Here is a 257,869-nt window from a genome sequence, read left to right as displayed (position 1 = left end):
TCCAAAATGCTGGTGAATGGCAAAATCATCCCCCTAAGGAAGTTAATGGACATGGCTGGGCCCACATTAACGGACGGAGGACGGGTGTTTGAACATTTGGGGGTGAGGTCAGAAAGGATTGTCGGACAACTGCTGGAAAGTTGCAGGAAGGCTCTGTCAGCAGAAGTGGGAATTATCATCAAGAGTTCCTACAAAAAGGCACAAGATGAAGACGACCCATTTCCAAGACTAAGGATTACACCAAATACCCCAGAGTCAGACAAAAAGGCTTTAGTACTGGATTTGAGTGGGTTGGAAGAGGTGGGTTTGGATGAGGTGAATGGGAAGGAGTAATATAGGGGGTGTGTCAAGGTTTTAAATAAAGAAAAATAGAAAAGACACTCATTGGAGGGTAAAACAGGGCCTTGATGACAAGGTAAAGCCAGCACGGAGAGCACTGTACAAGCCACCGTTACAAAAGGGTACTGGTGATATGCAATGGAGGGTGTTACATGACACCATTCGAAAGCCAAGATAATAAACAGATCACCGACCATTTCGAATCCCACCGTACCTTCTCCGCTGTGCAATCTGTTTCCGAGCTGGTCACAGGTGCACCTCAGCCACGCTCAAGGTACTAAACGATATCATAACCGCCATCGATAAAAGACAGGTACTGTGCAGCTGTCTTCATCAACCTGGCCAAGGCTTTGGAGGTTATTGGATAAAAAATCATGCCTGTGAGTATAACAGAACTGATTTGGCAGGCGAAAACCTGAGGAAAAGCCATCCGGGAAGTGGTATTCTTTTGAATTTAGTGTTTTTTTTTCCATTGTAAGCCTATCCACCATATAGATGGATGGGACCTAGATTGCAGTTCCTATGGCTTCCACTAGATGTCAACAGTCTTTAGACATTGTTTCAGGCTTTTATTCTGAAAAATTAGTAAGAATGACAACATTTTCTGAGTGGTCGGTCGAATGAACCAGAGCTTTTTGCGCACACGACTGGGAGCTCCTCCGTTCTTTTTCCTTTGTATTGAATACGCTATTGTCTGGTTGAAATATTATCGATTATAAAGACAATAGACAACCTGACGATTAATAAAGAACATTGTTTGACATGTTTTGACGAACTTTACTGGTACTATTTGGATATATTCATCTGCCTGTTGTGACCGCCTTTGAGCCAGTAGATTACTGAACAAAACACGCCAACAAAATAGAGTTTTTTGTATATAAAGAGGGACTTTATCGAACAAAACAAACATTTATTGTGTAACATGGAGTCTTGTAAGTGCAACCATATGAAGATCATCAAAGGTAAATGATTAATTTTATCGCTATTTCTGACTTTCCTGACTAATCTACTTGGCTGGAAAATGTTTGTATGCTTATGTAAGCGGGGCGCTGCCATAAAGTATTTTTTAAATCTGACACAGCGGCTGGATTAACAAGAAGTTAATCTTTAAACTGATGTATAACACTTGTATGTTTTATGAATGTTTATTATGAGTTTTTCTGTATTTTGAATTTGCGGTCTGCAATTTCACCGGATGTTGTCGAGGGGGGTCGCTATGTCCCACCTGCCCATAAGAAGTTTTAACTAACCTCCAAACGAGCTTCAATGCCATACAACACTCCTTCTGTGGCCTCCAACTGCTCGTAAACGCTAGTAAAACCAAATGCATGTTTTTTTCAACCGTTCGCTGTCCGCAACCAGCCCACCCAACTAGCATCACTACTCTGGACAGTTCTGACTTAGAATATGTGGACAACTACAAATACCCAGGTGTCTGGCTAGACTGTAAACTCTCCTTCCAGACTCATATTAAACATCTCCAATCCAAAATTAAATCTAGAATTGGCTTCCTATTTTGCAACAAAGCCTCCTTCACTCACGCCGCCAAACATACCCTCGTAAAACTGAGTATCCTACTGATCTTCAACTTTGGCGATATCATTAACTTCTTCGATATAGGGGGCGCTCTTTTAATTTTGGGATAAAAAAACGTTCCCGTTTTAAACAAGATATTTTGTCACGAAAAGATGCTCGACTATGCATATAATTCAAATCAAATCAAATCAAATCAAATCAAATCAAATGTTATTTGTCACATACACATGGTTAAGATGTTAATGCGAGTGTAGCGAAATGCTTGTGCTTCTAGTTCCGACAATGCAGTAATAACCAACAAGTAATCTAACTAACAATTCCAAAACTACTGTCTTGTACACAGTGTAAGGGGATAAAGAATATGTACATAAGGATATATGAATGAGTGATGGTACAGAGCAGCATAGGCAAGATACAGTAGATGGTATCGAGTACAGTATATACATATGAGATGAGTATGTAAACAAAGTGGCATAGTTAAAGTGGCTAGTGATACATGTATTACATAAGGATACAGTCGATGATATAGAGTACAGTATATACGTATGCATATGAGATGAATAATGTAGGGTAAGTAACATTATATAAGGTAGCATTGTTTAAAGTGGCTAGTGATATATTTACATCATTTCCCATCAATTCCCATTATTAAAGTGGCTGGAGTTGAGTCAGTGTCAGTGTGTTGGCAGCAGCCACTCAATGTTAGTGGTGGCTGTTTAACAGTCTGATGGCCTTGAGATAGAAGCTGTTTTTCAGTCTCTCGGTCCCAGCTTTGATGCACCTGTACTGACCTCGCCTTCTGGATGATAGCGGGGTGAACAGGCAGTGGCTCGGGTGGTTGATGTCCTTGATGATCTTTATGGCCTTCCTGTGACATCGGGTGGTGTAGGTGTCCTGGAGGGCAGGTAGTTTGCCCCCGGTGATGCGTTGTGCAGACCTCACTACCCTCTGGAGAGCCTTACGGTTGAGGGCGGAGCAGTTGCCGTACCAGGCTGTGATACAGCCCGCCAGGATGCTCTCGATTGTGCATCTGTAGAAGTTTGTGAGTGCTTTTGGTGACAAGCCAAATTTCTTCAGCCTCCTGAGGTTGAAGAGGCGCTGCTGCGCCTTCTTCACAATGCTGTCTGTGTGAGTGGACCAATTCAGTTTGTCTGTGATGTGTATGCCGAGGAACTTAAAACTTGCTACCCTCTCCACTACTGTTCCATCGATGTGGATAAGGGGGTGTTCCCTCTGCTGTTTCCTGAAGTCCACAATCATCTCCTTAGTTTTGTTGACGTTGAGTGTGAGGTTATTTTCCTGACACCACACTCCGAGGGCCCTCACCTCCTCCCTGTAGGCCGTCTCGTCGTTGTTGGTAATCAAGCCTACCACTGTTGTGTCGTCCGCAAACTTGATGATTGACAGCTTTGGAAAGAAAACACTCTGACGTTTCCAAATCTGCAAAGATATTATCTGTGAGTGCCACAGAACTGATGCTACAGGCGAAACCAAGATGAAATTTCAAACAGGAAATGCCCCAGATTTTGAAGGCGCTGTGTTCCAATGTCTCCTTATATGGCTGTGAATGCGCAAGGAATGAGCTTACACTTTCTGTCATTTCCCCAAGGTGTCTGCAGCATTGTGACGTTTTTGTAGGCATATCATTGGAAGATTGACCATAAGAGACTACATTTACCAGGTGCTCGCTTGGTGTCCTCCGTTGCAATTATTGCGTAATCTCCACCTGCGTGTATTTTTCTGTTTGCTTCAGAGGAGAAACCCAACTGCCACGAATGACTTATCATCGAATAGATATGTGAAAAACACCTTGAGGATTGATTCTAAACAACGTTTGCCATGTTTCTGTCGATATTATGGAGTTAATTTGGAAAAAAGTTCGGCGTTGTAATGACTGAATTTTCGGGGTTTTTATCTTAGCCAAACGTGATGAACAAAACGGAGCGATTTCTCCTACACAAATAATATTTTTGGAAAAACTGAACATTTGCTATCTAACTGAGAGTCTCCTCATTGAAAACATCCGAAGTTCTTCAAAGGTAAATTATTTTATTTGAATGCTTTTCTTGTTTTTGTGAAAATGTTGCCTGCTGAATGCTAGGCTTAATGCTATGCTAGCTATCAATACTCTTACACAAATGCTTGTGTAGCTAAAAGCATATTTTGAAAATCTGAGATAACAGTGTTGTTAACAAAAGGCTAAGCTTGTGAGCCAATATATTTATTTCATTTCATTTGCAATTTTCATGAATAGTTAACGTTGCGTTATGGTAATGAGCTTGAGGCTATGATTACGCTCCCGGATACGGGATTGCTCGTCGCTAGAGGTTAACAAAATAGCTTCAAGCACTCTACTCAGCAAACTGGATGCAGTCTATCACAGTGCCATTCGTTTTGTCACCAAAGCCCCTTACACCACCCACCACTGCGACCTGTATGCTCTAGTCGGCTGGCCCTCGCTACATATTTGTCACCAGACCCACTGGTTCCAGGTCATCTATAAGTCTATGCTAGGTAATGCTCCGCCTTATCTCAACTCACTGGTAACGATAACAACACCCACCCGTAGCACGCACTCCAGCAGGTACAGTGCCTTGCGAAAGTATTCGGCCCCCTTGAACTTTGCGACCTTTTGCCACATTTCAGGCTTCAAACATAAAGATATAAAACTGTATTTTTTGGTGAAGAATCAACAACAAGTGGGACACAATCATGAAGTGGAACGACATTTATTGGATATTTCAAACTTTTTTAACAAATCAAAAACTGAAAAATTGGGCGTGCAAAATTATTCAGCCCCTTTACTTTCAGTGCAGCAAACTCTCTCCAGACGTTCAGTGAGGATCGCTGAATGATCCAATGTTGACCTAAATGACTAATGATGATAAATACAATCCACCTGTGTGTAATCAAGTCTCCGTATAAATGCACCTGCACTGTGATAGTCTCAGAGGTCCGTTAAAAGCGCAGAGAGCATCATGAAGAACAAGGAACACACCAGGCAGGTCCGAGATACTGTTGTGAAGAAGTTTAAAGCCGGATTTGGATACAAAAAGATTTCCCAAGTTTTATACATCCCAAGGAGCACTGTGCAAGTGATAATATTGAAATGGAAGGAGTATCAGACCACTGCAAATCTACCAAGACCTGGCCGTCCCTCTAAACTTTCAGCTTATACAAGGAGAAGACTGATCAGAGATGCAGCCAAGAGGCCCATGATCACTCTGGATGAACTGCAGAGATCTACAGCTGAGGTGGGAGACTCTGTCCATAGGACAACAATCAGTCGTATATTGCACAAATCTGGCCTTTATGGAAGAGTGGCAAGAAGAAAGCCATTTCTTAAAGATATCCATAAAAAGTGTTGTTTAAAGTTTGCCACAAGCCACCTGGGAGACACACCAAACATGTGGAAGAAGGTGCTCTGGTCAGATGAAACCAAAATTGAACTTTTTGGCAACAATGCAAAACGTTATGTTTGGCGTAAAAGCAACACAGCTCATCACCCTGAACACACCATCCCCACTGTCAAACATGGTGGTGGCAGCGTCATGGTTTGGGCCTGCTTTTCTTCAGCAGGGACAGGGAAGATGGTTAAAATTGATGGGAAGATGGATGGAGCCAAATACAGGACCATTCTGGAAGAAAACCTGATGGAGTCTGCAAAAGACCTGAGACTGGGACGGAGATTTGTCTTCCAACAAGACAATGATCCAAAACATAAAGCAAAATCTACAATGGAATGGTTCAAGAATAAACATATCCAGGTGTTAGAATGGCCAAGTCAAAGTCCAGACCTGAATCCAATCGAGAATCTGTGGAAAGAACTGAAAACTGCTGTTCACAAATGCTCTCCATCCAACCTCACTGAGCTCGAGCTGTTTTGCAAGGAGGAATGGGAAAAAATTTCAGTCTCTTGATGTGCAAAACTGATAGAGACATACCCCAAGCGACTTACAGCTGTAATCGCAGCAAAAGGTGGCGCTACAAAGTATTAACTTAAGGGGGCTGAATCATTTTGCACGCCCAATTTTTCAGTTTTTGATTTGTTAAAAAAGTTTGAAATATCAAATACATGTCGTTTCACTTCATGATTGTGTCCCACTTGTTGTTGATTCTTCACAAAAAATACAGTTTTATATCTTTATGTTTGAAGCCTGAAATGTGGCAAAAGGTCGCAAAGTTCAAGGGGGCCGAATACTTTCGCAAGGCACTGTATATTTCACTGGTCATCCTCAAAGCCAACACCACCTTTGGCCGCCTTTCCTTCCAGTTCTTTGCTGCCAATGACTGGAACGAATTACAAATATCGCTGAATCTGGAGACTTATATTTCCCTCACTAACTTTAAACTATCTTAGCAGCTAACCGATCGCTGCAGCTGTACCTCATCCCCATATTGCTTTTATTTACTTTTCTGCTCTTTTGCACACCAGTATTTCTACTTGCACATCATCATCTTCTCATCTATCACTCCAGTGTTAATTTGCTAAATTGTAATTACTTCGCTACTATGGCCTATTTATTGCCTTACCTCCTCACGCCATTTGCACACACTGTATATAGACTTTCTTTTTTTCCTATTGTGTTATTGACTCCACGCTTGTTAATTCCATGTGTAACTCTGTGTTGTTGTTTGTGTCGCACTGCTTTGCTTTATCTTGGCCAGGTCGCAGTTGTAAATGAGAACTTGTTCTCAACTAGCTTACCTGATTAAATAAAGGTGAAAAAAATAAAATAATAATAATGCTTTTGTATCTGTCATTAATTCAGATGTTGGAGATGGATGTCTTTTTTGTAATATAAGATGAACAATTTTGCACTGTTTTATGGAGTGTGAGAGGATAAAGCCTCTCTTTGAAATACTAGAGTCTTTGTTTACAGCTGTAGGGGAGATTTTCAATAACACTGAAAATAACACCGAAAAGAAAATGTCAACTGTTACATTTTATTTTTGGTCAAGCTAAAATGTACATTTTTCAGAGTAGGAAAAATAAGATAGATAAGGGAAATAGTAAGGATGTAAGATATGTTTTTAAAGGATTAGTAAAAGCGAGAATAAAAGTGGATTTTGAGTTCTTCTCGGCTGTAAAAGACCTCCCATTATTTGAGGAGGAGTGGACTTATGATGGAGAGGTATGTTTTGTGGAGGAGGGGAAATAATGTTTTGTTGATTTAATAAGTTGAATGTAAATGAATTTTTATTTAATGTATTCGTTTTTTATATGTTTATATAAGGACACATTTGTTGTGTAATTTCTGAAAAGGCAGTGTGCCAATATTTGTGTTAATACTTTAGTTTAAAATAAAGATTTGTAAAAATTCAACTCTCTCTCTCTCTGTCAATTCAATTCAATTCAAGGGGCTTTATTGGCATGGGAAACATATATTAACATTGCCAAACAAGTCTCTCTCTATCTCTCTCCCTACTGTGTCACAGATTCTCCTGCTGTTAGGTCCCCTATCCCTTAGGCCAGATGGAATCTCCAGTTCATTTAGGGACTAAGAAGGGTCTCCCTGCGTATTGATGTGGCTCTGTGGGACTTGTGCAGTGAGCAGGAGGTTATTCTTTCTGGTCTGTGGATGGCTTTGCACTTGACTGTTGTTGCGTGTGTTTGTTGATGCTTGTCAGTGGCTACCTACAACCACTGCCCACCCACCTTTTCCCTGTGGGCTAAACACACACACCTTGTAGCCCCAACCACAGGTGGTGTATGGAGATTAGAGGGGCCCTCAAGGCTTTTATCTTCGGGAGTTTGAGCGCAGCACTAGGGGCTGAGGGTATAGTCCCATGAAATGACGCATGCTTGTGCGAGTCTGAATGCGTGTGTATGTGTGTTTGTGTGCATGTATGGCACTTGGAGCTGAGGGCACTAGTCTCATGCCAAAGCTACTTCACTTCATCAGTCAATGGACCCTCTTCACCCCTCATCTGCTGTTTTTCTGTCTGGTGTCCTCCCAGTTTAGGTTATGCTCTCTCCCATGGCCCAGCTTGTTGCAGACTCACAGAAACACCTTTACCCTATAATGTTGAACCAAAGACCCTCAACAATCCATTTTACGCATTTGTGTTGAGTACAGAGTGGATACACGCAGCATAGCATGACCAAAGTCTTGATTTCCGGCCACAGCCAGTTCTCCTGACCATCCAATCACAGCTCAGCCCAGCAGGAAGTGTTGCCAAGAGTAATGCATGCTAACTTGGAGAGAAAGAGAGAGTGAGACTAATTGAAACCACCTAGCATCAGAATATATGACCAACTGACGGACAGATGGACAGACTGGAAGACGGAGACATTGACAGACTAAAACGTAGACATTTTATGAGCATCAGACTGTTGCGTTGATGATAAAGAGGGTAGTAATGATGGAGATCACTGACTGGTTAGCTAGAGTTCACTTAGTGGAAACAATGTAACACCACGTTTACTGTATGTATAATGTTTATAATGTCTTTTCCATCCTCCATCTACCTTTCTGCTATCAGAAAGAAGCTGCTTGGTTTTACTGACAGGCAGAACTCTGTAACAGGAGATGAGTGTGTGTCTGAGTACAGGTGTGTGTGTGTCCGTGTGTTTGAGTGTGCATGTATGTGTGTGTGTGAGGGGTTTTGATAAGGTGGATCACCTTCTGAAGGGGCTGCTCTTCTGTAACTGGAGTCTCTTGGTGACCCAAGACAGATGCTCTCGCTCCGGGGAGAGATCTTCCAGAACCTGTCATGCTCCCAGCAAACTCCTCTGGCATAATCACTGAGGAAAACAGCTGAAAGAGTCAAATCAAGCAATTACTTACAGTGCCCGCATTGAACGCAGCTCAGAGAGCAAAACGGCCTTAATCAGATCTGCAACACCTGCAGCACTTGCCTGTTTAACACCACTGACACTCAGCACCACTGACACTGTTTAATGCCACTGACAATCAGCGTCACGCTCACACACACACACACACACACACACACACACACACACAGACACACACACACACACACACACACACACACAGACAGACAAACTAGGGTTGAATATTTTCCCGGGAATTTAACAAATGTTCCATCCCGAGAATAAATCACGTTTCTCCCAGGTAACTCTGTATTTACTGCCAAAACCGGAAGTGTCATTCAAGAGCATTATAAATCATATATGTCTGGATTTGATTAGAGCTTTGATCAGCATGAAAATTCAAACCTGATGCGCTGATGAGCCATATATGACATACATTTAATGGGCCCTACGTTAACGACATTTAATGAGCCTTGAGTTAATGACATTTAATGAGCCCTACGTTAATGACCCCTACATTAACGACATTTAATGAGCCCTACGTTAACAACATTTAATGAGCCCTACGTTAACCTTTAATGAGCCCTATGTTAACGACATTTAATGAGCCTTGAGTTAACAACATTTAATGAGCCTTGAGTTAACAACATTTAATGAGCCCTACGTTAACATTTAATGAGCCCTACAGTAATAACATTTAATGAGCCCTACGTTAACAACATTTAATGAGCCTTACATTAATGACATTTAATGAGCCCTACATTAATGACATTTAATGAGCCCTACATTAATGACATTTAATGAGCCCTACATTAATGACATTTAATGAGCCCTACATTAATGACATTTAATGTGCCCTACGTTAACGGCATTTAATGAGCCCTACGTTAATGATATTTAATGAGCCCTACGTTAATGACATTTAATGAGCCCTACGTTAACGGCATTTAATGAGCCCTACGTTAATTACATTTAATGAGCCCTATATTAATAACATTTAATGAGCCCTACATTAATGACATTTAATGAGCCCTACATTAATGACATTTAATGAGCCCTACATTAACGGCATTTAATGAGCCCTACGTTAACGACATTTAATGAGCCCTACGTTAATGATATTTAATGAGCCCTACGTTAACGGCATTTAATGAGCCCTACGTTAACGGCATTTAATGAGCCCTACGTTAACGACATTTAATGAGCCCTACGTTAACGGCATTTAATGAGCCCTACGTTAACGACATTTAATGAGCCCTACATTAACGGCATTTAATGAGCCCTACGTTAATGACATTTAATGAGCCCTACGTTAATGACATTTACGTTAATGACAATTAATGTGCCCTTACGTTAACGACATTTAATGAGCCCTATGTTAACGACATTTAATGAGCCCTACATTAATGACATTTAATGAGCCCTACGTTAATTACATTTAATACGTTAATGACATTTAATGAGCCTTATGTTAACAACATTTAATGAGCCCTACATGAATGACATTTAATGAGCCCTACGTTAATTACATTTAATACGTTAATGACATTTAATGAGCCCTATGTTAATGACATTTAATACGTTAATGACATTTAATGAGTCCTATGTTAATGACATTTAATGAGCCCAAGCCCAAAAAAGCCCAAATGATTGTGTCATTATCCAATACATAGGATATATGATATAGGCTAAAGCATATTAAGCACGACAGAAAAACATAAAAGCCCAAAGATGTAGTTAGCTATTTGCTCTCTTGAGTAAATAAGTGAAACTAGCTTCAGTAGGCTAATATTTTTGAGTGTGAACTGTAATGCTGTATTGTATTATACTGTATTATTTGGACTGGAATTACGCACCAAATCAAACCATGATGAAGCAGAAGAGAACATGCGATTCTGGGGCAGCACATGCAGCCTACAAATGTAGGCTATAGGCTAGCAAATTTGATTTTGAAATATAATAGGGCCTATTTGTATAATTAGTAGGCTGATGCATATATACATTTCATAATATTTCCCCTGATGTTATTAGCCTACCTCCCTTTTATCTCTCTATTGTTGCTTTATTCCTTCCTCGCTTTCAACAGTTAAATTAAATACGTTTCATTCTCTTTATCTTCATCATTCAAATCACATCCTTGAATAATATAGGACTAGAATTAAATGCAAAAGGTTTTCACTTCCCTTCACGAAGATTGAATAGTTATGGGTCTGAATAAACAACTGCTATAGGTCACCGCCATCACGCGTCAGCGCTTCTTTCAAACTACCTTTGAGTTCTATTGGCTGCTGTATTTAACATTCAGCAAAAAAGAGCTTGCGTCCCTCTTCGAATAGTCTATGTTGACCCCCGAAAGCCAGATGGGAGATGGGTAAATAAGGTGCGCATTCAGTCTTTATATTTCTGCAGCATAGACTATGCTGCAGAAAATGTAGGCCTACCTGTCACAAGAAAAAAGTTACCATGATGAGATGATAGGTCATTGTGCATTCATCATGCAGAGGCCGTAGAGAAGCCAAATTTAGACATTGCATTTAATTTAAGTTCCATGTCATGCCATGCTGTTCATATAAATAATTTACTATAATTTACCGGTTTCTCGCAGTTATTTATCCCTGGAAGGGGAGTCGTTTTGGGCCGTAAATCCTGGTAAGTCTCGGTAACCGCCATTCAACCCTAGCACAGACATATGCACACATCAATGTCAGATTGGGACACATAGTTGGCTGCAGCGTCAAAGCAAGTAAAATAATCCACCCCAGAAACTGGGCTGCTACCAACCCAACTGCATTCAGGTTCGAGAGATTCAGAGACTGTTGCACAGTAGGTAGCAAAATGAGCAGACCCTTTTCAAATGGATAACGAAATTGAATGTTGTTATTTCATTAGCTCAGGTAAATTTTTGTTTAGACCCTATAGAGGTGCTGCCCCAACGGGACCCTGCCTGACTGTCTACCAGGGCTTGCACTGTTAAAATGCACACACACACACACACACACACACACACACACACACACACACACACACACACACACACACACACACACACACACACACACACACACACACACACACACACACACACACACACACACACACACACACACACACACACACACACACACACACACACACACACACACACACACAGAGGAAGGCCTGTAAGAATCTTCTTCAATTAGGAGTGTTTGGTCTTAACAGCGCTCCGACGTTGACTAACCCACTGCTTCCTCAAGAGCCAGCCAGCATGACAGTTGAGGCTAATTGGCTGAGTGGCTGAGCAGCTTTACTGTGGGTGCTGTATGAGGTGATGGACAGGTGTGTGTGTGCGTGTGCGTGCGTGTGTAGGTAGGACACACTGAGGTTATTCATGCAGAGACACCTGGCTCCCCTGTGAGTGTATGTGCATGTGTTTTCACAGCTGGGTCTGACTGGAGAATGCTGGGTAAAACAGGGTCCTCAGTCGTCCCTTCGAACACTGACCCTCTGACCTCACACCTCGTTTTGACAAACTCATACACAAGGCTAATACACACGTATCTGCTAATGAACCACATCCAAATCACCATAATGCCCCCGAGGCCATGGTTTATGGGGAATACTATTGTGGATAGGATTTAGACACGTGCCAGCAACATCCTACCATGACAGTTTTCACAATCTACCCTTAATGGCACTTTTAGTTATTAAGCTTCTTTGCATCCATGTGACTAAAGCTGGTTCTCAAACTTTTAATACTGTGTCAGCCGTTAAAAGCATTTTACAGTGACCCATCGATAAACAAAACCAATGTTTCTGCCCACAATCCAAAAACCATCGGTGGGTCCTGACCCTCTATTTGGGAAACTGGAGAATTCCACATGTAAAACTGAGTGTGTATTCATTTGGCCAGAGTCAGACAAATGTGTGTGTGTGTGTGTGTGTGTGTGTGTGTGTGTGTGTGTGTGTGCCAGCTCCCAAGAATGTGTGTATTGTTTATCACATTCCTGGTGTGTGTAGAGAAACAGCCAGAGAAACCGAATCCCTAACACCAACCTTAACACAAGCTGCTGTCCACAGGCTGTCCCAGACATAAAATTGGGAGGGTTAGTGTCCAAATAACACTCTGGGAGAGGAGAGAACAATGAGTTTGTTTCCTACACTGTGTGTTTCGTATGTGTGTGTGTGTGTGTGTGTGTGTGTGTGTGTGTGTGTGTGTGTGTGTGTGTGTGTGTGTGTGTGTGTGTGTGTGTGAAGTGTAGTGTGTTTTTCTCCTGGCATGAGACACAGTAGGCAGGACTGACAGGCTCTTTTTAGTGTATTATCAATTCTATCTAAACCAAACGGGTGTCAGTGTTCAGCAAGCATAAAAACACAGTGGGGCATGCTGGCCTGTGTGTGTGGGTGAGTGTGTGTCTGTGCGTGTGTATGCGTGTGCATGTGTGTGTGTGAGTAGAGTTTGGAGAGAGCTAAGGGAGATAGAGAAAAAAGTGTGTGTTTTGTCCGGGCTCTGCAAACATAAACATGGTGGTGTGTTAGCCTGATTGCTAATGTGGCGCAGCTCCGCTAAGTGCCACCTGGCCACTGCCAAAATAAATAGTGTGCACGCGTGTACGTCACGTGTGTGTTTGTGTGTGTGCTTGAGTATGGGCATGCATATGTGTGCATGCATGTGTGTGCGTGGAGCTGCTAAGTGCCACCAGGCCGCTGCCAAAACAAACAGCTCTAATGAGAAGCAGCTCCTGGGGAAGAGAGGAGGCCAGGGCTGAAGCCTGGGGCTCGCCAGCCCAAACACACTGGCCCTGCTGTCTCCCACACAGGCTTAAAGAGAGGCCTGTTCACCCCCCACCTCCGCCTCTCCACCCCTCCAACCTATTCCACCCCACACCAGACAGCGCAGGAGTTAAAGTGTGAGAGGAATAGATGAGTGGGTGTAAGGAGCAAGGTTGATAAGGTTAGGGGTTGATATGGTATGGGTTAGGGGCATCACAATTTACAAACAGGTCTTGTATCGGGAAACCAGTGGAGTGTGTCCTATCCACAGGGACTGTGTGTGTGCCTGTGTGTGTGTGTGTGTGTGTGTGTGTGTGTGTGTGTGTGTGTGTGTGTGTGTGTGTGTGTGTGTGTGTGTGTGTGTGTGTGTGTGTGTGTGTGTGTGTGTGTGTGTGTGTGTGTGTGTGTGTGTGAAAGTGTGAAAGTGTGAAAGAGAGAGAACTGTAGCTAATTCTGAAAAACACAAGTTAATTTTTGTACTTGATTGTGAACCAACAATGGAGATAAAACATTATAAAAGCCTGCTGTGTGCTCTGTGATCACCAGATGTTTGTGGGTGTCTTTGTCTGTGAGTAACATACATTATCATAAATATACAGGCAGTATAGCATACACAAGATGCATTAACCAAACACCAGAGGGGAGACCATGTAACATACAATATCATTTAAAAAAAACCACACACAGCCTTGGTTGGGGGTGGGTGAGTGTGTGTTTGTGTGTGTACAGGGGAAGAGGAGACAGGAGATTAGGGTCTAAAGTCTCTCAGTCTCCAAGACAATCCAGCCTGCCTGCCTGGCTACCACTCCTATTTTAACAGAGACAGACAGAGAGAGAGGAAGAGAAAGAGAAAGAGAGAGAGAGAGAATAGGGGCAGAAGGAGGAGGAGAGATAGAAGAAAAAGAAACAGACAGACAGACACAGGGAATGAACAAAGGGGAGAGGTGTGAGAGATGGAGAAAGAGACAGAAAACAGAAGAACCTCCTCCTTAAGTCAGTCCAGATAAGAGTGACCCTTTAACTGAATGAGCCTCATACTGGCTGTGCTGAAAAGCTGCTCATGTAAATAGCTTCGACATCATGTGCCTGCTAAATATCCGGTCAGACATTGCCCTCCATTGCTCCCCACACAAACAGACTGACTGTTTGGTACAAGCATTGCCTGCTAAATGAACTACGCTTTCGCTAGTCCCATCAAACATTGTGCTTTATACAGTATATTGCGTGAACTCAAACACCTTAGTCTGGTTATCATATTATTAAAATTATTTTGAAATGTTAAAGAGTGACTGCCCCTAAAAACCAACTAATCCATTTGAAAATGGCATATGTGGTATCGATGTAAGTTCTGACATTTATTCTAGTTTAATAATTGTCAACAAAGTGTAAATAGGATAATTTTGGTCATAAAGTCAGTCTCCTCTAAAACAGAGCATGGAACTGCTGTCCATCACAAGGAGTAAATGAAGGTTGGGTTTGGATAACAATTATATCAACAAATCATGCCCCCTTTTGCCAAGCTCCACGTGCAAATCGCCCCTCTGCTCACGTTGCTTCCCTTCATTGAATGGGGCTTTCGCAGTCCCCAACCACCGGCGTTCAAAGGATCCCAGCCGTTTGAGACTGAAAAGCCCTACACAATGCATGCTTCCAGCAGGATGTACAGCCAGCAACTATGGTTTGTTTGCATGCGGAACAGGTGGTTTGAGATCGTTGGTCCAGTGGTGCTGAGTATACCGGTAGCTAGACCATAGACCACTGGATGTGTGTCTGGTTATGTAAGAGATAATCAACGAGGGTCTATGTGTTCTCTGGAAAAAAAATGAATGGCTTGTAAGGTGTGTTCCACAACTCTCAAGCGGAGTGGAATTAACCTTCCACGGAGTTGCATTATTTTCCAGAGAACACATAGAGCCCCGAGTTGATTATCCCTTTTATACATGGCTATAATTTCACACATTTACCACTAGAAATGTATTCAACATCTACTGAAGGAGCTAGCAAGTTTACAAGATAGTGACTGTAGTTGCCTTGGTAACTGAACAAACAGACTAGCTAGATTAGCTAACCAAACCAACAGTCCTGGCTTGCTATTATGAAAATTGATTTCAACAATGACAATAATGTTTTCAATTTGACTTTTGCTTTCAAAGCAGATCAAACATAGAACATGTAAGAATTAACTATAGCCATTGAATTCTACCATGCAAATATACAGATATATAAGGAAATAATGCACACTTTAGAATGCCCTTCAAGCCAATCAGAAACAAGTATTCAACAATGCAATGGTATAAATATATTTTGGTAATCATTATCACTATCATCACTAGTATAGCTGACGTTAACTAGCTATCTATCTACCTAACTAGCTAGCTAGCTAGCTGGCTAACATTAGCCTACCTCAATACAACTTGAATTTGGCTTGGAAAAACAATAACATTTCAAAAGAATGGCATGATGATGTCACCTTATTGACTTTAGATGCAGTTTAACTTTAGCAAGCTAACTAAGATTGAGGGGACCACCGTAGTTTAGCTTTTTATGAAGTTTGTTAGTAACAGTAATGGCAACATTGCCATAACCTTAGAGTAAATTTGACGACATCATAATATGGCAAAAAAAATCCTTCTAATTATTTGTCTACTTTAGCAATGTCATCATATTTCCATGCCACTCTAAGTTAGTGTAATTTAGACGAAACAGTCACATTAGCCTACGAGGTGCAACCCATGTCTAGGGCACAAATAAATATTGGATTCAGCTAAGGTGGTACTAAATAACTCATGTCTGACTAGCAGCAACAAACTCAAACCAACCTGAATCTAATCCAATCTGGAGCCAGTCAGTCTACATCTCTAAAGCATAGAATTAGCTTCCAAACGAGATTACGTTATTTCTCGAGCTATGTTTATAATTGAGGCATGATGACAATCATTGACCCTGTTTTTCTGTTAGACAAAGTGCACAGTTGGGTGCCAGACTGATCCCCTGGTCATGAACGGATGTCGGAACCTACCAGAATGAGCAAAGGTGGTTATCATAACATGTCCAGCAATGTGATTGCAATGGTTTAACAACCCCCCCCCCCCAAAAAAAATGTTTAAAAAATAATAATAATAATTGAATTCACTGTTCACTATTTTCACAGCTTGTCAGGCAAGACCTCAGAATAAAAGTGTGTCATGTGACACAAGTAGCCTTGTGACACTTCTTCCGTTGTTGCCAGTCTCCCTCGACTCACCATAATGAGGCCTCTGATAGTGACTTGAGTTACTGCCCTGAGAACACAGACGGCTTCATCAACAACGACAGGTAATGTGTGTTATGTGAAATGTGAAAAGTTGTATTAAAAAATACCAGACTTCCCAGCCAAGCAGATACAACTAGTAGAGTCATTTTGGATGTGAAGTGCATTAGCAAAAAGCTTTGTCCTTTCTTCAGAGAAAAATGCAATTTACCATTTGGCTGTCTATTATATCACCCGGTCACAGCCCCCTCCCGGTCCACACCACCTCATACGATTGCCTGCTGAAGAGATATTCTGTTTGCAGCCGAACATACAGCATAGAGAAGTCCAGCAAGGGGGCCCTCATTAGCATCATGCAGACATGCCCTGGCTGTGAGCATTCATATGAATGGAAGAGTCAAATCAAATTGTATTCGTCACATGCTTCGTTAACAACAGGTGTGGACTAACAGTGAAATGTTTACTTACTGGCCCTTCCCAACAATATAGAGAGAAAGCAAATAGAGAAATAATAGAAAAGAATAACACTTAATAATAAAAGTAATAATTTTACATTTTTGTCATTTAGCAGACTGTCTTATCCAGAGCAACTTAAAGGAGCAATTAGGGTTAAGTGCCTTGCTCAAGGGCACAGACCGATTTTTTTCACGTAGTCAGCTTGGGGGATTCTAACCAGCAACCTTTCGGTTACTGGCCCAGTGCTCTTAACCGCTAAGCTACCTGTAATAAAACACAATGACAAACGATACCTTGGCTATATACACGGGGTACCAGTACCAAGTTGATGTGCAGGGATACGGTGTAATTGAGGAAGATATGTACATATAACTAGGAATAAAGTGAAAGATAATAAACAGCAGCAGCTTATGTAATGACTCAAAAACGTTAGTGCAAAAAGGGCAAATGCAGATAGTTATATAGTTAACCAAATAGCTATCTGGACTAACTATTTAGCAGTCTTATGGCTTGGGGGTTGTTCAGGGTCCTGTTGGTTCCAGACTTGGTGCATTGGTACTGCTTACTGTGCGGTAGATTAGGGTGGCTGGTGTCTTTTACAATTTTAGGAGCTTTCTCTGACACCGCCTGGTATAGAGTTCCTGGATGGCAGGAAGCTCAGCCCCACTGTGGTACTGAGCCTCACACACTACCCTCCGTAGCGCCTTGCAGTCGGATGCCAAGCAGTTGCCATACTAAGTTGTGATGCAGCCAGTCAAGATGCTCTCAATGGTGCACTTTTTGAGGAATCTTTTCAGCGTCCTGAGGGGGAAGAGCAATTGTCGTGCCCTCTTCACGACTGTGTTGGTGTGTGTGGACCGTGATAGATACTTAGTGATGTGGACACCGAGGAACTTGAAGCTGTTGACCCACTCCATTACATTACTGTCAATGTGAATGGGGCCGTACTCGGTCCTCCGTTTCCTGTAGTCCACAATCTGCTCCTTTGCCTTGCTGACATTGGGGGGGAGATTATTGCCCTGGCACCCCACTGCCAGGTCTCTGACCTCCCCCTATAGGCTGTCTCGTCGTTGGTGATCAGACTTAACACGTCATGTCGTCTGCATTCGGATGTGCTGTAGCCTATCGTCACTACCTGAGGGCGGCCCGTCAGGAAGTCCAGGATTCAGTTGTAGAGGGAGGTGTTCAGTCCCAAGGTCTTTAGCTTAGTAATGAGCTTAGAGGGCACTATGGTGTTGAATGCTGAGCTGTATTCAATGAACAGCATTCTCACATAGGTGTTCCTCTTTTTAGGAAAGGGCAGTGTGGAGTTCAATAGAGATGGCATCATCTGTGGATCTGTTGGGGCGATATGCGAACTGGAGTGGGTCCAGGGTGTCTAGGATGATGGTGTTGATGTGAGCCATGACCAGCCTTTCAAAGCATTTCATGGCGATAGGTGTGAGTGTTACGGGGCGAAAGTCATTTATACAGGTTACCCTTGTATTCTTGGGTACAGGGACTATGGTGGTCTGCTTGAAACATGTAGGTATTACAGACTGGATCAGGGAAAGGTTGAACATGTCAGTGAAGACACTTGCCAGTTGGTCAGTGCATGCGCTGAGTATGCATCCTGGTAATCCATCTGGCCCCAGGGCCTTTTGAATGTTAACCTGTTTAAAGGTCCTTACTCACATCGGCTACGGAGAGCGTGATCACACACTCGTCCGGAACAGCTGGTGAGCTCATGCATTGTTCAGTGCTGTTTTCCTCGAAGCGAGCATAGAAGGCATTTAGCTCTTCTGGTAGGCTCACGTCACTGGGCAGCTCACACCCGGCGAGTGTCAGAGCCGGTTTATTAGTATTCGGTCTTAGGCCTGTACTGATGCTTTGCCTGTTTGATGGTACATCGGAGTGCATAGCAGGATTTCTTATAAGTGTTCGGATTAGTGTCCCTCTCCTTGAAAGCAGCCGCTCTAGCATTTAGCTTAGTGCAGATGTTGGCTGTAATCTATGGTTTCTGGTTGAGATATGTATGCATGGTCACTGTGGGGACAACACCATCGATGCCCTTATTAATGAAGCCGGTGACTGCTGTGGTAAACTCCTCAATGCCATTGGATGAATCCCGGAACATATCCCATTCTGTGCTATTGAAACAGTCCTGTAGCTTAGCATCCGCTTCATCTGATCACTTCCGTATTGAGCGTGTCACTGGTACTTCCTGTTTGAGTTTTTGCTTGAAAGTAGGAATCAGGGGGATAGAGTTATGTTCAGATTTGCCAAATGGAGGGCGAGGGAGAGCTTTGTATGTGTTTCTGTGTGTGGAGTAAAGGTGATTTAGAGTTTTATAGTTACACAGGTGACATGCTGGTAGAAATGATGTAAAACGGATTTCGGTTTCCCTGCGTTAATTAACCCCTAGAGTTGATGTCCGTGCCCCCACGGAAATCAAATTAGCATAATAAAGAAAGTCCTCGTCAAAATCCATCTGTTAAAGCCAGAGATTTCTGTTATTTTGAATGAGTTGCTTCTCCACATCTGCCAACTGCGACCTTCCCCATCTGTGATGGAAGGTGGCCGAGATACAGCAGATAACGTCTGTAGTGTCCAAACGGTTTGGCTTACGAACTAACCCCTCTGTGTCAAAAATAGTTTTAGACTAATTTGTAATAATATTTCAATATGAAGGAAGTATGGCTTAAAATGCATCAGAAAGGTATTGGGAAGTTCAGGAAAACATTAGGCAATGAATGAATGATCTTCTGTGTAGAAAAGATCATCATTGATAATGTTCTTCTTAAACCAGTCTGATTTACTGCCTGGTCCTGTCCACTCTGTTCTAAGGGGTTCTGAGGGAAACAGAAGACACATATGGGGTCAAAATATTTTGTAGCTTAAACCATTAAAAAGTTAGTCACAATTCTAGGAAGAAAACAGAAACCGCTCTGTTTATTACTCAGCTCCATTGAATGCAAGGCCAGATCCGCTGTGGTGGTGACATCTCTGAAGCCTTTCCATCTCCAACAGTATCAAGCAAGGATGTATCTTGGGCCCGGTGCTCTTGAACATGTTTTTCACTGCCGTCCTCATCCACGCTTCTAAGGACCTCAAAAAAGGAATCTACATCAGATACAGGGTTGATGGTTCAATCTACAACCTGTGCAGGCTTTGAGCAAAAACCAAAATACAAGAACATCTTTAACGTGAGAACCTCTTCACCAAATACTGTGCCCTCCCCATGCACACAGGGGTAGACCTCCAGTCTTCGGCAGACTGCTTTGATAAAGCTTGCAAGAGTTTTGGTTTTACCATCAGGTTGGAAAAAACTGTAGTCCTCAGTCAACTATCACCCCTGTCCAACCCAGTGGCCCCAGCATCCACCTCAGTAGATCTGAGCTCCAGAATGTAGACCACTTCACATACAGTATCTGGGGAGCACCATCTCCAAGGACGGCGCACTCAAACAATAAATAATAAGCAGAATCCAGAAAGCAAGCCAGTCATTGGGAAGGCTGAGGAACAGGATACTTAACCATACACCCTCACTCTTTCCACAGAGATGAAAATCTATCATACTGTAGTGATCACAACCCTGCTGTATGGCTGTGAAACTTAAAGCCAACTTCATGTCAAGCAGCTGAAGATATTCCACACACAATCTCTAAGATCTATTATGGGTATCTGGTGGCAAGACAAGGTATCCAACCTGGGAGGTACTGCAGATAGCTAACAACACCAGCATTGAGGCTTAGATCATTAAGGCACAGCTCCGATAGACCATCCACACCATCATGATGCCCCAACACCGTCTCCCAAGAAGGATCTTCTTTGGCGAGCTACAGCATGGGCACCGGAAGCCAACCCAAAAAGCGCTTCAAAGACAACCTTAAACACAATCTTAAGTCCTGCAATATCCAGCCCAACCAACTCACAGCCATCACCTCCTCCCGATCGACCTGGCACTCCAAAACCATTACAGCAGTAGACAACTGCCAGAACAGAAACAACTGTCTAGCTGCAGCCAGAGCAAAGCACCATTCCCACACGATCGGACCAACAACACTGCTGTCCTGGCTAAATTCTCAACCTTGCCCCATTTCCATCATTGCCACCTAATCATCCCCATCATTCCTAATTGTCTTATATCACTCCTCACCTGATAGCTGATGTGTGGTGAGTGTTCTGGTGCATCTGGAAAGGCGCAATATCAATGTGATCAATTATCGATTTTATTTCCATCAGGTGTATATTTTTGTAAATACAACCTCTCGATCCAGAATCATCTCTTGCATTGTAAATAAATATCATTCACCCACCAAATATCGAACCTGGCTCATCTGCAACATGACTGTGCTAGCATACCTTACTGAGCTTAAGCCTAGGCATTAGCTAGGGGAGCACACACAAGTTTTCAGACAACACGAGAGGTTGTTATCGCGCAAGCATCTCTGAACCACCTGTGGTAAGTTACATTAACATTAGTGTCTTTGAATGCTTGTACGTATGTTCACACTCCACCCTGGGTTTCCCATGAGCTGTATGTCCCTCTGTGGGCTTTAGCCAGGTGTTTACTGTCCTGGCTAGTGTTTATCAAATCTGATCATTACCCCTCATATCCACACTGACAGGGGTGTGTGTGTGTGTGTGTGTGTGTGTGTGTGTGTGTGTGTGTGTGTGTGTGTGTGTGTGTGAGAGAGAGAGAGAGAGAGAGAGAGAGAGAGAGAGAGAGAGAGAGAGAGAGAGAGAGAGAGAGAGAGAGAGAGAGAGAGTAAGAGAAAGAGAGTGAGAGAGTAATATACTGACAGTATATGGGAGAATGTGTGTGTGTGTGTGGGTGTGTGGCAATGCAGTCTAATATCCACCCTGACAGAGCTGGCAGAAGCGAGCTGACCCCGGCTCGTGAGGTCGTTCCTAACCCATTTCCTGCCGGCTGGTGCTGGACTGTTTGTGATGGCGACACATCTCGCTCTGTTCGCGGGGCAGGTGTGGAGAGGGAGCAACTCCGTGTCTCTGTGCATGCATGAGAGAGAGAGAGGCTCAGTTAGAAAGTTATTTTAGGCACAGTCAACCCTGTAAGTTATTTTTAGGATTGATGGACTGAGTGTGTGTTGTGCTGAATGACAGTGTGTGTATGTATACCTACAGATTGCAAAGCAGGAAATGCAAACTTGTAGTGTATTTGAAGTTTAAAAATGTATAAACAAAAATCTCCATGATATATAATCCACATAATAATTCACATTTCCTGTTACTGCAGGATTATTTTCATGCTATAGTAAACTCACTCAAATTAAGATCCTACATCTGTATGTGCTTGCTTGTGTATGTGTGTGTTGGCATCAGAGCAGACTGGCAGGCTTGGGAGGCTGTGGTAAGGCAGTTTATGTGGATGGTGGAAGGTGGCTGTGTAGGTTGTGTGAAAGAGCCGTCAGAGTGACGCTTACCCTGAATTTGATATAGATCAACAAAGCTCCTAACAGAGTCACACCCCTATATCCTACTCCTCCATACGTTTAATGTATCTACCCCTCCTCTGCTCCTCACCCCATAATACCCCTTCTCTACCTCGCCTCTCCACCTCCGTCCTCTATACATCTCTCCTCTTTCCACCTCATCTCACACTACCTCTTCTGTTTACCTTCTCTCTTTACCTCTCCTCTTTACCCTTCCTCCCTCTTCCTCTCTACCCCTCCTCTCTTTTCCTCTTTACTTACTCACTCCTCCACATTTCTACCAAAAGAATCCCACTGCGTGTGTGCGCTTGTGTATGTGTTTGGGATCAGTTGTTCCTTTCAGGATATTGTATTATTCCAGGGTGAGCACTCTCTTGAGTTTGGGGATCCAGGTAAACCATCGGAATGCCATCAGAATTCCATTGGACTTCCATGGGAATGCGGCGTGATAAATCTCACGACACAGCCTTGCAAGAGGACACACATACCAACTTCTATAGGTTCGCTACAAAACACACATTTATGAAGAGACATGTGTTCTCAGAATATTCTCCCACAAGACTCAGTGTCTTGGTGTTATTCTGTTCTATACAGTAATGGATGTTCGTGTTGCCATGGTGACGAACATATACTGGGCCACCCCCGTGTGTGTGTGTGTAAGACAGGTGGGTCTGGGTGGTCTGTGGGGGTTTATATGTGAGTATGCCCTTCTCCGTGGTGACAGTAGACTCATGAACACATTGAATCTCCAGGGATAACAAAGGCTCCCAGCCTGAGACATACTCTCAGTCAAGCCACTCTCCGATTAAACACATATTTACGTGTACACACACATACACACACTCATCTCCTCCTCCTTCACAAAGATAAACACCTACAAAACAGCCCCCAAATTAAGTTATTGAATGATGCCACCTAGGTAAAGCTAAGTTCAGTAAGGCATTAAACAGCATTAAACAGCTTCAGGAAGAAGCTACAGTATCTGCTTGTTCACAGAATCTCTCCTATCCACATTCCTCACTTCACTGATCACACACTCATAAAAAATGTATAGTTGATGCTTAACTTTCACATGCATTTGGAAAGAAGAATATAATCGAATAGAGAAAACAAATATCCACATAGAGGCCTGCAGCTTTCTCCTCCTAATACTCACAGGCATCCACACCACAGATGTACAGAGCTGTGGATGAGGTGATCTGTGAACTGAGTTTTGTGAGTATACAAAACATTAGGAACATATGCTCTTTCCATGACATAGACCAGGGCTGCCCAACCCTCTTCCTGGAGATCTACCCTCTTTTTGGTTTTCAGTTCAACCCTCTTCCTGGAGATCTACAGTCCTGTTGGTTTTCAGTCCAACCCTAATTTAACACACCTGATTCTACTAAATTAGCTGCTCAACAAGACCTGAACTAGCTGAATCAGATATGATAAATTAGGGTTGGACCGAAAACCAACAGGACAGTAGATCTCCAGGAAGAGGGTTGGGCAGCCCTGACATAGACTGACCAGGATAATCCAGGTAAAAGCTATGATCTCTTATTGATGTCACCTGTTAAATCCACTTCAATCAGTGTAGATGAAGGGGAGGAGACAGGTTAAATAATTATTTTTAAGCCTTGAAACAATTGAAACTGCAATGCTGCTGGGTTTACCACCACTCAAAAGTTTCACTTGTGTATCAAGAATGGTCTACCACCCAAAGGACATCCAGCCAACTTGACACAACTGTGGAAAGCATTGGCCAGCATCCCTGTGGAACGCTTTTGACACCTTGTAGTCCATGCCCTGATGAATTGAGGCTATTCTGAGTGCAAAAATTGGAAGGTGTTCCTAATGTTCTGTACACTCAGTGTGTGTATGTATGTATATATATATATATATATATATATATATATATATATATATATATATATATATATATATATATATTGAAACTGCCAAAATAGAGGAAAACATCAAGTGTCTTAATAGGGTGTTGAGCCACCACAAGCCAGTGTCTGGAACTCTATTGGAGAGCTACAACAACATTCTTCCACCAGAAATTCCATCATTTGGTGTTTGGTTGATAGTGGTGGAAAATGACGTCTCAGTATTGGGTTGGGTTGAGATACGGGGATTGATACAGCCATGGTATATGCCTTACATTGTTTTCATGCTCGTCAAACCATTCAGTGACCACTTGTGCCCTGTGGCTGGGGGCATTCTCATCCTATAGGTGCGTAGCCAAAATGTTGGCCTGCCCAGCATTTTTATACATGATCCTAAGCATAATGGGACGTTAACTGCTTAATTAACTTGGGAACCACACGTGTGGAAGCACCTGCTTTCAATATATTTTGTATCTCTCATTTACTCAAGTCTTGCCATTATTTTGGCAGCTACTGTATGTATGTATGTACATCATGTGACATCCACTTTCACCCAAATAAACTAAAGTAACCTATACAATTTGATATGTTCAATACTGTAAATTACTGTTTTATCAGTGGGGCAAGAGCGACATCTTTTGGTCGATTATTAGTCATCTGTATAGACTTTTGTTCTCTGGTATAAACTGCAACAGCAAATTAGATTTATGTGATTAAAAACTGGATACGTTAAGTTTATTCTAATGTGAATAAATAAAACTAAATACCGACGTTATTTTGCCGTTAGCTGTTATTTCCATTCAAGTTATCTCAGGTAGGAACCAACGTTGGTACGTGTTATGACTGAACCATTCCGGGGTTATTTTCTGGTTACACACAGTTTCCTTCCAAACAGCTGTTTTACACCTCAGTGTTTGAACAGGCGACTGTTGTTGTCTGCACTTTCTGTGTTGACAATCTGAGCTCTTATTGAACGTGAGTGTTTTTAATATCAGATACCTTTCAAATAAACGTAATTTGATTGTCTGTGTTTATGTTTTTGTGCTAAAGCTGTGGCTAGCTAGCTGGCGAGTTTAAGTGCTCTCTGACTAACGTTAGTTGCTAACGTTAGAAGTGGAATGCTAGCTACAGTAGCAAATTTAGCTAGGTTAGGTAGCAAATATGGCAGCTTACCGTGTTTGTTTGTGGACACAGTAGTATGAATTGTTGATCGCACTCTCCATTAGTTATTTGTGCAAATGTTCACGTGATTACTTTGATTATGCTTTCAATCTTACTTCAGGTCGAGTCGTTGTGCTGTGGTGGCTGTCAGTCAGTAACCATGGAGCCCACCTGTCGCAAAGACAAAGTGAAGTTGAACTCCACTCCTACTCGCGGCGACAGGGCCAAGCAGAAATCCGCCCAGCAGGAACTGAAACAACGTCAACGGGCAGAGGTAAAGTCACAACAATGGCTTGCTTGGGTGGCAGTTTCTTTCAAACTAGCTAACTGACAAAAGTTGGTTAAATGGTCAGTCTTTTCCCACGTATGTCAAACATGTCATTCGACAGTACACAGGCTATAACTGGCTGCAATTCCATGGATGGTTGCATTAGTTCAAACTGCTCAAGATTTTGCAGAGAGGTCAAATGACATGTTTCAGTGATAAGGATAACCTACAATAGTTACCCTACATTCAACTTTTGACCCTGCTTCATGATGCCACTGCTAGTTGGCTGATCTTCATTGTTGTGTGTATTTTAGATCTACGCCCTGAATAAGGTGATGACAGAGCTGGAGCAGCAGCAGTTTGAGGCCTTCTGTAAGCAGATGCAGTCCCAGGGAGAGTGACTGACAACCTCCCAATGGCAGCCCAGGACCATAAACCCTAACCTTCAGCAGCCCTGACCCACAGTTCAACTACAGTCTCAACCAGTAAAACAAGAGTATTTCTTACATATCGTACAGACGCGTTGAACTGTGAAGATTGCTGAGCGATTAACTGAGGGGTAATTTATTTTACGTTTTTTAAACAACAAATTGACCTACTTGGGTTCAATTATTTGAATTCCATTATTTTGTTTTATGTGCACATTGCACAGTTTCTCTAGAGATAAATCAGATCCTGTTTGAACTGTGCAATGTAGTAGGGAGTTGTAGTTTCCAACAGACCAATATTCTACTTAGTTTTGCGCTTAAAATATAATTAACTACAATGACCATAATCCATTGCGCATTTACTTGTACGGTCTTTATTTTACGCCTGCTACAAAAGCGGCAGAAGAATGCACAATCATGAGGGGGATATAGAGAGCAGTTGTTACTTTGAGGTATCTCTACCTGAAAATAAATGATCTATTCTAAGTGATTGATAGTTGGTATTCAGCAGTCATAAAAGTCTGCCTTATTTACTTTGAAGAACGACAAAATATAGATTTTGTCAAAGCATATGCAGCAGCTCTATAGAGATGAGCTGTTGACTTGGAATTAAATAAGTCATAAAACAAATGTAATATACACAACTGAAATGTGAATAAATGGTTAATAAGTGATAAGCAGCAATGAGCAGTTACTACCATCATGGGACTTTGATTCATTGTTTTATTCTGTATTACAGCATTCAACCCAAATAATCAAAACCAAAATCCAAAACCTTTAATTTTTTAAATAATCAAACCGAACCCGAAACAACCTCAAAGCACTAATCGTTTAGCACTAACTGTGAATCATTTGCTGAGGGATATTTCCATCCTGGTCCTGTTATGCAGTGGTCGCCATAGACATGATGATAATCATGTGGATCACTGGTGGTGTGCTCTCTTATTGCCTCTCCTGTCCTCACACGCTGAAACGGTTGTGTTTTCTGGTATGTGCAATGTTGTCACGGCGCCAGTCAAAACAGTTTTAGTGCATGGAGTGTAAGGACAATAACACGCAGACAGACTCAAACACTCTGGGGATACAGCCATTGGTTATCAACATGCTCCATAAGTTGTCATAAGTGGACATGCGTTGCATTGTGAATGTAACAAGACAAGATTATTGGCATATTCTAAACTCAGCAAAAAAAAAAAAATGTCCTCTCTGTCAACTGCGCTTATTTTCAGCAAACTTAACATGTTTAAATATTTGTATGAACATAACAAGATTCAACAACTGAGACACAAACTGAACAAGTTCCACAGACATGTGACTAACAGAAATGGAAAAATGTGTTCCTGAACAAAGGAGGATCAAGGATCAAAATAATTTAAAAAAAGTAACAGTCAGTATCTGGTGTGGCCACCAGCTGCATTAAGTACTGCAGTGCATCTCATCCTCATGGACTGCACCAGATTTGCCAGTTCTTGCTGTGAGATGTTACCCCACGCTTCCACCAAGGCACGGACATTTCTGGGTGGAATGGACCTAGCCGTCACCCTCTGATCCAACAGGTCCCAGGCATGCTCAATGGGATTGAGATCCGGGCTCTTTGCTGGCCATGGCAGAACACTGACATTCCTGGTTTGCAGGAAATCATGCACAGAACGAGCAGTATGGCTGGTGGCATTGCCATGCTGGAGGGTCATGTCAGGATGAGCCTGCAGGAAGGGTACCACATAAGGGAGGAGGATGTCTTCCCTGAAACGCACAGCGTTGCGATTGCCTGTAATGACAACAAACTCAGTCCCATGATGCTGTGACACACCACCCCAGACCACGACGGACCCTCCACCTCCAAATCGATCCCGCTCCAGAGTACAGGCCTCGGTGTAACGCTCATTCCTTCGACGATAAACGCGAACCCGACCACCACCCCTGGTGAGACAAAACCACAACTCGTCAGTGAAGAGCACTTTTTTCCAGTCCTGTCTGGTCCAGCGACGGTGGGTTTGTGCCCATAGGTGACGTTGTTGCCGGTGATGTCTGGTGAGGACCTGCCTTACAACAGGCCTACAAGCCCTCAATCAAGACTCTCAGCCTATTGCAGACAGTCTGAGCACTGATGGCGGGATTGTGCATTCCTGGTGTAACTCAGGCAGTTGTTGCCATCCTGTACCTGTCCCACAGGTGTGATGTTTGGATGTACCGATCCTGTGCAGGTGATGTTACACGTGGTCTGAAACTGCGAGAACGATCAGCTGTCCGTACTGTCTTGGGTGTCTCACAGTACGGACATTGCAATTTATTGCCCTGGCCACATCTGCAGTCCTCATGCCTCCTTGCAGCATGCCTGGGCATCTTTCTTTTGGTGTTTGTCAGAGTCCGTAGAAAGGCCTCTTTAGTGTCCTAAGTTTTCATAACTGTGACCTTAATTGTCTACCGTTTGTAAGCTGTTAGTGTCTTCACGACTGTTCCACAGGTGTATGTTCATTAATTGTTTATGGTTCATTGAACAAGCATGGGAAACAGTGTTTAAACCTTTTACAATGAAGATCTGTGAAGTTATTTGGATATTTCCGAATTATCTTTGAAGACAGGGTCCTGAAAAAGGGACGTTTCTTTTTTTTGCTGAGTTTATATACAGAGAAGGACTGTGTAATGAAGAGGTGTTCAGTCCCAGAGGGTCACATGGGATGGCCAGGCTTATTTGCGCCCCTACAGGACTAGATATGCCCACCCGTTGGTGTAATCTATTCATAAATATGGATGTTATGGATCTGAGGTGCTACCACTTTTCCACTCCAAGCCAAAGCTTAACATCACCCTTCTCCCCATATTGCCTAAAAGACAAATCATGACCAAGATTCAAAGATTTAATGTTCATCTTTTGTGGAGTCCTAAAGTGAATGTCCACAGTGCAAATTATAATATTCTTCCATCTAACTCTCATAATCTACAGTATGTCAATATTAATGGTGCTTATGGTTACTGCTTGGTTTTAAACACATTTTTAGACTAGCCTATTGTTTGTGTACTAGGGCTGTACAGCAATCTGTATAAAACAGGCTAATGTCACTGATACAGTTCTGTCAATTACTGTATTCTAGTTTAAGCTGTCCACTTCCACACTGTTATAGTGACAATCTTAACTGTAGGCCTACCACCTTTTATTGTTCTGTTGGTTCATGTTTGATACACTCGTTCTGTTTTTAAAGCATGGTTTTAATAAATCTTATGGTGATTTGAAAATGTGCTACGGGTGTTTTGATTCCAACCAATTTAGATATATCTACACAACTAACACTTGACTCCTTAATGTGTTTAATAAGACTTAGACTTGTCTGAGACTGAAACGATACCTGCCCCAAGAAGTGAGCATAACAGAACTGCTATTGACAGCCAGCAATGTGCATGATCATATCAAAAACACCCATCCCCTGTCTTTCCTACAGTTGAAGTTTTCATAGGTTAGAGTCAAACTCATTTTCCAACAACTCCACAAATTTCTTGTTAATAAACTATAGTTTTGGCAAGTCGGTTAGGACATCTACTTTGCATGACACAAGTCATTTTTACAACAATTGTTTACAGACAGTGCATTAAGTGAAATAATCTGCATCACAATTCCAGTTGGTCAGAAATGTACATACACTGACTGTGCCTTTAAACAGTTTGGAAAATTCCAGAAAATGCCAGGGTTTAGAAGCTTCCGATAGGCTAATTGACGTTTGAGTCAATTAGAGGTGTACCTGTGGATGTTGTTCAAGGCTCACCTTCAAACTCAGTTCCTCTTTGCTTGACATCATGGGAAAATCAAAAGAAATAAGCCAAAACCTCAAATTGTAGACCTCCACAAGTCTGGTTCATCCTTGGGAGCAATTTCCAAATGCCTGAAGGTACCACATTCATCTGTAAAAACAATAGTATGCAAATATACACACCGTGGGACCACGCAGCCGTCATACTGCTCAGGAAGGAGAAGCGTTCTGTCTCCTAGAGATGAACATACTTTGGTGTGAAAAGTGCAAATCAATCCCATAACAGAAAAGGACCTTGTGAAGATGCTGGGGCGAACAGGTAGAAGTATCTATATCCACAGCAGAACAAGTCCTATAAATCGACAACCTGAAAGGCCGCTCAGCAAGGAAGAAGCCACTGCTCCAAAACCGCCATTAAAAAAGCCAGAATACAGTTTGCAACTGCACATGGGGACAAAGATTGTACTTTTTGGAGAAATGTCCTCTGGTCTGATGAAACAAAAATAGAACTGGCCATAATGACCATTTATGTTTGTAGGAAAAAGGGGGAGGCTTGCAAGCCGAAGAACATCATCCCAACCTTGAAGCACGGGAGTGGTAGCATCATGTTGTGGGGATGCTTTGCTGCAGGAGAGACTGCACTTGACAAAATAGATGGCATCAAGGAAGGAAAATTATTTGGATATATTGATGCAACATCTCAAGACATCAGTCAGGAAGTTAAAGCTTGGTCGCAAATAGGTCTTCCAAATGGACAATGACCCCAAGCAAACTTCCAAAGTTGTGGCAAAATGGCTTAAGGACAACAAAGTTGTCAGAACTGAAAAAGCGTGTGCGAGCAATGAGGCCTACAAACCTGACTCAGTTACACCAGCTCTGTCAGGAGGAATGGGCCAGAATTCAACCAACTTATTGTGGGAAACTTGTGGAAGGCTACCTGAAACATTTGACCCAAGTTAAAGAATTTAAAGGCGATGCTACCAAATACTAATTGAGTGTATGTAAACTTCTGACCCACTGGGAATGTGATGAAAGAAATAAAAGCTGAAATAAAACAACTATTATTCTGACATTTCACATTCTTAATATAAAGTGTTGATCCTAACCAACCTAAAACAGGGAATTTGTACTAGGATTAATGTCAGGAATTGTGAAACTGAGTTTAGATGTATCTCTCCTCTCTCCTGCTATAGATGCGCATGATCTCACTCCATACAGACAGCGGTCTCTGGGGTGGGTCAGACCTGGGTGTTATGAGAATAAGCTTTCTTTCTCTGTAGTGTCTGCCAGTGGCATCAGTTATCACCCCTTTCTCTATAACCCCTCATCACTCCTATGCCCCTTCATGATGACAGCTTTACATTGCTCTAGAAATGCATCTTCTCCCATAATGACTCCATCATGTCATGCAAACACATACATGTAGAGACAGAGATGCACGCTTACACACCAATGTGTTCCACAGACAGATTCTGTGCGAGCGTGTTGATCCCGAAAGGAGAGATCAGATTGCAAAACTCCTCTTACAATGGAAGTACATCTTATGGCAAATTAAGACATGCTATGACGGCTTTATGATTTACTTACATGGATATTAAGTTGAAAATGTAATACAGGAACAGACTAGGCAAATCCTTGATTGATTGACTTTATTTGACTCATTTGCATTGTGAATAACCTGAAAAGTGAACCTGGTTAGTGTGATTTTGATACAGTTCGGATCAAAAATAATGCATATGTTACAATTCTAATCTGAGGTGTTACAGCCATTCTAATCATTGGTTACAACCTCTGTATGTATGATCAGTGATCACTCTGCAATGAGCCCTTACACACCACTTAACCTAGAAAAGAAACCACCAGAACAAACCATCTGTCTATAGGTAGCAGTTAGTAGACCCTCACTCAATCTCATTTAGTGTTAGTCATTTATAACTCATTCATAACTGTTTATAAAGCTACACTGGGAGAATATTTCATCTGTATACTATAATGGTTTCCACAGTGTTATTGAGCACTAAGGGTCCAAGCTTGCAGGTCTTGCTCATGCCATACGTTTCTGAAGCAGCTATTGAGCGGATACTACTGTATTTACTGCTATGTAAGGATGGTGCACAGGGCATTGCTGGTCCTCTAAAATCCTCCTTTTTGTCCTCAATTTCCCTCTCTCTTCCTTTCCATACCTGCCACCCTCTGCCCCTCTCAGGTCTCTACAATAACAGAGCTCCCAGTGACTCGAACGCCAAACCAGCCGTCCCAGTACTTGGTGTCCTGTCCTCCATGTTCAAACGAGATGAAGCGCAGGCCAGGACCGTAATCATTGAAAGTGTGGTTCACCTGGAAATAAGACAAAAATGTGAAATGGATGTGACAAGAAGTGATCATATTATGCTATTTTGAGCTTTCCCACGATACCTGTTTCCAGGAGCAGTCATCACAATCTGGGTCCAGGGTGACTGATTCTGGTTTAAATTCCTGAAGAATTTCCTCATTCTCATCCAACAGACACACTGTCAACTGGTAGGTGCACCCACAGTCTGTCCTCCCACTGTACCTACATATACACACACACATTTCTTGCTGGTGTTAGCTGAACTGAAACGGCTGTCCTAAACGATATGTGGATGTCTGTTTGCATAATGTCTCACCAGTCTGCCACACTCACAGCTGGCTGGGCAGCGAGGTCATCAGGAGCGTAGCCCTCTGCCACTAGGTCAACCACCTGCCTCTTCAGACACAGCCTAACACACAGAGAGACACACCCCACAATGGTTTTAAAAGCGCTGATTGGTGTAAGGGAGTTTCCACCATATTTCCTGCACTACTCCAATCCTTTTTTATCCATGAACGATTGCACACATCAGAGAGGAGGATATTGAATTGGACAGCAGTCTATACACAGGCCCCATTTTGTGACCATGTTCAGTTACTCACTCAAAGGAGGTGCTGAAGTATTTGGTCACTCCATCATCACCGAAGTTGTAGCCACAGTCTCCCGGCATCTCTTCCACCTGCCATTGGCTTCCGCCATTCTCTGTCAGCTCCCAGAATTCCATCTGCTCTGGGAGGAAAGTGTTGAGTCACTCTCTGCCGACACCATCTCAACAGTCAAATGAGAGTCACTCCTCTGAAAGCACTATGGAGAATGCCTATTGGAAATGTGCTTTCATCTATCCCTACAGACAGGCAGATGTGTTCTTATACCTTCCCCAGCTGGGTTCTTCAGTAGATTCCTGGCCATGACTGGAGTTGGTGGGGTGGCTGTGGAGGCAGTGTCTGCATGACAGGGAAATACACACACACACACACACACTTATTTGTTATTCTTATACATATATTTTTTAACTGCATTGGTTAGGGGCTCGTAAGTAAGCATTTCACTGTAAGGTCTACACCTGTTGTATTCGGCGCATGTGACTAATAAAATGTAATATGATACAGTTTTTTTGTGTTCTGTTCACCCCTAATGTCCATTTTGTTTTGTGGATTGGGCAAGGGGTTTGATGTAGAGGGAAATGAGGAGTGGGGATAGTAGGCAACCTTGTCTTGCTCTCCTTTCTATGTTTATTTGATAGTTGTCCATTTACTTCCACTTTAGCATGAGATTTGCAGTATAGAGTTAGGATGATTCTACTTGATTCGTTAAAGCCACATTTTTGTGGCATAAAGAAGTCCCAGTTTAGAGTCATGCTTTTTCCACATTGAGGCTTACTAGAGATATCTTGTCTATGTCTATAGTAATTATGATATGGAAGGTTCTTATTATATTGAGTTTGTCTATTTTGTATGAAGCCAGTTTGATTTAGGTTGACAGGTAAAAGGTACTAGGTCTCAGCCGTATCATTTAGGGTCAATATTGAAGACAAAGGTTGGTCTAGACCAGGGATGTGAACCTGGCAGCCCCCCTTTTGTAGACTTAAGGACCAATTGTTTTGGAACTCAGTTTGGTTCTCAACTTACTGTTGAGAGTTAGAATAATAGAATATACAAGGTGCAATTTTGAAATGTGGTTGTACATCAGCAGTCACTCAATTAGCCCAGGTCAGCAGAACATTTTTAGATACTCTAGCGGCCAGCTAACCTATCAATCTAAACTTGATGTAAGCATGGTCGAATTACTGCAGTGGGTTGGGCCCATTGATCATCAGTTATCATATTAAAAACGGCAAACATTTGCCTCCAGCCTATGGGAAAATGTGTGGAATTGCAGCAAATATTTTGATACTATTCCTGGGGTCCACAAAAAAATAAAACAAACATGACAAGTAACAAAACACTGATAGTCACATTTAAAATACAAACAATACAAAATAATACAATCAACACAACTAAAACAATGTGTATGTGTGTGTTTGTCTCCTCACAGTCTCCGCCGTTCCATGAGATGTTGTTTAATCCGTTTTTTAAAGGTAATTTTACTGTGCGTTGCCGTGACTTAGTTTTGGACTTGGGGACGGTGATGAGACCCTGATGGCATGTCTTGTGGGAAATGTATGTGTGTTTGAGCTGAATGTTATTTGATTATGCAGACAACAGTAATATTTCTCATAAAACTAGAAGAGATGCAGTTAATCTCATCAGCCCTCAACTTAGAAAGACTGGCATGCATGTTTTTGATGTTCGTTCTGTAGGGCTCCTTAAGTGGTGCAGCGGTCTAAGGCACTGCATCTCAGTGCAAGAGGCGTCATTAAAGCCCCTGGTTTGATTCCTGGCTGAATCACATCTGGCCTTGATTGGGTGTCCCATAGGGCGGCGCACAATTGGCCCAGCGTCGTCCAGGTCCACCGTCATTGTTAATAAGAATTTACAATGCTGCTCTGGTTTCTAGATCTCGCTTTGCTGCACTTGAACATATTACCGGACATAAATCAAGACGGGACAAGACCAGGACAACTAGTAGAGTTGATTTGTGTCAAAAACTCAGAACATCTTTTTATAAAGAGGGGTGAATTTTATGTGGATATATTGAAGCAACATCTCAAGACATAAGTCAGGAAGTTAAAGTTTGGTGACAAATGGGTCTTCCAAATGGACAATGACCCCAAGCATACTTGCTAGCAGGGTTGTGGCAAAATGGCTTAAGGACAACAACGTCAAGGTATTGGTGTGGCCATCAGAAAGCCATGACCTCAATTCTATAGAACATTTTTGGGCAGAACTGAAAAAGCGTGTGCGAGCAAGGAGGCCTACAAACCTGACTCAGTTACATCAGCTCTGTCAGGAGGAATGGGCCAAAATTCACCCAACTTATTGTGGGAAGCTTGTGGAAGGCTACCTGAAACGTTTGACCCAAGTTAAACAATTCAAAGGCAATGCAACCAAATACTAATTGAGTGTATGTGAACTTCTGACCCACTGGGAATGTGATGAAAGAAATAAAAGCTGAAATAAATAATTATCTTTACTATTATTCTGACAATTCACATTCTTAAAATAAAGTGGTGATACTAACTGACCTAAGACAGGGAATTTTTACGAGGATTAAATGTCAGGAATTGTGAAAAACTGAGTTTAAATGTATTTGGCTATGGTGTACTGTATCTCTCCATATCTTCACAACAATTTTGTCATGCGAGTCGTCCAGCTATGTTGTTATCGCTCATGAGTGTGCAGATCAGCATTAGGGGTAAGGTAATAGTACTGTTTCCTCTCTCTCACATACAAACCTCTACAGTGAATGTATGCCACTTCTTTGCGGATGCCCCTGGCACAGAGCACAGAGCGAGCGGTTGCCTGGGTACCCAGCACTGGGCAACTTTTATGTTGGGATCAGTTTGTGCATAGTCCTTTGAATAGATGGCTTTGAGTTAGGCCCTGGGAGATCTCACTGGATAGAGATTCTCACAGGAAAACACTGTGCAGCCATTCTTCTACAAGTATGGTACACTGCACATTCTATGTAGTGAATAGATTGTGGGTGTATGGGGAAGGGAATGGGATGTAGGAGTTGGACATATGGTTGAGGAGTAAAGTGGGGACAGTAATGTATAATACCATGGCTTTACACAACTAGAGTGCATCTCAAAGTGGTGTCCTTTCCTCATGTTCCATTGCAGATGAGATGAAACCACTTTAGACTACTGAGGCGCACCCTGAGTACCAGTGACACTGTACTGTATGTAAAGACTCAGATGCCCATTGAGATGCAGAGCAAAAGACATAGTACCACGCCCCAAACTCATCCACCCTACCCACCTACTGAAAATGCCTATGCAGCACCCCTTCCCCTCTCCCAGAGAAAGAATAATTATACTGTACACTGGCCTCCTATACTATCTTACATCCTTTGTTTTATCTCCCTGTCTAGATCATGAAAAATGTGGAGTATCTCAATGCGATGTGCAAGTGATGTCATCCTACTTTCAGGTCCTGTCCCCTAATCTTTAGAATGGGCTTGACAATTATATCATCAAATTCATGAACAGTCATTTAAAATATAGGAATGTTTGTGAATTAATTTACTTCTCAGATGCCTTTTATTACGTGTTTGTGCTGAAGACCACTGTGATATGTTTTTGCCCATTGAATACCACTCAAAAAGCCTACAAAGGATACTTCCAAGAAAACGACATGTCACTTTCATATCGTATAGTCTAAAGTGGCTTCCTCTCCTCATTTTGTTTGCACTGACTACCTGCACTGGTCTGAAAACACAGGAGAGCAGCACACCACAGACCAGGGATCATCATTTTTTCTTGAGCAGATGGTCGGGGGGCCGGGAACATAATTACAAATAATTTGTAGACTGCTAAAAGCCCAAATGGATATAATGTTTTACTGAAACATAATCATTTCAAACCTTGCATACGATAAAGTGTCTCTATTATGCATGGGAATACTTGGGAACAGATTTCTTAAAATCACTTGGAGCTGATTTCCTGGTGTTTTTACAGTCTTTTATGCCCAACAGTGAAAATTCCACAAGTAAATTGATGCTGTGTGACACCCTCAGCACTGCTTTGAGTGCTTAGAAAAAGTTATTTATAAATCCCAATCCAGCATTATCAGTGCTCCATTCCGGTTTATCAAAATGTACCGGTCCATTGCATCCAGTCAGCCCCAGAAATGCTCACTTAATACCCTGTCTGCTGACAGGGTATTAAGCACTGTAACAGTAATCCAAATGCAATCTATACGTACAGTATATACACAGGATGAATTTACACAGGATATATCTACTGCTGTACATATCATTCTTAGTATATTCGAGTGAGCCATGTCAAGAATCTAGTATATAAATTAATATGCGGATTGTATACACAGTGTAATTAAAATGCAGTCAATGTACATTAGCAGAAATATTAGAATGAGCTATGTTGAGAATACAGTAATAACGTGATAGCATAACCGTGATAAACACGGGACCTGCGTTGAAATGGAGGGTAATGGAGATGGGCACTGCATAGATTTTCAATTGGTCAGAATGACAACCAACCATGATACAGTACGTCAGGGCAGATCCGCAGCCAAAGATCACCTCAGGCCAAAAGAAAAAAAGAGTAATTTACCCAAACTGGAAAAAAAAACAAAAACAGTCTATGAGCAAACTCAAATGGTCTTTTCGATAAATAAGAATAACAGTCTGCAGGAATCTGATCTCTACGTAATGATGTCTTGCTTTTACTTCGTCACAGCTACAAGCAGAAACTACTGACTCATCTACTGTACTGAGAATGGACATCCAGTCTCAGATACAAACAGACAGCAATTATCAACATTCGCTATGATAGCACACTCTGCCTCGTTGAAAAACACAACCGAAGAGACTGTACCTTTTAATCACAGGCAGAAAACGAAAGATCAGTCTTCCACCACTCTCTCTCCCTCTTTTTTCTCTCTCTTTGTTTAGCTGCTGCTTCTAGATCTCTCGGACACTCGAGCTCCACTGCAGGGTAGCACCGCCCTGCCTGTGTGGGTTATATAGTGAACACACACACTGCTCCTAGTGACTGTTATTCAGAATACACACACAAACTGTGCGAGAGAGAGGTTCAAACCTGGGCCCCGTGTCAGAAAGCAGGTTTAACAAACTCTGAGTTTAAACCTGAACTATGGGTTGACGAACTCTGAGCTGTCAAACTCTTGAGATTTCGGTTTCAGGACAGGTGACAACAGTTAGTTAAATCAACTCTGGGTAAAGTTAACCCTGAGTAAAGCACTTGCATGAGGAGATAAAACGCCCTCATCAATGGAACGCAGATAACATGATTCATCATGGCAACAGGAGAAAAAAAGGCTTCAACCTGTGAATGCGTTTGCAGAATGTGAGTATATATTTAAGAAAAAAAAAACAATACAGTAGCAGCAGCAAAAGAACGTGAGCTGTTGTGGCAGAAAATTGCTGACCGAGTCAATGCGTGAGTATTAATTGAAAAAAAGGAAAAGTTTTATCTCGAGTGTGTGTGTGTGTAAAACGTACATGGCAGCAACTGAAGATGAAATATAAAAATATACTTCAAACAAGTAAGGTATAATTTCATTACAAGAAATTGTGATGTTGTTTAGCCTACCCTACCTAATTAAACAGCATTCAGTGGCTACATTCAACATGTGATATATTTAAGTAGTTTGGAATTTTCTAAGCAAAAACAAAATACAGCCATCCCAACACTGCCAGTATTTAATATTGTAGAGCAATGCTGGAAATTACAATGAGGAAGAGGGTCCATTCACCTCCACAGCACAATTTACGTCAGTAAGATTGTAAGAACTGTTCAGCATTGGCCCATGACCTACAATGAAACTACGTAGACCTGGTACTATGAAATTTATTTTTTTTGTGTTCCTATAGCTCCCTGTGAAACAGCTGTACAATGTGTACTTAGAGAAACAAATTGACAAATGTAATTTCGAAGCAAAATATAACTGCTGGAACATCAGTCAAAAGGTGGTGAGGTGCCCACAGGTGGATGATTTTACTTGTTTGAACAACATAAAAATAAAAAAACTACTGTACTGCATTTGTACTTGCAGGACATAAACAAGACTTCGTAAAAAGAAAGGCATATTGTCTTTATTTGACACTGGGGAGGTGATGGGTCAATCAGAAATGATGGAAGCATATTGTGTCTTTGACTGGTCTCCCATCTCGTGGGTCAGCGGGGTGGTCAGGATTGGTTGAGTAGGATATTGTTCTCCTCTAATTGTGGCAATGTTGTGGAGAATCACACATGCCACAATAATGTCACATGCCCTTTCTGGGGTGACCCTGACCCTATGAAGGCACTGGAACCGGGCCTTGAGTATCCCAATGGTCATCTCTACCCTGGCTCGTATCTTGCAGTGAGCCAAGTTATAACGTTGCTGCTGGCAGGGCTCAGAATCAGGGTAAGGGGTCAGCAAATAGGGCTGGCAGGGGTAACTAACCGAGCAGGACGCTCCTATGATAATATGAGGATACAGTTTACATTTTCAGTTGCAATAGGAGGAAACAAAATATTGTTTATAATAGGATATAGCTATAAATATATATAAACTTACCACGGGCAAAGCTAGCGCTCAGTGTACACACACGAAAAATTCACGAGTCATGCACAGACCCAGGCCACTTTGCTTCCACGTTGCTGATGATGTGGGCTGCATCATATATGATCTTCCCCATGCAGATATAACCGATGTGAAATGGTTAGAGGTGGTGCGCGCTAATAGCGTTTCAATAGGTGACGTCACTCGCGCTGAGACCTTGAAGTAGGTGTTCCCCTTGCTTTTGTGGAGCGATGGGTAACGATGCTTCGTGGGAGGCAGTTGTTGATGTGTGCATAAGGTCTCAGGTTCGAGCCCGCTTTGGGGCTTATACAGAACAGTAATGACTTCACATCACATCTAGTGCAGTTCTTTCATTTGGAATGCTACTGTTTAGGCCTACCTGCACATTAATGCTGTAGGAATATGAGTGCCATCTATGCAGCCAATCACACCTGGAAACTCAAAAATATATAAAATTCCACATAATTGCAGGTCTAAGCAATCTCATGCTTCATACTAAATAAATAAATTATTGCTTAGACCTGCAATTATGTGGAATTCTTCTTTGCTGGGTCTGTGACTAGGAGACACCACAAAAGTAGTAAACGTTTCAGTGTAAGAGTCACATTTCTGACAGCCCGACAGACAGTTGGAAATATGCCCAGCGTCAATGATGTTATATAGAAAACTCATTTTGGCAAAAAAACGAAGTGCAACACAAAGAATTTGTTCCGAACTGAGAGCATGTCCACGATGTGTCATATGAACGATATTAAGAGAACATTGTTCAGATGAATGATCGATTGTGCAGAAAAACAGAAACGCTCAAACATCATCAGGGAATTATAAAACATCCAAGCCGGGTCTGATCACCTCCCGACGGAGATTTTTGCTGAGTTTTTGTGCAATATCAACTGGCTCTTCAAGAAAAGGACACGCCATGTCTGACATCTCCTGCAGTCTGCTGGCTTCAGCTAAAGAGGAGGAGAAACTCAGCCAGGGTTAGTTGAAGAAAAACCTGCCAGCGAGCAGGTTTTCTTCACGGAGTATGTTGTCATGGTTACTGAACTGGCTTTGTGAAACCGAAAACTCAGTTTCCTTCAACTCTGAGTTAACTAACTCTGAGTTTTCACTAAACCTGCTTTCTGAAACGGCCCTGTTGATGTGCCCTTGATCTAGGCGCTTAACCTTTAGTGCTCCTCTATGTCGCTCTCGATAAAATAATCTGCTAAATGACAAAAATGTAAATGATGATGATAATATGTTGTTGGTGATGATGATGAAGGCGATGTTTTTTAAATATTTTTTTCAGCACATTGTTGATATGTTGTTGACGAGATGATCTAAGAATGCACAGAGCATTTAACTTATTAGGCAAATTGTCTTGCTATACTTTTGTGCTGCTGCTAATGTTGATAACTAGTAGACCTACCGTACATATTTGTATTGATGGTTCCCTGTACCATCTCTCTCCAATCCAAACTACATTTTGCGGACCATATCAACAGTGGATTTATTAACAAATTAGAATAGCTATTCAAATGTGTTTTTTGAGTAAAATATCCCTTTAAACCTCACTTCAGCGCTCTCTTTTTTTCGAGGTGGTTCTCTCGACCAGTCCTTTCCTGTTTGATAAGTCTGAGTCTGAGTGAGAGGCAAGCAGTTAATGGCAACGGGGACACTGACAGTGTAGCTGGCGAACCCGTTTTGTTCAAGAGATACGGCAACATTTGACTTATAACTATAATGCATTACTAAGTATCTCCCGGGGTATAGGCGAAACATTATATGCAGACAGTGTTTGTTGCTAGAATATTGTTAATATAAGCTAACAGTTAGCTAGCTAACAACAGTGCAATGTTTTGAACGTCGATGACACCAGAATTAGTTGTGCACTTCGTTTATTGCTAGCTAATTATATTATTAGGTAACTTAGCTACATTATACCAAAATTATCACTTTTTAGAGATGGACAACGTTACTTCATCGTCACACCATCATGCATATGAATCAGAGGTAACCTAGCTAACGTTAAGTATTTTATTAGCTAGCCAGTTATCACAAATATTAGCTCGCTAGGTAACCATAGTTAACTAGCTAGTTAACTAACTGTTTATAGCTAACTAACTAATGGTATATACAACTGACTGCTGAAAACAGGTAGTGTTTATGATCATACCGTTAGGCAGTCAGCTAGCTACCTTTCCTTGGCTTGATTAAACAACCACTAACGATTTCAGTATAACGTTAACTAGCTAGCTATTGTTTTACGGTTCATCTTGTTTTTATGTTTGAATATAATCACATTCGCAACCTGTTAACGTTAGTAATATAACTTGACATGTGCATGCATTTTTCACTCGTCTTTAACGTAATGACAGATCTGTTGTTATGCTGAAAACACGAGGTTGCATATCTAGCTAACGTTACTTAAAAGCAGTGTTAGTTAGCTAGGCAAGGTTTGCCAATGTTAGCAGGCTAGCTACTCTGTCCACGCCAACGCTTAGTTAACTAGCTCTGCAACAATCGCCATCTTGGCACCGCAGTTATAAGGTATTTTACTAGGTAGGTAACAAATGAGATAATTAGTAACTGTCCTTCTCGTGTTTTCAACTAAATCAAAACTTCAACGCTAACGTTAGCGCCCAAACGTAGTCCTCCGTGTTGGCGTTGTCGATTAATTAACTTATTTAGCGAGCTACGTTAGCAATAACGTTACTGTTAGTTAGCTTCACGTTAGCAAAATTCCTATCAAGCTTCTGTCAAATGGCACTGGTTTAAACCGAGTCTCGTGTGTCATTTCAGTCGTCAGCGTGCTAGCAATGTAATTGTAAATGTAATTTTTATATTCCCTTTTTAGTACGTTCATATGTAACATTTTATCAATGTATTTTACAAGTGAACCCCTGCTAAGAGGGCAATCATCACAACATGTTTCTTTAATTCAGAATGTCTTAGCTAGCTTTGACCTCATGCTGATGTTATTCATGTGTTACAGGGCCAGGGTCACAGTCCACCATACAGGAGGCGGACGGTGGAGGACTTCAACAAGTTCTGCACATTTGTGTTGGCATATGCAGGCTATATCCCATATCCCCAGGAGGTGAGTAAAGGAAACCCAATCATAGTTGGTGTATGCCTTTTTTATCAACAGTCCCTTGTAGTTGACAGTCTAGGTTCTTTGCTCTGAATAGTTAGGCAGAACTGTGACTGGTTATATTTCGAGGTGTGTGTGTAACGCATTGTGTTGAGGTTAATGGCCAGACACCAGGGGTAGGACTTGGATGTGTGTGTAGTTTGTGGATCATGGAGTGGCCACTGCGAGCTTTTGCTTTTTTCTCCACAACTGTTGTGCGTGTGTGTGTTGGTGTTCCACTGCCCTCCATTCCCCCTGTGTGTATTAACCCGCCGCCCCTAACTAGTGTTGTGAATATAGATACAGTCAACATCACATTCACTTAGTCACAATGAAAGTGCCATTTTGTTTTCCTTCAGTAAGCTACAACGTTGTGGAACTCTCAAATAGAAATAGGTTATGCTGTGTCTGTCATGTAGGAGTTATGGCAGCTCTATAAAGCATTACATTTCTATCTGAAACGTTCAGAGCGTTGCATCCTCCTGAATGCAACCCTGGACATGTTGACTGTATCGAAGTTATCCCCTCCCTCCCCGGTGTGGTGTGTTGACCCTCTATTTGATCCACAGAACTGGAGGAGGCGTGGCTTCTGGCAGCTTCCTTGCTGGGCCCCGCCCCTTGTCCCTCGCTAGCCAATCTGCTGCTGTGTCTCCTGAAGGGACACGCACCTAACACAGCCCTGCCCCCTCTCCCAGGGTAAGAGGGCCAACAAGTCTCTCCATACTCATCCCTGGCCCTGTGCTTCTTTGGCCCCTAGACCATTTACCCTTGCCCCTGTAGTGTTCATAGTTTTGGAAGGACTGGATAGAATTAACAAATCTAGTGATGGCACCACCTAGTTTTCCAACAAGCTGAATTGAGCTTCTATTGCTGTCTAGCTAGCCCTGAGATTAGGATCCCTGATGGGGAAGGGGCTGGAATGGAACCAGGGCCCCCTGACCCCCTCAGCTCAGGCAAGAGGAGCAGCTTGACCCAACGCCAGCACCCTAAAGAAGTTCAACCAGGACCGTACTGTACCTCATCCATAGACCTGTGCTAATACTCTGTGCTTTGTCTGTCTGACCGAGCCCCTCAGAGTAAGACAGGGTGATTTTTCATCCTTATGACCATATGCCGTGGTGTCACTGAGGCCATGTATAAAATATGCAGTTCCATATTATTGTGGAAGTGTTGTGAAGTTACTGTTGATGCCTGTTTTGGTTCAAAATGGCCTCAGATTTGTATTGGATCAGTGTGTGAGTGTGGTTTGTGGCCAATGTCAATGGATTGTATCAACAGCTTCACACCCACCTCCATTCTCCTCTCTAAGAGTTGACTTTTGTGTAAACACATACAGGCTTTTATCACCATGTCTCTTTTTCCCTCTCCAGGACTCTCCTCTGCGTAGTAGCTCCAGCCCCCCCAACAGTACAGGCAGTACAGCAGACAGTGATGGCTGGACCCCTGTCCCTCAACCCCCCTCTTGCCCCCCACGGCCCCCCATACCCCTGCAGGACAAGAACAGGAAACGACCCCATCCCACGGGAATCCACCCTGGGGCCTCATTATCAAGCCATGTTATGAAAAATGTAAATGGAGTGCTTTTGATCCACTCACACAATTTCAACCACTAATTCTAAACTTAACCCTTTCTCATACTCCCTAACCCTAAATTAATTCCTGTTTTCCAGCATGGCCATTTAGCGTCCTCACTGCACCCAGATGACCAGAGGAAAGCCAACAAACTGAAGAAGAGGAGGAAGGACCGGGAGAGCCAGGCCGGCGAGCCGAGCTCTGCACATCAGGCCGACGCAATGAGCCCAGAGCCACAGTTCTCCCTGCCCCTGGGAGGACGACCAATCAAAGACGAGCCTGAGGATGACTTCTTCATCCCCCTCCACCCTTCGTCCCCTCACCCCCTGCCCAGCCCCTCTCACTTCAATAACTCCTCCCCCTGTAAGCAGGAGCACAATGAGGAGTGGGAGTGCTGGGCGGGACAGGGGCTGGTGGAGGGCATGGTGAAGGTGGAGAGTGTGGAGAGTTTTACTGGGAACAGGACGGTGATCCGACAGGGGAAACAGGTGGTGTTCCGAGACGAGGATGGCTCCGGAGAGGATGAGGACATCATGGTGGACTCCGGTGAGAGAACGTTATGTAAATGCTGCAAAAAAGTTACGGAACTTATTGTTGTGATGACATTGCCTATTTAAAGTAGCAGTCTGACAGTTAATCCCATGTAAATGTTTTAGTGATGGAACTCTGTTTCTTCCCCCCTCTCTTTCTCTCAGATGATGACTCGTGGGACCTGGTGACGTGTTTCTGTATGAAGCCGTTTGCAGGCCGGGCCATGATTGAGTGTAACCAGTGTAACACGTGGATCCACCTGTCCTGTGCTAAGATCAGGAAGTCCCACGTTCCTGAGACTTATATGTGTCAGAGCTGCAGAGGCACACTGGGCCTGGCAGACACCCGCCGCTCATACCGCTCACGCATTGGCCCCCGCAGACACCTTCTTGACTGACCCCATTGCAAACCCCTTCACCCCTCTCACCTGCATTTAGACCATGCCCCATACGGTTCTAACCCCAACCCGGTCCTGTAACGCATGTCCCAGGCCAGCCCTTTCCTTTTGTCCCTGACCCCAGTCCTACCCCATACCCCAGGCCTTTTTCCTCACCCCTATTGTGTCGACTAAGCCTACTAGCCATCCCTCGGGGTCTTCAACACCCCCAAACTAAACCGATCCGAGTGCTATTTAAGATTTATTATACATTTGACGGTTTCTCTCTGCTTCCTTCCGGACTCTGTGTGCGTAAGTCAATCACTGAATGTCTGTCTGTAGTAGTACAATAGTTGACCAGTAGGGTTGGACTCCGTAGTCTAGTCTGGCTGACCGGTTAGCTCCGACTGGATAGAGACTAGCGACGCATCTCGCATGAACAGTGGAAAGCTGACTTCACTCTTAAACTGTCAGAGAGAATGGCCTATAGAGCTGCCACCCAACAGTGTGCATTTTGGGACGTTGGCTTTTTGCACTTATTTCATGCGTTAAAGGGGTGTGTTGACTTGCCAACCCCTTCTCCCCCAACCACCCTCTCAACTAGGTGGTTGGTACGTTTGTCTGTCTGAGGGAAGCCTTTGTCTAAAGCCTCAAGCAGAGGGTCTGTAGATAATGATGTCCAGTTCTATACTGAACAAAAATATAAATGCAACATACTGAGTTAGTTCATATAAGGAAATTTGTCAATTGAAATAAATAAATTAAATCTATGGATTTCACATGACTGGGAATATAGATAGGAATCTGTTGGTCACAGATACAAAAAAAAAGGTAGGGTCGTGGATCAGAAAACCAGTTAGTATTTGGTGTGACCACCATTTGCCTCACATCTCCTTTGCATATAGTTGATCAGGCTGTGGAATGTTCTCCCACTCCTATTCAATGGCTGTTCGAAGTTGCTGGATATTGGCGGGAACTGGAACGCTCTGTCGATCCAGAGCATCCCAAATGGGTGACATGTCTGGTGAGTTTTATTTTTTTAACCTTTATTTAAATAGGCAAGTCAGTTAAGAACAAATTCTTATTTTCAATGACGGCCTAGGAACTGTGGGTTAACTGCCTGTTCAGATCTGCACCTTGTCAGCTCAGGGATTTGAACTTGCAACCTTACGGTTACTAGTCCAACGCTCAAACCACTAGGCTACCCTGTCGCCCCATTCTTCCATGTGCAGGCCATGGAAGAAGTGGGACATTTTCAGCTTCCAGGAATTGTGTACAGATCATGGGGCCGTGCATTATCATGCTGAAACAGGAAGTGATGAATGGCACGACAATGGGCCTTGTCACAGTATCTCTGTGCATTCAAATTACCATCGATAAAATGCAATTGTTTGTTGTCCGTATCTTGTGCCTGCCCATATCATAACCCCACCGCCACCATGGGGCACTCTTTACAACCTTGACATCAGCAAACCGCTCGCCCACACGACACCATACATGTGGTCTCCATTTGTAAGGCCTGTTGGCTGTACTGCTAAATTCTCTGAAATTACGTTGGAGGCGGCTTATGGCAGAGAAATTAACATTCAAATATCTGGAAACTGCTCTGGTGGACATTCCTGCAGTCAGCTTGCACGCTCCCTCAAAACTGTGTTGTGACAAAACGGCACATTTTAGTGGCCTTTTCTTGTCCCTAGCACAAGGTTCACCTGTGTAATGATTATACTGTTTAATCAGCTTCTTGATATGCCACATCTGTCAGGTAGATGTATTATCTTGGAAAAGGAGAAATGCTCACTAACTGGGATGTAAATACATTTGTGGACCAAATTTGAGAGAAACACGCATTTTTGGGATCTTTTATTTCAGCTCATGAAACATAGGACCACCACTTCACATGTTGCATTTATATTTTTCTTCAGTACAGATAAATGGAACGCGTTCAACTCTTTCTTTCAATAGACAGAGCTTGAAATGGTGCTCTAGACAACCAAGGAATTATCCCATATGACAAACATGTAAAACAGGCATCACTTGATGCGTTTCATATCAACACTTCTCCATCAAGTGAGTGCTGGCCATAGACAGCGAAAATTAATATTTGGCCACGGCTGTACAAACACACATACACTGAGTGTACAAAACCACTCTTTCCATGACAGACTGAAGAGGGAAAATCCAGTTGAAAGCTATGATCCCTTATAGACGTCGCCTGTTAAAACCACTTCAAACTGTTGATGAAGAGGAGACAGGTTAAAGATGAATCTTAAGCCTTGAGACCTGGATTGTGTGCTGTTCAGAGGGTGAATGGGCAAGACAAAATATTTAAGTGCCTTTGAACTGGGTATGGTAGTAAGTGCCTGTTGCACCAGTTTGAGTGTGTCAAGAACTGCAACTTGACACAACTGTGGGAACCATTGGCATCAACATGGGCCAGCATCCCTGTGGAACGCTTTCGACACCTTGAGTCCATGGCCCGGACAATTTTTATTTTCTTTGTATGTATTTTATTTAACTAGGCAAGTCGGTTAAGAACACATTCTTATTTACAATTACTGCCTACCCCAGCCAAACCCTAACGACACTAGTCCAATTGTGGGCCGACCTTTGGGACTCCCAATCATGGCCAGTTGTGATACAGCCTGGAATTGAACCAGGGTCTGTAGTGACACCTCTAGCACTGAAATGCAGTGCCTTAGACCGCTGCGCCACTCGGGAGCCGCAGAATTGAGGCTGTTCATAGGGCAAAAGGGGGGAGGGTGCAACTCAATATTAGGAATATGTGCCTAATGTTTTGTACACCATGTATGTGTATATATGATGCAGTTTCTGGTCCCTTTTTCTGTTCATAGGTTGCACCTCAGTCACTCGGTTGTCATGCCATTGTTATGAACGTTCTAAAGCCGCCCTCTGCTGGCGGCGCCATAGTGGTGATAAACCCAATCATTCTGCAATAGGCAAACTATTTTGCCTAAATTACTCTATCGCCTGGGGAAAAAAGTTTATTTCTAAAGTAGTCAGATATTTAGTAGGAAATATTGTCATGTCATTAGCTAGCAAAGTTAGTCAAAAATAGCTAGCAATTCTAACGTTAGCTCGGTGGCCTCCCCTCAATTTTAGCCTGCTAGCTAACGTTGTACTGCAAGTCAATCTGGCGACATCCGACTGGTGGCAAGGGGGGTTTCTACTAATTATTTGCCTCCATTTGAATGTAATTGTATTTCCAAGCCACTGTATTGCACTTTTAATGAAATCATCAGCACTCATTGACGATGCGTCTAGTAGTATGTGCTCAGTCGGGCATCAGTCTGAAACGAATGTTCAAAACAACATTGTGACGAAACATCGAATAGATTATTAGATCAGTTAGTTCTTTCTCCTAGACCAGGGTTCTGTACCTGCCGCCGTCCTCCTCAATCAAAGCTTTTATCTCTTCAGTTAGAACATTGAAGAACAACTATTTGTGGAAATTATTTCCCTGTTAACCTTCCTGGCTGTGTTTCCAGAAGCCATTTCAGTTTTACATTTTATGAAGAGTTCAGATTATTTTTCCACAATAGAGCCAGGTAACTGTTGGAAACAATCACTCATTGAATTAAGCTCCACTCACAAACACCACCATGTCGGGAACAGTTTAATGGTCCTGAACAGACCCCAGTCAGTTAATGGGTACACATTGATGTAGCTTTGAAGAGAGCCCTGGGTGGAGACTGGTTTTGGTGGGTGAAGAAAATGCATTAACATGTGTGGTGAGTGAAAGCGCACACGTAGCCATGTAAAGTGATGTCATTGGTCCGGTCCAGAAACAAGCCCCTATCCCCAGGCATTTCATGTAAAGTGATGTCATTGGTCCGGTCCAGAAACAAGCCCCTATCCCCAGGCATTTCATGTAAAGTGATGTCATTGGTCCGGTCCAGAAACAAGCCCCTATCCCCAGGCATTTCATGTAAATCAAGCCCCTATCCCCAGGCATTTCATGTAAAGTGATGTCATTGGTCCGGTCCAGAAACAAGCCCCTATCCCCAGGCATTTCATGTAAAGTGATGTCATTGGTCCGGTCCAGAAACAAGCCCCTATCCCCAGGCATTTCATGTAAAGTGCCCTTGGGAGCAGGGGTCAGAGGTTGTTTCTGGACAGCCATTGTCTCTGCCCCTTGGTTCTCAGCCCCCTCAGGTTAGTCCTATAGGTTAGAGAGCAATGGGGCCAATGTAGGATTTATTCAGCCATCAATCAATGCATTATCAAAACCATTGCGCAAGTGTTTTGGGCTCTATATATGGGGTGTTTTGGCTTTCTGAGCTTTTCCTGACCATGTGACCCGACCACAAAACAAGTTTTATAGGCTATAACGAGGACCCAGAATTGTTCATGGTCAGGACAACTCCTGACCCTACACGTCTCCTTCTGGTGTACTCATTTGCACAAATCAGTATTTAATCTCTCACCTGATCCCTACCAGGCTCGCTGGGGTTTGATAATGATCCCTACCAGGCTCGCTGGGGTTTGATAATGATCCCTACCAGGCTCGCTGGGGTTTGATAATGATCCCTACCAGGCTCGCCGGGGTTTGATAATGATCACTACCAGGCTCGCCGGGGTTTGATAATGATCACTACCAGGCTCGCTGGGGTTTGATAATGATCACTACCAAGCTCGCTGGGGTTTGATAATGATCACTACCAGGCTCGCTGGGGTTTGATAATGATCACTACCAGGCTCGCTGGGGTTTGATAATGATCACTACCAGGCTCGCTGGGGTTTGATAATGATCACTACCAGGCTCGCTGGGGTTTGATAATGATCACTACCAAGCTCGCTGGGGTTTGATAATGATCACTACCAGGCTCGCTGGGGTTTGATAATGATCACTACCAAGCTCGCTGGGGTTTGATAATGATCACTACCAGGCTCGCTGGGGTTTGATAATGATCACTACCAGGCTCGCTGGGGTTTGATAATGATCACTACCAGGCTCGCTGGGGTTTGATAATGATCACTACCAGGCTCGCTGGGGTTTGATAATGATCACTACCAGGCTCGCTGGGGTTTGATAATGATCACTACCAGGCTCGCTTGGGTTTGATAATGTATTTTGGAGTTTCTGGAGAAGTGTCCTTCTTCAAGCTGTTTGCATTTTGACTGTGTTTGGAATTTAAGCTTTTTCAAATATTCATGTTTTCACCAGTTGTCAAGTCTAAGCTTGCTGATGTGTACATATTGTTGTTTCTTGTCGACCTCATATAAAGTACCTTCAGAATGTTTTCATACCCCTTGACGTATTCCACGTTTTTGTTGTTACAGCCTGAATTGAAAATCTATTTTTTTTTCTTACCCTTCTCCAACAATACCCCATAATGACAAAGTGAAAACATGTTTTTAGACATCTTTGCTAAGTTACTGAAAATGAAATATTTCATTTACATAAGTATTCATACTCCTGAGTCAATACTTTGTAGAAGCTTATTTGGCAGTGATTCCAGCTGAGAGTATTTCTGGGTAAGTCTCTAAGAGCTTTCTCCACCTGGATTGTGCAACATTTGCCCATATTATTTTCAAAATTCTTCAAGATCTGTCAAATTGGTAGTTGAGCACTGCTAGACAACGATGTTCAGGTCTTGCCATAGGTGTTCAAGTAGATTTAAGTTCAAATTGTATCTCGGCCACTCAACATTCACTATTGGTAAAGGAACTTTAGTGTAGCTTGGGCCTTGTGTTTTTAGGCTATTGTCCTGCTGAAAGGTGAATTAATTTACCAGTGTCTGGTGGAAAGCAGACAACCAGGTTTTCCTCTAGGAGTTTGCCTATGCTTTTCTCTATTTTGTTTTAATTTTCTATGCTGAAAAACTTCCCAGTCCTTAATGATTACAAGCATACCCATTACATGATGCAGCCACCACTATGCTTTAACATATGCAGAGTGATACTCTGTAATGTTTTGGATTTGCCCCAAACATAACACTTTGTATTCAGGACAAAAATGTAAATGTAATTGCTTTGCCACATTTTCATTTTCTTTTCACTATGTCAATTAGGTTAGTATTGTGGAGTAACGATCAACAATGTTGTTGATCCATCCTCAGTTTTCTCTTATCACAGCTATTCAATTTCGTAACTGTTTTAGAGTTACCATTGGACTCACGGTCAAATTCCTGAGCGGTTTCCTTCCTCAACTAAGTTCAGAAGGACACCTCTGTTTCTCGTGACTGGGTGTATTGATATGCCATCCAAAGTGTATTTAGTAACTTCCCCATGATCAAAGGGATATTCAATGTCTGTCTTTTCTTTTTTTGCCATCTACCGATAGGTGCCCTTTTGCAAGGCATTTTAAAATATTCCTGGTCTTTTTGGTTAAATGTGTTTTGAAATTCACTCTGAGGGACCTTAGTATATGTATGTGTGGGGCACAGAGATGAGGTTGTCATTCAAAAATTGTTAAACACTATTATTGAGTGAGTCCATGCAACTTATTGTGACTTGTTAAACAAATGTTTACTCTAACTTTTTTAGGCTTGCCATAACAAGGGGTTGACTACTTAATGACTCAAGACATTTCAGCTTTTCATTTTTAATGAATTGGTAACATTTTTTTAACTATTCCACTTTAACATTATGGGGGTGTACCAGTGACAACATATCTAAATGTAATCTATTTTAGATCCAAAGTGTAACACAACAAAATGTGGAAAAGGTCAAGGGGTGTGAATACTTTCTGAAGGCACTGTAAGCCATAGATCGATGTCACTGTCTGACTGACTGTTAGACATACACCTATTGAATGCTTGTCTGGGCTGGGCTTTCTAGCAAGCAAGAGCAATGGGTTGGTTAGTTATTACTAACTACAGTTAATAAGATGAATATGGGTTACTGATAAGTCAGTCATACTAGAACAATTTCTTTCTTTAAAAAAAAAATGTCAATGTTTCAAAATATTTAGGAAAGTTAGCATTCTAACTCATTGATCCCGCTTTGTGAAACCCCCTTACTGAGAATGTGGTGTCTGGTGCAAACTGTTTCTGTGAAACTCTGTATTGTAAATAAAGATTTAATGAAGATTTTAACCCCACCTTTCTAGGTCTCCTCATTGTTCCTGTACTTGACCACTATCCTGGGTGCGAGTCAGTTTCTGCTGTGTTTGGCTTGACAATAATGGAGTAGACAAAGGCATGAACAGTTCTGGGACCAAGCTCTGACATCACTAATGTAGTTTTTGTCTTTAAACAAATACGCGAGTCAGTGGCTCATCTTTTTCTTTATTGTAATATCTTTACATTACTACATAGTCCATTAGCTCCACACACACACATTTTAGACAGTTTGGGTCATGGCCAGGGCAGGAATGTAACAGTGGTGAGTAGTCTCTCTGTTGACCTCAGGGTGGAGCCAGAGTGGCTGAAAGAACAGTGATGAGTGGGTGACTAGTGGTAGGGCCGACTAATATGGAGGCTAACGGCACGAGACGGGGACATGATGAGCAAACATCCTTAATGGAGGCAGCAGTGTTTAGCGTCTCAAATGGGGTGAATGTTTGCTTGTTCTTGCCTCATTCTGTAAAGGGTGTTTGAGTCAGTCAACCTCATTCACAAAATCTTAACTGGTAAGAAGAGACATGAGTACAGTTACTAACAATCCGATAACCTGACTCCGCTCTAGGGCAAAACACCTGAGAGGGTAGGTCACTTTCTCCTCGAATAGATCCCGTGTGCTGACTACACAGACCTGTACATGGGGTTTCAACACTGTAGGATTGGGGACAGCATACAGTGGAAATGGAACAGAACTGTGTTGACAGAACTCCAGTTTCTACCACTGAAAAAAAACTTTTTTAACCTTTGCCTATACATTGACAAAAATGCATACAGTACATTTACTGATTTGAGTTCAACTATGTCACTCATCAATAGCCTACAGTATATTGCCTTCACAGAAAGGACCAACACTGTCAGTCAATAATTAGTCAATGTTAAGTAGAACAGTGTCTGTTTGGTCTATCTATAGTATTAAAAACAACATATAAACAAGACAACAGGGACAAACAATATTACCATGGGAACTAAAGGTATGGCACATAACAAAGGACTGACAAATAATTACAATACTCTTCATCGCCATAATTTTGATGATATATGACCAGGTCTTAACAAATAAATGTATACATAAAAGTACAATAGTCCCACTGCATCCCACTTGCATGTTTCCATTGACAACGACAGATGTACATACAGATGCTTTAGTAGCAAACTAACTCTCACAGAGGCTTTCTCATAAATGTTATATAAATCATGTATATACACCATAATGTATACAGTGCATTCGGAAAGTATTCAGGCCGCTTGACTTTTTCCACATTTTGTTAGGTTACAGCCTTATTCTAAAACGGACGAAATAATGTTTTCCCCCATCAATCTACACACAATAACCCATAATGACAAAGCAAAAACAGGTTTTTAGAAATTTTAGCACATTTCTAAGAATTTACATAAGTATTTAGACCCTTTACTAAGCTTTGGTAGCGATTACAGTCTAGAGTCTTCTTGGGTATGACGGTACAAGCTTGGCACACCTGTATTTGGAGAGTTTCTCCCATTCTTCTCTGCAGATCACAAGAGCTGTCAGGTTGGATGGGGAGCGTTGCTGCACAGCTATTTTCAGGTCTCTCCAGAGATGTTCGATCGGAGCCACTCCTCCGAAGCCATTCCTGCGTTGTCTTGGCTGTATGCTTAGGGTCGTTGTCCTGTTGGAAGGTGAACCTTCGCCCCAGTCTGAGGTCCTGAACGATCTGGAGCAGGTTTTCATCAGATATCTCTGTACTTTGCTCCGTTTGTCTTTGCCTCAATCCTTACTAGTCTCCCAGTCCCTGCCACTGAAAAACATCCCCATGCTGTCACCACCAAGCTTCACTGTAGGGATGGTGCCAGGTTTCCTCAAAACGTGATGCTTGGCATTCAGGCCAAATAGTTCAATCTTGGTTTCATCAGGCCAGACAATCTTGTTTCTTATGATCTGAGAGTCTTTAAGTGCCTTTTAGCAAACTCCAAGTGGGCTGTCATGTGCCTTTTACTGAGGAGTGGCTTCCGTCTGGCCACTCTACCATTAAGGCCTGATTGTTGGTCACCTCCCTGACCTAGGCTCTTCACCCCCGATTGTTCAGTTTGGCCGGGCGGCCAGCTCCAGGAAGAGTTTTGGTGGTTCCAAACTTCTTACATTTAAGAATGATGAAGGCCACTGTGTTCTTGGGGACCTTCATTGCTGCAGAAATGTTTTGGTACCCTTCCCCAGATCTGTGCCTCAACACAATCCTGTTGTGAGCTCTACGGACAATTCCTTCAACCTCATGGCTTGATTTTTGCTCTGACATGCACTGTCAACTGTGGGACCTTATATAGACAGGTGTGTGCCTTTCAAAATCATGTCCAATCAATTTAATTTACCACAGGTGGACTCCAATCAAGTTGTAGAAACATCTCAAGGATGATCAATGGAAACAGGATTCACCTGAGCTCAGTTGAGTCTCATAGACAAGGGTCTGAATACTTATGTAAATAAGGTATTTCTATTTTTTTTATTATTAATACATTTGCAAACATTTCTAAAAACCTGTTTTTACTTAGTCATTATGGGGTATTGTGTGTAGATTGCTGAGGATCTTTATTTATTTAATACATTTTAGAATAAGGCTGTAAAGTAACAACATTTGGAAAATACCGAATACTTTCCGAATGAATGACATCATTGGACGTTCTCTCTACTCTTCACTGTTGCTCAGGCAGTGCTTCCCCAGCATCCATCTCAGTCATATCAACTCAACCCAGCCTACCAGGGCTCCAATCACACATTGGCTACTGGGGGTGCCTTAAAAATAGACCAGTGTTAATATTATCAGAATTCTTTTCAACCCTTATGGGTGTGCCCTTATGTGTTATTAGAATGACTGTCACCCAGATAATTAGACCCTGCCCCACACAACAACAGCAGCAGACACATCGCTTCCAAGGAATAATAATAATAATACGTCAATTATTAACAAAACAATATTTTTTTTGCCTTCAAGTGTAGTGCTGGGTGTCAGTATAGTGGTACTGATGAACACTTTTTCATGCATAGTTCTGTTCTAACCGTAACGCATGAGTTCGTAGTGTAAAACATGAGTACAACTAGTATAGTACAGTGGTATATTAGTTATACAATATTAATTGTAGCAGACTTCACTGATATGTACACCGTGAGTCATATTGCACCTTTCTGGGGAGATGAGGAGAGAGGGAGATTTCAGTACATTTTACACGCACACATACAGACACACACACACATACAGACACACACACACACACACACACACACACACACACACACACACACACACACACACACACACACACACACACACACACACACACACACACACACACACACACACACACACACACACACACACACACACACACACACACACACACACACACACACACACACACACACACACACACACAGTGGAAACTACAATGGCTAAAAGAGAGGAATCTAGTGGGTTTTGAGAGCGGAGAGAGAAGAGGAACTCATGTCTGAATTCATAAATGTGATGGGGAAAGAGAGAGAATTCATATCCCCTTTGTTTGACTCTCGACCTCTGCTTGTCAGTCCTTCTGTCAATGTCTGTCTGTCTGTCTGTCTGTCTGTCTCTGTATCTGTCTGTCTGTATCTGTCTGTCTCCACTTGCCCCTTGTTGCTCCCATAACAGAGGGTTCCTACGCCTCAGCATCGATTCTGTGAGCTGAGAAATACAGGGAATATTTAGCTTAGTGTAGTACTTTTGTAATTAATCTGCAATTTCAATGTAATGGAGTTGAGCATTTTTGGTTGTAAACAGGTTAATGATATGGTTGTGGTTAGAGTAGAATAGTTCTAAAGTGGTTGTGTTGTGTTTGTATACTTACACTGCTTGGGTATCCGTAGAGCCTCAGTGTCTGCTGAGAGGACTTGGTGCATCACCCCCCTGAACTGATACAGCAGCTTCAGACTCTTATCCTCTCCTACACATGGGTCATAGAAACCTGGCAACCCCGCCTTTATATATATAAGGAGAGAGGGGGGTGGGGGGCTGGTTACACACACACAGGTCATATAAAAATTCCACCCTCCACCCACACACACACCCTTACCTTTGATGCCTCGGTGAGTATGAGTTTGGAGTCCTTGACCAGACACTGCAGAGGGACAGTAACGTCTATAACCTGAGCTCTCTCTTGGCGCGCGCTGTTGTCTGTCACAAACTTTCCATACCACGCATTCAGGATGATCAGACCTGGAACAGGAGGAGGGACACACACACACAGCTGAGTCAGAATTATTGAAAAGACAACGCACAGAATAAACAGTGTTGAGTCAAGACATAGGTCAAGAGCGTTTGTGGGCGTGCATACGTGTGAGTGTGCTTACTCACCCATCTTAGACTCCTCTCCCTCGATGATTCTCCTCACAGACTCCTGCATCAGCAGAACCTGTCAGGGAGAAAGAAAGAAAGGAAAGAAAGAAAGAAAGAAAGAAAGAAAGAAAGAAAGAAAGAAAGAAAGAAAGAAAGAAAGAGAAAAGTGTTGAACATACAATGATCTCAATGATCATCAATGAGCATAAAGTAAATATGCTGTGTGTCTGTTGTTTACGTACCACCACAGTCAGAGGCTGGCACTAAGACAGCATTGAAGGAGCTGTATTCCACCATTAGCAAACAAGAAAACGCTCACCCAGAGGCGGTGCTCCTAGTAGCCAGGACTTTAATGCAGGGAAACTTACATTTGTTTTACCAAATTTCTATCAGCATGTTAAATGTGTAACTACATGATTCAAAAAACTCTGAACAACCTTTACTCCACACACAGAGAGGCATACAAAGCTCTCCCTCGACCTCCATTTGGCAAATCTGACCATAATTCTATCCTCCAGATTCCTGCTTACAAGCAAAAATGAAAGCAGGAAGCACCAGTGACTCGGTCTATAAAAAAGTGGTCAGAGGAAGCAGATGCTAAACTACAGGACTGTATTACCAGCACAGACTGGAACATGTTCCGGGATTCCTCCAATGGCATTGAGGAATACACCACATCAGTCACTGGCTTTATCAATAAGGGCATCGATTACGTCGTCCCCACAGTGACCGTACGAACATACCCCAACCAGAATCCATGGATTACAGGCAACATCCGCACTGAGCTAAAGGCTCGAGCTGCCGCTTCAAGGAGCGGGACTCTAACCCGGAAGCTTATAAGAAATCCCGCTATGCTCTCCGACGAACCATTAAAAAGGCAAAGCATCAATACAGGACTAAGATCGAATCGTACTACACCGGCTCTGACTGTGGCAGGGCTTGCAAATCATTACAGACTTCAAAGGGAAGCACAGCCGAGAGCTGCCCAGTGACACGAGCCTACCAGATGAACTAAACTATTTCTATGCTCGCTTCGAGGCAAATAACACTGAAACATGCATGAGAGCACAAGCTGTTCTTGAAGACTGTGATTACGTTCTCCGTAACCAATGTGAGTAAGTTCTTAGAACAGGTCAAAATTCACAAGGCCGCAGGGCCAGACGAATTACCAGGATGTGTACTGCGAGCATGCGCTGATCAACTGGCAAGTGGATCCTGGACTTCCTGACGGGACGCCCCCAGGTGGTAAGGGTAGGTACCAAAACATCCGCCACGCTGATCCTCAACACAGTGGCCCCACAGGGGTGCGTGCTCAGTCCCCTCCTGTACTCCCTGTTCACTCATAACTGCACGGCCAGACATGACTCCAACACCATCATTAAGTTTGCTGAAAACACAACAGTGGTAGGCCTGATCACAGACAACGACAAGACAGCCTAGGTGGTCAGAGACCTGGCCGTGTGGTGCCAGGACAACAACCTCTCCCTCAACGTGATCAAGATAAAGGAGATGATTGTGGACTACAGGAAAAAGAGGACACAGCACGCCCCCATTCTCATCGACGGGGCTGCAGTGGAGCAGGTTGAGAGCCAAGTACCTTGGTGTCCACATCACCAACAAACTAACATTGTCCAAGCACAACAAGACAGTCGTGAAAAGGGCACGACAAAACCTATTCCCCCTCAGGAGAATGAATAGATTTGGCATGGGTCCTCAATTTCTACAGTTGCACCATCGAGAACATGGTTGCATCACTGCCTGGTATGGCAACTGCTCGGCCTCCGACCGTAAGGCACTACAGAAGGTAGTGCGTATGCCCAGTACATCACTAGGGCCAAGCTTCCTGCCATCCAGGACCTCTATACCAGGCAGTGTCAGAGGAAGGCCCTAACAGTCAAAGACTCCAGCCACCCTAGTCATAGACTCTTCCCTCCACTACCCCACGGCAAGCGGTACCGGAGCGCCAAGTCTAGGTCAAAAAGGCTTCTTAACAGCTTCTATCCCCTAGCCATAAGACTCTTGAACAGTTAATCAAATGGCTACCCTGACTAATTGGGGCGGCAGGTAGCCTAGTGGTTAGAGCGTTGGACTAGTAACGGAAGGTTGCAAGATCAAATCCCCGAGCGGACAAGGTAAAAATCTGTCGTTCTTCCCCATAATAAGGCAGTTAACCCATTGTTCCTAGGCTGTCATTGAAAATAAGAATTTGTTCTTAACTGACTTGCCTAGTTAAATAAAGGTAAAACATGTTTTTGTATTGTATCTTTTTACACCACTGTTACTTACTCTCTGTTGTTATCATAGTCACTTTAATACCTATATTACCTCAACTAACAGTACCGGTACCCCCTGTACACAGTCTCGCTATTATGATTTTACTGCTTCTCTTTAATTACTTGTTACTTTTTATTTCTTATTCTTATCCGTATTTTTTTTAAACTGCATTGCTGGTTAGGGGCTCGTCAGTTAGCATTTCATTGTCAGGCCTATTGTATTACTCAGATGCGCCAAATACAATTTGATTTGTGTGTAGTATGTATGGATGTTCCTCACGGCTGACTCCGCCTCTTGTTTCTTCTTGACCATGTCTACTTCTGAGCTCTTCCTCTGTAGCTCCAGATCTCTGTTGGACAGACAAGGACAGAAAGGGTCAAACAGGGACAGACAGGGACAGGCCGATACATACCGGGACAGGCAGGGACAGACAGGGACAGGTAGGGACAGACAGGGACAGGCCGAGACATACCGGGACAGGCAGGGACAGACAGGGACAGACAGGGACAGACAGGGACAGGCCGAGACATACCGGGACAGGCAGGGACAGACAGGGACAGACAGGGACATACCGGGACAGGCAGGGACAGACAGGGACAGAGAGACAGAAAGAGACAGACAGACAGAGAAAGACAGGAACAGACAAACAAGGACAGACAGGGACAGACAGGGACAGAGAGACAGAAAGAGACAGACAGACAGAGAAAGACAGGAACAGACAAACAAGGACAGACAGGGACAGACAGGGACAGGCAGAGAAAGGCAGGGACAGACAGGGTGAGACAGAGACAGGTAGGGACAGCCATGCAGACAGACAGTGAAAGACAGAGACACAGACACACGGACAGACAGAGAAAGACATGAATAGACAGAGACAGGCAGGGACAGACAGAGACTGACAGGGACAGACAGGGATGGACATAGACAGGCAGGGACAGGCAGACAAGGACAGACAGAGGCAGAGACAGGCAGGCAGGGACTGGCAGGGACAGACAAGGACAGACAGGCAAGGACAGACAGGGACAGACAGAGACATGCAGGGACAAACAGAGACAGAAAGACAAGGACAGACAGGGACAGACAGGGACAGACATAGACAGACAGACAGGGACAGACAAGGACAGACAGGGACAGACAGAGACAGGCAGGGACAGACAGACAGACAGACAGACAGACAGACAGACAGACAGGCAGGCAGGCAGTGACAGACAGGGACAGACAGGGACAGACAAGGACAGACAGGGACAGACAGAGACAGACAGACAGAGACAGGCAGGGACAGACAGACAAGGACAGACAGGGACAGACAGAGACAGACAAACAGAGACAGACAGACAAGGACAGACAGGGACAGACAAGGACAGACAGAGACAGGCAGGGACAAACAGAGACAGACAGACAAGGACAGACAGGGACAGACAGACAAGGACAGACAGGGACAGACAGAGACAGACAGACAGACAGACAGACAGACAGACAGACAGGCAGGCAGTGACAGACAGGGACAGACAGAGACAGACAGAGACAGGCAGGGACAGACAAGGACAGACAGGGACAGACAGAGACAGACAGACAGACAGACAGACAGACAGACAGACAGACAGACAGACAGACAGACAGACAGACAGACAGACAGGCAGGCAGTGACAGACAGGGACAGACAGAGACAGACAGAGACAGGCAGGGACAGACAAGGACAGACAGGGACAGACAGAGACAGACAGACAGACAGACAGAGACAGGCAGGGACAGACAGACAAGGACAGACAGACAGACAGAGACAGACAGACAGACAGACAGACAGACAGACAGACAGACAGAATTTTTGCAGAGAGCGTGTGTGTGTGTGTGTGTGTGTGTGTGTGTGTGTGTGTGTGTGTGTGTGTGTGTGTGTGTGTGTGAGTTGAGAGAGAGAGAGAGAGAGAGAGAGAAGCTCACTGTTGTTTCTGGGAGCATGTGTATGGTATAATGACCAGTCTGTGTATGGCCATGTAGACTAGTAGAGGCCCCACAGTGGCGTAGAACACTGCACTGGGCAGCAGCTGGTCTGTCAGGTGAACTGGGAATAGATAGGTCTGATTGGCACGAGCCAACCTAGGGAGAGAAGGAAACAAGTTACAGTACATACTGTACTATGAAAAGTTATAATACTATCACCTGATTTTGGGGTAAACCTGAACCCCCTGAGCTAAATATTTAGTAGCCAAAACACAGATAGACATGCCACTCATGCACACACACATGCATGCACAAACGCACGCACACACAGCACATACACTGTACTAAACTGTATTACACGTTAGCATTTCATTGTCAGGCCTATTGCACATACACACTGGATTACACAGACTGTATTTGTGTTGTAGTACCTGATTTTGAGGGTGACTCCCTGTGGCACTCCGACACTGACAGTAGCAGCCAGGACACTGTGCCGACTGATCTTCCTCTCTGCTCCATACTCCACCACTGTACCAAACCAACCAGTCCTGACACACACAAACACACACACCGCAACACCAATAAGGGCCAGACTCCCACCTTACCTATTCACATGTAGTTTCACGTTTTATTAGTACGGGATACGCATGGTATACATCATCCAACCAAATGGTTATTCCAGGTTCCTTCTCCACAATGCAACAACAATAAGAAATAATAAAAGATAAGAATATGAACAGAAAGTAAATGGCTCAGTAGAATAGAATAAACATTTTAGCATAAGTATAATAAAGGAAGGCACAATTTATAGTCCAATATCTACATATTCTGTGGAAGGGGGGGGGGATTGGGTGGCAGTGTATAAACTGAGTAGTATAATAGGGTGTGTACGTACTTGATCGATCCCTTGACCTTGGTCTGGTCCTCATCCTGGAACTTGTACTGGTAACTCATCATCAGATAGGAGTGAGGGACACCCAGCTAGAGGGGGAGAGTAAACAAGGTGAGGTGTGAGGGACACCCAGCTAGAGGGGGAGAGTAAACAAGGTGAGGTGTGAGGGACACCCAGCTAGAGGGGGAGAGGAAACAAGGTGAGGTGTGAGGGACACCCAGCTAGAGGGGGAGAGGAAACAATGTGAGGTGTGAGGGACACCCAGCTAGAGGGGGAGAGGAAACAAGGTGAGGTATGAGGGACACCCAGCTAGAGGGGGAGAGCAAACAAGGTGAGGTGTGAGGGACACTCAGTTAGAGGGGGAGGAAACAAGGTGAGGTGTGAGGGACACTCAGCTAGAGGGGGAGAGCAAACAAGGTGAGGTGTGAGGGACACCCAGCTAGAGGGGGAGAGCAAACAAGGTGAGGTGTGAGGGACACTCAGTTAGAGGGGGAGGAAACAAGGTGAGGTGTGAGGGACACCCAGCTAGAGGGGGAGAGCAAACAAGGTGAGGTGTGAGGGACACCCAGCTAGAGGGGGAGAGGAAACAAGGTGAGGTGTGAGGGACACCCAGCTAGAGGGGGAGAGTAAACAAGGTGAGGTGTGAGGGACACCCAGCTAGAGGGGGAGAGGAAACAAGGTGAGGTATGAGGGACACCCAGCTAGAGGGGGAGAGCAAACAAGGTGAGGTGTGAGGGACACCCAGCTAGGAAACAAGGTGAGGGAGAGTAAACAAGGTGAGGTATGAGGGACACCCAGCTAGAGGGGGAGAGCAAACAAGGTGAGGTGTGAGGGACACTCAGTTAGAGGGGGAGGAAACAAGGTGACAAGTGAGGGCACAGAAGAACATAGTTGGTCATCCTACCAGCCCTAAAACCCACCTCAACATATTCCCAATTGCACAGGTGTGTGTGCTACTGTGTGTGTGCTACTGTGTGTGTGTGTGTGTGTGTGTGTGTGTGTGTGTGTGTGTGTGTGTGTGTGTGTGTGTGTGTGTGTGTGTGTGTGTGTGTGTGTGTGTGTGTGTGTGTGTGTGTGTGTGTGTGTGTGTGTGTGTGTGGTGTACCTGCAGTGCCAGGGTGAAGTGGCTGGTCTTTGTGTCTCGGACCACACTAGTGGTCATAGAGCTGTGGGGTCCCCATCGCCACTGCAGGTAACCCATCGTGTTCTGGTCTAGGTGACGAGCTGTCATTAAAGAACAGCTGGGACGCACGCCACGGGGAGAGAACTGCATACCACACTGAGCCGTCAGGAAACTAACAAACAGAGAGAGGGAGATGACAAGCATTACAATTGTTGTAGTGTAAAGAGGGCCATATCCTCTCCGCTCGATTGGCCACTCACCATCGTGGAGTCAGGTTACGGAACACCTTCATCCCAAACAGAGGTCCCAGTATGTCCCCTGCACCAAACTCCAACTACACACATACAGAGAGAAAATCACAAGCAGACAGAGAGTGAAACACAGACACGTCAGTCAATATCCTTCCTGTGTTCTCTCAGAAACAAGGGAGATAAAATGTGTGTGTGTGTGTGGACCTCTCCCCAGCCCTTGGCAGAGGTGACACGGCGGACAGTCATGTTGATGTTGCCTCCTCCGTTGCCGTTGTGTGTGGAGAGAGAGCCAGACAGCATTGCAGTGTCAGAGTTAGTCAACGGAGCCTACACCCACACACAGGTAAACACATGGGAAACACATAAGCATAACACACGTTAATGTATCACAATGGACCTTTTTTAGCTAGTGTGTGTGTGTCTGTGTGTGACCAACAAGGAATCGGACCACGTGTACGGGTGTGTGTACCTCAATAGACTGGGAGATGTGCATCCTGTTGATCTCGATGTGAGGGAATCCCCCTCCCGGCATCTCCTCAAAGTCCTCATCATAGCGATCAAACAGGTCTGTGGCATCTACTCCCACGCTAATGGTACCCTGAACACACAGGGACATGAGAACACAAAACAGAGTGTTCTGATAGTAAACTTCACACAGAGAAAGTCTGTAGATATCACCCTGCCGTGGATATTTCTGTAAGAGGCTCAGGGAAGAAGCGTGTGTATGTACCTTGGGGTTGGTCCTCTGCTGTAGCCTCCTCTCCTCTCTCTCTCGCTGCAGCCGCTCATACTCCTCACGGATCTCTACTGGGGTCCTCTTCCTCTCCACAATCTCCACACACATGAACACATGCACGCACACACGCTCCTCAGTTATCATCTCAGTTACTATTGTGTCATTACTACTTAAGTAGTAATGTGTGTGTACTTAAAATGTGGCACCGGACATTTGACGGACAGCATTTTAGTTTAGCGGACATTTTGACCCATATGCATTGGGTGTGTAACCTGGTTATGGCGTCCATCCCCGGTGCTCAGAATAACAGAGATCACATTTAGATTATGGTAATTCCTCTTAACAGAACATGCAACTCAGAGGATGCAATGGTGTGTGTCCTTCTTACTGAATTCTGATGCACACTTTGAAGATGTTAGAATAACTGTCCACATTTACTTTTCCTCAGCCAACAAGATGAAAGGAAAAAGGAACAGCAAAATCACTTGCCTATGTCAATCTACTATCCCCCTTAGTAGAAAAGTTGACCTATTCTATTGGTCAGCTTGTTGTTCTGTGCGAGAAATAAATAGCCTCTTCCCAACAGACTCTGGGACAGTTGTGGAATGACAAATCCCAAATTCATACAACCAGTACATCAAAATAACTTTAAAAAGCATTGAGGCTGATACAACGTTTATCTTAAAACGTTTAATCAAGTATTATTTCTTTACATTATAGTTTTGCGGCAATGTGTACACAGCAGTAGGCTACTTCCGAATGTTCGTTCCGGCAAAAGCCGTCTTCTTTTTATAAGAAACATAAATGTATTGAAAATCCTAAATTGTTTGCATAGTCAACTTACACTCAGCTCTGACACACACACTTACCACACCAAACATGCCACCAGGGGTCTTTTCACAGTCCCCAAATGCAGAACAAATTCAAGAAAGCGTACGGTATTATATAGAGCCATTATTGCATGGAACTCCATTCTATCTCATATTGCTCAAATAAACAGCAAACCTAGTTCCAAAAAAACATATAAAGCAACACCTCAAGGCACAACGCCTCTCCCCTATTTGACTTAGATTGTTTGTATATATGTATTGATATGTAGACTATGTGTGCCTTCTTTAAAATGTATGTAGTTCTGTCCTTGATCTGTTCTTGTCTATTAATGTTCTGTATTATGTTTCATGTTTTGTGTGGACCCCAGGAGGAGTAGCTGCTGCTTTCGCAACAGCTAATGGGGATCCTAATAAAATACTAAAATACAAAATATTACCAGCTAACAGAAACCCTGACACACACATGTGCTGAACATACCTCCCAGCCCTCCACCTCCAGGCCTTTCTTCCCAAATATGTCATAGATGGCTCTGGACTGAGGATCACTCAACACTGGACAGAGACAAGGGAGTGAAAAAATGAGAGGTTTATACTCTCATTTAACAGTCCAATTAAACGACAAGCTGCTTGTCAAGAAGAATCAGTGACAGGGAATGCACTGCTTACCCTCATAGGCCTGGTGCACCTGGTTAAATAGCTGCTCTGCCTGGCTCTTCAGCTCTGGGTCCCTGTGTTTGTCTGGGTGGTAGAGCATACACAACCTCCTATAGGAAGCCTTCAGCTCATCCTGAGTGGCCTGGGGAGAAGGGGGGGGGGGGTGGAGAGGGGACAGAGAGAGAAAGATTACAACATAGATTTCTGCAGACATAGCCTAGTGCATGCATACTCCAACCACCCAAGCCATAGACTATTTACTCTGCTGCCGCATGGCAAGAGGTACCGGTGCATCAAGTAAGACACCAATAGGCTCTTGAACAGCTTTTATTGCCAAGCAATATGACTGATAAATAGCTAACAAAATAGCAACATGGACTATCGGAGTTTACCTGTATATTTATTGACCTTTCATTTCAATCTCTGCACTGTCTCAATGCACACACTGTCATTCCAAAACACTCACTCCATAATTTGTTCACTCACACATAATATGCACATACATTTATACTGACTCTACACACCCCCACACCCACTCACATACAAGCTGCTGCTACTCTGTTTATCTTATATTCTGTTTCCTGGTCTCCTTACGTCTGTCTATACATAACTACCTCCATCACTCCATGTTTCCCTGTCACCTTACCCCTATATATATCCACCTCCATCACTCCAGTATCCCTGCACATGTAAATATGATATTGGATCAGATTTTTAAAATATTTCCTGTATATAGTATGCTTACTTACTTTAATGTCTATTTCATATTTCTTATTCTTATTTCTCATGTGTTTTTATAGTAATACATTGTTATTGATTATTGCAACGTTGGGTTTTGAGTTTGCAAGTAAGGCATTTCACTGCATGGGACATTAAAACTATATGAAGAAAAGAAACGACAGGTTATTTATCCGTGCACCAGGGGACATACACACCTCCGAAGAACCATGTATCACCAGCAGTGACAAATGAGTAAACGAGAGCCAATGCCCGTTGGCCCTGTTTACACTGTCTAGCGAAATGCCGTAACGTTAATCTAGGCTCCTAACAGCGAGTGTCACATCTTATCAATTCAGCTTACAAAACAGTTACCTAATAATATTATTCCACTACTGCCTTTGTTGTCGTCTCAAGAAACAATATGGACAGGTAGCTCTACGTCTGACAGCTATGTCTGTCTTGCAGCATCCCTCGAGTCGATGTGATGGGAGTGATGGACCGACCGGGCGAATGTCATCAACTGTCTCGCCTAACGCGATGCCCAATCGAATCCGTGTTGAACATTACCGATACAGTGGGATAAAAGGTTTAAACGAGCACATTATGTAAATACACAAACACCTTACCTCTTTCCTGACGTTGAGAAGAGAATAATAGTCTTGGTTATCCAACTCTAATTCATCGTCTAAGGACGCCGCCATCTTTGCGCTGGTTCGGCCCCTCCTCCTTACCCTCCCATACCAGTGTTCTGTGTGCTCATTGGTCTGTTCGTGTCTGCACTAGCGCCGCTGTGTGGCCAGGCGGGCTGCAGACATCCTGTCATTGAAAACAGTATATCAAGGTGAAAGTGTGTGCTGTCCATGGTCCTGAAACTTCTAACGTAGCCTATGTAGTGATAGAAAGGGACTGACAGGGCAGGCTTGAGTTTACTGTGTGACAAAAAGCACTACATCAAATGCCATAAACCCTTTGACAGAGGCATTTACATAGAAAGAGTGCACAACAGCTCTACCTAGATAGGGTTACTTAAGCTATTCGTTTGAGCCAGGCTTATTCCTGTTCCTTCCGTGATTTGCATTTAGTGGTTGCCTTGTGGGAACGTTTTATATTTCTCCTTTCCTTTATGATTCTATGACACACCTTTACGCAACGTTTAAAGGTCGCGTTGCCGCACTGTGTTTGATGGCAGTGAGTGCTGCAGGGCATGGGTGATCATTACCAGTAACGGCTGCCGTTAATGATAACAGTTTAGGCCTTGCAATTCAGCTTTGGCCCCTGGCGTGGAAATATTTAAACCAATTACCCTTGTAGGCTTACATGAACCAAAACAATGATGTATGTTCATGAATCTGTTTTTTAATTGAACAGGTTATTTATTCATGAATTGGCTCCTGATTGCTTGATAGGTCATAGGCTAATACAACCATCTCACAGAAAGACCTGAGAGAGATGCAAGGTTAAAGACCGATTAGGCCCTTGCTATCGATCTGAGCTTGGAATTAGAATGAAGCAATCACGTGTCTCTGTAAATAATGAAAATTAATTAATTAATTGAATTTCACTTTATTTCCTGAATAGAATCAGTTTTAGTGAAATAGGCCTAGACTAGCCTGGTTGCCTTCTCTGTTCATCTATTTCCCAAATGACAGGAGAGGCAATGAGTGGAATGTTATCTAAAAATACTGGTATCCAGACTAGGCCTAGACCACTAAAAAGGAAGAAACTGCATGTTGTTTACATAAATACTTATGTTTGAGTAGGCCTTGTAAGTCATTGTGAACCCATTTACAACAACGACCTGCAATCATAGTCAGTTGGCTATCAGAGAGCTTTGGCAGATGTGTACTGATGGCGGAATTTGGTTGTGTCTCCTCGCATCGCCTCTGTGTCTGAGAGAGAGAGAGAGAGAGAGAGAGAGAGAGAGAGAGAGAGAGAGAGAGCGAGAGAGAGCGATTGGGGGCGGAGACAAAGTTAGCTAGATACAAAACTGGTATGATGGACTCAGAGCAATATGGATTCTGCGAGTTCACGAGGCATCACCGAGGAGCCCCGCTGTCAATCATCACGCTTCTAACCAATAGAGTAGCTGTGTTGAGCGGGCTCGCCCATTGCGCCCCGCCCCCCTCCTTGAGTTGTCCTCGGCGTGCACGCGCGTGGTCCCCCCCAGGTCGCGAGGAGGAGGAGGAGGAGGAGGGATGAGGCGCGCGGAGGGGAAATGGCTGCCGAAAACAAGCCGGAAGGTAAGAGAGAAATAAGGTGATGATTCTGTAGTTGTTGTTGACCTCGAAAAAAGGGAGAGCGACATAAGACGTTGGGTTCAGCTAAGGGGATGGAGGAATAGAGAGATGGAGGAGCTTTCCTCTTTTTCATCTCTCGCTCTCTCCCAGTCCTGTCCTGTCCTGAAAACACGGACACTGAAGCGATGCTGAGATATGCTACAGGCAGCCACAGACTTCAGCTCGATGACAAACGGTTACCGAGAGCAGGTTTGAAAATATGGGGATATAATGCAAACGAGTGTGTTTGTTTAGATACAGTACGTGAGAATGTTGTTTTCTTCGTTGCTTTGCGTGTCAGCGTCTCCCCTGGGTAGCAGGTTTACGCGGCTGAGCGTAACAGGATCTGAGTGGTTGTGAGAGCTTCACGCTGGAGGAATTCAGATGCTTTCTCAGCTCAGGCATCCCACACACACACACACACACACACACGCTGGTAAAGCACGAAATCGTCCGTGTATCTTCTGTAGTGCGATTCCTCCTCACGCACGCAACCCCGCAGTCTGTGCGGTCAGCCACAATGTGATGTTGTTTTTTACACGCTGTAGACGACGGAGAGTTGATTGATGATGATTCTACGCGGAACATACTGCAAGGCGGTCTGAAGAGCGTCTGCTATATGCCATGCCAGTATTATAAGAAAACAATACATTGATTCCAAATAATTTAAAAACACACTCACCTAAATCCAATGACATGGTGCCATTTTTTTCTTCACGTTGAATTCGGGACAGTTGATAACTCAACCAAATGTAAATCAAAACTAGACTTAGAACTGACTGACATCTGTGACCAGTGGGCCAAGTCTTTATCTTCTGTTGAGGAATTCCCCGATGGTAGACTTCTCTCCCTGGTGTGAATGAGATACACAACAACAGAGGGTACTTTGTTGTCAACATCTTTCTTGCTACTATTCATAGTTAGTGTGTCACGAAAGAAAGATAAGCATTGTGTGTTTGTGTTTGTGCATGTAGCATACTTGCATACTTGTGTGTGGGTGGGAGCAATGTGTGCCAATAAAGCAATTTTTGATCTAGCTTCAGCATCATTGTATATCCTGGGGATATACACTGAGTGTACAAAACATAAGGAACACCTGCTCTTTCCATGAAATAGACTGACCAGGTAAATCCAGGTAAAAGCTCTGATCCCTTGTTGATGTCGCTTGTTAAATCCACATGAATCACTGTAGATGAGGGGGAGAAGACAGGTTAAATACGGATATTTAACCCTTTAGACAATTGAGACATGGATTGTGTATATTTGCCATTCAGAGGCTGAATGGGCAAGACATAAAATGGAAGTGCCTATGAACGGGGTATGGTAGTAGGTGCCAGGTGCACTTGTTTGTGTCAAGAATTGCAATGCTGTTGGGGATTTTCACACTCAACAGTTTCCTGTGTGTATCAAGAATGGGGGCAAAAGTGCAACTCAATATTAGGAAGGTGTTCATAATGTTTGGTGTACTCAGTGTCTTTTGTTGGTCATAGTATCTGTCTCTCACCCTACACTGTAAGCTGTGATCTTCATTACCACTCAACTCTGCCTCATTACTGATGCCTGTAGAAATAGATCCAAGTCCATTTGAATTAGAGAACAAAATTATTTGCATGTTTGAACATGTCATATCCTTTACATTGATGTTATTTAAGAAATTATAGTGAATTTAAAGACAGACTCAATAATATGACATCATCATACATTATAACAGGATTCTATAACAAATAACAAAATTCTAAATTCCCAATTTTAGCCTACCATTGAGGAATGTCCACATTGCATTAGCAAGAGACCATTTTTGGCTGATTTAAATTTAGCTGATGTTGATAAGACGCCTTGCTTTATATGATGATGTGATATTGCTTACTGGCATCTCCATGTAAAATGACCCATCAGCACCAACATGTGAAGTTTATTGGAGCATGTCAAATTGGGTGTCAAATCAAAGCTAAGAGTGTCATGTACTGTCATGTTGTGTCTTGTCTCTGTCCTTTCCCTTCACCCTGTCTCCCTCTGCTGGTCGTTGTTAGGTTACCTTTCCACCCCCTCTTTCCCCCAGCTGTGCCTTGTCTCCTCCTAACCACCTCGTCACCCCTTTTCCCACCTGTTCCCTTTTTCCCTCTGATTAGTCCCCTATATCTCTCTCTGTTTTTGTTCCTGTCCTTGTCGGATTCTTGTTTGTTGTGTTTCATGCCTGAACCAGACTGTCGTCATGTTTGCTGTAACCTTGTCTTGTCCTGTCGGAATCTGCCGGTCCGTCTGAGCCTACCTATGTTTGGTAATTAAAGAAGCTCTGTTTAAGTTAATTCGCTTTTGGGTCCTCATTCACGCACCGTAACAGAAGAATCCGACCAAGAATGGACCCAGCGACTTCGGATCCTCTCCACTCAGCCGTCGGGATCCAGGGAGCGATGCTAGGCAGACACGAGCAGGAAGTGTCTGCTGCTCGACATGCCGTTGAGACCCTGGCCACCCAAGTCTCCAACCTCACAGAACAGGTTCACCATCTCCGCCTCGATCCACCGGCCACTTCCAGGGCTTTCGAATCTCCGGAGCCCAGAATCAATAACCCGCCGTGTTACTCTGGGGAGCCCACTGAATGCCGCTCGTTCCTCACCCAGTGTGATATTGTGTTTTCTCTCCAGCCCAACACTTACTCCAGGAGCACTGCTCGTGTCGCCTACGTCATATCTCTCCTTATTGGACGGGCTCGTGAGTGGGGCACGGCAATCTGGGAGGCAAGGGCTGAGTGTACTAACCAGTATCAGGACTTTAAGGAGGAGATGATACGGGTTTTTGATCGATCTGTTTTTGGGGAGGAGGCTTCCAGGGCCCTGTCTTCCCTATGTCAAGGCAATCGATCCATAACAGACTACTCTATTGAGTTTCGCACTCTTGCTGTCTCCAGTGGCTGGAACGAGCCGGCCTTGCTCGCTCGTCTTCTGGAGGGTCTCCGCGCAGAGGTAAAGGATGAGATTCTCTCCCGGGAGGTTCCTTCCAGCGTGGATTCCTTGATTGAACTCGCTATTCGCATTGAGCGACGGGTTGATCTTCGTCACCGAGCTCGTGGAAAGGAGCTCGCGCTCTCCGTCGCCCCCCTCTCCGCATCACTACCATCTTCCTCTGCCGGCTCGGGTGCTGAGCCCATGCAGCTGGGAGGTATCCGCATCTCGACTAAGGAGAGGGAACGGAGAATCACCAACCGCCTCTGTCTCTATTGCGGTTCCGCTGGTCATTTTGTCACTTCATGTCCAGTAAAAGGCCAGAGCTCGTCAGTAAGCGGAGGGCTACTGGTGAGCGCTACTACTCCTGTCTCTCCTTCAAGATCCTGCACTACCTTGTCGGTCCATCTACGCTGGACCGGTTCGTCAGCTTCCTGCAGTGCCTTAATAGACTCTGGGGCGGAGGGCTGTTTTATGGACGAGACCTGGGCTCGGGAACATGACATTCCTCTCAGACAGTTAAAGGAGCCCACGGCCTTGTTCGCCCTGGATGGTAGTCCTCTCCCCAGGATTCAGCGTGAGACGCTACCTTTAACCCTCACTGTTTCTGGTAATCATAGTGAAACCATTTCTTTTTTAATTTTTCGTTCACCTTTTACACCTGTTGTTTTGGGCCATCCCTGGCTAGTTTGTCATAATCCTTCCATTAATTGGTCTAGTAATTCTATCCTCTCCTGGAACGTCTCTTGTCATGTGAAATGTTTAATGTCTGCTATCCCTCCTGTTTCCTCTGTCTCTTCTTCACAGGAGGAGCCTGGTGATTTGACAGGGGTGCCGGAGGAATATCACGATCTGCGCACGGTGTTCAGTCGGTCCAGGGCCACCTCTCTTCCTCCACACCGGTCGTATGATTGTAGTATTGATCTCCTTCCGGGAACCACCCCCCCCCGGGGTAGACTATACTCTCTGTCGGCTCCCGAACGTAAGGCTCTCGAAGATTATTTGTCTGTAGCTCTTGACGCCGGTACCATAGTCCCCTCCTCCTCTCCCGCCGGAGCGGGGTTTTTTTTTTGTCAAGAAGAAGGACGGGTCTCTGCGCCCCTGCATAGATTATCGAGGGCTGAATGACATAACAGTGAAGAATCGTTATCCGCTTCCTCTTATGTCTTCAGCCTTCGAGATCCTGCAGGGAGCCAGGTTTTTCACTAAGTTGGACCTTCGTAACGCTTACCATCTCGTGCGCATCAGGGAGGGGGACGAGTGGAAGACGGCGTTTAACACTCCGTTAGGGCACTTTGAATACCGGGTTCTTCCTTTCGGCCTCGCTAACGCTCCAGCTGTCTTTCAGGCATTAGTCAATGATGTCCTGAGAGACATGCTGAACATCTTTGTTTTCGTTTACCTTGACGATATCCTGATTTTTTCACCGTCACTCCAGATTCATGTTCAGCACGTTCGACGTGTCCTCCAGCGCCTTTTAGAGAATTGTCTTTTTGTGAAGGCTGAGAAGTGCACTTTTCATGCCTCCTCCGTCACATTTCTCGGTTCTGTTATTTCCGCTGAAGGCATTAAGATGGATCCCGCTAAGGTCCAAGCTGTCATTGATTGGCCCGTCCCTAAGTCACGCGTCGAGCTGCAGCGCTTTCTCGGCTTCGCGAACTTCTATCGTCGTTTCATCCGTAATTTCGGTCAGGTGGCAGCTCCTCTCACAGCCCTTACTTCTGTCAAGACGTGCTTTAAGTGGTCCGTTTCCGCCCAGGGAGCTTTTGATCTCCTCAAGAATCGTTTTACATCCGCTCCTATCCTTGTTACACCTGACGTCTCTAGACAGTTCGTTGTCGAGGTTGACGCGTCAGAGGTGGGCGTGGGAGCCATTCTTTCTCAGCGCTCCCTCTCTGACGACAAGGTCCACCCATGCGCGTATTTTTCTCATCGCCTGTCGCCGTCGGAACGTAACTATGATGTGGGTAACCGCGAACTGCTCGCCATCCGGTTAGCCCTAGGCGAATGGCGACAGTGGTTGGAGGGGGCGACCGTTCCTTTTGTCGTTTGGACTGACCATAGGAACCTTGAGTACATCCGTTCTGCCAAACGACTTAATGCGCGTCAGGCGCGTTGGGCGCTGTTTTTCGCTCGTTTCGAGTTCGTGATTTCTTATCGTCCGGGCTCTAAGAACACCAAGCCTGATGCTTTATCTCGTCTCTTCAGTTCTTCAGTAGCCTCCACTGACCCCGAGGGGATTCTCCCTGAGGGGCGTGTTGTCGGGTTGACTGTCTGGGGAATTGAGAGGCAGGTAAAGCAAGCGCTCACTCACACTCCGTCGCCGCGCGCTTGTCCTAGGAACCTTCTTTTCGTTCCCGTTCCTACTCGTCTGGCCGTTCTTCAGTGGGCTCACTCTGCCAAGTTAGCCGGCCACCCTGGCGTTCGGGGTACGCTTGCTTCCATTCGCCAGCGTTTTTGGTGGCCCACCCGGGAGCATGACACGCGTCGTTTCGTGGCTGCTTGTTCGGTCTGCGCGCAGACTAAGTCCGGTAACTCTCCTCCTGCCGGCCGTCTCAGGCCGCTTCCTATTCCTTCTCGACCGTGGTCTCACATCGCCTTAGATTTTGTCACCGGACTGCCTTCGTCAGCGGGGAAGACTGTTATTCTTACGGTTGTCGATAGGTTCTCTAAGGCGGCTCATTTCATTCCCCTTGCTAAGCTTCCTTCTGCTAAAGAGACGGCACAAATCATCATCGAGAATGTTTTCAGAATTCATGGCCTTCCGTCAGACGTCGTTTCGGACAGAGGTCCGCAATTCACGTCTCAATTTTGGAGGGAGTTTTGCCGTTTGATTGGGGCTTCCGTCAGTCTCTCTTCCGGCTTTCACCCCCAGTCTAACGGTCAAGCAGAACGGGCCAATCAGACTATTGGTCGCATCTTACGCAGTCTTTCTTTTCGTAACCCTGCGTCTTGGTCAGAACAGCTCCCCTGGGCAGAATACGCCCACAACTCGCTTCCTTCGTCTGCGACCGGGCTATCTCCTTTTCAGAGTAGCCTCGGGTACCAGCCTCCGCTGTTCTCATCTCAGTTCGCCGAGTCCAGCGTCCCCTCCGCTCAGGCTTTTGTCCAACGTTGCGAGCGCACCTGGAAGAGGGTCAGGTCTGCACTTTGCCGTTATAGGACGCAGACTGTGAGGGCTGCTAATAAGCGTAGAACTAAGAGTCCTAGATATTGTCGCGGTCAGAGAGTTTGGCTCTCCACTCAGAACCTTCCCCTTAAGACGGCTTCTCGCAAGTTGACCCCGCGGTTCATTGGTCCGTTCCGTATTTCTCGGGTCATTAATCCTGTCGCAGTTCGACTTCTTCTTCCGCGATACCTTCGTCGCGTCCACCCGGTCTTCCATGTCTCCTGCATCAAGCCCGTCCTTCGCGCCCCCGCTCGTCTTCCCCCCCCCCCCCCCCCATCCTTGTCGAGGGCGCACCCATCTACAGGGTCCGTAGAATTTTGGACATGCGTCCTCGGGGCCGTGGTCACCAGTACCTCGTAGATTGGGAGGGGTACGGTCCTGAGGAGAGGAGTTGGGTTCCCTCTCGGGACGTGCTGGACCGTGCGCTGATCGAGGATTTCCTCCGTTGCCGCCAGGTTTCCTCCTCGAGTGCGCCAGGAGGCGCTCGGTGAGTGGGGGGGTACTGTCATGTACTGTCATGTTGTGTCTTGTCTCTGTCCTTTCCCTTCACCCTGTCTCCCTCTGCTGGTCGTTGTTAGGTTACCTTTCCACCCCCTCTTTCCCCCAGCTGTGCCTTGTCTCCTCCTAACCACCTCGTCACCCCTTTTCCCACCTGTTCCCTTTTTCCCTCTGATTAGTCCCCTATATCTCTCTCTGTTTTTGTTCCTGTCCTTGTCGGATTCTTGTTTGTTGTGTTTCATGCCTGAACCAGACTGTCGTCATGTTTGCTGTAACCTTGTCTTGTCCTGTCGGAATCTGCCGGTCCGTCTGAGCCTACCTATGTTTGGTAATTAAAGAAGCTCTGTTTAAGTTAATTCGCTTTTGGGTCCTCATTCACGCACCGTAACAAAGAGTCTATGTTTTTTGAGAAATTAAGGCATATACATTTTTCAACCATTTTCCATTCTAATGATTAGGACTAAGCAAAGGCTTTGATTTCTGGTCAAACAGATGGAAAAGGGGTCTTAGACTCTTAAGGAGCTGACCCCTTTTTTTTTTTTTCATTTTTGCCTAAAATTGCATACCCAAATCTAACTGCCTGTAGCTCAGGACCTGAAGCAAGGATATGCATATTCTTGTTACCACTTGAAAGGAAACACTTTGAAGTTTGTATAAATGTTAAATTCATGTAGAAGAATATAACACATTAGATCTGGTAAAATATAATTCAAAGAATAAAACTTAAAACAACATTTACCAGAAAAGGTCTTAAAAGGTTCACTACATGACCAAAAGTATTTGGACATCTGCTCATCGAACATCTCATTCCAAAATCATGGGCATTAAATTGGAGTTGGTGCCCCCTTTGCTGCTATAACAGCCTCCACTCTTCTGGGAAGGCTTTCCACTAGATGTTGGAACATTGCTGCGGAGACTTGATTCCATTCAGCCACAAGAGCATTAGTGAGGTCGGGCACTGATGCAATTAGGCCTGGCTCCAATTCATTGCAAAGGTGTTTGATGGGGTTGAGGTCAGGGCTCTGTGCAGGCCAGTCAAGTTCTTCCACACCACTCTTGACAAATCATTTGTGAATGGACCTTGCTTTTTGCATGGAGGCATTGTCATGCTGAAAGAGGAAAGGGCCTTCCCAAACTGTTGCCACAAAATTGGAAGCACAGAATTGTTTAGAATGTCATTGTATGCTGTGGCATTAAGATTTCCCTTCACTAGAACTAAGGGGCCTAGTGAAAAACAGCCCCAGTGTAACATTCGTCGTCTTCCTCTGATGAGGAGTAAGAGATGTCGGATCAATTTGCAGCGTGGTATGTGTCCAATTTAATAAGACAAACTGAACACTACACAAATACAAAATAACAAAGTGAAACAAACGAAACGGTCCCGTGTGGTAACAAACAATAACACGGAAAATAATCACCCACAACTCAAAAGTGAAACCAGGCTACCTAAATATGGTTCTCAATCAGGGACAACGATAAACAGCTGCCTCTGATTGAGGACCATACCAGGCCAAACACAGAAATTCCAAAACAAAGAAAAACTAACACAGACAACCCACCCAACTCACGCCCTGACCATACTAAAACAAAGACATAATAAAAAAACTAAGGTCAGAACGTGACAGTACCCCCCCCCCCCCCCCCCCCCCCCCCTCAAAGGTGCAGACTCCGGCCGCAAAACCTAAACCTATAGGGGAGGGTCTGGGTGGGTGTCTGTCCGCGGTGGTGGCTCTGGCGCGGGACGCGGACCAGACTCCACCATAGTCCTTCTCCGCCTCTTTACCCGCCTCCGTGGCCTCTTTAACCCTCTCGACCCTCGCCGCCGACCTCGGACCCAATCCAAGGGTCCCGAATGGACAGGACATTCCGGCAGCACCGGACGGATGGGAGATTCCGGCAGCACCGGACAGGCGGGAGACTCCGGCAGCTCAGGAGTGAAGGGTGATTCCCGCAGTTCCTGGCTGACGGACGGCTCTGGCAGCTCCTGGCTGACTTACGGCTCTGGCAGCTCCTGGCTGACTGACGGCTCTGGCAGCTCAGGACAGACGGGAGACTCTGGCAGCTCAGGACAGACAGGTGATTCTGGCAGCTCAGGACAGACGGGAGACTCTGGCAGCTCAGGACAGACGGGAGACTCTGGCAGTGCTGAGCAGACGGGAGACTCTGGCAGCTCAGGACAGACGGGAGACTCTAGCAGCGCTGGGCAGGAGGAAGACTCTGGCAGTGCTGAGCAGGCAGGAGCACCTGTAGGAAGGAGATGGAGAGACAGCCTGGTGCGGGGGGCTGCCACCGGAGGGCTGGTGCGTGGAGGTGGCACCGGATAGACCGGACAGTGAGGGCGCACTGGAGCTCTCGAGCACCGAGCCTGCCCAACCTTACCTGGTTGAATGCTCCCCGTAGCCCGACCAGTGCAGCGAGGTGGAATAGCCCGCACTGGGCTGTGCTGGCGAACCGGGGACACCATGCGTAAGGCTGGTGCCATGTACCCCGGCCCGAGGAGACGCATTGGAGACCAGATGCGCTGAGCCGGCTTCATGGCACCTGGCTCAATGCCCACTCTAGCCCGGCCGATACGAGGCGCTGCTATGTATCGCACCGGGCTATGCCTGCGCACCGGGGACACTGTGCGCCTCACAGCATAACACGGTGCCTGCCCGGTCCCTCTCTCTCCACAGTAAGCACGGGGAGTTGGCGCAGGTCTCCTACCTGACTTCGCCTCACTCCCCGTGTGCCTCCCCCCAATACATTTTTGGGGCTGCCTCTCAGGCTTCCAGCCGCGCTGCAGTGCTGCCTCCTCATACCACCGCCTCTCGGCTTTCGCTGCCTCCAGCTCAGCCTTCGGGCGGCGATATTTTCCAGCCTGTGCCCAGGGTCCTTTTCCGTCCAGAATCTCCTCCCATGTCCAGGAGTCCTGAGATCGCTGCTGCTGCTGCTGCCCGTTACCACGCTGCTTGGTCCTTTGGTGGTGGGTGATTCTGTAACGTTCGTCGTCTCCCTCTGATGAGGAGTAAGAGAGATCGGACCAATTTGCAGCGTGGTATGCGTCCATTTTAATAAGACAAACTGAACACTACACAAATACAAAATAACAAAGTGAAACAAACGAAACGGTCCCGTGTGGTAACAAACACTAACACGGAAAATAATCACCCACAACTCAAAAGTGAAACCAGGCTACCTAAATATGGTTCTCAATCAGGGACAACGATAAACAGCTGCCTCTGATTGAGAACCATACCAGGCCAAACACAGAAATACCAAAAACTTAGAAAAAACTAACATAGACAACCCACCCAACTCACGCCCTGAGCATACTAAAACAAAGACATATTAAACGAACACATTCTGTGAGCTTCTGTGGCCTACCACTTTGCGGCTGAGATGTTGTTGCTCCTGAACGTTTCCACTTCACAATCACAGCACTTACAGTTGACCGGGGCAGCTCTAGCAGGGCAGAAATTTGACGAACTGACTTGTTGGAAAGGTGGCATCCTATGGCGGTGCCACATTGAAATTCAATGAGTAAGGCCATTCTACTGCCAATGTTTGTCTATGGAGATTGCATGTTATGTGCTTGATTTTATACGCCTGTCAGCAACAGCTGTGGCTGAAATAGAAGAATCCACTAATTTAACTTAATTTTACTTAATAATGGTGCCAGGGGATGGTTGCCGTTTTACGGGCTCCTAACCAACTGTGCTATTTTGTGTGTTTTTCACATTGTTTGTGACTTATTTTGAACATAATGTTGCTACTACCGTCTCTTATGACCGAAAATACCTTCTGTATATCAGAACAGCGATTACTCACCTCGAACTGGACGAAGATTTTTCCTTTAATGAGTCCGACGCAAAGGATATACTGCTTCTCCGAGACCAGGCCCAAATCCCCTTCATTCGCATGAAAAAAATATGCAAATACAGGGGGCGGAGATCAGGGTGCCTTGTGAGAATTCGTCGGCAAGTGGGTAACCCGCCTCTACCATCTGTTCTAATGGCCAATGTGCAATCACTGGAGAATAAACTGGATTATCTCCGTTCGAGACTATCCTACCAACGGGACATTAAAAACTGTAGCATCCTATGTTTCACACGGATAATATACACTTAGCTCGGTTTTCTGTGCATTGGCAGGACAGAACAACTACATCTGGTAAGACGAGGGGGTGGTGGTGTGTGTCTATTTGTCAATAACAGCTGGTGCGCGATGTCTTAATATTAAGGAAGTCTCAACTTAATGCTTGCATGAGGCAGAGTACCTCATGATAAGCTGTATACCACGCTATCTACCAAGAGAGTTTTCATCTATATTTTTCGTAGCCGTCTATTTACCACCACAAACCGATGCTGGCACTAAAACAGCACTCAACAGGCTGTATAAGGCCATAAAGCAAACAAGAAAATGCTCATCCAGAAGCGACGCTCCTAGTAATCGGAGACTTTAATGCAGGCAAACTTAAATCTGTTTTACCTCATTTTTACCAGCATGTCACGTGCAACCAAAGGAAAAATAACTCTAGACCACCTTTACTCCACACACAGAGACACATACAAAGCTCTCCCTCCACCTCCATTTGGCAAATCTGACCATAATTATACTGTATTCTCCTGATTCCTGCTTACAAGCAAAAACTAAAGCAGGACGTACCAGTGACTCGCTCAATACGGAAGTGGTCAGATGATGTGGATGCTACGCTACAGGAGTGTTTTGCTAGCACAGACTGGAATATGTTCCGGGATTCATCCAGGCCCAAATCCCTGTCATTCGAGTGAAAAAAATACGCAAATACAGGGGAGGAGATCTGGGTGCTTTGCGAGAATTTGTCGGCAAGTGGATAACCCTCCTCTACCATCCGTTCTAATGGCCGAAGTGCAATCACTGGAGATTAAACTGGATGATCTCCGTTCGAGACTATCCTACCAACGGGCCATTAAAAACTGTAGCATCCTATGTTTCACCAAGTCGTGGCTGAACGACGACACGGATAATATACACTTAGCTGGGTTTTCCGTGCATCGGCAGGACAGAACAACTACATCTGGTAAGACGAGGGGTGGTGGTGTGTGTCTATTTGCCAATAACAGCTGGTACGCAATGTCTAATATTAAAGAAGTCTCAACTTATTGCTCGCATGAGGCAGAGTACCTCATGATAAGCTGTATACCACCTCAGTCACCGGCTTCGTCAATAAGTACATCAACGACGTTGTCCTCACAGTGACCCAACCAGAATCCATGGATTACAGGCAACATCCACACCGAGCTAAAGGCTAGAGCTGCCGCTTTCAAGGAGCAGGAGACTAATCCGGACGCTTATAAAAAAATAATTCATTCAAAAGGCCCGGCAGATGGATTACCAGGACAAGTACTCAGAGCATGCGCGGACCAACTGGAAAGTGTTTTCACTGACATTGATTGATCTCGACTGCCCTGTACCCCCGCACATATTTACCTGGTAGCTGTACATATATACGTATGTACGTATATAGCCTTGTTATTGTTATTTTATTTTGCTACTTTTTAGTTTATTTTTACTTTAGTTTATTAAGTCAATATTTTCTTAACTCTATTTCTTGAACTGCATTGTTGGTTAAGGCCTTGTAGGTAAGCATTTCACGGTAAGGTTCTATTTGGCGCATATGGCAAATACAATTTGATTCTTTGATTTGAAGGGATATCTACATACTTTTGTATATATATCTAATGTATTAGAAATACATAAAAACACAATGTTGAAGTAAAGACCCCTGACAACTAATATCAACACTTATATTTCGTTTTGGAGAAATAATTTGCCTGCTGTAAGTTTAAGATATGTTGTCTTGTGATTCTGTTACCAAAAACCCACATATCTTTCAGATATTTTCTAATTCCTCTCACTCATGAGGAGGAAAAATGTATAAAAGTTCACAGAAGTAACAAATAGTGGTAGACCTACCAATTAGTTAGTTTGTCTCTGAATTCTTAAGTGGTTAACTGAACATATCTACTTTAGTGTAATCTACTGCACTTTGCTCTACTGTGCTGTTCTGTGATGTCCAAACTCTATGATTGTTTCAGATTTGGCCTGGTCTGGACCAACCAAATGTGGTCTTATTTAGGGACAGAGCTCACTACAATAATAACCAGTCTGTAGAATAACACCCAATAATAGACAAAAGAAGGATATTACATATTTCTACCTTTTGTGTATTTATTCAGGATACATCAATTAGAAGCCTAATTGTAGGACAGGCAGACAGACAAACACACAGACACAACACACACACATAGAAGGGGACAAACGTAAATGCAGACAGACACACTCACAAACATACGTAGCATACATAGCTTCAGGCTTTATGGAGGCCGTGGGTTGAGAGTCCCGTTGCGTAGAGAAACTCCAGCAGATCAGAGAGGAGGAGCCCACAGGCACATAAACATGGAGTACCACCACCTCGCTACACACACACACACACACACACACACACACACACACACACACACACACACACACACACACAGGCAGGCTTATCCTTGGATGCCTGACAGCCACTAGCGATGTCTTGTAGCTCTACTATCTGACTTATGTAAAGCGAGGATGCTACTGCAGTATACACTGGGTGTACAAAACATTGGGAAAACGTTCCTAATATTGAGTTGCACCTCCCCTTTAACCCTCAGAATAGCCTCAATTTGTCAGGCATGGAGTACAAGGTGTTGAAAGCGTTCCACAGAGATGCTGGCCCAAGTTGACTCCAATGCTTCCTACAGTTGTGTCAAGTTGGCTGGATGTCCTTTGGGTGGTGGACCATTCTTGATACACACAGGAAACTGTTGAGTGTGAAAAACCCAGCAGCATTGCAGTTCTTTACACACTCAAACTGGTGCGCCTGGCACCTACTACCATACCCAGTTCAAAGGCACTTCAATCTTTTGTCTTGCCCATTCACACTCTGAATGGCACACATACACAATCCATGTCTCAATTCTCCCCTTCATCTACACTGATTGAAATGGATTTAACAGGTGACATCAATAAGGGATTATAGCTTTCACCTGGATTCACCTGGTCAGTCTATGTCATGGAAAGAGCAGGTTCCTAATGTTTTGTACACTCAGTGTAGATCAAGCTATAGATTAGAAGATGGCTGCTTTTACTGTTTGAATGGAAGAATGGATGTCACTGACTCGACCATAATATGACCACTTCTTACTGTAGTAAGTCTGTATCATAGCAACAGTGACCAGGGAAACAGGGAAATTAAGAGATGAAAACAAAGCAGAAGTAGAAGTTGTTGAAGCCAATGGTCACGCCTCTAGTATGGATGGAGTTTGTAATAATAGGAATATTCTGCCCAATTTCTTATTCTTTCTTCTCTTCTCTACTCTCTATCCCATCTCTCTCTCTCTCTCTCTCCCTCCCTCTCTCTTTTTCTCTCTCTCCCTCTCTCTCTGTAGGGTTGAAAAGGATAAGGAATCCAGAGCGGATGATTAGAATTGCCGTGGGATACACAGGACATGCCCCTCCCAAGAGTGATGACACAGACACCAACGGTAAGGCAAACACACTCAAACATCGCATCACAGGACTCAACAGACTTGTGCTGCTTTTTGTAGGACGAGGTGACTGTGTGTTGAAAAGCCTTCTGGCTAAACAAGGTGGCAGCCGAGGCCTTATTCTCATCAGCTCTGTTATGAACCTCTTGTGGACAGATATACTGTACATAAACGTAACTGGTACTGTAGAATCTGTCACTATCCTATGGGATGCATGAGATAACAAGCAGCATTAGTTCTGGGTCTTGTGTTTTCGTCACTCCCAGATCCTAATCAAGCATCTGACCAAATTATCAGAGATTTTAGTTCTGGGTTAACTGAGATTACTCTGCTACAGATAATACACACATGCACACACTCACACACACACACACTCTAAAGTGAGTCTCATTCTCATTCAGCTCTGTTACAGATCATGTTTATTCATGCGTGCAGACGCAGAGCAGTGTGTGTGTGCGCACTCACACACACACAGAGCTTATTTTAGGAGCAGAAGCTCATTGTCATGCCTAATCAATGCACAGAGCACTATCTATCCATACGGCATGGATCAGTGTTACTGGTGCTGGGAGAAACAGACCGTGGCTGGTTAAGAAAGAGCTGGCTTTAACTGAGATGTATGAGAGAGAGACAGGGCGATCAAAGGATTTTTTTGTGTGTTTCTAGTTCTTGTTCTAGTTTGGTGTGTGAGTGTATGTCTATTTGTGTGTCTGCATGTTTGTGTGTGAGAGAGAGAGAGAGAGAAAGAGAGAGAGAGAGAGAGAGAGAGTGGCTGAGTGTGTGTGTGTGTGTGTGTGTACACACACGGGGTGAGGGCCGGGAATATCTGTAGTGTTAAGGGGAGCTATAAAGGTGATGAGTGCTTTGATTGGTTATTGATCCTCGAACAGGACAGCCATCCTAGTGTGTGTTTGAGAGGAGGCCCAGAAACCTTTTTTTCTGTGGGGAGGTTATTGATTTGTACTGTGTGTTTGTACTCTCCTTGTCTGCTCTCCTGATCTGTCCTCAGATACAACAGGGACAGGAGAGGACAGAGACAGGAGAGGACAGAGCAACAGAGACAGGAGAGGACAGAGGCAGGAGAGGACAGAGACAGGAGAGGACAGAGACAGGAGAGGACAGGAGAGGACAGAGACAGGAGAGGACAGAGTGACAGAGACAGGAGAGGACAGAGACAGGAGAGGACAGAGACAGGAGAGGACAGAGACAGGAGAGGACAGAGACACAGAGACAGGAGAGGACAGAGACACAGATGCAGGAGAGGACAGAGACACAGATGCAGAAGAGGACAGAGTGACAGAGACAGGAGAGGACAGAGCGACAGAGACAGGAGAGGACAGAGCGACAGAGACAGGAGAGGACAGAGCGACAGAGACAGGAGAGGACAGAGCGACAGAGACAGGAGAGGACAGAGCGACAGAGACAGGAGAGGACAGAGCGACAGAGACAGGAGAGGACAGAGCGACAGAGACAGGAGAGGACAGAGCGACAGAGACAGGAGAGGACAGAGCGACAGAGACAGGAGAGGAAAGAGCGACAGAGACAGGAGAGGACAGAGACAGGTGAGGACAGAGCGACAGAGACAGGAGAGGACAGAGCGACAGAGACAGGAGAGGACAGAGCGACAGAGACAGGAGAGGACAGAGCGACAGAGACAGGAGAGGACAGAGCGCCAGAGACAGGAAAGGACAGAGCGGCAGAGACAGGTTGAGGACAGGGTGACAGGGTGACAATAACAGGAGGACAGAGCGACAGAGACAGGAGAGGACAGAGTGACAGAGACAGGAGAGGACAGAGAGACAGGAGAGGACAGAGTGACAATAACAGGAGAGGACAGGGTGACAATAACAGGAGAGGACAGAGCGACAGAGACAGGAGAGGACAGAGCGACAGAGACAGGAGAGGACAGAGCGACAGAGACAGGAGAGGACAGGGCGACAGAGACAAGAGAGGACAGAGCGACAGAGACAGGAGAGGACAGAGCGACAGAGACAAGAGAGGACAGAGCGACAGAGACAGGAGAGGAGAGAGAGACAGAGACAGGAGAAGACAGAGCGACAGGACAGAGCAACAGAGACAAGAGAGGACAGAGCGACAGAGACAGGAGAGGACAGAGAGACAGGAGAGGACAGAGAGACAATGACAGGAGAGGACAGAGAGACAGAGACAGGAGAGGACAGAGAGACAGGAGAGGTCAGAGAGACAATGACAGGAGAGGACAGAGAGACAGAGACATAGACACCCCAGAGCCCAGGGACATGAGAGGACAGCGAGACAGAGACAGGAGAGGACAGAGAGACAGACAGGGACAGGAGCGACAGAGAGACAGACAATGACAGAGAGACAGACAGGGACAGGAGAGACAGAGAGAGAGAGGTCAGGGACAGATGGAGCGGGGGAGGGACTGGGGGGGAAAGAGGAATGGTGAGGGACAGGGGGAGGAGCAGAAAGGGAGGCTAAGGTTGTTGGTTTGAGAATCAGAGGGGAAGGCTTGGGCATGGAGGATGAGTGATTCATTTTCTTGAATTGTTTTGTTGATTAATCGATCATACCAACAATTCCTCACATCCCAGCATTCTCTCTGTTGTGGCACCCCAGCTGAGGATGACTTGAGGAAAGGTTTATCAGCAGAATCATGAATTAGCATGCACACCCATCCCTCTATCCCTCTCCTCATCCCCCTTCTTCTTAATCTCCTCTCTCCCTGTCTTTTCCTTCCTTCCCCATTTCTCTGCCTCTTTTTGAACGCACATCTACCCCAAACTCTTCTCCTCCTCTCCTACTTCCCTCTCTCCCCTATATCTCCCCCTTTCTCTTCTTCCTTCCCCTCTATCTCCCTCTATCTAGTTTCCGTGCAATGAGCCTTTCTTTCACATTCATTTTATTTAGAAAAGGGGAGAAATATGACATTTCTCCTCAGTACTGGGAGAAATATTTGTATTTATTTACTCTTACAATAAGTGCCATGGGATCTTTAGTGACCACAGAGAGTCAGGACACCGCTGAACGTCCCATCCAAAAGACAGCACCCTACACAGGGCAATGTCCCCAATCACTGCCCTGGGATACTTTTTTGACCAGAGAAAAGAGTGCCTCCTACTGGTCCTGTAACACCACTTCCAGCGGCATCTGGTCTCCCACCCAGGGACTGACCAGGACCAACCCTGCTTAGAGACAAGCCAGCAGTGGGAGGGATGAGGGTGGTATGCTGCTGTAAGAGTTGCATTTGAGAGTTCTTTACTCTGGAAAGTTTTATAATTAACTGATAGCCTCACAGGGGTATTGGGTTTTTTCAGTAATACATGTGGAAATGACAGTTTTGGAAGGTAAAATATTAATCAACTAATGGATGGGGAATGTGCAGTGTGCTGGACTTTCATTTGTAGCATATTTGATTCCTATATAGGTACCTGTAAAGATGCTGTTCAGATGGAAGTGTGTTGCCATGGGAATTTGTTGGTGGTAGGATCGTTCTGGAAAGTCCCAAGGGAGATATAAACTTAGGTGGTCCACACGCACACAACCACGGCCATGAGATGTATGAGTGTGTGTGCTTGCATGCATATGGTGGGTGTGTTTGATCGCCGGTTTCATGTGGGTTTTCTAGTGCATTTCAAAGGCAGGGCCCTGATGAGAATTCCTCTGATCAGTGGTCGGAACATCGGGGACACTGGGCGGGATATGTGTGTGTGTGTGGAGGAGAGGATTTAAACACTGATTGGCATTCATAGCAGTGAGTCCGGAGTGCTGCTAAATAAGAAATTAGGCTTTACCTAAGCCAGCGCCATTCAGCTGTTTGAAATTCTGTCTTCTCAGGGCTTCTATTAATAAATGCATAATTGATTAGGGTGAGCATACGTGCCTGAACACACTCTCACTGTCTCTATCACTATCTATCTATACCCCCCCCCCCCTCCTCTCTCTCACACACATACACACGTTGTGTCAGCGTGTGTGCATGAGCATGTTCAGGAGTCTCACGTCTCCTGGGGTAAACAGAGGTCCTTCACTCAAACTCAGTCAATAACCCGTCTGTCTGTCTCTCTGTCTGTCTCTCTGTCTGTCTCTCTGTCTGTCTCTCTGTCTCTCTAGGTGAGCCTGGCCAGTTGAAGATCTACCTACCTAAGAAGCTGTTGGAGTGTTTGCCCAAATGTTCCTCTCTGCCCAAGGAGCGCCACCGCTGGAACACCAATGAGGTGAGAGAGCACTTAGGAGGACCCAATCATAGGTTGCGCCTTGTCCACGGACATGGATGGATTAGGGCCTCTGTGTAGCAGTGTTTTAGTGTGGTGACCTCTAGCCTTTTCCATAGGTCAGCATCTTCCTTTACTATTCCAGTGGATGGGTTTCCACATGTGTAGTTCTGAAGAAAACTATTGTGCTGGGCCAACTTGGTTTGGTTTGCTGTTATTTCTGTTTTGATTGTGGATAGAGACTGAGGCGTGTGTGTTATTGATTTAGGACAGTGGTTCCCAAACTTTTTATAGTCCCGTACCCCTTCAAACATTCAACCTCCAGCTGCGTACCCCCTCTAGCACCAGGGTCAGCACACTCTCAAATGTTGATTTTTACCATCATTGTAAGCCTGCCACACACACTACACAATACATTTATTAAACATTAGAATGAGTGTTTTTTGTCACAACCCGGCTCGTGGGGAAGTGACAAAGAGCTCATATAGGACCAGGGCACAAATAATAATATTATAATAATCAATCATTTTGCTCTTTATTTAGCCATCTTACGTATAAAACCTTATTTGTTCATGGAAAATTGTGAATATCTCACCGCAGGTTAATGAGAAGGGTGTGCTGGAAAGGATGCACATAAGTCTGCAATGTTTGGCCTCGAGTGGTACAGTGGTCTAAGACACTGCATCTCAGTACGAGACGCATCACTGCAGTACCTGGTTTGAATCCAGGCTGCATCACATCTGGCCTTGATTGGGAGTCCCATAGGGCGGCGCACAATTGGCCCAGTGTCGTCCGGGTTAGGCTGTCATTGTAAATAAGAATGTGTTCTTATCTGACTTGCCTAGTTACATTTTAAAAAGTTGGGTTGTATCGGAGAAAGTCTTAACATTGTGATTTGCCAAAGCAGGATACTCTGAGCGCAGCCCAATCCAAAAATATGTCACTGGCTTCTGAGTAAATTCAATTTTCACGAACCGCTTGTTGCAATTTCAATGAGGCTCTCTTGTTCAGATATCGGTAAGTGGACTGAAGGCAGGGCATGAAAGGGATAACGAATCCAGTTGTTTCTGTTATGTTTTTCGGGAAAGTACCTGCGTAATTGAGCACCTAACTCACTCAGGTGTTTCGCAATATCACATTTGACATTGTCCGTAAGCTTGTTCATTTGCACACAAAGAATCATACAATGATGGAAAGACCTGTGTGTTGTCCTTGTTAATGCAGACAGAGAAGAGCTACAACTTCTTAATCATAGCCTCAATTTTGTTCCGCACTTTGACTATAGTTGTGGAGAGTCCCTGTAATCCTAGATTCAGATCATTCAGTCGAGAAAAAACATCACCCAGATAGGCCAGTCCTGTGAGAAACTCGTCATCATGCAAGCGGTCAGGCAAGTGAAAACTTTAAGCTCGTCTCTCAATTTAAAAAAACATGTCAATACTTTGCCCCTTGATAAACAGCGCACTTCTTTCTGTATGTTGTTAAAGCATTACATGGTCGCTGCCCATATCATTGCATAGTGCAGAAAATACACAAGAGTTCAGGGGCCTTGCTTTAACAAAGTTAACCATTTTCACTGTAGTGTCCAAAATGCCTTTCAAGCTGTCAGGCATTCCCTTGGCAGCAAGAGCCTCTTGCTGGATGCTGCAGTCTACCCAAGTGGCTTCGGGAGCAACTGCTTGCACACACGTTGCCACTCTATTATGTCTCCCTGTCATGGCTTTTGCGCCATCAGTACAGATACCAACACATCTTGACCACCAAAGTCCATTTGATGTCACAAAGTTGTCCAGTACTTTAAAAATATCCTATCCTGTTGTCCTGGTTTCCAGTGGTTTGCAGAAGAGGATGTCTTCTTTAATTGACCCCCCATAAACGTAATACCAGGAGCTGTGCATGTTGACTCATCCAATTGTAACACATCCAATTCACTAGCTTGTATGCAAAGCAGTAATTGCTTCAAAACATCTCCTGCCATGTCAGTGATGCGTCGTGAAACAGTGTTGTTTGATGAGGGCATTGTCTGTATATTTTTTTTTTGTCCTTTTCCTCCAACATTGTCCCAGCCATATCAGTGGCAGCAGGAAGAATGAAGTCCTCCACAATAGTATGGGTCTTGCCTGTTCTAGCCACTCGGTAGCTCACCATATAAGACGCTTCTAGCCCATTCTTATTGATGGTATCTGTTGCTTTTATATGTCTTACTACTCAAAAATTGTCTTAATTCTCGATCAAAAAACTCCTGTGGCTTATTTTTAAATTTGCCATGTTTTGTTTCTAAATGTCTGCACAAGAGTGAAGGTTTCATCGAGTTGTGAGATAGTACTTTTGCACATACAGTAGAAGTCGGAAGTTTACATACGCTTAGGTTGAAGTCATTAAAACTTGTTTTTCAACCACTCCACAAAGTTCTTGTTAACAAACTATAGTTTTGGCAAGTCGGTTAGGGCATTTACTTTGAAGTAATTTCTCCAACAATTGTTTACAGACAGATTATTTCACTTGTAATTCACTGTATAACAATTCCAGTGGGTCAGAAGTTTACATACACTAAGTTGACTGTGTCTTTAAACCGCTTGGAAAATTCCAGACAATTACGAGTCTGGTTCATCCTTGGGAACAATTTCCGAATGCCTGAAGGTACCACGTTCATCTGTACAAACAATAGTAAGCAAGTATAAACACCATTGGACTACGCAGCCGTCATACCGCTCAGGGAGGAGACGCGTTCTGTCTCCTAGAGCTGAACGTACTTTGGTGCAAAAAGTGCAAATCAATCCCAGAACAACAGCAAAGGACCTTGTGAAGATGCTGGAGGAAATAGGTACAAAAGGATCTATATCCACAGTAAAACGAGTCCTATATCGACATAACCTGATGACATAACCGCTCAGCAAGGAAGAAGCCACTGATCCAAAACCGCCAAAGAAAAGCCAGACTACGGTTTGCAACTGCACATGGGGACAAAGATCGTACTTTTTGGAGAAATGTCCTCTGGTCTGATAATGACCATCGTTGTGTTTGGAGGAAAAAGGGGAAGGCTTGCAAGCCGAAGAACACCATCCCAACCATGAAGCACAGGGGTGGTAGCATCATATTGTGGGGATGCTTTGCTGCAGGAGGGACTGGTGCACTTCACAAAATAGATGGCATCATAAGGAGGGGAAATTATGTGGATATATTGAAGCAACATCTCAAGACATCAGTCAGGAAGTTAAAGCTTGGTCGCAAATGGGTCTTCCAAATGGACAATAACCCCAAGCATACTTCCAAAGTTGTGGCAAAATGGCTTAAGGACAACAAAGTCAAGGTATTGGAGTGGCCATCACAAAGCCCTGACCTCAATCCCATAGAAAATTGGTGGGCAGAACTGAAAAAGCGTGTGTGAGCAAGGAGGCCTACAAACCTGACTCAGTTACACCAGCATTGTCAAGAGGAATGGGCCAAAATTCACCCAACTTATTGTGGGAAGCTTGTGGTAGGCTACCTGAAAGGTTTGACCCAAGTTAAACAATTTAAAGGCAATGCTACCAAATACTAATTGAGTGTATGTAAACTTCTGACCCACTGGAAATGTGATAAAAGAAATAAAAGCTGAAATAAATCATTCTCTCTACTATTATTCTGACATTTCACATTCTTATAATAAAGTGGTGATCCTAACTGACCTAAAACAGGACATGTTTACTAGGTTTAAATGTCAGGAATTGTGAAAAACTGTAAACTTCCGACTTCCAACTGTATAGCACACTGTGGCTGAGGATAGGCACTCCTCCCAATATAAGTGAACCCCAAATAAATGTAGTTCTCATCATATTTACGCCTCTTCGATGGTCCAACGTCCCTGTCTGTTGTTCATTGCTTTCCCAGGTAAAGGGGCAGTAGCTCTTCGGCTGCATCAGATTCACAACTGTCAGTGTCTGTGCTAGCTCTGCTAACAACAAATGTAGAATTACTGATGCTAGCATTGGGTGTGCTCGTGGAAGCAGAACAACTTGTGTCGACAGTTGAAGGTGTAGTATTGCTGGTAGTAGCAGTACTACCAGTAGAGCTGGTATGTGTCTCTATGGACACAGGCCTTACTAAATGGACTGTTTGAAAATGTGAAGAAAAGTGTCAAAAAAAGATCTATATATCTTTTGATGTGAATCACATTTTTATGTGGCGTACCCCCAACGGCATTGCGTGTACCCCAGTACCCCAGTTTGGGAATACCTGATCTAGGAGATGTACATTCATTACTATGTGATGTAAAGCTTATTTGGTTTGTGGTTTCTCCTCTGAGGCAATTCATTACATTTTCCATGCGATCTGTCTCAGTGAAGGACAAACAGCATATCTGCAGCCTACAGAACAGAGCACTCACTGGAATCAAGTGTGTGTGTCTGTATGTGTGCCTGCATGTGTGTATGTGGTTCCCGAATTGAGAGCAGTTTGTGATCTTTCAGTGCTGAGATCGTTGTGTAGGAAACACAGAGTCGAGAGTATGCGTGAAGACAGACCCTCTCCTCTCTCATTGTCTCTTTTTCCTTCTGTGTGTGTTTGATGATGGAGTGAAGGCTCAGTTCAGGGGAAGGTTGGGTGTCCCTGGGAGGATTCCTTCAAAGCTCATCTGTTTCATCAGAGGCCTAAAGTTTCCTGAATACGTTCTGTCACCCCTTTGTCCTTTATAGGCATACTCCTGTTTCTGTGTTTGGGGGAGAGAGAGACATGGAGAGAGAATGTGTGTTTATGTGTGTGTTTGTGATTGTGTATGTCATTTAAGTGATAATGCCCGAGAAGCCGGTGTTTGGAGGATATATTGGCACAGGTATTGTTCGTCTCAGGCCGGCAAACCGTGCCAATATATCTTCCTGTAATAACAGAACTGTGAGTCGGGAAGCAGGTGCAGGTAAAATGTTTAATAAAACAACAAAACCAGTAACGAGACAATTCCATAAGGCTACACCCGGTAAACAAGAACAATACCAACTGGTGAGAAAACATAAGGGAATGACATATAAAGGGGAGGAAATGATGAAGGCAATGAAGTCCAGGTGTGAATCATAATGATTAACATGTTTGTGTGATGATGAGTGCCAGGTGTGTGCAATGATGAATCCCAGGACATGTGGTCAGTACGCCGGAGAGGAGGAGCAGGAGAAGATGTGACACTTCCAAACACCGGCTTCGAGGGCATTATCACTTTTCTACAAAGGGCTACCAACATATTCAGACATATTTTCATTAAAAACGCTGCCTGCCTTTCTCTCTCGTCCCGACTCCCGACCCCTACACGTTCATTACTATGTGGGACAGTTCAAGATTGAATTTGAATATTGAAGCAATGTTGCAAATGTCGAAGAGACAGACAGCAAGGTTCATACTAGGGATACACAATATATTGGTGAACATATTAGAATCACCCGATATTAGCTAAAAATGCCGGTGTCTAGTTTAACACCAATGTGCAAAACCGATGTCAACGCTGAAGTGTATACCTATATAACATGTAACAGGTACATGTCATAATGACGCCACGTAATATTTTGCACTACACGTGCAACACAGCATTCATATCCTAGCCCACAATGTCTGCTGTGTGGATCGAGCAGTCAACAAGTCCAGCAGTCATTTGGAAGAGTAAGAACATTTCAGCGAGACAACTCAAAGGGGAAATCCATTAACGCCAAGATAATGGAATTCATTGCCCTTGACAATCAACCGTTCTCTGTCGTGGGTGATGTTGGCCTTCACCGACTGGTTGAGCACCGGTACACACTACCAAGGGTGCTATTTTTCAGATGTTGCCCTACTGGAGTTACACATTAATAGTGTCACTTTTATTAGCTTCACAACATACATACTATGGAACGCCGTTTGGGTCTTTGCGTGTCAAAAAAAAGATACAGTAGCACTGTCAAAGCTGTATAAAAAATTCTGCAAACACCGGCCACGAACGATGTGTTTACAATACCGCGTTGGTAATAAAGCATAATTTGTTCGACCGCAACTTCTGAGGTAGCTAGCTTTAGCTTGGTACCTAGCTATCACCAATATAACCTGCCTGAAAACAATGACCAGTAGAAACTGCAGTCATTTTCATTATTCTTACGTAAATGCCAACAAAATAACTGTGTGTGTGTGTGTGTGTGTGTGTGTGTGTGTGTGTGTGTGTGTGTGTGTGTGCAACCTTTATTTAACTAGGCAAGTCGGTTCAGATCAAATTCTTATTTACAACGACGGCCTACCCCGGCCAAACCCGGACGACGCTGGGCCAATTGTGCACCGCCCTATGGGACCCCCTTTTACGGCCAGATGTGATACAGCCTGGATTCAAACCAGGACTGTAGTGACGACTCTTGCACTGAGATGCCGTGTGTTAGACTGCTGCTTCCATGTGTGTGTGTTAACTATTTAACTGTACTAGAATTCTTAAAAGGCCGCTAAAATGTTAAATATTGGTTATCGGTATCGTATTTTTTTGTCAAGGTAAATATCAGATATCGGCCAAAAATGTCATATCGGTGCATCACTAGTTTATACAAATCTCCACTGTTGAAAACTAAATGTTAGTCTAAAAGAAATGTGAGATAATGTCTAGATGCTTTTTATAGTGGAGGTCAAGTTTATAACTTGCCTGGCTGGGCTGATGAGACAGTGGATTGGGCAGTCAGATGGAACAGAGTAAATAGGCATTTTAACACCATAGATTTAACTGGTGGTAACTTGTGGATAAGACACCGCTGGAATGCACTTTTAACCTATCAGCTTTCAGGATTAGACCCACCCATTGTATAAATCAGGCATAACTGATGCACCAAAGCATTATATACCTCTCCTCCAAATGGTTCTGTCTGAATGTGATTTGGAGAGAATCTCACAGATAGGTTCTGCTGATAATTTAGCTGGCTTCTAAATCCTACTAGTACGGTGTGTGTGTGTGTGTGTGTGTGTGTGTGTGTGTGTGTGTGTGTGTGTGTGTGTGTGTGTGTGTGTGTGTGTGTGTGTGTGTACACGTGAGCGTGCATGCGTGTGTATGTGTTAGCCTATCATCATGGTGCTAAATGTCCCAGCTAGCACATACTGTAACGTTCAGAGAACCATGTTTCTTTGAGCTTGGTGAGAGCGTGTTTGTCCTATGATTATTTTGCATTCAACCTTCCCCCAATGTTCTGGAATGGTGTAAGATACTGAGCTAGCACATAACGTTCTGAAAACCCTATGTTTCTGAAGTGGGAATTTCAGGACTTCAGTGTAATGTTTCCTACAGGTTCCCCCATGGCTCTATTTAAAGGAACGTTCTCAAATTGTTACAAGAATATTAAGAAACAACGTTCTTCTATGGGAATTTCAGTACTTCAGTAAGTTTTCTACTGTTTTCGTCATGGTTTTATTTAAAGTCCTGTTTTCAGAACGTTCAGAGAACGTTAAGAATCAATGTTCTTCTATGGGAATTTCAGTACTTCAGCATAATGTTTCTTCAGGTTTCCTCATGCTTCTATTTAAAATGTTCCATTAAAACCATAAGAAAACATTACTAACATTCATAGAATGTTCTAAGAATGTTATTTATAAACATATGCATTCCGTTTTCAGTATCAACAAAACTTACTCTATCCTCTATCTTGTTATGTGTGTTCAGGTGTGTTGGCCGCGCCCACTAATTGGCCCTACCTGATCTAAATGAGTGCTTGTTTCCTTTGAAATGGGGTCTGTTTGAATAGACTCAAATGAACAGCTTTGTATGAGTTCCCAGAACATGCTAAATGTTTACCTTCCGTTCTCAAAACTTAAAAAAAAAGTTCAGTTTTATTGTTCAGAAAACGTATGGCTTCATTCCCAGAACCAATGGGAAACCAAAAATGTACATTTCCATAACATCCATGGAACCACATGTGGTAGCTGGGGCTGCTAATACAGCATGGTGATGACTTATTGATAAAAGGCCAGTCAGACACACCCAGTGATTACTATCTCTTTCTAATGTGTGTGTGTGTGTGTTTCATTTCAACCTGCAGCGGGATCCACGTTTTAGAGGGAATCTTAGTGATCCTCTCTCTCTCTCGCTCTCCCTTTAGCTTTTCTGTATTTTCTTTTGCACTTGGTCTTCCTCTCTATCCGTCTCTACCTCCTCACTCTCTATGACCTTTTTTCACATTGACGATAGCAAACGGACATTTTAGAGAAGTTCTGGAGAGACAATACTGTTGTGTAAACTTGCCAAATGATCACATCTCAAGCACTAACTCCAGAGGTCGTGTATGACACGCGCCCTACAGTTACCCCTATCCGAGCAGGGCAGTGTGAAAACAATTCTCCTCATATTTAAGACTTGTTTTATTGAGTTAAATTGCAGTAACAGCCTGTTACATTCAGAAATTGTAGCAGTAGCTGAGCCACATAGAACTATGGAAGCCCATTCCCCTAACATTGTTTTTAGGTCGATAGGCTTACTATCTCAACTTTGAGATATGTAAGTAAACATTTTGAGATAGTACAAACAGAATATGTTCAATTGTAACATTGTGTGGTGATGTCAGAGGTGGCATCACAAGGGAAATTGTTTTCCTGGGACCCAGAGTAAAAAAATAGATAAAGGTTTTATATGGGCCATGATGGACTAGATTTTTTCTAGACGGGTCATACAGTGTGATTTAAAAGAAAAAATTCCTGGATAAATTCCTGGTCCTTAGAGATGACTACATAACAATCCTGTCATACTTGTCCTTAACACTCAAGATTTGGGACTTCAAGAAGTATGGAGAACAACACATTCTAATGAAAGGGGCTGTTATTTTTTATTATGTACACAAATCCTATTCAAGAATATACTTTTTTGTTCCTTAATTATTTTTTCTCCAAGATTTCAAGTTGTTTATTTTCCTAGACTTCTATCTGACCCCTCTGCCCTGTTTTTTCCCCCATTGAATTTGAGGGACCTCCTATGGCACCACCATCTTGGAGATTCAACATATAGCTCCTAGCAAATCATCAATTATTGATTATGTTAATAATCACTTCCAATGTTTATTTGAAATGCACCGGAACACAGCAGTATGCCCTTTAATGGTCTGGGATACCCTGAAGTGCCTTGCAAAAGTATTCATCCCCCTTGGCGTTTTTCCTATTTTGTTGCGTTATAACCTGTATTTTAAATTGATTTTCATTTGGATTTCATTTAATAGACATACATTAAATAGTCCAAATTGGTGAAGTGAAATGAAAAAAAAATACTTGTTTACATTTTTTAAATGTATTTTATAAAAACAGAAAAGTGGTGCGTGGATATGTATTCACCCCCTTTGCTATGAAGCCCCTAAATAAGATCTGGTGCAACCAATTACCTTCAGAAGTCACATAATTTGTTGAAGTCCATCTGTGTGCAATCTAAGTGTCACAGGATCTCAGTATATTAAAACTAGTTTTTCAACCACTCCACAAATTTCTTGTTAACAAACTATAGTTTTGGCAAGTCGTTTAGGACATCTACTTTGTGCATGACTCAAGTAATTTTTCCAACAATTGTTTACAGACAGATTATTTCACTTATAATTCATTGTATCACAATTCCACAAGTTTACATACACTAAGTTGACTGTGCCTTTAAACAGCTTTGAAAATTCCAGAAAATTATGTCATGGCTTTAGAATCTTCTGATAGGCTAATTGACATCATTTGAGTCAATTGGAGGTGTACCTGTGGATGTATTTTAAGGCCTACCTTCAAACTCAGTGCCTCTTTGCTTGACATCATGGGAAAATCAAAAGAAATCAGCCTAGACCTCAGAAAAAACATTGTAGACCTCCACAAGTCTGATTCATCCTTGGGAGCAATTTGCAAACGCTTGAAGTTACCACGTTCATCTGTACAAACAATAGTACGCAAGTATAAACACCATGGGACCATGCAGCTGTCATACCGCTCAGGAAGGAGACGCGTTCTGTCTCCTAGTGATGAACTTACTTTGCTGCCCAAAAGTGCAAATCAATCCCAGAACAACAGCAAAGGACCTTGTGAAGATGTTGGAGGAAACAGGTACAAAAGTATCTACAGTATATCCACAGTAAAACAAGTCCTATATCGACATAACCGGAAAGGCCGCTCAGCAAGGAAGGAGCCACTGATCCAAAACCGCCATAAAAAAGCCAGACTACGATTTGCAACTGCACATGGGGACAAAGATCGTACTTTTTGGAGAAATGTCATCTGGTCTGATGAAACAAAAATAGAACTGTTTGGCAATAATGACCATCGTTATGTTTGGAGGAAAAAGGGGGAGGCTTGCAAGCCGAAGAACACCATCCCAACCGTGAAGCACGGGGGTGGCAGCATCATGTTGTGGGTGTGCTTTGCTGCAGGAGGGACTGGTGCACTTCAGAAAATAGATGGCATCATGAGGAAGAGACAATTATGTGGATATTAAAGCAACATCTCAAGACATCAGTCAGGAAGTTAAAGCTTGGTCGCAAATGGGTCTTCCAATTGGACAATGACCCCAAGCATACTTCCAAAGTTGTGGCAAAATGGCTTAAGGACAACAAAGTCAAGGTGTTGGAGTGGCCATCATAAAGCCCCGACCTCAATCCTATAGTAAATGTGTGGGCAGAACTGAAAAGGCGTGTGCGGGCAAGGAGGCCTACAAACCTGACTCAGTTACACCAGCTCTGTCAGGAAGAATGGGCCAAAATTCACCCAACTTATTGTGGGAAGCTTGTGGAAGGCTACCTGAAACATTTGACCCAAGTTAAAGAATTTAAATGCTACCAAATACCTATTGAGTGTATGTGAACTTCTGACCCACTGGGAATATGATGAAATAAATAAAAGCTGAAATAAATCATTCTATCTACTATTATTCTGACATTTCACATTCTTATAATATAGTCATGATCCTACCTGACCTAAGACAGGGAATTTTTACTAGGTTTAAATGTCAGGAATTGTGAAAAACTGAGTTTACATGTATTTGGCTAAGGTGTATGTAAACTACCGTCTTCAACTCTATACACCTGTTCCGAAAGGCCCCAGAGTCTGCAACACCACTAAGCAAAGGGCACCACCAAGCAAGCGGCACCATGAAGACCAAGGAGCTCTCCAAACAGGTCACGGACAAAGTTGTGGAGAAGTACAGATCAGGGTTGGGTTATAAAAAAATATATAATATAACTTTGAACATCCCATGGAGCACCATTATATTTGTTATAAAAAATGTAGCAATATGGCACCACAACAAACCTGCCAAGAGAGGGCTGCCCACCAAAACTCATGGACCAGGCAAGGAGGGCATTATTCAGAGAGACAACAAAGAGACTAAAGATAACCCTGAAGGAGCTGCAAAGCTCCACAACGGAGATTGGAGCATCTGTTCATAGGACCACTTTAAGTCGCACACTCCACAGAGCTGGGCTTTACGGAAGAGTGGCCAGAAAAAAGCCATTGCTTAAAGACAAAAAGGCCTAGGAACAGTGGGTTAACTGCTTTGTTCAGGGGCAGAGCGACTTATTATTTTACCTTGTCAACTCTGGGATTCGTTCCAGCAACCTTTCGGTGACTGGCCCAATGCTCTACCCACTAGGTTACCTGCCGCCCCCATAGACCAGTGTCACTTTTAAATGTTGATTATATGTTGATTTCTTAAATATTAACTCTGTGCTGGAACTGGAGTCTGGAAACTGGAATCTGTGCTTCTCATCCACACAGACCAAACTGGTTTTGTACAGGGTTGTCTCTCCCCTGATAATTTACGTAGATATTTTGACATTCTTTTTTATACTAATGTTCTTAAGACCCCAAATGTTGTAGTCTCCCTTGATGCTGAAACAGCATTGGACAGAGTGGAATGGACATACATGTACATTATGTCTGTATTATCAAGGTTTCGTCTTTTGTATTCAAATTATTTATAATTCACCGGTGAAAACAAGCAAGTATAGTGTAGAGAATCATTGTACCATCTAAACTACTGAGAAATATCTTTCCATAACTCAAAATATTGTATTGTGTACAAAAACAAAAGTAAAAGGCACCAAAACAAAACTTAAGAACGGGAAGCATAGAAATAGCGCATATTGAACAGATCTACCACTTCTTAGACTTGCTTTCAATGAGAATGACAGATCTGTAACGCACATTTCTATGTGAATTTGATCAGGTCAAAAAGTTTCATACTGCAGCTTTAAAACCCACACCCAATACTCACTCCTCTCCCTGTTGTCTTGAGGGACAAGGCAAGGCTGTCCGACCAGTGCAGAACTTTTTTGCTTTGGTCATAGAACTCCTATGCCGCCATGATTAGATCACATGACCAAATTAAATAAATTATTTCCAAAGTATACACCTCACATCTTTATGGGCTTAACCAAAGAAGACACCTGTACCATGTCAGATATAGAGTTTAAATAAATTACATTTTGAGTGTACATCCCAATATTACACTTTATATACATTACAGAACACTGAAATATAATAAAACTGTTTGACATATAAACACCCGATTTTTGCCGTGATTTATTTTTAAAAAGTGTACTAATTATGAAATTCTGAAAAATATGAATAACATTCCACCCATTAGGCCACTAGGTATTTTGATTGCAGGAAAGGGCTACTTACTTCAGAATTTTCATACCCAGTAATGTACATTGAGAATGCAAAATATTAAGAACACCTGCTCTTTCCATGACATCGACTGACCAGGTGAATCCAGGTGAAAGCTATGATCTCTTATTGATGTCACTTGTTAAATCCACTTCAATCATTGTAGATGAAGGGGAGTAGACAGACGGGTTAAAGAAGGATTTTTAAGCCTTGAGACAATTGAGACATGGATTGTGTAGATGTGCCATTCAGAGGGTGAATGGGCGAAACCAAAAGTGTATGTGCTTTTGAACGGGGTATGATAGTAGGTGCCAGGTGCACCGGTTTTTGTCAAGAACAGCAACTCAGATGGGTTTTTCACACTCAACAGTTTCCCTTGTGAATAAAGAATGGTCCACCACCCAAAGGACATCCAAACAACTTGTGTTTGGTATACTCCGTGTACATGATTTGTATAACTTGAACCACATTCCAGTTATTGAAATGGTTACCAATGACTTGAAAAGCATGTACTTACTTCCTACTTCTCTTGTGGGCAGAGTTAATGTAATCAGAATTTCAATATTACCAACATTTCTTTATTTGTTTCAGAATATTCCAATTTCACCCTCTCTGCATTAAAAAAAGAAAAGAAATCACCCAGAATTCATCTGCAGGTCCTGTATCTTCCATATAATGCAGGTGGTCTGAATTTAGTCAACCTAAAACTTTACTATCCAACTCTCCCAAGTTAAGCATTGGTTTTCTCCCTCATTAAGTTATTGGACAAGGCAAGAAACCTTTGCCACTTTACCATATGAGTTGAAATACCTGCCCTATTTTGGCCTGGAAGAGATAAAGAAGATTATAAATAACCCAGGCAAGTATGGAAAGCAACTCGTAAATTACTGGGTTTACAATGCATCTCTCTCCCCTTTTGCTCCCATATGAAGGAATCCCTGCTTTTCATCCTCTTTTAATGAATCTGCATTTAAATCCTGGCACAACTTGGGTTTAAGGGAAATCTACCACTTCTTCTAGGATGGTACTTTTTGTTCTTTTCAACAATAATGAGATCAATTCTGTATTCCATCTGACCAGTTGTTTAGTTTTTTTCAAGTCAGAAATAATGGTTAAATTGAAACAGGGTTCTCTTGTGAAACCCAAAGCATCTAAACTTGATGTTTTACTAAATAATAAGTGTATTTCTAGGGTTTATAAATTGTTGTTAGATTATATGCCAGTAGACACCAATGTTACTAGTTTGAAATGGGAACCCGATTTACAGGTTTAAATAAGCATAGAATAATGATGTCTTTCCTTTGTTGGTGCTGTAAGAGGCAACATTAACTTTTTATCATGTTTTGGACATGTAATCTTATTTCAATGTTTTGGGAGTCAGTAATCAACACAATTTCAGAATGTTTACAGATGTATATCCCTCTCACGCCTAGCTTGTGTTTGTTTGGGACTAGTGAACTAGATCCATGGAACAAAAATCTGAAAAAAAATATGAATCTGTCTGTGCTTGTGGCAAAGAAATGAATAACACTATTCTTGAAATCAGACAGTCCCCTACTTTAACACACTGGCTAAATGAAATATCTAGCTACATCCCTTTGGACAATATTTTATATAACATCCAAGGAAGACCACATGTTTCCAAAACATCTGGCATTCCCACATTCAATTCATGTAGATAAGAGCAAATAAATAATGAGTGACATGTTCATGTATTTGTCTTGATGGTTTTGTTTATTCGTTTGTCTGATTGTATGCATCGCTGTGCCTTGTTTGGTAGTGTACATGTGTATGCAACACATGGGGAGGGAAAAACCTGTTGTTTCATTAATTGAATCATGCATTATGATGATATTGTACTTACACGTGGTACTTACAGATGGTTAGTTGTAATGTTGTAAGGTATGCCTACGGTACTTTTCTATTCGTATTAGAGGGGTAATCATACATTTTTGATTGGCAAACATTACTTGATGAAGATGTGCTGTTAGCGTTAGTTATGTAAATTGAAAAGTGTATGCACATATTATGTCAATTGAAATGTCCTTCCCAATAACTCTATTCAGTGAGAATGCCCTATCTATCGTTACCTCTCTCTGAGCGTTCGGAGGGGTTGGGTTAAATGTGGAAGACACATTTTGGTTGAATGCATTAAGTTATGCAACTGACTAGATATCCCCTTTCCCTTTTGCCTTCCTCTCTCCGGGGGTCACCTAATAGTGTGCTAGTGTGTAAGAGGGTAAAAGGTGTGTGTATAGTGGGGTCGTGCTGTTTGGGTGTTGCTGCATGCTGGGTCACTGTGGTTCCTGGTGGGAGTGTGTGTATGGGATTAGTCTGTGTGTGTTTGGGGGTGTGTGGGATTAATGCGGCGTGTCAGGATAAGGACAATTCTGATTAGCACAGATGTAATCCTTCTGACTCTCAGTAGGAAGACTGATATCCTTACCTCACCCCACTCTGTGTGTGTGAATATGATCTTGTCACGCATGGCTCCCCTCAACCTTTTCACCTCTCCAGATCACTGAGGTGTGGCCCCTGCATTTTCTCTCTCTTATTCTTCCTACCTTTCTCTCTCCTCCTCTCCTATATCTCATTCTCTCCCTCCTCTCGTTCACACTCCCTCCACTCCTTCTCCTCTTATCTCATTCTCTCTCTTTCCCTCTCCCCCTGACTCATTCCCTCTCTCTGTGTTCTGCACCCAGTGATGTGTGAAAAGATTGGGGGATGAAGGGATGGATTTCTCCCTGTAGGGCTGAGGGGATGGCTGAGGCTTCTGTTCAGTAACAGACTGGGGGTGGATGAGTTCCCATAGTAATACACTATAGCTTAAAGGAAAACTCCACACAAAAAAATTATATTTTGGTATTTGTTTCATTCGTCCATTGTTGACATAGTCTCAAAATGCTTTGCTTGTCAGCAATCAAGTTTTCAAGATATTTAAAATACAGAAATCATTTTGCATCATATGATGCAAAGGGCATCAGACTGGGATGATTTCTGCATTTTGAAGGTAACATATCTTGAAAACTTGAGTCCATGTCCTGACGAATTGAGGCTGTTCTAAGTGCAAAAGGAGGTACAACTCAATATTAGGAAGGTGTTCCTAATGATTTGTATACTCAGTGTGTACATATAATACAGTGTATACATATAATAATATATACCATTTGGCAGACTTTTATCCAAAGAGACTTACAGTCATGCGTGCATACATTTTACGTATGACACAAAAAATGATGTCAATGACAAACACAATAGAAGGTGTACTGGTCTACTATATCAAAGCATCCATCTTTGTTTAATAATGAACTAATGATTCATTATTTGGAGTATATGGTAATAGTAGATAGATAGGAAGGTAGATAGATAGCAGATAGTAGATAGATAGCAAGGTAGATAGATAGCAGATAGTAGATAGATAGCAAGGTAGATAGATAGCAGATAGTATATAGATAGCAAGGTAGATAGATAGCAGATAGTAGATAGATAGCAAGGTAGATAGATAGCAGATAGTAGATAGATAGCAAGGTAGATAGATAGCAGATAGTAGATAGATAGCAAGGTAGATAGATAGCAGATAGTAGATAGATAGCAAGGTAGATAGATAGCAGATAGTATATAGATAGCAAGGTAGATAGATAGCAGATAGTAGATAGATAGCAGATAGTAGATAGATAGCAAGGTAGATAGATAGCAGATAGTAGATAGAAGATAGATAGCAAGGAAGATAGATAGCAGATAGTAGATAGATAGCAAGGTAGATAGATAACAGATAGTAGATAGATAGCAAGGTAGATAGATAGTAGATAGATAGCAAGGTAGATAGACAGCAGATAGTAGATTGATAGCAAGGTAGATAGATAGCAGATAGTAGATAGATAGCAAGGCAGATATATATAGTAGATAGATAGCAAGGTAGATAGATAGCAGATAGTAGATAGATAGCAAGGTAGATAGCAGATAGTAGATAGATAGCAAGGTAGATAGATAGCAGATAGTAGATAGATAGCAAGGTAGATAGATAGCAGATAGTAGATAGATAGCAAGGTAGATAGATAGCAGATAGTAGATAGATAGCAAGGTAGATATATAGTAGATAGATAGCAAGGTAGATAGATAACAGATAGCAGATAGATAGCAAGGTAGATAGATAGCAAGGTAGATAGATAGCAGATAGTAGATAGATAGCAAGGTAGATAGATAGGAGATAGTAGATAGATAGCAAGGTAGATATATAGCAGATAGTAGATAGATAGCAAGGTAGCTCGATGGTAGATGGATAGCACGGTAGATATATAGCAGATAGCAGATAGTAGATAGATAGCAAGGTAGATAGATAGCAGATAGTAGATAGATAGCAGATAGTAGATAGATAGCAAGGTAGATAGATAGCAGATAGTAGATAGATAGCAAGGAAGATAGATAGCAGATAGTAGATAGATAGCAAGGTAGATAGATAGCAGATAGTAGATAGATAGCGAGGTAGATAGATAGCAGATAGTAGATAGATAGCAAGATAGATAGCAAGGTAGATAGATAGCAATGTAGATATATAGCAGATAGTAGATAGATAGCAAGGTAGATAGATAGCAAGGTAGTAGATAGATAGCAAGGTAGTAGATAGATAGCAGATAGTAGATAGATAGCAAGGTAGATAGATAGCAGATAGTAGATCGATAGCAAGGTAGATAGATAGCAGATAGTAGATAGATAGCAAGGTAGATATAGCAGATAGTAGATAGATAGCAAGGTAGATATATAGTAGATAGATAGCAAGGTAAATAGATAGCAGATAGTAGATATATAGCAAGGTAGATAGATAACAGATAGTATATAGATAACAGATAGTAGATAGATAGCAAGGTAGATAGATAGCAGATAGTAGATAGATTGCAAGGTAGATTGATAGCAGATAGTAGATAGATAGCAAGGTAGATAGATAGCAAGGTAGATATATAGCAGATAGTAGATAGATAGCAAGGTAGATAGATAGCAGATAGTAGATAGATAGCAAGGCAGATAGTAATAGATAGCAAGGTAGATAGATAGCAAGGTAGATAGATAGCAAGGTAGATAGATAGCATATAGTAGATAGATAGCAAGGGAGATAAATAGCAAGGTAGATAGATAGCAGATAGTAGATAGATAGCAAGGTAGATAGATAGCAGATAGTAGATAGATAGCAAGGTAGATAGATAGCAGATAGTAGATAGATAGCAGATAGTAGATAGATAGCAAGGTAGATAGATAGCAAGGTAGATAGATAGCAGATAGTAGATAGATAGCAAGGTAGATAGATAGTAGATAGATAGCAAGGTAGATATATAGCAGATAGTAGATAGATAGCAAGGTAGATAGATTGCAGATAGTAGATAGATAGCAAGGTAGATAGATAGCAAGGTAGATAGATAGCAGATAGTAGATAGATAGCAAGGTAGATAGATATATAGTAGATAGATAGCAAGGTAGATAGATAACAGATACTAGATAGATAGCAAGGTAGATAGATAGCAGATAGTAGATAGATAGCAAGGTAGATAGATAGCAGATAGTAGATAGATAGCAAGGTAGATAGATAGCAGATAGTAGATAGATAGCAAGGTAGATAGATAGCAGATAGTAGATAGATAGCAAGGTAGATAGATAGCAGATAGTAGATTGATAGCAAGGTAGATATATAGTAGATAGATAGCAAGGTAGATAGATAGTAGATAGATAGCATGGTAGATCGATTGTAGATAGATAGCAAGGTAGATAGATAGCACGGTAGATAGATAGCAGATAGTAGATAGATAGCAATGTAGATAGATAGCAGATAGAAGATAGATAGCAAGGTAGATAGATAGCAGATAGATAGCAAGGAAGATAGATAGCAGATAGTAGATAGATAGCAGATAGTAGATAGATAGCAATGTAGATAGATAGCAGATAGAAGATAGATAGCAAGGTAGATAGATGGAAGATAGATAGCAGATAGTAGATAGATAGCAGATAGATAGCAAGGTAGATAGATAGCAGATAGTAGATAGATAGCAAGGAAACTGCAGTCTGTCATTGTTGCCTGTTTTTTCTGTTTGATATTTTACACATGTATCTAGTGATGTTGCTTCATGATGCTTACATGATTGTGTGAACAAGCGGTTGAACAGATGACGTACATGCACACACACAAACACACATGCACCGCCTGCCATGCCTGAATAGTGCATTCCTCCACGGTGTGTGTGTGTGTGTGTGTGTGTGTGTGTGTCTGTCTGTGTGGGTGTATATGTTCCCATAGTTACAGAGGCAGTGTTAATCTGAGACATGCTCACCCAGACCTTTCTGCTCCCACATCAAAGAGCCTATCCTAAAGGCCTAACGAAGGACACACACACACACACACACACACACACACACACACACACACACACACACACACACACACACACACACACACACACACACACACACACACACACACACACACACAATTATTTTTCTCTAGTGTGTATCTAGTGGAGAGTGAGCCTCGGTTTCTCTTCCTAATGAGCTCTTGCTGGGGCGACTGTTAATTAGCACACACACACACACACAGAAGACTGTCAATTAGCTCTAATTGACTTTGCTGATTGAGTCAGAGCAGTATGTGTCTCATTATGTTCCTTCTCCTACACCCACACGCACACACGCACACATTAACAGACACAGAGGTGCTAATGTTAACTAGCTGATAGCTGATAGAGGTGTGAGGGGAGCATTTAGAGCAGGGCTCCCAGCTAGCACATAATGTTCTGAGAACCATATGTTTCTTAGAGCTTGGTAAGAGCTTGGTTGTCCTATGGTTATTTTGCATACAACCTTCCCACAACTTTCTGGGAATGTTGCAGGATAGTTGCTTGGCTTTGGAACAGTCTCACCACATTTAAGAAAACTTTAGTAACATTCAGAGAACATTTGAGAATGTTATTTGAAAACATATACATTCCATTCTCAGCATCAACAAACATTTCTCTATCCTCTATCTTGGTAAGTGTGTTCAGGTGTGTTGGCCCACTAATTAGCCACACCTGATCTTAATGAGTGCTTGTTTCCTTTTAAATGGGGTGTGTTTGAATAGACTACAATTAACAGCTTTGTATGGCATGCGAGCTCCATCCTGGCAGCACAGGAGACTAATTCCATGGATAGAGAACGTCTCATTATATGGATAGAGAACAGAAGATTATATTATTGAATACCACTGATGCAATAAAATCACAAAAAAAAAATATGTGTTTGCATGATTGCCTACTAGGGAAATTAAAGTTTTAAAAAAAAGTTAGCCCAGGCCTCATGAGTTGCATTGCAGTGTACGCAGGGGTACGATTGTGACCGGGAGTCCCATAGGACTGTGCACAATTGGCCCAGGGTCGTCCGGGTTAGGGAAAGGTTTGGCCAGGGGGGCTTTACTTGGCTCATCTTGCTCTAGCGACTCCTTGTGGCGGGCTGGGCACCTGCAAGTTGACTTCTGCCGTCAGTTGAATGTGTTTGCGCCGACACATTGGTGCAGCTGGCTTCCGGGTTAAGCGAGCGGGTGTTAAGAAGCGCGGTTTGGCGGGTCATGTTTCGGGAAGACGCATGACTTAACCTTCACCTCTCCCGAGCCCGTTGGGGAGTTGCAGCAATGAGACAAGATCGTAATCATGAAATTGGGGAGAAAAGGGGGGTAAAAATTACAATAAATAAATACACGTTTTTCCCAAAATAAGCTAGCAGTGTTATTAAAAGTCTTATTGAAACTTTCAGTAAAACTTTTAAGGAAGTTATTCAAAAACCTCCAAATATCCTACAAATAAACATTCCCAGAACATTTGCAATGTGAAACCAAAAACATACAACAACCAAAGTGAAACCAAAAACATACAACAACCAATGTGAAACCAAAAACTACCACAACCAATGTGAAACCAAAAACTTACAACAACCAAAGTGAAACCAAAAACATACATTCCACAACTTCCAAGGAACCAAATATGCTTGCTGGGTCAGGTCCTCCAGGGCTCCAGACAGTAGAGGTCAGAACATCAGCAGGACCTAGAGGTGTTTCTGCTGGTAGTACTCTAGGTTCTAACTGCAACAGGAAGGTCAGCACACATACTGAAGCTAGGTTTTAGTTCTCCATCATTATTGGAATTGAAGGTCGCCCTTGATCTTGATTGAAGGTCGCTGTAATGTTTGAACACTATTTTACACCAAACTGCTCTACTACAGAAGTACTGGCATCGGTACTGGCATAGTGGGGCATTAAATAAATGGCTGCTATTTGAACAAAGACAAAATCATTTGCCTTGAAACTCGCTGGAAAAACTGTGTGTGTGTGTGTGTGTGTGTGTGTGTGTGTGTGTGTGTGTGTGTGTGTGTGTGTGTGTGTGTGTGTGTGTGTGTGTGTGTGTGTGTGTGTGTGTGTGTGTGTGTGTGTGTGTGTGTGTGTGTGTGTGTGTGTGTGTGTGTGTGTGTGTGTGTGTGTGTGTGTGTGTGTGTGAGAGAGAGAGAGCCTGTGAGTGTGTGTGTGTTGTCTCCAGTATCACAGCCTTAGGCTGTGACCTCTCCAGTTGACAGTGAGCCCTGTGCCGCTGTCGTTTACCAGAGTCAAGTATGGATTAATGAGGGGCAGCGACGCCAACACACACACACACCACCGGAGGGTTCGTTTTTATACACCTTTTTGCGTGTGATTCATATTATTTTATTTTTAATCATCCCTCTGCTTTTAGAGTGTGAGAAATATTTCATGTGTTTGGAGAAAACCTAGTTATAATCACTAATTAGTCCTTCAGGCTTTTAAAAGAGCAGATCTTCCTCTCTCTTTCTATCTTTCTCTCTCACTTTGTATCTCTCTCTTTTTATATCTTTATTTATCTGTCTCTATTTTTCTCTCTGTCTGGTTCAATCTCTTTCTTTATCTCTCATCCTACCCTCTGTGTGTGTGTGTGTGTGTGTGTGTGTGTGTGTGTGTGTGTGTGTGTGTGTGTGTGGTCAAACCATAATCAGGTGAGATCATGCCTGTCTGTCTGTCCCTAGTATAATGAGCAGATAATGAACTCCTTTGACTCAGACTGTGTTTGAAGGTGTGTGACCGTTTTAACTGGGTTTGATAATTTCAAGGTGTCTCTGTGTTTTTCCCTGGGTTTGATCTAGTCAAGGTCTCTGTTTCTGTGTTATAACTCAGCCTGCAATTTTGTTCTGTATAAAATATTCCTTGTCACAACCTTTAGAGACTGTACCCGCCTCGCACTCAGCCAGTGGTGTAGTGGAGGGTGTACGCAGGTACAGTGCCTTTAGTAAATATTCATAGTCATTGACTTTTTCCACATGTTGTTATGTTACAGCCTTATACTAAAATTGATTAAATAAGAATAATTCCTCAGCAATCTACACAGAACGCCGCATAATGAAAACACAAAAAGTTTTTTTTTGTGTGCAAATGTATTCAAAATAAAAACAGAAATATCTTATTTACATAAATATTCAGACTCTTTGCTATGAGACTCTAAATTGAGCTCAGGTGCCTGCTGTTTCCATTGATCATCCTTGAGATGTTTCTGCAACTTGATTGGAGTCCACCTGTGGAAAATTCAATTGATTGGACATGATTTGAAAAGGCACACATCTGTCTATATAAGGTCCCACAGTTGACAGGGCATGTCAAGAGCAAAAACCAAGTCATGAGGTGGAAGGAATTGCCGTAGAATTCCGATACAGGATTGTGTCGAGGCACAGATCTGGGGAAGAGTACCACATTACATATGACAGCCCACTTGGAGTTTGCCAAAAGGCTCCTAAAGACACCATGAGAAACAAGATTCTCTTGTCTGATTGAACTCTTTGGCCTAAATGCCAAGCGTCACGCCTGGAGGAAACCTGGCACCATCCCTATGGTGAAGCATGGTGGTGGCAGCACCATGCTGTGGGGATGTTTTTTAGCGGCAGGAACTGGGAGACTAGTCAGGATCGAGGCGAAGATGAACGGAGCAAAGGCTTCTGGACAAGTCTCTGAATGTCCTTGAGTGCCCAGCCAGAGCCCAGACTTGAACCCGATCAAACATCTTTGGAGAGACCTGAAAATAGATGTGCAGCAACGCTCCCCATCAAACCTGTCAGAGCTTGAGAGGATCTGCAGAAGAGTGGGAGAAACACCCTAAATATAGGTGTGCCAAGCTTGTAGCGTCATACCCAAGAAGACTTGAGGCTGTAATATTTGCCAACGGTGCTTCAGCAAAGTACTGAGGAAAGGGTCTGACTACTTACTGTATGTAAATGTGAAATTTACTGGGTTTATTAAAAGACATTTGCAAAATATCTAAAAACCTTTTTTGCTTTGTCATTATGGGGTATTGTGTGTCATGGGGTAAGGGGTCTGAATACTTTCTGAAAGCACTGTATACGCCATATTCCCACTTATTTTTCAGTGGGCATTGCTTATACTCACTTCTTAATCCCTTCTGATACATATCATAGTAGTGTAATGGAGGTATACACCGTATCAATTAATAGGGCCAATGGAACAGATCGGAATGTTTACCTGAAAATGTTGATAAACTATTCTTTCTTCACATTTTAGGCGCAGCAATGTACACACGGCAGTAGGCCTACGTGTAATTGTTCCAAAATGCAATTTGCAGGACAAAATAACACAGTTTTAAAATGTGCATTGCACATGCAAGCGGTTTCACGGACTGAGATGGAAATATATGTTAGAAAGAGGTGGATTGAAAGATCCAAAAACTATCATTGTTGCTAATATGATTAGGATAATGCCTTTGGCTGCTAGACAATGAAAGAAAGTTGAAAGAAAACCAATAGAACAGGAGAATGCATAATGAGTTTTATAAAAAATAATTGCCTTCATGTTTCTATGGTGGGATTTTGGCTATAGGCTACTTTGATTCAAGGTCAGACATACCTCATAATATGAAGTAAAACGTCCAGGTTTCAAACAATTTAAGGAACAGGAAAAAATTTGCAATTCTAATTATAGGCATAACCATCTTCTGGTAGATGGAAATGCGTTCCAGAAAACCTTCTCTATTAAATGTTAACTAGCTACAAAGTAGCCTATGCCTACCTGTCAGAATGATATCATGATTACTTGCATCAGTCCAGTGTCCATTTATTTTGCAAAGTCCTCCCATGTGCTACAGAAACACCACTAATCAAACAATAGTGATCGGTGCTTGCACACTGAATTAAAATGTATCTACTCTCAAAAAAATATATATATTGGATTTTCCCAGACCTCAAAAGTGGTCTTCTGATGCAGTTAGTCCTGACTTTATTTAAACAGGGGAAACAAGCTGAGACAGAGTCTCTTTTACAGATGTGCCCTGTGATACAACAATAAAAACAACACAGCAATTTATACGATTTTAAAACCAAAGAAAATAAAAACATATAAAAAGTACAAGATGGAGATTAAAAAGATTGAAATAAATCAACTTCTAAAAGAAAAACACACATTACAAAACGCAAACACAGTTTATAATAAAAAAGTTAATGTAATGTGCATTTAAACTGTCTCAAAGACACCAAAACATCTAACTGGAGTTCTCTCTGCAATTCATTCCATGGGTGTGGAGCATGATATTCAAATGCCGTTTTGCCTAACTCAGAGTGAATTCGGGGTATCTCTAGCACTAGCATGTCCTGTGACCGAGTCTGATAAATACTGTTTTACCTAACTCAGAGTGAACCCGGGGTATCTCTAGCACTAGCATGTCCTGTGACCGAGTCTGATAAATACTGTTTTACCTAACTCAGAGTGAATCCGGGGTATCTCTAGCACTAGCATGTCCTGTGACCGAGTCTGATAAATACTGTTTTACCTAACTCAGAGTGAACCCGGGGTATCTCTAGCACTAGCATGTCCTGTGACCGAGTCTGATAAATACTGTTTTACCTAACTCAGAGTGAATCCGGGGTATCTCTAGCACTAGCATGTCCTGTGACCGAGTCTGATAAATACTGTTTTACCTAACTCAGAGTGAACCCGGGGTATCTCTAGCACTAGCATGTCCTGTGACCGAGTCTGATAAATACTGTTTTACCTAACTCAGAGTGAATCCGGGGTATCTCTAGCACTAGCATGTCCTGTGACCGAGTCTGATAAATACTGTTTTACCTAACTCAGAGTGAACCCGGGGTATCTCTAGCACTAGCATGTCCTGTGACCGAGTCTGATAAATACTGTTTTACCTAACTCAGAGTGAATCCGGGGTATTCTAGCACTAGCATGTCCTGTGACCGAGTCTGATAAATACTGTTTTACCTAACTCAGAGTGAATCCGGGGTATCTCTAGCACTAGCATGTCCTGTGACCGAGTCTGATAAATACTGTTTTACCTAACTCAGAGTGAACCCGGGGTATCTCTAGCACTAGCATGTCCTGTGACCGAGTCTGATAAATACTGTTTTACCTAACTCAGAGTGAACCCGGGGTATCTCTAGCACTAGCATGTCCTGTGACCGAGTCTGATAAATACTGTTTTACCTAACTCAGAGTGAATCCGGGGTATCTCTATCACTAGCATGTCCTGTGACCGAGTCGGATAAATACTGTTTTACCTAACTCAGAGTGAATCCGGGGTATCTCTAGCACTAGCATGTCCTGTGACCGAGTCTGATAAATACTGTTTTACCTAACTCAGAGTGAATCCGGGGTATCTCTAGCACTAGCATGTCCTGTGACCGAGTCGGATAAATACTGTTTTACCTAACTCAGAGTGAATCCGGGGTATCTCTAGCACTAGCATGTCCTGTGACTGAGTCGGATAAATACTGTTTGACCACCTGGATTGTTGAGTTAAGATAATTAGGAAGTTTCTGTAAGACAGCGTTATAAACAAATATCAACCAGTGTCTGGTCCTTCTAAAAGTCAGGGAGGCCCAGCCAACCCAAGTGTACAAAACCAATGATGTGTGCAAAAGTTTGCACCAGTAACAAAGTGCATCGCTGCATGATACACAGCATCCAATTTCTTCAGTACTGCTGCTGATCAAGGCATATAAAACATAACCATAATCAAGCACTGACATAAAAGTGGCCTGTACAATTTCCTTTCTGTGCTGTGATGACAGACAAGATTTATTTCTATAACAAAAGACAATTCTCAATTTCAGCTTCTTTACCAGGTCAGTTATGTGGGTTTTAAAGAGATTATCATCTAAGCAAATTCCAAGGTTTTTATTGCTGGGAACACGTTCTAAAAGAGAGCCATCATGGGTAGCAATGTTCACATTTTTCAATTGTATACATTTGGATCTTGAAAATACCATACTTAGTTTTACTTGACTTAAGCACCAGCCTAAGATCTACAAGTGCATTTTGAAGCTAATGCTTGAGCGAGTGATGGGGCTGTGGCATATAGTACTATGTCATCAGCATAGAAATGAAAGTTAAATTTTTTCACTGAGTTACAGATATCATTTATGTATATAGTGAGGACTTAAAATCGAACCTTGTGGGACTCCTTTGTGAACAGTGACAAAATCTGATTTTACCCCATCTGCAATAATAGCTTGAGATCTATCACTGAGACAATTCTGAAACCACGAACATGTATCTGAGGTCCACCCCAGTGAGGTCAGTCTCTTCAGCAGATGAGAATGATCAACTGTATCGAAAGCCTTCGACAGGTCAACAAACAGAGCAACCGAGTTCAACTTCTTATCTATCTGGTCTAAAACCGGATAATTTGTTCAGTATGCAGTTGTCAGACTAGAAAGAGCGCAGCTGTACATTTACCAATGACTCTAACATTTTTGCAAGACAAGACAGTTTAGAGATTGGGCGATAATTATCAAGGGTCAGTAGTATCCCCACCTTTGTGCAGAGGCAGCACATAGGCATTTTTTCCCAAATCTTAGGTATGACCCCAGAGATCAACGTGAGGTTATTTGTTATGGATTTGGAACATACCATTTAGTTGTTTTTCTGGAAATAAAATTATTATTTTGAGAATGATAACCTGAGAAAATTGGGGTTAGTCTGAAACCTGTGAATGTCTGACTCTGTTTCAATAGTAGGCCTACTATTAGCCTACTGCACAGTACAGCTTGGGTTGTCCTGACTGTGAAAGACCAATATGGGACTGATCATTTTAGGTCATTCAGAGTGTATGTCACTGTTTCTCACACAATTTTTCACACAGGGTGCCTTTTCTTTGCCGAGGGGTCTTTTTTGAAAAATTAGAGCATACCCACTTCTCCAGGTACCACAACACTACTACACTACTACGCCACTACACCACTACACTACTACCACAACACTACTACACTACTACGCCACTACACCACTACACTACTACACCACTACACTACTGCACTACTGTACTACTGCACTACTACACCACTACACTACTACACTACTGCACTACTGCACTACTACACCACTACACCACTGCTACTACACTACACTACTACACTACTACACTACTACACTACTGCACTACTGCACTACTACACTACTACACTACTACACTACTGCACTGCTGTACTACTACACCACTACACCACTACACTACTACACCACTACACTACTGTACTACTGCACTACTACACCACTACACTACTACACCACTACACTACTGCACTACTGTACTACTACACCACTACACCACTACACTACTGCACTACTGTACTACTGCACTACTACACCACTACACTACTACACCACTACACTACTGTACTACTGCACTACTACACCACTACACTACTACACCACTGCACCACTACACCACTGCACCACTACACCGCTGCACCACTGCACTACTACACCACTGCACCACTACACCACTGCACCACTGCACTACTACACCACTGCACCACTACACCACTACACCACTGCACCACTACACCACTGCACCACTACACCACTGCACCACTACACTACTACACACCACTACTACACTACTACACTACACCACTGCACCACTACACTACTACACCACTGCACCACTACACCACTGCACCACTACACCACTACACCACTGCACCACTGCACCACTACACCACTACACACTACTACACCACTACACCACTACACCACTGCACCACTGCACCACTACACCACTACACCACTACACCACTACACCACTACACCACTACACCACTGCACCACTACACTACTACACCACTGCACCACTACACCACTACACCACTACACCACTGCACCACTACACCACTGCACCACTGCACTACTACACCACTGCACCACTACACCACTACACCACTGCACCACTACACCACTGCACCACTACACCACTGCACCACTGCACCACCGCACCACCACACTACTACACTACTGCACTACTACACTACTACACTACACCACTGCACCACTACACCACTACAGTACTACATCACTACTCCACCACTGCACCACTGCATCACTACTTCACCACTGCACCACTGCACTACTGCACTACTACACCACTACTACACCACTACACTACTCCACCACTGCACCACTACACTACCTCACTACTACACTACTACACCACTACACTACTACACTACTACACCACTGCACTCAGCCACCTTTACCTTACACAACTAGAGAAACTCTCCATAGGTGTTGCCAACTGGGTATCAAACCCAAGTTTTCCACATGACAAACTAGACATTATCTCTGCTTTCTATCACGGGTTCTATGGTTTTACTTAGGCAAGGTTAGGCTACTCATACAGGTAATAGTACGAGGGATGTTCACCAAAACACCTCTGCTATATAAGGGCATCAGATACTTCATTACTTTTTAGTGTGAGTTAATGTTCTTCTGCTCCTGTGTAGTGATATATGCAGAGCCCATCCAAGCTGTCAGACGCTACGTCACAGGGGGATTGGTGGCTTTGGTCCTTGAGGAGTGTGAAGGGTGTGAAATAGGCACTGTGCTCAGGTGGAACCCTTTCCAGACACACTAACGTTCTGTAAGATAGAGCACATTTTGAATCGTTGGCCTGGTTTCAAATTGTTCAGTTTCCACTATGCTCCTTCCCAAACCCTCTACCTCCATCATAGCATCTTCTCCCCCTCCTCTCTCTCCTCTATCCCCCCCATCTGCCTCCATCCTCCTAACCTCCCCTCTCTCTCGTCTCCCCTGTCAGACTAGGAACCCCACATTTGTTAGTTCTATGTTAGTTCTATTTTTTCCTCCCTCTCAGAGGCAGACTATTTATCTTGCAGTGTGTAATTTGACACAGAACAATGTTAAACCTTACGAATCAAAGACATGGAATATTAAAGTGAGGATTGTGTGTGCATGCCTGTGCTTATATTAGTGTGTGTGTATATAAATCTGTAGTGCTCTCTGGACAAACTCCACTGATTAGAGTATCTCTTTCCATCACTTTCTCCTTTTCTCTGTCTCTGTCTCTGTCTCTCATATCTCATCCTATCCCTCTCTCTCTCCTACTCTCTCTCTCTCTGTGAGATGAATGGACATGTCTGGTCTCATGTGGAGCGTGTGTTTGTAAAAGTCATCGTAATCAAATCTCACAGCTTCTCTGGAGATTAAAAGAGGGGGCGGCTGGGGAGGTGGTGCGTGTGTGTGTGTGTGTGTGTGTGTGTGTGTGTGTGTGTGTGTGTGTGTGTGTGTGTGTGTGTGTGTGTGTGTGTGTGTGTGTGTGTGTGTGTGTGTGTGTGTGTGTGTGTGTGTGTGTGTGTGTGTCGGAGTGTCACTGTCATTAGTCTAAAATTCTTTGGTTGTAATGACTCACTCACTCCTCCACTCCTCTTCCTGTCCTACAGCTTAGTGTGTGTGTGTATGTGTGTGTGTGTGTGTGTGTGTGTGTGAGCGTGTGCGTGCACACGTGCTTATGTGTGTGTTGTTCTGCTGAGTGATACTTTTGGGAGACAAGCAGGTAGTGTTAGATAATGGGATGCAGGGTTGCAAAGGGAGGGTATATTACTGGAAACATTCAACGTTTAATAACAATAATAATGTATTACATTTGTAAAGCGATTTTCATTATCCAAGTATAATATCAAAGTGCATAAAATTAACTTGACCAGTTTACCAGTAAACTGGTATCTTTCATGGGTTTTATGTAATCTGTCACAAGACATCTAACGGCCCATTTGGGTACTTCAGATTTTTACAGGTGTCTGGAATGTTCTCTAGCCCTCTGTGTGTCTTTATTACATGTAAAATATATGAAAGAATTAAATAAGATGATTTTAAAATAAAAAATAAATAGAATGGCAAAGCTGTAAAACACTATCCTAAATATAAACCATCAACTTAGTGAATACCATTGGTGTTTAATTTTTTTACACACTTATTTATTGGAACTATGTCAGTAAATATTTGTTGTACATGTTTTGGTGTCAAACTGGTGGCAGTTGTGAAAAATGTCAATAGTTGAAAGAGTTGCAGAGTTAATTGAAAATAATGCCATTGTTGATTAGATGCTTTATTAATTAATTAGGCAATTTTCTCTTGAACCATACGGTCTATCTACTTGAAACTGATGGACAATATGGACCACCGATATAAAAAATTCAGTTACTCAAGTATAAATTACCTAAATTACCATAGATTGCCCTATATTTTCTGTTAATTACCAAAATTACTGACGATTCCAGCAACTTTCAGAAACTACCGGTAGCTTTACAAACCTAATGAAATGTGACTGTCTGACCTGTGTGTTTCAGCTTTCTCCATCTCAGCTTGTTGTATAAGTCTCTGCAGAGCACAGAGAAAAATCTCTGTCACAGTATCTCACACTATGGATTAACCATCTCTAAAGCTGATGGGAGATGGGGTGAAACTGAGTTTGCAGACAATTCACAATTTGAAATGTTTGAAAATAAAATGGTATTGCCATTCCTCTGAGGCTTGATGGAAGTTAAAATATGTATACTGTTAACATGCATTTCTCTAAGTCTATTTCCAAAACAACCAACAAATATCATAAAATCTTTATTGCCAGAGACAAACAGAATTCAGAAAACTGTAGATGTCAGGGGATAATTTGAATAGTTTAACATGCCTATCAACTGTAGAGACACTTTGTTTGCTTTGGTATAAACTAGAGATACAAAACAGCCTGTTAATATAATTAATAGATGTTGATGAAATGTGTAAAACATACTCACACACAACACGTGGGAACGCACGCACACACACACACACACACACACACACACACACACACACAAACACACAATACATACAGATACACACACACACACACACACACACACACACACACACACACACACACACACACACACACACACACACACAAACACACAATACATACAGATACACACACACATACTCATTCTATTCCATATGAAACAAAGCAAATTTGAGGAAAACGCTACTGAAGTTCAATCAACGCATTGCCTGTAGTACTCACACTTCAAAAACTCTCAACCGTTGTTACTCTCCCTTCCGGGTTGGCTACAAGGCCCTCCCCCGCCCTCCCTTCGGCAAATCAGATCACAACTCCATTTTGCTCCTCCCTCCCTATAGGCAGAAAATCAAACAGGAAGTACCGTGCTAAGGTCTATTCGATGCTGGTCTAACCAATCGGAATCCATGCTTGTTATGATCACGCGGACTGCGATGTGTTCCTGGTTGCCTCTGAGAATAACATTGACGTTTATATGGACCCGGTGACTGAGTTCATCAAGAAGTGTGTGGGGATGTTGTTCCCACGGGGACTATTAAAACCTACCCAAACCAAAAACTCTGGATAGATGGCAGCATTCGCGCAAAACTGAAAACGCGAGCCACCGTATTTAACCACGGCAATGTGACTAGAAATATGGTTGAATAAAAACAGTGTAGTTATACCCTCCGTAAGGCAATCAAACAGGTAAAACGTCAGTACCTAGACAAAGTGGAGTCGCAATTCAACGGCTAAGACATGAGACGTATGTGGAAGACAATCACAGATTACAAAGGGAAAACCAGCCACGTCGCGGACACCGACGTCTTGATTCCGGACAAGCTAAACACCTTCTTTGCCCGCTTTGAGGATAACACAGTGCCACAGACATGGCCCGCTCCCAAGGACTGTGGGCTCTTGTTCTCCGTGACTGACGTGAATAAGACATTTAAGCATGTTAACCCTCGCAAGGCTCCCGGCCTAGGCGGCTTCCCTAGCCGCATCCTCAGAGTATGCACAGACCAGCTGGCTGGAGTGTTTACGGACATATTCAACCTCTCCCTATCTCAGTCTGCTGTTCCAACTTGCTTCAATATGTCCACCATTGCTCCTGTACCCAAGAAAGCAAAGGTAACTGAACTAAATGACTATCATCCCATAGCACTCACATCTGTCATCATGAAGTGCTTTGAGAGGCTAGTTAAGGATCAAATCACCTCCACCTTACCTGACACCCTAGACCAGGGGTGGGCAATTCCAGTCCTCAAGGGCCTGATTGGTGTCACAGTTTTGCCCCATCCCCAGCTAACACACCTGACTCCAATAATCATCTAATCATGATCTAATCATTTTAGAATGCAATTTGATTAATCAGCTGTGTTTGCTAGGGATGGAGAAAAATGTGACACCAATCAAGCCCTCGAGGACTAGAGTTGCCCACCCCTGCCCTAGATCCACTTAAATTTGCAAACCGCCCCAATAGATCCACAGACAATGCAATTGCCATCACACTGCACACTACCCTATCCCACCTATGTAAGAATGCTATTCATTGACTATAGCTCTGCCTTCAACAACATAGTACCCTCAAAGCTCATCATTAAGCTCGGAGCCCTGGGTCTGAACCCCGCCCTGTGCAACTGGGTCCTGGACTTCTTGACAGGGCGCCCCCAGGTGGTGAAGGTAGGAAACAACTCCACTACACTGATCCTCATCACAGGGGCCCCACAAGGGTGCGTGCTCAGCCCCCTCCTGTACTCCCTGTTCACCCATGACTGCGTGGCCACGCACGCCTCCAACTCAATCATCAAGTTTGCAGACGACACAACACTAGTAGGCCTGATTACCAACAATGACGAGACAGCCTACAGGGAGGAGGTGAGGGTCCTGGCGAAGTGGTGCCAGGAAAATAACCTCTCCCTCAACGTCAACAAAATGAAAGAGCTGAGACAGCAGAGGGAGCACACCCTTATCCACATCGACGGGACCGCAGTGGATAAGGTGAAAAGATTCAGGTTCCTTGGCGTACACATCACTGTCAATCTGAAATGGTCCACCCACACAAACAGTGTTGTGAAGAAGGTGGAACAATCTTGGTTTCATCAGACCAGAGAATCTTGTTTCTCATGATCTGAGAGCCGTTTAGGTGCCTTTTGGCAAGCTGAAGAAATACGGCTTGGCCTCTTTGAGCCTCACAAACTTTTACAGAGGCACAATTGAGTTCATCCTGTCGGGCAGTATCACTGCCTGGTACAGCAACTGCACCGTCTGTCTACCCAACTTATCAACGAGAGCATACTGCCTGCCCTCCAGGACACCGACAGCACCTGATGTCACAGGAAGGTCAAAAAGATCATCAAGGACATCAACCACCCGAGCCACAGCCTGTTTACCACGCTGTCATCCAGAAGGAGAGGTCAGTACAGGTGCATCAAAGCTGGGACCGAGAGACTGAAAAACAGCTTCTATCTCAAGGCCGTCAGACTGTTAAACAGCCATCACTAGCCGGCTACCACCCGTTTACTCAACTCTGCACCTTAGAGGCTGCTTCCCTATCTACATAGACATGGAATCACTGGTCACTTTAATAATGGAACACTAGTCCCTTTAATAATGTTTAAATACTGCTTTACTCATTTCATATGTATATACTATATTCTACTGTATTTTAGTCAATGCCACTCCGACATTGCTCGGCCTAATATTTATATAATTCTTAATTCCATTCTTTTACTTGTAGATTGGTGTGTATTGTTGTGAATCGTTAGATACTACTGCACTGTTGGAGCTAGGAACACAAGCATTTCGCTACACCTGCAATAACATCTGATAAATAGGTCTATGTGACCAATACAATTTGATTTGATTGGAAAGACAAACCTGACAATCACCTCTGAGACCCTATTTTCAAATGTATTCATTAAACTCCCCAAACCCCCCCTTAACAAGCATAATTAGAATATGGTAATGAGAGAGGGCTGAACGAGGGAGTTCTGTAATACGCTTAGTAGTACAGAGAGAGCGATACAGTGAGAGAGAAAAAAAGTCAGTCAGAGGAGAGAGAAAGAGAGAGACAAAATGTGTGTGTTTTATTCATTTCACAAAGTTCGTATGCCAGTGAGCCAGAGTCACACACACACACCACAACATCTTCCACAAAGCCTGGCAAGAATCTCAGGCCGATACTCATCAAAGCAAATTGCACTTTTTCTGCAGTGTCATTTCTGCCATGTTGTGTTGGAGGTATGAACCAGTGACACATCTTTCAAGCTGCATTCTATCCACTTACAGATTGACATTTTTATTGGATATTGACGGAAAGCCACTGCTGTCTATACAAATCCATCTGCAGCAGGGACAGGTATGCATTGTCTGTACTTTGAAATCAAACAGGCTTTTTTTTCGCTGGCTCATGCAGCTGGCTAATTCTGTTTCCATGCCAACTGTTGCAAAGCCTCTCATCAGAATTCTTCGCAAGCTCTCCTTGTGTTTACCCTATACACAGATACCCTAACAATCACACGCACGCACACACGCATAAACACACACACACATACACTCTGATCAAATAAAATCTTTATTTGTCACATGCTTCTTTGCCAATACAACAAATTTAATAAAAAATAGAAATAGTGAGATGAGGAATAAATACAAAGTGAATTACAAATAAAAATAGCATGAGTATGTACAGGGAGTGTCAGTACAGAGTTGGTGTGCAGGGGAATGAGGTAATTGAGGTAGATATGTACATATAATAAACAGTAGCAGCAGCGTATGTGGTGAGTGTGGAAGTGTATTTGTGTGTACGTGGCGTCAGTATGCGACAGGTAGCCTAGTGGTTAGAGCGTTGGACTAGCAACTGAAAGGTTGCAAGATCGAATCCCTGAGCTGACAAGGTCAACAGCTGTCATTCTGCCCCTGAACAAGGCAGTTACCCCACTCATTGAAAATAAGAATTTGTTATTAACTGACTTGCCTAGTTAAATAAAGAAAAACTAAAAATGCGTGTGTACAGTGAATTCGGAAAGAATTCAGACCCCTTCACATTTTGTTACCTTACAGACTTATTCTAAAAATGACTAAATAGGTTATTTTCTTAATCTCCTCACAATATCCCATAATGACAAAGCAAAAACAGGTTTTTAGACATTTTTGCAAAACACTAATATCACATTTACATAAGTATTCTTTGCACCTTTGGCAGCGATTCCATCCCCGAGGCTTTGGGGAGTTTCTCCCATTTTCTCTGTAGATCCTCTCAAGCTCTGTCAGGTTGGATGGGGAGCGTCACTGCACAGCTATTTTCAGGTCTCTCCAGAGATGTTCGATCGGGTTCAAGTCCGGCCTCTGCCTGGGCCAATCTAGGACATTCAGAGACTTGTCCCGAAGCCGCTCCTGCCTTTGTCTTGGCTGTGTGCTTAGGGTCGTTGTCCTGTTGGAAGGTGATCCTTCGCCCCAGTCTGATATCCTGAGCTCTCTGGAGCAGGTTTTAATCAAGGATCTCTCTGTACTTCGCTCTGTTCCTATTTCCCTTGATCCTGAATAGTCTCCCAGTCCCTGCTGATGAAAAACATCCCCACAGCATGATGCTGCCATCACCATGCTCCACCGTAGGGATGGTGCCTGTTTTCCTCCAGACTTGACGCTTGGCATTCAGGCCGAAGAGTTCAATCTTCATCAGACCAGAGAATCTTGTTTCTCATGGTCTGAGAGCCCTTTAGATGCCTTTTGGCAAACTCCAAGCGGACTGTCATGTGATATGGAAACCAAGGAACTTGAAGCTCTTGACCCACTCCACTACAGCCCCATCAATGTGAATGGGGGCGAGCTCGGCCCTCCATTTCCTGTAGTCCACAATCAGTTATTTTGTTTTACTGAGGTTGAGGGAGAGGTTGTTGATCTGTGCCTGATGAATGTTTTCTGGGGGTCTCTGATACACACTCTCTTACTCTGCCACCATCCTTACACACAGACTTCCTCACATCAAATCAAATCAAATTGTATTTGTCACATCCCCCTGAATACAACAGGTGTCACCTTACAGTGAAATGCTTACTTACAAGCCCCTAACCAACACTGCAGTTTAAAAAATATGAATAAGAATAAAAAAAATAACAAGTAGTTAAAGAGCAGCAGTAAAATAACAATTTCGAGACTATATACAGGGGGTACCGGTACAGAGTCAATGTGCGGGGGCATCGGCTAGTCGAGGTACAGTTATTAAAGTGACAATGCATAGATATTAACAGAGAGTAGCAGCTGCGTAAGAAGTGTGTGTGTGTGGGGGGGGGGCAATGTTCAGGAGTCTTATGGCTTGGGGGTAGAAGCTGTTTAGAATCCTCTTGGACCTAGACTTGGCGGTCTGGTACCGCTTGCCGTTCTGTAGTAGAGAGAACAGTCTATGACTAGGGTGGCTGGAGTCTTTGACAATTTTTAGGGCCTTCCTCTGACACCACCTGGTATAGAGGTCCTGGATGGCAGGAAGCTTGGCGCCGGTGATGTACTGGGCCGTACGCACTACCCTCTGTAGTGCTCTGAAGGCCGAACAGTTGCCATAACAGGCAGTGATGCAACCCGTCAGCATGCTCTCGATGGTGCAGCTGTAGAACCTTTTGAGGAATTGAGGATGCATACCAAATCTTTTCAGTCTCCTGAGGGGGAATAGGTTTTGTTGTGCCCTTTTGTCACGTTCTGACCATAGTTCTGTTATTTTATTATTTGTTTTAGTATGGTCGGGGCGTGAGTTGGGGTGGGCAGTCTATGTTTGTTTTTCTATGTTGGTTTTTGTGTTTGGCCTAGTATGGTTCTCAATCAGAGGCAGGTGTCGTTAGTTGTCTCTGATTGAGAATCATACTTAGGTAGCCTGGGTTTCACTTTTGGTTTGTGGGTGTTTGTTTCCGTGTGAGTGTTTGGGCCACACGGTACTGTTTCGGTTTTGTATATTTCATGTTTATTATTTTGTTCCAGTGTTCAGTTGTGTTTTTTGAATAAATCAAATGGACAATTACCACGCTGCGTTTTGTTCCGATCCTTACTCCTCCTCAGACGAAGAGGAGGAAATCCGTTACAGAAACACCCACCACAAAAGGACCAAGCAGCGTGGTAACGGGCAGAAGCAGCGGCCATAAACACAAGACTCCTGGACTTGGGAGGAGCTTTTGAACGGCAAGGGACCCTGGGCACAAGCAGGGGAATATCGCAGCGAAAGCGGAGAGGCGCTGGTATGAGGAGGCAGCGCGGCTGGAAGCCCGAGAGGCAGCCCCAAAAATGTATTGGGGGGAGGCACACGGGGAGTGTGGCTAAGTCAGGTAGGAGACCTGAGCCAACTCCCCGTGCTTACCGGAGAGCGAGAGGGACCGGGCAGGCACCGTGTTATGCGGTGGAGCGCACGGTGTCCCCGGTGCGTGTGCATAGCCTGGTGCGGTACATTCCAGCTCCTCGTATCGGCAGGGCTAGAGTGGGCATCGAGCCAGCTGCCATGAATCCGGCTCTACGCATCTGGGCTCCAGTGCGTCTCCTCGGGCCGGCGTACATGGCACCAGCCTTACGCATGGTGTCCCCGGTTCGCCAGCACAGCCCAGTGCGGGCTATTCCACCACTACGGGGAGCATTCAACCAGGTATGGTTGGGCAGGCTCGGTGCTCAAGAGCTCCAGTGCGCCTGCACGGTCCGGTCACATCCGGTGCCACCTCCATGCACCAGCCCTCCGGTGGCAGCCCCCCGCACCAGGCTGTCTCTCCGTCTTTTCCCTACAGGTGCTCCCGCCTGTCCAGCGCTGCCAGAGCCTTCCTACTGCCCAGCGCTGTCAGAGTCTCCCGTCTGTCCTGAGCTGCCAGAGTCTCCCGTCTGTCCTGAGCCGCCAGAGTCTCCCGTCTGTCCTGAGCCTACCAGAGTCTCCCGTCTGTCCTGAGCTGCCAGAGTCTCCCGTCTGTCCTGAGCCGCCAGAGTCTCCCGTCTGACCTGAGCCGCCAGAGTCTCCCGTCTGTCCTGAGCCGCCAGAGTCTCCCGTCTGTCCTGAGCCGCCAGAGTCTCCCGTCTGTCCTGAGCCGCCAGAGTCTCCCGTCTGTCCTGAGCCGCCAGAGTCTCCCGTCTGTCCTGAGCCGCCAGAGTCTCCCGTCTGTCCTGAGCCGCCAGAGCCGTCAGCCGCCAGAGCCGCCAGTCAGCCAGGAGCCGCCAGAGCCGCCAGTCAGCCAGGAGCCGCCAGAGCCGCCAGTCAGCCAGGAGCCGCCAGAGCCGTCAGTCAGCCAGGAGCCGCCAGAGCCTTACCGATCCTTACTCCTCCTCAGACGACGAGGAGGAAATCTGTTTCACCTTTTAACAACTATCTTGGTGTGCTTGGACCATGTTAGTTTGTTGATGATGTCGACGCCAAGGAACTTGAAGATCATGAGAATGGGAGCGTGCTCAGTGCTTGTTTTCCTGTAGTCCAAAATCATCTCCTTTGTCTTGATCACGTTGAGGGAGAGGTTATTGTCCTGGAACTACATAACCAGGTCTCTGACCTCCTCCCTATGGGCTGTCTCATCGTTGTCAGTGATCAGGCCTACCACTGTTGTGTCATCTGCAAACTTAATGATGGTGTTGGAGTCGTACCTGGCCGTGCAGTCATGAGTGAACAGGGAGTACAGGAGTGGACTGAGCACGCACCCCTGAGGGGCCCCTGTGTTGAGGATCAGTGTGGCAGATGTGTTGTTACCTAACCTTACCACCTGGGGGTGGCCTGTCAGGAAGTCCAGGATCCAGTTGCAGAGGGAGGTGTTTGGTCCCAGGGTCCTTAGCTTAGTGATGAGCTTTGCGGGCACTATGAGGTTGAACTCTGAGCTGTAGTCAATGAATAGCATTCTCACAAAGGTGTTCCTTTTGTCCAGGTGTGAAAGGGCAGTGTGGAGTGCAATAGAGATTGCATCATCTATGGATCTGTTGGGGCGGTATGCAAATTGAAGTGGGTCTAGGGTCTCTGAGATAATGGTGTTGATGAGAGCCATGGCCAGCCTTTCAAAGCACTTCATGGCTACAGACGTGAGTGCTACGAGTCGGTAGTCATTTAGGCAGGTTACCTTAGTGTTCTTGGGCACAGGGACTATGGTGGTCTGCTTAAAACATGTTGGTATTACAGACTTGGACAAGGAGAGGTTGAAAATGTCAGTGATGACACTTGCCAGTTGGTCAGCGCATGCTCGCAGTACACATCCTGGTAATCCATCTGGACCTGCGGCCTTGTGAATGTTGACCTGTTTAAAGGTCTTGCTCACATCAGCTGCAGAGAGTGTGATCACACAATTATCTGGAAACAGCTGTTGCTCTCATGCATGTTTCAGTGTTATTTGCCCCGAAGCGAGCATAGAAATAGTTTAGCTTGTCTGGTAGGCTCGTGTCACAAGGCAGCTCTTGGCTGTGCTTCACTTTGTAGTCTGTAGTGATTTGCAAGCCCTGCCACATCCGACGAGCGCCGGAGTCGGTGTAGTACGATTCGATCTTAGTCCTAAAATTGACGCTTTGCTTGTTTGATGGTTCGTCGGATGGCATAGCGGGATTTCTTATAAACTTCCGGGTTAGAGTCACGCTCCTTGAAAGCGGCAGCTCTAGCCTTTGACTAAGTGCGGATGTTGCCTGTAATCCATGACTTCTGGTTGGAGTATGTACCTGTGGGGAGTACGTCCCTGTGGGGACGTCATCGATGCACTTATTGATGAAGCCAATGACTGGTGTACTCCTCAATGCCATAGGAAGAATCCCGGAACATATTCCAGTCTGTGCTCTCAAAACAGTCCTGTAGCTTAGAATCTGCTTCATCTGACCACTTTTTTATTGACTGAGTCACTGGTGCTCCCTGCTTTAATAATTTTCGCTTGTAAGCAGGAATCAGGAGGATAGATTTATGGTCAGATTTGCCAAATGGAGGGCAAGGGAGAGCTTTGTACGCATCTCTGTGTGTGGAGTAAAGGTGGTCTAGAGTTTTTTTCCCCCATTGGTTGTACATTTAACATGTTGATAGACATTTGGTAAAACAGATTTAAGTTTCCCTGCATTAAAGTCCCAGCCAGCTGTATGTTGATAATATCGTCGTTCAGCCACGGCTTCATGAAGCATAAGATATTTCAGTTGTTAATGACCCCTTGGTAGTTTAATCTTCCTCGTAGGTCGGAGATTTTATTTTCCAATGATTGCACGTTAGCTAGTAGAATCCTCTTTTTCTCTGTTGTCTCTTCACGCAAATAATGGGGAATTGGGCCGGTTCCTGGGAAAGCTTAATGTCGTTCAAGTCGGGCTCGTCGGACTCATTAAAGGAAAAAAAAAGCTTCTGCCAGTCCGTGGTGAGTAATTGCTGTTCTGATGTCCAGAAGTTATTTTCGGTCATAAGAGGCAGTAGCAGCAACATTTTTAACAAAAATAAGTTATAAACAACACAAAAAAACGAACATAAAAACACAATTGGTTAGGAGCATGTAAATGTAAGTTCACTTTCAAAAACGACTGTCCTACACACACAAAAAAAGGCACACACACACGCAGGCGTCCTGGAGAAGGCGTCCTGCACCACATGACCTTCAGCTTGGCAGCGGGGACCCGCCCCTGTCTGAGAGATGCGCCCTGGTTGGCCAAGAGATGAGCCCGTCACATCCATCTCTGTCATCCTGTGCTATAGAAAACATTAATCACACACACACACATTTGCCCACGCACATACACAAGTATTCACACACACTCACTCACTCACTGACACACATGCACAAACACACACACACACTATGCTGAGCAGACTGGGTCTCTGAGGAGGCTGGCTGGCTGCTGCTGCTCCTGTGAGTGACGGCTTTATAATCAACACAGTCCCTCTCCTCTCTCCTTCTCTCCTTCCCTTCTCTTTTCTCCTCTCTATCCCACACCCCCTGTCCCTCTCTTACCCATTCTTCCTTCGACTCTTTCTCTTTCCCTCTCTCTGTGTCTTATTCTTTTTGCCCTAATTTCATCCTTGAGAAACCAACATGGCATAGCAGTAGGACGTGTGTGTTTGTCTTTGTCTTATCCCGTGTCTAATTCAATGTAAATAGCCAGTCTTTTTCATATCTTAATCTCACTTTCTATCTACGAACTAAATATACTTTCCTGCAACCCGCCACACCCAATGTGGTAGGGATCTGCTACTTTTATTCCTTATAACTGGAACTTCCATCAGGACCTAGCCAGCTAACTAGCTACTAGTCTTTGTTAGCCACAGCTAGTGGTCTTCACCTTTTTCTCGGTCACCAGCCAGCTTTAGCTCGGACAACACCTGCCTGTCTGCACAGCGCGAAGCAAGCACCAGCTAGCCTTGAGCTAGGCCCATATACTTGCTAATTCTAGGGCTACAATACCTCCTTTGCCAATTGGCCTGGACCCTTTATTGTCGACACGGAGCCCCACCGATCCGTCACGACTGGACTGCCGACGTGATCGCCTGATGTGGTCTCAACAGGCTATTCTGTTACGATCTCGCCGAAGAATCATCGACTAGCCCCGGCCTGCTCCCTTTTCTGAACGCTGTGTCCCCTGCTCACCTAGCGTAGTAGTGACTACCGAACGGCACCCTGATTCACCTATTGCTGCTCTTTTGACCCTATGATCACTCGGCTACACAGCTGATGCCCCCTGGGCTGTTTCAATAACACGATACCTAATTTTGTTTACCTGTAGGCCCCAGCCTCGAACTCAGGTCCTACATGTGTCTAACTGACCGCTCTGCCCATTCATCGCTATTTACGCATTGTTGTCTTAGCTCTCCTGATCAACACCTGTGATTGCTTTATGTCTCTCTCTGTCAATATGCCTTGTCTACTGCTGTCTTTGCTAGTTCTTATTTTTTTTATTTCACTGTAGAGCCCTCAGTCCCGCTCAAAATGCCATAGATAGCTCTTTTGTCCCACCACACACACATGCGAAGACCTCACCTGGCTTAACTGGTGCCTCCAGAGATGAAATCTCTCTCATCATCACTCAACGCCTAGGTTTACCTCCACTGTACTCACATCCTACCATAACATTGTCTGTACATTATGCCCTGAATCTATTCTACCACGCCCAGAAATCTGCTCATTTTATTCTCTGTCCACAATGCACTAGACAACCAGTTCTTATTGCCTTTGGCTGTACTGTTATCCTACTCCCCCTCTGTTCCTCTGGTGATGTAGAGGTTAACCCAGGCCCTGTATTCCCCAGTTCCACACCTATTCACTAGGCGCTATCATTTGTTGACTTCTGTAACCGTAAAAGCCTTGGTTTCATGCATGTTAACATCAGAAGCCTCCTCCCTACGTTTGTTTTATTCACTGCTTTAGCACACTCTGCCAACCCTGATGTCCTAGCCGTGTCTGAATCTTGGCGTAGGAATGCCACCAAAAATTCTGAAATTTCCATTCCCAACTACAACATTCTCCGCCAAAATAGAACTGCCAAAGGGGGTGGAGTTGCAATCTACTGCAGAGATAGCCTGCAGAGTTCTGTCATGCTATCCAGGTCTGTGCCCAATCAGTTCGAGCTTCTACCTTTAAAAATCCACCTTTCCAGAAATAAGTCTCTCACTGTTGCTGCTTGTTATAGACGCCCCTCAGCCCCCGGGTGTGCCCTGGACACCATATGTGAATGAATTGCCCCCCATTTATCTTCAGAGTTTGTACTGTTAGGTGACCTAAACTGGGATATGCTTAACACCCCGGCTGTCCTACAATCTAAACTAGATGCCCTCAATCTCACACAAATTAATCAAGGAACCTACCAGGTACAACCCTAAATCTGTAAACACGGGCACCCACATAGATATCATCCTGACCATCCTGCCCTGTAAATACAGCTCTGCTGTCTTCAACCAGGATCTCAGCGATCACTGCCTCATTGCTTGCATCTGTAATAGGTCCGCGGTCAAACGACCACCTCTCATCACTGTCAAACGCTCCCTAAAACACTTCAGTGAGCAGGCCTTTCTAATCGACCTGACCCGGATATCTAGGAAGGATATTGACTTCATTCCATCAGTAGAGGATGCCTGGTTATTCTTTAAAAGTGCTTTCCTCACCATCTTAAATAAGCATGCCCCATTCAAGATATGTAGAACTAAGAACAGATATAGCCCTTGGTTCACTCCAGACTTGATTGCCCTTGACCAGCACAAAAACATCCTGTGGCGTACTGCATTAGCATCGAATAGCCCCCGCAATATGAAACTTTTCAGGGAAGTTAAGAACCGATATACACAGGCAGTTAGGAAAGCAAAGGCTAGCTTTTTAAAACAAAATGTTGCATCCTGTAGCACAAACTCCAAAAAAGTCTGGGATAATGTAGTCCATGGAGAATAAGAGCACCTCCTCCCAGCTGCCCACTGCACTGAGGCTAGGAAACACTGTCACCACTGATAAATCTACGATAATCAAGAATTTCAATAAGAAGTTTTCTACGGCTGGCCATGCTTTCCACCTGGCTACCCCTACCCTGGTCAACAGCTCTGCACCCCCCACAGCAACTTGCCCAAGCCCCATTTCTCCTTCACCCAAATTCAGATAGCAGATGTTCTGAAAGAGCTGCAAAATCTGGATCCCTACAAATCAGCTGGGCTAGACCATCTGGACCCTCTCTTTCTAAAATGATCCGCCACAATTGTTGCAAGCCCTATTAATAGCCTGTTCAACCTCTCTTTCGTATCGTCTGAGATCCCTAAAGATTGGAAAGCTGCCGCGGTCATCCCGCTCTTCAAAGGGGGAGACACTCTGCTTTTCTTTCTTTTCTTTTCTAAGTCTTCGAAAGCCAAGTTAACAACCAATCACCGACCATTTCGAATCCCACCGTACCTTCTCTGCTATGCAATCTGTTTCCGAGCTGGTCATGGGTGCACCTCAGCCACACTCAAGGTCCTAAACAATATCATAACCGCCATCGATAAAAGACAATACTGTGCAGCCGTCTTCATCGACCTGGCCAAGGCTTTTGACTCTGCCAATCACCACATTCTTATCGGCAGTCTCAACAGCCTTGGTTTCTCAAATGACTGCCTCGCCTGGTTCACCAACTACTTATCAGATAGAGTTCAGTGTGTCAATTGCTCTTAAATGCTAGTAAAACTAAATGCATGCTCTTCAACTGATCGCTGCCCGCACCCGCCCACCCGTCTAGCATTACTACTCTGGACGGTTCTGACTAGGTGTCTGGTTATACTGTAAACTCTCCTTCCAGACTCACATTCAGCATCTCCAATCCAAAATTAAATCTACAATCGGCTTCCTGTTTCGCAACAAAGCCTCCGTCACTCATGCTGCCAAACATACCCTCGTTAATGTCATGTATTGTCATATTATGTCTTGTTCCTGTTCTTTCTCTTCACTTCGTCTCCCTCTGCTGGTCGTATTAGGTTACCTTCTCTTCCTCTCCTTCCCCCAGCTGTTCCTCAGCTTCTCTAACTACCTCGTTCACCCTTTTCCCACCTGTTCCTTTTTTCCCTCTGATTAGGTCTCTATTTCTCTCTCTGTTCCTGCTTCTGTCTTTGTCAGATTCTCGTTTGAGTTTCTCATGCCAGAACCAAACTATCGTCTCGTTTGCTTCACCCTTGTCCCGTCCTGTCGGAATCTGCCTGTTCATCTGATGCTACGTGTGATCAGGTACCTCTGTCCTCTACGACCCGCGCCTACCCAGAGAGACCAGCAGTCTGTCGCCGCTAACCCAGCTATTCTCCTCTGCTGCTAAGAAGGGGACTCTAACCCAGCTATTCTCCTCTGCTGCTAGGAAGGGGGACTCTTCTGTAAATATCAGAAGGACTTTATGATTAATTTGCCGCCCTCTCTGCGGGTTGTCTATTTTGCCTCTGAAGAGGATCTATGTCTTCCCTGTGTTTTGACATTAAAGGACTCTGTTTTTGTTAAACCGCTTTTGGGTCCTCACTCACGTGCATAACAGAAGAATCTGACCAAGAATGGACCCAGCGACTTCGGATGCTCTCCACTCAGCCGTCGAGATCCAGGGAGCCGCCCAAGTCTCCGACCTTACAGAACAGATTCACCATCTCCGCCTCGATCCACCGGCCACTTCCAGGGCTTTCGAATCTCCGGAGCCCAGAATCAATAACCCGCCGTGTTACTCTGGGGAGCCCACTGAATGCCGCTCGTTCCTCACCCAGTGTGATATTGTGTTTTCTCTCCAGCCCAACACTTACTCCAGGAGCACAGCTCGTATCGCCTACGTCATATCTTTCCTTACTGGACGGGCTCGTGAGTGGGGCACGGCAATCTGGGAGGCGAGGGCTGAGTGTACTAACCAGTATCAGGACTTTAAGGAGGAGATGATACGGGTTTTTGATTGTTCTGTTTTTGGGGAGGATGCTTCCAGGGTCCTGTCTTCCCTATGTCAAGGTAATCGATCCATAACAGATTACTCTATTGAGTTTCGCACTCTTGCTGCCTCCAGTGACTGGAACGAGCCGGCTTTGCTCGCTCGTTTTCTGGAGGGTCTCCGCGCGGAGGTAAAGGATGAGATTCTCTCCCGGGAGGTTCCTTCCAGCGTGGATTCCTTGATTGAACTCGCTATTCGCATAGAGCGACGGGTTGATCTTCGTCACCGAGCTCGTGGAAAGGAGCTCGCGTTCTCCGTTGCCCCCCTCTCCGCATCACTACCATCTTCCTCCGCCGGCTCGGGTGCTGAGCCTATGCAGCTGGGGGGTATCCGCATCTCGACTAAGGAGAGGGAACGGAGAATCACCAACCGCCTCTGTCTCTATTGCGGTTCCGCTGGTCATTTTGTCACTTCATGTCCAGTAAAAGCCAGAGCTCATCAGTAAGCGGAGGGCTACTGGTGAGCGCTACTACTCTGGTCTCTCCTTCAAGATCCTGCACTACCTTGTCGGTCCATCTACGCTGGACCGGTTCGTCAGCTTCCTGCAGTGCCTTGATAGACTCTGGGGCGGATGGCTGTTTTATGGACGAGACCTGGGCTCGGGAACATGACATTCCTCTCAGACAGTTAAGGGAGCCCACGGCCTTATTCGCTTTGGATGGTAGTTCTCTCCCCAGGATTCAGCGTGAGACGCTACCTTTAACCCTCACTGTCTCTGGTAATCATAGCGAAACCCTTTCTTTTTTAATTTTTTGTTCACCTTTTACACCTGTTGTTTTGGGTCATCCCTGGCTAGTTTGTCATAATCCTTCTATTAATTGGTCTAGTAATTCTATCCTCTCCTGGAACGTCTCTTGTCATGTGAAATGTTTAATGTCTGCTATCCCTCCTGTTTCCTCTGTCTCTTCTTCACAGGAGGAGCCTGGTGATTTGACGGGGGTGCCGGAGGAATATCACGATCTGCGCACGGTGTTCAGTCGGTCCAGCGCCACCTCTCTTCCTCCGCACCGGTCGTATGATTGTAGTATTGATCTCCTTCCGGGAACCACTCCCCCCCGGGGTAGACTATACTCTCTGTCAGCTCCCGAACGTAAGGCTCTCAAAGATTATTTGTCTGTAGCTCTTGACGCCGGTACCATAGTCCCCTCATCCTCTCCCGCCGGAGCGGGGTTTTCTTTTGTTAAGAAGAAGGACGGGTCCCTGCGCCCCTGCATAGATTATCGAGGGCTGAATGACATAACAGTGAAGAATCGTTATCCGCTCCCTCTTATGTCTTCAGCCTTCGAGATCCTGCAGGGAGCCAGGTTTTTCACTAAGTTGGACCTTCGTAACGCTTACCATCTCGTGCGCATCAGGGAGGGGGACGAGTGGAAAACGGCGTTTAACACTCCGTTAGGGCACTTTGAATACCGGGTTCTTCCTTTCGGCCTCGCTAACGCTCCAGCTGTCTTTCAGGCATTAGTCAATGACGTCCTGAGAGACATGCTGAACATCTTTGTTTTCGTTTACCTTGACGATATCCTGATTTTTTCACCGTCACTCCAGATTCATGTTCAGCACGTTCGACGTGTCCTCCAGCGCCTTTTAGAGAATTGTCTTTTTGTGAAGGCTGAGAAGTGCACTTTTCATGCCTCCTCCGTCACATTTCTCGGTTCTGTTATTTCCGCTGAAGGCATTAAGATGGATCCCGCTAAGGTCCAAGCTGTCATTGATTGGCCCGTTCCTAAGTCACGCGTCGAGCTGCAGCGCTTTCTCGGCTTCGCGAATTTCTATCGTCGTTTCATCCGTAATTTCGGTCAGGTGGCAGCTCCTCTCACAGCCCTTACTTCTGTCAAGACGTGCTTTAAGTGGTCCGTTTCCGCCCAGGGAGCTTTTGATCTCCTCAAGAATTGTTTTACATCCGCTCCTATCCTTGTTACACCTGACGTCTCTAGACAGTTCGTTGTCGAGGTTGACGCGTCAGAGGTGGGCGTGGGAGCCATTCTTTCTCAGCGCTCCCTCTCTGACGACAAGGTCCACCCTTGCGCGTATTTTTCTCATCGCCTGTCGCCGTCGGAACGTAACTATGATGTGGGAAACCGCGAACTGCTCGCCATCCGCTTAGCCCTAGACGAATGGCGACAGTGGTTGGAGGGGGCGACCGTTCCTTTTGTCGTTTGGACTGACCATAGGAACCTTGAGTACATCCGTTCTGCCAAACGACTTAATGCGCGTCAGGCTCGTTGGGCGCTGTTTTTCGCTCGTTTCGAGTTCGTAATTTCTTATCGTCCGGGCTCTAAGAACACCAAGCCTGATGCTTTATCTCGTCTCTTCAGTTCTTCAGTAGCCTCCACTGACCCCGAGGGGATTCTCCCTGAGGGGCGTGTTGTCGGGTTGACTGTCTGGGGAATTGAGAGGCAGGTAAAGCAAGCACTCACTCACACTCCGTCGCCGCGCGCTTGTCCTAGGAACCTGCTTTTCGTTCCCGTTCCTACTCGTCTGGCCGTTCTTCAGTGGGCTCACTCTGCCAAGTTAGCCGGCCACCCCGGCGTTCGAGGTACGCTTGCTTCCATTCGCCAGCGTTTTTGGTGGCCCACTCGGGAGCATGACACGCGTCGTTTCGTGGCTGCTTGTTCGGTCTGCGCGCAGACTAAGTCCGGTAACTCCCCTCCTGCCAGCCGTCTCAGACCGCTTCCCATTCCCTCTCGACTGTGGTCTCACATCGCCTTAGATTTTATCACCGGACTGCCTTCGTCAGCGGGGAAGACTGTTATTCTTACGGTTGTCGATAGGTTCTCTAAGGCGGCTCATTTTATTCCCCTCGCTAAGCTCCCTTCTGCTAAAGAAACGGCACAAATCATCATCGAGAATGTTTTCAGAATTCATGGCCTTCCGTCAGACGTCGTTTCGGACAGGGGTCCGCAATTCACGTCTCAATTTTGGAGGGAGTTTTGCCGTTTGATTGGGGCTTCCGTCAGTCTCTCTTCCGGCTTTCACCCCCAGTCTAACGGTCAAGCAGAACGGGCCAATCAGACTATTGGTCGCATCTTACGCAGTCTTTCTTTTCGTAACCCTGCGTCTTGGTCAGAACAGCTCCCCTGGGCATAAACGCCCACAACTCGCTTCCTTCGTCTGCGACCGGGCTATCTCCTTTTCAGAGTAGCCTCGGGTACCAGCCTCCGCTGTTCTCGTCTCAGTTCGCCGAGTCCAGCGTCCCCTCCTCTCAGGCTTTTGTCCAACGTTGCGAGCGCACCTGGAAGAGGGTCAGGTCTGCACTTTGCCGTTATAGGGCGCAGACTGTGAGAGCCGCTAATAAGCGTAGAACTAAGAGTCCTAGATATTGTTGCGGTCAGAGAGTTTGGCTCTCCACTCAGAACCTTCCCCTTAAGACAGCTTCTCGCAAGTTGACCCCGCGGTTCATTGGTCCGTTCCGTATTTCTCAGATCATTAATCCTGTCGCAGTGCGACTTCTTCTTCCGCGATATCTTCGTCGCGTCCACCCGGTCTTCCATGTCTCCTGTGTTAAGCCCGTTCTTCGCGCCCCCGCTCGTCTCCCCCCCCCATCCTTGTCGAGGGCGCACCTATCTACAGGGTCCGTAAGATTTTGGACATGCGTCCTCGGGGCCGTGGTCATCAGTACCTAGTGGATTGGGAGGGGTACGGTCCTGAGGAAAGGAGTTGGGTTCCCTCTCAGGACGTGCTGGACCGTTCGCTGATCGATGATTTCCTCCGTTGCCGCCAGGTTTCCTCCTCGAGTGCGCCAGGAGGCGCTCGGTGAGTGGGGGGGTACTGTCATGTATTGTCATATTATGTCTTGTTCCTGTTCTTTCTCTTCACTTCGTCTCCCTCTGCTGGTCGTATTAGGTTACCTTCTCTTCCTCTCCTTCCCCCAGCTGTTCCTCATCTTCTCTAACTACCTCGTTCACCCTTTTCCCACCTGTTCCTTTTTTCCCTCTGATTAGGTCTCTATTTCTCTCTCTGTTCCTGCTTCTGTCTTTGTCAGATTCTCGTTTGAGTTTCTCATGCCAGAACCAAACTATCGTCTCGTTTGCTTCACCCTTGTCCCGTCCTGTCGGAATCTGCCTGTTCATCTGATGCTACGTGTGATCAGGTACCTCTGTCCTCTACGACCCGCGCCTACCCAGAGAGACCAGCAGTCTGTCGCCGCTAACCCAGCTATTCTCCTCTGCTGCTAAGAAGGGGACTCTAACCCAGCTATTCTCCTCTGCTGCTAGGAAGGGGGACTCTTCTGTAAATATCAGAAGGACTTTATGATTAATTTGTCGCCCTCTCTGCGGGGTTGTCTATTTTGCCTCTGAAGAGGATCTATGTCTTCCCTGTGTTTTGACATTAAAGGACTCTGTTTTTGTTAAACCGCTTTTGGGTCCTCACTCACGTGCATAACAGTTCAACTATCCTACCGATCTTTGACTTTGGCGATGTAATTTACAAAATAGCCTCCAACACTCTACTCAGCAAATTGGATGTAGTCTATCACAGTGCCATCCATTTTTTTAACCTCCTACCACTGCGACCTGTATGCTCTCATTGGCTGGCCTCGCTTCATATTTTTCATACCAAACCCACTGGCTCCAGGTCATCTATAAGTCTTTGCTAGGTAAATCCCCGCCTTATCTCAGCTCACTGGTCACCATAGCACCATCCACCCGTTGCATTCGCCCCAGCAGGTATATTTCACGGGTCATCCCCAAAGCCAACTCCTCCTTTTGCCGCCTTTGCTTACAGTTCTCTGCTGCCAATGACTGGAACGAATTGCAAAAATCACTGAAACTGGAGTCTTAAATCTCCCTCATTAACCTGTTGCGTCTACCAAACCCGGATCCGGGATTCTATTTACAGACCTAAGCTCATTACCATAACGCAACGTTAACTATTCATGAAAATCGCAAATGAAATGAAATAAATATGCCATCTCTGAAGCTTAGCCTTTTGTAAACAACACTGTCATCTCAGATTTTCAAAATATGCTTCTCAACCATAGGAAAACAATCATTTGTGTAAAAGTGGCTAGCTAGCGTAGCATTTAGCGTTAGCATTAGCGTTAGCATCCAGCACGCAAGATTTCAACAAAAACATAAAAGTCTTCAAATAAAATCATTTACCTTTGAAGAACTTCGGATGTTTTCAATAAGGAGACTCTCAGTTAGATAGCAGATGCTCAGTTTTTCCCAAAAAGATTATTTGTGAATTCGAAATAGCTCCGTTTTCTACATCACATTTGGCTGCCAAAAAATAAAATAAAATTCAGTCCTCAAAACGCGAACATTTTTCCAAATTAACTCCATAATATCGACTGAAAACATGGCAAACGTTGTTTAGAATCAATCCTCAAGGTGTTTTTCACATATCTCTTCAATGATATATCGTTCGTGGAAGCATGGTTTCTCCCCTCAATCAAATGGAAAAGTACAAGCAGCTGGCGTTTGCGCACCGAATTCCACGCAGGACACCAGGCGGACACTTGGAAAATGTAGTCTCTTATGGTCAATCTTCCAATGATATGCCTACAAATACGTCACAATGCTGCTAACACCTTGGGGGAACGACAGAAAGTGTAGGCTCATTCCTTGCGCAATCACAGCCATATAAGGAGACAATGGAAAACAGAGCTTCAGAGATTCTGCTCATTTCCTGGTTGACGCATCATCTTGGTTTCGCCTGTAGAATGAGTTCTGGGGCACTTACAGACAATATCTTTGCAGATTCTGAAACTTCAGTGTTTTCTTTCAAAAACTGTCAAGAATATGCACAGTCAAGCATCTTTTCGTGACAAAATATCGCGCTTAAAACGGGAACGTTTTTTATCCAAAAATGAAATAGCGCCCCTAGAGATCAAAGCGGTTAACTAAACATCAGCTGTCAGAGCAGCTTACCAATCATTGCACCTGTACACAGCCCATCTGTAAATAGCCCCCCTAACCACCTCATCCCCATATTGTTATATATATTTTTCTCCTTTGCACCCCAGTATCTCAGTAACTCTGTGTTGTTTGTGTCACACTGGTTTGCTTTATCTTGGCCAGGTTGCAGTTGTAAATGAGAACTTGTTCTCAACTGGCCTACCTGGTTAAATAAAGGTGAAATAAAATAAAAATATATATGTTAATTCCTCCTTTTCACTTTCTCCCACCCTCTATCCTTCTTTTTATCCTCTCTTTCACTTTCTCGCTCTACTTTACCCTTTCTGTAAGTATCTCTGTCTTTGTCCTTTCTAATCCATTACAAAGGACAGTTCTGAGAGTAGATCTATGTCCGGGAATCACCAGCATACATGCATGCACCCACTAATAGGTCTTATAAACAGCAATAGTAATGGCGTCATTTTGTAGGCGCTAACAGAGGATAACTACACCATGGCTCATTTGCCAAAGCCTTTGGGGGAATGAATGGAAATGAAATTAAGGGGTTTTGGATAAATGCAGAAAATTAGGGCTGAGGCTTAGGAGATCTTATTTGTTTTGTTCTATGACATAGCTAATCACGATTAACATACAATTTTGTGATTTCTTAAGCATTTATGTAATCAAAACAAGCACATAAGGCCCATTTCAGTCCAAAACAAGGTTTTTCTGTGTTTTGTATATATTTACACACTATGTGGTTGGAATAATTCTGTAAAATTGTAAACATGATGATAATGCCGTTTTAGTGTAAGAGCTCTTTGAAAAGACCACCTGAAATTTCAGTATTGTTTTAGTGGGATTGAGTCTTGGCCTTCCATGGTGGCATCATCACATGGTAAATTAGTTAATGGACCAATAAGAAAGAGAGTTTCAAACCTCTCTGCCAATGACTGCTAATTTTCAGACCCCCACTCAGACCCCACTCCCAGACAGTCCAAGCTAAATTCTTGCTTTGCTAAGAAGCAATTTCTGTTTCTTTTTTACCATTATAATTGAAACAATCACAGTAAGGTACTTAATTGTTAGCCGGAAAGGATTTGATATTGAGATAATAATGGCTGCATTGGACCTTTACCTGACTAATATTATCTTATAGAATAAAACATATAAAATATCCTAAGCTTGTGTTAACCTCAAACCTTATTTTTTGCGTTTTTCCTCCATAGGAATGGCAAACGAACCAGAGGTAGAAAATGCTTGCAAATTTGTTTTTTAGAACTACAAGCTGGCGAGCTCTACAAATGATTTTAAATAAAGTATACTCATACACACACACTCTCGTGCACACACACACACACACACACACACACACACACACACACACACACACACACACATACACACACAGACCTTGTAAAGCCCTCTCTCTGTGTGACATTAACTTCTAGAACTGAGAGCATTACTGTGTAGGATGAGTCACACAACACACAGAGGCTGGGTGATATGGCCTAAAAATTATGGGCGATTCGGGATATATATCTCAATTTCTTTAACGTTTTCTCTAAATAAGCTTTGTTGCACAATTAAAGGTCATTGCAATTAAAGGTACATTGCATGTAAAATATGCTTTTTTTGCTAAATTTACTGATCTGGCTTTCAAGTCTGTCTATGAAAATGCTATTTTTGTTACACATTTAAGCAGAACCATGCACATCCACTGATAATGACCAACTTGTTGTAGCAGGCAGTATAGCACATTAACACAGGCCAATGTTTTAGTGAGTAGCCAGCTAATCTTTATATTTAAAGTCTAGCCAACTTGGATTTATTTTAACAGTCTCCAACCTTTTAAACAACATAGCCTGTTCAATTTGTTAAGATATTGAAATCAAGTGGCCTACCTGGTTAAAGAGATGCTTATTTCTCAGAATGAGAACAAGTTGCCAATTCCTGATATAAATTGGTATGTTTATGCTCAATGCACATTTATAAAGCACAGACTGTAAAGCATAAAGCAAATTTATAAAGCATATGACAGTCTGTGGCTAAACTGCTGCTAGTGGTACCTCAATGCCACGCGCAATGGAAACTGAGCATTCATTTCCACAATCATGTTCATTGATGCTCTCGTTTTAGTAGGGTCTGCTCTATTCTACATTTTGGGAGTTGAGACATAAAAGGGTGTCATTAGAAAGGTTAAATTCTCCTCTATTACAGTAAAACAATGTCTCTAAGTGTTTCAGTGTCCATATGACCCATTCCGTTGGATCAAACCTCAAATGCAAATAGTGAGTTTAAACTGCTTGTTATCAGAGAGGAAGAAGTTATCTGTTGTTGTTGTTGTTGTGAGTGGCATGGGCTTGGTGTCTGTGTGTGAATAGGAAGGTGCACACAGCACAGTAGTGAAGAAGACGATACCAAAAAGACAGAACGCTCATAAAAACAAACCAAAAATGGAAACCTAGAATCATTGCGATACAGGCATTTGGAACATTGTGCTAAAACATAAATATATCGCCAGGTGTCTGTCTGTCTGTCTGTCTGTCTGTCTGTCTTTTGTCTCTGCGTCTCTCTCTCTCTCTCTGGGTGTCTCTCTCACTGTGTCTCCCTCTGTCTCTCTCTCGCTCTCTCTCTGTCTCTCAAAATTCAATAAAAGGGCTTTATTAGCATGAGAAACATATGTTAACATTGCCAAAGCAAGTGAAAGGTTGTATTTACAATGGTGTTTGTTCTTCACTGGTTGCCCCTTGTGGCAACAGGTCACAAATATTGCTGCTGTGATGGCACACTGGTATTTCACCCAATAGATATGGAAGTTCATCAAAATTGGGTTTGTTTTCTAATTATTTTTCTAATCTGTGTAATCTGAGAGAAATATGTGTCTCTAATATGGTCATACATTTGACAGGAGGTTAGGAAGTGCAGCTCCACCTCATTTTGTGGGCAGTGTGCACAAAGCCTGCCTTCTCTTGAGAGACAGGGATGAATTCTTATTTACAATGATGGCCTACCACAGCCAAACCCGGATAACGCTAGGCCAAATGTGCGCCGCCCTTTGGGACTCCCAATCATGGCCGGATGTGATGCAGCCTGGATTCGAACCAGGAACTGCAGTGACACCTGGCACTGAGATGCAGTGTCTTAGACCACTGCACCACTCGGGAGCCCCAATAGCATGGCTATGCTCACTGAGTCTGAACATAGTCAAAGCTTGCCTTAAGTTTGGGTCAGTCACAGGTATTTTGCCACTGTGTACTCCCTGTTTAGGGCCAAATAGCATTCTAGTTTGCTCTGTTTTTTTGTTAATTCTTTCCAATGTGTCAAGTAATTATCTTTTTGTTTTCTTATGATTTGGTTTCAACCTCTCCCTGTCTGAGTCTGTAATACCAACATGTTTCAAGCAGACCGCCATAGTCCCTGTGCCCAAGAACACTAAGGTAACCTGCCTAAATGCGTACCACTCATGTCTGTAGCCATGAAGTGCTTTAAAAGGCTGGTTATGCCACACATCAACACCATTATCCCAGAAACCCTAGACCCACTCCAATTTGCATACCGCCCCAACAGATCCACAGATGATGTAATCTCTATTGCACTCCACACTGGCCTTTCCCACCTGGACAAAAGGAACACTTTTGTGAGAATGCTATTCATTGACTACAGCTCAGCGTTCAACACCATAGTGCCCTCAAAGCTCATCACAAAGCTAAGGACCCTGGGACCAAACACCTCCCTCTGCAACTGGATCCTGGACTTCCTGACAGGCCACCCCCAGGTGGTAAGGTTAGGTAACAACACATCTGCCACGCTGGCCCCCATCTGCCACGCTGATGGGGGCCCATCAGGTGTGCGTGCTCAGTCCCGTCCTGTACTCCCTGTTCACTCATGACTGCACAGCCAGGCACGACTCCAACACCATCATTAAGTTTGCAGATGACACAACAGTGGTAGGCCTGATTGCCGACAACGACGAGACAGCCTATAGGGAGGAGGTCAGAGACCTGACCGTGTGGTGCAAGGACAACAATCTCTCCTTAAACGTGATCAAGACAAATGAGATGATTGTGGACTACAGGAAAAGGAGGACCGAGCACGCCCCCATTCTCATCGACGGGGCTGTAGTGGAGCAGGTTGAGAGCTTCAAGTTCCTTGGCGTCGACATCACCAACAAACTAACATGTTCCAAGCACACCAAGACAGTCGTTAAGAGGGCACGACAAAACCTATTCCCCCTCAGGAGACTGAAAAGATTTGTCATGGGTCCTCAGATCCTCAAAAGGTTCTACAGCTGCACCATCGAGAGCATCCTTACGGGTTGCATCACTGCCTGGTATGGCAACTGCTCGGCCTTCGACCGCAAGTCACTATAGAGGGTAGTGCATATGGCCCAGTGCATCACCGGGGCCAAGCTTCCTGCCATCCAGGACCTCTATAACAGGTGATGTCAGAGGAAGTATATAGACTCTCCATTGTTATTTTACTCTTTAATTACTTGTTACTTTTATTTCTTACTTTTTTAAGGTATTTTTCTAAAAAACTGCATTGTTGGTTAAGCATTTCACTGTAAGGTGAATTCGGCGCATGTGACAAATATATATTTGTATATTATTTTTTTGAGGGGGGGGTCTAATTGTGTTGCTGCCCTGGGGCTCTTTTGGGTTTGTGTTTGTGAGCAGAGCCCCAGGAAGAGCTTGCTTAGGGGACTCTTCTCCAGGTTCATCTCTCTGTAGGTGATGGCTTTGTTACGGAAGGTTTGGGAATCGTTTCCTTTTTTTTTTTTTTTTTTACCCCTTTTTCGCCCCAATTTCGTGGTATCCAATTGTTGTAGTAGCTACTATCTTGTCTCATTGCTACAACTCCCGTACGGGCTCGGGAGAGACGAAGGTTGAATGTCATGCGTCCTCCGATACACAACCCAACCAGCCGTACTGCTTCTTAACACAGCGCGCATCCAACCCGGAAGCCAGCCGCACCAATGTGTCGGAGGCTACACCGTGCACCTGGCAACCTTGGCTAGCGCGCACTGCGCCCGGCCCGCCACAGGAGTCGCTGGTGCGCGATGAGACAAGGAGATCCCTACCGACCAATCCCTCCCTAACCCAGACGACGCTAGGCCAATTGTGCGTCGCCCCACGGACCTCCCGGTCGCGGCCGGTTACGACAGAGCATGGGCGAGAAACAAGGGACTCTGATGGCACAGCTGGCGCTGCAGTACAGCGCCCTTAACCACTGCGCCACCCGGGAGGCCCCGGAATTGTTTCCTTTTTTAGGTGGTTATAGAATTTAACGGCTCTTTTCTGGATTTTGATAATTAGCGGGTATCGACCTAATTCTCTGCATGCATTATTTGGTGTTTTACGTTGTACGTGGAGGATATTTTTGCAGAATTCTGCATTCAGAGTCTCAATTTGGTGTTTGTCCTATTTTGTGAATTCTTGGTTGGTGAGCGGACCCCAGACCTCACAACCATAAAGGGCAATAGGTTCTATAACTGATTCAAGCTTTTTTTGCCAGATCCTAAATGGTATGTTGAATTTTATGTTCTCTCTCTCTCTCTCTCTCTCGCTCTCTTACACACACACACACACTGTCTGTCTCTTCTCTCTCTCCACATCTCTCTATCCCTCCTCACCTCCCCCCTCTCTCTCATACACACACACACACACACTCTGTCTCTCTTCTCTCTCTCAACATCTCTCTATCCCTCCTCACCCCCCCCCCCCCCTCTCTCTCTCTCTCTCTCTCACACACACACACTGTCTGTCTCTTCTCTCTCTCCACATCTCTCTATCCCTCCTCACCTCTTTCTCCCCCCCCTCTCTCTCTATTTGCATTATGTGCGACACTCTGTAGGGGGAAGATAAGTGGCAAACATCAAAGCCTGCAACAAGTGAGTTGCGTCTCAGACAATGTGCGGACCCCTGCTGAGTGTGTCTTTGATAATGCCTGTCAGAAAGTCTTTAGAAAGCGCCCTTAGAATTCTCAAAAAGAAAAATTCACCTGCGTCATCTCTCACACAGATACACAGACACCTGTACACAAACACACACACAAAAACACACAGTCAATAATACATCTATCTATCTCTCTACATTCTCCTTCTCTCTTTCTTCCATCATTCTTTATATTCTTTACATCATTGTTTATATTGGGCTGGTTTATTCTGTATATGGCCTGTATGTATGGGTGTTTGAGTGTCTTAATTGACTATTTCGATAAGAGAGAAAGAGAGAGTAGAGGACTTTGATAACTAACACAGTGTTGTTAAGCCCAGATGTCTCTGATTGCTGTGGGAATCATTCAACTCTCCTTTGTTTCTGGCACTGCTATTGTTTCGGTTGTTGGCTGTTCTTTTACTGTCCTAATGAGTTTCTATCTTCTGATATGCTCTCAGTTTGTGTGTGTGTGTGTGTGTGTGTGTGTGTGTGTGTGTGTGTGTGTGTGTGTGTGTGTGTGTGTGTGTGTGTGTGTGTGTGTGTGTGTGTGTGTGTGTGTGTGTGTGTGTGTGTGTGTGTGTGTGTGTGGGACCAGAAGTCCTCACAAGGATAGTAAAACAAGAATAATTCAGGGATATTTCGCTGGGCCCCACAAGGAAAAAGGGTATTATAGGCTTAGGGGTTAGATTTAAGGTTAGGGTTACAATTAGGGTTAGAGGTTCGGTTTAGGAGTCAGGGTTAGGGGTTTGGAGTTAAGCTTATGATTAGGTTTAAAGTTAGGGAACATAGGATTTTGAATGGGAATCAATTGTTTGGTGTGTGTGTGTGTGTGTGTGTGTGTGTGTGTGTGTGTGTGTGTGTGTGTGTGTGTGTGTGTGTGTGTGTGTGTGTGATTAATGCATAATTAACTTGTATGTGGTGTTTTGGGTGTTTACTGGCATGAGACATTGCCGTTGTTACAGCTGAGTGATTTCCACTAATGAGATTGCTTTGTAAGTGTCGTATCCCACTGGGCACACACTGGTTGGTATTTTGGTATTTGGTATTCATCAGAATCAACGTTGAATAGACGTTGAATTGACGTCTATTCCCAGTGGGTTGTGTGTGTGTTACTTTATGTGTGTGTGTGCGATGCTGGTCCTACTTCACTGACCCATGTGTATACAGTTTGTGTGTGTAATGCACATGTGTTTTGTGTTATTTGTCCCTGTTTTGTTTTAGAGATTGTATTTGTGATGTGTGTGGGGGAGTTAGATTCCCCTTTGGCTCTTGCTCTCCTTCAAATTCATCTTCCCACTCACACACTATGTTCCGTACTGTCTGTCTCTAGCACCATTTCACACACAGTTAGCAACAAAACACACACTTTGTTAACCTGAGAGTCAGAGCAACCAACAACAGACCATGGCCTATTTAGAACTACATGAAATAGAAGAAAAATACCTGTAACCTTTTTGAATACTGCCTTACTTTTAGTTTTAGGTCTCTACTGAGCAAGACCCTTAGTGGTTGATGCAATGCTGATACATCTAAACTGCAGAACCATTCATACTTTTACTATGGCATTTGTACGTATATGTAAACGTGTGTGTGTGTCTGTGTGCGCTCGTGCATTTGTGGAAAGGGAGGGGTCAGGTATTCCTATCAGGACTGGGTTTCTGGACTAGGTCCCTGGTGTGTCCCTGGTCGTCTGGTCCCTGTACACACACACACACACACACACAGTATTTCTGATAGGTGGATGTGTCGCACTGTGTGCTCAGAGCATTCCATCACTGGTTTCCGTAGGGACTGACTGGCAGTAACTTCCTAAGAATCGACCTTCACAGCCACGCTCTCAGTGTGTGTGTGTGTGTGTGTGTAATGAGTGTGTAATGTGTGTCAGCCTGCTCTTTCAGCTGACGTCTCCCTTTTGCGTTTTAACGGCTCTTTGGGGGTAAGTCTTTAATTGCTCTCTCTCTCTCTCTCTCTCTCTCTCTCTCTCTCTCTCTCTCTCTCTCTCTCTCTCTCTCTCTCTCTCTCTCTCTCTGAAAGTACACAGGGGACATACAGCCATTGGTCATTTGAGTAAATTAATAGATTAATAAATGAATGAGGTGTGTGTTTTCAGAGGTTTTCGGGGCTGGGTATGTTTCCCCCGGCCCAGTCTCCAGCTCTAGAGATGTGGGTTAACCAACAAGCTCTCACAGTCTCACTGCAGAATCGGGACGTTTGCCCTTAAACGTCAAATTTCGAAGGTTAAGTTGAAAGTAATAGCCCTCACCGTTGCCCCTAGTGGTCGGTTTTGAAGTGATGTCCCAAAATCCTGCTTACTTGGACGTATGTCGAATTTCGCAGTGAATGATTTATATACAGGTGAAGTCGGAAGTTTACATACACCTTAGCCAAATACATTTAAACTCCGTTTTTCACAATTCCTGACATTTAATCCTAGTAAAAATTCCCTGTCTTAGGTCAGTTAGGATCACCACTTTATTTTAAGAATGTGAAATGTCCAAATAATAGTAGAGAATGATTTATTTCAAGTTTTATTTCTTTCATCACATTCCCAGTGGGTCAGAAGTTTACATACACTCAATTAGTATTTGGTAGCATTGCCTTTAAATTGTTTAACTTGGGTTAAACCTTTCGGGTAGCCTTCCACAAGCTTCCCACAATAAGTTGGGTGAATTTTGGCCCATTCCTCCTGACAGAGCTGGTGTAACTGAGTCAGGTTTGTAGGCCTCCTTGCTCACACACGCCTTTTCAGTTCTGCCCACCATTTTTTATGGGATTGAGATCAGGGCTTTGTGATGGCCACTCCAATACCTTGATTTTGGAATTATGCTTGGGGTCATTGTCCATTTGGAAGACCCATTTGCAACCAAGCTTTAACTTCCTGACTGATGTCTTGAGATGTTGCTTCAATATATCCACGAAATTTCCCCTCCTCATGATGCCATCTATTTTGTGAAGTGCTCCAGTCCCTCCTGCAGCACTGCCTCTGATCTGGCAGACTCACTAAACACAAATGCTTTGTTTGTAAATTAATATCTGAGTGTTGGAGTGTGCCCTTGGCTATCAGTACATTTTTAAAACACAAGAAAATGTGCTGTCTGGTTTGCATAATAAACTCAGCAAAAAAACAAACGCCCCTTTTTCACGACCCTATCTTTCAAAGATAATTTGTAAAAATCCAAATAAGGCCTACCGGGTGGCGCAGTGGTCCAAGGCACTGCATCGCATGGGGCGGCACACAATTGGCCCAGTGTCGTCCGGGTTAGGGAGGGTTTGGCCGGCAGGGATATCCTTGTCTCATTGCGCACTAGCGACTCCTGTGGCGGGCCGGGCACAGTGCACGCTGACCAGGTCGCCAGGTGTACGGTGTTTCCTCCGACACAATGGTGTGGCTGGCTTCCGGGTCGGATGGGAATTGTGTCAAGAAACAGTGCGGCTTGGTTGGGTTGTGTTTCAGAGGACGCATGGCTCTCAACCTTCGCCTCTCCCGAGTCCGTATGGTAGTTGCAGCGATGAGACCAGACTGTAACTACAACCAATTGGATACCACAAAGTTGGGGAGAAACAGGGATAAAAAATAAATATTTAAAAAATATCCAAATAACTTCATAGATCTTCATTGTAAAGGGTTTAAACACTGTTTCCCATTCTTGTTCAATGAACCATAAACAATTAATGAACATGCACCTGTGGAACGGTCATTAAAACACTAACAGCTTACAGATGGTAGGCAATTGAGGTCACAGGTCACTAAAGAGGCCTTTCTACTGGCTCTGAAAAACACCAAAAGAAAGATGCCCAAGGTCCTTGCTCATCTGCGTGAACGTGCATTAGGCATGCTGAAAGGAGGCATGAGGACTGCAGATGTGGCCAGGGCAATAAATTGAAATGTCCGTACTGTGAGACGCCTAAAACAGCGCTACAGGGAGCCAGGACGGACAGCTGATCGTCCTTGCAGTGGCAGACCACGTGTAACAACACCTGCACAGGACCGGTACGTCCAAACATCACACCTGCGGGACAGGTACAGGATGGCAACAACAACCGCCCGAGTTACACCAGGAACGCACAATCCCTCCATCAGTGTTCAGACTGTCCGCAATAGGCTGAGAGAGGCTGGACTAAGGGCTTGTAGGTCTGTTATAAGGCAGGTCCTCACCAGACATCACCGGCAACAATGTCACCTGTGGGCACAAACCCACCGCTGGACCTGACAGGACTGGCAAAAAGTGCTCTACACTGACGAGTCGCGGTTTTGTCTCACCAGGGGTGATGGTCGGATACGCATTTATCGTCGAAGGAATGAGCGTTACACCGAGGGCTGTACTCTGGAGTGGGATCGATTTGGAGTTGGAGGGTCCGTCATGGTCCTGAGCGGTGTGTCACAGCATCATTGGACTGAGCTTGTTGTCATTGCAGGCAATCTCAACGCTGTGCGTTACAGAGAAGACATCCTCCTCCCTCATGTGGTAACCTTTCTGCAGGCTCATCCTGACATGACCCTCCAGCATGACAATGCCACCAGGCATACTGCTCGTTCTGTGCGTGATTTCCTGCAAGACAGGAATGTCAGTGTTCTGCCATGGCCAGCGAAGAGCCCGGATCTCAATCCCATTGAGCACGTCTGGGACCTGTTGGATCGTAGGGTGAGGGCTAGGGCCATTCCCCCAGAAATGTCCGGGAACTTGCAGATGCCTTGGTGGAAGACTGGGGTAACATCTCACAGCAAGAACTGGCAAATCCTGTGCAGTCCATGAGGATGAGATGCACTGCAGTACTTAATGCAGCTGGTGGCCACACCAGATACTGACTGTTACTTTTAATTTTGAACCCCCCCTTTGTTCAGGGACACATTTTTCCATTTCTGTTTCCTCTGACACAATGGTGTGGCTGGCTTCCGGGTCGGATGGGAATTGTGTCAAGGAACAGTGTGGCTTGGTTGGGTTGTGTTTCAGAGGACGCATGGCTCTCAACCTTCGCCTCTCCCGAGTCCGTATGGTAGTTGCAGCGATGAGACCAGACTGTAACTACTACCAGTTGGATACCACGAAATTGGGGAGAAACAGAGGTAAAAAAAAATACAATTAAAAAGAAATCAAAATAACTACACAGATCTTCATTGTAAAGGGTTTAAACACTGTTTCCCATTCTTGTTCAATGAACCATAAACAATTAATGAACATGCACCTGTGGAACGGTCATTAAAACACTAACAGCTTACAGATGGTAGGCAATTGAGGTCACAGGTCACTAAAGAGGCCTTTCTACTGGCTCTGAAAAACACCAAAAGAAAGATGCCCAAGATCCTTGCTCATCTGCGTGAACGTGCCTTAGGCATGCTGAAAGGAGGCATGAGGACTGCAGATGTGGCCAGGGCAATAAATTGAAATGTCCGTACTGTGAGACGCCTAAAACAGCGCTACAGGGAGCCAGGATGGACAGCTGATCGTCCTTGCAGTGGCAGACCACGTGTAACAACACCTGCACAGGATTTGTACATCCAAACATCACACCTGCGGGACAGGTACAGGATGGCAACAACAACACCAGGAATGCACAATCCCTCCATCAGTGCTCAGACTGTCCGCAATAGGCTGAGAGAGGCTGGACTGAGGGCTTGTAGGCCTGTTATAAGGCAGGTCCTCACCAGACATCACCGGCAACAATGTCGCCTATGGGCACAAACCCACCGCTGGACCAGACAGTACTGGTAAAAACTGCTCTTCACTGACGAGTCGCGGTTTTGGGATGGTGTTCTTCGGCTTGCAAGCATCCCCCTTTTTCCTCCAAACATAACGATGGTCATTATGGCCAAACAGTTCTATTTTTGTTTCATCGGACCAGATGACATTTCTCCAAAAAGTACGATCTTTGTCCCCATGTGCAGTTGCAAACCGTAGTCTGGATTTCTTTATGGCGGTTTTGCAGCAGTGGTTTCTTCCTTGCTGAGCGGCCTTTCAGGTTATGTCGATACAGGACTCCTTTTACTGTGGGTATAGATACATTTGTATCGGTTTCCTCCAGCATCTTCACAAGGTCCTTTGCTGTTGTTCTGGGATTGATTTGTACTTTTCGCACCAAAGTACGTTCATCTCTAGGAGACAGAACGCGTCTCCTTCCTGAGCGGTATGATGGCTGCATGGTCCCATGGTGTTTGTACTTACGTGCTTTTGTTTCTACAGATTAATGTGGTACCTTCAGGCATTTGGAAATTGCTCCCAAGGATGAACCAGACTTGTGGAGGTTTTTTCTGAGGTTTTGGCTTATTTCTTTTGATATTCCCATGATGTCAAGCAAAGAAGCACTGAGTTTGAAGTTAACTCAAATGATGTCAATTAGCCTATCAGAAGCTTCTAAAGCCATTTCCTAATTTTCTAGAATTTTCCAAGCTGTTTAAAGGCACAGTCAACTTAGTGTATGTACACTTCTTGTAACGTTCGTCATCCTCGTCTGAGGAGTATGAAGGATCGGAGGACCAATGTGCAGCGTCGTACGTGTTCATGATGATATTTATTAAACTCAGAACACTAAAACAAAAATAACAAAGAGAATGACACGAAACGAAATAGTCCTGTCTGGTGACATACACAAAACAGAAAACAATCACCCACAAAACACAGGTGGGAAAAGGCTACCCAAGTATGATTCTCAATCAGAGACAACGAACGACACCTGCCTCTGATTGAGAACCATACCAGGCCAAACACATAAACACAACCTAGAAAAATTAACATAGACTGCCCACCCCAACTCACGCCCTGACCATACTAATACAAAGACAAAATAAAGGAACTAGGGTCAGAACGTGCCACTTCTGACACACTGAAATATTGATACAGTGAATTATAAGTGAAATAAAATGTCTGTAAACAAATGTTGGAAAAATGACTTGTCATGCACAAAGTAGATGTCCTAACCGACTTGCCAAACCTATAGTTTGTTAACAAGAAATTTGTGGAGTGGTTGAAAAACGGGTTTTAATGACTCCAACCTAAGTGTATGTAAACTTCCGATTTCAACTGTATATAGACAGGTGTGTGCCTTTCCAATCAAGTTGTAGAAACATCTCAAGGATGATCAATGGAAACAGGATGCAGCTGAGCTCAATTTCAAGTCTCACAGCAAAGGGTCTGAACACCTATGTAAATAAGGTATTTCTGTTTTTTGTTTTTTTTTGCAAACAATTTTAAAACCTGTTTTCGCTTTGTCTTTATGAGGTATTGTGTAGATTGATGAGGATTTGTGTTTATTTAATCAATTTTAGAATTGTAATGTAACAACATTTTTAAAAGTCAAGGGGTCTGAATACTTTCCGAATGCACTGAAAACGTCAATGCACGAAAACCATCTACGCACTTCAATGGGGCAGAAGGCTTTTTGTAGCTAGCAATGATGACAAGACGCTGAGGTCTTTTGACTGATTTCATGTCTTTAAAAAAAATGTACCTTTATTTAACTAGTTAAGAAGAAATTCTTATTTTCAATGAAGGCCTAGGAACAGTCTGTTCAGGGGCAGAATGACAGATTTGTACCTTGTCAGCTCGGGGGTTTGAACTTGCAACCTTCCGGTTACTAGTCCAACGCTCTAACCACTAGGCTACCCTGCCGCCCCCACGTCTATGCTAATAATATGGGGGAAGAATACTATCTAGCTAATCAACACCTGTAAAGATGTTTTTGCGAGACAACAACTGCTCATTGTGCAAATATATTAAAGTGTTCAATACACATTGGAGAGGAAACATTGTTGACAACATGTAAACTATCTAAGCCAACACCTTCTGTTTTGCCCCATAGTTGCGCATGCGTTGGTTTTGTTGCTTAACAACCAACCAGTCTATACATCATTGGCTGGATTTAACAAAACTGCCCACGATTCATGCTCAACAGGGTCAGAAGCACAGACGCTTACACACACACATACACGCACGCACGCACACACACACACACACATACACACACACACACACACACACAGAAGGAAAAGCAATCATACTAAGTGCCTTCTCTGCAGCTATGGTACCTTCTTCTCCTGTATCTCTGTGTGTGTGTGTTCGTGCACTTCTTCATAGTACATTTCAAACAGCTGATTGACAATTTGCATTTCACAAAGAAAGGAGAAAGTAAGAGCTGAAGATTGCACAGAAGAAAGGGAATGGTTACAGGTTTCAAAGGAGTTAAAGTGATTTTGTGTGAGTGTGAGAGCCTTCTTATTCTCTATTTTGTTAGATCGGTGTGTGACTAGGGTGGGTAATCTAGGTTATCTATTGCTATGTTGGCCTGGTATGGTTCCCAATCAGAGGCAGCTGTTGATCGTTGTCTCTGATTGGGCATCATATTTAGGCAACCATTTCCTCAATGTGTTTGGTGGGATCTTGTTTATGTGTAGTTGCCTGTGAGCACTCCATTGTCTTCACGTTCATTCTTTATTGTTTTTGTGCGTTTCAGTTAATAAACATGTGGAAACCATATCATGCTGCACCTTGGTCCGATAATCCTTACGACGAACGTGACAGTGTGTGCGTGTACCATCATCTTCTCATTGTCACACAGCAGATTTAGGTGTTTCAGGTCACTCTCACTGTCATAGTTTAAACTTTGAGTGGAAGAGGAGGAAACAGAAATAGGGGAAGGGTGGATGAGAAACAGAGAGAGAGCGAGATGGTTAGAAAGGTACTGCAGGGTACAGATCGCTGTGAGTGATTTTGAAATTGGACGTCTATCTGTCCTGAGGATGTCGGAAAATGCCTTAAACTGGCCACTAGGGGCAACGGTGAGCGCTATTACCATCAAGTAGGCTTGGGTTTGGCTAGGGTGTTGTGGATGAGGGTGTGTTCGATACTAGTGGTGGACACTTGTTTTAATTTTGGGGTTTTAACCCTATCCCGAACATGAACCCTTACCTTAAACCATTTGGAATAAGTGCCTAAGCTTAATGTTTGAACCCTATCCAAAACATAAACTCTTAACCTTCTAAATGTGATGTTTGGAGTAACTTCAAAATGTTAAGTTTGGAGAAACGTGAATAAACGTCTAATTCTGCAGTGAGACTGTGAGAGCTTCTTGAGCTCAGGATAGCTGATGAGTGGAGCTTGGGCTCTATATGTTATCTACACAGAAACTTTCAGAGTGAACTTTTCTGCTCTCAGTGCACACACACACGCACACAGCTCTTATCTCTCTACACCTTCTTACCTGCAGAGTGAGTGAGTGAGTGTGTGTGTGTGTATGTGTGCGTATGTGTGCGTATGTGTGCTCTGAGCTTTTTTGTCCGCAGTGGAGGGTGACCTGGGTCAATCAAGAGTGTCTGATTGGTTGCTTCTCCAGATGGTGTTTCTAATCTCTCTCCTGACTGGCTGCTCAGTGGCAAGGGCTCCTGAGTGTCGCTATGGCGATAAGAGAGTGACAGTCTGGCAGTGGTCATCAGCAGGTCATCTAGAAACATCCTCACACACGCACAAACACTGTAAGGTCTCTAATTTCTCTCCCTCTCTCCAGGAGATTGCAGCGTATCTGATCACATTTGAGAAACATGAAGAATGGCTGACGACATCACCCAAGACCAGGTGAGACACATACACACGTGCACACGCAGACACGCACACACAATAATTTATGGTAACACATGTAGAACTTACACAGTACCTTTACTATCTAAAAATGTCAATGTAAAATGATGAAAACCTAGTCAGCTATAAATGTTGCATTAATGAATGTAAATGTATGATGATAAGTGATGTATAATTCAGGTTTTATGGGGGACGTGTGTGTTTAAGAGAGAGGTTAGCAGGATTTCACATCTGAAATTGAATATGTATAAGCATAACTGCAAATTAGTTATAGGGAGAGAGAGACAGAGGGAGAGAAAGATTTTGAATTTTAAAATTCCCTTTATCGGGTCAAGACCCTGCAGTACATGAACATTCCAGCCTGTAAGAAAAACAGAAGTTTAAGAGAGAGAGAGATCTAAAGAGAGAGCGATAAAGCCATATCCTATTCCCCATAGACCTAAACCCCAAGACAATTGTGTAGATCTGAAGGCATTGGTTCGGTGTAAGTTCAATTGATCAACTTCCATCAGAGGTTGAGGTGGAGCTATTACCATATAGTGTTTATCAATTCAATCATATACCTAGGCCTAGTGGGCATTAGCTAAGGGTCGATCTGGGATTGGGTGACTGTCACACTAGGCTACATTTGAATCTAGTTAACATCTGACTGGAGTTTAGCCTCCAGCCAGCTGCTAGAAGTATGGTAATTGGTTATGACACTCGCAGGCCTAGCAGTCTGATGGATGGCAGCTGTAGACAGTCAGTCACATTAAATCCACTCAATTCAGAACCACAAAGAAATGGAGCCAGATTATGGTAGATTACAGCTAATCCCACTGGTGTGGGCTGGGGCTTTGGTGAACTATAACATACTCGTATAGCCAATTTATAACCATTTTATAGCAGGTTCATATCAGCTTTATAACAGTCTTATATCAGGCCCATATCAGCTTTATAACAGTCTTATATCAGGCCCATATCAGCTTTATAACAGTCTTATATCAGGCCCATATCAGCTTTATAACAGTCTTATATCAGGCCCATATCAGATTTATAACAGTCTTATATCAGCTTTATAACAGTCATATATAACGCCCATATCAGCGTTATAACAGTCTTATATCAGGCCCATATCAGCTTTATAACAGTCATATATAACGCCCATATCAGCGTTATAACAGTCTTATATCAGGCCCATATCAGCTTTATAACAGTCATATCAGGCCCATATCAGCTTCATAACAGTCTTATATCAGGCCCATATCAGCTTTATAACAGTCTTATATCAGCTTTATAACAGTCATATATCAGGCCCATATCAGCTTTATAACAATCTTATATCAGGCCCATATCAGCTTTATAACAGTCTTATATCAGCTTTATAACAATCTTATATCAGGCCCATTTCAGCTTTATAACAGTCTTATATCAGGCCCATATCAGCTTTATAACAATCTTATATCAGGCCCATATCAGCTTTATAACAGTCTTATATCAGGCCCATATCAGCTTTATAACAGTCTTATATCAGGCCCATATCAGCTGTATAACAGTCTTATATCAGGCCCATATCAGCTTTATAACAGTCTTATATCAGGCCCATATCAGCTTTATAACAGTCTTATATCAGCTTTATAACAGTCTTATATCAGGCCCATATCAGCTTTATAACAGTCTTATATCAGGCCCAGCAGGTTGATATCAGGGTTATAGCAGGTGTGTTATAGCTGTTCTCAATGCTCTGTCTTGATAAGTGGAAACAACTGGCTCTCCACCAGCAGTCAGTCACCTTCACACTCCTCCCATTCCAACATACCTCATCAACTCCAGCTAATGACTGTTTTAAACCTTAACACTCCTCCACGCCTTTCTCTCTCTATATCTCTCTCTCCATCCTTCCCTTTCTTTATCACTCTTTCCCTTTATCATACACTCAACCCCCCCCCCCCCCCTCACTCACGCCCTCCCTCACTTGTTCATTCACCCCATGGGATACAACCGCTCAAGAGTTTTGTCAAGGGTGAGCAGAGCACCTAGTTCAAGGACGCACAGAGGACACACAGAGGACACACATCCGGGAAAGTTCTTGACTGCACATTCTCTTTTGCAATAACGACGATACACACAGAACCAGGGGATCCTCGACAATACAATACACACAGAACCAGGGGAACTTCAGCAAGCGGAGGTTGCAAAGCCTTCTCTTCCTCTAGCACTCACAAACTCAGGAAATGCTTTTTATATCCCAAACAGCTTGGCACTTGAATCAATAGTATATGTAAAGTCTGGTTGAATCCGAGGGTGTGTGTGTGTGTGTGTGTGTGTGTGTGTGTGTGTGTGTGTGTGTGTGTGTGTGTGTGTGTGTGTGTGTGTGTGTGTGTGTGTGTGTGCGTGCGTGCGTGCGTGCGTGTGTGTGGTTGAATCAGATCCCTCATCTTTATATCATCTCTGTAACATAATTAGAGTTAACCGCGGCGGGATGAGTCACAGCAGCCGCGAGACACAGAGACTAAACTAAGCTTTGATCAGAGGGCTACTGTACTCTACTGAGAAACACACTGAAACACAACACATTTAAGGTGGCAAAGAAAATAAGCTCAAAGTACATTCAATTTCACTGAGTGTGCATAAATTTAATTACCATAATCTCTGGTCATGTACTTTTAGTGAAAAATGAACAAAAAGAGAGGAGAGGAATAAACGAGAGGAGAGAAGAGGAGTAAAGAGGAAAAGAAAGAATGTGAGGAGAGGAGATAGGAGAGAATGAAAGACAAGGGGAGGGGAGGAGATAGGAGAGAATGAAAGACAAGGGGAGGGGAGGGGAGGAGAAAAGGGGTTTGTGTGTGTGGGGTTTATTGATTGTTGAAATGCTTGTTCTGTCTCTGTTGTTAGGAGATAAGGCAGCAAATCCTCCACCTTACACACTCTCTCTCTCTCTCTCGCTCGGTCTCTCACACACACACACACACACACACACACACACACACACACACACACACACACACACACACACACACACACACACACACACACACACACACACACACACACACACACACACACAAACACACACACTGGTCCCACTGTTTCTGTAATGTGGTGATTGATTGAGGAGCTCCAGGGATGACATTGAGCTCATAGTACACTCAGGAGGAGATCTGCCCTCTGTGTGTACAGCGTGTGTGTGTTTGTGTGTACAACAGCAGTGTGTGTGTGTCTTCACAGGTTGGAGGAATAGTAGCTGAGTAAACAGTTTTCCCGCGGTGCAGCTAAAGCACCCTGCTAAAATATTAACGTGTGTGTTTGTGAGCTAATATGTTAGCGTGTGTGTGTGTGCGTGTGTGCGTGTGCATCATACACAGAGGGCTGAAATGACTGAAAGATTGATAGAACCACATTTGTAGAACCACACAATCAGCGGTGAGCAGTGTGCATTTCTGTTAATTCAAGAATATCTTTTGTCCAAAAATAACCTGTCACTGTTGTCATGTCTTTGGCTATGCCGGATTAAGTGATATGACATGCTATTCTATAAAATAATTTCTCCGTAATTAATATTACCTGATTGAGCTAATCATGTAAATGTAATTAACTAGAGAGTCGGGCACCACAAAATAATATTTATAGAGCTATTATCTTCCGAATAAACTCTTAAAGACCTAGTCATATTTTACATCAATAGCAGTCAATATTAATCGTCATCTTAATTCAGTCTCATCTGAAAGTTGTAAATTCTTGGTTATCTGCACGAACCCTGGCTAACAAGTTGAACCAGAAATACAAAATTGGGTTTCATTATTTATTTACTAAATACCTAACTAATCACACAGAATTACACATACACATAATTAAATCATAACTTGATTACAAATTACGTCATAAAGGAAAACGTCCCTAGTGGGCGGAACAGATATGACAGCTTGTTACACAAAAGAAAAGGGGCTGGGTTTGAGTGAAAGAGCGGGAAGACTGAGGAACAAAGGGCGAAGCTGTGCTATCGTAAATACAGTATCTTATGCATTCTAAATTAACCTCCCATTTGGAAAACTAAAATGCAATAATTATTTACTCTAAGCAACGCTTCGGTAGGTTGGTGGTAGATGGAAGGCTGTGTTGCCCAACCGAGTCCTTCGTCCTTTGAAGAATGTCTCTGCTGGTAAATTGAATACGTTCTAGTAACGTCGTTGTGTGGTAGACGGGATACTCTGTCTGTTCCTTCCTAACCCTCGTTTGCAGCGGCTGTTGCTAACTCAACGGCTAGGAGGTATCACATCTGTAGTGAATAAGAGTTCAAAGTTCATACCATTCGCAACCAAAGCTCACGCTGATGTTGGCTTCGTTCTGTAGTTATTATCTGAACCATTCTGACATCAGACCGTCAGCCTCACGTCCTCGGAACAGAAGGTTATATTGTCGTCAAGGCTTTATATAGGAAGGGAGAGGAGGACGTGTTTGAAAAGTTTTATAGCCCATGTCCCTTCACAGGGGCGGGCCACTGATTGAGCAGAGTCCTTTTGAAAACCAAAATGTCATATTTTAGAAGCTAAAATCACATTTCATCCCATCACGAATAATTTTATATTCAAACATTTAAATTGAACAACAATTCCATGTGAATTCGATAACTCTGATGTGTATACTTTCCACTGTAGAGTTTAGGTCATCTTATCATTGATGAGAATGTCTCAGATGACAACCGAACTGACATCATATTCATTGAGTACCACCGCATATGTTCAATTGGTCGGATTACCAGAATATAGTTAATTTCTCCCCACCTTCTTATGTTCCCAGAATCTCTATGTTAACCAAGGGTTTTGCATCAGTAGGGTAGAGAGAGGAAAAAGGGGGGAAGAGGTTTTTATGACTGTCATAAACCTACCCCCAGGCCAACGTCATGACAGTCTCCCCATGTTGGGTTCAATCTTGCGATTAACCTGCATGTTGCAAACCAACATAAAAATGACAGTGGGTTGTCCTGGTTGTGGACCATCGTTGCAGTCCCCCCTCTGGTGTGGTCGACCCGGGTAGGAGGTCTGCAAATGAAGAAGTCCGCTCCATGGCTGGGCAGAGGATGTCCGGATTGGGATCGCCGTTCCGGACCCGTCGTCTGGTCGTCCAGACTGGAAGATCTGGGCAGTAACTTAGGCAGATGTTAACAACGCACACACACTCATGAAATATATCATTACATTTCCTCCCAAATGAGCACCGTTGTGGCACTAACTGATGGTTGTATGGGGAAGTTGTTTATGGCTCTATCACTTTCTACGAGCCGAAGAAAATGAAACAAAATTAATGAAAGCATAAACAAAACAAAATATAGTTATGCCCCCTTAATCATCTAATTGGACTGTATTCTATCTACATCCATGGTCTTGGCAAAATGACCCTATCCTGGCATTGTCTAATGTCATATCTAGGGCTTTCCTAATTTGCGGGGTGTTGCTTAGGGTACTATCCTAAGTTGATAACTATATGATAAGTCTACAGCTGTAAGGCACTAGTTTTGGGCAGTCTACAGGGGTGACCTATGGACTTCTGGGAAGAAAACTGGTGAGTGCTATAGCTGTAGAGTTAAAGGCCTCAAAATAAATGTTCAACTTTACTAAGGCTGGTATTTTGCTCAACCCTTAAGTGATCCTAGCATAAATCCTAATGGGATGTTCTGTTGTGCATGTGCGTTTATGCTTACGCAAGCATGCATGTCAAGGGAAGGAAACCAAGTATCCTGGCAGATTACAACTTGTTCAGAATGAGTCTGACGTAGTCAGGTAATTTTCAGGTCAATGCCTGGAGGTCAGTCAGAATTGGTGTCGAGAGAGTCTGTAGTGGTTTTACTACCAGTCACTGTCTTCCACTATTGTAGTGGCGGTAGGTATGAAGAAGTATACTTCATAGCTATGTTATCCACGGAGGAGCTAACCTCATGACGGAAGTACTCTAAGTATTAGACCAGTCGTACGTGGTGTGATCGTGATTCACAAGTTCTAATAACATTTCTCCTGAACAGAGGGTTCTATTTATTAGTGGCGTGTGTTAACCATCTGAGTGACTCCTATGTTGCTATTATCAATAGCAATTTAACTTGTGAGGTTACTAATCCTCTTACTGAGTGTTGCTGGACTGACTGTGATATTGGTACTGGTACTCAAGGGTTCCAGTTGTCCTACCGATTTATTCTGAAATGTTATCCTACAGTAATACATGATTAGAGCATTTTACTAGTTGTCTTGGAGTGACTACTACACATGGCAAGAATGATTATTGTTGCCATTTGTTTTGGAGGTGGACAAGTCTACTGGACTTCCTTTACGACCAGTGTGGTACACCTCAGTACTATCTTAGATGTGTTTTAAGATAATCCCCATCCAGGGGCCTGTCTGCTCCTCACTGTTCTACAACTAGATTACAACTAGATTTGATTTATGCTCTGGCGGCCTCGTACGGTGTTGTCCGTAATCCCGACCCCCCCACCGGCCTCGATAAGGCTCATCATGGGTCTGGGCTACTATTCCCCCCCTTGTCTCGGGATCCCCCCACCAGCGGGTGGTGTTGGTATCCGAGGCGCAAACTAGAAGTTCGGACCCTATGTACGAGTTGTCAGTGGCCACGTTATTATGAGAGTGGCTGTAACCTTTCAACCAAATCTCCTGGTGTTTGTGCTTCAACACCCTCAGTGGCTGTCGAGGTCTGTCAGTCACCACCGCGTCCGCGTGTGGCAACCTCTTCAGTACCTGCGAACTGAGACAAGGATATCGGTCTGTGATATGGCAAAGTGTTTCACCAGTGGGAGTCATCGGGTCAGTTGCTGGACTGACGCCATTAGTGTCATTGTAAGGGTTGACAGTCCCCCACAAAGCGTAAGCTGTGTCATCGGAAGCAGCGTTTACTCTGCGTATCGATGTTTTTCTTGCTGAGACGGCCGCAGTGTTTGCGGAAGTGTCCGAAGGGCAAGAGAAGTTCATCTCAACTACCGTATTGCACGACTGCAAGGAGGAGGGAAGTTGCTCATTCACATAGACAGCTGGCTCGAAATCATGACAAGAATGGTCAATCAGATTGGCTGATGGAATGTGTCGAGATATCGTAATATCTCCTAGGATCGGATTCTGCCCCAAGAGGTTTATAAACATATTTTCCCCAAGGGGTGCTTTTGACAGATACCCATCGTGAATGACTGCATTGCTGCTAGCATTAGGGGAAGACAGTGTGGTCGGTGGAGAAGGCACTGTAGCCTGTGACCATACCTGGTTGGTTTTCCAATCCATCAATGGGAGTAACCGATCCATCAAGTCTGCTCCAAGTAGCAGGGGTACAGTTTCGAGGCTGGTAACATACACAGGGTGGATGAGCGATATGTCCTTGAAGTGTAGTTTCAGCATGACTCTCAATGTGAGATGCGAGGTAGTCTGAGTGACCCCTCGAAGTGTAGTGTCGCATCGTTCCACTTTTAACCGATGTTTAGTTGGCTTCAAAGCCCTTTCTAGATCATCAAACAATGTTTGAGAGATGAGTGATATTGTTGCACCCGAATCAATTAGCGCATGACAAGTTAAGCAGTCCTCCAGGACTGTTCCCCGGTATGGGCGTTTCGATTCATGTTTAGTGGACATATTCCCCACAAAGTGGAGTGGTCGTTCGCAGCGACGTGATGTGTCAATTCTGTTCAAGGTGGAAGCAGATCGACTTTTCCGAATTTGAGTGGGCTTGCCTTTAACGAAGCGTTTGACATTTTTCTTCGCAACCTTTGCATCAGAGTCTATAGACAAAGCCCGTGGGCTTGTTTCTTGATCAAGTGGGCCCTGGATAGGGTCTCGAGTGAGAGCGGGAGAGATTTGAATTTTAACATCCTTGCTATGGGTGTTAATTCCTGCGGATCTGGTGTCCAGTAATTCCCTGTCTAGTCCTTGTGACTTATCTTTTACACTTTTCTCAAATGTTTCTTGCTTTAGTTCTTCACGTAGTGGAACTTCTGGAGAACATTGGTCTACGTTTTGTCCAACCCTTTGTTACCCTTGTGCTCTGACACTTTGTGTGGGTTGGGTGCAGGAACGTATTGAACAGGTCGATTGTAGCGGTAGTCGTTTTGATGGTGACTTACTTTACATTTATTTTGACTGTGGAGGTTATTGGAATCATGGTTTCGTGGTAGAAACTGTTGTTGTGCGTCATCTCTTAACGCTCCAATACCTGATAATGCACCCTCTGACTGGAGTGAGTGCTCCTGGTCAAACTTTAAAGCCGAGTGGTCAGGGCTCTTAGCATTGCGAGCTTTTGATGCCTCAAAAGCTGTGCTTGCAAGCTCTCTGGGTTGTAAGATAGGCAAGCCAACGTGGGCTGCAGGGCCCAAGTAGGTAATGGTAGGATACATGTTCGACAGGAACATTTGTTTAAATGGTAACAGGTCTTCCATACCTGTTTCAGTGAGTAGGCCAAAGTAAGCTGAACGAAGCCTATGATAGTAAGCTTGTGGGTGTTCGTTCTGAGGTTGTTTGACCATGTTAGCCAGTGAGCTATCGTGTTTGCGAGTTGCAGAACCACTGAATTCTAATTTCAAAGCTGTGGCAAGTTTAGTGTAGTCATTTAGCACGTGTTGCTGTTGTAGGCGAATTAACCTTGTCACGTGTCCATTCGACGTTCGCTTCTACAGGTAAACCCTGTCAGAACCCGTAGCGTTCGGGTAGCCATTCAATGCGTCCTCTATGTCAGCTAGGAACGTCTCAGTATCGTTTGGCTGACCTGGAACGGGGTCAAAGGTGGGGAAATTCTTGACGAGTTTGTCAAGGTATTCCGCGTCAAGCGGGTGGAGAGGGTTGGCTTCATCCTGTGGGGAAAGTGGGCCCGAAAGGCCAAGAAGAGCAGCCAAGCTTTGGCTTTGTTGGCCAAGAGGCGCCATATTACTCAGTGCCGAATGGCCAAGAGGAGAAGACTGAGGGACACATGATGAAGGCAATGTCTGAAACCTATTGTCTTCACTCCTTTGAGTACCGGGCTCCGGTTGCTTGGATGGATAGTCACGCTGTAGAGCGTGACCATTCTGGACTTCCTCCAGATGGTACCTAAGGATGGTATTCTGCTGCATTGCAGAGTCCACTTGAGCGCTTAGAGTATTGATTTTGGACTCGTGAGTGTCGCACTTGCTCCTTTCGATCTCAAACTTATCTGTCATGGTTTGCAGATAGAGGTCTTGAGTACAGAGCGAGAGATTCAGTGATGAGATTTCTTCCTCTTGCTTAGAAATCAAGATTTCCATCTTCATCACCTGAATTCTCTCATCATTCATTTGGTCAGCGACTTCAATGAGTTTTTCTGATTTGTCATCCAACTTTGTCATTGTGTTCATCAATTGATTGTCTTTGGTCTGCAGCATTTTGAGTAGAACCGTGTTACTCTGAGTAACATTCAACAAAACTGCCTGCATGTTATCAAATTGCGCGCTCCTGTTTGTAGATAACTCAACAGATTTATCTAGTTTGAAGTGGACTACATCGTATTTAGTTTTGTCTAAATCGAGTTGTTCCTGGAGACAACGATTTTGTTGAAGAGTTTGTGCTCGTTCATCGTCATAAGTATTTGCAATTACTTTTAATTGTTCAGATTTCAAACGCAGTTCCTCGACTAGCAGATTGTTTTCATTTCCTGCTTTTGTCAATAGTTGCTCAGTTCTCTCCACCTGTCCCCTCATGTTAGCCATGTCTGGCACGTGCTTCAGCTGTGCACTGTGGTATTGGACCGATGCCACATTTTTATGGCGATACATCAGTGCAAAGTGGGGAGAACCGTCACAAAGCCTGTGTTTGATGGTTGGTTTTGGAGAGCGTTCGCAATTTTGGCTGTTTTTTTGCTAATTAGGGTTGGTATCGCTGCTGAGGTCAGAGATCAATCCTTTTATGGGTGGAGGTTCACTAATTAGCGGAGGAGTGGTGACCACCTCCTTTGATAGCTTGCACATTATTAGAAAAATTTAGAGGAGCATTTTTCCTATTTTCTTTCAAAGTTTGGGTTTGGAATTAATTGGAATTGAATGAGACGATAATCCATACAATCTCCATTGATTGGATATCATAAGTGTAAACAGTAGATCAAATGTTGGGAACATTCAACACTGTGGTACACTTCTCCCTAAGACCGAAGCCACATGGGATTCCCGCTGGGGCGGGGCTTCTGTCAGTACTGGGTTACTGAATGGTTTTGCAAAAAAACAATTTTACTGATTGATCAATTTAATGATAAATCAGACCTGTATAGGCTATTTGGGAATTCAACTTTAATTAACCTGAGAAGTTGCTTCATCTAGGTTAGTTTGGAAAAAGTTATCAATGTCTTGTTTAGAAAACTCATCCATTTGGATATTATTTTATATTTAAAATATCTATTTCAGAATGTAAATTGCCAGATTTACACTTATTAGTTCAATTGGATAAGACATTGATATCCGTCTGGATATCATAAGTAATGACTTGAGTGTGACCTGAATAATTCTTCATGAACGAATATCCTGGGCACACGTCAGCGGTCAATGATTTCACACGCTGAAATCAAACGGAACTACCCAGGTCGGGACTTCCGTTCCACAAGGCGGAGGGATTTCAACGTAGCACAAGAAAACAAAATGGCTATTTTCCCTTGTTAGCTTTAGCATGCAAGCTAAACCCTCCTTTGCGCCTTGGTCAACTCGCAAGGGAGACAGAGATACATATCGCTGGTCAAGCTTATATCTCCTGAATTTCAATCGGCCGGCTCTTTGTCCTCGCTCGACAAATTAATAATGACCGAGCCTACCCACGTCTGAAATGCGCCAGGCAGAAATAGCCCTGCGTTTGGCCAAATGCTCTATTTCTCAGATTTCTATAATTAGCTTTCTCGGCCCTCATACAGAAATCTATTCGCTTACGTTACCCACTGACTATGTCAGCGAACAACACGGAGACGGGGAATCTTCAGCACACACACACACTCAATAATGCTTGTCTTTAACACTAAAAAAACGTGTACAATAACTTGGTATATTACGTCATCTGTTTTTCAATTTTATACAGGCTGAATCAAAATGAAAGCCTCATTCTATTTTAGATTCCTCATAGGGGGCACCAATTATGTAGTGTCTTTGGCTATGCCGGATTAAGTGATATGACATGCTATTCTATAAAATAATTTCTCTGTAATTAATATTACCTGATTGAGCTAATCGTGTAAATGTAATTAACTAGAGTGTCGGGCATCAAATAATATTTATGGAGCTGTTATCTTCCGAATAAACTCTTAAAGACCTAGTCATATTTTACATCAATAGCAGTCAATATTAATCGTCATCTTAATTCAGTCTCATCTGAAAGTTGTAAATGATTGGTTATCTGCACAAACCCTGGCTAACAAGTTGAACCAGCAATACAAAATTGGATTTAATTATGTATTTACTAAATACCTACAGTGGGGCAAAAAAAGTATTTAGTCAGCTACCAATTGTGCAAGTTCTTCCACTTAAAGAGATGAGAGAGGCCTGTAATTTTCATCATAGGTTCACTTCAACTATGACAGACAAAATGAGAAAAAAAATCCAGAAAATCACATTGTAGGATTTTTAATGATTTTATTTGCAAATTAGATGGCCGTACTTCTTCATTGCACAAATGAATAACCTAAAATTCTAAAGACTGGTGACATCCAGTGGAAGCGGTAGGAACTGAAAACAAGTTCCTAAGAAATATCGTTTCCCAATGAGAATTCAGTGAACAGACAGCGACCTAAAAAAAAAAAGTTAGTCCTTGGGGTTTTGCCTGCTACATAAGTTCTGTTATACTCACAGACATGATTTTAGAAACAGTTTTAGAAACTTCAGAGTGTTTTCTATCCAAATCTACTCATAATATGCATATCTTATATTTTTGGCATGAGTAGCAGAAATTTGAAATTGGGCACGCTATTTATCCAAAAGTGAAAATGCTGCCTCCTATACCTTAAGAAGTTATGTACCACCGCATATTGGTCGGATTACCAGAATATAGTTCATTTTCCCCCACCTTCTGATTTTCCCAGAATCTCAATGTTAACCAAAGGGTTTTGCAAATGTAACATCAGTAGGGTAGAGAGAGGAAAAAGGGGGAAAGAGGTATTTATGACTGTCATAAACCTACCCCCAGGCCAACGTCATGACACTGTTATTGGTCAGTTAATTGCTTTGCTTGTTTTGAGATGGTTATGATGGTTGAGAGAGATACTGTAAATGCAGGTGTGATGCACTCTGGGTAGCAACAGACTGTATCCTACTTCTATCATCCAACCATCCAATCATCCAATCACCATAGAAACACTAACAGTAATATGAGAGTGATCTACAGAGTAATGAATGTGTTATTGATATCTCTCCTTCTCTCCCTTTCCTCTCCCCCTCTTTCTCCCTCTCCCTTCCTCCCTCTCTCCCTCTCTCCTCTCTCTCTTCCTCTCCAAGACCTCAGAATGGCTCGATGATCCTGTACAACAGGAAGAAGGTAAAGTACAGGAAGGATGGCTACTGCTGGAAGAAGAGGAAAGATGGGAAGACCACCAGAGAAGACCACATGAAGCTCAAAGTACAGGGAGTGGAGGTGGGCACACACATGCACTCATACATATGCAGTGCCCTCAGAGAGTATCCATACCCCTTGACCTTTTCTCTCCCATCTACACACAGTACCCCATAATGACAGTAAATATGCTTTTAAAAATGTTTGCTAATTTATTGAAAATGTAAAACAGAAATATATAATTTACATAAGTATTGACACCCCTGAGTGAATACATGTTAGAATCACCTTTGGTAGTGATTACAATTGCGAGTCTCTAAAGCCTTGCGTGCGTGTTCGTGCACGTAGAAAAATATGTTGATCACCCTACTTGTAGAGAAGGGCCAATGACCTCCTCCTCTCTTTCATGTTGACAAAATGGTCTATCACTCTGTCATGAAGTACATACTTGTTTTGTTGTCCTAGGCTACCTGGCTAAAATGATTGCTCGCTAGCCTAACTTCCATTAATGGGCAACGTTAGCAAGTTAACATTAGCCTTCTACTAGCTACTTATTGAACTTCCATCCTCTCAGGCCAGGGGCACAACAATGTATGAATTAATGGTTGATCAGAATCGTCATTATAATCATTGGCCAGTATGGAGAATTAAGTAAAACCACAAGTTGAAATCTCCATCCATGGCTAATTTAGGATAGGGCTAATTTTAGCTAGCTGGCTAGTCACCGGAGGACAACAACACATGGGATTTGATAGGAGTGACACCAAATCCAAACTGGCTTCTCTTGACACTTGTTTTTGGTGCACCAGGACCATTCACAGTTGAGCTTGCTCAGTTTAACTCAACGCTGATTAGCTATTTAAAAAAAAAAAATTTGTCAAGGGAGGTAGGATGCTCGTTGGCTTCCCTTGCCTTCAATGCTACGGGCAGCAACAATGTCATACTCGTTTGGACCAGACAGCATCATTCAGCCTCTTGAAAATTGAAGGACATTTAAGAAACACAGAGAGACAAAAAATACATTATTTTATGTTTTAAAATGTTTCCATTTATCCATTTTTTGGGGGAAGCCTGACTTCCCTTGGCATCCATGAATTCACGCCACAGGTCACATGGCCAGGAATCAGATTTATATCTGACTTCAGACCACCTACGAAGATGGTTTGAAATGTGGCTTGAAATATCTGATTCCATGTGTTTTTTGGCTGTTTAAACTGCAGGAAAAAGAACAGATTTGAATCAGATATGCAAATCTGTTTTAAATTCAGGCTGTAACACAACAAAATGTGGAAAAAGTCAAGAGGTGTGAATACTTTCTGAAGGCACTATAGATGGAAGACCACTAAGGAAGGCCATACAAAACTCAAAGTAGAGGAATTGGAGGGCAAGGGAAAGAGAGGGAGGAGAGATGAAGGGATGTGAGGTGAAAATAAGAAAAAAGGTTAATGAGATGGAAAAAGGGAAGAGCGTGGGATGGATTGACTGGATTGAGCTCTCGCTCCTGCTCTCCCTCTCTCTCCGTTTGTGAATCAGTCTCTAACATCCTCCCCTAGCTGTTTCTTATGTTACCAATACACACACACACACACACACACACACACACACACACACACACACACACACACACACACACACACACACACACACACCCTCTCTGTAGGATAAGTGTGTGTTTGGCTTCAGGCCAAAGATGATGTCAATGCCTCCTTCGACAGGAACAGAGAGGAGTATCGATCGAGTCTCAAGGCAATGGTGTGTGTGTGTGTGCGTGTGTGCCCATGTATATGTGTGAGTCACATGCTACAGCTCTGTAATTGATTATTCAGCAGAAATAGTACGCAAGCGGCGAGTGAGGAGTGTGACAGACATAAAAAGAGAGGGAATGACCAAGAGAGAGGGAGGAAGGGATAAAGGGACAGAGAGGGATTGAGAAAAAAAGAGAGAAGAAAGAGGGATGATGAAGAAGAGAAACAAGCCTGTGGGGTAGATAGACCCTCATACAGAATGGAAATTTATGGAAATGCACTCTGCCTTTGGCTACAGAGAGAAGAGAGAGGAAGAGAGAAAAGGGGGGTAACCATCAAGGTCGTCACCACTATCATGCCTCATCCCTCTCTTTCTCCTTTCTCCCTCTTTCTCTCTCTGATTGTGTGACATCATCCTCTGCTAGTAGGATTGTACATTGCAGGCTTTGTTAAAATCTTCATCCTCCACACCTTTTGAACATGATGCACTGTCATGGCAGATAGGTACAGCCGAACATGACTGTGTGTGTGTGTGTGTGTGTGTGTGTGTGTGTGTGTGTGTGTGTGTACAAGTTATACTTGTGAGAACCGGAAGTATTCACAAGAATAGTAAACCAACAAAAATTGGTTTAAGGGAAGTGAGGACATTTTGCAGGTCCACACTTGGAAAAGGGCTATTTTATATTTAGGGGTTAGGGTTAGAATTAGGGTTTAAGGTTAAGGTAAGGGTTAGGTTCAGGGTTAGGGGACATAGGATTTTGAATGGGAATCAATTGTTGGTCCCCAAAAAGTGTGTGTGTGTGTGTGTGTGTGTGTGTGTGTGTGTGTGTGTGTGTGTGTGTGTGTGTGTGTGTGTATGTGTGTGTGTGTGTGTGTGTGTGTGTGTGTGTGTGTGTGTGTGCGTGTGTGCGTGTTTGTGTTTAACTCTTACCATGTCCTCTCTCTCTCTCTCAGTGTCTGTATGGCTGTTATGTCCACTCCTCCATCATCCCTACCTTTCATCGCAGATGCTATTGGCTGCTCCAGGTAAGCCCCTCCCACCATACAACCACAATACATTTGACTCATTATAACCTCTATTACTGTTGTGAACGCATGCACTGAACTGGAGCTTGCTGACACTAGGGGCAAGTGAAAGTAATGTCTGACACTGATCCAATGTGCACTTATCAGGAGTCGACTGTACACATCATGAATGGATGGGTGAGTGGAAAAGGAATCCCCAGAGGCAGCAACATGGTACCCAGATCTTATGCTTGTATTGAATTAGTAACTGCAATGTCAACAAAGTTGAACTCCCAGAATGTGCCTGGTTGGTGTTGTCATCTCTATCTATTTGTATATCTGACTCTGACCTAGCCAGACTCCACTGGGCTGGAAAAGTAGACACACTTCTCTGTATGTGGTGTACTCCCTGCCTGGCTTTTCAAGGAAACACACACACACACACACACATACACGGACCCTGCTCTCCCCTGTGTATGAGGTGTGTTATTAATGTTTGCTTCACTCTGCTGCTCATATGAGGGACAGAAATACGGCCTCAGTCACAATGACATTGGAACACACTCACTCCTCTCACTCCTCTCCCTCCTCCCCTCATCTCCCTCCTCTCCCTCCTCCCCTCCTCTCACTCCTCTCCCTCATCTCACTCCTCTCCCTCCTCTCACTCTTCACCCTCTTCCTCTCACCTCACTCCTCTCCCTCATCTCACTCCTCTCCCTCCTCTCATGTCACTCCTCTCCCTCATCTCACTCATCTCACTCCTTCATCTCACTCATCTCACTCCCTCATCTCACTCATCTCACTCCACTCCCTCATCTCACTCCCTCATCTCACTCTTCTTCCTCCTCTCATGTCACTCCACTCCCTCATCTCACTCCCTCATCTCACTCATCTCCCTCCTCTCATGTCACTCCTCTCCCTCATCTCACTCCCTCATCTCCCTCATCTCACTCATCTCACTCCCTCATTTCACTCCTCTCCCTCATCTCACTCCCTCATCTCACTCCTCTCACTCCACTCCCTCATCTCACTCCTCTCACTCCACTCACTCATCTCACTCCTCTGCTCAAGTTAAAGATGGTCAGAGGGCCATAGTCAAACTGAGGACAGGCAACATGATGGGTCTTTAACCATGCTTGTACACGCACACACATACATACTCATCCCCACACACGCACACTCCCTCTCACCCAGCAGGGTAGGAACCATACCTGTGTGTGCTGAATCTTTCATACACTCCTGGAGCCAGAGATGAGGGACCTGTAGCGAATGAGGGTTGAAAACACACACAACCACTCACATACACACACAGCAGGGTTGAGGGGGCTTTAGCTGTTCAAACTTTGAAATGGCAGGTGAGAATCTCTCCTCTGACACTCAATGCCTGACCTCTTTATCCTCTACTTTCCTTTTCCCTCGCTCCCTCTCTCCCACCTTCTCCTAGGACCATCTCATCTACATTGTAGAATAATAGTGAAAACATAAAAACTATGAAATAACCCAGTTAAAAGTTTGCTTTTTGCGACTGCACTTGCAAAATCTTGAAATGTTCCAGATTGACTGACCTTCATGTGCTGTTCTTGCCATAATATGGTATTTTACCAAATAGGGCTATCTTCTGTATACCACCCATACCTTGTCACAACACAGCTGATTAGCTCAAGCACATTAAGAAGGAAAGAAATTCCACAACTTAACTTTTAACAAGACAGACCTGTTAATTGAAAGCATTCCAGGTGATGAAGCTGGTTGAGAAAATGCCAAGAGTGTGAAAAGCTGTAATCAAGGCAAAGGGTGGCTACTTTGAAGAATCTCAAATATAAAATATATTTTGATTTGTTTAACACTCTCATTCCCACCCTCTCTAGTTCTTTCTCCCTCCATCCCCCCTCTCTCCCCCAATGAAGGTTTATTTTATAAATCTCTTCCCTCTCTGTGTAGAACCCAGACATAGTGTTGGTACACTACCTGAACGTTCCAGCGGTGGACGACAGTGGGAAGCCGTGTGGGCCTGTCCTCTGCTCCATCAACACAGACAGGAAGGAGTGGGCCAAGTGGAGCAAGGAGGAGCTCATTGGACAGCTCAAACCCATGTGTGAGTCACATTTAACCCCTGACCTCTAGCCCCTTTAAAACTTCATCTCCTCACCTTGCACTCATAAGGAAGCCAAGTCTATTCTACAAAGCACATATCTTTCTATATCCAATTGAATAAACCCTGATAACTTATTTTATATTTTATGTCATTAAATTATTTAGCACATGAGTTGTCATGGTTATATGAGAGCTGTGAGTCTAGTTCCAAATCTCCATCCAAATCTACTGTTCCTCTCTCTTCTGAGTCAGTTTGACTTTAACGGAACCACACTGCCCCTCAGTGGCAATAAAAGAGACTGCAGGCAGAGGCATTGCGTGTGTGTGTGTGTGTGTGTGTGTGTGTGTGTGTGTGTGTTTGTTTATACCAGAAGTCCCCACAAGAATAGTAAACTAACAAAAATTTGAACAACTGGGGACATTTTGTTAGTCCCCACAAGGTCAAATGCTATTTCTGTGGGATTTAAGGTTAGGGTGAGAATTAGGTTTATGTATAGTTTTAAGGTGAGGAGCTAGAGTTAGGTTTTCAGTTTAGGTTTAGTGTAAGGGTATGGGTTAGGTTTAGGGGTTAAGGAAAATTGGATTTTGAATGGGACTGAATTGTATGTCGCCACAAGGTTAGCTGTACAAAACTCTGTGTGTGTGTGTGTGTGTGTGTGTGTGTGTGTGTGTGTGTGTGTGTGTGTGTGTGTGTGTGTGTGTACCGTCTGTCCTCCGACACAGGGGGGAGACACAAGGGGGCGAGGAGCATCTGTTCAAAATACCCAGCATGCATTATTCATGAGTGAGTGTGAGTTAGAGAGAGTTCTAGTTTGTTACAAACCCAGAGGATTGCTCTCTCTGGGACCAGCACTGTCTGTGTTGAGATGTGTGAGTTGCATTTATGCACCCAACAGCCTTGGATTTCAGTGTCAGTCCGTTTCTAATGTGTCTGTGTTGTGTGGTAATATTTATCCTATATGCATATCATATATACCTCACATGCGAATCGTAATAAGACTAAGCTATTAGCCTATTAAAATGTTTATCTGACTCCATAAGATGAATAGCAATATGCATTAGACTACAGTTGAGTTACAGTAATAGGCAATCCTATTTGCAGGAGGCCTTTTGGTAGGCCGTCATTGTAAATAAGAATTTGTTCTTAACTGACTTGCATAGTTAAATAAAGGTTAAATAAAATGTTAAAAATAACCAAATTCACAAATATCTGAGAATGGAATTCTAAATACAAGTGTATTTAATTACTTTGAAAAATGAATTATTACATTTACAAGGCATAAACTTAAACTAGAAAGCATTTCAAGGCATTATTCTAAGCATGATCACAGAGGGAGCGAGAGAGAGAGACAAGGAATTATTCTAAGCATGATCACAGAGGGAGAGAGAGAGAGACAAGGAAACCATGGCTTGTGCCTTGGCCCATAGCTGATGGGAGAGGGAGAGAGAAAGAAATACAGTTTATATCTCACCACAGAAAGTCAGGGGAAAAAAAGAAAGACAATAAATCTTATACCCTTTTACAACATCTGAGTTGTTTGGATTCAAAATCTGAACTGTTGGTCACAATAGTATTACTGTAAAGTTAACCTACAATCAGGTAGGACTACAGACCTGTAAAGACAACAACACCTCAGCTTCTCAGAGGTGTGACACTGGGAGTTGGCAAGATCAAAACAGAGAATACTTGCATACAGTTGATAAGTCAACATCTGCTTAATAAATCCTTTCTGTTCAGGCAATGCTGGCCTTTGAGTCCTGAAATGAAATGATAATGGACGTAAATGTAAACATGTCCATTGTGTTTTTGTGTCTTTTGACGGCAAGGCAATATACCCAATTTGCATTGCAGCCCTCCAGACCTCAAGAAAGAGAGAAAATGTGTCCCCCTAGCCCCAGGACAAAATGAGTCTGACACCCCCTGGTGTACATCAATTCAGTGTGTAGTTCACACTTTCAACACATGGTGGCACCCTCACACTGTATCTCATTTAGCTCTTCGTCTAGCAAGGGTCACCAAACTTTTCCGCTCAGGCCCCTTTTCCAGCATTGGGGAACATCAAATCAAATTTTATTGGTCACATACACATGTTTATCAGATATTATTGATTGTATTACTGTTGATGATATCTGGAAATGTGCATGTACACCCTAGCCCATCTACTGTTGCTAGCCCCAATTCTGACTTGTGCTCTGATATCTGCTTCACTGATTTCTGCTCTCTACCTCTCTCAAAGAGTGCAGTGTATGAAGTCAGAACATCTGCTGTCTCGGCCACTGCCTGTCACCAAGGGAGTATCCCAAGGCTCAATCCTAGCCCCCACGCTCTTCGCAATTTACATCAAAAACATAGCTCAGGCAGTAGAACGCTCTCTCTTCCATTTACATGCAGATGATTCAGTCTTACACTCAGCTGGCCCCACCCCGGATTTTGTGTGAAATGATCAAAGCTTTCTTAGTGTCCAACAAGTTTTCTCTACCCTTAACCTTGTTCTGAACACCTCCAAAACAAAGGTCATGTGGTTTGGTAAGAATAATGCCCCTCTCCCCACAGGTGTGATTACTACCTCTGAGGGTTTAGAGCTTGAGGTAGTCACCTCATACAGTTACTTGGAAGTATGGTTAGATGGTACACTGTCCTTCTCTCAGCACATATCAAAGTTGCAAGCTAAAGTTCAATCTAGACTTGGTTTCCTCTATCGTAATCGCTCCTCTTTCATCCCAGCTGCCAAACTAACCCTGATTCAGATGTCCATCCTACCCATGCTAGATTACGGAGACATAATTTATAGATTGGCAGGTAAGAGTGCTCTCGAGCGGCTAGATATTCTGTAACATTCGGCCATCAGATTTACCACCAATGCTCCTTATAGGACACATCACTGCACTCTATACTCCCCTGTACACTGGTCATCTTCGTATACCCATCGCAATACCCACTGGTTGATGCTTATTTATAAAACCCTCTTAGGCCTCACTCCCCCCTATCTGAGATATCTACTGCAGCCCTCATCCTCCACATACAACACCGTTCTGCCAGTCACATTCTGTTAAAGGTCCCCAAAGCACACACATCCTCTTTTCAGTTCGCTGCAGCTAGTGACTGGAACGAGTTGCAACAAACACTCAAACGGGACAGTTTTATACAAATCTCTTCATTCAAAGACTCAATCATGGACACTCTTACTGACAGTTGTGGCTGCTTTGCGTTATGTATTGTTGTCTCTACCTTCTTTCCCTTTGTGCTGTTGTCTGTACCCAATAATGTTTGTACCCTGTTTTGTGCTGCTACCATGTTGTGTTGCTACCATGTTGTTGTCATGTTGTGTTTCTACCATGCTGTGTTGTCATGTGTTGCTGCCATGCTATGTTGTTGTCTTAGGTCTCTCTTTATGTAGTGTTGTGTTGTCTCTTGTCGTGATGTGTGTTTTGTCATATATACTATATATATAATTTATTATTATAATTTATTTTTTTATCCCAGCCCTCGTTCCCGGCCTTTTGCCTTTTGGTAGGCTGCCATTGTATATAAGAATTTGTTAATAACTGACTTGCCTAGTTAAATAAAGGTTAAATAAATAAAAGATTATTGCAGTTGTAGCGAAATGTTTGTGTTTCTAGCTCCAACAGTTCAGTAATATCTAACAAGTAATATCTAACAATTTCACAACAATACACACACATTTTCAGTAAAGGAATGGAATTAAGAATATATAGATATTTGGACGAGCAATGTCGGAGTGGCCTAGACTAAAATACATTAGAATAGAATAGAATACACTATATACATATAAGATGAGTAATGCAAAATATGTAAACATTATTAAAGTGACTAGTGTTCCATTATTAAAGTGGCCAGTGATTTCAAGTCTATGTACAGTATATAGGGCAGAAGCCTCTAAGGTGCAACTGATGGCTGTTTAACAGTCTGATGGCCTTGAGATAGAAGCTGTTTTTCAGTCTCTGTCCCCGCTTTGATGCACCTGTACTGACCTCGCCTTCTGGATGATAGCGGGCAGTGGCTCAAGTGGCTCAAGGCAGTGGCTCAAGTGGTTGTTGTCCTTGATGACCTTTTTGGCCTTCCTGTGACATCGGGTGCTGTAGGTTGTTCAATAATAAGCTATAATAGGCTATAGATGTTGAGTGAGAGGTCCCCCCCCCCCCCCCCCCCCCGAGCGCAATCCATGTTTATTTCTATGGGCACTGTTTGTGACACAAACTGTTCATACCCCTCTTGTTGGTGGAGAGAACATTTTGCCATTTTAAAACTACGGATGTGTATTAATGTGATATTTGAGGGACTCAAACATTACAATAAAATCTATAGGCAAAAGAACGCTAAAAGCTAAATAGCAAAAAAAAAAAAGTAGCTTACATGGGCTAGTTGATCTGGACATTTCTGACAGGTTGTAAATAAATAGCTAAAAGAAGGTAGCTTACATGGGCTAGTTGATCTGGACATTTCTGACAGGTTGTAAATAAATAGCTAAAAAAATGTAGCTTACATGGGCTAGTTGATCTGGACATTTCTGACAGGTTGTAAATAAATAGCTCTCTAAGGTCTGCAATGACATGACAAGAGGAAAACTGATGATGCACCACACAATTTTGAAATTTAACCTTGTGCATTCTACTATTACAACTTTCAAGAGTATGTTGAAAGCTGGAGTGAGTTTTGGGAACCCGCCCCACAGCTTGCGAATCACTGCTCTAAGGCAGGTAGCATCTACTAGATTTACAATTTTTTCTTGAGCGGATGGTCAGGGGGCAGGAACATAATTACAAATCATTTGTAGACTGCATATTGACATCAAGAAGCCCAAACAGATCAAATATTTGACTAAAACATAATCATTTCAAACCTTGCGTACATTTGTATACAATCACATACAGTACCTTCAGAAAGTATTCACACCCCTTGACTTTTTCCACATTTTGTTGTGTAACAGCCTGGATTTAAAACTTATTAAATGTTGATGTTTTTTGTCACTGGTATACACACAATACCCCATAATGTCAAAGTGGAATTATGTTTTTAGAAATGTTAACAAAGCTGAAATGTCTTGGGTCAATAAGTATTCAACCTCTTTGCTATGGCAAGCCTAAATAAGTTCAGTATTACTGTATGTAAATTAAATATTTCTGTATTTCATTTTCAATACGTTTGTCATTATGGGTTATTGTGTGTAAATGGGCGAGAGAGAAAACATTTATCCATTTTGAATTCAGGCTGCAACACAACAACATGTGGAAAAAGTCAAGGTGTATACATACTTTATATTATGCTAGAGAATACTTTGGAATTGTGGGGGGAACCCTGCTCTAAGGCCTTGGTGTCAAACTACATTCCTGGAGGGCCGTTTGTCTGCTGGCTTTTGTTATTTCCTTTAGATCTATGTCCAATTAAGACCTAGAAAGCCAGGTGATGAGGAGTTCCAAACTAATCAATTACCTAAATTTATCAATCAAGTACAAGAGAGGAGTGAAAACCTGCAGACACTCTGCCCTCAAGGACCGGAGTTTGACACAGGTGCACTAAGTTCTCAGGGCCATGAGAGAAACATAAAGGATCGAACAGGTAAACTAGAATATATTCAACTTAATTGTTAAAACAGATTTAATTCCCCTCTGAAATTGACAGGTGGTAATGTTCAAACTATGTGATCAATACTTGATAACATGAAGTGACGAGATGTTGTCTCTGTATTTGTGTTTTGTGGCTTGTAAATGGTTTGTGACATTATAAATTATGTAGTGTATAACAGTGATATACTGTATATCAATCCCTGTCTCTGTCCTTTCCTCCCGTCCTTCTCCCCCTCTCCATCTCTCTGTCCTTTCCACCCCTCCTTCTCCCCCTCTCCATCTCTCTGTCCTTTTCACCCCTCCTTCTTTCCCTCTCCATCTCTCTGTCCTCTCTCCCAGGTGCCGGGAGTAGCCTGCACCAGAAATGCTCCACAGCCAAACACCGCATTATCTCCCCCAAATTAGAAGCAAAGACAGGGACAGGGGATGGGACTGGGACAGGGGCTGGGACAGGGACAGGGTCTGGGACAGGGACAGGGTCTGGGACAGAGGTGCAGAACAGTGATGTGTCTGAGGGGCAGACAGAGCCCAGTCCTGGAGTGGGGGCCAGGAGCAGAGGAGGGGGGGAGAAGAAGAATGGAAGGCTGCCAAAACCCTCCCTGCTTCCCCAGAGCAGCATGGAAGTCTCCTCCACATCCACCAATCAGGTGGAGGTTCCCGACACCACACAGAGCTCCCCACTGTCAATCACCAGCGACATTACTGCAGACAGTCCTGCCCTCGGCCTGGCCAGCAGCCTATCACAGAGCTCTGCTGCTGTGTTCATGTCCGAGGTTGCCACTGTAACAGGGGATTCCGTGTACACCACAGAACACGCCCACCTGATTGGCTCCACCCATGACGCTACCACCACTGGGATTCTACTGGCTGTTGCCCCAGACACCCAGCGCTTTGAGTTCCCTGGGGGGGTGGGGTTAGCAGAGGAAGGGGGGGAGTTGGTCCTCTCCAGCAGTCTGGATGCCGGAGGTTCTGGAGTCAACCTTCTTGAGACCAGCATGAACTTTGACCCAGACTGCTTCCTCAACAACCCCAAGCAGGGCCAAACATACGGGGGAGGAGGGGGTAAGGCCGAGGAAGGTAGCTGTAATAGTGAGGGGGGGCTCCGCTGCTCTCCACAGTCACTAACGGCTAACGGCTATGTATTCAACGCCACGCTCGTAAACATCAAGACCGAAGATACTCCCCTGGAGCAGCCGCTGGATAATCAGAGCGGGTACGCTGGCGAGGGGACGGGCCTGAGCCCTAGCACCACACTGGAGCAAATGGACTTCAGTGCTGTGATGTCATCAGCCTGCGCCCAGAGCTTGGCACAGCAGATACACCAACACTCCCCCAGTCTCTTCTTGCAGGCCTCCCCTAAGACCCCCCTCACCCAGGCCACCCAGCCCCAGATCTGTGCCTCTGAGACGGGCCAGAACTCAGGCGAGACCCAGGCTTATCTGGGCCTATCTACCATACCACAGACTGACTCTACAGGCACCAACGGAGACCCTCACACATACCTCCACCAACCCTCACCAGACCAACATGGCCACAGTGAGGAAAGCAGCCAGGGGGGTCTAGTGGGGCTGGGTAGCTTTCCTGTAAGGGGGCAGGAGATGAGAAAAGACCAGCTGAGCACCAGAGGACCTGGGAAGGTGACGTCCCCAGAGAAAGAGACACAGAAGAGGGCAGAGTTACTCCTCAATCCTGGGGAACAGCATGAGGTCTACAGAAACAACACTGGTGTTGGGAGAGGTGGAGATCACTACCTACAGCCAACAACCAAGAGTGGGGGAGTAGAGGGGGGACAAGAAATAGGAGAGAAATATATTTTCAGTAACGGGGTCAGGGATGCAGGAGTTAACAGCGCAGTGGTGGACAGTCCTCAGTCTCTAGCTGGAGCAGCCATGGAGGGGGGGTTGTACAGCTCTACTCTTCCCCAGCCAGGTGTAGGTGAGGCTGGGGGAGCTGAGGGGGCAGGCGGGGGCATCAGCCTGGAAGGCTTTGAGGCATCGTTTGGAAACCAGTTCTCTGACCTCATCAATGACTTCATCTCTGTTGAGGGGGGTGGAGGGGGGGCGGTGGCCGGGACAGGAGGCAGTGCACTCTACACCCCTGCTCTGATGCCCCAGGAGGAGGTTGGAGAGGGCCAGGAGGCAGGAGCAGCCCCCATTCAGGGTTCAGAGGTGGAGCAGGGACCTCTGAGATTGCTGCCAGAGACGGGGAGGCTTTTTGGGGTGACAGACTACTCCCCCGAGTGGTCTTACCCAGAGGTGAGTCACTAGTACCTAACCCTTAACCTCTGACCTCTTACATCTTGAAGCCCAACTTCCAATTCCCTAGCTTCTGAATGGATATATCACCCAAAGTAGCTACATAGACATAGGAAGTAGTGTATAGATTACACTAGTATACAGTGCCTTGCGACCTTTTGCCACATTTCAGGCTTCAAACATAAAGATATAAAACTGTATTTTTGGGGGGAAGAATCAACAACAAGTGGGACACAATCATGAAGTGGAACGACATTTATTGGATATTTCAAACTTTTTTAACAAATCAAAAACTGAAAAATTGGGCGTGCAAAATTATTCAGCCCCTTTACTTTCAGTGCAGCAAACTCTCTCCAGAAGTTCAGTGAGGATCTCTGAATGATCCAATGTTGACCTAAATGACTAATGATGATAAATACAATCCACCTGTGTGTAATCAAGTCTCCGTATAAATGCACCTGCACTGTGATAGTCTCAGAGGTCCGTTAAAAGCGCAGAGAGCATCATGAAGAACAAGGAACACACCAGGCAGGTCCGAGATACTGTTGTGAAGAAGTTTAAAGCCGGATTTGGATACAAAAATATTTCCCAAGCTTTAAACATCCCAAGGAGCACTGTGCAAGCGATAATATTGAAATGGAAGGAGTATCAGACCACTGCAAATCTACCAAGACCTGGCCGTCCCTCTAAACTTTCAGCTCCTACAAGGAGAAGACTGATCAGAGATGCAGCCAAGAGGCCCATGATCACTCTGGATGAACTGCAGAGATCTACAGCTGAGGTGGGAGACTCTGTCCATAGGACAACAATCAGTCGTATATTGCACAAATCTGGCCTTTATGGAAGAGTTGCAAGAAGAAAGCCATTTCTTAAAGATATCCATAAAAAGTGTTGTTTAAAGTTTGCCACAAGCCACCTGGGAGACACACCAAACATGTGGAAGAAGGTGCTCTGGTCAGATGAAACCAAAATTGAACTTTTTGGCAACAATGCAAAACGTTATGTTTGGCGTAAAAGCAACACAGCTGAACACACCATCCCCACTGTCAAACATGGTGGTGGCAGCATCATGGTTTGGGCCTGCTTTTCTTCAGCAGGGACAGGGAAGATGGTTAAAATTGATGGGAAGAAGGATGGAGCCAAATACAGGACCATTCTTGAAGAAAACCTGATGGAGTCTGCAAAAGACCTGAGACTGGGACGGAGATTTGTCTTCCAACAAGACAATGATCCAAAACATAAAGCAAAATCTACAATGGAATGGTTCAAAAATAAACATATCCAGGTGTTAGAATGGCCAAGTCAAAGTCCAGACCTGAATCCAATCGAGAATATGTGGAAAGAACTGAAAACTGCTGTTCACAAATGCTCTCCATCCAACCTCACTGAGCTCGAGCTGTTTTGCAAGGAGGAATGGGGAAAAATGTCAGTCTCTCGATGTGCAAAACTGATAGAGACATACCCCAAGCGACTTACAGCTGTAATCGCAGCAAAAGGTGGCGCTACAAAGTATTAACTTAAGGGGGCTGAATAATTTTGCACGCCCAATTTTTCAGTTTTTGATTTGTTAAAAAAGTTTGAAATATCCAATAAATGTCGTTCCACTTCATGATTGTGTCCCACTTGTTGTTGATTCTTCACAAAAAAATACAGTTTTATATCTTTATGTTTGAAGCCTAAAATGTGGCAAAAGGTCGCAAAGTTCAAGGAGGCCGAATACTTTCGCAAGGCACTGTACATGAACTATCAGCAACCATATAACTCATAAGGCCAACGTCTGTCTGTACGCAGTAAGAGTCTGACGTAGATCCTCTGAGACATTAATGACCTGAGACACACACACACGGTCTGTGGCTCAGCATTGATGTCAGTGCCCAGTGGGAAGAGGGTCAGACTGAGACTGGGGAGACACTAAGAAAGAGAACATACAGAGTGGCGTCATCCCCTTGGACGCTTTGACACACACACAACATCACTGCATGTGACTGTGTCTTTGTTTCAGGGTGGGGTGAAGGTGTTGATAACAGGTCCCTGGCTGGAGGCCAGCAGGGAGTACAGCTGTCTGTTTGACCACATCAGTGTCCCAGCTGCTCTCATACAGCCAGGAGTACTGCGCTGCTACTGCCCTGGTAACACACTCACACACACACACACACAGAGACATGCATACACTCAGCAAACTACTTTCTCATGCACACACTCTATTACTAATCCCAACCCGTGTGTGTGTGTGTGTGTGTGTGTGTGTGTGTGTGTGTGTGTGTGTGTGTGTGTGTGGGTGTGTGTGCGTGTGTGTGTCTTAGCCCATGAAACAGGTTTGGTGATGCTGCAGGTGGCTATGGGTGGAGATGTGATCTCTTCCTCTGTGGTGTTTGAGTATAAAGCTCGAGACTTGCCCGCCCTGCCCTCCTCACAACACGACTGGTTGTCCCTGGACGGTAAGTCAATGTTTGTGTGTGTGTGTGTGCGTACATGAGTGTATACCATCCTGCATCCTACTGCTGGCTTGTCTCTGAAGCTAAGCAGGGTTGGTCCTGGTCAGTCCCTGGATGGGAGACCAGATTCTGTTGGAGGTGATATTGGAGGCACTCTTCCTCTGGTCCCCCAAAAAATATCCCAATTTGCCAAGGCAGTGATTGGGGACAGTGCCCTGTGTAGGGTGCTGTCTTTCAGATGGGACGTTAAAGGGGTGTCCCGACTCTCTGTGGTCACTAAATATCCCATGGCACTTATAAGAGTAGAGATGTTAACCCTGGTATCCTGGCTAGGGTGTCCACCCCCAGTGCTCAGAATGACTGAAATCACATGTAGATTATGGTCATTCATCTTAACAGAACATGCAACTCCTGTAATGAAGCAGCCAATACAATGTAATTTGCCAAAATGCAATCTGCAGGAAAACACCATTCTAAACAGTGCACCTGATGCAAGCGGTTCCATGTGGGACAGAGTTTTAAATCTCTTTTAGATTCCCCAACTTTCTAAGTTTCTAAAGATGTGACAACTAGGCTGGGTTGATAATATGACTAGGATTGTGCCTTTGGCTTCTGGACAACAAAGGAAAGTTGATATGAAAACCAATGGAACAGGAGAGAGATGCTAGTTTCAATGGCATAAAATCATTTCCTTCATGTTTCTATAAGGTAAGACATGCCCCATAATTTGAAGTAAAACATTCAGGTTTCAAACAATTAAGTATATGTTTTCAAAATGCATACTGCCTCTGGCTCACATTGCAAAGTGGTAGAGGATGTGCTGATAGCCTGCCTACCTTTGTGTATTCATTTGAATGGTGAATAGGAAGCGTGCTTCAATTATCAGTTGAGAAATAAAAATAGTAGCTCTTTTTAATCGTGGCCATCAAAACTATTTTGAACACACGATTGCATATAGAATTGTTGCGCAATAAAAGCCCATTTCACTCCAACAGCATCGAGCTGAGGAGCTACAGCAGCTCTAGCACTGTCTGACCAGCTAACGGAAACCCTGGTGCGCACTTTACGTGCATACGTGCCACTCTATGACAGATGTTATGATGCCTTATGTAGCTGTGATGAGGAATCCTCTTCTCAGATGCTAGTACCAAGGGTGAAACAGAGTGTTTAGACAATGTAAGGGATCTCAGTAGCAAGAAGGATCGGAGGACCAATGCGCAGCGTGGTAGGTGTCCATAATGTTTTTTAATCAAGACAATAGAACACTCGAACAAAACAACAAACGATGACGTGAATATACAACACGGAAAACAAACACCCACAACCCAAAAGTGAAACCCAGGCTACCTAAGTATGATTCTCAATCAGAGACAACAATTGACAGCTGCCTCTGATTGAGAACCATACTAGGCCGAACTCAAAAACCAACATAGAAAAACAAACAGACTGCCCACCCAACTCACGCCCTGACCATACTAATACAAAGATATAATAACAGAACTAAGGTCAGAACGTGACAGACAATTTACTGTTTTAAATCAAATCAAATTGCATTGGTCACATAGACACATTTATCAGATGTTATTGCGGGTGTAGCGAAATGCTTGTTTTCCTGGCTCCAACAGTGCTGTAGTATCTAACGATTCACACAAATCTACAAGTAAAAGAATGGAATGGAGAAACATAAATATTAGGACGAGCAATGTCGGAGTGGCATTGACTAAAATACAGTAGAATAGAATACAGTATATACATATGAGATGAGTAAAGCAGTGTTATAATTATTAAAGTGACCAGTGATTCCATGTCTACAGTATGTATATAGGGCAACAGCCTATAAGGTGCAGAGTTGAGTAACCGGGTGGTAGCCGGCTAGGGATGTAATATATTTCTACAGATTTGGGTTCCTGCATGTAGTATAGCATTTTTGGTGTGTTGCTGATCATGCCATAGGTTTGATGGGAGATTCCACCATGTTGTATGGGGGCCTGGATTTACACGTCACATAGGGGACAGGAATAGGGACAAGGGGTGTTTTGGGACCAGATACACTCTCTTACAATCTCTCTCTGAGTGAGTGTTGAGTCTGAAAGTGTGGATTCCACATAATGACAGAAAATGTAGAGGCCTGTTTCAGCCCCATGGACAGCACCACTAGACTAGAGCCACTGGCTGGAAAATGTTCATTATTCTCCATAGGCGAGACATTCTACCACTATGCCTGATGGGACTTGTTAATTTTAGCCTGTAAAACAGTACCAGCCGAAAGTTTGGACACACCTATTCAAGGGTTTTTCTTTATTTGTACTATTTTCTACATTGTAGAATAATAGTGAATACATACAAACTATGAAATAACACATATGGAATAATTATTAAAAGTGTTCAATCAAAATATATTTTAGATTTTAGATTCTTCAAAGTAGCCATCCTTTGCCTTGATGACAACTTTCCACACTCTTGGCATTCTGTCAACCAGCTTCACCTGGAATGATTTTCCAACAGTCTTGAAGGTGTTCCTACATGTGCTGAGCACTTGTTGGCTGCTTTACCTTCACTCTGCGGTCCAACTCATGCCAAACTATCTCAATTGGGTTGAGGTCGGGTGATTGTGGAGGCCAGGTCATCTGATGCAGCACTCCATCCCTCTCCTTCTTGGTCAAATAGTCCTTACACAGCCTGGAGATGTGTTGGGTCATTGTCCTGTTGAAAAACAAATGATAGTCCCACTAAGCACAAACCAGATGGCTGTGGTAGCCATGCTGGTTAAGTGTGCCTTGAATTCTAAATAAATCACTGACAGTGTCCCCAGCAAAGCACCGCCACACCATCACACCTCCTCCTCCATGCGTCATGGTGGGAACTACACATGCAGAGATCATCATAGCCTGGTTCCTTTCTAGGTTTCTTCCTAGGTTTTGGCCTTTCTATGGAGTTTTTCCTAGCCACCATGCTTCTACACCTGCATTGCTTGCTGTTTGGGGTTTCAGGCTGGGTTTCTGTACAGCACTTTGATATATCAGCTGATGTAAGAAGGGCTATATAAAAAAATGATTTGATCCGTTCACTTACTCTGCATCTCACAAAGACACAGCAGTTGGAACCAAAAATCTCAAATTTGGAGTCATCAGACCAAAGGACAGATTTTCACCCGTCTAATGTCCATTGCTCGTGTTTCTTGGCCCAAGCAAGTCTCTTTTTCTTATTTGTGTCTTTTAGTAGTGGTTTCTTTGCAACTATTTGACCATGTAGGCCTGATTCACACTGTCTCTTCTGAACAGTTGATGTTGAGATGTGTCTGTTACTTGAACTCTGTGAAGCATTTATTTGGGCTGTAATTTCTGAGGCTGGTAACTCCAATGAACTTATCCTCTGCAGCAGAGGTAACTCTGGCTCTTCCTTTCCTGTGGCGGTCCTCATGAGAGCCAGTTTCATCATAGCGCTTGATGGTTTTTGTGACTGCACTTGAAGAAACTTTCAACGTTTTTTGGCATTTTCTGGATTGACTGACCTTCAATGTCTTATAGTAATGATGGACTATCGTTTCTCTTTGCTTATTTGAGCTGTTCTTGACGTAATATGGACTTGGTCTTTTACCAAATAGGGATATCTTCTGTATACCACCCCTACCTTGTCACAACACAACTGATTGGCTCAAACACATTAAGAAGGAAAGACATTCCATAAATTAACTTTTAACAAGGCACACCTGTTAATTTAAATGCTTTCCAGGTGACTACCTCATGAAGCTGGTTGAGAGAATGCCAAGAGTGTGCAAAGCTGTCAAGACAAAGGGTGGCTTCTTTGAAGAATCTCAAATATATTTTGATTTGTTTAACACTTTTGGTTACTACATGATTCATATGTGTTATTGTATAGTTTTGATGTCTTCTCTATTAATCTACAATGTAGAAAGTAGTAAAAATAAAGAAAACATCTGGAATGAGTAGGTGTGTCCAAACTTTTGACTGGCACTGTATGTTTTATACTGCAGCCTCCAGGGAGCCTTTGTGTGGGGGACAGACATATAGCCTGTGTATAATTGCTGTCATGTGAACTGAAATGAAGTTTTTAAACACCTGTTGGTCATAGGCTTTGTTAGACCCTTGTTTTATGTGATTGCTGTGTGTTTTGTTGTTTTTCACCATGTACAACATCCTGACAATTATTGAATGACAATAAGGTTTCCTGACTGTACGAACCTCTAAGTAGTTACATTTAGTTTGCTACTCAATTTTCCCTCTCACACAAACATTCACTCTTGCAAACACTAGTCTGTGCAACAAGGTGCTGTAATTATTCAATCCCTGTATAGTTCAGGGGCGTGTGTGTTTCATCTCGTTCGCTCCAGTCTATGTGATAGATACGCTATTGTGGCCTGTGCTATCGCCCGCAATGCAGAGAGAGAGAGAGAGAGAGAGAGAGAGAGAGAGAGATGGGGGAGGGGCAGTGCGGCAATGCGTCTACAGAAAGACGCACTGCTGCGGTCCACATAAAGAGAACACTCGCATAATGTTTTGTTAGGTTGACGGTCTGTTTTATTGCAGCTAAATGTAAACCGTAATGGGTCTTCACCAGGTTCCGCTCACATAAGATACACAAAGCGGAATAGCAATAGATTTTAGAGCGTTTTAGAGCGCTGGAGGTGGGATTAATAGAGCAGCCATCTGTGCATAGTCGCTCCCAGCATAATCTCGACAGATTGACCAAATGAGAGAGAGGCGTAGCCTCGGCAGCCTAGTTTAAACCTGTTTCAATGGTCGGTCGCCCCATATTGAGGCTCGTTGTCATAAACTAGCCTACCAAAATTGTACAATGCACCAAAGAGATCAAATATCAGAATGATAGAGTACGGCTACCCAGGCATATTTGCATTAGCCTACTCACGCCTGCTTGAATTCACTCTCGTCTCTCCACTGTGCCTTTGTTTGAAAAGCGGGCAGTCAAGTTATTCTACTGTCTCTGACTCTTGTGATTCGTTTATTTTTCTCCCACGGATGATGACCGAGACACCGGTAGCTCGTGGAACTCCCCATGGTTAGATTTAACTCCGGCGTCTGTTTCCCTGCGGCGCAATTAGAATGAACGTCTGCCCTGTTTACGCACCTCTCACGGTTTTAGGGGAGAGAAACGGCGCGAAATGGGAGGGGAGGGTAGAGACTCTCTCTCTCTCGCCTCTTCCACTTTGTTCTATTGATGTTGCATGGTAGCAAGCGTCGCACACCTCAAACTAAAAGGGAACTGTAAAACAGAAGAAGAAGGACAAAGAGAGCGTCAGAGAAACTATTTGAGCTTTCCGGTTAGTAGCCTTATCTATTATGTGAAAACTAAATAGAAAATAGACTTTTAGCTGTTGTCGGTGTTTTGTGCATTTACCTCGTAATTGGTGTTGAAAATGCAAGAGCCACAGAATGTCTCGGAGGTCGCTGTTGAGTCTTGACTGGAGCCATTTAGAGGATTTTAGTTTATCCTATTATTCACTTTGGCTACCTGACTGTGGTGTTGATAGTAGGCTATGTCTGCCTATGCATGCTCGCATCATCTCGAAAGTCGTTAGTTGTGTGTGTTTACATTGCTTTCATTGGTCATTACAGATGATATACCATGTAAAGGCTCACAGCCAACACAGTCCAGGTCAAATTCCCTCATCTTGCGGCACAGGTATTAAAACGTGTGTAAATGGCTAACCCCTGTATATTATGTTGTGTAACTTGGCTGGCCTGGTAGCACAATGACTAAGTAACTAAGTAACACGTGTGCTGTGGAAGAGCTGCTCTCTCTCGCTCTCTCTCTCTCTCTTTCTCTCTCTCTCTCTCTCTCTCTCTCTCTCTTGCGCTTTGTCTCGCTCTCTCTCTATTTCTCTCTGAATAAATCAACCTCAAACAAAGGACTACAATAAGCCACTGTCCGTGTAGCTCAATATATGCCGTTGGGGGACTTCTATAGCCTAGTCTATTAACTTTTCGCAAAGGCATAGGCCTACATTTAGGGCAATGAACTATATTATAACTTGTAAACTATAAGTGAGTGAATTGAACAGAGAGTAGGAGTAGGCTACGAGCTGGTCTGAACCAAGTCGAAGTTGCATGAAGCGCGGTCCCACATTCTGATTTCAGCACCAAGAGAAGTGGACAGTGCCACGAGTTGTAGACTAGCTGTGAGTTGTGCTGAAAGCCTGTGGGCTGGTGAAAATCATTTCCTAATGTGACGTTTCACAGTTTTTATTCTGGTTACTTTAAGAAATATATAACAATTGAACAAATCCCAAGACTGATGGGCAGGAACAGGGGCAGAAAGTGGGTCAAAACTTGGAACAGAATTGAACTGTTCTGGAAAACAAGTTTTTCTCTAATTAAACAGACCTCCCGCCATCCACAAATACCCGACTGAAAAAAACTAACACATAGAAACAAGCATGTTGTCAGCAGTGGTCATGTCTCCACCGCCAAGTACTGTGTTGTCCTTGACATGCTGTTGTCACTGACATGCTGTGTGTGTGACTGGAAGTGCCCCAGAGGACCTCATAGAAGGGTTGGAAAGGGGTATAGCCTATGGAGTAGACAGATAGGCTCCCTGTAGGAGGAAAGAGACTGACACACATACAAACATATCTTGTGAGCAACACAAACATGGTTGGAGACTGAGACACACAAGTCTGTAGATACACACATGCAGAGACACACACAATTGGAGAGTCAAAGAGGGTCAGTATAATTCATGATTCCTCTGTGTCTGGTGAGAGATCAAGGTCCCACATGCAGCAGACTGATGCAACACCCACACAGATCGGAGTAATCCAGACAGACCCGCCTAGACATAGAACAGAGAAACTTCTAAATTCCCCCTAAAATTTTGTCCACGCAATGTGGTGGTATAACCAGCTGGTATTGAACCCAATATGTTTGGGTGACGACAGACCATGTTAACACACTGACCTTAAGGCATTTGTTTGGGAAGCTAACACAACATGTTGAGTTTGTTTTTCTGTTCATTCAGATGAGCTCTCTGTCGTGCGTAGCTGGCAGGCTATGCTCCATTCTGATTGGCTGTAGTAGTTGTGTTAAAGGGGAGGAGCTCTTATGTCACAGTTGTCGTCCCACCCTCTTCTCCTCCTCTGTGTGTGCCGCATCCTGAGAGAGAGAGAAAGAGAGAGAGAGAGAGAGAGAGAGAGAGAGAGAGACAGAGAGCGAGAGAGAGAGAGAGACGGAGATGGAGATGGAGAGGGAGAAAGAGAGACCATCAGGTGGGGATGACATAATCTGCACTGCAGCAACACTGCAGTAGCATTTGAACAAAGACGCGCGCAAGCACACACACACACAGTGCAAGTACACACTCCTGTTCTCTCTCACATAGATACAAACATTGACTATTGTTGAATTGCCACCAGGTCTAGTTTGTTTTTAAGGTTTATCTCTGTAGAGAGAGAGCTTGATGTTTCACCCTGTAAACTCTGTTTTCTCTTATTGTATGGGAATCTGCTATAGAGATAATGAACACATTATGAATACAGCTCACCTCAACCAGTCATCTCTGCCTGTCCCACTTTTATCCAATCCCAGTGTGTCCCTCCTGTGTTTCCATAGATACCCAGTTCAGGATGTCCATTCTGGAGCGTCTGGAGCAGATGGAACAGAGGATGGCTGAGATAACCAATCACCATCAGAGCTCCGAAACCACGGCAGCCACGGGGGGAGGTGGAGGAGCAGGTGGCACTGACCACCAGTCCCAGGTAACTCATTGCATTGGTTAATTGATTGTTTGGTTGAGTGGCTAGTTAATTGTTTGATTGTTTTATTGCTTGATTGCTTTTACCCCTCCCTCTCTCTCCAGCTCTCCCCAGCCGAGGGTTCATTTGAGGGCCGTGTGGTGGTGGTGTGTGAGAAGATGATGACCCGTCCCTGTTGGGTTTCCTCCAATCAGCTGATCCACAGCCGGAGTTCCCGGGGCATGACCCTGCTGCACTTGGCCGCAGCTCAGGGATACGCAGGGTTAATACAGACTCTCATCCGCTGGCGGTGAGAATCCACACACACACACACACACACACACACACACACACACACACACACACACACACACACACACACACACACACACACACACACAGGTACATTAAGATGTGGTTCTAAATGTGCTCCTCTGTTCCTCAGCACTAAGCATGCAGACAGCATAGATCTGGAATTAGAGGTGGACCCGCTCAATGTCGACCACTTCTCCTGCACCCCACTGGTAAGAGATTGTGTTTGTGATGTAATGTGAATGTGAATGTATGTTCTGTCTATATTTATTTAATGCTGTGTGTATATGACGTGTTTTGTCTCCACCCGATAGATGTGGGCCTGTGCTCTGGGTCATACAGAAGCAGCGCTGGTTCTGTACCAGTGGGACCCCAGAGCTTTGGCCATCCCTGATTCGCTGGGCCGCCTGCCACTCAGTATTGCACGCTCACGGGGACACACTCGCTTGGCCGAGCTACTGGAGCAGCTGCAACAGACTCCTCCTACTCAGAGTCCACCCACTGACACCTGGATGGACAGGTGGAGCAGCGAATCGGAGCCCAGTGGACATAGGGAAAGCCCCGCCCCCAGCTCTAACCCAGGTGAGAGAGGTTACCTTGGTTACATTGGGGTATTTAACCCTGAGGGCCACAGTTACATGTGTGATATCATGATCTGTCTCACCAGACCTAAGGAGAACCAGGACAGAACCACAGCAGAGCACCCAGAACCACAGCCAGAGTCAGAGCTGGGCTCACCAGGGCCAACCCCAGTTGCAGGGCCAACACCGGGGGCCACCAGACAACCAGGGAGACCTACCACCAGCCAAGAGACTCAAACTCAATCCTGATGCCCAGCAACAGCCAGTCAACCCCCCACGCTCTCAACTACCCAACCTCAGCCCCCTAAACACTCACCCCCCCAGACCCAGCTCTAACACCCCAAATCCCCACTTCCCCAGCCCACCTCTGCAGACCAGGTTAGGGGGGTCAGGGGGTGGCAGTAGGTATAGCTTGCGGCAGGCTCTTGGGAGGCGGAGTTTGGCCAGGAGGATTCTGGGAAAGGAGAGACTGGCCAATCATCTGCGTCAGAGGGGCGTATCCACCAGGGGGGAGGAGCCAGAACTGCTGACCTATCAGGAGAACAGTGAAGACCTGCAGGTAGGAGGAGCTTAGGCTAGTTTGACCAATAACTCCACTCAAGCCTCCACTTTTACTTCGTGCAAGCACTTATTTGTGTGTGTGTGTTGCAGATGAACATGATGATGCTGGCAGAACACATCATGGAGGCCACTCCTGACAGGATCAAACAGGAGGGCTTTGTTGCCACGGAGACTGAGACGTCGCCACCGGAGACCGTTGGGGTCAGCGGTGATGTCAGCTGGTTGGCTAGTTACATTGGTGACGTGGAGCGGTGAGTCCATAAAGCTCCTATCTCTATATGATACTGTGGTGTTGTATCGATGTAGTGTATATTACTGCCTGCACTCTCCCTCATACTGCTTCTGGTGCTTTTCCTTCAGGTTTCTATACTCCAGGCCCCAGATGCCCACCCCAAGCCCCATACCAAGCCCCCTGTCTGGGCCTGAGGATGAGGAAAGTCCCCTGGCTCCGCAAGGCCTGCCCTCCCCAGCCGACTGGAGCTCCTTCCTGCATGCATCACTCAGTGGAGAGGGCCCAGACACCAACCCTGCCCACCTCACACTGACAGAGGCGGAGCAAAGAGAACTGTACGAGGCTGCAAGACACGCCCACCACACCCTCAGAAAGTACAAGGTATTGATAATAACTCTGTTTGTAAAGCCGTCGTACACAAAAATCACTCAAAGCACTACAAAATACAACAGACGGGTCAAGTAGAAGAATACTTTATTCTGGGTTAAAAGTTCTCCCTGCCAGGTCCCTGGCTCCACAGGTTGAAGGGTGAATGAGTGGATGTCTGGAGTAGTATTGTCTGGGTGTGTGTGATTGACCCTGCATGGGGAGTTTAAGCAGAGCATGGCCTGGATAGAAAAAACAACTGCACTGCATTCTCTCTCTCTCCCTCTCCCTCATAAGGATACACTGCAACAACTGTATGATCTAGAATCCAGTGTTGTGAAGTTTGGGGTCAACCATCTGTGGCTCGCATGCCCACTCCTGGTCTCTCCCCTGTGGTTGCCATGCCAACTCACCCTTCCCTTCCTCCTTCCTCTAGGGCCGGCCAATCCAGGAGCAACGTAAAGAAACAGTAGCAGTGGTCCAGCGCTGCTATAAGAAATACAAACAGGTACAGTATGACTCTCAATCCCAGATCAACCAGATCATATCAGCCCTGCTACTGAAGCCAATGACCAATCAGCATCAGTCAGCTCAGCCATTAGTCAGGACAACTAGAACACAGCAGCTGACATACCTTCTACTCTATGTCTAGTCTGGTTCACTATGACTGGATGTGTCCACAATATGTCCTTCATACTCTCTCTCTTTCTTTCTCCCTCTCTCCATCTCTCTCCATCTCCATCAAGCTGTCATGGATAGCCTTGAAGGTAGTGTGGCACTCTCTCTCAATCTCTCTGTCTTTATTCTATAACACATTGTTTGAATGTACATTAAGTTTGTACTAATTCCCTGACCAGTCTAATGTAATATCTCTATCAGTATGCACTTTATAAGAGGATGACGCTGGCAGCCATTTTGATCCAGAGCCGCTTCCGCAGTTTCCACGAACAGAGGAAGTTCCAGCAGAGCCGGCGAGCAGCAGTACTGATCCAGCAATACTACCGCAGCTACAGACACTCTCTCAGGTACACACATGGCACGCACATAGGTCATTATCAATACCACATCACAATAAGGTGCACATAGGTCATTATCAATACCACATCACAATAAAGTGCACATAGGTCATTATCAATACCACATCACAATAAGGTGCACATAGGTCATTATTAATATCACATCACAATAAGGTGCACATAGGTCATTATCAATACCACATCACAATAAGGTGCACATAGGTCATTATCAATACCACATCACAATAAGGTGCACATAGGTCATTATCAATACCACATCACAATAAGGTGCACATAGGTCATTATCAATACCACATCACAATAAGGTGCACATAGGTCATTATCAATACCACATCACAATAAGGTGCACATAGGTCATTATCAATACCACATCACAATAAGGTGCACATAGGTCATTATCAATACCACATCACAATAAGGTGCACATAGGTCATTATCAATACCACATCACAATAAGGTGCACATAGGTCATTATCAATACCACATCACAATAAGGTGCAGAACGTTTGATTTGCCTGCTGGAGGGCGAGGAGACCCCCATCACCGCCGCTTGTCTTTTTTAAGGGATTGTTAAATAAATACATGTTATAACTATTTGGTTTTAATATCATTACCTCTTGAAGAGCATAGTCAGGACTACACATTTTCAGATTATTCCACATTTATCTCTGTCATCAGACTTATACAGCAAGTAACTGCATGCTTTATGATCAGTGAACATCCATTGATCATGTCATTTCAGATGCATGAGAGTATTCCCAGGATATCTCTTTATATTGGCCACCATTAATTGGATATTTGAGTGATATAACATAAAAGTGAACTACACCTGACAAATATGAGTGGTTTAAATTAATTTCCCATCCTTTGTGGGGTCTGCCTGTCAAGCAGCAGAAGGGTGCATTTGTCAAAGTACTGTTCGATAATGTTTACTTTGCAAGATACCAGTAGAAATGTTGTACAGTTGGCTAAACATAGTGCTAAGTAAACCTAATGTACTTTTTTATCCAACCAACGTGGACCTGCCTAGCAAAGTTAGCTAACATTATCCCCTTTTCAACATTGTTTTTCAGAGTGTTCAATCACGATTGCTGCTGACAGACATAATAGGTTACAGTGATTGATGGACAACGTCCAAGTGGCTAGCTAGCTAACAACAGATCGCTTCAATATGGCTAGCTAACAAGCTAACTTTCAGGGCTTAAACTAGATGGCTATATCCAAATATAGTTTGATTTGCTTGTCATCTATTGTGGTGATGACAGAAGTCTGACTGACAACTTTGCCGGGACAATGACTTGTCAATCTCTTTCCAAAAGCCTAATCTCTGATGAAGCTAAATGACACATGTTATACATGCCAAATGGATAGGCTACCCTCACGTATCTGACATTGTACTGATCATGAAAGCAGACAGTTACTTGCTGTATAAGTCTGACGATATTAAAACCAAATAGTTATAACATGTATTTAACAATCCCTTAAAAACGGCATATAAAAAACCGGCCCAATGGTTTTAGCGGTGCTGGGGTCTCCTCGCCCCCCAGCGGGCAAATCGAAAGCTCTGCACCTTATTGTGACGTTTTATTGATACCGACCTATACACACAAACAGACAAGCACACACACCTTAACTGTGCTGTGTGGTTGTCGCCATGCAGCAGTCTCCTCACTAAGAGACAGAACCAGGCTGCCCGTAAGATCCTGAGGTTCCTGCTCAGATGCCGCCACAGGTACTGATTCACACAATCTCCTTTCTGCTCCAGACCAGCTGTCACTACATCACCATGATAGAGAGGATGCAGGTGTTGACCATGTCTGTCCTCTCTAGCATGGCCGTGTGGTGACAACCCCACCCCTCCTCCCCATACCCAGTGTGTGTGTGTGCTAATAGTTGGTGTTGTTTTGCTGTTTCTGTGAAGCCTCTTGATGGACCATAGACCAGTCAAACGGGTAAGTGAGCACCAGTAACTCAGTTTGGGCTTTTCTTACCCCCTCTTCTAACTCTCATTTCTTACTTTCTCCTCATACTCTCTCTTTTTCTCTCCTTCGCCCCTTCTCTCTCTCACTTTTCTCTCGCTCCCTCTCTCCATGTGGCTGATGCCTGTTTGCATGTCAGCTCTCTTGAGAGGGAGAGAGGGAACACTGGGTCAGTCCAAACATCAAACATCAAACTCCCTCTGTTCCTCTTCCTCTCTCTTTCTCTCTCTCTCTCTCCCTCTCTGTTCCTCTTCCTCTCTCTTTCTCTCTCTTTCTCTCTCTCCCTCTCTGTTCCTCTTCCTCTCTCTTTCTCTCCCTCTCTCTCCCTCTCTGTTCCTCTTCCTCTCTTTTTCTCTCTCTCCCTCTCTGTTCCTCTCTCTTTCTCTCTTCCCCTCTCTTTCTCTCTGTTCCTCTTTCTTTCTCTCCCTCTTTCTCTCTCTCCCTCTCTCCCTCTCTCTTCCTCTCTCTTTCTCTCTCTCCCTCTCTGTTCCCCTCTTTCTCTCTCTCCCTCTTTCTCTCTCTCCCTCTTTCTCTCTCTCCCTCTCTCTTCCTCTCTCTTTCTATCTTTCTCTCTCTCCCTCTCTGTTCCCCTTTCTTTCTCTCTCTTCCTCTTTCTCTCTCTCCCTCTCTCTTCCTCTCTCTTTCTCTCTCTCCCTCTGTTCCTCGCTCTTTCTCTCTCTGGATATTGCTGAATGATGCTGGTATTTCTGCATGACTGACAGAGAGAGGGGGCAGGTCCTTCTGCTTTACTTCCAGGGACTGGGGCATGCTTTGAATGACATCACTTCCTCTGTGGGAGGGGCTTCTCTCTTGTTTGGCCTGCCAGTATCCTGCTATTATTTTTGGCTTGGTAGTTGTGGAGGGAGAGGGGGGAGAGAAGTGTGTGTGTGTGCGCGCGCTTTCCCGCGTGAGTGGGTGGGTGTGCGCTTGTGTGTGTGTGTGTATGAGGCCACTCATCTTACAGTCATCTGAGAACTGTAACACAGAAAGTGGCTGGTGAACCAAAATAACTGTTTGTTGTCCCCAGTGCCAACCATCAGTGTGGTGTGAGTGTGTGTCTGACCTGGGGCTCTTCTCTCCTCTAGGGCAAGAGAGCAGAGAAAGGCCAGGGGTCCTGAGAGCCCACGACCCAGTCCAACACAGAGCCCCCTCATCCTGTGAGATCCTCTCCACTCTTCTCTTCCCTCTCCTCCTGTCCCTTCCTCCCTCGGTCTCACACAGGGGCAATTCTCTTTTCCTCCCTCTCCTCATACCAATCTCACAATGGGACTACTTCACAGTCCACACTCCTCTTCTACAAACAGACTGCTAACACTCAAACAGGAGAATGAGGAGGGATACATGGCAACTATATCACTGAGACAACACAGAGACAACTCTCCTCTCTCTCCTCCCTCTGTTTCTCTGAGACAAACGCTTCCCAAACAGACAGGTACACTGCTCTGGGAGACTGCTCTGATGAACATATGGTCCTGGCTCTGGCCACAGCCTCGCTTTACTTTCCTCTTCCTCCAGATCACAGAGAGGAAACTACATTACCCTTCCTGGCATCTTTGCACTCTTCACAGATAGATCAATGTTTTCTTCAAGAGCAGAAAAGAACAAGAGAAAAAGATCAGGATGCAGCTGAAGATGCACATTTTTTATCGAACGTGTTCGATACGGAGAATGGGATGATTGGTTTTCTCATATGGGCAACATTTGCATTGACATGCATAATCTATATTGGACCTGTTGTACTTGCTGTATATATGATACATTTTAGGAAAGGGAAAACATAAACCAAATATCACTCCCATATCCTGTATGCATGCACTGTTTTTCACTAGCTCTTCTCCCATGGCTTTTATGGCAGTTGGCAAAGTCAATGTGATCACCACACTCTGATTGGCTGGCTAGACAGGTCAACCAGTCACCCAGTCCCCCAAAGAGAAGTACTACACTTGAATGTAAGAAGAACATTAACAGATAGCGGTTTAGGTGTAAATAACAGTGTCTTAATTTGTTATATTGACTTGTCTATGAAGTCATTCTCTGAGGAAGCATTTTGCTAGCCTGATGTGTGAGTCTGTGTTTGTTGAATCTAATGCATGTGTTTGAGCTGTGAGCTCCTGCATGCGAACCAAACTTGTTTGTTTTGTATTTATGTGTAGTGGTGTCTCACTTCTGTCCTCATTGACTAACTCTACCCTGTGTTTATCATGTGCTCTATGTAAGGAAAATAACCCGGGTTTTCTGCTTTTATTTATCTATGTGTTTCATTTTTCTTATTTACCTTGTTATGTTCTTTCATTTCATTTACAGTAAGAAAAGGGCTTTTTAGCCCGAGTTAGTTTTATCCCCCTATTGTGTGGTAATGTGTGGTAATGTGTGACATATTCGGTTCAGATGGTTATCTGTCTCTGTCAATTTGTTCTTAACATGAACTTCAAAAAGCCACATATGGTTTTGAGGAGAGTGTCACATTGCATTGCCTTGACTTCTTATAGTCTGTGAGAAGTCCCTATACTTACTATACGCTAGCCCCTGTCTAGGACATGGGTCCCTATATTAGCCCTTATAGAGTTTAGCCCAGCCCATATTTTTGACTATATAGCGTCTCTGTACATAAAATGACGAGGTATGGGTATATATGGAGACCCCAGATCTTTTTCATGAGAAAAGACTGTATTTAAGAATATATATTATTTTACTTCTATAACAACAGTATGAGCAGATAGAGACCCGGGTATACAGGACAATTGTATTGTTTGTAAATAATGTAAATACTAACCATGGATCTATGTGCATGAGAAAATAAGACAAAGAAACGAGGCAAGAAAATCAACATACATTTTTTTGTGGCTATGGACTGTAAGAGGATTTGAACTACTTCACTTTACAAGTGTTTGATAAAAGTGTTATTGAAGAACATTTTGCTAAAGCATGACGTTGATGACATCTTATGTTAAAACCAGTGATATAAAGAATAAGGGCAGAAAGCTAAATGTATACACAACATGCTTTTGATTTCAGGCTAGCAAGAATGAAATCATTTTGCTAGTGGTGCCAATTATTATGAATTCTACTTTTCCCTAGGACCCTAGGATTAGCGCAGGAGTTTTTCCTGACCATGTGGTCACTTGTTCAGGAAAAACTCCTGGTTCAGGAGGTAAAACATACAAGTATTAAATATACTGTACACAGTCATCTCAAGCAACTGAAGGGTGGGAAAGCAAGGAGAACTTCATAATCTATTATTTTAAAGTGTACACAGAATGAGTTCCTGTCAGGTGTCAAAACCAAACAAACTGGTGATGGGTGATGTTTCTGTTAGTGTGGTCCTCTGTGGCTCAGTTAGTAAGAGCGTTGTGCGGGCAATGCCAAGGTTGTTGGTTAATTTCTTGCAGGGATCACACACATACTCAAAATGTATGCCCTCACTGTACTGAGTAAGTTACATTGGATAAAAGTGTCTGCTAAGTGGTATATACTTTTATGTTAATGCAATTGCAGATTTGAAACTTTCATCTCTTAGCTTCAGACATATGTTTTCCCCTTCAAATTCCAGAGTATGTAATTGCCAATAGTATGGCCTGTGTTACAATGAGGCGTTTCCTTCCCTGGAGTGTCTTACAGATTTGTTTTGACTGAGGATTATGACCAGTTTGGTTTAGAAAGTGCCTACTCATATACAGAACGTGCAAGCTAATATCAGGAACCCACGAGTTAACTCATTCCCTCTATAGTTTCCCAAACTGTGTGTGACGATTATTCTACACAAAAGATTGGCACCCAGTCTTATTTTGAACTCTAATTGGTTAGTGATTTTTGTTGTTCTTCCTATACCTAAGTGTTTATGCATTCAAAATATTCCATTGTTAAAAGACAAGTTGGCTATAGCAGAAACAGACTGATACTAGTCCTGCTTTTGGTCCTCTAAGCAGATGATGTATTTTCCTCCTCCTACCAGGTAGAGACTGAGTAGTGGATCCCAGCATACATTACCATGGTTCATTTGGGTTGCTACATTATTTTTTTTAAATCCGTAGCTCTGACTTGCCCCCTACATATATTTATTTGTGAGAAGGAAACATTGACAACGTTTCAATCCTCATTGGGATCTCAGTTAGGTTGCCAGATTATGCCATATCTCTGACTGGGCTGGTTGATATATTATAGGCTAAATTCTGCATGGCGCATTCACACCCATTTTACAGTAATGGCAGTACATGTAGGCCTAGACACTGTCATATAGATACCCTGGGTTAAGTCTTTAGTGAGATGTAGAGCACAAGAAACCCTCTTTCTGGAATTCAACTGCTGTATGGTCATTCTCAAGATGCAAATATCTGTTTAGAACATTGATAAAGTGTATTCTTCTGCATGGAAATTGCATGACATTTCACTTTATTTATCATCTGTTCAGTCCTGGCAGTAATGTTCTTCCAACGTTCTTACATAAAAACATATCTTAGCTGGAGCAAACTTCACACACACAGACAGAGACATGCACACGACTCACTCGGTCGTCTCACAATCTCCAATCTTGCACACTCATCACAATTCTTTTTTCTTAGGGAGCAGTAACTCCCTCAGATTTAAACTCAGGGTTCTAGAATGGCTTGGGGGTGTGGAGTAGGCCCTGTGTGTGTGTGTGTGTGCGCGCGCGTGTGTGTGTGTGTGTGTGTGTCAATCAGCCAATTGTGATTAGGCTATACCTCCTCTTTCATAAGATGACAGTGGCGATGACCCCACAGAGATGGGTCAGCCTGAGGTCTTGTTCACAGGGAGTTGGCCTGAGATGGGTGCCACACACATCATCCCATCTATAAAGGACTTCCACTTCCAAACACCTGAGACACAACATATAACATATATAATACAGAGCCTCACAAAGAAGACAATAATATCCTCTCTAGGGCCCGGAGTGGTTTTCCTGACCAGGAAAAACTCTGGGCATAGTCATTATGGCCCAGGAATTATTCATGTTGGAAAGGCTCTCCAGCCTATCGCTGTTTCACTCTGTAGTCAACTCTTGAATGCGCTTAATCATTTTATACCCTGGCCTGGAACTGTGCCCTCCAACCACATCACAGCTACACTAACAGAAACACAGAGAGGCGCTGCTGTTTAAAGGGGGTGAATTCACACTGGATAAGGCTTTCCACTGAAACACACAGAGCAATAAACAAACAAATACATTTTCTAAATAAGGATCTGTAAATTTAAGTAAGCGTAGAGATCAGTTTATAGAGAAAAACATAAGCTATGTCACAGGCAACTTTGACTTCCTCTAAGGAAAGGGGGCCACATTCAGTAGCCGAACGTTGCAGATAGAAATGCTATGAATATAGCTGACGTGATTCCTTATTCTACATGTCAGAGAGGCATGTTTGTTCTACATGCCATATTTCTATCTGAACATAACAAAACGCTGCGTCCTGCTGAACTCGCTCCTGGGCAAGCTGCACAGAGGTGACCTTTGACACACGGGTTAAAGGTCAAATAAGAGATACATTTTGAAATACAGGCCGTAGTTATAACGAGCTATGGGCTAACATCACACTGCATGTTTAAATAGTGCTAGCTAGACTTCTCCCTCTCTTTCTCTTTTCCTCTCTCATCCCTAGCTTTGTTCCCTCCTATTTTGTGTTCTTCATGCCCCCTCTCTCTCTTTCTCTCTCTCTCTTTCTACCTCTTTCCCTCTTTTGTAAGTGATTTTTTTAATAATGTGCATGTATACGCATCAATAAATAGTTGAATATGTTTTTAAAAAGAACCTTCTGCTGCTGAGGCCATGCACAGTGTTTTGAATTGCCCTTATATGTGGAACATGTACTTTGAATGCTTTACATCATTTCTGCTGTAAAATGAAATCTGAGTAAAAAGAAAATTTGCACTTTACTGTAATGGTCTGATGTTTATTTTATTGTCAGTGTGATTGTACGACATTTAAAAGAAACTGGGCTACAAATTGTTTATCATATCTATGCTACATGTTTGTATTTGTAGTATTTCCAGAAATACTTTTGAAAATTAAGTCTGGTAATTATGTCCATGGGCCTATAATGAAGTAAGTTGAGGCATTGAAGAGACTTTATTTCCTTGTTGAATAATGATTTAATTTAAACTATCTAGTGAAAATCTCACTTTTAAAAGCTCTTAGGGCTCTATTCAATCTGTATTGTGGAGGTTCAGCGTTACAACGTGATTGAAATGTAAAGGCAATGTTCCCGCATTAGCAGAGACTGCATTCACGATAAACGCTGCATATGTTGGCTTTAAATTTCTATGGTGCAATCTGTAATGCTTCAGCGAAACAGATTGAATCGAGCCCTTCATATGTTAACTCATACCCAAATAATGTTGTTGACTCATCCTGTACATGAAGTTGAGGCCAAAGCATACATTTTAGAAGGAAAAAAAACACTTTATAAACCCTGAGGTACAACATCACAAAGCTTGCGGAGCAGTCCAAGCAGACCTGTAACAGAGTTTATAAACCCTGAGGTACAACATCACAAAGCTTGCGGAGCAGTCCAAGCAGACCTGTAACAGAGTTTATAAACTCTGAGGTACAACATCACAAAGCTTGCGGAGCAGTCCAAGCAGACCTGTAACAGAGTTTGTAAACTCTGAGGTACAACATCACAAAGCTTGCGGAGCAGTCCAAGCAGACCTGTAACAGAGTTTATAAACTCTGAGGTACAACATCACAAAGCTTGCAGAAGATCCCAACACAAATGGACCAAGCAGCGTCGGTGCTGAGGGGTGAGTCCGAGACCGAGGAGGAGTTCTTGGACCATTTGAGCGAGGAGTGGTTGGCAGTGGAGAGGGACGAAAGAGTTTGGAGGGGTTGGAGTCTGGAGCAAGACAGTCACTTTGAGGAGCGTGTGACCCTTCAGGCACCATGCTTTGCGGTTACATGTACTGTGTCTCTGGTACGCATCCACAGCCCGGTGCGCTCTGTGCCAGCTCCCCGCATTTGCCGTGCTAGAGTGGGCATTCAGCCAGGACGGATTGTGCCAGCTCTATGCTCCAGGCCTCCAGTGCGCCTTCTCGGCCCAGGATATCCTGCGCCGGCTCTACGCACTTTGTCTCCGGTGCGCCATCACAGCCCAGTACGTCCTGTGCCAGCATCCCGCAGTTGCAGGGGCTAGGGTGAGCATCCAGCCAGGATGGGTTGTGCCAGCTCTGCGCTCCAGACCAGAATTGGGCTACCTGTGTAAACACAGCGTTGTATGCCTATTCAAGACAAAGGAGATGATTGTGGACGACAGGAAAAAGAGGACCGAGCACGCCCCCATTCTCATCGATGGGGTTGCAGTGGATCAGGTTGAGAGCTTCAAGTTCCTTGGTGTCCACATCACCAACAAACTAACATGGTCCAAGCACACCAAGACAGTCGTGAAAAGGGCACGACAAAACCTATTCCCCCTCAGGAGACTGAAAAGATTTGGCATGGATCCTCAAAAGGTTCTTCAGCTGCACCATCATGAGCATCCTGACTAGTTGCATCAGCCTCCAACCGCAAGACACTACAGAGGGTAGAGCGAACGACCCAGTACATCACTGGGGCCAAGCTTCCTGCCATCCAGGACCTCTATACCAGGTGGTGTCAGGGGAAGGTCCTAAAAATTGTCAAAGACTCCAGCCACCCTAGTCGTAGACTGTTCTCTCTGCTACTGCATGGCAAGCGGTACCGGAGAGCCAAGTCTAAATCAAAAATATTTAACAGCTTCCACCCCAAAGCCATAAAACTCCTGAACATCTAATGAAATGGCTACCCAGACTATTTGCATTGCCCCCTCTTTTACACCACTGCTACTCTCTGTTATCATCTATGCATAGTTACTTTAATAACTCTGCCTACATGTACATATTACCTCAACTAACCTGTGCCCCCCACATTGACTCTGTACCAGTACCCCCCTGTATATAGTCTCGCTATTGTTATTTTACTGCTGCTCTTTAATTACTTGTTACATTTATTGCTTATTCTTATCCATATTTTTTTAAACTGCGTTGTTGGTTAGGGGCTCGTAAGTAAGCATTTCACTGTAAGGTTACACCTGTTGGACCTACACCTGTTGTATTCGGCGCATGTGACTAATACTGTGCTCTCTGCTTATTTTTTACAGTTTACAATTTTATTTGATTTATTCTGATGGATTTAGGTAGACAGGCAGCCTAATTATGATATTTTTTTCAAATTATTTGGACTTTTGACCAATCAAATCAGTTCTTAAAAATAGCTTATGTAAAAAGATCTGATGTGATTGTCAAAAGACCAATTAGTTTGATTTTTTTTGCATTTCTTGCAGAATTAGGCTGCCTGAGTTCTTCACTTGCCTTGGGTCAGGAGTAGAATCGGATTGCTGAATCAATGCTATTCCTGTTCAGAAAAGTGAGAAAGACAGATACTTTTTGTGAATGATAATGTGGAAAGAACACCCCAAGAAGGATTCATTTTCTTTATACACCTGTGTGAAAATTTGGTAGGTTGATGTAAAGAAGTGCAGGAGGGAACCTGTGTGAAGCTATCCACAATAAGGATTCGCCACAAACTTGGAATTTGCGGTTCGCGATCAAAATAAAAGTTCCCTTTTTGCGGGGTTTCCATGTAATTGGCAACAGATTTTCATGCTAATAGTCTAAAATTATGCAAAATTTCCCACCAGAGTGTTTCCATCAAAATTGCTTTTTTATTGAAAATGACAAAACAATAACAAACATAGATAGGACTTCACTACAAGTATATTTTGGCTAGAGCGCAAGTATAGCATACATGATAAAATTATTATTATTATGGACAAAAGAGCAAGATAATTTTTATTTGTCAAATGGCAGCCAAGCATTGATTATTATGTCACTTGAATAAGACCCTCGATATTTGTTGAAAAGGAGCTTCAAGCTCATTGCCTTGCACTTTCACAACCCTGTGAAGATTGTCATTATTTTAAATCAAATCTTATTCATCACATGCAGCAAATACAACCTTGCAGTGAAATGTTTATTTACAAGCCTTTAACCAACAATTCAGTTTTAAGAAGAAAAAAGAGAAGAAATACTGTATAACAAATAATTAAGGAGCAACAATAAAATAACAGTAGTGAGACTACATACAGGGGATTCCGGTACAGAGTCAATGTGCTGGAGCACCGGTTAGTCGAGGTAATTGATGTAATATGTACATGTAGGTAGAGGTAAAGGCACTATGCATGGATAATAAACAGAGTAGCAGCAGTGTAAAAATGTGGGGTTGGGTGGGGACAATGCAAATAGTCCAGGTAGCCATTTGATTAACTGTCAAAGTGTCTTATGGCTAAGGGGTAGAAGCTGTTAAATATTTTTGATTTAGACTTGGCGTTCCGGTACCGCTTGCCATGCCGTAGCAGAGAGTACAGTCTATGACTAGGGTGGCTGGAGTCCTTGGCAATTGTTTGGGCCTTCCTCTGACACCGCCTGGTATAGAGGTCCTGGATGGCAGGTAGCTTGAGCCATACGCACTGCCCTCTGTAATGCCTTGCGGTCGGAGGTCAAGCAGTTGCCATACCAGGCAGTGATGCAACCAGCTCTCGATGGTGCAGCTGTATAACTTTTTGAGGATCTGAGTACCTATGCCAAATCTTTTCAGTCTCCTGAGGGGGAATAGGTTTTGTCGTGCCTTCTTCATAACTATCTTGGTGTGTTTGGACCATGTTAGTTTGTTGGTGATGTGGACACCAAGGAACTTGAAGCTCTCAACCTGCTCCACTACAGCTCCGTCGATGAGGATGGGGGTGTGCTCAGTCCTCCTGTTTCTGTAGTCCACAATATTCTCCTTTGTCTTGATCACGTTGAGGGAGAGGTTGTTATTCTGGCACCACACTGCCAGGTCTCGACCTCCTCCCGAAAGGCTTTCTCGATCAGACCTCCCACTGTTGTGTCATCGGCAAATGTAACGATGGTGCCGTGCTTGGCCTTGCAGTCATGAGTGAACAGGGAGTACAGGAGGAGACTGAGCATGCACCCCTGAGGGTCCTCGTGTTGAGGATCAGCGTGGCATATGTGTTGTTTCCTACCCTTACCACCTGGGGGGTAGGTGTTCTGTTCCAGGGTCCTTAGCTTTTTAACAAGGAAAACCCCACTGAGACCCAGAGTCTCTTTTTCAAGGGAGACCTGGCCAAGAAGGCAGCAACAATCAATACATTACAGAATTAAAACATACAACAATACAATACAACAACATGAATTCAGCCTAAAAAAAAGCATTTACACTCCTCTGTAACAGAGTCCACCATCAATATTTTTTATTAATTCAGTGGCACTAACATATCTAGATGAAGCATGGATTGTAGATTATTCCACGCGTCTGGTGCATAAGAAGAGAAGGCAGTCTTGCCAAATACTGTGAATGTCCTGGGGACTTTAAGGTGGAACCACCTAGCAGACCCGATATGGTAACTGCTGGTGGTGAAGGAGACTAGACTACAGAGGTAAAGAGGGAGTTTATCCAAAAGGGCTTTGTAGATGAACACATACAAATGTATCTTTCTGCACATATAAAGTGAGGTCCAACCTACCATTTGGTACAATGTGCAATGATGGGTGAGTGACTTGACATTTGGAATAAAGCACAACGATGCATGATAAACCGAGTCCAGTCTCTGTAAGACGGAGGAGATTGCAATCATATACAACAAGTCCCCATAATCAACTACAGAGAGAAAAGTGGCCTGAACAAGCTTCTTTCTATCCATAAGCGGGAAGCAAGCCTTATTACGAAAATAAAAACCCAATTTAAATTTTAGCCTTGTCACAAGATTATCCACATCAACTTTAAAGGACAACTTGTCATCCAACCAAATACCTACAGTTGAAGTCGGAAGTTTACATACTCCTTAGCCAAATACATTTAAACTCAGTTTTTCACATTTCCTTACATTTAGGATCACCACAGTTAGGATCACCACTTTATTTATTTTAAGATTGTGAAATAGAATAATAGTAGAGAGAATGATTTATTTCAGCTTTAATTTCTTTCATCACATTCCCAGTGGGTCAGAAGTTTACATACACACAATTAGTATTTGGTAGCATTGCCTTTAAATTGTTTAACTTGGGTCAAATGTTTCAGGTAGCCTTCCACAAGCTTCCCACAATAAGTTGGGTGAATAATGGCCCATTCCTCCTGACAGAGCTGGTGTAACTGAGTCAGGTTTGTAGGCCTCCTTGCTCGCACACGCTTTTTCAGTTCTGCCCACCAATTTTAAATGGGGTTGAGGTCAGGGCTTTGTGATGGCCACTCCAATATCTTGACTTTGTTGTCCTTAAGCCATTTTTCCACAACTTTGGAAGTATGCTTGGGGTCATTGTCCATTTGGAAGATCCATAACTTTAACTTAACTGATGTTTAGAGATGTTGCTTCAATATATCCACATTATTTTCCATTCTCATGATGCCATCTATTTTGTGAAGTGCACCAGTCCCTCCTGCAGCAAAGCATCCCCACAACATGATGCTGCCACCCCCGTGCTTCACGGTTGGGATGGTGTTCCTCGACTTGCAAGCCTCCCCCTTTTTCCTCCAAACATAACGATGGTCATTATGGCCAAACAGTTCTATTTTTGTTTCATCAGACCAGAGGACATTTATCCACAAAGTATGATTTTTGGTCCCATGTGCAGTTGCAAACCGTAGTCTGGCTTTTTATTGGCAGTTTTGAAGCAGTGGCTTCTTCCTTGCTGAGCGGCTTTTCAGGTTATGTTGATATAGGACTCGTTTTACTGTGGATATAGATACTTTTGTACCTGTTTCCTCCAGCATCTTCACATGGTCCTTTGCTGTTGTTCTGTTATTGATTTGCACTTTTCGCACCAAAGTACGTTCATCTCTAGGAGACAGAACGCATCTCCTTCCTGAGCGTTACGACGGCTGCGTGGTCCCACAGTGTTTATACTTGCATACTATTGTTTGTACAGATGAAGGTAGCAGCAGGTCTTGGCTGATTTCTTTTGATTTTCCCATTATGTCAGGCAAAGAGGCACTTTTGCGTTTGAAGGTAGGCCCCGGAATACATCCACAGACACACCTCTAATTGACGCAATTGATGTCATGACATAATTTTCTGGAATTTTCTAAGCTGTTTAAAGGCACGGTCAACTTAGTGTATGTAAACTTCTGACCTACTGGAATTGTGATACAGTGAAATAATCGGTCTGTAAACAATTGTTGGAAAAATGACTTGTGTCATGCACAAAGCAGATGTCCTACCTGACTTGCCAAAACTATAGTTTGTGAACAAGAAATTTGTGGAGTCGTTGAAAAACAAGTTTTAATGACTCCAACCTAAGTGTTTGTAAACTTCAGACTTCAACTGTAGTTATTTATTGGATGACACTTCTTCAATGGATAAGCCACCAGATGTGTCAATGCTAACAATGTCTGGCAGTGCTCTAGCTCTAGTGAAGGTTATTGTATTTTCAAGACCAGTTTGAGACCATAAAGGGAGGCCTGCAGTGACTGAAAAGCAGTCTGGAGCTCTTCAACAGCCTGAACCAGAGAAGGAGCACATGAATATATAACTGTATAATTTGCATATACTGTAGATGTAACTTTGCTGGTTGCATCCCATATCCCAAATCATTAATGCAAATGAATCAAATGAAACCCTGGGGCACACCTGTATTAAAAAGTTAGTAGTCATTTAGGCATTTTACCTTGGTGTTCTTGGGCACAGGGACTCTGGTGGTCTGCTTGAAACATGTAGGTATTACAGACTCGGTCAGGGACAGGTTGAAAATGTGATTGAAGACACTTGCCAGTTGGTCAGCGCATGCTCGGAGTAGATGTCCTGGTAATCCATCTGGCCCTGTGGCCTTGTGAATGTTGGCCTGTTTAAAGGTCTAACTCACATCAGCTACGGAGAGCGTGATCACACAGTCTTCCAGAACAGCTGACGCTCTCATGCATGCTTCAGTGTTGCTTGCCACTTTCACAACCCTGTGAAGATTATCATTATTTATTTAATATGTAGCCTAATTAACTGCATGCTTCCACAACAAGTCATAGTGAGAGGACCACACAACATGTCATTGCACGACTCCAAGTTAACTTCAATCAATCAAATGTATTTATAAATCACTTTTTACATCAGCAGATGTCACAAAGTTCTATACAGAAACCCAGCCTAAAACCCCAGACAGCAAGCAATGCAGATGGAGAAGCATGGTGGCTAGGAAAAACTCACTAGAAAGGCAGGAACCTAGAAAGAAACCTAGAGAGGAACCAGGCTCTGAGGGGTGGCCAGTCTTGCTGTGCCGGGTGGAGATAGTACATGGCCATTATGTCCAGATTGTTCTTCAATATGTTTAAACATTCATAGATGACCAACAGGGTCATTCAAAGGTTGAGACAGCAGGTGTAAGAGAGAGAGAGAGAGAGAGAGAGAGAGAGAGAGAGAGAGAGAGAGAGAGAGAGAGAGAGAGAGAGAGAGAGAGAGAGAGAGAGAGAGAGAGAGAGAGAGAGAGAGAGAGAGAGAGAGAGAGAGAGAGAGAGAGAGAGAGAGAGAGAGAGAGAGAGAGAGAGAGAGAGAGAGAGAGAGAGAGAGAGAGAGAGAGAGAGAGAGAGAGAGAGAGAGAGAGAGAGAGAGAGAGAGAGATAGAGAGAGAGAGAGAGAGAGAGAGAGAGAGAGAGAGAGAGAGAGAGAGAGAGAGAGAGAGAGAGAGAGAGAGAGAGAGTAAAGAGTAAAAAAAAGCAGATCTGGGGCAAGGTAGCACTTCTGGTGAACAGGTCAGGGTTCCATAGCCGCAGGCAGAACAGTTGAAACTGGATTAGCGGCACGACCAGGTGGACTGGGGACAGCCACGGTTGGATAAGGTTGGACGGAATCCTGGTTGGTGATTCAAACTGTGGAATCATGCCATATTTGGACTAGATCATTTTAACCAAGGTCAGAATGTTGTTATATACATTCAACAAATATCAGTTGAAATCACACTGTGGATGTATTATACTTTCAATTGTATTGGAGGCATACTTACAGTATGTATATATTTTTTGTCATTTAGCAAAGGCTCTTATCCAGAGAAAATATCCTACCAACGGTCCATCAAAAACGGACGACATGGATATTCAGCTAGCGGGATATACTCTGCACCGGCAGGATAGAACAGCACACTCCGGTAAGATGAGGGGGGGGCGGTCTGTGCATATTTGTAAACAACAGCTGGTACACAAAATCTAAGGAAGTCTCTAGATTTTGCACGCCTGAAGTAGAGTATCTTGTGATAAATTGCAGGCCACACTACTTGCCTAGAGAGTTCTCAGCTATACTTTTCGTGGCTGTTTTTTTACCACCACAAACAGATGCTGACACTAAGACTCAGTCAGCTGTATAAGGAAATAAGCAAACAGGAAACCACTCAACATGCAACATGTTAAATGTGCAACCAGAGGGAAAAAAATTCTAGATCACCTGTACTCCACACACAGAGGCACATACAAATCTCTCCCTTGCCCTCCATTTGGCAAATCTGACCATAACTCTATCCTCCTGATTCCTGCTTACAAGCAAAAGTTTAAGCAGGAAGCACCAGTGACTCGGTCTATAACGACAACGATGAGACAGCCTATAGGGAGGAGGTCAGATACCTGGACGGGTGGTGCCAGAATAACAACCTATCCCTCAACGTCAGCAAGACTAAGGAGATGATTGTGGACTACAGGAAAAGGAGCACCGAGCATGTCCCCATTCTCATCGATGGGCCTGTAGTGGAGCAGGTTGAGAGATTCAAGTTCCTTGGTGTCCACATCAACAACAAACTAGAATGGTCCAAACACGACAGTCGTGAAGAGGGCATGACAAAGAATATTACCCCTCAGGAAACTAAAAAGATTTGGCATGGGTCCTGAGATCCTCAAAAGGTTCTACAGCTGCACCATCGAGAGCATCCTGACCGGTTACATCCCTGCCTGGTACAGCAATTTCTCGGCCTCTGACCGCAAGGTACTTCAGAGGGTAGTGCGTATGGCCCAGTACATCACTGGGGCAAAGCTGCCTGTCATCCAGGACCTCTACACCAGGCGGTGTCAGAGGAAGGCCCTAAAAATTGTCAAAGACCCCAGCCGTAGACTGTTCTCTCTACTACCGCATGGCAAGCGGTACCGGAGTGCCAAGTCTAGGACAAAAAGGCTTCTCAACAGTTTTTACCCCCAAGCCATAAGACTCCTGGTTACCTGGACTATTTGCATTGTGTGTGGCCCCCCCAAACCCTCTTTTACGCTGCTGCTACTCTCTGTTTATCATATATGTATAGTCACTTTAACTATACATTCATGTACATTCTACCTCAATTGGCCCAACCAACCAGTGCTCCTGCACATTGGCTAACTGGGCTATCTGCATTGTGTCCCTCCACCCACCAACCAACCCCTCTTTTTACACTACTGCTACTCTCTGTTCATCATATATGCATAGTCACTTTAACCATACCTACTACCTCAATAAGCCTGACTAACTGGTGTCTGTATATAGACTTGCTACTCTTTTTTCAAATGTCTTTTTACTGTTGCTTTATTTCTTTACTTACCTACACACATACCTTTTTTCACACTATTGGTTAGAGCCTGTAAGTAAGCATTTCACTGTAAGGTCTACCTACACATGTTGTATTATGTGCATGTGACAAATAAACTTTGATTTGATTGAACTTTCAGTAGTGAGTACATAGCTTTTCATTTGATACTAGTCCTCCATGGGAATGGAACCCACAACCCTGGCATTGCAAGCACCATGCTCTACCAACTGAGCTACATGGGACCATATGCACTGTACAGTCTAACCTATGGATGTTGTACCCATGAAATGGGGTATAGGCCCACTCAGTGACAATCACAGTACACAACTGTGTAGAATTTACACAAATATTAGCATCTTCACTCTTATTGCAGGACTTTGACTGTGGGAAATTATCTATCCAGTGAGTCTACAGGACATTCCAAATGGACTGTACAGCCAAACCCTGCAACATCCAAGTCCCGCAATAACTGCTATGATGCTAATATTTGTGAAACTCTTCACAGTTGTGTTCTGTGTCACCGAGAAGGCTGATACCCCATTTAATGGGTTCACAATCTCGAGCTTAGGCTGCACAGTCCAATATGAATGTTCAATACACACAATAGGTCATACAGGGGCTCCTGAGTGGCACAGCGGTCTACGGCACTGCATCTCAGTGCTTGAGGTGTCACTATAGACACCCTGGTTTGAATCCAGACTGTATCACAACTGGCTGTGATTGGGCGGTGCACAATTGGCCCAGCGTCATCCGGGTTTCGCTGGTATACGCCGTCATTGTAAATAAGAATTTGTTCTTAACTGACTTGCCTAGTTAAATAAATAAAAATAAATACAGTGAGCTGATTTCCCACAGATAAAGTTCCCTAATAAGAGGTAAGATGCTAATATTTGTGGGACCTCTACACAATTGTGTCAGTGAGTAGGCTGAAACCTAATTTCATGGGTGCAACATCCATAGGTTTGGCTGAACACAGTGTATATAAGTATGCCCCCAAGGCAATTCTAAAGATGAATAGATCCACAGTGCAATATTAACTAATTATTGCATTTTGTTGTATTTATATAACAACGTTCCGACCTTGTTTAGCATTAACTAATCCAAATAGCATGATTCCACTATTTGTATCCGTTTAAATTACTATCAATTGGGGATTTCATTTTGAAGGCGAAAAGCTAAATCCACTGTGGCTCATCCTTATTGTGGCTAGCTTCACACAAATTCCCGAGGGAGGGGTAGCCTTTTCTTGAAACACTCTGGAAATGTGTATTTCAAATTCAAATGAATTTATTCAGATGCTTGTTTTGTTAGTTTAAAATTGTCCAATTGCTATTCATTGATATTTTTGGGAATGACGCAATGAATTTGAGGTGCGCCATTTATTATACATACTGTCACTTTAAATGACACAGAAGAAGTAAACTGGTACAGATTGACACCGCCTCATACTAGCTACACGTTCAAGATTTCCGGTGCTTTCGATCTCTGGCTGCTAGCTAGCTATCCAATAAAAACATGTAAGTATTTTCTCTTCTCAGGTTTATAATAACTTTAGGTCACTTGATCAACTACACGAACTTTCAATAACTTGGTCGGTGTTTCGAATACGTGTATTTATTGTTAAAAAAAATAGAGTCAACAACGCCCAACTTCTCTGGGGTTGGGTGTGTGAAGGTCTCGCTTGTTAGCAGCTAACTTTCATGCAACAAGTGCTTGCTCAAACTAGCCGTATATAGCTAGCTGACATTAGCGTGCTAATGCTGGCCCAGTAACTTCGTTAGCTAGCTGCGTCAATTTGTTTTTGTAAACTAGCTAACTTATTATTTAGCTCGCTAAGTTAACCGTACCCAGGGTCTGACGCTAACGTTACCTAGCTATGGTTATATATATTTTTTAAAGTGTTTGCTAAAAGTTCGCTAGGGCGATCACTCACTGACACTGCTCTAGAATGTAGTGAAATATGGGTAAACCCAAGAGGGGGCTACTAAATGAATGTCTCAACCTAGTTTCCTTTAGCCTATGTCATTATGAATCACATACAACGACTCATTAGCTTGTTCTCTACAATATTACAACCGTAAGATTTTGTTGTTGTACTACAACAGTACAATATGCTTTGTACTTAACAGTGTTGGTTAAATGAGAACGTTCGTTTGTTGTGGCCGCTCCTAGTTTAGACCGCGCAGCTCTAGGTTGGAAAGTATCTGTTGCATATTTCGGAGGTGGGCCATATGGGTGTTTTTGTCTGTCTACTTGGCGTTGTTAAGGAGGCTACTTTGGACATATAATTATTCCACTGCTATCGTTCTCATGATCCAAGCCCATGCTTGCTTACTATTATGATATATTCTCGACCAGGCATGTTTACCTAGAGACAGAAAATTACAGAATAAAATGACAAATGTAGATTGTACAATTACGATAAACTAAGGTTGTGGCATAAGTGTCTTTATAAAAGTTTTGCTCTTCTCGAAAGTGAAACAATATTTTAAAAAATATTAACAAATATCAACAGACAAAAGAGGAATAGTCACATGCAAAAAAAGCATACAAACAAACTATTTACAATGCCAGGAATAATAAACAAACACATAATATTCATTTAATAATACAAGTTTTAATTGCCTTTTTGTTTTTCATTTGAATTAAAGTGGTGCCATATTGTTTAAACTCATAAAGTGAAAAAAGTTAGGTTTTGAATTAGACCTTTTGCATTTGTGAATATTAAATGTACCTAGTATTATTAGCAGTTGAATTAAATATACTACATATTTATCTATGTCAGAATTTCTGAAATAAATCATTATATCAAAACCATTAAATTGTAACAAAATTCTGCATGTCAATCCAAAACATTCTACTATAAATACAGGCAAAAAACAAATGCAAAATGGTCTCCTTCTCCATTCCACAGAATCACAGTTATATTCAGCTTGAATCTTTCCAAAACATGTTTCACAGGATACATTTTATTTAACAATTTAAATGAAACTTCCTTTACTTTGTTACTGATACAATATTTGTTAGGCATTTTCCATGCTTTCCCCCATTTGTATATCACCATAGATATTTGACCAAAATAATCTTGCTGAGGGAATTGTAGTATCACAACCAATATTTCTGTTTATTACTAAATTTATCTTTGATGTTAATATTACCAATTAATATATTTTAATGTAAATCTATGCTACTTACATCAACCACAGGGGAATTTTAAAAGAGATACAACCCCCCTTGGAATCGCATCAAAAACAATTGCATATTCTTTCGGGGTTATTGGAATTCTAAACTTATCAAGGAAATCCCCATATAGAGAGAGTAGATATCCATCCTTATTCAGTAACAGTAAAACAATATACTCAGCTTGGTTTCATAGACTTAAAGTAAAGTAACTCTGGGATCATTTCTCAAATGAGTATGTTACTTATGGATAACGCGAACGTCTCGCAACCTTTGCATCTCATCACGGACAACTTTAACATTTGAGTTAATTAGCAACTTTTCAACTACTTACTACTTTTTAGACACTTTGCAAATTCGTAACATGTAATTCGAATTGTAATTTGAAAACCTATATGAAATGGGTGATGGACATCCACAAATTAATACATACCATGCGAAGTGCAACACATCATACTAAAAGGAGTGTCTCGGATTTACATACATAATACATAAGAATAATACGAAATGCTTGGAGGTCAATCTGTCTGGAGTAAATGCAGGCAGTCGTAGCCAGCCATGTATTAGGATGTTTATTAGCCTATTTTGTTTATCATTGATTAAGTAAGTAAGTAAATTATGTGCTTTTTCATCTGTCAGGGTTGTTTACCTTTGAACAATCTGTGTGAAGGAACCTACCAATATGCTCTGAGTGATAGCGCAGTAATGTGCATTTGAGGTATAGGTTCTACCTGCATTTTAAAGTGCACTTCTGGGTTTTCCGATCCCGAGTAAATCTCATTACGAGTATCAAGTGTGATGAAACGGACACGAATACGAGTGAGACGAGTTACAGATAGTAAACAGTAGCAGCAGTGTATGTGATGAGTCAGTGTGCAAAAAGGTCAATGCAGATAGTCTGGGTAGCTATTTGGTTAAATATTGAACTATTTAGTAGTCTTATGGCTTGGGGGTAGAAGCTGTTCTGGGTCTTGTTGGTTCCAGACTTGGTGCCTTGGTACCGCTTGCCCAGACTTGGGTGGCTGGAGCCTTTGACAATTTTTATGGCATTTCTCTGACACTGCCTGGTAAGAGGTCCTGGATGGGAGGGAGCTCGGCCCTAGTGATGTACTGTGTTGTACGCACTTCAGCCTCGCTGAAGTGTAAAGGGGCGTGCTTGGCCTACCGTTTCCTGTAGTCCACGTTCAGCTCCTTTGTCTTGATGATGTTGAGGGAGAGGTTGTTGTCCTGGCAGTCTCTGACCCCCATATAGGCTGTCTCATCGTCGGTGGTCAGGTCTACCACCGTCACGTTGTCTGCAAACTTAATGATGGTGTTGGTGGAGTTGAGCACGGCCACGCAGTCGTGGGTGAACAGGGAGTACAGAAGGGGACTAAGTACTCCTGAGTGGCGCGGCTGTCTAAGACACTGCATCTCAATGCAAGAGACGTCACTGGTTCTAATCCAGGCAGCATCACATCCGGATGGGATTGGGAGTCCCATAGGGCGGCGCACAATTGGCTCAGCGTCGTCCGGGGTAGGCCTTCATTGTAAATAAGAATTTGTTAGGGCTAGGTGTCCCTCTGTGAAACTGGAGGGTGCGCAATTCAATTAAATAATCAAAACAATTATGGATATTAAACATTTAGGTGCGTACAAGTGTCTTCTATCGGTTGAAAGCTTAAATTCCTGTTAATCTAACTGCACTGTCTGATTTACAGTAGCTATTACAGCGAAAGCATGCCATGCGATTGAGGTCGGCTCCCCACATCAAAATATTTCTCCACCGGCACAGGTTTAATAAATTTACAAATAGCAATTTAAATATTCACTTACTTTTTGAAAATATTCCTCTGATTTATCATCCAAAGGGTCCCAGCTATAACACGTAGTGTTGTTTTTTTCAATAAAAGCCTTTTTTATATCCCAAAAAGTTGGTGCCATCGATTTGAGTAATCCACTCGTTCAACATGCAGAGAAAGGAATCCGAAAATCTACTCCTGAACTTTGTTTCAACAAGTCAAAATACGTTTCTATCTACTCCTCATATACCCTAAAATGTAATCAAACTAATAATATTTCTTACGGAAAGAAGTATGTTCAATAGGAAACCGATTTTAGCAGGTGCGTCTTATCTTTATGGCGCGCGCAAACACAATTTGCACAAAAAGACACACAAAAAGACTGTGTCCCTGTACTAAAACTGATTTCTTATTATTTTTGGAAGTTACAAGCCTGAAACCTTGAACATAGACTGCTGACACCCTGTGGAAGCCATAGGAGTTGCATCCTTGGAGCTAGAATTGAGTATGCACTTATACTTGCCATTGTAAGAGCATGGTCACTCAAAAACAAATCCGGTTGGTTTTTCATTGGATTTTCTCCTACCATATCTATTGCGTTATATTCTCCTACATTATTTTAACACTTTGACGTTTGTAGAAATGGTAACTTTCCAATGGTACCAATTCTATGCATATCCTGGCTTCAGGGCCTGAGCTACAGGCAGTTTACTTTGGGCACGTCATTCAGGCGGAAATTTAGAAAAAAAGGGGCATAGCCCTAATTAACTGACTTGCCTAGTTAAATAAAAAAGCGTACGCACCCCTGAAGGGCCCTTGTGTTGAGGGTCAGAGTGGCAGATGTGTTGTTGCCTACCCTCACCACCTGGGGGCGTCCCATCAGTAAGTCCAGAATCCAGTTGCAGAGGAAGCTGTTCAGTCCCAGGGTACTTAGCTTATTGATGAGCTTGGAGGGCACTATGGTGTTGAACTCTGATCTGTCGTCAATGAACAGCATTCTCACGTAGGTGTTCCCTTTGTCCAGGTGGGAAAGGGCAGTATGGAGTGCAATAAACACTGCATCATCTGTGGATCTGTTGAGGCGGTTTGTTGTGGGTTCAGGGTGTCTGGGATCATGGTGTTGTGAGCCATGACCTGCATTTCATGGGTACAGATGTGAGTGCTACAGGGTGATAGTCATTTAGACAGGTTACATTGGCGTTCTTGCGCACCGTTACTATGGTGCTCTCCTTAAAATATGTATGTAGCCAGTTAGCGACGCTGATGATAACCTTCTTGTGGGTAGACAAACTTTCCCCAAAAACCTCAATTAAATGTTAACTGCATAGTAGGCTTACCTGACAATAATCATGATTGAGTTTCAACTGCTAGGAAAGAGAAGACAACGCTTCTACTAGTCAGACTCAATCTCACAGGCACAAATGTGACTGGAGTTGTTATCACGGTAACTTCCCGCCCTTAAAGGGGCAGGTGAAAATTTCGCATCTGTGATATTTTGGTTAAGACTAATTTCAGATTTTTTTTTTTTTTTAACAATATACCACACTAGTATTAGTTCTTACTAGTAATACATTTGTTTTTAGTAACACTACAAAGCAAGCTCATCTGTTTGTTTTGTTGGTGTAATTTTAGCAGAGGACAATATTTTTGCTGGTAAAAAAAATCTGAGTGTCTGGTAGATTTTAATTTTTTTTTTTTTAAATTTTTTAATCTACCTGCCACAAGTTAATTTTATGTCCTGATCTTGAGAGAATGTGAATGCTCAGTTAGCACCTCTACGGACTGTATCTATCTTTATCAGCATCATAAAAACTGATCGTATTTCAAACATATAAAATGTGCATCCAAGCCGAACTGAAATCTTATCAGAAACAGGTTTGGTTGTTTTCAGTTTTCTATTTCCTTACAACCGGTCAACCTGATGTCATTTGGACATTTTGCACAGAAAATCTTTTAGTTTTTATTCCATTTTCTCCCCGGTCCCTAAACGTTTTTGCTCCGCGAAAGATGACAGAACTTTACCAATGTCAACTAGATTGAAGCATTCATTCTATCGATTTATGACATCTGGTGAGCAAGGGTTTATTTAGTCTTCTAGGGGAACACATAATTATAGATACTAACAAATAGGAAATATGGACCCCACGCCTGGCTGGCTACTTGATGTACTTGTGGAAACACTGCACAGTTTAAGTTCCTTAAGTTTGAGGTGCTCATTTATTTATTTTTTAAATAATATGAGTACTATTGTTGCACGTGTATGTCTCGATAGTACATTTTAGGTTTTCAATATCACAAACTTTTAGCATATTGGTTATAGATTTGGACACTTTAAAACTGTGTTTTGACATTGGGCTATTTATCAATGTCTTGTCAACAGCAAGCAGTGACCGCATGTTTTAGGAATATCAATTGAACTTTCAACATTCATTTCCAATGGTATTGTACTTAATCAGGTCAACTGCTGAATGAGTCCCAAAACTTGCTGTGATTTGATTAATTTTGATGTACCAGAAATCACCAAGGGTTTGCCTTGCCTAATGGCGATTCTCCTTTAAGCCCAGAAAGCAGCCTTTCAGCTTGTCATGCACCAGCTTGTCAAGTGTAATAATGTCAAGATATGTTCAGTACTTACCAAACAATGGAGTTGTGCTTAGCAACTATCGTCACTACTGCTGTTATGGCCGGTATATAACGTTACTTTCCAAAAAAAGGTCTAAATGAAAAGTTACGTTTACCGGAAAAAAAATGCTTTGTCTGGAAAGAATCTTAAGTATTGTTTTGGACCAAGTGCACATGAACCAAATGCACCTCGTAATAAAATCCCTCATTAAAATGCAATATTAGTGGGCCTCCCGAGTTGCGCAGCGGTCCAAGGCGCTGCATCGTAGTGCTAGAGGTGTTACTACAGACCTGGGTTCATTAACGGGCTGTACCACAACCGGCCGTGGTCGGGAGTCCCATAGCACGGTGCACAATTGTCCCAGTGTTGTCTGGGTTAGGGGAGGGTTTGGCTGCTGGGGCTTTCCTGGCTCATCGTGCTCTAGCGACTTCTTGTGGCGGGCCGGGTGCCTGCAGGAAGACCCCGGTCGCCAGTTACACTGAACAAAAATGTAAAGTTGTGGTTTCATGAGCTGAAATAAGACCCCAAAAATGTTCCATACCCACAGAAAGCTTATTTCTCTCAAATTGTGTGCACAAATTTGTTTACCTCCCTGTTGGTGAGCATTTCTCATTTGCCAGATAATACATCCACCTGACAGGTGTGGCATATCAAGAAGCTGAGTAAACAGCATCATCATCACACAGGTGCACCTTGTGATAGGGACCATAAAGGGCCACTCTAAAATGTGCAGTTTTGTCACACAACACAATACCACAGATGTCTCAAGTTTTCAGGGAGCGCACAATTGGCATGCTGACTGCAGGAATGTCCACCAGAGCTGTTGCCAGAGTATTGGATGTTCATTTCTCAACATTGTTTTAGGGCAGTATGTCCAACCGGCCTCAACCCCAGACCATGTGTATGGAATTGTGTGTGCATGCGGTTTGCTGATGTCTCCGTTGTGAATAGAATGCCCCATGGTGGTGGTGGGGGTATGGGCAGGCATAAGCTACGGACAATGAACATAGTTGCATTTTATCAATGGCAATTTGAATACGCACAGGTACCGTGACAAGCACCTGAGGCCCATTGTCGTGCCATGCATCTGCCGCGATCATCTCATATTTCGGCATTATAATGTACGGCCTCATGATGCAATGATCTGTACACAATTACTGGAAGCTGAAAATGTCCCAGTGCTTCCATGGCCTGCATACTCACCAGACAGTTCCCGCCAATATCCAGCAACTTTGCACAGCCATTGAAGAGGAGTGGGACAACAGGCCACAATCAACAGCCAGATCAACTCTGTGAAGGAGATCTCGTGCTGCATGAGGCAAATGGTGATCACAACAGGTACTGTCTGGTTTCCTGATCCACGCCCCCACTTTTGTTTTTTAAAGGTGTCTGTGACCAACAGATGCATATCTGTATTCCCAGTCATGTGACATCTATAGATTAGGACCTAATTAATTTATTTCAATTGATTGATGTCTTTATTTGAACTGTAACTCGGTAAGTTATTTGAAATTGTTGCGTTTATTTTTGTTCAGTATAGATTCTTTCCAGACAAGGTGTTATTTCGGTTGCATGTAGCTTCTTTTCTGGAAGTACATACTGGACGCGAAGGCGATAGTTGCTCAGGGACACTCCATTCTTTTGGTAAGTACCGAGCGTATTTTGACATTTTATTAAGCTTGAAAAGCTGATGAATGGCAAGTTGACATCAAGCCTCACATTCCCCTCAACTTAAGTGATATTTTGAATCAATGGCCCGGCTTTCTTTCTTGCTCGACAAGCCATGAATATACATAGCTAGGTACATAGCCTATATTTTAATCCTAGGATGAATGTGGATAGCCATATGCATACGTAATGTCATCACTTTGTCCAGTCATTTTTTTATTTTTTTTATTCTTCTGTAGCAAGCTAGCCAACGTTAGCAAACACTTTTGAGGTTGTATGAAGCTAATGTGGCCAACCAAAGTGTTTTATTGCTCCAGGCAGTGAAGATGCCAACATTCCATTTGTAACTCACATTAGCTTGGGTGTTATGGTTTATGCATATTCAAGGTTCATAGAATAGGGTCTAATACTATAATGCAGATGCCTAAATTGGCATGTACTGTGCCATTTCAAAGTTTGATTCCTGGAATGACCTATTTTAGTCCCTTCAGTTGAATGTCTCTGCGCTCATTGTAAACTTCAGTAAGCTCTATTGGATCATGAGCGAGCGGAACTATGTCGGAGAATAATAGGAAGCCTGCTTTGTGACCTTCGCTATCTGCATCCTCATCGGAGAATGTTCCGCTGATGCAGCGCACGGACGGAAATGCCCGGTGCCTCGACTGCGGTGTCTAGCTCGGTGGCCATTTAATGTGATTTTCCCCTCTTAAAAAGTCCTCTAATACTGAATAGATGATCCCAACTTCTCTCCTACTTTCCCTACATTCAGTTATTACTGATCTGAAAGGGCTAGATTGGTGAGAGCAGTTGGGTGAAAACTTTCTCATTAATTAAATGTGATTAATACCTTGAAGGATGTCAATACACACAGAGGGAGAGGTGCAGCTTGCTACCTGTAGTCAAAACAGGCTGTATTGTGGGAGAAGTATGGCAATATGGAACAGACTGTTTGTTAGTGAAGTGTAGCTCCTAACCGAATGGTTCTGCTGTATTGGGTGCAGTGGAGCAGGCTGCAGTGGGGGAGTGTTGAAAGAGGAACTGAGAGCAGAAAGTTGAGACCACACCTCCCTGTATCATGCTACCACTACCAGCCACCCAAGCTCCGCTATCATTACATACTCACTCACACCCCGTAAAGTTACGCCATGTCCCCCACCATTAGTATATATATTCCACACTATCATGTATTCCCCCACACACATACGGTAGTCAATAAATCTGGACCTATTGCGGCAGGAATTATTGTGGTCGCTGACTATCTGTCCACCAGGATGGTACAGTGTCTGGATGACTGAGATACAGGAATTAACCGGACTAGCGCCATAAGTGGCTGAGTGGGGCAGCTTCAGCGCCTGCTCTCCTGAGAGGTTTTAGGAAGAGGGTGTGGAATTCTTGCCGTGCGTTTGTGTTTGGGGAGAGAGGGAGCGGGGCCATTTATCTGTCTGGGCTACCACCACTGTACTCTAGCCTACTGTCTGTGTGCTGAATCAGTAACACACACACACACTACCCTTTCTGTCCCCCTGAGGGAAGCTAGGACCTCTCTGAGCTGTATTAATGGAAAAACTCCTGTGAGGTAGTAGGCATACTGCCATTTCTCCAGCAGGTGTCAGCAGAGCGCTGCTTTAGAAAAGGTCTCCTGTGTTTTCATATGAACATGTCATAACACCGTCATATTAATCATGTGCTTGTGTTAAGTAACGGTACAGTTGGGCTAGAGAAATGGTCAACAGGCTATATGGAAGCCTTTTCACATGGGTCATCTAGGTGTGCCCTTCAGATATCACTTTGATGTGAAGGAATGAACGTGAATGCGTGGAAAGTGATGCCCTTGTCCCATTGCAGAGATGTATTTACTACCCCTGCATTTGGATAGGGACTGATCACCCCCACACCTGTTGCGTTTGAGTGCAATGAGGTCATGGAAGGGTGCAAAATGAAATGGGTAATCCTGCATATCTGGAGACTAGAGTGGGTGTATCTAAACCCTCTGTTGCCCTTTCCCCAGGTCGGCTCCTGCTACAGAAGGCTCCGCACCAGGCAACCGCCGCCTACAACAGACACAGGCCCAAGTGGATGAGGTACGACCCCACTCGCACACATACACCCTTCACTCTAAACATACTCAGCATACACAACTCCCTACAGCAAGAACTGCTTTCATGATTATCAGCTGTTGTCAAACACCTGTAAATCTGAAAATATGATCTTCAGTGTGCAGAGAATTCATACTAGAAGATTAAATGAGTATGACATCCTGTACTCTATTTGTTTTTTTTGTATTTAATTTTTTCAGAACATTCACATTATGAATTCAGACACAGCCACAGACCCATCATAATTTCCTAGTTGTAACCTTCTACTTACCTGGTTCTGTACAGTTTCCCCAGAATGTTTGTTTAACAGCAGACAGCCAGACAGCATCTGTTTAGATGTCAGGGCCACACTGCACTCAGGATGAAAGTCTCTCTCACACACACACGCAGTCCCAAACTCATCCCTCCCTAGTCCCTATGCAGTTGTGTAGATGTGAGAGTATTGGATAGGTTAGAAATATTGCAATATTTCCATTAAACATTCTAAATGATCATTTCTAGTAGGCCTGGTGGAATTTGTTTAATTTGGTTGACTGTAGAAGTTACTAACTCCGCTGTACTCGGGAAGAGCATCCATCAACCCTCTGCCCCACACGTGTCCCTCACACGCCTACCATACCCCTTTACTCCACCCTAACCCTCAGCTCTTTGTCTCACACCTTTCGATGAAGCTCTTGCCTTCCATGGGCATGTACAGTTGCTCCTAGCCAAGGATTATATAATAACTAGTAGTGTGTTCCACTACTGCCCCCCCCCCCCTAAACCTTATCCCCTGTGTGTCCGAAGCCTCCTGATAGGCTGCTTGTCTCTTATGTAATACATTTTGTCTCCATGGTTATGTAACCACTGCATGGGCTGGCACAAGCTGCAGCCTCTCCCCTCTCATGGTCTATCTGGCAGGAGGGGCAGGGTTTGTGGAACATATGGGTTAGGCTATGTGCGCTTTGGGCAGAGTGTGCGCGTGGCACGTTTGTTTTTCCGGCGACGTGTTGTGCTCCTTCTACGTGGGCTTTATTATGCAACACTGAGCGTCTCATTGAGACTGCAGCACTACTGTCCTCACGCGGTGGAGGATATAGACAGTATTGCTGTTGTCTCTGACAGGACCTGCATGGTTGTGCAGGAAGACATGCATTTCTTATGCAGTCTAGGACACACTCTGGGCTTGTATTTATTATTATTTTTAACTCAGAAATGGGGTGCTTATCCAGGATCCGGTCCCCCTGCCCTATCCATGTTGTTTATTATAATCTGAAAGGTCAAATTGGCGCACATGTTCTTATTTCAGCTCAACCCGAGTTTACTGCAGAAGCAAACAAACTCCTATAAATGACTTTTTCCCATAAAAATGTGTGTGTAGGTGGTGGATATCATGCGTGTGAATGTGGACAAGGTGTTGGAGCGTGACTCGAAGCTGTCGGAGCTGGACGACAGGGCGGACGCATTGCAGGCCGGAGCCTCCCAGTTTGAGACCAGCGCTGCCAAACTCAAAAGGAAGTTCTGGTGGAAGAACTGCAAGGTGCAGTACTCTCTCTCTCACTCACACGCGCACACACACAACTGCATGTTGAGATGTTGAGGTGTGTTCTGTGCTCTCCAGATGTGGGCCATCCTGATAGCTGTTATAGTCATCATCCTGGTCATCATCATCAGTAAGTATAGCTCTGGGTGGAACCGTATGGTTGGGTAGTAGAGATGTGCGGGTTGACTCAGAACCTACAGTCCCCACGGGTTTAGGGTCATGAAATATTGTGTGGAAGAAGGGCGGGTGGGTGGCGGGCAGGTTGAATAAAGAGAGAACAATACCTTAAGCAAATCCATGAATGTAGGCTAGCATTCTTGCGCAATTGTATATCTCTAGGTTACAGAAATGAAAGAAAAACTTCAATCTGGCATTAGTGTGTGAGCCTAAAATGTAGGGTTACGAGCCAAATAGTCTGCACACCAATCGCCAAATGCTTTTGGGAACAGGCAGAAAAGGTAAGGACAATGTCGGCGTTTAATTCAATAAGAGTAGCTGTAAAATGGAGTGTTGAAAGTAGAGAGTGGGGAAGACTAAATATTTCCTAAACATTTAAGTTAAGTGGTAAAAGATGACAGCAGTGAATGTTGTGTGAGATGATTGTGAGGCGCTATACAAATTCGGCAGTCACAAGATGGGGACTTCAAATGGCCCAGTGCAAGTCAAGCGAACCCTAGCCTACTGTTCCAACATGATCTCAGAGTATTTCCTATTATTCTGTACGTAAGCCCGATACACTCCATTTTTAGTATGATATGTTAGGTTTCTTAAGGTATGTATTCATTTGTTGCTAACTTTAGCCATCGTGCTAACATTAGCTAGCTTTAGGGGTTAGGGTTAATGTTAGAATTAAGGTTGGAGGTTTAGTTTTTTTATAAACCTTTTATTTTAACAGGGTGTCATTGAGACCAAGTATTTTTCAAATGAGCCCTGCACAATACAAACACACCAATAGAAAATACTAAATTGCAAAACATGATCATAAAAAACAAAACCATCTTCACTTCGAGCATTCCCCACTTTTTTAACGTCCATAAAGAGCAACAGACATTCAAGCCTGAGCATCCCCTGCAAAACATTGTGCATCTGTGGAGCATAAAAACCAAAAGCAGCTCTCCCTAAATCTGAAGCCACCCTTAAACTCTAGCACTATCCAATCTTGTGCTCTTGTACTGTATTCTATTGTTTTGACCTTGACACATGTTGTCAGATACATAGGAGGTTCAAAGTAGTGAGTAGTTGCTAAAATGCTAAAGTTGTCTGTGATGAACATGCAACCTTTGGGTTGCTAGACGTTTGCGTTATACGCCCTCCCATCCACCCCGACCAATAACACTACTTTAGTTTTTGCCTTAACCCGTCTTATGTTTCCATACCAAATGTAACATACTGTATCATACTAATTTAAGTGTCCCGGATTTACGTTTACTGTGCTATGTATAGTATATGAGACCAATCTGACTGTTCAGATGGGTTAAATGAAACTGAAATCTGGACACTGACTAGGTCTATAACCTCTCACATAGCCTTTAATATTAACTCTTGCAGAATTAAGCATTTTTTGCTTCGGGAACAGGAGTGGTTACTGGTTTTGGTTTTTTCCATTTATGTTTTGAGGTTGGACTTGAGCGTGTAGGGTGCACTGATTTTAGTGTCACCTCGTTAGTCAGTATGTGTTACAGCTGTGCTGGTTGCCATCTCGTTAGTCGGAAGGTGTTTCTCCTGTGCTGGCACAGGTGCTATTTAAGAGTGGCTGGCTAAGTGCTCCAGTTTTCTTGATGTGGAGGGTTAACACCTTTAGTTGTCTTTGTTAGTTCCTCCTTCTGTTTGAGCGACCATTATTTGCTGGGGAACGTATCAGTGGAGAAATATGATTTCATTCTTTCAGCATTTTGAGAACATGTGAATTCGCATTTAGGGAATGTCTGTAGAGGTGCTATAGTTATCAGCATATTAAAAGCTGATATTTCACACACACAATATGCATCCAAGCCAAACTGAAATTGTATCAGAAACATTGGGTTGTTATCACGGCTTTCTGTTTCCTTACAACCGGTCAAACTGACTTGGACTTTTTACACAAATATTTGAGTTACTGCGTTTTCTCCCCGGTCCCTAAATGTATTTTCTCCATGAAAGAAGCAGAGATGATGACAACTTCACTGAAGTCAACTAGATTGAAGCATTCATTTAATTCTATTGATTTTAAAGTCTTCTAGGACTATATATATATTTATTTTTTTGACACAAGTTGACTAACAAATAGCCTACCAATGTTGGAAGTTATAAGCAGGAATGTATCTAAATTAGGCCCCAAAAAATCCTGTGCCCCCCCTGGCAAAAAAAAAATGTTTCACCATCTGACTGTAGCCTACAGTGCATATATTTGCGGGTTGGGTGTGGGGCCTGGGATTTTCACTTTATCACATAGTCGGCCGGTTGCGGATGGGTAATTAGAATCTGCGGGTGGGTGAACAAAAGGCTAACCCGCGCACCATTAGTGGTTAGGGACAATACTGGGAACAAAGGTTATGACTAGCTTGGCTGGGGGTTGAGTGAGGTCTATGGCTCTTTCCTTCATGTGATTGTCTGTGTGCCTAACTCCTCCTCTGCCTTCTATGTCAGTCTGGAGCCAGTCATCGTAAAGAAGCAGTTGTTGGAGGCGGAAGAGGAATGGGCGAATGGTGGAGAGGAGCGAGTAAAGAGCTGAACGTCTCAAACACGAGGTCTCGTGGTTTAGCCTACCCATTCTCCACAGCAGTGTTCTTTCTTCCTGGTCCTGGAGGGCCTATCCAGTCAGATTTAGAATACATTGCAGATAGAAATGTATTGCATAGAACTGATACCATTCTTCATTCCATGATAGAAAGTCAACCCTCTGAATGTACCTGCTGATGGTTGAACTACATATAAAGGTCAAAACAGGCTGCGGCCCTCCAGCACCAGGAGTGAAGCACACTGCATTCAATTTCTCAAGTTATATTTGTGTTTTTTGTTAATAATAATAGATTTGATTGTGTGTGACAGAGCGAGACAAGGCCCTGCGTGATTTGCTCTGTGCTTTCCTGTTAGTCTCTACTGTAATATTGACCTGATGTGCCAAGGAGTCACCCTCCACCCCCTTAAACACACACACACCAGGCATCAGATCAGAACACCAAATGACTAATTGACATCGACTTTTGGATTATTATATCCACCGAAACAACTGGGCATGGCTGAAATTTAATGTCAACCTTGTTCTGTCTCTAACAGGACTGTGTGTGTGTGACTCTAAATATGTGGGCTTGAGTTCAGAGAAACTGCCAAGATTGGCACACGAGCCTTGATTCTTTTCTGTTAGTCTACTTGCCCAAAGTGACTGACAATGATACTGCCAATGCCATCAGTGCCACACTGGTCATATAAAAGTAGTGCCTTAAGTAGTGATTAATGTCAAAGCACCAAACAATAGATATCAGGCAAAGATGGGGGATAACATTTAACTTAAGAAAAACAGCCAAAAGACAGCCAAGCCTTATCAAACCAACATACGGAACCAGCAGTGCTTTCCAATGGTCTGCATATTCATGCCCACACACACATATAGGCACTAATGGTCTTCTCTGCAGGCTCCTGCTATCCTTTATATTATCCTAATAACTACAACCTTTCAATTGTTTTATTAATTTAATGCCAATAAATGTTTTTGTTCCTTAAATATATTTGCTGTGTAGTGTTACTAATCTTAAGAGAAACGGTGTAGATTATTTTTCTTTGCATACTGAAATGCCTTTAGTTGCCATGGTTACTTTGTTGCTGCAGTGAAGAGCATCATGGGATGTTTGGGAAGGAGGAACTGTGTGGAGCATGTTCAGTATGTGTCACCACCTTTTTTATAGGGTGCCAAAACCAAGGGCCTATTTTCTGGGGTGCAACTATACGGATCCTTCAGACCGATGTTTATTGCATAGTCATGGTCTTGAGTGAATTTTGTTCAATTCATTACATTTCTGAAGTGCTCTAAAGATGTTACATCTTACTAAATAAACTCCAGCCCTGCCAAATAAGCCTTCCCCAAGTCTACCCCTCCCTGTATAAATATTAGAAACAAGTGCAATTCTACTCTGTGGCTTTACAATGTTGTCTTGCTTGAATAAAAACAGATTTAACTTTTATCACACAAGTGTACGTCCACTGTATTCTGTGTCAGTATGAATGGGAGACTGTGAATAGCGCCACATGTTGGCCTCTGCAGGTGTGGCACTGCGTGTTAGTCTTGCAGCCAATAGCTGGCTTGATCACACAGGAGAAAGTCCCTTTTGAGTTTGTCAATCCCATCTCTGGGGGCCTGCCCAACAACCTCAGAGAGCAGCAAAACTGGTGGGTTCACTTTCATTTGATCATCATTCTCTACTACAGTACATGTAGTATTTCTATTTCATGTAAATATCTTATTTTGTGATTCCAATTTGCCATTTGTGAGCCTGACTCTTCCTAATTCATCAAATCATTCTCCACTACAGGACACCTTTGTATTGTCAAGTGTCAAATAAATTGTGTTTTAAACATTTCATTGACTGATCATAGCTATTATAGTATTATTGCTCATGATAATGGGATGTTTTCCATCCCCTTTTGTTTATTTTCCACATTTCCATCTTTTCCTATTTTAATAGTAGTTTTTATGTTCTAGGAGAACTCATTGCATTTCCCCTTTTATATCGTTTTAGATCACCATTATCAATATTGTTGTGGGAACTTTCATTGAAAGGAGGCTTTAGTGTGTGGTAATTCAAGTAGGCCTGGCTCACCACTGCTGCCTCGTTGACCCAGACGCACTATGGTGTCCAGGTTAGGTGTCTGTTCAGCCGCACCCACCGCCTGACTATATGTGATAAAAGTTAGACTGCTCCCAGACCCTTACAGCCAATTTATGCTTGATCTGCAACGCAATTGCGGTGCTACCGGAGGCCTGCAAATCTAGCGACTCCAAATGTTATAATGCGGAGGGCTTCAAATGGCTCCACATTGACATGATTCGTTTGGTTGACGGTAGGTAGGTGCGGGCGGGACTTATTGTTTAAGCACAAACTAATTTCCTTGACAACTTCCTTCACAACAGCTTTGCGCTGCCTTGAAGCGCAAGAAGTATGAATGCTCTTACTTCTGCAGAGGCCGTAGCACCGTAAACGCTGCAGGCCAATGCAGACGCCGATTGACCATGCAGAGGCCTTACCCCCATATATAGAAAATGCGGTTGTAGGCTACAGTCAGATAGCATAACGATTTTTTGACCGTGGATGCAGGATCTTTACCTCATTTAGATATGTTTCTGCTTATAATTTCTAACACTTTAGTAGGCTTTATTATTCAACTTGTCAATAATTAGATACATGCAGCTTCTCTTCTGTCATATCTTGCCCTAGATGACTAAATAAACCCTTATTATTCATACTTGTCAATAATTAGATAAATCACATTGTAGGATTTTTTATGAATTTATTTGCAAATATGGTGGAAAAATAAGTATTTGGTCATAACAAAAGTTTATCTCAATACTTTGTTATATACCCTTTGTTGGCAATGACAGAGGTCACTTTTTCTGTGAGTCTTCACAAGGTTTTCACACACTGTTGCTGATAGTTTGGCCCATTCCTCCATGCAGATCTCCTCTAGAGCAGTGATGTTTTGGGGCTGTTGCTGGGCAACACGGACTTCCAACTCCCTCAAAAAAAATTATATGGGGTTGAGATCTGGAGACTGGCTAGGCCACTCCAGGACCTTGAAATGCTTCTTACGAAGCCACTCCTTCATTGCCCGGGCGGTGTGTTTGGGATCATTGTCATGCTGAAAGATCCAGCCACGTTTCATCTTCAATGCCCTTGCTGATGGAAGGAGGTTTTCACTCAAAATCTCACGATACATGGCCCCATTCATTCTTTCCTTTACACGGATCAGTCGTCCCGGTCCCTTTGCAGAAAAACAGCCCCAAAGCATGATGTTTCCACCCCCATGCTTCACAGTAGGTATGGTGTTCTTTGGATGCAACTCAGCATTCTTTGTCCTCCAAACACGACGAGTTGAGTTTTTACCAAAAAGTTATATTTTGGTTTCATCTGACCATATAACATTCTCCCAATCTTCTTCTGGGTCATCCAAATGCTCTCTAGCAAACTTCAGACAGGCCTGGACATGTACTGGCTTAAGCAGGGGGACACGTCTGGCACTGCAGGATTTGAGTCCCTGGCGGCGTAGTGTGTTACTGATGGTAGGCTTTGTTACTTTGGTCCCAGCTCTCTGAAGGTCATTCACTAGGTCCCCCCCGTGTGGTTCTGGGATTTTTGCTCACTGTTCTTGTGATTATTTTGACCCCCCGTGGTGAGTTCTTGCGTGGAGCCCCAGATCGAGGGAGATTATCAGTGGTCTTGTATGTCTTCCATTTCCTAATAATTGCTCCCACAGTTGATTTCTTCAAACCAAGCTGTTTACCTATTGCAGATTCAGTCTTCCCAGCCTGGTGCAGGTCTACAATTTTGTTTCTGGTGTCCTTTGACAGCTCTTTGGTCTTGGCCATAGTGGAGTTTGGAGTGTGACTGTTTGAGGTTGTGGACAGGTGTCTTTTATACTGATAACAAGTTCAAACAGGTGCCATTAATACAGGTAATGAGTGGGGGACAGAGGAGCCTCTTAAATAAGAAGTTACAGGTCTGTGAGATCCAGAAATCTTGCTTGTTTGTAGGTGACCAAATACTTATTTTCCACCATAATTTGCAAATAAATTCATAAAAAATCCTACAATGTGATTTTCTGGATTTTCTTCTCATTTTGTCTGTCATAGTTGAAGTGTACCTAGGATGAAAATTACAGGCCTCTCGTCTTTTTAAGTCGGAGAACTTGCACAATTGGTGGCTGACTAAATACTTTTTTGCCCCACTGTATGTCGCAAGATAATTTGCCCTTATTAAACTCTCCTGATCATTTTCCATCAATGGATGTTGACTTAACCTTTTTTGACTGCTATGATTAAACAAGAAAGCCTTAGGAGGTGTGGTATATGGCCGATATACCACGGCTAAGGACTGTTGTTAGGACACATCCCATAGCCTTGGTATATTGGCCATATACCACAAACCCCTGAGGTACCTTATTGCTATTATATACTCCTTACCAACTTAATTAGAACAGTAAAAAGTAATTGTCATACCTGTGGTACGCTGTCTGATATACCACGATTTTCAACCATTCAGCTTTCAGGGCTCAAACCACTCAGTTTATAATTGTAAATAAATACATTTTGCGATTGTGCATAAGTATAGATAAATCCGACAGGAGAGTGAGTGATGAAAGTTGGACGGAGGATCTTGAAATCTCTGTGCAAGAAACACTTGGATGAACTTCAATAAACTAATATTTTTGAAAACAAATGTTGGGGTCCCCAGGACTGAGTTTGGGAAAGGCTGCCCTATAATCTTCAGACACAGATTAACACACATACACAGATCTGAACAGCTGCATAAGAGGCTGTATTGGGCCGGAGGGCACAGAGGAATGGAGCATTCTGATCGGCACTTTCTGTCAGGTGAGAGACAGGTATTCTTATTGGCTGGTCTCTGGACCCCAATTGGATCACTTCTGACAGATTTTGTTGGATTCCCATGGATAATTTGTACTTTCTCTCTCTGTCCCTCCCTCTCTCTCACTATAGACCCTGTGTATATTAATTTGAGAGTCTGTTCTTCAGGCTGTTTAGAACCTGGATGGCCTGATACCACATGTTATGGACACATACTCTGGGTGATACTGGCAGAGTGATTGTATGGACAGTTACAGCGCTAAGCCGACTCCCACTCCAAATTAACTCTGCATTTTTGTCTAGCGAGCAAATGGATCTGACAAGCAGAAGGGCCATATGTTGTCTAGGAGTGACATGTGTATGGACACACACTCTGAGATACGGGGTGATGTTACGGACACAGAAACCCCAGTATGATACAGACAGTGACGGGGTGTTGATCTGCAGTACAATGTCTGGGCTGTTCCCTGGATCCATGGACCAGAACAGGGACTCCAGAAGGCACAGTTGTGAACCTGGACCGAGAATGAACAGTTGCCATGACGTTCCACCGCTTCTGCTCCTTTCAATTTCTAATTTTGTGATTGTTGTTTATTGTGTCTCTACGATGCCAAAGGTTCCCCTAGTACTCCTTGTCCTAACCTTAACAAGCTGCAACCACAGCCAGGCTCATTTTATTGAATTAAATGTTATAAAGGCTTGATGTTGGTGTCTTCTGTATGTTTGGTGTGTGTGTCTTCTCTATAAGCGTCCTGTTTGTCTAGGTTTTGTACTGTTTTTTTGTACAAAAAAGTATAGTACAGAACAATGTATTTTAGAAGAAAAAAACTGAATACAAAACATAGCAATTTGTTTTGAATTGAGGGAGTTGTTGTGACAACTTGATATGAGTACATAGAAAGTACGACTTCACTTTCTGGGCTTTTTTTTTGGAAACCTTTCCTAGCTAATCTTCCTTCAAAGGTAGCTTTTAGTCCAACAGTCTCTAGGTCTCTATCTGGTCGTCTATCAACACACAATCACATACACAGTCCTGACACTGAGTTCTCAAGAGATTTGTCACTGAGGCACAATCAACACAAGCTGATCTCCAAACATACTGTTTTATTCATTATTGTACATACAACACTACACAGTCATGTTTATTACTCATATTCACTATTTCACTATGTACACCTGAGCTGTGCCTGAACACAACAGAATAAATACATACTATGTATCGTGTGTGTGTGTGTGTGTCACTCCTAGACACAATACTTCCAGAAGCACTCGGTGGTGGTTCTCTTTCTGTACTCTCTTCTGCTGCCCAGGAAATGAGGTTGAGGGCTCAAAGCTGGTGTTTCCAACAGCACCTGAGAGAGAGCGAGAGAAAGAAATTAAGTAGTAGAGAGAGTAAGTGAAAGGAACAAGAGTTGAGGAGGGGAGAGCTTTGATACTTTGCTGAATGCTTAGTATGTGAAAGGTGCCTGTGTTCAATGAGATTGCTAGGTTGTTTTGGATGGACTGATCTCTCACCTCTCTCACAGCCTGGTCTGGGCTGAACACTGCTGATCTTAGATCTGTACATAGACCAGTGGAAACAGACCTGGTTAGGTATATGTTTACATTCTCTGTCTCTCTCATATACGGACTCACACATTTAGAGAAGACCATCAGACCCGCCCTCACATCGTGCTGCTCACACAAGGCTGACACCATAGACCCGCTCTCTATTTTGATGTACAAACTGACACTCAATGTCACTCACTGCCAAGGCCAGGTGCACTGTGGAATCTGTAGGTGTGGTCAGAAAGGGACAGCTCCTCTGGACTCACCACCTGGTCCTCCTCTACAGATGCGAAAACATGACATAACGTGACTTAACATGACATGTATATATATACAACATGATATAACGTGTGTGTGTGTGTGCTTGTATGTTTGTGCCACTCACCTGTTCCGGTGTAGGACATCTCGTTAGAGTGTGAGACAGGGTGTGTGAGGAGGGGTCCGGCGGCGGTAAGCAGCAGAACACACAAAAGGAAACGCTTACACTGCATGTCTGTACTGGACCGTCTGTACTGCCTCCAAACTGTCTGTAGTACTGTCTACTGTCTGTACTGTCCTACAGGTGCTGCACTCCTGTCTGTCTGCCGGTAGCTGTTTCCCAGCCGTCTGTACTGCAACACAGAGTCTGCAGCTATATTTGTCTGTTGTTGTGTTTGAAGCTGGTGGCAACACTGTGTCAGAACCAACTGTAGAGGAGGCCGTTTCTGTGTTACGTTTTCTTCTTTCTCTCTTTCTCTGTGGATCCCTGCAGGTCTCAATCAGGTGCTTTGCTCTGGATCCATACCCTGCCTTATATACCTCCCTCTCTCCTATCTTCTCTCAATCCATCTGCCCTGAGTTGTAAATATTGCCCAGTACTGTCGGTGAGGCTGACAGGGAGGCCCAATAAACCAACCTCTCTCCCTCTCATTTCCATCTTTCTTTTTCACTATCTACCTCTCTCCTTCCCTCTTTTGGCATAGCGTGCGTCAGGGGTGACACATTTAACCAGCTTGTCCTGATGCCACCCTAATAAATCTGCACAGCGCAGGTGTGAGTGTATGTGTTAGTGTACACTGAGTGTATATGTGTTGATGTGAGTGTATGTGTTAGTGTACACCGAGTGTATATGTGTTGGTGTGAGTGTATGTGTTAGTGTACACCGAGTGTATATGTGTTGGTGTGAGTGTATGTGTTAGTGTACACCGAGTGTTTGCAATTACAAAGATGATACGTTTCCTGTAGTTCTTGACCAGGTTTGCACACACTGCAGCAGGGATTTTGGCCCACTCTTCCATACAGACCTTCTCCAGATCCTTCAGGTTTCGGGGCTGTCGCTGGGCAATATGGACTTTCAGCTCCCTCCAAAGATTTTCTATTGGGTTCAGGTCTGGAGACTGGCTAGGCCACTTCAAGACCTTGAGATGCTTCTTACGGAGCCACTCCTTAGTTGCCCTGGCTGTGTGTTTCGGGTCGTTGTCATGCTGGAAGACCCAGCCACGACCCATCTTCAATGCTCTTACTGAGGGAAGAAGGTTGTTGGCCAAGATCTCGCGATACATGGCCCCATCCATCCTCCCCTCAATACGGTGCAGTCGTCCTGTCCCCTTTGCAGATAAGCATCCCCAAAGAATGATGTTTCCACCTCCATGCTTCACGGTTGGGATGGTGTTCTTGGGGTTGTACTCATCCTTCTTCTTCCTCCAAACACGGCGAGTGGAGTTTAGACCAAAAAGCTCTATTTCTGTCTCATCAGACCACATGACTTTCTCCCATTCCTCCTCTGGATCATCCAGATGGTCATTGGCAAACTTCAGACGGGCCTGGACATGCGCTGGCTTGAGCAGGGGGACATTGTGTGCGCTGCAGGATTTTAATCCATGACGGAGTAGTGTGTTACTAATGGTTTTCTTTGAGACTGTGGACCCAGCTCTCTTCAGGTCATTGACCAGGTCCTACCGTGTAGTTCTGGGCTGATCCCTCACCTTCCTCATGATCATTGATACCCCACGAGGTGAGATCTTGCATGGAGCCCCAGACCGAGGGTGATTGACCGTCATCTTGAACTTCTTCCATTTTCAAATAATTGCGCTAACAGTTGATGCCTTCTCGCCAAGCTGCTTGCCTATTGTCATGTAGCCCATCCCAGCCTTGTGCAGGTCTACAATTTTATCCCTGATGTCCTTACACAGCTCTCTGGTCTTGGCCATTGTGGAGAGGTTGTAGTCTGTTTGATTGAGTGTGTGGACAGGTGTCAAACAGGTGCAGTTAATACAGGTAATGAGTGGAGAACAGGAGGGATTCTTAAAGAAAAACAAACAGGTCTGTGAGAGCCGGAATTCTTACTGGTTGGTCGGTGATCAAATACTTATGTCATGCAATAAAATGCTAATTAATTACTTAAAAATCATACAATGTGATTTTCTGGATTTTTGTTTTAGATTCCGTCTCTCACAGTTGAAGTGTACCTATGATACAAATTACAGACCTCGACATGCTTTGTAAGCAGGAAAACATGCAAAATCGGCAGTGTTTCAAATACTTGTTCTCCCCACTGTATGTGTTGGTGTGAGTGTCCATCGGTGACTGCCACTGCTGATTCACACCCCAAAATGGCCCCTGAATTCACTTCCCCATTCACACACTCGTTTGTTTTACAATCCTTCTATGGACCAAACAATTAATTATCATTCAAAATCCAATTTTCCATAAACCTAATCCTAACCTTAACCCCAAACCATAATTCTAACCCTAATCCCAATTGTAACCATAAACCTAACCCTCAAGCCTAAAATAGCCTTTTTCCTTGTGGGGACAGGCAAAATGTCCCCACCTGTCCGAATTTTCCTTGTTTTACTATCCTTGATCCCCACAAGGATAGCTAAACCAAAACACACACAGATAGCCTGTTCCATGCGTCTCTCCCTCTCAACCTAAGTCCCCAGAACTAGGATTAGGATTTCCTGATCTATACCCTAGTCATGTGCCTGTGCATTAGTCTGTTATTTTGTCACCTCTCACTCTTCCTCTACCTCTCATTCCATTTCCCTCTTTCTATTTGCCCCCCCCCCCCCCCCCCCCACTCACCCCCACCCTCTCTCAGTGTCACCTCAGAGGCTTCAGTAAATGATGTGTGTGATTCACAGCTCAGACCATCTTCACTCTGCAGAGCACTTCCGTGCCACGTCTCCTGTAAACTCTAATTGATGTGTGTTTGTGTGCATGTGTGTATATACATTTATGCATCACATACCACCGGCAGGGCTGCACCTCTAGTAAATGGGTTGGGATTTAAAGGCAGAATATCTCACCTTGTTAGGCAGAAACACTATCACTTCATTGGCCATGGAACCCAGAGTGCGTCACTGACTGCTACAGCAGCTATAAAGGGGAGTCATTCATACAACTGTCTGCCATGGTAAATTTACACTCAGTTTCTCCCAAAGCAAAACACTCAGTTAAACACTGAAGGGAATTCTGAATAAAGAACATCTATTTTTCCCCTGTATCTTGTTAATATTGTGATAGATGTGCTACGTGCACCAATCAAATCTGTATGAATCTTAAAATTGGTTTGAGGATTTATTTGTATTTATATTTATTATGGATCCCCATTAGTTCCTGCCAAGGCAGCACCTACTCTTCCTGAGGTTAATTAGTTCCTGCCAAGGCAGCACCTACTCTTTATGAGGTTAATTAGTTCCTGCCAAGGCAGCACCTACTCTTCCTGAGGTTAATTAGTTCCTGCCAAGGCAGCACCTACTCTTTATGAGGTTAATTAGTTCCTGCCAAGGCAGCACCTACTCTTCCTGAGGTTAATTAGTTCCTGCCAAGGCAGCACCTACTCTCCCTGTGGTTAATTAGTTCCTGCCAAGGCAGCACCTACTCTTACTGAGGTTAATTAGTTCCTGCCAAGGCAGCACCTACTCTTCCTGGGGTCCATTATTTCTTGCCAAGGCAGCACCTACTCTTCCTGTGGTCCATTAGTTCCTGCCAAGGCAGCACCTACTCTTCCTGAGGTTAATTAGTTCCTGCCAAGGCAGCACCTACTCTTCCTGAGGTTAATTAGTTCCTGCCAAGGGAGCACCTACTCTTCCTGAGGTTAATTAGTTCCTGCCAAGGCAGCACCTACTCTTCCTGAGGTTAATTAGTTCCTGCCAAAGCAGCACCTACTCTTACTGAGGTTAATTAGTTCCTGCCAAGGCAGCACCTACTCTTCCTGGGGTCCATTATTTCTTGCCAAGGCAGCACCTACTCTTCCTGTGGTCCATTAGTTCCTGCCAAGGCAGCACCTACTCTTCCTGAGGTTAATTAGTTCCTGCCAAGGCAGCACCTACTCTTCCTGAGGTTAATTAGTTCCTGCCAAGGGAGCACCTACTCTTCCTGAGGTTAATTAGTTCCTGCCAAGGCAGCACCTACTCTTCCTGAGGTTAATTAGTTCCTGCCAAGGCAGCACCTACTCTTTATGAGGTTAATTAGTTCCTGCCAAGGCAGCACCTACTCTTCCTGAGGTTAATTAGTTCCTGCCAAGGCAGCACCTACTCTTTATGAGGTCAATTAGTTCCTTCCAAGGCAGCACCTACTCTTAATGAGTTCAATTAGTTCCTGCTAAGACAGCACCTACTCTTCCTGGGCCCATTATTTCTTGCCAAGGCAGCACCTACTCTTCCTGTGTTCCATTAGTTCCTGCCAAGGCAGCACCTACTCTTAATGAGTTCAATTAGTTCCTGCTAAGACAGCACCTACTCTTCCTGGGTCCATTATTTCTTGCCAAGGCAGCACCTACTCTTCCTGGGGTCCATTAGTTCCTGTCAAGGCAGCACCTACTCTTCCTGGGGTCCATTAGTTCCTGTCAAGGTAGCACCTACTCTTCCTGGGGTCCAGCAAAATTAAGGCAGTTTATACCATTTTAAAAACATTACAATACATTCACAGACTGTGACCTCAGGCCCCTACTCCACCACTACCACATACAGTGCCTTGTGAAAGTATTCGGCCCCCTTGAACTTTGCGACCTATTGCCACATTTCAGGCTTCAAACATAAAGATATAAAACTGTATTTTTTTGTGAAGAATCAACAACAAGTGGGACACAATCATGAAGTGGAACGACATTTATTGGATATTTCAAACTTTTTTAACAAATAAAAAACTGAAAAATTGGGCGTGCAAAATTATTCAGCCCCCTTAAGTTAATACTTTGTAGCGCCACCTTTTGCTGCGATTACAGCTGTAAGTCGCTTGGGGTATGTCTCTATCAGTTTTGCACATCGAGAGACTGACATTTTTTCCCATTCCTCCTTGCAAAACAGCTCGAGCTCAGTGAGGTTGGATGGAGAGCATTTGTGAACAGCAGTTTTCAGTTCTTTCCACAGATTCTCGATTGGATTCAGGTCTGGACTTTGACTTGGCCATTCTAACACCTGGATATGTTTATTTTTGAACCATTCCATTGTAGATTTTGCTTTATGTTTTGGATCATTGTCTTGTTGGAAGACAAATCTCCGTCCCAGTCTCAGGTCTTTTGCAGACTCCATCAGGTTTTCTTCCAGAATGGTCCTGTATTTGGCTCCATCCATCTTCCCATCAATTTTAACCATCTTCCCTGTCCCTGCTGAAGAAAAGCAGGCCCAAACCATGATGCTGCCACCACCATGTTTGACAGTGGGGATGGTGTGTTCAGCTGTGTTGCTTTTACGCCAAACATAACGTTTTGCATTGTTGCCAAAAAGTTCCATTTTGGTTTCATCTGACCAGAGCACCTTCTTCCACATGTTTGGTGTGTCTCCCAGGTGGCTTGTGGCAAACTTTAAACAACACTTTTTATGGATATCTTTAAGAAATGGCTTTCTTCCCACTCTTCCATAAAGGCCAGATTTGTGCAATATACGACTGATTGTTGTCCTATGGACAGAGTCTCCCACCTCAGCTGTAGATCTCTGCAGTTCATCCAGAGTGATCATGGGCCTCTTGGCTGCATCTCTGATCAGTCTTCTCCTTGTATGAGCTGAAAGTTTAGAGGGACGGCCAGGTCTTGGTAGATTTGCAGTGGTCTGATACTCCTTCCATTTCAATATTATCGCTTGCACAGTGCTCCTTGGGATGTTTAAAGCTTGGGAAATCTTTTTGTATCCAAATCCGGCTTTAAACTTCTTCACAACAGTATCTCGGACCTGCCTGGTGTGTTCCTTGTTCTTCATGATGCTCTCTGCGCTTTTAACGGACCTCTGAGACTATCACAGTGCAGGTGCATTTATACGGAGACTTGATTAAACACATTTGGATTGTATTTATCATCATTAGTCATTTAGGTCAACATTGGATCATTCAGAGATCCTCACTGAACTTCTGGAGAGAGTTTGCTGCACTGAAAGTAAAGGGGCTGAATAATTTTGCACGCCCAATTTTTCAGTTTTTGATTTGTTAAAAAAGTTTGAAATATCCAATAAATGTCGTTCCACTTCATGATTGTGTCCCACTTGTTGTTGATTCTTCACAAAAAAATACAGTTTTATATCTTTATGTTTGAAGCCTGAAATGTGGCAAAAAGTCGCAAAGTTCAAGGGGGCCGAATACTTTCGCAAGGCACTGTATATACAGTACAAAATCCATGTGTACATGTGTGTATAGTGCGTATGCTATTGTGTGGGTGTGTATGCATGTGTCTGTGCCTATGTTTGTGTTGCTTCATAGTCCCCGCTGTTCCAAAAGGTGTTTTTTTATGTTTTTTTAAATAAAATTTTACTGCTTGCATAACTTACTTGATGTGGAATAGAGTTCCATGTAGTCATGGCTCTATTTAATACTGTGCGCCTTCTATAGTCTGTTCTGACTATGGAAGACCTCTTGTGGCATGTCTTGTGGAGTATGCATGGGTGTCCAAGCTGAGCGCCAGTAGTTCAAACAGAAAGCTTGGTGCATTCAACATGTCAATACCTCTCATAAATACGAATGGATGTGCCTCTCCACAGCTGTAATGCATGTGGTTTCATTTGCACTACAGAGCCAGTTGAGTGTTTTTTTTTCAGGCATGCTTTGTTTGTAGAATTCATGAACAAGTGTATTTACATCAAACAAACAAGGAGAGCAAAGAATAATGTGAGTATTTTAACATAAAATGTCTCTGTTGCAATAAGATGGAAGGACTGTTGACAGAGGAAAGTCTAGACAGAAAGTAGAGTTGGGTAGAGTAGATCTTTATTGTCCCAATAAGCTATTTGTTATGCAGACAAGGAGACATGATACAGGAAAGTGTCAACTTAACGGATATAAGGGATTCAGTCCATTAACGATACAATACAATGGTAACATAAAGCATCAGAGTACACAAATACAAACAGTTCATAATGTGCAATGCAATGGCTTATTTATTAGAAAATTACACTTGTATCACTTTATTTTATTCTGTTTAGCCAGGTAAGTCATTGAAAACTAGTTATATTTCACAATGACGACCTAGTCAGTCAAAAGGTGACTGTACAATACACCAATATAGTCATGTGATGGCAGTATGATCACTCACAATAGGTTTTTATTAACAATTACTGTATATACTGTAGTTGCGAATGTGAAGCGGAGTAGGATCAAGTTGCCCGTAGACAACAGATCTATGGCCAGTTATGCATTGTTCCCTCTTAATGGTTAATGTTGGGATTGTACGTTGATCCTAGGTCTGTGTCTAAGGATAACTTATATCTGTAGCGTGTAATGCTGTCTGAAGAAGTCATGGTCTTCACTCCCCTCTAGAGGGTTCAGTGGTGCTGAGAGAACACAGGTACCTGCCTCATAGGGACTGGAGTTACCCTAACCATCTAACCTAACTTGGGAAAAACTCTGGGCTTCGGTAACCCTGTCATTTAAACCCTGTGCATCTTTGTAAATAAATACCTTCCCACAACAGCAGTTTTTGCAACCAATGACATAAATGTAACAATAAGAAGGTAATAGTATTGCTGTTTAACTGTTTAAAGGCGCCCACGTACTAGGTTCGCTTTGCTCCTAGCAGAACTCGGCTAAGTTAAGCAAACATCTGTACCTCACATACTCCCTTAAAAGACCTTCGCTTGAAAAACAAGAAAAAAACACGAGACGCCGAAGCAACAACATAGCCAGTATACACTTCCTCAAAATAGTCAGAATTAATCGAAGATAAATCCAGAAATCTGTAATAAATTGGCGTTTTGGACGAGGAGGTCTTAGTCGCGTGAAAAAATGACAACAAACACTTCTTTCAAGAATCCCTTCAATAGTTCCCATTCCTACTAGGAGTAGTACAGTTGACCAATCACCGACAAAAAGGGTGTAGACTTCGACTACCGAACTTTGACTTGCCTCAAGAAAATGTTTTGTGTGCATGAACCTGCCGAACATCAAAACGAACAAAAACGTCACAACATGTTGTCATAATATATGCTCAAACTGTTTCACCTGTGAAGCATACAGTAAGATTTACAATCCCATTGTGGTTATCAAATGTGAGTGAAGGGTCTAACTTGAGGTGGAATGTAGAGGTGGGACTAGTGGAGGAGAGTGGACATCCCTACAGTACACTGAAACAACAGTAGCAGAGGGCCTAGGGGTTGGTCTAGTGGAGTAGAGTGGACATCCCTACAGTACACTGAAACACCAGTAGCTGAGGGCCTAGGGGTTGGTTTGGAATGCAACCTGTGTCTGTAGCGTCTGCCTCTGGACCAGCCAGCGGCAAGCTGACTCCCCTCTCATTTCCAATACACCTTCTCCATCTCTGAAAGAGAGAGAGAGAGAGACTATTGTGATAAATAAATAAACACACATATATATATATATACATATATTCATATATATATATATATATATATATATATATATATATATATATATATATAGTAAATTGAATGTAATATTTTGTGCTGAGTGTACAAAACATTAAGAACACCTACTCTTTCCATGACATAGACTGACCAAGTGAATCCAGGTGAAAGCTGTGATCCCTTATTGATGTCACTTGTTCTATTCACATCAAAATGGTATAGATTTAAGGGCCTCCCGGGTGGCGCAGTGCCAGCTGTGCCACCAGAGACTCTGGGTTCGCACCCAGGCTCTGTCGTAACCGGCCGCGACCGGGAGGTCCGTGGGGCGACGCACAATTGGCCTAGCGTCGTCCGGGTTAGGGAGGGTTTGGCCGGTAGGGAAATCCTTGTCTCATCGCGCACCAGCGACTCCTATGGCGGGCCGGGCGAAGTGCGCGCTAACCAAGGTTGCCAGGTGTTTCCTCCGACACATTGGTGCGGTTGGCTTCCGGGTTGGATGGCGCTGTGTTAAGAACCAGTGCGGCTTGGTTGGGTTGTGTATCGGAGGATGCATGACTTTCAACCTTCGTCTCTCCCGAGCGATGAGACAAGATAGTAGCTACTAAACAATTGGGGAGAAAATTTGGGGGTAAAATTTAAAAATATTTTTAAAAAAAATAAATGGTATAGATTTAGGGGAGGAGACGGGTTAAATAAATATTTTTGTTGGAAGGTGTTCTTAATGTTTTGTACACTCAGTGTATTTAAAAAACCTCAAAATGTACTGTTGTGTAAGTTAGAAAATGTGTTGTGCATCATCAGTTTTCCCTTTGTTTTGTCAGTAACTAAGAGTCACTATATTAGCCATGTCAGCTAACAATTTTTACATTGGTAAATTAGTCTCGCCAGTTATCTAAACTTGTGGTAATCATGGCCGAATACCGAGCGCATGCAGGGCACGTGCTCAGGGGCCCTGACCTCCAGGGGGCCCCCATTGATCTTGTTAGTCACACTCAATCAGATATCATGAACATGGCATAAGTCATGGAAAAATGTGTAGAATTGCAGGAAATTTGCTTTCAAACTGCTAAAATAATTATCTGCCCCATGGCAAAATGAGTAGAATTGCATAAAGTGTGTTATGAAAAAATAAAAGAAAAAGAAAGAAAGGCTAGAGCCGGCCCTGCATACCCGGCCCTGCATACTTCATATGGATGAGAGACATGGAGGGTTTAAGTGTGTGTGTGTGTGTTTGTTACCTTTGTCCAGGTCGATGACTTTGGGCAGGGTGGACATTTGAACCTTCTCCCTCAGCAAGTTGTTTTTGTAGTCTGAGAAACAGAAGAGAGTGGAGTGAATACACACACACATACACACACACACACACACACACACACACACCTAGTTTATTCTCCTCCTGGTTGCACGTCTTGACTTCAGGAACGTCCATCTCAAACTCATTGGTGGGCATGTCACCCCTGTTGGATCTATCACAGAGAGAGGAGTGAGTGTGTCAGTGAGTGAGTCAGTGAGTGAGTGAGCAAGCGAGCGTATGCATGTGTGTGTCCAAGTTTCTCACCTCATAGATGTCTGTGGGTAAAACTCCACCGCTGAAACACAACAACACAGTAAAGATGAAGACAGGCTGACTCAGACTCACTGACAGAGAGAGAGAGAAAGCTGACAGACACAGATCCAAAGTTAGTTAGTCAGGTCTAAAAGTACAGGAGCTCAGACCTTTGGTCTTGCGTCGCTGGGTAACGATGATGATGATGAGCACAATGAAGGCCAGGAGGAGGAGCGTCGTCAGGATGTAGCCAAGGGGCAGCAGGAAATTATGTCGCTGATCGGGCAGGATGACGTTGATGACACGTGGCGCCTCAGCCTTGCTATCCTCTGAGGAACAGGGAGAGGATTGTTAACCAATGGCTCCCCCTGTCTGTAATACACCCAGACTAAGATAAAAGTATATTCTGGCCACCAGGTGGGGCACTCTGGTCACTGTTGGAAGCTTCACTGATGCTGCTCTGGTAACGTGAGTGAACAACAACAGCTAAAATACCTTGGATCAACTCCTGTACAATAGAGCTCGTAGACATAATAAATCATTAACCGACCTGTTTGCTATGTTCAGGCTTAGGGAAATGTCCCCAAAAAATGTATTTAGTTTCTGTACGACTGTACTTGATTTAGGTATTTGTACAGATTTGATTTCAGACCGTTCTTGGGGAGGGAGGGGTGTTTATAGTGGCAACGTAGATGGTAGATCAGAATGTGAAATCATTGGCTAGGGCATTTCAATTCCTTTCCCTGAGAAGCCAGTATAAGTCAATCTCACAGTTATTGATTGTGTGTGTGTGTGTGTGTGTGTGTGTGTTCAGTATGTGTGTGTGTGTATGTTTACGTGCATCTTTGTCTGTTTTGTCATGTCAATTGGGAATTCCAACGCCATGATGTCATCCCTACCAGTGCCAAGCCGTGTTGTAACATTGTAAAAAAAATTATAAGTATCCATGATAGTGGACAACAATTGGACAATCAACAATAGCTGTGTGCTGAACTACTGAGTGTTGAGAAGTAGAGCCACTACAACTGCTGGTTTCCTTTATGCTCGTAAAAAATGTGCAAGGCAAGAGGCAGCCGGGGAGCAGCTGCCCAGCGTGTCTGAGCCAAAACGAGTTCCAGACCTGAAGTCATACTGTGATTTACTTTTCCTGGCAGTAAAAGACAGAGAGAGGGAAGGAGGGAAGGAGAGAGAGTGATGGAAGGATGGACAGAGGGAAAGAGTTGGGGATTCAGTGGTTTCTGTACTGTAACTCTTCAAGCATGTCTGTCATAGTAGACTTAACACAGAGACGACCGTAAACAAAGGGATCTGATTCAAAACCATCTGTTTGTTTGGCCTTGGTCCATCTCCTGGGATCCTCCTCTCTCTCTGTGTGTGTGTGTGTGTGCGTGTGTGTGTGTGTGTGTGTGTGTGTGTGTGTGTGTGTGTGTGTGTGTGTGTGTGTGTGTGTGTGTGGTCTCAGACAGACCCTTCCACACTCTGCCTGAACAACACTGAGAAGTGGGCCAAATAGGAGGGGGGAGAAGGGGGCAGCTGCAGCCTAATATGGTGATTGGAGTATGTTCGAGTGGGTGTGTCGAAAGGAAATGAGTGGAAAGGAGTAGAAAAGAGTAGGCGTGTCGAAAGGAAAGGACTGGGTGTGTCGAAAGGAAAGGAGTAGGCGTGTCGAAAGGAAAGGACTGGGTGTGTCGAAAGGAAAGGAGTGGGTGTGTCGAAAGGAAAGGAGTGGGTGTGTCGAAAGGAAAGGAGTGGGTGTGTCGAAAGGAAAGGAGTGGGTCGAAAGGAAAGGTGTGTGTGAAAGGAAAGGAGTGGATGTGTCGAAAGGAAAGGAGTGGGTGTGTCGAAAGGAAAGGAGTGGGTGTGTCGAAAGGAAAGGAGTGGGTGTGTCGAAAGGAAAGGAGTGGATGTGTCGAAAGGAAAGGAGTAGGTGTGTCGAAAGGAAAGGAGTGGGTGTGTCGAAAGGAAAGGAGTGGATGTGTCGAAAGGAAAGGAGTGGGTGTGTCGAAAGGAAAGGAGTGGGTGTGTCGAAAGGAAAGGAGTGGGTGTGTCGAAAGGAAAGGAGTGGGTGTGTCGAAAGGAAAGGAGTGGATGTGTCGAAAGGAAAGGAGTGGGTGTGTCGAAAGGAAAGGAGTGGATGTGTCGAAAGGAAAGGAGTAGGTGTGTCGAAAGGAAAGGAGTGGGTGTGTCGAAAGGAAAGGAGTGGATGTGTCGAAAGGAAAGGAGTGGGTGTGTCGAAAGGAAAGGAGTAGGTGTCGAAAGGAAAGGAGTGGGTGTGTCGAAAGGAAAGGAGTGGGTGTGTCGAAAGGAAAGGAGTGGATGTGTCGAAAGGAAAGGAGTGGGTGTCGAAAGGAAAGAAGTAGATGTGCCGAAAGGAAAGGAGTGGATGTGTCGAAAGGAAAGGAGTAGGTTTGTCGAAAGGAAAGGAGTGGGTGTGTCGAAAGGAAAGGAGTGGGTGTGTCGAAAGGAAAGGAGTAAGTGTGTCGAAAGGAAAGGAGTGGGTGTGAGATGTGTCGAAAGGAAAGGAGTGGGTGTGTCGAAAGGAAAGGAGTGGATGTGTCGAAAGGAAAGGAGTGGGTGTGTCGAAAGGAAAGGAGTAGATGTGTCGAAAGGAAAGGAGTAGATGTGTCGAAAGGAAAGGAGTGGGTGTGTCGAAAGGAAAGGAGTGGGTGTGTCGAAAGGAAAGGAGTGGGTGTGTCGAAAGGAAAGGAGTGGGTGTGTCGAAAGGAAAGGAGTAGATGTGTTGAAAGTAAAAGGAGTGGATGTGTCGAAAGGAAAGGAGTAAGTGTGTCGAAAGGAAAGGAGTGGGTGTGTCGAAAGGAAAGGAGTGGGTGTGTCGAAAGCATTCTGCTATATGTTAGACGGTCTTGATTGAACATTGTTTTTGTTTTTTCACCAAGCAATTACCGTACCGTGAGAGTTTGGAGTTGTATTTTATTTTTCCACAAATAACTGTAAATGTTCAGTTATAAAACTGACGATTGTTTTTTTATTTTTTTATTTTAAGTATGATGATGTGTTTAGTGAAGGTCAATACATGATGCTAATTGGTGGTTCTAATTTTTTAAATAGTGTTTTTTTCCTCCGCTGCCTCCGGTCAGTAGATTTTAGACGAAGCCTTTTTAAAGATGAACAGTATTCAACACTGTTGAACTGATGATGTGTGTAGTGTATTTGATTTATATGATTATGGAGCTGTTCTTTGTTTGCTTTTGAGGAAACTAATAGGCTCTTTTTTTGGTGCATCGTTGAGTAGTATGAGTTTGTACATTTGCCAGTATGCGTTGTATATGTGACTGTCACCCTTGACATTCGCTTCCAGGTTAGATGGTTTGGATCACATGTGTCAAACTCATGCCACGGAGGGCCAAGTGTCAGCGGGTTTTCGCTCCTCCCTTGTATGTCACGTTCTGTCCTTAGTTCCTTTGTTATGTCTTTGTTTTAGTTTGGTCAGGGCGTGAGTTGGGTGGGTTGTCAATGTTCCGTTTTCTATGTTGTGTTTTTGCGTTTGGTCTGGTATGGTTCTCAATCAGAGGCAGGTGTCGTTAGTTGTCTCTGATTGAGAATCATACTTAGGTAGCCTTTTCCCACTTGTGTTTCGTGGGTGTTTATTTTCTGTCTTTGTGTATGTCACCAGACAGGACTGTTTCGTTTCGTATCATTCTCGTTGTTATTTTTGTTTTAGTGTTCTGAGTTGAATAAATATCGTCATGAACACGTACCACGCTGCCCTTTGGTCCGATGCTTGCGACTCCTCGTCAGAAGAAGAGGACGAGCGTTATATTATACTTGATTGATGAATTAAGGTCACAAATTACTAAGGAACTCCCCTCAAATGGTTGTCTAGGTCTCAATTGAAAGGAAAACACAAAAACCAACAGCAGACACTAAGCCCTCCAAGGAATGAGTTTGATGCCCCTGGTTTAGATAGTCTCATTTATCCATCTTCCCATTCTGAATTCAGGCTGCGGGTGATTAAAAGTTCTAATTGCTGGATATCCTCACTCTGGCTGGATTCCAATAGGAAGTACACATCACTTTGCAAATGTGCATAATGTGATTTGCAGGCCTGATGTGGCCTGTAAACCAGGAGTTTCCTAACACCATTGTTAGGGTATAATTAGGCCCTCAAAGAAAGGCCTTTTGATATACAGTATGTAGTCATAAAGACTTTCATTTAAAAGGCTAATAAGGCTGGTGGAACCGTTCATAGAGGGTTCTAAGAATAACCTTTAAAAGATAAAAAGGGTTCTTGGTAGAACCGTTCATAGAGGGTTCTAAGAATAACCTTTAAAAGATAAAAAGGGTTATTGGTAGAACCGTTCATAGAGGGTTCTTGGTAGAACCGTTCATAGAGAGTTATTAGGAAAAACCTTTAGGTGATAAAAGGGTTCTTGGTAGAACCATCTACCCTCTACAAAGGGTTCTACCTAGCACCAAAACAGTTATCCTATTATTTTCTGTATACATCAATGATGTTGCTCTTGCTGCTGGTGATTCTCTGATCCACCTCTACGCAGACGGCACCATTCTGTATACTTCTGGCCCTTCCTTGGACACTGTGTTAACTAACCTCCAGACGAGCCTCAATGCCATACAACTCTCCTTCCGTAGCCTCCAACTGCTCTTAAACGCAAGTAAAACTAAATGTTCAATCGATCACTGCCCGCACCTGCTCGCCCGTCCAGCATCACTACTCTGGACGGCTCTGACTTAGAATACGTGGACAACTACAAATACCTGGGTGTCTGGTTAGACTGTGAACTCTCCTTCCAGACTTACATTAAGCATCTCCAATCCAAAATTAAATCTAGAATCGGCTTCCTATATCGCAACAAAGCATCCTTCACTCATGCTGCCAAACATACCTTTGTAAAACTGACCATCCTACCGATCCTCGACTTCGGTGATGTCATCTATAAAATAGCCCCCAACACTCTACTCAACAAACTGGATGCAGTCTATCACAGTGCCATCCGTTTTGTCACCAAAACCCCATACACTACCCACCATTGCGACCTGTACGCTCTCGTTGGTTGGCCCTTGCTTCATACTCGTCGCCGAACCCACTGACTACAGGTTATCTACAAGACCCTGCTAGGTAAAGCCCTGCCTTATCTCAGCTCACTGGTCACCATAGCAGCACCCACTCGTAGCACGCGCTCCAGCAGGTATATCTCACTGGTCACCCCCAAAGCCAATTCCTCCTTTGGTTGTCTTTCCTTCCAGTTCTCTGCTGCCCATGACTGGAACGAATTGCAAAAATTTCTGAAGCTGGAGACTCACATCTCCCTCACTAGCTTTAAGCACCAGCTGTCAGAACATACATACAGATCACTGCACCTGTACTTAGCCTATCTGTAAACAGCCCATCTATCTACCTACCTCATCCCCATACTGGTATTTATTTATTTATTTTGCTCCTTTGCACCCCAGTATCTCTACCTGCACATTCATCTTCTGCCGATCTACCATTCCAGTGTTTAATTTCTATATTGTAATTACTTCGCCACCATGGCCTATTTATTGCCTTGACTCCCTTATCTTACCTCATTTGCACTCACTGTATATAGACTTTCTGTTTTATTTTGTTCTACTGTATTATTGACTGTATGTTTTGTTTATTCCATGTGTAACTCTGTGTTGTTGTATGTGTCGAATTGCTACGCTTTATCTTGGCCAGATCGGTGAAATAAAGGTGAAATAAATCAAATTCAAATAAATAAAAATGGAGATAAACCGAAGAACCCTTTATTTTTTTTTGTAAGTGTGCACTCCTTTCGACACACCCACACGCCATATTGGGCTTCAGCTACCCATACTTGTAGAATCTCTCTCTCAATTAAATTCAATTCAAGGGCTTTATTGGCATGGGAAACATGTTAACATTGCCAAAGCAAGTGAGGTAGATCAAACAAAAGTGAAATAAACAATAACAAATGAACAGTGAACATTACACTCACAGAAGTTCCAAAAGAATAAAGACATTTCAAATGTCATATTATGTCTATATACAGAGTTGTAGCAATGTGCAAATGGTTAAAATACAAAAGGGAAAATAAATAAGCATAAATATGGGTTGTATTTACATTGGTGTTTGTTCTTCACTGGTTGACCTTTTCTTGTGGCAACAAGTCACAAATATTGCTGCTGTGATGGTACACTGTGGTATTTCACCCAGTAGATATGGGAGTTTATCAAAATCGGGTTTGTTTTTTAATTCTTTGTGGATCTGTGTAATCTGAGGGAAATATGTCTCTCTAATATGGTCATGCATTTGGCAGGAGGTTAGGAAGTGCAGCTCAGTTTCCACCTCATTTTGTGGGCAGCGTGCACATAACCTGTCTTCTCTTGAGAGCCAGGTCTGCCTACAGCGGCCTTTCTCAATAGCAAGGCTATGCTCACTGAGTCTGTACATAGTCAAAGCTTTCCTTAAGTTTGGGTCAGTCACAGTAGTCAGGTATTCTGCCACTGTGTGCTCTCTGTTTAGGGCCAAATAGCATTCTAGTTTGCTCTGGTTTTTGTTAATTACTTGACACATTGGAAATAATTCTCTTTTTGTTTTCTCATGATTTGGTTGGGTCCAATTGTGTTGCTGTTCTGGGGCTCTGTGGGGTCTGTTTGTGTTTGTGAACAGAGCCACAGGACCAGCTTGCTTAGGGGACTCATCTACAGCTTCAATTGCTTCCTTTTAGGTGGTTGAAGAATTTTAACAGCTCTTTTCTAGGTGCTGCTGTAGGCCCTCCTTGGTTGGTGACAGAAGCACCATATCATCAGCAAACAGTAGACATTTGATATCAGATTCTAGTAGGGTGAGGCCGGGTGCTGCGGACTGTTCTAGTGCACTCGCAAATTCGTTGATATATATGTTGAAGAGGGTGTGGCTTAAGCTGCATCCCTGTCTCACCCCATGGCCCTGTGGAAAGAATTTTTTTTTTTTTTTTGCATACAGACCCTCATGCCAAATTGAGTCAAAGGCTTTTTTGAAATCAATAAAGCATGAGAAGACTTTGCCTTTGTTTTGGTTTGTTTGTTTGCCAATTGTGGTGCGCAGGGTGAATACGTGCATTACAGTCAGTACATTGTCAGTACATCAGTACATTGTTTTCACTGAGGAAATGTACAAGTCTGCTGTTAATGATAATGCAGATGATTTTCCCAAGGTTGCTGTTGACGCATATCCCACGGTAGTTATTGGGTCTCTATGTTTTCTGAGTCTCTATGTTTTTGGTTGGATAGGTTTCTCAATTTCTTTCTTAGGATTTAACATTCTTCATTGAACCATTTGTCATTGTTGTTAACTTTCTTCAGTTATTTGTTTGACATTTTTAGATTTTATAGGGAAGCCGAGAGGTCACATATACTGTTTAGATTTTCTACTGCCAAGTTTACACCTTCACTATTACAGCGGAACGTTTTGTCCAGGAAGTTGTCTAAAAGGGATTGAATTTGTTGTTGCCTAATTGTTTTGTTTCAATCTATCATCAAGTGAAGTTCCTGTTCTTTTTTATGACCAAGTTTGATTTGTTTTGTCATTTTTTGAGGGGGGGGGGGGGGGGTGGGGTGGAATACAGATACATTATCCATGTAAATGTTTAAGTTTAGAAAACATGTACCCATAGGCTGCCACTCAACAACAAAAAACGTGAAGTAATATATACAGAGTTTAAGTATTAATAACAGAAAAAGGTAACAAAAAATAAGTGGGACTCCGCCCCCAACCCCACCCAGCCAACATCTCTCCATCCAACCCCCCTAGCAACTAGGGTTGCTCGTCAGTCAGAGACCCAGATGCAGACACGGGAGGCAGATGGTTTGAGTCTTTGATATTTATTAGTCCAAAAGAAGTAGGCAAGAGAAGGGTCATGGACAGCAAAATGTCAAAACCAGTTCAGAGTCCAGGAGGAACAGCATGGGAGGCAGGCTCGAGGTCAGGGCAGGCAGAATGGTCAGGCAGGCGGGTACAGTCCAGAAAACAGGCAAGGGTCAAAACCGAGAGGACTAGTAAAAGAGAATAGAAACGGCAGGAGCATGGTAGGACGCCACCTGGTTGACCGGGGTGTCGGCGGTGGAAGTTGGTGATGAGGGCTGAATCCAGGATGTCTCTAGCTGGAACCCAGCACCTCTCCTCCGGGCCATAACCCCCCCAGTCAACCAGGTACTGGAAACCCCTGCCCCATGGTCAAACACCCAGGAGACGTCTCACCGTGTTAGAGTCCAGAAAACAGGCAAGGGTCAAAACCGGGAGGACTAGTAAAAGAGAATAGAACAGGCAGGAGCATGGGAAAAACATACTGGTTGACTTGGAACATACAAGACAAACTGGCACAGAGAGACAGGAAACACAGGGAAATACACTGGGGAAAACAAGCGACACCTGGAGGGGGCGGAGATAATAACAAGGACAGGTGAAACTGATCAGGGTGTGACATATGTTCACTTCAGGGCCTGAAACACCCCATAATTCAATATGCGATGATTGTACATTCAAAACTTAAAACCTCAAGGTCAATATGGAGAAGTCAACGTATAAGTATAAGTAAAAATGAATGTAAATAAGTTTGAAATTGTGCTACTCATCCACAAACACGTCTCGCAAAGGTAATGGTGTTTTTGTTTGGTTAGCTTTTGGAAATTGTAGAAATAGAACATTTCCCTTCTTCAGAAGTTCCAGCTAGGCAGGCTAATGTTAGTAAGCTAACTAATTTGCTATCTATCATACAGTAGGCGTATATTAAAAACCTCTTAAGTCTACCCCTTCCTTTTTCAAACATTCTGTTAAAAATCGCGCAACTTTTCAGCGTCCTGCTACTCATGCCAGGAATATAGTATATGCATATGATTAGTATGTGTGGATAGAAAACACTCTGAAGTTTCTAAAACTGGTTAAATCACGGCTGTGACTATAACAGATCGTGTGTTTCATTGAAAAACGCAAGAAAAACTGCTCTCTGAAAGCTAAAAATAATTTCCATAAGTCACTTTCATGACTTGTTAAAAGGGCACAAAATTTATTATCGACCTGCATGCAATTCATACAGATTCCACACGATGTCGCCATTGTCGTCATTTTCAATGAGTTTTTTCTAGGGAAATCCAACTAACAGGATTCCGTTTCTTCCGGTCTCCACCAGGATGTTTTGAAATTGCACATTGGCAGCCATTGATTTGCAGACGAGGAGCTATTGAATATACATCGCCCTGTAATCATTTTGATAGATTATAAACGTTTACTAATACCTAAAGTTGGATTACAAAAGTATTTCGAAGTGTTTTGTGAAAGTTTATCGTCGACTTTTTTAATTTTAAAAAATGACGCAGCGTTTAAAAACAATGTTTTTTTCTGAATGACACAGCTTCCATAGAAAGCTATTTTGGGTATATATGGACCGATTTAAACGAAAAAAAGACCCAATAGTGATGTTTATGGGGCATATAGGAGTGCCAAGAAAGAAGCTCGTCAAAGGTAATGAATGTTTTATATTTTATTTCTGCGTTTTGTGTAGCGCCGGATAAGCAAAGTCTTTGTTTACGTCGCATTCAGGCATTTTGGGGTGTTGCATGCTATCAGATAATAGCTTCTCATGCTTTCACCGAAAAGCATTTTAAAAATCTGACTTGTTGGCTAGGTTCACAACGAGTGTAGCTTTAATTCAATACCCTGCATGTGAATTTTGATAAAGGTTTGAGTTTTAACGAGTACATTTAGCATTTAGCGTAGCGCATTTGCATTTCCAGGTGTCTACTTGAGACATCTGCGTCTCAAGTAGGAGCAAGAAGTTAATAATTATATAGTTAATATAAGTAGGCATGCAATCATAATTGACTGTAGCGCATATAAAGCACCCCCAATTACCGAGTGACGAATTTCAGGGCAGGGGCGGTCCCCTGAATTCCTTCCTCCCTCGCCCCTCGCCCTGCAAGTGTAAACTCGTCAGACATCATGAAACATCATCAGAAATGTCCACTTAATTTGAGGGCTGAGGGGAGAGGGTGTGTCTGTTAAGTGTTTGGAATGCAGCCTTTATCAATTTTTTGCAGAAATGTTTAACCTACTAGGAATGCCTTGGAGATCAACCAGCGATCGCGATCGACCTGTTGGTGACCACTAGTCTAGATATAGTAAAATATAATCTGCATATAATGAGATGAAGTGATCAATTGATTTGAGGGGAATGTGTGTTATTTCCTTTGATTGACGAATTGCCTGGGCCAGGTGTTCCATATATAATAAAAATAGCAAGGGTGAAATTGGATCGCCTTGTCTGCAGACTCTTGTGATTCTGGATGGAGCAGATATTTCCTGTTATTACTATAGCTGAGGGATTGGCATATAGCATTTTAATCATTTTAATCAAATTGGAGCCAATTCCCATATGTTCCAAGACAGACCAGAGATATAACTATTCTAATCTATCAAAAGTTGTTTCTGCATGGAGAGATAATACAGTTGTTTCTGATGAAGCATCTAAGATATGTAACAGTCGACCGAGGTCCGTGCGGATCAATTTTGGTCCGTGTTGAGCGGGGGTGACAACATTTTTAGAAAACAGTTTAATATCTGTGTTTATCAAAGATAGGTGGCGATAGTGAGAACACTGGGTGGCATCCTTACCTTTTTTTTAACTCTACGGGATCGGTGTCCCTAAACGGTTGTTGCTAACGTGCACTAATGTGATTAGAATGATGTTGTAAGTAACAGCAAACTTTCCCGGATATAGACATGTCTTATATGGGCAGAAAGCTTACATTCTTGTTAATCTAACTGCATTGTCCAATTTACAGTAGTTATTACAGTGAAACATACCATGCTATTGTTTGAGGAGAGTGCACAACAACAAAACACTTCTATCACAGCAACTGGTTTGATACATTCACCTCTGAAGGTAAATAATGTACTTACATTCAGTAATCTAGCAATGATTTGTCATGCTGAGTGTCCCAGAGATAACATGTAGCATAGTTTAGATTGATCAAATCCATTTTTATATTTAAATGTAGGAACTGGGTTCTACAGTTTGAACCTCTGCTGTCTCTGATTTTTTTTTAAATGTAATAGACCTCAATAGGAATAATGTCCCATCCAGATGATTTGCCTTTGTTCATGCTATCCAATGCCCTTTTGAGGCGATCTTCCTGAATCTGTCAATAAACAATGAAAAAGAGAGAGAGAAAGTAGGAGAATGAAAAAGAAAGAGAAAGGCAGAGGGGAGGAAGAGAGCATGAGGGAGAGAGAAAAGTGAACACATTTTGATGAGATGGAGGTAAACAAACTCAAGACGTAGGCAAAGTCAAGTTCAAATAAGTGCCTGTGGTTACCTCAGGATAGGGAGAGGAGAAAAACAGGAATGAGACAGCGATAAAGAGAGAGATAGAGGGAGAGAGAAAAATGCTCTAACTCGTTTAGAATGTCCGGTCTGGGCCAAAGTCAACAGCAAGCCAGACACGCTGGGTAGAATCAGAGGGTACTACAGGCACAGAATCTACTAGTGTGTGTGTGTGTGTGTGTGTGTGTGTGTGTGTGTGTGTGTGTGTGTGTGTGTGTGTGTGTGTGTGTGTGTGTGTGTGTGTGTGTGTGTGTGTGTGTGTGTGTGTGTGTGTGTGTGTGTCTGTGTCTGTGTGTCTGTGTGTCTGTCTGTCTGTGTCAATATGTCAGTTCTGTCATGGATGGGAGGTGGGGTGTAGTAGGGGGTTTGGGAATTGCTAAGAGTTAAGTTTTAAACATGTTATTCCACTGAGATTGGAGGAACTTTGAATTGAGAGAAAACACACACACCCAAACACACATACTGTACACACACAGCCATGGCTCCAAAGAACACAGATATTTCTCAACCACACTCAATGACTTTCCCACATTCTCCCATTTGTGGCTTCAGAATAGCACCCCCTCCCCTCCCCTCCCCGAACACACACACACACACACACACACACACACACACACACTCACACACACACACACACACACACACACACACACACACACACACACACACACACACACACACACACACACACACACACACACACACACACACACACACACACACACACCCTCTCTCTCTACATTTGCAGTGGTGGGTTGGCTGATTTCCAGACATAAACACATAGTTATCTGCTGATCATGGACGGAGCAAAGAAACAAAGGAGAAAGAAAAGGAGGTAATAATGGGAATTAGAGAGAAAGGGAGAGAAAGGGAGAGAAAGGGAGAGAGCATAGCTAACTGGGAGGGGGAGAGAGTCTGGTGGCAGAGTGAGCGGAATGGGACAGGGACTGTCTGAAGACAAAACCAGATCCTCAAAACTAACCTCAGACTACACCCCCCTCCCCGTCACACACACTCCATCTACCCTCCACATTTTCCCTCTTGAGAGTGGGGGGGGGGGGAGTTGAATGCTCAGAGGTGGTGGAGTGGGTTTAGGAAGTTAGGGAGACTGGCGTGGGTGGGTTTGCTAGGTTAGGCATGGGAGATTTGGAAGGCTATCTTGGATGGGAGGAGGGGTAAGGAGTGGGAGAAGGGGTAAGGAAGGAGATGTTTGGAAGGCTGTTTGGGTTTGGAGGAGGGGTAAGGAGTGGGCAGGTTAGGGAGACTAGCCAGGGTGGGTTGGGGTAAGGAGGATTTGGAAGGCTGGGTTGGGTTGGGAGAGATGGGTGAAGAGGGGGAGGTGTCGTAAGGAGGGGTATTGGGGGTGAGGAAGAGGGAGGAGGGTGGTTTAGGGGTCTGGCGCCTCACTAGCTGACAAGGCAGGAAGAGCTGCTCATAAAACAAATCCCCTAACTACGACTGGTTACTCCCCCTCTCCTCTCCTTCTCTTTTCTCTCTCCCTGCTCCTCCTATACTCCCCCTCTCCTCTCCTTCTCTTTTCTCTCTCCCTGCTCCTCCTATACTCCCCCTCTCCTCTCCTTCTCTTTTCTCTTTCCCTGCTCCTCCTCCCCTCCTCCCTCTTAAAATGTGCTGTTTGGGAAAAAAGCCAATGATGAGGACGATAGGGAAGAAGGGATAGGGAGGGAAGAGAGCAAATGAAAGAGCAACTGGGATTTCTCTCTAAGTTGTACATAAGCACGTGTACGATTTCTACAGTGGTCAACTGGAGTGCAGTATAGTGTGTATCTGTGTGTACTGTATATTATGTGTGTCTGTGTGTGTACATGTAGTATCTCACCCTTGTCTTGGTTGGGCAGTGCTCTGGGGGCAACAGTAGCCTGAGGCTCAGCTGGGCCTACGGTGAGCTGAAACTGTCTTCTCTCATGAAGACCACAGTAGTGATGATGTAGGTGACAGGTGTACAGACCCTGATCTCCTGGCTGTGGGGCAGACAGCCAGATGCATACAGTCAGAGATCCCTGTTTTACCACTGTACCACTGTAGTTGCTATGATGTTACACAGTTGTTACATGTTGTGCACAGACAGACAGACACAGGATGGTGTTATAGAGGACCTGCAGGGCAGAGATAGCCAGAGAGAAGTCTCCCTGTGTGAAGGACTCAGTGCTAATGTTCATCTTCCTCTGTAGGAACAGGGGTCCGTAGCTGCGCTGCTCCCCAGAGGCATACAGGTCTATCAGACGGTCTGCACGGTCGTGACGAACACCCGGAGGCTGCCGGTCCCAATGCACCACCTAAGACCAGATAGAGAAGGATTGGACAATACATTATAGTAAAAGAGACCAAACATCTTTCTTTCCAACTACCCTTGAAGTAATCACTGGACTGACTTTACATGATTACTGAAATCAATGCTGGGAAAGCATGCACTACCTAAGATGGGATAGAGGGTTAAGATAGATATTAGGTGATAAAAGTGCACAGGAAATATACATGACAAGACTGAGACTGAGAAGTATTTGAGATCATGTCATTAAGGAAGCCAGCTGTTCCAATCCTTCCGTTCAGTTCCATTCACTTGGAGTTTCATTTGTCTTCCTGCCCATTTACATTCCTCCTAAATGACATCACTGTCCAATTCTTCCTCATCTCATTCTAGTGCTGTAAAAAAGCATTCATAACACACACCCACACACACACACACACACACACACACACACACACACACACACACACACACACACACACACACACACACACACACACACACACACACACACACACACACACACACACACACCTGCTGTTCCTCCTCACTGCCATCTTCTGTCCACACAGAGCGGCGATTCACACACGGCAACACCACCGTGCTGCCTACCAACACCACAAACACAGCTTTCTGACCGTCCCAGAACCGCTGCTCCTTACGACCTGAAACCCACACAGATCACAATACAACCACACGTTGAGAGAGGTTAGGACCACAATATTACCATATCATAACTATTTTCCCCTACTTGGGGATAAGGCAGAACTTACGTGACTTGGTGACGTTGACTTGTATTCTGATCGTTTCATACAGGTGACAGTAGTGATGGTGCAGGTTACAGGAGTACAGGCCTCGGTCACTTATCGCAATGTCTAGAGAGAGTGGGAGAGAGAGAGAGAGAGAGAGAGAGAGAGAGAGAGAGAGAGAGAGAGAGAGAGAGAGAGAGAGAGAGAGAGAGAGAGAGAGAGAGAGAGAGAGAGAGAGAGAGAAAGATAAGGAGAAAGAGATGGCCTCAAATCACATTAAGAGAAACAGACAAAAAGACAGACAGCTATCACCTCTGATGACGAGAGAGAAGTTTCCGTCGTTGAAAGCTGATTGGCTGAGGCTGACCCTCCCCTGGTTGTGTCCGTTATAGATGCGCTGGTCTCCAGCAGAGAACATGTCTGCAACCCTCTCCATGGCATAGTCTGGCCCTGGGCGGTACAGGTCCCAGTGGACCACCCTCTGTCTGTCCTTCAGACTGTCCCTGGTCCACACCATGCGCCCACTCACACACTGCAGTACCACCCTAGAGCCAGTGGGGGCGCTCACGTTGTAGCCCGCAACAACCACACTGCTGCTGTCGGACTGAGCCAACACTAAAAGAAAGAAAGAAAAGAGAGAGAGAGAGAGAGGGAGAGAGAGAGAGAGAGAGAGAGAAAGCGAGAGAGAGAGAGAAGTATGCACTTAGAGTATTTGCATGACATAAACACACTCACAAACACGGTCATAACTAATACACACACACTCAGACCTAACACATTAAAGTTGCACACATACTAGGTATATACAAACACACACACACTCAGACCTAACACATTAAAGTTGCACACATACTAAGTATATACAAACACACACACTAGTCCGGTAAAACATTGAGACTCACCAGCAGTGAAGAGGAAGGCCGCAGGGACTGTAACAGAAACATGAGAATCATTGTACTGTAATTACAAACACAGACGCTAGTCACACACACACACACGCCTACGTAGCTGTGTTGTCCAGGAGCTCAGAGTGGGTGTTTAGTAAGAGGAATCAGCCCCACCAGACTAGAGCATGCAACTTACACCACAACTTTACCACACTGGAAAAACAGACCCTATAAAACACACTGTCATTTACTCTTTGTTACTCCAGACCACAGAAACACCCAATGACAGAAACACACACATTGTATATTAGATACATAGTCAAACATAATGTACTCAAACATATACCTGCATAGAGGCATGCACAGACACAGACTTGTGTCTGTATAGAGGCACACACACACACACACACACACACACACACACACACACACACACACACACACACACACACACACACACACACACACACACACACACACACACAACATGGGACTCTGGTTGAACACACGTGTATGTAAAAACACAGTTAGAAACACACACCACAGGAGACTAAGGAAACACACCCACAGAAGCTACAGTAACATTACAGCAGTAGCATGCCAGCTAAAGAGACCCCATCGAATCCCAAGGTGTCACAGCCAGTCCAAAGCCAAAGGTCACTCAACATGAAGCTGTTTCCCTGCCACTGGATAACTTCAACCATTCCACACACTGGGGGAAAACGCTGGATCAAGTGTTCAGTTGAGGAACACATTCTGGTGGAACATGGACGATGAGCAAGAGGCCGCGACACGCTGATTCAAGGTCAGTTTTGCAATTCCATCCCTAATGGGTTTATGGTTGGGATTTGGGGAGGATTAAAGTGATGCCAGATATGAGCCTATAAGGACAAAGCTATGAGAGAGGATGCTGCTCCAACTGACTTATAACATCCCTTTCTGATTTCTGTCCAAGCCATCTGACCTGAGATGACTTTACGTCTGATTGGCTCATCCTGTCCAGAGTTCCACAAACACACACCTTGGCCCACCAATCACACTCAGAGAGAAGAAGTATAGGTAAAAACTATGCACAGCTGTACCATTAAGAAAGAAAGAAAGCGAGAAAGAAAGCGAGAGAGAGAGAGATTAGGATCTGGCTAAAAATACTTGAATTAGTTATAGAAACCATTGCCCTTTATGGTTGTGAGGTCTGGGGTCCACACACAAACCAAGAATTCACAAAATGGGACAAACACCAAATTGAGACTCTGCATGCAGAATTCTGCAAAAATATCCTCCCTGTACAAAGTAGAACACCAAATAATGCATGCAGAGCAGAATTCGACTGATTCCCGCTAATTATCAAAATCCAGAAAAGAGCCGTTAAATTCTACAACCACCTGAAAGGAAGCGATTCCCAAACCTTCCATAACAAAGCCATCACCTACAGAGATATGAATCTGGAGAAGAGTCCCCTGAGCAAGATGGTCCTG

The 257,869-nt window shown here is 43.8% G+C and overlaps 7 protein-coding genes and 1 pseudogene across 9 annotated transcripts in view; 4 read left to right on the top strand and 4 right to left on the bottom strand.

The window, feature by feature from the left end:
* Nucleotides 1-25,265: 25,265 nt before the first annotated feature.
* Nucleotides 25,266-29,515, top strand: LOC139413474 (small vasohibin binding protein). The gene is made up of 3 exons (XM_071160923.1): nt 25,266-25,395; nt 25,703-25,855; nt 26,164-29,515. The coding sequence occupies exons 2-3, from the start codon at nt 25,742-25,744 to the stop codon at nt 26,248-26,250; spliced, it is 201 nt and encodes a 66-aa protein (XP_071017024.1). The 5' UTR covers nt 25,266-25,395; nt 25,703-25,741; the 3' UTR covers nt 26,251-29,515.
* A 2,140-nt stretch (nt 29,516-31,655) lies between these two features.
* On the bottom strand, nt 31,656-37,945 carry LOC139413473 (F-box protein 2). Its single transcript, XM_071160922.1, has 6 exons — nt 37,793-37,945; nt 33,225-33,296; nt 32,955-33,081; nt 32,669-32,761; nt 32,436-32,574; nt 31,656-32,357 (listed from the first exon to the last, which is right to left on the bottom strand). Exons 2-6 carry the CDS (start codon nt 33,259-33,261, stop codon nt 32,223-32,225), a joined length of 531 nt encoding a protein of 176 aa, XP_071017023.1. The 5' UTR covers nt 33,262-33,296; nt 37,793-37,945; the 3' UTR covers nt 31,656-32,222.
* A 3,171-nt stretch (nt 37,946-41,116) lies between these two features.
* LOC139413472 (PHD finger protein 13) lies at nt 41,117-52,162 on the top strand. 2 transcript variants are annotated; one of them, XR_011634801.1, is made up of 6 exons: nt 41,117-41,501; nt 42,484-42,588; nt 43,992-44,189; nt 44,292-44,739; nt 44,889-49,943; nt 50,136-52,158. XR_011634801.1 is itself a non-coding variant. In XM_071160921.1 (5 exons), exons 1-5 carry the CDS (start codon nt 41,454-41,456, stop codon nt 45,119-45,121), a joined length of 1,032 nt encoding a protein of 343 aa, XP_071017022.1. In that variant the 5' UTR covers nt 41,117-41,453; the 3' UTR covers nt 45,122-52,162. The 2 variants fall into 2 exon arrangements, 1 of the variants encoding a protein (XP_071017022.1); XM_071160921.1 differs by having other exon boundaries at nt 44,889-52,162.
* A 2,582-nt stretch (nt 52,163-54,744) lies between these two features.
* Nucleotides 54,745-66,760, bottom strand: LOC139414322 (dnaJ homolog subfamily C member 11-like; annotated as a pseudogene).
* Nucleotides 66,761-68,152: 1,392 nt separating this feature from the next.
* On the top strand, nt 68,153-194,456 carry LOC139412616 (calmodulin-binding transcription activator 1-like). The gene is made up of 23 exons (XM_071159310.1): nt 68,153-68,177; nt 82,262-82,357; nt 86,453-86,556; nt 152,884-152,951; nt 165,388-165,523; nt 168,142-168,213; nt 170,134-170,287; nt 176,212-178,127; nt 180,130-180,256; nt 180,431-180,565; nt 188,149-188,294; nt 188,396-188,580; nt 188,716-188,794; nt 188,897-189,164; nt 189,250-189,722; nt 189,815-189,975; nt 190,085-190,337; nt 190,759-190,830; nt 191,069-191,089; nt 191,202-191,347; nt 193,020-193,091; nt 193,281-193,311; nt 194,424-194,456. Exons 1-23 carry the CDS (start codon nt 68,153-68,155, stop codon nt 194,454-194,456), a joined length of 4,773 nt encoding a protein of 1,590 aa, XP_071015411.1.
* Nucleotides 194,457-210,134: 15,678 nt separating this feature from the next.
* LOC139413471 (vesicle-associated membrane protein 3 (cellubrevin)) lies at nt 210,135-225,908 on the top strand. Its single transcript, XM_071160920.1, has 5 exons — nt 210,135-210,398; nt 220,142-220,214; nt 221,590-221,748; nt 221,830-221,881; nt 224,377-225,908. Coding segments are annotated over exons 1-5 (306 nt in total). The 5' UTR covers nt 210,135-210,396; the 3' UTR covers nt 224,397-225,908.
* Nucleotides 225,909-230,550: 4,642 nt separating this feature from the next.
* Nucleotides 230,551-231,345, bottom strand: LOC139414321 (prepro-urotensin II-beta-like). Its single transcript, XM_071162240.1, has 4 exons — nt 231,240-231,345; nt 231,054-231,164; nt 230,822-230,865; nt 230,551-230,658 (listed from the first exon to the last, which is right to left on the bottom strand). The coding sequence occupies exons 1-4, from the start codon at nt 231,343-231,345 to the stop codon at nt 230,551-230,553; spliced, it is 369 nt and encodes a 122-aa protein (XP_071018341.1).
* A 6,663-nt stretch (nt 231,346-238,008) lies between these two features.
* LOC139413470 (matrix remodeling-associated protein 8-like) overlaps nt 238,009-257,869 on the bottom strand; it is a 28,809-nt gene continuing 8,948 nt past the window's right edge. The window contains exons 2-13 of one of the 2 annotated variants that reach the window (XR_011634800.1): nt 256,410-256,436; nt 255,820-256,122; nt 255,532-255,633; nt 255,293-255,423; nt 254,607-254,786; nt 254,330-254,471; nt 241,339-241,497; nt 241,181-241,211; nt 241,003-241,088; nt 240,861-240,932; nt 239,459-239,576; nt 239,270-239,390 (exon numbers count right to left, since the gene is read on the bottom strand). Coding sequence is in view for 1 of the 2 variants with exons in the window: in XM_071160918.1 (XP_071017019.1) it covers nt 239,551-239,576; nt 240,861-240,932; nt 241,003-241,088; nt 241,181-241,211; nt 241,339-241,497; nt 254,330-254,471; nt 254,607-254,786; nt 255,293-255,423; nt 255,532-255,633; nt 255,820-256,122; nt 256,410-256,436 (1,259 nt within the window). In the remaining variant the exon portion in view is untranslated. Of the gene's footprint in view, nt 239,577-240,860; nt 240,933-241,002; nt 241,089-241,180; nt 241,212-241,338; nt 241,498-254,329; nt 254,472-254,606; nt 254,787-255,292; nt 255,424-255,531; nt 255,634-255,819; nt 256,123-256,409; nt 256,437-257,869 lie in introns of both variants that reach the window. The other variant, XM_071160918.1, reaches the window with a different exon arrangement.

This window comes from Oncorhynchus clarkii, chromosome 7, assembly GCF_045791955.1.
Source record: "Oncorhynchus clarkii lewisi isolate Uvic-CL-2024 chromosome 7, UVic_Ocla_1.0, whole genome shotgun sequence".
Taxonomy (NCBI): Eukaryota; Metazoa; Chordata; class Actinopteri; order Salmoniformes; family Salmonidae; genus Oncorhynchus; species Oncorhynchus clarkii.
The sequence above is the reverse complement of the archived record's forward strand: the minus strand, read 5'-3'. Positions and strand labels throughout refer to the sequence as shown.

Bases quoted from the DNA above. Each gene is read 5' to 3' on its own strand.
- LOC139413474 (XM_071160923.1), top strand. From the start codon at position 25,742: ATGGAGCCCACCTGTCGCAAAGACAAAGTGAAGTTGAACTCCACTCCT. The intron at 25,856-26,163 runs GTAAAGTCACAA...TGTGTATTTTAG, and splicing joins AACAACGTCAACGGGCAGAG to ATCTACGCCCTGAATAAGGT.
- LOC139413473 (XM_071160922.1), bottom strand. From the start codon at position 33,261: ATGGCCAGGAATCTACTGAAGAACCCAGCTGGGGAAG. The intron at 32,762-32,954 runs GTGAGTAACTGA...TCTGTGTGTTAG, and splicing joins TACTTCAGCACCTCCTTTGA to GCTGTGTCTGAAGAGGCAGG. The intron at 32,358-32,435 runs GTATCGTGGGAA...TCTTATTTCCAG, and splicing joins ATGACTGCTCCTGGAAACAG to GTGAACCACACTTTCAATGA.
- LOC139413472 (XM_071160921.1), top strand. From the start codon at position 41,454: ATGGACAACGTTACTTCATCGTCACACCATCATGCATATGAATCAGAG. The intron at 42,589-43,991 runs GTGAGTAAAGGA...TTCCCTCTCCAG, and splicing joins ATATCCCATATCCCCAGGAG to GACTCTCCTCTGCGTAGTAG. The intron at 44,740-44,888 runs GTGAGAGAACGT...TCTTTCTCTCAG, and splicing joins GGACATCATGGTGGACTCCG to ATGATGACTCGTGGGACCTG.
- LOC139412616 (XM_071159310.1), top strand. From the start codon at position 68,153: ATGGCTGCCGAAAACAAGCCGGAAG. The intron at 189,976-190,084 runs GTGAGTCCATAA...CTTTTCCTTCAG, and splicing joins TACATTGGTGACGTGGAGCG to GTTTCTATACTCCAGGCCCC. The intron at 190,831-191,068 runs GTACAGTATGAC...ATCTCCATCAAG, and splicing joins GCTATAAGAAATACAAACAG to CTGTCATGGATAGCCTTGAA.
- LOC139413471 (XM_071160920.1), top strand. The intron at 221,749-221,829 runs GTGCAGTACTCT...TGTGCTCTCCAG, and splicing joins TCTGGTGGAAGAACTGCAAG to ATGTGGGCCATCCTGATAGC. The intron at 221,882-224,376 runs GTAAGTATAGCT...CTTCTATGTCAG, and splicing joins CATCCTGGTCATCATCATCA to TCTGGAGCCAGTCATCGTAA.
- LOC139414321 (XM_071162240.1), bottom strand. From the start codon at position 231,345: ATGCAGTGTAAGCGTTTCCTTTTGTGTGTTCTGCTGCTTACCGCCGCC. The intron at 231,165-231,239 runs GTGAGTGGCACA...TGTCATGTTAAG, and splicing joins GATGTCCTACACCGGAACAG to TCACGTTATGTCATGTTTTC. The intron at 230,866-231,053 runs GTGAGTGACATT...GTCTATGTACAG, and splicing joins CAGTGCACCTGGCCTTGGCA to ATCTAAGATCAGCAGTGTTC.